This window comes from Bradysia coprophila, unplaced genomic scaffold, assembly GCF_014529535.1.
Source record: "Bradysia coprophila strain Holo2 unplaced genomic scaffold, BU_Bcop_v1 contig_235, whole genome shotgun sequence".
Lineage (NCBI taxonomy): Eukaryota > Metazoa > Arthropoda > Insecta > Diptera > Sciaridae > Bradysia > Bradysia coprophila.
This window is the reverse complement of record NW_023503496.1, coordinates 1,873,708-2,088,667: the sequence shown is the minus strand read 5'-3', so window position 1 is coordinate 2,088,667 and position 214,960 is coordinate 1,873,708. Positions and strand designations below refer to the sequence as shown.

At 37.2% G+C, this 214,960-nt stretch overlaps 7 protein-coding genes and 1 long non-coding RNA gene across 8 annotated transcripts; 3 read left to right on the top strand and 5 right to left on the bottom strand.

Annotated features, from left to right (window-relative positions):
- Positions 1-18,283: 18,283 nt before the first annotated feature.
- LOC119077365 lies at positions 18,284-141,242 on the bottom strand. Its single transcript, XM_037184550.1, has 17 exons — positions 141,114-141,242; positions 117,910-118,402; positions 93,320-93,530; positions 85,644-85,780; positions 70,899-71,024; positions 70,712-70,816; positions 70,558-70,643; positions 70,195-70,299; positions 68,723-68,854; positions 62,757-62,915; positions 47,467-47,645; positions 30,385-30,572; positions 24,007-24,684; positions 21,594-21,854; positions 20,719-21,398; positions 20,426-20,655; positions 18,284-19,599 (listed from the first exon to the last, which is right to left on the bottom strand). Exons 3-17 carry the CDS (start codon positions 93,528-93,530, stop codon positions 19,346-19,348), a joined length of 3,531 nt encoding a protein of 1,176 aa, XP_037040445.1. The 5' UTR covers positions 117,910-118,402; positions 141,114-141,242; the 3' UTR covers positions 18,284-19,345.
- LOC119077420 lies at positions 37,329-38,359 on the bottom strand. The gene is made up of 2 exons (XM_037184634.1): positions 38,284-38,359; positions 37,329-38,225 (listed from the first exon to the last, which is right to left on the bottom strand). Coding segments are annotated over exons 1-2 (795 nt in total). The 5' UTR covers positions 38,286-38,359; the 3' UTR covers positions 37,329-37,432.
- Positions 58,325-61,724, top strand: LOC119077383 (SET domain-containing protein SmydA-8-like). Its single transcript, XM_037184580.1, has 10 exons — positions 58,325-58,636; positions 58,695-58,768; positions 59,315-59,446; positions 59,501-59,606; positions 59,924-60,148; positions 60,272-60,481; positions 60,574-60,782; positions 60,918-61,077; positions 61,263-61,392; positions 61,464-61,724. The coding sequence occupies exons 1-10, from the start codon at positions 58,604-58,606 to the stop codon at positions 61,691-61,693; spliced, it is 1,509 nt and encodes a 502-aa protein (XP_037040475.1). The 5' UTR covers positions 58,325-58,603; the 3' UTR covers positions 61,694-61,724.
- An 11,601-nt stretch (positions 141,243-152,843) lies between the features above and the next one.
- LOC119077267 lies at positions 152,844-155,630 on the bottom strand. Its single transcript, XM_037184415.1, has 2 exons — positions 155,349-155,630; positions 152,844-154,878 (listed from the first exon to the last, which is right to left on the bottom strand). The coding sequence occupies exons 1-2, from the start codon at positions 155,462-155,464 to the stop codon at positions 152,844-152,846; spliced, it is 2,151 nt and encodes a 716-aa protein (XP_037040310.1). The 5' UTR covers positions 155,465-155,630.
- Positions 155,631-158,865: 3,235 nt separating this feature from the next.
- LOC119077378 (cationic amino acid transporter 3-like) lies at positions 158,866-164,205 on the top strand. Its single transcript, XM_037184572.1, has 3 exons — positions 158,866-159,136; positions 159,293-160,705; positions 164,090-164,205. The coding sequence occupies exons 1-3, from the start codon at positions 158,905-158,907 to the stop codon at positions 164,152-164,154; spliced, it is 1,710 nt and encodes a 569-aa protein (XP_037040467.1). The 5' UTR covers positions 158,866-158,904; the 3' UTR covers positions 164,155-164,205.
- On the bottom strand, positions 162,294-164,191 carry LOC119077457. The gene is made up of 3 exons (XR_005087802.1): positions 164,063-164,191; positions 163,738-163,744; positions 162,294-162,303 (listed from the first exon to the last, which is right to left on the bottom strand). It is a non-coding gene; the product is annotated as an uncharacterized LOC119077457 (long non-coding RNA).
- A 33,643-nt stretch (positions 164,206-197,848) lies between the features above and the next one.
- Positions 197,849-199,586, top strand: LOC119077395 (1,4-beta-mannosyl-N-acetylglucosamine phosphorylase-like). The gene is made up of 3 exons (XM_037184600.1): positions 197,849-197,971; positions 198,033-198,089; positions 198,208-199,586. The coding sequence occupies exons 1-3, from the start codon at positions 197,953-197,955 to the stop codon at positions 199,338-199,340; spliced, it is 1,209 nt and encodes a 402-aa protein (XP_037040495.1). The 5' UTR covers positions 197,849-197,952; the 3' UTR covers positions 199,341-199,586.
- A 157-nt stretch (positions 199,587-199,743) lies between these two features.
- LOC119077404 lies at positions 199,744-201,216 on the bottom strand. Its single transcript, XM_037184614.1, has 2 exons — positions 200,250-201,216; positions 199,744-199,980 (listed from the first exon to the last, which is right to left on the bottom strand). Exons 1-2 carry the CDS (start codon positions 201,100-201,102, stop codon positions 199,814-199,816), a joined length of 1,020 nt encoding a protein of 339 aa, XP_037040509.1. The 5' UTR covers positions 201,103-201,216; the 3' UTR covers positions 199,744-199,813.
- Between the last annotated feature and the right edge of the window lie 13,744 nt (positions 201,217-214,960).

The following is a 214,960-nucleotide window of genomic DNA, read 5'->3' as shown; positions in this document are numbered from 1 at the left end:
TTTAAGACCAATGCAGCCGTTGCAAATTTGTTGCCTACATTTAGGCGGACAAATATTCTATTTTTTGATGATTTCTTTGTACTAAAATCTTTTTTTAACAAGAAAAGCCAATGAAGCACACGAAAATGTGATTCTTTTAAAGGAAAAATTGGTTTGTGGGTGATAACTTATCCCACTTCTGCACAGGTTTCTCCAAGATATTTTTGCATATTTTTAGTCAGCTCGGAGCCCTGAACAAGGTTCCACAACATTTTTTGATTTTCATCTGTACCGTAGGTGACAGTGGTGCATAGCCCATCCTATCTACAGAGAGAGAGTGGTGGAAAGCTGGTTGTGGTTGCAATCGATAGTCCCTGAAATTCTAATAACAATTGTACAAAAATTCGAGACCGTAAGTGGAAGTGAAGCCTGCAGAGACACGATAAAGTTTAAAAAACGGGATTTTGAAACAGTCATAGAGGCGTGGATGCTTGAGGAATGAAGGTAGTAAATATTTCTAGCAGTAGAGCAGTAGAGTCCTCTACCAACGACCAAAAAATAATTTTTGGAGGCCGTCTACGTAAAGGCTGACAGTAGCTCAAAGTTTTACTGAGCTGTCAATCAACACCACATTTGCAGTGAATCATGTCAACAGTGAATAAGTGAAATGTGTCCTTCACATGTGTCGGTGAAATGAAATTCTCATAAATTTTTTCACGCGAACTAAAAGTTTTGACAGTTGACCCGTACATTTTGTGTCAAAATTTCATTTCACCGGCTGGCTGTAAACTTCAAGGCTGTATACTTTGGGGAGGTCACGCAGACCGCCATTTTATTAGATACGCGGGAACACACCACGTCTGATGATTTTACATGTAAAAAATTTCACCACATCATCAAGACGACGAGAATCATCAGAGTAGGTGAATTTTTGTATGAAATCGGCCATTTTATCATCAACTGTGTTTATGTGGTGTTTACTGTGGTGTGTAACCCGCGTATCTGTATCTGCGTGACCTCCCCAAAGTATACAGCCTTGGTAAACTTGACTTGACAGAGCAATTTAAAGAGAGGGAAGAATGTCAAAGGTTAGTTTGGAAGCTCATCGTCACTGTGCAGAAAATTTAAAATTTCAAAATATTTTCTGTGGAAAAGGCGTATCCAGTGTAAGACTGGTGACTTACGTATCTCGACAAAGTCAAACTTAGGCGGAAGTTTACTGATTCACACTGGTAGGCTCCGATACGATTCACTATTAACAATTATTGAGTTGACAACAAAAACTTATCAATTCTTTTCCTTCACGTGCACGCTTAAATTGTAACAATCGTTGCCATCCACCTCACCTCATCACTTCTCAGGCGGGAGATTTTCATTCCATAAAAAATCTCTTACGGATGCCGTTCGAATTCTTACGTTCGTTTTAAAACAACTCGGTCGGGAATACCGTCTTCTATCGAGCACCGATAATAGAATTCATTTTATCAGAATTAAAAATCAGTTCAGCCAGAAAATACGCTTCCCGGTCGCACACATGGACACGAACAGCACAAATAACTTCGGTTAAAAAAAGAACAACACAAAAATGAGCTCAACGTTGTACATTGCAAATCGATACTTACCATGCATGCAATATTCGTTTTTCGTATAATTGTTTATCAATTTTCGAATTGTAATATTAATGTGTTTTACAAGCAATTTCCAACCGAGTCAGCACATTTCACAGAAGTCAATGTAACTTTAATAAATTTAAACGACTTCTGGATTGTCGAACAACAATGCGGAAAATAGTTTCGAAGAATTGGGTGCCACTGTGCTATTTATTCCGAAAAACCGTTGCCGGTTTAACAGAGAAGAAGAAAATATTCAGACGAATATGTCGCAACTGTTTTGAAATACTTGTGAGATACTTTTGCTATAAGAGAAATGACAACAGATGGCGCTGTGAGAGCTGGACGGAATCAACGCCATCTGTTATCATATATCAGCTTTCTACAGATTTTCACAGGCGACGTTCTATTTCCTATATTTATTCACGCATAAATCAAAGAGGGACAAAGTTCAAAGCTCACGACACCATTGTTATTAACAATACAAAATTGAAAGCTCGGGAACAAATAGTGGAAAGGACGTCTTCTTAAGTACTTTTCGGTAGGAAATCTGACACTCTTCTGTACTGCTCCTGCTGGATTTTATTGCGGGAGTTTCATAGACTAACAAGTTTGAATTTGTAAAGTTAGAAGCACACTAGCAGACTGGTCATCCTTCCATTGTTTTGATAATAGGAAAGCAGTCGAGTAGAATTATTGCGGGACAAAACATTCCGTTGTAAAGCATAAATTTCACGAGCCAATGTTTTATGCTGACCAGACCCTACTCGCACAACGTATTTACGCTAAATTTACGTCTACAAATTTTACGTTTATTTTCAACATTTTTGTTTACTAATCAAATTTTGTATTTGTTTACCACTTTACGTGTATGCGAGGCGTAATAGGTGCTCGGTGGAAAATAGTATTTTCTGTAGCGAGGTGGAAAAACACCATTTCTAGCACCAGTCGCACCAGTGTGATGTTTATTACAAAGTTCCAAATAGCTAGACTGAGTTCAATGGCGATCAAAAATCAGTTCGATCTGAAAGTTCGGGTCTGAAAGTTCAGGAAAAAGAATCTCACCTGAACCTGGGTTTCACTCACAAAAATCTTTTATTGGACCTACCAGTTATTAGGTCTGACCAATGATTACTACATTCAACAAAAACTACTCAGTGTGAGATCCGTGAGAGAGCGAGCTGTCAAGTAAACAAAGGAAAAATTTTAAAAAGTCAATTTTGTCCATCACACAGAGTACTTTTTGATATGCCTTACGATTGAAAGTTTCGATAGAAGCAGCAGGTTGACACTTCACTGTATAAACTGGTCTAACAATTGGGTTTTGTCAGAAGGAACTTGAATATTCCTTCTACAAACTGACCTATCAATTGGGTGTTTCGACAATTATTGGGTGCTAATACAGTATTTTAGACTATTTGCACCCGGGTCGAATAGCATCTACGCGGAAAAAGTTAATCACATTCAAATGAAAACAGGTTTCGCTTTCGAAATACCTGACCCGTTTCGAAGATAGAGCATATATTTCCCACCTATCGTATTGCAGTTGTGCGTTGCATGGAAACATTTCACCAATTTTACTATCGCTTTGCTTTGTTTACTATAACTTTCATGACGATATCACTTCACGTGCAACAACGAAAAGCAAAACTTTTTCGAATTTAATTTCTACGGTACGCTAAAGTGCATTTATAATATGCGTCATCGTCAGCGGTATTGATGGTGATATACAGCGATAGTGATACGAAAAGATGCACCGGTATTTTGCATTATATTAGCTGAGCAGGGAAGAATTTTATGGTTTCGTTTACACACTTTTTTCTCCGTCATGAAATTAGATGATAGAGGACTGGGTGGAAGAAAAATTGCTCGTCACCGGTGCAGTGGGCGGGAAGTTATATTATCGCATTATGAAGTTGTAACTCTTTGTCTTTTCCGACTTTTAAATAGTTTAACTTTCACAATTTTCATTCTGATACTCACACTTCCAACACATTTACCAATTTACGTCGGATCTTTGAAGTCAAATTTACATTTTATATTGTGTGCAGACGAAGTGGTGAGATATCTGAATTCTGGTGCAGCTAAATGAATTCGAATACCCAGCTGTGTGATGAATTTACATTTTGACAGTTCGTGGTCTGGATAAGAATAAAAATTCTTCAAAGACGTGAATTGAGGACAACGAACATTAATTTGGAAGATAGTTAATTATGCTAAAGTTTTGGTTGCCAAGGAATCTTTTGGCTGAAAAAAATGTGATCTTTGTTACCTAACCGAAACCTGAATTGTCATAGCTAGATTGTCGTAGCCACCCCTTCGTGATGGTCATCTTATCGAACCATACGTAATCAACAAATAAAATTCTCGACAATGAGTCTATAATAGAATTGTACTCCTTGTCTGCACCATTCGACAATAATCACATCAACCCACTTTGCGTTGATTATATGTAAAACATTGTCAAAGGAAAATCGTTGTACTCATTTTTGTCATATCGTTCATTTAAATATTTACATTCGGCGCTGCCAACCTGTTGTACAAACCTATTGTTTAGTGTGTAAGTCCGCTGAAAAGTCAATATGTCAAAGTCAATCAGAACGCAGCGTCGTATATGTGTAATTCTCTCACCAGATAGAGAGCCAAGACAACAACCTTTTCTCTCACCTTTTCGTTCCAGTGACATGACTTTTCGTTCTCACTCAAGTCAGTTTTTGCGTATTGCTGAGGGTTTCATGCAATTGTTATGAATAAACATTATATTCACCAGCTGGGTCGAAAACAAACCTTTTTGATCCTAGTGATGAAACAAACTGTTTTTACCCAGGTTCACCACCTTGGGCGCATCCTTTCTGTTCATAGGACATAATAGAAAACTGTTTCATTTGCTCATCTAGTGGTTTACCCAAAATTCAAATTCCGAAGCGCATTTACGGCGTGAATTCAAACTTTGATTATATGATCTGGGAACCATGCAGAATTTGTTTATGCGACGTGATGAGTCGCAAGAGAGACAGTGGAGAAAATAAACGTTTCTGCAACGGCGCTGCGAAAAGTAGACTTTCACATGCTTCATTTGGGTGACGTGTGGAGGGTCTTTTTTCACTGGTTCACTGGAAAGTAACTACATTTCATCACTAGTGACGAAAAGTAACAACACGAAGATAGGCAGGCAAGTATCTAGGGATGATAACAATTTTTGTGGACACCGCTAGTCTCGATCCTTTATCCATCCTACACCCCTATTGTATCTGTGGTGGATGGTTGGCACTTCCGCTGCAACTCTCGTCCACCACAGATATGTAAATAACTATTTGTTGACACTTTGTCTGATGACAGTGCTAGGGAGAAAATATCTATTTTCCTCCCTCTTGTTTTGACAGTGGGTAAAATAGACGTTTCTGAACCCGAACTGCCACCTTTGTTTTTGTTTTGAAAATAAGTATTGAGCAGCACGTGAGGTCAGCGCAGATGATACTTTCTACATTGTTTGTACAGTTGAATTTTGGCAAACAATTCGGTAACTTCATCAAATTAAATATCTTCACAGAAAGCACTTCGTTTCGGTATGGTGATTTCGAAAAAGGAGGATTTCCTTTACACGAAAACAGCTGCATAAACAGTTGTTGCTATTTCTCCACAAGAAATTCATTTGCTGATTGCAATTGATCTTAGAACCGTCGAAAGTTGAGAATATTGTTTGCAGGTCCAATCTTATCTCGTGAAGGTAGGAAAACAAAACCAACCAAATTTCGTTTTTTTTTTTTGTCGTGTGTTTATGTTTATTTTCAATTTTCAATATTTTTTTTGTCTTGTTTTAATTACAATAAAATTTACGAACTTTTATAGAGAAAAAAAGGTTCGGAAAAACATGGTTGACCATAACAAATTTTGTAAAATAAATTGCTTTTCAGATTTTTTAAAAAAATTTATCGAACTTAATTGAACGATTTATCTTCGTTTTTTGCTAAATATATTTTAATTCTCATTTTCGTGTGGCAGTTTCTTTTTAGTTTTTCAATAAAAATTTTAAATGTACGGAAATTCATTCGCTCCCATCATTATACAAAATTCAAATTCAAATTCAATAACAAATTTTTATAATCTCAATACAAAACAACAATCTAATGATGAAAATATGACAGTTTTTTGTGTAGCACTTCAGACGACTCTGAGAGATTCTCTTGCTGTATCAACCAACAACAAGGTAGGACGTACGGAGTCCAACTTGTTACAGAACGGTGAGAACAATTGTGGCAACACTTTACAGTTGGAACCTCAGAGAATATTGACGCTTCAGGCGCATTGTAGAGGGCGTTATTTTACTATGAAAAAATATTCATGAGTGAGCAAAGATCACGAGTTGTTATTTCTCTCATTTTTCTAAATATTTTTGACGTATCGCGATCTTTGCTAAATAGTGTTGCCAGCTTGCATCTCAAGTGCCAATACCGTGATATCGTGATACGGGAATTTGCAAAAAGTTGTTCACTTTCGGATATCCCAGCGCTTCTTTCTCCAGACATCCATTTTTCAGAAGATTCACTCATTACTCACTCACTAACCTTAGTGTGTCACAGTGCGGTCAACAGTAAACTTAGCTTAATCGTAAAAGCAGCATAGTAAAAAGGCCTTCCACCAAAATGATCCGGGTTCGATTCCCGGTTCAGGCATGGAATTCTTATAGCGCATTCGTATCGTCCTAATATTGACGCAATTACGATGAGTTTGTGTACAATATGTCTAGCCTACATTGAGGCGAGATATCACCTGACGCCTCAGAAAGTATTTGCATACTTTGAGACGTGACTCAGCAGTCATGTTAAGCCGGTTCAGACCGTAAAATACTCGTAGTGTGGTCTCTAAGCAAATAGACAATGAAGTAAATACAAGGAGTTTTGGATAATGGTTGGAGTAAATTCGTTTCACATAAAGCTTGAGAGAGAGCAAAACTTGTTCGGGCATTTACAGTCTCTATAAGCATTAGTAGTGAATCCAACCGATAACGCAGTTTCTTAGTGTCAAAGTCTAGTCCAAAGCATGGATGTCCAGCTAAAATTATAGTCTACATTTGTGCGCTTCATATTTTATTGTCAATGACAACTTCTCACCAGGGATTACCGATCATTATCATCAGTGTATATTCCTGCAAAGTTAGAACCCAGGGGTTTATCAAGAAATGACGGAAAAAGCCCGGATGGGGTCACGCTGACCCCATGGTTGAAAGGAAAACCTCTCGTTTGGGATGCAACTTGTGTCGACACTTTCGCAGACTCATATTTAGCAAAAACATCTACAAAGGCTAGACAACTTGCAGATTATGCGGCATCTCAGAAGCACAAACATTATTCAGAACTTTTGTCATAATTAATAATATTTTATGAGCCTTCGCTGTTGAATGGGTCCATGGAGTGAAGAAGCATTAAATTTCGTACATAAAATCGGCCATAAATTACAAGACTTGACTGGAGACAAAAGATCAAAATTCTTTCTAATTCAGAGAATGTCGATGGAAATACAGAGACACAACGTCTCTTGTATCATGGGCACTATTTCCCCGAATAAACCATTGGAAGAAGTTTTCTACAGGCTTTAACATTTCAAATGTCTCACTGTCATTTTTTTCAAAGAATGTCATTGTGAATTTGCAATGACACAATATGAAATTCTCAGAAAAATTTGACAGTGAGACATTTGAAATGTCAAAGACTGTATTTATAAATCTGTATATTTTGTAAAAACAAAAACAAAATCAAATGACATAACAAATATAAAGTGTTGACTTCGGTTCCTTAGCTTTCAATAAAAAAAAAATTGCATGTAACAGTTTGACCAGCTCTGAGAAGAGTCAAAAGTTCAGCGAAACTTTCATAAACCGCTCAGTTTTCTCAGAACTGTCCAAACTGCCACAAACAAATCTATGTTTTATTGATAGCTAACACATTCGTGTTTGCTATTGCGGTCATACATTTTTCAAAATATGAATTATCGTGAAAAGTGTATGCTATTCAACAGGGCATCCATGCCTCTTAAAAGAATTTCCTCCATTTCGAATGTAATTTAAAATTGTAGTTTATACGTTGGTTGTGTTTTCAATGGAGTGGGTGCCCCAATAGCTTTTCTCCGAAAAACCGAACGATACATTTTTTTTGTGTTATCCCAGCCGATATTTCATTCTGTACAATGTACATCCCGATCAAAAAAAAAAAAACAACCCTCTCTATTCGAATAAATAAAAAATGGTTAAAACCGCACTGCAAACATGGTCACAATGTAACCACATCAAAATAATAAATTTTTGCCGGACAATGCTTTTCAATATTTTCAAATTTAATAACATACGCGAACCACACAAGACCGTACCAATTACCCGGAGTGGCTATGACCAAAAAAACCCGAAAAAAAAAATTAATACCTCAGGGGGTGCATGGATAATGTTATGTGTAGTAATGTCCCATCCATATGCATGTTGCAAAAAAATGTTGGGCTCATCAATTCGGTGTTTCGATAAAAAAATAAATAATTTAATTTGACTATTTTGCTGTTAAATACACAACATACCGACCGGTGCATACGACAATTGGAGGAACATTCGAACATGATTCCATCCCATACGCAATTGGAAATTTGGAATATTTGGACAATTAATTACAGAACTTGAATATTGATTGAATTCCAAATTTCAAATTAATTGACAATTTGCCATCCTATTAGTTTGGTGCATTTAATAAAATATTTATTTATGACGGAAATACGTTACAACAGAATACAACCACCACTTGCAGTGTATGCACTACTTGTAACGTGCAGATAGATATGAATGCTCTATCGATCACAATCGCTGCTGTTTACTCATAGAAATTCGAACGGCAATATAATTGTAAATTTGAAATTTATTGCGATAATTCAGTTTCGATAAGTAATTTAGTTGGTGCTGGCACTTGAATCGTGTCTTTGAGTGTGCCTGGCAGATATTTTCGTCTGTCTATTCAAAGAGGAAACTCCGTTTTACTGTCGATAATTGAATTCGAAGCGTTTTTTTTAGCTTTACCCTACCCGGTACTGCTTCTAGCATGAACATAGCAAATATTCGGAGGCTGACGATATCACAGAAGGCAAGGCATTTTCGTCGTATAAGTTAAAACAAATTTGACACTTGCCGATTCAGTGTTCGTGCTAGGAGCAGTCATGTCGTTCAATACATGATTGTAATTGCGTAAGTCTTGTGGGAAGTTAAGACGAATCAACTCAACACTAATTGTTGATTCGTCTTATCTTCAAGTCCTTCTACAAACCAGAAACGTATTAGGGGATTTCGGAGGTATGGGTATGGGTCAAGATGAGTAAAACAACTTTTTATCTTTGTCATCATCTAGTGGTCCAGACGAAGACCGTTTGATTCAAAAAATAAAGAATTGAGAACGTCAGTGAATTTCGGCCATGTCAAATCACGATGGAAAAAGTGATTTTTCGAGTTCTCTTTTTGTCTGGCGGCTCACAATTCAAAGTGAATTTTGTCTGAAGATAGTTTTTTTTTGTTCATTTAGCTCTGTGGGCATTGAATGACACTAATTGCATCATCGCGACAAAAATCTATGTTTAATTTTGTCTGGCGGCTCACATTTCTTATGGAATTTTGTCTGGCGGATCACAGTTCCCAGTGAATTTTGTCTGGCGGATCACAGTTCCCAGTGAACTTTGTCTGTTTTTTCTGTTCATTGGGGTTCGTGGGCATCGAGTGACACAATATAAGGTACTCAAAATACTGCAGGCCTCAGGTCTATTTAGATATGAATTTGCTTCAGCTGATCCACTCAAACAAAACTGCTCATAGCACATAGTTACATGCACACGAGAAAGAATACGAGACCGTTGGCAGTTTTGCTTGTATGTGTGTTTCAGCTAAAGAACAACTGAAGCAAATTCCTGTCTAAATTTCACCGACGTCTCCTGTAACTTCAAACTAAATCGAATTCCTCATTCAAGATCCGTTAGCTACTTAAGGCATCACTAATACAAACCAGAAAATGTTCCTTCATTCGCCCATGGAAACATTCACAGTCAGTCCCAATGTCTTTTTCTCAATCGACTGAATTGTTAAGACGCTTGGATAAATAACATCCAATCGAGATAAGACATAAGCGCCATTACATCACTATTCTATTGCACTATATTGTCTGCATATCCGATGACTATATAAGCCACTGAACAATCACATCGTAGCGATATAAGTCCATATGGTTTCACTTGAATTTTAAGTCAAATTTTCAATTGAAAATTCCACATGTTCTGTCTGCTTTGTGTCGCTCTATTTATATGTCGATATGATACAGTCCTCAACGTCCCATTCTCGTTTGTATGTATTATAGCACAACTTTATTTAAAGTTAACTTAAATGATGGGAGAAAAAGTTTTTCGGTGTTTTCTTTCGGTGGTACTTAAAACTTGTTCATAGCAGACTGGGAGAGAGAGAAGAAAAAAAAGAAAGAAAGAAATAAATTTGAAGAATGGGATGCGGTAAAGAAAACTTTTGCCATTTCTTTGACTTTATCCTCTTTCGCTACAGCTTTTTTTCTGTCTCTTGCGTGTACAAGAATAAATCTATTCGGCAAAAGAAACAACAGGAAAAATAAAACCGAAATCTTTTTTGTCATAATTCTGATTTCACAACATTTAAACTACTTTGAAATCAGCTGGAACATGCTTGAGACGAAAAGTATTTAAAAAATAATTTCGTTTTGGCATTTTTCTGCGAAGAGAACTTTTAAAGTTTCTGCAATGGGTGTCGTGCCCGCATAAGATTGTCAGGATATTGAGGGTAAATGGTGGTAGAAAGTTAATATTTTGTTATTGGGTTCAACGGACGGGATGGCATGCTAGCCTTCCACCAAAATGATTCGGGTTCGATTCGTGTGTCAGGTAATTCCACTTGGAATATGTCTGCCGATTGAATAGAATACGTCCTAAAGTTCACTCAAGCTTCACAATTTGGTTAGTTGCAGTGTGCTTGGTGGCTATAACGATGTTACAGACTGAATGACTCGACCCGAATACGATGAACTTGTGTGCATAATGTCCTAGCCTACATTTAGGCGAGACAGTAATTATGCGCCTAACTTTCTCTCACAGAGTATTTGCATACTTCGATGCGTGGTTCGGAAGTCATGTCCAGACACTTATTATTGGCTGTTAGTGAGGTCTCTAAACGAGCAAATCAAAATCAAATCCTTCCAAAGAAAATTCAGTTGGTCATCGCACGGAATAGCATTCCATTGACAACGAAAAAAAGGAAATCTGGCAAATTGTGGGAGTTTATCATTCGATCAACAGCTACCAATGCTTTGCATTTTCCTCTTGGAGTTTGGTCATACCTTTTTACATATGTGCACATTCAGCGAATCATAAACGAAATGAAAGAAATGTTTCATTACCGACAATAGATCATCTTGAAATGCCATCTACGTCAAGAAATGCGATCCACGTTAAAAAAAATCTCATAAAAATTAATGAATGAACGAAACATTTAACGAAACTTAAGTGAGGTTACGTCTGAAAGTACCGTATCTTGAAGATGATCTGTAATATCTAGAGAGACTGTGATGGGGTTTAAAATTTACTGATCCGCATCAGCATCGAAGCGTCTACTCTGCAAAGACACCAATTTAATAATTGTGATCCTTGTAGAAAATCCCTAAAGTTTCTTCTGTTACAGCCTGTTATTGCTACTGGGATTTAAATCGAACGTTTAAGATTTCAAAAAGTAAACGAAACGACGCGACGACGGTTTAATGTACAATTAAGTTGTCAATGTCGTTTGAGCTGTCAAATAAGTTGTCATTTTCACAAAGCTAACCTCAAATCGAACAAAAAAAGTATTGGATGGTGAGATGCCACACAAATTTTCATATATTTCAAGGGGCGGCTCTGTGAACGAAACATCTTTTGAGGTTAACTTTGTGAAATTGACAACTTATTTCACACTTTTTGAGATAAGAAACCGTTATTTAACACTGATCTATAATGACGGCACGAACATATCGCAAGACAATGACAATGGCTCAATTAAGGCTGTATACTTGGGGTCATCCCCAAATACACAGCCTTGGGTACAATGCACTGAATGTCTAAAATATACGTGTCAAGCAACCTCTGCATCTGTGTCGGGGAACTTTTTTTTCAAAAACTTGTCCAGGTTCAACATCAAAAATTGTCATATTCCCATCCGAAAAATAACTACAATAAATCGGTAACTTATGATAAAGTCAAATTGGTTTCGTTCGCGCATCCATGTACAACATTTAATTAAATACAATTTTATGCATCCGCTCACGAACGTTCTTAAAAATTTCTCCTTATTTGTTTTCTTTAATGTCAATTTGTGCCTGAAAAATCTGTGCAGTCTAGTGTATCATTTGAATACGTTTTTTTTTTTCTTAGTTTTAATGTTAATTTTATATAATTTCCTTTTGTTTGTTTTCTCTCTCTCTCTCTTTTCATTAATTCATATTTTACTTTCGTTTTCATTTTGTTTTGTCAATTTATCAATTCGAATTGATTTTTTTATTTTTTACGTAAAGTTCAACCTTCTCTTCTCCTTCTCGTTTCATTTAATTTTTTTATTTTTATTTGTTTTTCTGTTCTTTTATTATACTTTGTTAATAAAAATTAAATTTTACAAAAATATAGTTTATTCAACAGCTTTTGAGACATTACAATTTCATTTATTTATTTTATTTTATTTTCTACCTTTCTTTACCATTTTTTTTAAATAATTTTTTTTACAACTCTCAACAGTTTTGAAGAGCTCTTTCACAGATAACTAATTTAGTTAAAGAATTTCATTTAATAGTTTTTTTTTCGTCTTTAATTTACTTTTTATGCCTTTTAGTTCGGTATAAAGTGGTGAATGTTCACTGATGGGGCATTGCCTGTCTATTTTAGTTGTGTGTGGGTGTTGTGAGTATATAAAACTAAGAAACCTTCATAGAGACTGCAGGATTTGACGATAGCTCATCAGGGATTATTTTTGGGAACATGTTTTCCCATATTTCCGTCCAATTTTCTACATTTATTAGATTTCCACATATTTTCCTTAGTTTTCCAGAAAATGTTTTTGAGAAAATTCGGAAAAATTTAGGAAAATTTAGGAAAAAGTTTTTTTTTTCAAAAATAGTCCCTGGAACTTTCCATCGACAAGTTCAATGATTTTATTGGGTTTAACATAGGAGAAAGATTTAAATGTGTAAAGTATTCAAACTGGTATTTTATACTTAACACAGAAATGTTGCCAACACAAGATGAATAGTTAAATGCAGAAACGGGACACATTAGCGAATTCCAAGAAAAATGAAATTTTATTCAATTATTAGCTTCGTTCCGAATAGGCTTCTGTTTTGAAGTATCAAAAAACTTCTATTGACATCGTTAGCCTATTCAGAACGAAGCTACATCCAATTCGCTAATGTCTAATGTGACTTGCCCTGTTTTGACATTTAACTATATGCATGGAAAGCGCATGGGAAATGACAGCTGGTAGAGAATTTTTGTATGCAATTCTCTGACATAGAACTTAGTTGTAGCTTATCGTTTCCAGTAAAGCAGTTGTGGCGGCTCACACCAGAATTTCGTTTTAGTAGTATTGCCAGGATGACAGCATGACAGCATCTGACAGACCATAAAATTACTGATGAGGAAATTAATTTTTTGAATTTCTGGAAATTTTTCCATTAAAAATACGTTGCCGAAAAGCATAAGGTAAATCCTGACAATGGAGATATTCGCTCAGCTTATGATACTTTCATAAAAAAAAATACTTTCTGATGGAAGGGTGAACGCGGGAAGACATCATTGTATTTATGATCGTCAAATAAAATCACATAACCGGCAACAGCAGTCTCATTGTCTACAATTTTAGTTTGTATTTGAATTTAAATTAGAAAATGTTAGTGGTAAATATACGGATGGATGGTTATGATGGAATGATTAAGTGTTGATATAATCGAAGCTTATTTCGTCAAAATTGAAATTCTTAGAAATTCATAAGCAACAAAAATCCCTGAAATGTGGAGAAAAAAAATCTCATTTCTTCAAATCATATTGGAGAATTTAGGAAATTTCTACAAACAGAAAAAGGATACCAGATGAATACTCGCTCACCGAGCGGACGCAACGCCATCTGTTATCATTTCTCTACTAACAACCAGGTTCTGAAAGAACAGATTACAAAGAAAGTGACAGCCAGATCTCTTTGTGGTGCCAATTAGGTTCATGAAAGTTTCTTCGACATTTTCAACTAAAGAAAAAAAAATTCCAAGTTGATTTTTCACACAATCCTGACTAGAGCCTATTTTTGGGAAATTTACTAAGATTTTTCAAAATTTGCTAGGAAAAGATTAGGCAAATTTGAGCAAATTTTGGGAAATTTTAACAAATTTATTAAATCAACCTTTGAAAAATAGGCCCGCACCCGTCTTTGTGGTAGTTCTAATATGTTCTTCCATAACCTTGATCTAAAACGTTCAATTGAGACAAATAGCGCCCGATTGCAGAACGAATGGCGAATGGAAATGTTGCTCTAGTTTTACAAAACGATCGGATTTTCAATTTCAGTGCAAAAGTTATATTCTCTTTTCTCGTTATTAACATTGTTTACGTAAGTTCCAGAATTTTCTATTTTATTATCGAAAATAATCGCCTAGTCGACGACATGCATGCCATAGTTTCTGTAGTAGTTATTTTTCATAATAATATCCTAGACTAGAGGTTTCCGTCGATTTTCTTAGCTAGATAAATATTTTTCCTTTTTCATTATGTTTCTGCTTAAATTCATTTCAGATTAATTTTCTTATTACAATTTTATCGTTTGTTATGTACAATGCCCATATAATATGCTGCATCAGTAACGGAGACGATTAAAAAATTTTCCACTTTTTTTTTTGGTTTTAATATAGAAACTGGGGGTACAAATATTTACTTTTTTTGACTCTGACTCTTTCCGCAAAATTTATATTTTAATTTCCTCTCATTTTCTCCCTTTCCATTTTTACATTTTTTCTTATTTACACTCACATTTTCACAATTTACTATGTTACAAGGGGAGTATTATGTACTCACAGTAGTATATAAATACGTAATGGCAATATGTAATTAATTTACTCACTACAGATGGTATTCGTGCAAAGGTAATACTGACTTTTATTTATCATCATCATCACTATCATCATAACACTCACTTAAAAGATAAAACGAAAAGTAAAAGTAAAAGGAACATGGAAACAATCTCACAAACGACGATAGTCGATTTAGACTTTCACCATGGTCACCTCTTTTTATCGTCCACCCATTCCCGATACCGCTGATGCGAGAAAAAGCATTTTCTTTTTTGGAGTTCAGTTCACAGTTCGTTTTGCTTCCGTTTAGCTCTCCGTTTATGCATGACGTTTCTATTGTTTAGATGACATTTGCATTGTTTTAATTTCCACTGTCAAGTAAACGGCTGGAAAGCGGAAGCAAACCCAATACCCTCTCTAGCAACCAAACTACTTTTATTAAGGTGGTGAAAGAATCAAGTAGCCTTTGGAATTTACATGTAGATTACAGCGCAGTCAGTCAAATTGTAGAATACAAAGAAATAAGCTATGAATTTGACACAGAGAGCTGAGAGTTTGGTTGCTAGAGAGAGTATTGGCAAAACGGTTATACAAAGGACGACTGTAAATTCAACTTTAGTTTAGGTTTGTAACAGAGAACAAGCACCATAGACCTACACTCAAGAGGTGAAATGATGGCGCAGTTGTAAATTTAGTATCTTTCCATACGGCCAGTTCAATTGACAGGCAAAAATTTGTTGGAAAATAATCACAACTTTGGCATTGATTTTTAATGGAGATGCAATGGAGACTAAGTGATGGGATCACAAAGAGTGCGATGCGATATATAGTAAAAATGACAAGAAAATCGACAAGGTAATAACGACGCGTAGGTAAAAAAATATTGTCACTAATAGGGACGACCCTGAAAAGTGAAAACTGTAAAACCACCATCCTTGTTCTCATATACGGTTTTTTCGAGAAGTTTAATTCTGAAAACTACAACAGCGCTACCCTCAGCTAAAAAACGTTTGCTGACAAGTGGCGAAAACGTAAACAAGATCCATGCCCTTTTGGTATAAATCATGTCATCCGATGACCTTGAAAATCGCTAATGTTAAAACAAAGTGCAGCTTCACATTTCTCTGCTCTGAAATCAAAGAAAGATAACAGGTGGCTCTGCACATCATTATAAAATACATCATTTGACATTCTGGATGCTTGGTTCCTTAAATTCATTTGACATTCTACCTGTAAGTGGTCTGATTTTATGACTACCTTATTTTTCATCATTTTCCTGTCTGAACGTTGGAAGACTGGTAATTTACGAAGATCACTTTGGAAATAATCACACAAACGCCAGTGGATTCTTGAACATCAAAATTTCAGTTCAGTTAACATTTCGTACTGAAATGCAGTGAATTTTTGTGTTAAATATGGTGACCTGCGTCAAAGACTAATGTCGACTGTCCATAAAAATACTAAACGCAGGAATCATAATGCAAGAACTTAAGCACTGAAGACGTAACTTGATTATGTTACTGTCGACTTCGTTACTTTTCCCTTGACTTGTGGACATACTAGCTATTCTGCAAGACTCACAGAAAACCGCAACTCCAGTTCCAGATTGAATTACGTTCTAGATTCGATCTCGATTTGGAAGGAACAAATGAACGGGCAGACGATATTTTAATGATCTTTCTCTCTCTCTCTCTCTCACACACATTCACACATACACACACACACTCACATTAAGAACGACACACAAAAGTACGAAGTGTGATGAATTTTAGTAAAAATATTTTGATGATCTAACTTTAATTGGATTTCTATAAGAAATCTCACCATTTTTACGTTCAATTTTAATTAATTTAATTTATTTTCACTAGATATTCACTGTAATACCTTACGCGTTTTTATATTTGATTTTTTGATTGTTTTTTTTTTTACTTTTTTATTTTTAATTTCATTTTTAATCTTTGTTTTAATTTTTCAACCAAAACAACAGAAGTGAGCAAGTTTAAATGGAATTTTCCGGTAATTGAGCTAGTGGAGCATGCGAAGCAAGTCTTCAAAACTGGAATTCAATTAACCAATAATTTTTGGCGGAGGAAGTCATTTTATGCTGAAGACAGTTCGGGAAATTTTCTAATATTTTCCTAAAATTTCCCAATTTTTTTAAAAATAACTTTCCCAAAAATTATATTTTGGAGAAAGTTAAGGAAATTTGTTCACAAGAATGGTCGCCTTGAACTATGCAAATACTCTCCGAGGAAAGTCAGGCGCTTAATTCATCTCACCTAAATGTAGGCTAGACATATATGCACGCAAATTCATCGTAGCGTTCTTTAGAGATGCAGAGCTATCAGATACACTGCAACTACCCTAATTATGAAGCTTGAGTGAACTGTATAAAGCGATATAATTGCTAGAAAAATTCTATGCGAACGCGAACCCGAAACATTTTGGTGGAAGACTCGTGCACAAACAATGAGCCATCCTTTCAATTTAGCATGCAATTACGGCGGATGTTAGAAAACATTTAATCAAATTTCATATTCTAAGGACTTCATTGTTGAAATAGAATGATTGACCATTTTTATCGCGGTTTACCACGTTCAAGGAAATTACACCATACACGACCCTCCACCCAGAAGGGAACTAATATTATTTCTACCTTCGGCCTATGTCGAAAACATTCTGAACGTCCATATAAATGAGTATGAAGACTTGCTCCCATGACAATATTATTGTGGTGCGAAAAACAAAAAAAAAATTATTCGTACGATGATTGACTAAGCAAATATGGATTGGATTATAACAATTTCTCTCTCTTTCTTGTGTCTAAATATATTTTATTTTACTCTCAACGTTCTCTCTTTTGTTTTGTTTATTATTTTCTTAATAAGGAAAGGCGCTTTTAGTTTTCTCTCTTTTTTCGGCGATTAATTTGGGATAACTTATTTTTACAAAAATGTAAAATTCGGATAGTGTTGCCAGCAACGAAAGATTACAATTCACATCATAATGTGCGCCTTTAAATTCAAAATAGAACGTATGATAGGTCAGTTTATTCGGCAGCCTTAACAGTTGTTTAGTCTTGTAGCGGCATTGCCACTACAGGTCAAATTTAAGCTTGCCGACTTCTAACTGAACAATGGACTAAATAGATTATTTGTAGCACCGACATGTTCAACGGAAGCCCACTGACTATACAAATCATGCCAACTTTGGTCCATATTATCATAGCACTGCTACAAGCATTAACTCTGAATTCACAAACGTCAAATTTGAAGTCTTAGTGACACGAGCTTCCGCTCAGAATTTTTTATTTTATTTCATGTTTTAACTCAAGGAAATCATTTATATCTTTACAATAGAACATAATAGAATAATTCTGGCGACTGGGATGTTGCTTTGACGGATTGATGTAACATCTGAATAACAATTGCAATTGATAGGAGAGAACAATTGATATAGGTTTGGTTCAAATAACTGTAAACTCGAACTTAGTCAACACTAACGCCAATGATTTCATCCACAGAGATGATCATAATCAACAATTTTCGTCAACCTGAAAGTTGAGGTTAAGTTGCCTTCTGTGGATGAAATTTGACATTTAGAAATGACCTTGGAACAAACCTATCTAACTCACATAACCAAATTGTCATTCAGATATTATCTCTATCCGACGTCCCAGTCGCCATAATTATCATATCTCTACGAATAACACATAGAGCCTACCGTGATTCCATCAGTCTACTCAATATTGTCCATATATCAATGCTAGAAGTAACGCTATGATGCTACAAAGTCCTCTACAAGACAATTGGATTAAGTATGCATGGAGCTGAATATCTCAGCCTTGTGTATTTAAACACTCATTGAGCAAGTGGTGAGTCACGATGGCAGTAGAAACCAGAATTTGGTGCTTTAATGATTCTGCATCATGCGATGTTTACCAAAAATTTCTTCAGGCAAACTCTCACAGAACAAAAGACATAAAACGTCCATAATGCTCATTTTAGGTATTTTTCACATCGATTTGTGTGTCCACAACGCTAAAGAGACCTAATTAAAAGTTTTGTTATATTGTCAAGCTTGTCAGAAGAACAAAAATTTGAATTAGGTCTCCTTTGAGCCACTACAGAATCAATATCGAACAAACAAGCACTTTGCACATATGACTCATCAGTAGCATAACGACATGACGTTGCTTAGGCCCCATGAGGCGTGATTTGCAGTAGAAATTATTTGAATTTTTGGCGCAATTATAATGTGAATTTGAAAAAAATGAAAAACAATTTTAAAAATCATTTTCTCCGGTCAGCCTGATTAGTAATTCAGTGTGACTATTCTAATATACTCTACGGTTCATTTAATTAAATATTTTTTTTCTGTTCTTTTCTCTTCTCTATTACACATTTTCACTAAACACAAACGAATATAATTCTTGTCCGCTCTATTCATAATCATTTTATTTATCACCATTTTTGTATTTTCAAGTTTTCAAATGTAAAAAAATTCCTCGTAAAATATTCTCAATTTAAAAAAACAAGTCTTATCAAATCGAAGAGAACCGAAACAAAATCGAACACTTACCGCGAAATTCGATCACACCGTAGTCTCTCGGTCGACGTGAATGTACTCGACCGAGTGTAGTCCGTGTCAGGAGCCCGGATCGATGAATAGCGGATCCTTTTTGAGTGTACCATTGCACGAACCGTTGCCCAGCGCTTTCGATCCAATGGTTTTTCGCTTTTTTCTAACTAAACCGATTATGCAAAATATTAAACAGGCTGCCAGTGCTGCAGCTATACAGCCCATGGCGGCAAATAAACCGCCCGGCAATTCCAGCAGTTTTCTTGCTGTGCCACACTCTTCTTCGGATTCGTCGTAGCCGGATGGACAATTCGAACGCCCTAGCGGAAAAAAATTTGAATTTATTTCTGAGATGACACCAGGAGTATGGAATATGCTTTGGGACAGTGAATGGTCAGATTGACAAGACTTAATGATCTGTTCAAGGGAGTTTGTCCTGTACTATTTTTAAGACTTTTCGTATGCCCTTTGTTTGCTTCCGACCTATGAGAAATCTCTCTGCGATCTTGTAACTATTGGAGAGCTGTAACTAAGAGAAAGTTGGAATTTGTGGACTCTTGGAGAGTTGTAACTCTTGGAGTTTTATCTATTGGAAAGTTGTAACTAGTGTAGAGTTGTAACTCTTGTGTAGAGGTGTAGAGTTGTAACTCTTGTGTAGAGTTGTAACTAAGATAGTGTTGGAATTCGTGGAGAGTTGTAACTATTGTAGAGTTGTAACTATTGAAGAGTTGTAACTATTGGAGAGTTGTAACTATTGGAGAGTTGTAACTATTGGAGAGTTGTAACCATTGGGGAGTTTGTAGAGTTGTAACTAAGATAGAGTTGTAATACGTTCAGAGTTAGAATTCGTGGAGAGTTCTAGTTCGTGTAGAGTTGGAATTCGTGCAGGGTTAGAATTCGTGAAGAGTTGTAGCTCGTGGAAAGTTGTAACTATTGAAGAGTTGGAACTAGTAGAGAGCTGTAACTACTGGAGAGTTTGAATTCGTGTAGAGTTGTAACTATTGTGGAGAGTTGTAACTCTTGTGGAGAGTTGTAACTCTTGTGGAGAGTTGTAACTCTTGTGGAGACTTGTAATTCTTGTAAAATGTAAATGTCTACTCTGTTAAATCTAAGATCGAAAATTTATCAAAAACAAGATCGACTCACCATCACACCAAAGACTCGCCGATATACATGCATCTAGCTCAGGACACTTGTACTCGCACTCGGTGTCTCTGGGAATGAAACCAAATTCGCTCAATGTGTCGTTCGCCGAAAAATTGGTATGCATTTCCAGTTGCTGGATCTGTGACGCTCGTGTCCGTTGTATTTCCATCCATTGGAAGCCCATACTGCCAGGATCACGAAATATCGGCTCGATCACCAAATGAACGGGTCTGTCATTCACGAAAAAATCGTCAATTAAATCGGAAATCTTACGTAACTCGTCGCGCAGTTACCTTGGCGCAAATAATGTGTGCTGTTGATTAAGCCAGTCTTCCGAAAATATGTGCAACGCTGACTGTCTTGGCTCTGGTAGTCCCGGGCAAATTATTCTCACAATTTTCAATGGTTTTCCGGAATAGACCAGTAAACGATTCCTCGTTATGCATCTCAGTGAATCTTCAACGGTCGGTTCCATTGGAAGAAACGTTCCCCACGTCATGACGAATAAACTGCGGTCCTTCTCTTGCGCTTCAATGAACCACGGCAAACCTTCACAACTCGCGTCCTTGCTCCGTAACGGAAACGTTACATCCTCTTCACCGCCAGAACCACCAAGACGCATCCGTTTCGGACAATCGGGTACGCGTACGTATTCGTACGACGCATGGAAGTAGATATCCGCAAAATCTTCGGATATGTTCAGATTCGTGACGGTGAACATCAATTCCATGGTGCGAGAGTACGATTGAAAGCGCAGTGGTGTATTGTACAGACTGCTGGTGTTGTCACAGAAGCATCCCAGCGTAATTTTTACGTCACGATAGGGAACGTCTAGTATTTTCAATTCGCCCTGTCGAATATTATCCGTTTCGACATCGGATGGAGTGCATTTAGCTCGACCTGTGTGCAGATCGGTTTCAGTGTTGCATGTTGCTGCATCTCCAAACGATACATTGTGCACTACTAGGCGAACCTGCATTGAATGTAAAAGTTACGGTTGAAAATTGCAAATTTAAAATCTCAACCGCCGACGCACAGCTCAATGTATCGACAAGATAAAAATTGAAATTAACGTTCACACCCCACAATCAAATTACCGTCAGCATAATATCCCACACCACACCGTTAACATTAAAATAAATTGATGAAAATTGCACTTAAAACTCACCCGTTCGCCAATTTCCGCTTCAAATCGATAAAGACACGAAATATTCTTTGCACCACCCCGTCCATGTAGGAAGACATTTCTCGGCGATTGAAAATTGCCCTGACGCTTACGAAATATTCGCGAACACAATGCCGGCACCGGATCTTCACCCTGACGACCCAACCAATTTTCGCCACCCAAATCGGTGTCCACGAATTCATAGTTCAAACTGAATGACGCTGGATACAGTGCAGTGCCAGTGTGCGAGTGGAATTCGATTTTCTGTGGGGGGAAATTTAATAGGAAGAAAAAAAACGTTGGTTAGATATCAAAGTGGTGGTGGTGGTGATGGTGGTGTGTACAAACTTAAACGGAAAATTCAATTAAAGGCAAGTGACTGTTGTGTTTAAACAGAATTAAGATTCTCGACGAGTGAGATTTATTCCTAAATTATTTCGTAATGGGAAAGGGTGCAACTGCCAAAGGGATTGAAATGTCGTTCGAATAAGATAGCACGACACCCAACAACCATTAATTGAAAAATATTCAAATAATTAAAGATGGGTGGCTGTTTGCACCTGGGTGCCAATTGTACATTCTACTGAAGAGAAACGAAACATCGTGTGCCACAGTCGTCATATATTTCGAATGTCCATTGATTAGAATCATAGAATTCTGGGAACTAACCTGCAGAGCAGAGACCTCAAGCGTTCCTTAAGTCAAGAAAAAAGCTTACAAAAACTGAAACTGATGGAAGTACTGGTCATTCTAGAGTTCTAGCATTGGGAAGTAGATGGACCCTTCGGTGTGATGGAATTCTAGGAACTGATCTCCTCAGACTTCCCTCAAGTCCAGAAGAAAGGTCCAGAAAACCTATGGAAGTACTCACCATCATAAAGTTCTAACACTGGGAAGAAGGATGACCCTTCGGAGTGATGGAATTCTAAGAACTCACATCCAAACACATCTATCTTTACTTAAATCCAGAGGAGTCAACAAAAAAACTGCTGGAAATGCTAGTTTTCCTTGGGTTTTACTTTGAGAAGGAGATAGACCTTTCGCAGTGATAGAATTCTAGGAACTGACCTCCAGACATCTCAGACTTCCCTCAGGTCCAGGAGAAAGTTTCAAAAAACCCATGGAAGTACTCACCATCCTAGAGTTCTAGCACTGGGAAGAAGGATGACACTTCGCCAAAAAAAAACAACTGGAAATGCTTGTTTTCATTGAGTTCTAGCTTTGGGATACATTTGGAAAGACTCAGACTTAGTCATATAGTTGCATATCATTCAAAGGTATCACAGTCTTGTAATTTCTTGAGTGAATGTCGCTCAAATCGTTCGAAACGCGAATGAAACGCTCGAAACATGTGAGAAAAGTACTGGTGCTTCTTAGAGCTGTGGTGCCCGATTCTTTGATATGTCAGAGCTCGGCAAGCTATCGTTGGTAGGGTGAGCTTTCCAAAAAGCACCCAAACATCAAAATTGAATAAGAAATGACCAGGGAGTCTTAAAATTAGCGGTTTTTTTGGACCACTTTTCCGAGAATCCTCCATAGACCGGGCAGGTCTGGTCCCTCGAAAAAGAAGTTGTTCTATGAGTGTTAGGTATTGGATGAAAGTTTCTGAAACCGTTCAGACCATCAAAATATATTTCGATTTGACTGAGATATCCTAGTTTTAAGTTTTACAGTAAAACCGGTTATTACCGGTTGGTGAGGGCCAAGTAAAAAATTTAGTTCCGAAACTTTGAACCTTCAATCATATACTGCGGTCAAAATACTTTAACACTCGCCAGCGAGTGAGATGACATAGCATCCCGTACTTGTTCGTCGTTGCGACACAATATAATTCTGAAACGGTAAGGTTTCCATAATGAACAAAGAGTACTCAGTATATCGTGTACTACCATCCCATCTATCCTTTGTTGTCATCATTTTGCTACAATTTTAACATTCGGGTCACATATAGCATTACTGATGTGTCTCTTCGAAAATTATTGTTGCCAGCATAAAACGGCCTTCATAGAAAGGTTATCATTAGCATGGATCTATCACCTTACGTATTATGTACGTGATGTAAACCGGTTTGCAGTTTTAATTGAAAATACAGAGCAGGAAGCCAAATATTTCGCTTCGAGCGCAGTCACAATTTATGGTAATGCCACAACAGCCCTAAATAAACTTCCTTGCATGTCTTTGAATGTCTCATTCAATTCACAACATTCTCATTCCACAGACGCCAAGCTATACACTTGGCAGTTATGTATACCAAAATGAAGAGCATTTTGTCAAAGGAAAAGTTCGCGGTGTTTCGACATATTTGGTTACACCCAAGACTGCATAGTCAAGATATCGAACCTGAATTTCCAGCATAATTTTCGATTCGAAATTTTCTCACGACTTAAGAGCAATGAACAAAAATCAATGGACTTACCATGTCCTTCGATGAACTGACATAACTTTCTAATGGAGAGCACGGTCGCATACGATTTGCACTGTTCTCCATCAAATTGTGGTCACACAGTCGTGGTGTTTCGTTATCGTAATGTTCAGCAATTAATTTTCTGCTTGACAAATGCTTTGATGGCTTTGATGTACCTCGACTACCACCACCACCTCCACCATCAATACTGTTTGTGGTTGTAGACGTTGCCATTCCATCTCTGTAGCCACCATCCCTTCTGTTGCCCGTAGACGTCGTTTTCGCATCTTTCACATTATTCGTAACATAATTGTACGGATCTTTGACACCCTCGCCACCACCTCCAGAAATGCCATTACTGAATTTCTCGAATTTTTGCGATGCCATTGCACCACCACCGCCAAATTTATTATTCGGCTGGCTGAAAATGCTGTTCTGCGTTGGACCGTATATATAGCTATCCACCGGATTCCACACATTATCTACGTTCACTTTTATATTTTTGCCATAAATCGGATTTTGTGGACTGTAGTAGTAATTATTGCTGGCCGTTACGGTATTGTTCAGATTATTGATGTTACCATGTCGATTCGATGGTGTTGTCGTCGATATGGATGCAGTTGGTGTTTTGATTGATGAGCCAGTGCTGTCCCAAATACGCAATCGTGTTATCCAGGGTGGTAGGTCATTCTGTGGGGTATAATTTACTGAATGTGAATGAAGATAACAATAAAAAAATGCGAACAATAAACGCAAAATTGAAATGTTGCGTTCGATTGGATAAAGAGTGTTCGGCAATGATATTGGTGCATTGCATACACTAACACTTTTCTCACACATTTGACTTTGCAAACTAATTCCAACTAAGACCTAAGACACTTTCCTAATTTTCTGGTCTATACCTGTTCCAGCCGCGTGTGCAAATAACGTTTTCTTCGTTCCTCAAATCCGATTTCTCCCGTTTCTACTAAAATTCGACTTTTCAATCTTACTGAAGCAACACACCTCTTAAAGTCCTCTTAAAGGTTCCTGAACACATATGGCATCATTTCATTACAATTTTTGGATAATGCTGACAAACGCAATGCCTTTCCTTATATCATCAGAAAGCCGGGAATGAAGCTAAAACAATTTTGTGATTGGAATCCTTTTGGATGAACAAAAATGTACTTATTAAGAAAAATACAGCGAGCGGAGCGAGAGAAAGAAAAGTTGTTTAGTAAATGTTCCTTTGAAATGACGCGAGTACATAGGAAAAAGCCATTTGCATTACCTTCAGTGTTTATATACTTCGGGAAAAAGTACTTCAACATTTCCAAAATAAAGAAAATCAATTTTTTTAAACCTGAAATCACGAGCGAAGCGAGCGAAAATTTTGGTTTGATCACTGTCACAGTTCAATGCCAAGACCTTTCTTCTATTTTTGCCTCCCGCCTCTTATCGTCTTATCATTTTTGATTTGATTCGTACTTTTATAGTCCTCACTAACAGCCTTTTACAGCCAATAAGAAATCTGCTCAACGTGCCTTCCGAAGAGAGATTCTTCTGAAAAACAGAAGACCGAAATCGGACCCATTTTCTATTGGAATTTTTTATATGTGCCCAGTAAGGTATTCGACCCCAGAAGCCAAAACTACTTTCAAAAAAATTCTTCGAAGCCTGTGTGGCTAGTGTGAGGTGATCCAAAACCGAAATCATGCACTTTTCTTACAGCAATTTCTCTAGTTACGCGAGCCGTACAGAGTCGTGTGGAGTGTCATTGGAAAGGTAATCACGCGTACTATTGAGCCGAATAGAATCTTGTTAGGTTTAAAATTCATCCACATTGAGATATGTGCAGTTGAAGTTTGCAACCGAAAAAAGACTGACAACTTGCACTTTTCTTACAGAAATTTCTCGAGGTACACGAAAAGTACGTATTAGAGTGGGGTTTCATTAGAAAGGTAATTTTATGTTCTTTTAGGACAACTAGAGTGTTAAGGGGTTTGGAAACATTTACGACAAATTATGAGAAGTTGAAGTGATTAAACGCTCATATTTCATCATAGATGTTTCCAAACCCTTATATAACGCTATTTGCCCTGAAAGTATATGCAACTACCTTTCTAATGACACTCACACGACCCTGTATGGCTCGTACACCGCGAGAAATTTCTGTAAGAAAAGTGTAAGTTTTCAAGTTTTTTTTTCAGTTGAAAACTTCAACTGCACATATCTCAGTGTGGATGAATTTTAAACCCAATAAGTTCTATTTGCCCCGAAAGTACATGCAATTACCTTTCTAATGACACCTCACACGACCCTGCACGGCTCGTGTAACTGCAGAAATTTCTGTAAGAAAAGTGCATGTTTTCGGTTTTTGATCACCTCACAGTAGCCACACAAGCTTCGAAGAATTTATTTCCAATAGAAAGTGGGTAGGATTTCGGTCTTTTGTTTTTCAGAAGAATCCCTCGAACCACGCTTCAAAGTGTGCAAATACTCAGTGAGTAAAGTTAGCCGCTTAATTAATATCTCGCCTAAATGCAGGCCAGCCATATGCACACAAATTCATCGTATTTGGGCTGCGTCATACAAGTCATCCAGTGTATGCCTCGTTGTCGCCCACAAAACACACTGCAACTACCCAAATTATGAAGCTTGAGTGAACTTTAGGATGTTGCCAACGCGATAAAATCGGTACAAAATTTCCATGTGGAATTGTCTGACTTGGGATTCGAACCCGAATCATTTTGGTGGAATGCTAGTACGCAACCACTGAGCCATCCCATCCCTTTCCCACTCATTTCGCTATTTTTACAATTTTCTAGTTTTTCAATCAATTCTGGATCTATATTGTAAGGACAGATTTTCCGTTTTTCGGTTATTTCCCAATTTTTGGTTATTTTCCGATTTCTAGTAATTTCTGATTTCGCGATTTCTGGTCATTTTCCATCTTCTTTTCTCATTTTCATTATTTCTCCCCGATGGGCTGGGTAGTTTACCCGGTTTTTCGTGTCAAAAAGAATCCAAAATGTCCCTGGATACCGAGGATACACATTATTTGCACATGCGGTTCCGTCATAGAATTGTCAGCAAGAGCGGCATGACAGAGAGAAAATCCTGGTCAACCAATTTTATTGTCTCATCTCAATTTTCTTCTATTGAAACTAAAGGAAGGAGTTGTAAAATTGATGGCTGTGGATGGAAATGAAAAGACAATAGCGCACAAATGGACCAGTAGAAGTACTTTCGGAAGAATTCGAGCGCAGCGACATTTCCTTCAATTGTGTATTAGTGTACATTATGAGGAAACATTTGCATTACTCACAACACCCCACGGAAAGGATTTATTACTGGATGACACTTGAGGTAGTACAGAAATAAATCTGTAAAACCTATCTCCTGACCACCAAAAACAAAAATTAATTTCGATAATTTTTGGTTCATTCACTGACAAAAAAGTTTTCAGGTTTATTACCTGTGACAGATAATCTTTCCCCAGGTAATGTAATTTCTCATACAAAAACAGCATTACCTGTCACAGGTAATGTGATTTTTATATGAAAAATTACATTACCTAGAGGCAGAACTGTCAACGTTTTTCTCAGTGTTGAACGCTTTAGAAGCCTATTATAACCACATGCCGATTGATCCAAAAAAAAATATTTTTTCAAATTAGGACTCAAGATAGGTGTCATTTGAAAGCTAGTACATTAAGCTTTACGACCAAAATATTTTAAGGTCGATCAGTTGGGTGAATCGGGTCGATGAAAGCAGCTTCATAATAAAATGAAATTTTCGAACTTTTCTTTCTTCTTGAAAAAATGTTCGATTTCGAATTTGATTCGAAAATGTTTTTGTTTGTGGCTACCCTTATTGAGTAGTGGGACACCTATTGATGAACTTATGAATGAAAGAACAATATAGGTGCCCGACTACTCATACAAGTCCAGATATTGGAACACGGACACTATAATTGGAAATAGATATTAACGGGTCGCATACATCCCTTTTTCGATCATTTTCCCTAACGATTGACGAATGAATTGATGCGATTTGTTTCTTCGTTCGTTCGTTTCTTTTGTCTTCAGCTGACTTTCGTTCGTTTTTCCTTTTTTTTATTTTATTTTATAAATTGAAGGCAAAATAATCCGTCAACGGATCCATAGAACAATAGAGAGATATTATCACACCAATTTAGCCATTTAGAGTCACAGACGAGAGATGTATTACTTGGCAAACAATAAACAATACGTAATGGACGAAAATCAAAAAATAAATGGAGCCTAAACGAATGCCATTTAACAAACATTTCAGAAGGTATTTATGCGGAATATAAAAGAAATATAACGATGGAAGTAATAGACGTATAACAATATCTCGGTATGGGTGTGAGTGAGCGTTTTTTTTTTCTCTCATCGCCTTCTTCTTCTGCTGCCATTCGGTATGCGAACGGGGAGGGTACACGGGATTATAATGGGGGTGGATGGGCTTTGGAACGATTTAACAAGAGATTTTTCTTTTGGCATATTGAGTCGCATCAATCAATGTCACCGCGTATAGTGAAACGAAAAGAAAATGTTTACGCTGTGGAGTCTCGACGATACACGCTATAAAACTGAGGGTATCAAAATGACAACAGATTGTGCTTATTATCCACTTTGATAATATTGACGCATATAAAATGACGAAAAGAGAAAAAAACACAAAAATGTTTGATGTGAAACACCCCAAAATGACGATGCGACGGATGGTGCGTTTAATGGCAAGTTTGATGCTATGAAAGCAGGTAATAACTATGTTGAAACGAGATGTTAGGATAAATTGCAGACAACGGTTCATTTTAGTTGGAGCCATTCTGACAAGATGCCAAAATATAAAGCCGAAAATTTAATTCTATGCTCGATGGTGTAGGCGAACTCGTTAGCATTCCAGACACATATTTCGCAGTGATATTTAATTTTTGTAATTCGGTGGCGAAAAGTAAGCTTTTTGTATGACATTACAGTGTCGAAATAAGTGCGCTGTGATAATCAAATTACCAAACATTTTTGCATGCTTGCGGATCGAAAATCATTCTTTTCATCAAATTTCATGAACATTCGACAGTTTTAACATGACAAATTCGTAACAAAACTCGAGATGAAAGTTTAAAAATCACATTTCTGTGTGCTATTGACCTCGGCCGCGCCTCAGATCAACAAAATTCACACAACAACTGATGGACTTTTACATAACTAGGTATAAAACGAAACGAAAGATGAGTTTTAGTGTGAATTTTGTTGATCTGAGTCAGAAAGTACGGCTTTCGACACATGTAGTATGTAAATGACTATCGCCCAAAACCACTTACAGTGGAAGTGTCACGCAAGTGCTTTTATTCACTTACAAAAGAACTGATAAGGGTGTCGGTGACGCTTACAGATTCGACATGCAAAAATATATGCGTCTCAAATGGCAGCTGATGAGGTACGCGAAAGTTTTATCAACAACAATTTTACACGAAATTGAAAATTTGACGAAAATTGAAAATTTAACGAAAATTGAAAATTTAACGAAAATTGAAAATTTAACGAAAATTGAAAATTTAACGAAAATTGAAAATTTAACGAAAATTTGACGAAAATTGAAAATTTGACCAAAATTGAAAATTTGACGAAAATTAAAAATTTGACGAAATATGAAAATTTAACGAAAATTGAAAATTTGACGAAATTTGAAAATTTGACGAAAATTGAAAATTCGACGTAGTTTGGCTCGTCGCTTGTCTCAAATGTTATAACATGGACCATTTGCACGAGCATTTTTGCTTGTTTGGAGACCTCACTAACATTCCCGGCCTATAACAAGTTCAAACTGGAAACGTAACTTCCGAACGACGCGTCGAAGTATACAAAACCAATACTTTCTGATGAACGTTTGGTGCTTAAATGATAACCCGCCTAAATGTAGGCAAGATGTATTTGTGTTATATCATACTAGTTCATTCAGTGGGTGTATTGTTGCAGCCACTAGACATACTGCAACTACTCAAACTAAGAGAAGAATACCAATGCGATTCAATTAGAAAAATTCAAGTTCTGAACCGAGAATTATCTCTCAGTCCTGTCAATCCTGTTATCCGAATTTAAATTTTAACGTTACGGTTGAAATCCAGGTTCTGGTAAACTGAAACTAAAACAGATCCACCGTGACCTGTTTCGAAACATGAATGAATTTACCCTCTGAAAGACTGGAAACGTATGTAAATGGAAATTTTTTGTTCAACGCACTAGTAAATCCCGTTCGCCCGAATAAACAACAAATTACATTGCACACGCAACAATAAATAATGCTAAAGTTGACGTGTGTGTGTGTGGACGTAGAGCTCATGGTTAATTATTACAAGAAATCAATTGAAAAACTTACCCGTCCCAACGTATTATTATCCTGAATGGCATGTTGCAGTATTTGTAAATTGTAACTGGTGAACGATATCCAAATGAGATCGCCCGGCTGACCATGAAAGTAATAAGTGCATGTCGTGTTCGGTGGCAGTGTATGGCGCGGGCTCAATATTTTTCCCATTCTGCCACGTCGGGAAAATAGAACATCGTCTGCGAAAAAGAAGAAGAAAATTTTGTTTACATTAAATTCACTTTGTTCCATCGTCTCCGTTTCTCTATCTTTCTCCGTCTCTCTCGTTGCCAGTCAGTCATGCATATTCGTACACTTCAGAAATAATCTAATTTTCATTTGACAAAATAAATATGAAGATGACGAGGAAAATATTTTCTTAAGCGGATAGAGGTTTGATATAAACGTATAAACGCCTTATGCTCCTACACCCATCCAAACTGTACATTATATTCGAATGTCTAGATATAATACACGCAATGGAAAAGTGGAAAATCGGAAGAAAATTGATGGAAATCCTCTTTAACAAATTATTGCTAAATTTGAATATTTCACAGTTGATGGATTTTTGAATTGATTATAGGAATTTGATTTTCAATGAAATTGCGAAAATTAATAGATTGTGGCAGGATGTCTGCATTACGAAAATAAATTTTGAATCTTATTGGAACCATGAAATGATAATTTTTGGATGATAAGATAAAAGCAACGACAGATTGCCGAGAGTTCGGTGTACAAATCGCATAATACGAGACGAATGCTAACTTTGCGGAATTGGGAAATATTTGGATCGAAAATAGTTGTTGTTAGTTGGACAATAATTATAGAACTTAATGCATCAATCAGTTTCTTGGAGCTTTGTCAAGAGCTGCAAATGTCTTTCAAACTCAAATGCAATGCTTTATGAAGTTATTATTCAAATTGCAATTTCATTACACTGCATTCATAGCAAGGGGTTTGCACATACGTAATACGTATTACATAAATGTGGAGTGAATGGACATATGAAAGCCAAATCTTCATAAACCAAACATTCCCTTGAGCCTTGAGTTTTGATTGAAGTGCAATCTATCTGTATTTGCAACCAACAGATCTTGTGGTTAACTCGTATGCTAAGCATTCATCACATCAACAACGAATTCATCCCATTAGACAGACACCATGTCGATCGAACATAAGCTGAGATTTCATTTCAAATAAGATTCGCTAGACTTGCTCGTGGTATAGTTGGTATAGTGTTCTCAGAGTATTGTATATCAAGTCTCCATGGCCTGATAAGATTTTTGTACTGCATATTAATCAGGGCCTATTTTCAGTAAAGTAATTTTCCTAAATTTTCACATTTGTCTTAATTTTACCCAAAATTTTTGGGAAAATATTCGAAAATTTGTGAAAATTTACGAAAATATGGGAAAATGTCCCTGAGTTTTAATGCAAAACGTCAAAAGACTGACTTAAATTTCTCGCAGATGCTAATTTTGTATAAAAAAGGTGCATGCCGTTGCTTGGGAGCTGCTTTGCCTTGAAAAACCGAAAGTCATGATCGACGATAACAGAGACATTACGATTGGAGACACCGTCACTGAAAGGGTCTGCAATTACGTATACCTTGGTAACAAACTAAAATCGGATCTGGACAACCAAATTGCAGAAGTAAAACGTAGGAGTGGTCTTGGTTGGTTGGCATTCGGAAATCTGAGGTTAATTTTCATTAGTCCAATAAAACGGAAAGTAACTCCTTCCAGTGCTCACATACGGAGCTAAAACCCTACAGCATCTGAGAATAAATTAAGAGTTTCGGAAAGAGCCATGTAACGAACTATAATTGCACTTGCGCTCAGAGACAACATATCAAATCATTGGATTTGACAGCAAACTGAAGTCGTCGATGTCATGGAAATCATACATCCTTAAAATGGTATTGGGCAGGGCATATCGCAAGAATGACTGAGAAATGCTGGACCCAAACTATCATGAACTGAAGAGGGCCCACAACACGACCACCAGAGCGGTGGACACATAATATTAAGAGAATTGGAAACAAGTAACAATGTAAGGAGAAAGAAGAGGCCTACATCCAACAGTAATTAACCAATGGCTGTGGCAGAAGAAGAAGCTACTGTAACCACTCTCTTATTGCATAAAAAGTTGATGTTTTAAAAGGAGTTAGCGGTGTTTTGTGGACATATACTTCTACTACTGTAGCTAGAACTCCTCCAGAAGGAAATGTTGGAGTTTCACAGGAAGGAGCTTTAATTCCGAAATAGAGATATAAAGTGAAGATATATTTTGTCCTACAAATCTTACAAAGCGCAGCTGGAAGACGTTCTAAACTATCAAGCAGGAGCTACAACTTACCCAGAAGTAAGGTCAACTCCCCAAAAACAAAGTGTAGCTTCACTTCACAAGATGTTCTTGACAAGAACGACCGACAAGTGGAAGATGTGACTCTTCAACTCTACGAGGAGGAGTTGTAAACTCTCAAGCCTTGGTTATAACTCCTCAAGAAATAGTTCTCCATAAGACAGATCATACCTACGACTTTCAGGTTCTTCAGAGAGCAGATAATACTTCACAAAAGAGATATCCATTTCCTGTTTGAATGGTGGCGGGACATTTCGACACCGTCAATATCGTCAGGAACGATATTATCGTTTTTTTGGACGATACTATCATCTAAAAAACGATACTATCGTCTAAAAAACGATAATATCGTTTTTTGGAAGATAGTATCGTCTAAAAAACGATATTATCGTTTTTTAGACGATACTATCGTCCAAAAAAACGATATTATCGTCCAAAAAATTTTCATCCAGGACGATAATATCGTCTAAATTGGAAAATTCTAAAATATTGTCTGGACGATAGTATCGTTTTCTGGACGATATTATCGTTCAGAAAACGATACTATCGTTTTCTGGACGATATTACCGTTCTAGAAAATCTAATGGATATTTTCGTTTTATGTTTAAAAAAACGATAATATCGCCCAGGACGATATTATCGTTTAGTTTTGGGTGGTAATATTGTCCAGGACTTAATTTTACTCAGAGGTGCAGCAAGAACCGAATTCTCTTCCAAAATATCAAAAAACAATTGTCAGAGGAAATCACCTACACATCAGTGTTTAAAAAAGGCGCTTAGTTCGTCCCTAAATAATTCATCTTTTTACGAAATGAATACCAACTTAGATTGTACATAAAAAGCGTTTTAACACGCCGAGCGATCCGGCCCATTGCCCCGGAGCGAAGCGGAGGGCCGCAATGCGAGCCGGGCGCCGGAACGGTGTCGGAACTTAGGAGTTAATTTTTTTTTCTCGCATCGTCTCATAATTAGTCTGTGTAATTTTTCTATTATAAAATTTAAATTTACGGAACCAAATGAACCAATTTTTAATATATATTTGTCGTCTATAAAAAGGTGTTTATCTACAAGATTTTGTGTTTCGTCTTCAACAACCATCCAGAACGATAATATCGCCCAGGACGATATTATCGTCTAGAATTTTTATTTTAAATAAATTAAAAACGATATTATCGTCCTGGACGATATTATCGTCTCAAATTTAAAAAAATTAATAAATTAAAAACGATATTATCGTCCCAAAAATTATCGACCAGGACGATAATATCGTCCAAAATAACGATAAATTTGTTCAGAAAAAGAAAATAACGATAATATCGTCCAGCGGATATTTTCATCCAGGACGATATTATCGTTTTTTGAACGATAATATCGTTTTTTAGACGATAGTATCATTAAAAAAACGATAGTATCGTCCAAAAAAACGATAGTATCGTCCAAAAAAACGATATTATCGTTTAAAAACGATATTATCGTTTTTTTAAACGATAATATCGTCAAGAAAACGATAATATCGTCCTGAAAATATTTTAAAATTTATAATTTTAGACGATATTATCGTCCTGGATAAAATTTTTTTAGACGATGTTATCGTTTTTTAGACGATAGTATCGTCTAAAAAACGATAATATCGTTCCTGACGATATTGACCGTGTAGTTATGTCGCCTCACCTTATGAACCGTCAACACCCACACAGTTGAACAACTCCAACGTGAAATGAATTTACAGTTTCGCAAATAATCACAAAAGAGTCCCTGAATCATTAGATTAATAAACTTTTCCATTTCGTTCGTCTAATTTCGAATGCAAATGAAATTACTTCTAATTACTCTCTCTTGCTCGGTCTTGTTTTCAGCTGAAAACGCTCAGACACAAACAAATCGGCTTAATTAAGTGATCACATATTGACACGCTCATACAGATCGTAGGGCATATGCGATTTTAATATATTCACGCTGTTCCATTAAATGTTAGAAAATTTGTTGCCATATTTTCGAATGTGATGTCATTGCATGTTAAATTAAATTCCATTATTGATGAAGGGACTAATATTAGGCAGGCACACACAGCACGGATTGTTGGAAGCGAAAATTGCATCGGAACAATTTAAAATCTATATTTTAAAACTTAATAGCTGAGTGGCAGCTCTCTAATTATTGAGTTGTTAAATATTCCGCTGCCATACCATTTATGCTATATATCGGAGGTCTGCATTAAATTCGATTAAATTTCATAAAATTTATTTTTAACCGGAACGATGGCAATATTTTCGGAACAAAACAATTTGTTCGGTTAATTAATGGAAAACTAAAAATAAATGGCACAAATTCATGGAGTTACATGTAGCCTCGATACTAACAAGCATAAATGCCACAGACGATAGAGTTGAAAATTTAGCATGAATTTTCGACGTGGTTTCAGTGGATTTTGGTTTTATTAAATTGTGGCGTAAAGTTGTGGCCTTTTTTTTTTGTACAACGCATCCAGGACTCGTCCGGGGATTAGCAGCTATCTTTGTGAATTAGCTGTTTCAGATGGCAAATGTAACGGTTCTCGGCGCAGGAGGTGTGGATAAAACCAAAATGAGGTCAATAGCTTAGAGACATGTGTCATTACCATCATTATGGCTCTTTCTATAAGCAAAACAGCTACCTAAATGACGAATAGTCATTTTCTCCCCTCTGCTGAAACTTCGGAAACCTTTGCTGTGAAAACAACACCTTCAAAATTCAATTTCCGACTTTTCTTCCCCTCGTCGAACAAATACCTATTTCCGTTCCTTTTTTGGTATATTCCAGAAGTTCTACCCACAGTTACATAATGTTTCTGTGAAGTACTAGATTTTGAATTTCATTATAACAACGAGCACATTTCACATAAAATTTCTGGATCATGGGTCTGTTCCAAGGTCATTTCAACTGCCAGAACGTCATCTATTGACACAACAAAAAAAAAATTTGACGAAATGTTCACAAAAAGCGTTGGGACTATGAGGTATGAGTTAGTGGAGAGGTAACGTCATATATAATTGAATCAAATGTGCGGTGGCACGAAAGTTCGATTCAAACGCTATCGAGGGGTCATCCACTTCCAGAGATAATTTCCATTTGGGATTGTTTTGAAGTCGAACGCCATCTATACTGTCAATTAAAAGCAAAAACAAAATGGGCACAATAATTTGGAATACACAAAGTCAACATATTTGTGGGTTAAAATCTTTTGAAGTCAAGAAACTTTGTTTTAAAGTGAGCTTATGTTGACCTTAGGAGGTTGCATTAGGTTCTGAAAGGGCAGGTTGTGGCCAGTTGTCACATAAACTTGAACAGTTCTGTGGATGTTTGTCATATCATTTTTAGTACAAAGAAATTCTTTTGGAAGTTCGTGAAGGAGACATGTCTAGTGCACTAGCAAATTCGGGTATTGGTGCCTTCGTGATCAACTTAGATAATATAAGAAATGTCCGTCCTTGTGCATTACCTTAATATTTGCTAGTGGTGGTGTTCGCCTTAAAGTTTCATAAGATTTTCGAGATTTGTGAGACGCAAGGTTGTGTAAATCGTTACTCTCATAGTAAGGTCAAACACTTCATCCAATAGGTATGAAAATACGAAGGACTAACCTCTAAGAAACGGTAAATCATCTACCATTCCCTTGACTGAAAGTCAGACCTCACGTCAGAAAATACGTCTGGAAATATTCACGATCTCATTGTTTTTTGTACACAAAAAATGACGTCTGTACACAAATAATTAGTTTTGTACACAGAAATGTTTTTTTTTGTACACAAAAGTTTTGTACACCGAAAAATCATTTCTTTTTACATCCAAGATAACAATTTTCATGCGTGCGTTGTGTTATGCTTTATTTTGTCCCCTCCTGGTGAGAAAAGTGCGGCAGAGAGTGTAGAGAAAATAGAACTTTTCTCATACGAACTGTCAATTTGAATACATTTTCGAAATTGTATGGCCAACCGTTGTGTTCGTTAAGTGGAGAAAAACACGTACGTACGTAGAATGGCAGTCAGAAATTCAGTTTTCTCACAACGTCGTCCACTAAAATTTCTAACACTAAATGAAAACTGGGCTAGCTGGAGATCCTATTGAAGAACTGAAAAGTTGACAATAAAATTTACCATTCAACATTCATCGAGCAGGTACCATTGTCACACCGACGATAAAGTCGGTAAGTTGGCATCGTTTGTGCACCGCTGATATGCCACGATCCTTGGGATGGGAATGTTGGTGAAGACTCTTCACTGAAGAGTGAAATTAGAAAGTGGATTTGATTTTCTCATTTCTTGTTCTTCGCATGGTGCGAAAAAGTGTTTTTTCTATTTGTAACTGTCACTTCTTGAATGATGGATTTTCTCCCCTTGGTAAACAGATAACCTTTGATAGATTGAAGGCTGGGGAGCCAATGCTAGCTGCAATCTGTCTGACTGGATACCCGTTTTGTGTATTTTAATCAATCCACATAGCCCTGGACATAAGCTCAAATAAGTGGAGGAAATGTACAGAGAGCCGTGAGCCGGCGACTGTTTTAATTTGATTGTAAAGTGAAAGGCAAAAATCAAAATCTGTTGTTTTCGCATTTCAATTTTTATTACAAAAGCTTGTGGTGACGAATCAATTCAGTTCATCAGATTCAAAACATCTGAAAGCAGGCAAGTGTGAAATCGTCAGCTCATTCAGTCATTCAGTTTTCGGACGTATCGATTAAAAACTGATTGGAGTGCTCCGCCTCTGTTTTACTTCCGATAATACGTTCCAAATTCTCAATCCTCGCTAATAAATCTATCTGTTCATTCCGAAGCACTTGCACTTGACTGTCGACGCGTGTCAGTAAATTATGTCGATTTTCAAGCGACTCTTCTATCTGTGATATCGTCGGCGGACAATTGCGTAACAAATTCAATGTTAAGCTAGCAACTGCTGTCGGTGTGTAAGCGTATTGATCAATACAAGTATTTGCAGAGAACTCTACCTGACCATTGATCGGTAAATTTAAGTCGTGACCCACATGTCGAATGTTGTTGTTATTGAAAGAAATTAGTCTCATCGAGTTCATGCCGGAGAAGAGATTGCCGCTAATCGATGTAATTTTATTCATGTAAAGCTCCAGTAATTGTAAATATGGAAACGGAGCCAAATGTTCGTTGTTGACGGCGGGTATGCTGTTGTTATATAAAGAAATGGCAATCATATTTGGAAAAAAATATTCGATATTCGTCGGAAAAACTGATAAATTCTGGCTTTGCAGAATAATTCCGCCCACATCTTCATGTCCTTTTCCTGTTTGATGACTTCCAAATATTGCTGTTACTGCACCGTCAACGTTGTCGAACAGTAGTCGAGCTGTACACGTATAAACGCTACCAATAGAATACCACGAAATGGTTCCATACGAACAATCGAGAGCAATTCCGTCTACTGTTTTATAATTGGTAACCAGAAGAATTGCAATGATGAGAATGTTCGTACGCGAACTCCTGTTTGAAACACAGTGAATTTCTGCCAATTTTCACTTATATCACGATTTCTACTTACATGTTGCACACTGAACTGACTTTCAATTGTTCAAAAACAAAACAAATTTCTGTTAATTACACTCAAGTTGAGCTCAATACAATTCGTCAACATTTAATCTGAGATATTTTCCGATACAACGCCGTATTTATAGCAGCTTCACAATCTGCATTGTTTGTTATCGGTCTATTTCAATTGACGACGATCCAGCGCAACCTGATGTTCGAAAGCAGATAAAACAAGGCATCAGAACAGTCGGAGCGTTTGCTGCGACTTAGCCCCGTACAACCCGTAATCCTATTTCGTTCGCAACCATCATACGTCCGTAGCCCTAATAAGCCCGGAACCCTAATACGTCTACAACCCTCTAATGCGTCTGTTACCAAAATGCAAGTCAAGTTGGGCATTGTCAAATTTACTGAAACTGTTCATTTTTAAAATTGCGCATAGCGCAATTACGAAAGCCCGTACGAAGTACCTTTCAAATAAAACCAACAATTTACGACATTATTTTAGAAACCCAAAATTTTTTGCCAACTTTCCATTGGGTATTCAATTACCTCTCAAATGAAACAAAAACTAGCAAAATCGGATGAGATTTACTCGATTTATGTGCAAAAAACACTTAGGGCCGAGTAGCGGCCTTAGTGCAAGGGCCCAAATTTGAAACTTTTTTTGCCATCATTCTATTCGGCATTCAATTATCTCTCAAATGAAACAAAAACTAGCAAAATTGGATGAAATTTACTCGATTTATGTGCAAAAAACACTTAGGGCCGAGTAGCGGCCTTAGTGCAAGGGCCCAAATTTGAAACTTTTTTTGCCATCAATCTATTCGGCATTCAATTACCTCTCAAATGAAACAAAAACTAGCAAAATCGGATGAGATTTACTCGATTTATGTGCAAAAAACACTTAGGGCCGAGTAACAACCTTTGAGCCCTCCCAACAAGCCCACGTTGCATCTTACCCAAAAACAATGTTCAGCAACTTTGTTCTACTCGTCAATACCTTTCATTTGATATATCACAAGCAGCTATTGCGTGCGTATTTCGGTAGATATCGTCCAAAGACTGAAAAACACCTATAGGGCCCTAGCTCTGGAGGGGCCGACCCTACCATGCCCATTTTCGAACTTGACCTTACTTTTGTCGATACCAGTCGGGAAAAAAAAGAATTTTGAAAAAAGGTTGTGATTTACTCAAGCTAGAGGGGTCACGGACGGACGGACGGACGGACGGACGGACGGACATTTTTTTTATTGCTGATTCGTCATCTATGAACATAGCCAAATGCTTTGCCCTTACTGTCTGCTTCCAATTCGACGTGTTACAAACGGCATATTAATCTTATAAGCCCCCAGTACTTCGTACGGGGCTAAAAATTACGACGAATAGGGTGAATCGATTAACAATTCAATGTCGTAATGGTTAATCCGTTTGCTTTCCATTACTCGGTTGAGTTGCGAGTATGAGAGTTCGAATGTCAACAGCTGCAGAAAAACGACTGATTGCCAGCCGTGGAGTCAAGCCGCAACTAACTGGTTCAAAGTTCAATTAACACTTCGTACACAATTCACAATTGCTACGCTCACTTGCGACATCTATTTTTTTTTTTTTAATTGTTCGTTTAATCAAATCAAGTTTATACAGTTTGTTTACAAATAATTCTTGTTAAAAATAAATTTACAGTCTGCCAGACTTTTCCAAATTTATATCTATATCTATATCTATATTCAGATGGATCAATCATCAAACCTTTGTAAAGGCATCGAAAGCTTTAAGCTTCTTTTGGATTACGTTGGAAAAGTGGAACGGAGAAAAGCAGAAAGCTCTACAAAAGCAGAGACACATCTACAATTTTTAACGCAATTAATCATATAAATTTATACGTCAGAGAGAGCTTTTATCTACTTTGTTATGATCTGTCAGTTTTTTGATTTTGAGATTTAGTATGAAAATGAAAACTAAAATTGAGATATCTTTGCTGCATTAATGGGTTTTTCATATTTTTTTGGACCAAAATGTTTTAAAATGTCTTTGGAATTGATTGGCATTAATTGTGTGAAAATATTTTTCTATTCTATTATTTTGTTAATGCTATTTGTGGAATATAGATTGATGCGTATAATGTGGCGTAACTTCTGTATACGAAGGTCGTAACATCATTTTTCCATTCATTTGATTATGATAAGTCACAGTGACAGTCAACACCGAAAAAAATAATTTGGGTTAGCAAATTCAGCATTATTTTAGGACGATTAAATTATGTGGTAGTGTTTGAATGTGGGATCCGGGCGGGTCCTATTTTTGGAAAAGGTCCTATTTGCTGAAAGGTGCCAAATTTTGATTTTTTTTAAAGTGGGTCATGTACTCGGCGTTTCAAGCACAGACATTAGATCGTACACGTTGCGGTAATTGATTGAACCAGCAAGAGAACCAAAATGTATACACAGAAAATGAAGACATAAACGCCAGAGGGTCGTTGACGTGTTAAAAGATGGCGTTGATCGCAATGTCCCAGTCGCCATATTAATATCTCTGTGGTTGCCAGATGGTATTTTATTTGTTGATTGGGACTACGCAAACGAAATTGACGCATAGCTTACGAATGCTTTCAAAGGGAAAGGGATGAAACATATTGAAAATTCAATGGAAAAATATAAAATATTCCGACCAAATGCGGCCACAGTTTCCGTCCATATTTTCTCTGTTGCACCTTTTCAACAACCAACTCATATAATGTAACGTTCGCTAATTTTGCTTCGTGGAAATGCTCACCCTTATCCTAATGCGCTCGTATTTGAGTAATGTGGTTAAGTGCATCCGATTGATTTTGTTTATTATTGCAGAGGATATATCATTCTAATGGAAAATATTACTGGCATGCAAAGTGCACACGGAAATCTATAGATATTTGCTCTGTAAACCACTAAAAGCAACCGGCAGAGCTAAAATCTCAATTATAACGGAAGTTTATTTGTAAAATATTTAAAACACAAAGTTGAAAGTAAAGTATGGCACACAGGGAGGATAGTGCACAATGTGCACGAAAAGCAGTTTTCTACCTGCTTCCACACTACAATGTGGAAGCTGGGGTTTGTGTGCTAATGAATTAAGCCCCATGAAAACGATGCAAATTTAATGGAAATATTAATCGAGTTTGGTGATAGTATATGCAATGCATATTGGGTCGGTAGCGAAAACGCTTATTTTATTGTGTTTTTGGAGAGATTATCAGTGTTATCGTTTAGTGTATACCGAATGTATAATACGACGAGCGATACACTTATACTCGGAAATGCACTAACGCTAACTTCGTCGTATACATAAACAGTTTATTGCCGATGAAATCATCCCATTTAACAAGTAAATTGTTTGATTTAACCGGGAAAATTGAAGTTGGGAACAGGTGAAGCGAAACGAGAAATATTTTACGCTGCATATGCGGCATTAGAGTGTAGTGCATTTGCATATGAATAGGAGCCAGGGCCTATTTTAGGGGAACTAAATTCCCGAAAGTTCCCTAATTTTTCCGTTATGTTTTATCTGTTTCTCTATAATAACAATAGACCCGAAGTGCATCCATTGCTTTTATGGCCTTTTTAGTTGTTCTTTTTAAATGTTTTTTGAGCTCAATCGATTATATTCGGATATGTGCGCGATTAAGATATCAAGAACTGGTCAAGGCTGTAAACTTTGTCAAACAGTGAAGATAATGCAAACCTTCGCCGGATCACGAAAAATTCGGGACCCGACATTCAGGTCATGTTGCATCTGTGACGTTTGGTGTTGGAACCGCGTTGTTTCCCCTTATGAGCAAAAAGGGTGTCCGAGACTAGATGAAAAGCTTTTTGAGTTACCTAGAACATCATGTATGCGTTCGGTGCTTAACGTGTAGATTTGTCGACACTCGTTATACCATCAAAAGCCCTACAGACATTTTTCACACCTTGTAGCAGACATGCATCTATAAAAATTCTGGTTCCAAAGTTGTTTTAAATAAAGTACATACGTGCACCGCGTGAACCATATTTCTCCGATCATGGGAGGTGCGGGAAAACAGGAAAAGTAGGAGAACATGCAGTTTTGCTTGCGTTCACTTGCCAACAGTTACTGTTGGTGTTGCACCAACTGAATTTCATTAAAAACTAAAAATTCTAAAAAGACCCAACATACTGACTTTTACGTTGTTTACCTCTGTTTAGCGTGCCCACCTAACTTACTAGCGTAATCACGTTGCCGCGACTCAATGAGAAGTGCTTCAAAACAGCGAATGAAGCGCGACGAATCTGATTATATGATTTTTAGAAAAATCATTTCTGTCGATTAATAGTTAGAGGCGACGACAAGAAAACAAGTAAAACAGCGAGTTTTCCATGTTTGCCTGTTTTTCACCAGTTTTTCCAGCATCTCCTAGACGTTTTCGCTCGAAAATGATGTGCGATATGTCAAATGAAAGGTATTGTCGAGACGAAACAGAATTTTAAGTTTTTAATAAAATCTAGTTGGCGCGACAGTAACTATTGGCGAAAAAGCAAGCAAAACTGCATTTTCTCCTACTTTTCCTGTTTTCCTGCACCTCCCCTGGGTAATATAATAGTCGTGATGTCATAGCTTTGAGATTGATCGGGTTGTTGTTACCCATAAATTAAAATGAAAGTACCAAAGTCACGGCACACACAACGATTGACAACATTTACCGTTTCAGTCATCGTATGAAAAGTTTTCGAGTACGGTAAAATTTGCACGAAATTTTGGTGAATTCAGAAAATCGATTTACCAAAAGAAAAATATCCGTAAAATACAGCGCATTACAACCATAGAAATGATAAGCAGTGCCCAGTGTGTTAGCATTTCTCTAATTACTTTATACGTATAGATGGTGAACGTACGGCTATAAAAGATCTATTGAGGAAGGCATAAAAAGCCGAAACTTTATTTGCGGCAACTGTACCAAATTATTCGATTTATTTGCAGAGCGAAGAAGTTAAGATAATTTCCCCGACAATCCAGCTTTGATAAAATGTAATTATCTTACGTTATGCTTTTCTGCATTCCCATTCAAATTTTAAACAAATTAACCATCGCAATCTACCGTCGAACAATGATATATAGAACGTTCAATGATGGCAATATGTATAACACACGACTATGCGGGGAATTTTTTTTAATTGATTTCCTTTTCTCGTTTTCCCCAAAAACAAACAGGAAAAAAAAAACAGGAACACAACCAACTTGATTGGATTAATGGGTTTTACGTTTTTTGAGCTTAAATTGGAATAAAGTAAATCTCGTAGATTTTAGCGGGTAAGCGCTGGTGTTGTATGAGTTAATAAAATACAAATTAGCGTATCGGTTAGCCAAGAAAATACAATTTTGATTGGACGGGATGCAGATTAACAATGCGAATGCTGGGAATTCTATCACCCTCTCTTGATGACATTATTTATTTGGTCAAATTATTTTTTAATAATTTAATTAAAAGGTGCCGTTGAAATTGCATCTAGAACAAGGGCTTTCCACCAAGAGTACAAGTCCCGATGTGGATGAATTCTGTACAGCTTGATAAATAGGAAATTGAGGTAGTTATACCGTGACAAACTCAAACGCTGAGTGAAAACACAAAACAGTAAGAAGATATGATAAGAACAAGAACAGTCGTATTAAGGTAATGTGTTTTGACGTTTTAAACACCACAAGACGTCAAAATCAATGAAAATCCGACGATCGGTTTTAGAATGTTAGTCACTGTTTTTGATTGTAAAACTGTTACTTTGACAAGTGCGTCTTTGGCTAGGGCAGTAGTCCCACTCCTGAACACAGCAATGTACTATTTATTTACAAAGCTAGAGATAAAAAGTAAAAAAAAAGTCGAGTTGCCTTGGGAACTTTTTTGATCCGAGGCGAAGCCGAGGTCAATATTAACATGTAAACGTGACTCTACATTATTATCGATTTATATGTTACTAAACCATTTTTTGGTAAATTACAACCTTCTCTTGTACCCGCCTGAAGTAAATGAAGAAATAGTTTAAAAAACGGAGTCTGACAACACTGCAGTCAAGGCTAGGTTGTAGGCCAGATTTTTGCTAAAAGATGAAGAAGTGGTCAAAGTAACAATCTTTTTGCCACTGCTTCAGGACTTAGACTAAGAAGCTGAAGTAGTTAGTTGTAAAAATTAGTAGCAAAAAAAACGTATTTAGCTTACAATCTAGCCTTAACTGCAGTGTTGCCAGACTACATCTGTTTACAATTCCGTCAAAAGTGTCAACATCTTTGAAGTTGAGATTTCGAAGAATTGCACCCACAAATCGGAGATGGACGTAAGAATAACTCTCTCTCTCCCCTGGGAAAATGAAAAAAAAATCTCACATTTTTTTAAAGCGTGGAATTGGGTACGATCAGGATCTACATTCCCCGCTAAAACTTTCAAGGCCCGTCATTGGGAAATGACAGGACAGTTTCCCGAAAATGTATGGAAAATTTTATCACAAACATTCACCGAAAAGATTCAAAGAAACTCACCCATGATGCTTTCCGTTGTATTCGTGCACCGTCTCTTTATGTCCCCAAGGCATATTTGAACACTAAAACACTTTTTACTCGATGCAAAAACAAAATTTTGTTTTGTCGCGATAAAACACAGAAAATATTTCGACACAACTGTGACACTCCGCTATTATAAGGACTAGAATGAATGTTTGCTGTGTTCACTTCGGCGGTAAAATATTTTCATTCAAAAAAGTGCCCGACACTTCAACGATGGTAGACATTTATTAAAATTGTAACCTCTCCCACTTCTTTAGTAAGCTAACAAGATTTCGCTGAGTCTAATTATGTCACCTCTTCGAACAAAAATATCGGCTTAGGTCGAATAATTCTCCGCTGAGCTTTAACAAACCTCCGCTGAGCTCTAATAATTCTCCGCTGAGCTTTGACAAACCTCTAATGAGTTCTAATAATTCTCCGCTAGGCTTCAGTAAGAGTCCCTCAGACCTTAGCACGTTGTAGTAAGGCAATGAAGCTAAGCGAACACTCAATAAGCATCAGCGGATACCTAATAATTGTTGCTATGATTTAATAAGACTCCACTTAGCTTTGGCAGATCTCCGCTGAGTGTCCGATTCGTTCCATTAAGCCTTCCTACAACTTGCTTAGCCCTAACGGACACTTCTTGAAGCCTAGCGGAGAATTATTAGAGTTCGGCGGAGAATTATTAGAACTCAGCCGATATTTTTATTCAAAGAGGTGGCCTTATTAGACTTCGCGAAGTCTTCTTAGCTTACTAAAGAGGAACGAACATTTATTTACGCTCAGCGCAGTCTTACGAGAGGCTAAATTTTTAATAAATGCTCTCCCATCGTTGAGAGAATGTCCGCTGAGCTCACGTAAAGCTTTAAAAAATGGTCGATGAGCATTATTAACTGTATACGCTACCCTTTGTCAACCGTTTGATGATTGTTTTTAAATGTCCGACACTTTTTTGAATGAAAATATTTTACCGCCGAAGTGAACACAGCAAACATTGATTCTAGTACTTATAGTAGCGGAGTGTCACAGTTGTGTCGAAATATTTTCTGTGTTTTTGTCGCGACAAAACAAAAAAAAACTTTTTGTTTTTGCATCGAGTAAAAAGTGTTTTAGTGTTCAAATATGCCTTGGCGACCTAAAGAGACTATGCCTGAATACAATGGAAAGCATAAGAGGTGAGTTTCTTTGAATTTTTTCGGTGAATTTTTGTGATAAAATTTTACATACATTTTCGGGAAACTGTCCTGTCATTTCCCAATGACGGGCCTTTTAAAGTCAACTTTTACTCATTTTATTACTCACTACCCAGCCTACCCTAATAGTCGCTTCATTGCGACACGTCCTATCTGTTTAACCCGTAGGAGCTTTTTCCTACGGTTATCCTTTTATCGAATAAAAAGACTAAGATGTTTTATTTTAATTATAAACTTTACTTTATTAACTGATTCTTTCACAAGAACTCTCCTGTTTGACTACCGTTCAAACTCTCCTGTTTGAATACTTCTCAAACTCTTCTGTTTGAATACTTCTCAAACTCTCCTCAAACTCTGATCTTATCCATTGAATGGATACAGTATTTATACTAATTCTAAACAAAGAATTTATTGTTATAATTACAATCACTTATAATTATCGTGGGAAGTATTTTAACGCTTGATTCACATAGTAATAAAGCAATGCACCGGATGTGACGTTCATCCTTTTCCATAATTTGGTTAATACATTTATACCGAAAACTATCCGGAATAAATGTTTCCAAAAAAGACAATTAATTATAAACATTTCCAAGAAATGAATACCATAAATCATTTAACATCTTTTTACCACATATTTCGCTTAATGCATCTCATATTACACGTTAATGATTGCAATGTTTACATTCGCGCATATAATTGTTCATAATGTCGCGTATATGATTCAAGTATAACAATTCTATCGACTGAACTGTTAATGCATTGCGCATGCGCGAGCATGAAGATGCGCGCGCATATTGTAATTATTATATGTGATCCAATTGAATATAAATTTTACATAATTTTATATCATTATCATTGCAAGCATTAACACTATCGTTTCCATCCCATCGCTCATTCCACCATCCACTAATGTTCAATAAATTGTCCCATCGCAATGCATCGATAAATAATGTAAACACAGTGAACACGTTTTATTGCAACTTTAATTTGTCACAACTTAAATGTAATTTCGTTCCAGCACTCTTTTTTGTTGACTCCAATGAAACAACTTTTTGTTTCAATTAAAAGTTTCTTAAACGTTCAGTCGACGACGACGACGACGACAACAGTCGGTAGTATTTCATACGACATGCAATACAAAACGAGCAAAATTCTAATGGGAAATTATACGCTGTGTGATTGCAGTTAAAATTCTGTTTGGATCGTTAAGGCAATGCGGATAAATAGTGCTTGCCAAATAGTTTTACCATCCTCGCTCTATACAGTCTCCCTAACTTTATTTTCTTCTTTTTTTATTACTCCATTCTTTCCAGCTATCCCTACACACAGCCAGCAACGTAGAAAATTGTTACGCTTGACAAACATTTTTTTGTTGCTTCGATGCCATAAATATTGCCCGCGTACACAATGGCATGAACGGACAACGATTATTTGGTTGGAATTATATTCTCTTTTTTGCAATGCCATAAACTTACCAGTATTCGATGCGTTAATGTTGAATTCGCACACGCCTCTCGTTCCTTGGGCATAGTCATGTGAGTCCGAATCAACGAAGAACATGTCCACGTCCAATTCAAATCCTCGGTTCGGGATGTTCGATTGTAGCGGTGCTGAGAATGGTGACGAATGGAAGGCGACCAGCATTTCGGGGCCTCTGTAATGAGTGAACGGAACATATTAAAATTTATGTTGGAGCGTAACAGCAATTTATGACTATTATAGGCTTCGGCTCAATTAATGCTCTCAACAAATCAAGTTGGACGTGTTTAAGTTAAGATTTTCCCGAACCTCAATGTCACCTGAATTTTAGCAAGTGATTTAGTGAGTTTTACCTGACCTGATGTGATCTGAAACCTGACCTCAGTTAATCTGGTTCAGGATTACTGATGAAAAGAAATAGTCTGGTCAGGTCAGGCCAAACCTCTCAGCAATTTTTTAGAACCCAATTCCTTCAAATTCCCTTCGAATGAAAGGAATGGCTCTGTATCTGTACCAGCCTTTCCAAATTATCCGGGTTCGATTCCCGCTTCAAACATAGAGTTTTTCTCGCACTGATAACGTCGTAAAGTTCACTCAAAGCTTCATAATTTGGGTAGTTGTAGTTTGTTTGGTGGCTCTGCATCACTAAACAGCGCTACAATGAATTTGGGTGCATATCTAGCCTACATTTAGGCGAGATTATTTGCATACTTTGAGGCGCAGTCACGTCTAAACTGTGCGTGTTATTGGCCGTAAAGGCTGTTATGCGGACCTTAAAATAAATAAATCAATCAAACAAATTAGACCCTCCCTAAGCAAACGAATTTAGCCTAATGTGTGGCATTACAAACAAACATTTGTCTGAACTACTTAAAGTTTACGGAACTTCCGCAGGAAGTATTTACAAAAGTGTTGGAGAATCAAAGTAACACGATCAATTGTAGAACAACAAAGTAATCTGTGTTATACTTTTAACCAAAATTCTAAATTACTGTACACAAGTAAATCGTCCTTCGTCCAGACAACATCAAATTAGTTTCACACCTCCAACAGATTATGGGCCCAGGAACGTTTATTAAATTGTGTAGAAACGAATAATTACAACACGTAACTTTGCATAGCAGCATGGCAAGACATTGTGGCATAGCGGGGCATTGCAGCATAGCAAGACATAGCGGCATAGCGAGACATTGTGGCGAAGCAAGACATAACGGCAAAGCAGTGTAGTCAGGCATAGCAACGTAGTCCGGCATAGCGGCGTAGTTCGGCATAGCAGCGTAGCCAAGCATAGCAGCGTAGTCGGGCGTGGCAGCGTAGCAAAGTGTTGTGTGGAGAATTACAAGACGTTTGGAATTTGTTTGTTGATCATGGCGAATGACGAATGAGGAAATTCATGGTTATTAAGGAGGAGTACCAATCGTGAACGTTTTCAGGATTAGCATGATGATATTGATCGTGTACGTTTGAGGAGGAGTGTTGGAGAATCAAAGTAACACGATCAATTGTAGAACAACAAAGTAATCTGTGTTATACTTTTCACCAAAATTCTAAATTACTGTACACAAATAAGTCGTCCTTCGTCCAGACAACATCAAATTAGTTTCACACCTCCAACAAAAAGTTGAGCCTAATTCACGCCGTAAGTGCGGTCGAAATTCAAAATGGAAAGTGCGGAGGCTTTTTTTAAACGTAGCGCGTCATTTTCATACCGGGAAGCGTTGAAATGTATTTTTTGGTTCGTTTTTGCAGAGATCGACATTTGTGATGCGAATCGCAGTCTGCGATTGTTTAACATAACCTACAATAAGGATTGCAATGGTATTGCAATGGAAAACGCAATATAATTGTCGACGTGCCATAATCAACGCTGATGAACTGCACTTATCCAATTACTTCAAAAAGTGTGTCACCCTTCGAACCAACTGTTAAAATTAATCGGTTGTGCTTACTTTAACGGACTGTTACACAGCAGACAGAGCTTTAAAGACTAAACAATTTATTCGACTTCAAAACCTCTCCGAATTATTCTAAATCGAATGAAATCAGAGAAATTACAGAAAGGTATCCAGAAGCCCCTTCAATACCTCTATACCGTTTAAAAAAATAAAAACGAATAAAAAACTTCCCCGAGATGACAACATTCCGTAAAACGTCTCCGTTAACATTTCCATTCTTATTTTACCCAGTCAGTGGGTTGACATTTACATTCATCCGAAAATATCCCTCTTCTCGACTAATTTATCATCGTTATGCACATTCATCACCGAAATTACAGCATCCCCGGAAAAAGGTTTCCCTCTTTAAACGAATGTAACTTTTTAATCCGAACCGATGGATTTATTGTCCTATTTTCAAATAAACAAACTTTCCGGCACAAAAACACTTAATGAAATTGGTAAAATGTTTTGTTATCGATCAAATAATCAGGAGACAAGAGAGAATAAAACCGACGTTCCTATGACTAACGACAACCATATACGATCAGACAATCAACCCGTAATAACACCATTGGTATATATTACTACCCTGTGTAGTACACACTTAAACGTTAAATTCCTATCAAGATATTATCCGCGCCATCATTGCCATCAATTAGAATGTTTATGATTTTGTGAGTAATGAGATTAATCAAAATTAACGAAAAACCGGTTATAAATATTCAACAGTCAAAAGAGGGGAAGAAGTGCTTTGGAGTGGGTGGAATAACTGGATCTCGGTTCGGCGGTTTCTCAAAATCATTTACTCTCGTAGCCAATTTTTATCCGCTCTCGGTATTTAGTCTAATGTAATACAAGTCTATCTCATCTCCAACTTAATAAGTTGTATACCGCGAGAACACAAATCATCACGCAGCACAGTTTACCCTCTCATTTCATGTTAAACAAGCCGTTTTCCGAAACGATTTATTTTCGGGTTAAAGATATCGAACTGACTTGTTGGAACATTATTATATTTACACCACCGCCACCTCCATCACACCCTTCCACATATACAGTATCAGCGCGGTCTCAACCGATGTGTCCTTTCGGTTGTAACAACAATATTTCGATGTTTTATTGCGATGCGGGAACAAAAAGTGAAAGAAATCGTAGAAAACGTTCGCATGACTGTATGTACACAAAGGACCGAGGAAAACATAATAAATCATGTCTGGTACGCCCGGTGTAATGTATGTGCAGAGTGTAAGAAAAGAAAACTTTTTCTGTAGGCTTTGATAAGACGACTTTTTGTCGTTAATGGGTCATCATTAATGTTATTTGTGGTTGCCAAACAGTCGGTTTGAAGTTTTAAAAAATGATCTGACATTACGGTTCTATTTCGATCACGTGTGGAAGGGCAAATGTCTCCACCGTACCTCCACTCCGTTGAGAAATTTTATTGTATGTCACACGATAATCGTCTCAAATTTGAGCCAATCGCTAACGAGGTGCTGAACGAAATGGAAAATTTCAGTGCGCTTTATGCTTAACAAATGTGAATAAAGTTGAACGAGCTGTGCCTTGCATGTAAGAGGTTTTATTCAAAAAGTAAAAAAAAAATGAAATTTTGAACATTTTGAAGAACTAGATTTTGCCGAAATTCTTTCTACAGAGGGCAAGCAGGGCCGACCCTGCCAACTCTAAAATAATATTTTTTTCCATCAAAAAAATTTTCTTCTGGCGTTTTTTTCTTCTAGCGCCCCATCTGACTATGCAGTCTGACTTCAGGACTGTTTGCAAGTCTAATGAATAATTGCTTTTTTGTCGATGTCGAGGTGTGAATGTCATCTCCCTTTCGTATGTCACATTCCAGTGATAATTCACCTGTCGTGAATCGAAAATCTAGACTGTATTCAACAGTTGGGAGGTCACTGTTTAAATAAGGATTGACCTCCCGAGCATAGGTCACGTCCAATGCCATATTTAACACGAATATTAACCATTTCACACAGTAAATCTACCCCCACCCCATCTTTATCCTTTGTAAAATATTGAATGGAAATGATACAGAAGCTACTGCTACATCAATTACCTCAACGTTAGGTGTAAATTTGTACATTTATCAATGAAAATTGTTATTGTTACAGTCCTGATGATGTCTTTGAATTAATTATATTTGGCAAGAAATTGTCTTCATTCGGAGCTACTAATCCGACAACCTAATTATCAAAGAAATCAGCCAGCTCATTAACATCCAAAGATTTTGTGATTAAGTGATACGATCGATAAGCTGTGTGTTTGAGCAACCTTTGTTACAAGGGCAGCACCTTTTATTTGTTTAATAAATGTTTTCTTCTCCGTTTTATTGTGCAAATTATGGAAATAGAAGTCCATGGAGCTGCTGTTTCAGAATAATAATTCTCTCAGAAAATCTCCGCTTTGATTTGATGTTTTAAAGTTAATAAAGCGAAGTGGTCTATTGAATTACTGTGGGGTGTTTCGTGCAAATCTAGAATGTGTAGTGACACAGCTCCGTAAATCTCATCATGTTAATAAGAACTTCAGCGTTTCCGTTTACATTGAATCAAATATCTTTTATGTGATTCTCGTCGAGCGACAATTCTCCGTTTTATTCCGTGTGTCAGTTGTTGAATGGGTTGGGTGGTGCGGGTGGTGATGCGAGGTTACATTTATATTTATAATATCCACTAAAGCAGCTCGGTTATAATGGAAGCGTAAATTGAAATTTATCTTTAAAATGTGTAGTGAATGTAATTTAATAAATTAATTAAATATTTCAAAGTGTGTACGGCGGCGCGCTTTATCCGTTCACCAAAGGCAAAGCCGAAGCTAAAAGAAAAGTGCTGCGACTAAAAGTATAGTGTAGAGGACGGGGCGGTTTTATTTTCATTAAAAATGGAATGCTTCAATTTTCCCTTGGTCTGGAACGTCTTTCCCTCTCGGATTTTTTTCTTAAATTTTTATTATTTTGCTACAATAATAGTTTCTGACTCGACTTGATTTTATTAATCACATTTAATGTAAAATAAATTTAATTAAATTTCTAAATTGAACTTTTTGCCGGCATTCGGCTCGTTTAAGAAGCGAGGAAATTGGAGTTGTTTTTATCATCAAAATGCATTTTACATTTCATAAGCGCAAAGAATTACGGTGTGGGATGGATGTTATGATTTTCATTATACGCGGTTGGGTCAGATTCCTTACAAAAAAAAATATACTGAAGACAATGCAGCTTTTCGTGCTTAATTAAACACAAAAGGGAAAGAATATTTTTTTAGGAAATGCTTCAAGAACCAAGGCTTGCATATCTTAATGTTAACAAAATATTAATTTTAAGCGCCGTGGTCAGCACAACGTTTTTCTGGGTTTTCATGTACTGAAATCAATTTCTTATGCTTTGAAGTTTGAAGAGCGTTACAAAATCCGGGGATTCCACGGAGAATTTAAAGTGAAAAAGTCGAAAAGTGAGCATTAGTCACGAAAATAGTTGCTAGAAATAGTTGATTTTCTGATCTGAAAATAGGTAAAAAAGTGAGTTTTCGGGAAATTTTTACCCTGCTTTTACGCAAAGCCAGTTATTCCGCAAGTAAGTTTCTAAAAATTAAAATTCATCAAACTCAACTAGAACTTTGTTGCGTCACATCAGCACTTTTCGAATCATCATGAATTGCTTGTGAGAAAATGGTTGTAAATTCAGAAAGAATCCATGTTTCGGCATGTTGTCGTAAACTTAGATGTGGATGACATTAAGGACATTCGTTACCTCCATCTTACTTCTTACATTTCCTATGACTCAGTCAGGAAAGCTTGAGAAAAATTTGTAACGTTCAAGAGAAATCGGCAGATAAAATTGACTGAAAAGCAGAACCTCATTTTTTGTGCCGATTTCTGTTGACATTATGGACCCGATATGGAAATTGATAGAACAATTACGGCGCTACAGAACTTTAATGGAGGTTGCGTGTGAGACGCTTTGGTGTAATTTTTATGGTCAATCAAACAGACTTTCATCCTCTCTCATCAGGATTTCAATAAACTAACTATTTTCGAGCTCAACATTAAACTATTGTTCTTGTGTCTGCTGTTTTCATTTGACGTTTGTTTCATTGAGACTTAATCGATACCTGATCTGAAACCAGGAAAATTTGTATGAAAGTTGCAGGTTACCTGTAACTCACCTGACAGCTCTGAAGCTCTGATCAGATCCCTCCACCATAATAAGCGTGCGTTCTGTTTGAATGACTCAAGCAATGGCACACGCTCGTTGTGGAATCAAAAAGTAGACTGGAGTCGACGCAAAGTTTCTGCGTACACTAACTCCAGAGGTAACATTTCTAAATGATAATGTACAAGACTAGAAAAAAAGGAGAGTTTCGAGTGCCGCAGGCGAAATTTCACAAATCTAACATGGTTTCCAACCTGTTTTAAGTGGTTTTGAAAAAAGTGAGTGAACGGACTGAAAATAGTTGAAAAAAGTCTTTTTTTCGCTTTGAATAAATAAAAATTGATTAATTCGTTGAAAAAAGTGAGAAATCGAGCAAATAGTTGCTCACTTTTTCACATGTTGAAATTAGTTGTAAAAAGTGAGAAAAGTGAGTGCGTGGAATCCCTGAAAATCTGTATTTTTTGATTGAGAATCATTGACACTTGGACATTGAAATGATTGTCGAGTTAGAATGGAACCAAATAGCCAGATAGACAAAACATTAATTAACAGAAAATGTCACACATTGTGACGAAAACTTAAAGCAGGTTTTGGGTATCACCAAAAGATGGTCAAAAGTTAAGACAAGTCCAACGCACTGCAGTGCGTTAACAAGTCACTCCAAGTTTGGTAAATTTCTGGGTGGAGGCACCAGTTTCTGGACATGTACATATGGTTGGTTAGAGTTTTTATTCGTCTATCATTCCTACACCTATTTTTGTGGATTAATTAGACTCCTACATCTAAACAATCACATGCTAAACAATTCCATTCAGAGCACGCAGCCGTATTGACATGTCGATCCAAATGAACCTCGTCATGTCTAGCCGACTACTGAGACATACCCGGACATTGATGCCACAATCCTACAATAGATCAGTGTCAAATAGCGGTATCTTCTCTCAAAAAGTGTCAAATGAGTTGTCAATTTCACAAAGCTAACCTCGAAAGATGTTTCGTTCACAGAGCCGCCCCTTGGAATGTATGAAAATTTGTGTGGCGTCTCACCATCCAATACTTTTTTCGTTTGATTTGAGGTTAGCTTTGTGAAAATGACAACTTATTTGACAGCTCAAACGACATTGACAATGATCTATTAAAAATGCAAAATTCCTAAGTCAATTAACCGACTTACGTTATTCCAGTAATTGTACCGATCGTTCAGAACCTTTAAATGTCTCGCAACTATGGGTTCTCATGGACTACGTTACTGCTTGAGAGTTCACGTTTCAGATAATTCTCAACGAAATGATACGACGGAGTTGTGCATTTCGCCGGCAAATGTTGGTTTACACAGCAACGCGTCAGATATCCAACGCAAACCTTTTTTTGTCAAGGCACCAGGGACTATTTTTGGGAAAATATTTTCCACACATTTTACCAATTTTAAGAAAAGTCTGGGAAAATCTATGAAAATATTGGAAAATGTTTCCCAAAAACAGTCCCTGCATAGCACTGCTCCCAGCATTCTATTATATTTGTTGTATTAGTTAGAAGAGCATTCAATCAGCTCAATCGGTAGTGCGATGGACTCACACCCTATATGTCATGGGTTCGACTCCGGTGTCAGACAATAGGGTTTTTCTAATTATACATGATTGGTCTCTGATCTTAGTTAACTCTAGTCAGCTCTTCTAAGAAAAGCCAAGCTATTGAACACATTTCACATGCGTCACATTGCGAAAGCCACAATTGTAACTCTCACAATTGTAAAATGTCTTTAAAAATATGGGTATGTATTACAGGTTCGTTTGCAGCGTAGGTGCTTAAATGGCATCAGCCAGCTCTCATCACTAAAGTCTCCAAATTTTAACGCTTGCTAATTCATTGTTAATGCTGGGAGCAGTGCTATGCTTTTGCTCATTCGAATACTATTATGTCGCAACGTCGAAATATAGTTTCCGACATTGAATTTCTTTAATTTAATAAAACGTCGCGGTTCCGCGTACACCCCTTCAGTTATATGGATGAAAATTTATTGGATCCATTGCGTAATAGCCCGAAATTGTCACCATTATCACCATCGATGATTAATTGATTGACCGTCATTTTGTCGATTCCTTTTGTCCACAACGATTTCGCATTGTTCGTAATTCGACGATTCAACAAATTGCCTTTACGACCTCGCAATATGTCATTGTTTCCATCTCCCGGACCGTGGTAATATCGTAATGATGCAAAAAAAATAAAATTAAACGAAAACGATGTTAGAAAATCCGACTTAATGATAGTGGTTGCTGGCTGTGTATATCCATGCGACAATGTGTAATAAAATCCCAGCGAGAGCGTTTTATAGGAAAATTATTTTCTGTTTTAAAGTCTGCTTTTAATTATAATGTTTATTTATGCACAGTGCTGAATGAGAGCCTGCGAGGGTGTACTTATTATGGCTAACACATTTACTTAAAATATAAATTCTCCTGCTGAACACAATTGCAGACATAAAAGACGTTTTGTGATAAATCTCAATTTTTGTGAATTGAAGAGATATTTTGAAGTGCCGTTGATGAACCAACGATCAGGCAATATGATGAGAAAAGGGGAACTTGAAGTTAAAATAACGAAAACAATGAGAACGGAAGCACAGTAGCAATACATTACCAACAATATTGTCTGACAGTGCACTCCTAGCAAAAATTTATTCTCGACATATGTCAAAATCAACGTATCTAACCAGTGGTTGATATGATAGCTTGTCTACGTAAGGCGGAACGTATTTTGTTGGATTTCCAATTGAATGATCAAGAAAGCTTATGTTCTAGTATCGAAGAAAGTGTATCGAAGTCTTCACTACAATTATATTAGTCCAACTGTTCGCATGTCAATTAATAAATTCCTTCGTTTATTTGTAATCTTCGTGGTTTGTATCTCCTAGAAATCTGGAAAACCAACAGGTTATGGGCCCAGGGAACGCAGATAATACCAAAGACAAGTTTTTTTTTATATAAATTTATTTTGGTCGATTTGGTTGGCGCAGCATTCGAAAACCAACATATTTTAGCATTGAATCGCAGGAATATTTAAGTTTATAGAATAAGGGATGTGACACCCCTCTAACTAAAAGTGTTATCGTAAAACTCCTCAAAAGCGGATGCTTTCGCACTAATTTATTTCACCGGAAACGTACACACATTTAAACGAAAGCGTTTCCGCTAAAACGTAATTTTTAACACGTGGAAGATAATGCTCGAGCAGGCACTTTAGGCACACCGGAAAGTGCTAACGGAGTCGAGGAATACCTTCAAATAAATTTCTAAAAATCAAAAGTCAAGTTTTTGATTTTTATAAATTTATTTGGAGGTATTCCCCGACTAACTTAGCACTTTCCGGTGCGCCTAAAGTTGACAAGTCACAATAACCGGCAACGTGTTAAGATTACCGGCGACATTTTATTTCTATTGGGTCACCTCTTTTGGACCTCACAACGCTCACATCCCACCAAACGACAATATGGTTGTTTGTTTACATGATTGGCCATAATAAATTTCTCATCGGAAACACGAGAAGCACATTTTCGCACAAAATATGAATTAAATCACATCGAAATCACCGAAACTATTTCAATTTTCACAACCAACACTAAATTTTTGTGTTGGTGATTTGACGTTTCAAAAACAATACTCATGTTACGATTAACGACTTTGACGACGATTTTCTTCGTTAAACCATATTTGACTAAGTTCAGAGTGGATGTGATGTGGGTGTGAAATTGAGTGGGAAGTGCTATTTTCATAGATTTTCTTTTTGTAAAATCTTTTAAACGAAACGATATTTTGAGAATGCCCGATGTACGAGTTTCTTATTTTTCGTGTTTCTGCTAATATGTGACAAAAAATCACGAAAAAAATCGACCCGTCCCTCCCTTATTCACTCAACGCTAAAATACGTTCCGCCTACGGTGACAAGCTATCATCAACCACATTACATCTAATCTACTTTCACAATTCTTAGCCTAGGACAACGCACTGCTCCTAGTATGAACACAAGAAATATTTGGAGGCTGAAGTCACAGTAGGCACTGCGATTTTTTCGTAAAGATAGATGACTTGTTTTCGTTGTATGAGTTAAAACACACAATACAATCAATCTTAAACGGTAGCTCTCATCACAAAAGCCTCCAATAAATTGGACATTTGTCAAAGTAGTGTTCCTGCTAGGAGCAGTGCGTTGCCTAAGACGACCTTTTCAAAAATTAGTCAAAGAACTTTTCTTTAATCAGCCGAGTCCGAGAGATGAATCACCTTCGAAAATGACAACTTTTCTCATACAATAGCAACTCCATATTCAACGTCAATTTAGCTACTAGATTACCTCCCCCTCTTAAATCTTTATGTTCATTCCTATCAGCAAATTATCACCATTCAATCGTTGCAATGGAATCTGTCTTTGGGACAGGTCAAGAAACTTACTTCGGCAAATATCGATCCGATACGTCGGAGTTATTGATTCAATGAAAGAAAACCAAAAACTATCCAAATTTAAACGAGGGGGTTGGTCACGAAATAATCTAGAAATTTTTGTCATCCTTATCGATCAAAGGGCAACAAAGTCGATAACAGCCGAAAAAGTGGATGGTCAAATATTTCTCCCAGTCACATCTTCCAAGTCCACAAAATTGTAACAAGCGACTAGCCCCTCGAGAAAAACAAAAACAAAAGAGAAAATGAAAGAATTGCCGAATGTACACCGCTCGTAATCATTAACATCGTTAAAATAGACTGGTGTGTATGTTGACTTGGATGTTGGATTCTATTTTTGGACGCTTCAGACATGTCACACCGAAAACACAAGATTGAAACGGCGAATATAAAATTTATAGTTCAACCGAAGAGTAACACAGTTTCTTTGGACGGGTCTCTGTGTGTAAATCAATAACGTAAAGTTGTCCAATTTTCTGTTGATGTAATCCACAATTTAAATTAAAATATTTTTGAATCGATACGGTGTACATGCGGGTGACATTTTGCCGTCCAATCTCTTATCCGAGAAATGGGTCGCAAACGTTCAAAGGGAAAGGCAAAGGTAAACTGTTTGCTCAAACTGTTCGAGAAGAAGGAAATTTATCGATTTTCTTTTTTAGAATGACGTGGTGTTCAGTGACAACATTTTCGAAACTGATTTACTGGTGTGTGACCGTTCACCGGTTTATGGAAGGTGATTTAGTTTAATGCACTTGCATATTTTACAGCTGCAACAATCATTCTACGGATAAAATAAAATAAAATAAATTTTTCTGCACGGAAATCGACTGTCGATTATGTCGATTATCGATGTCAACCAATACATAATTACGCTCGACAAGACATCCCACTATCTCTCTCTCTCTCTATCTCCAAAGAATTGTAATAATCTTAGATAGAGAAGGCGCTATCGCTAGAAAGCATTTTTCAATATTTCGATAATAGTCATGCAGCCAGAGCTGAGCGATGTTTTTCATGGGATGTTGTGTTTTGCCGGTTTTTTTTACGAAACCATCATCGATTCGCCATACCATTTTCGAAAACATAAACAAAATGTCAAAATGACAGTTCGAATGATAAAAGTTCTATTTTATCCACACGGGAGAGAAAGTGCTGCACTTTTCTCACTAGAAATGTCAATCGCCCATTTGTCAAGAAAACTAAATTTTCTCATGGCCTTGAGAGTGGAGAAAATAAGGCAAAACACAAAGCGCGCATGAGAATTAATTTTGTTTTACAGATTTTTGAAAGCGAAATCCAACATTCAAAAGGGAACGATAATTTTAACTGAGAAAAGTCTCGTTGCCGGCCCGAAGATATTCGGTAAAATGGCTTCATGCATCGGATGCTGTTCTCACTTAAAATCCCTTGAGTATGTTCAACTAAGCAACGACTATCCAAACCTCACTAAATAAACTGATCGTAGGTTCGCTTGCAACACGTGTTCGTGGCCAATCTGCACAGAGAAGTGTCAGTACTCTGAAGGGCATTCCGGATTGGAGTGTAAATTTTTCGCGGAGAAAAATATCAAGGTACCAAGGGGGAGTTTGTAGGTGGTGCGACATACCTACACGGTAAATATCGTCAGGAACGATAATATCGTTTTCTAGACGATAATATCGTTTTGAATGATAATACCATCCTGGGCAATATTATCGTCCAACAAAACGATATTATCGTTCAAAAAACGACAATATCGTTTTGTTGGACGATAAAATCGTTTTGTTGGACGACAAAATCGTCTAGAAAAGTGATAATTTCGTCCGAAAAACGATCGTGATGATATTGACCGTGTAGAAATGTCGCCTCTCCCGAAGAAGATTCGAAAATTATTGTTTTTCTCTTACAGCCACCTGGGGTAATGAACAGCATGGACTATGGAGCTGTTACAGTTCTCCGGACTTTGCTGTTGAAAATCAACCAATCCGTAGATTGGGAAAAATTTCTGTCCCTCGAACATCACAACGAAGATCGTAAAACGTTACCGCATTGGAGTGACGATCTTTCAGTAGCAAAAATAATTCGTGAACAGTGGAATCTGGGCGAACTGTTTTCCGAAGAGGACATTCATATCGTTAGTTAACTCGGAGAACGAATCGGTTCTTGTACAGCTGAAGACAGACTCTGATTGTTATCTTGTCTGTTTCCAGCTTGAGAGCACTGATAGCACAGTCGCGCTTTTTTTTCACTCTTGCAGATATGCGGAATCTACGAGGTGAACGGATTCGAATTGGGAGTGTTCAATTCCATTGCAAGCATATTTCCAACCTGTTCCATGATCACCCACAACTGTGTACCCAATGCCGGTCATTTCGAAAATATGACCGATGGAACGTTGGAAGTGGTCAGCTTTGTTGATATTCCGAGAAATGCACCGGTTACAATGTGCTACGACTGGTGTTTAAAGGTTAGTGAGAGCGAGTTCACTTGGAAACATGACGAAAGATTCGTTGCTTTGCTTACTAAAACCTTCGTTCATTTTCACCATACTCGTCCTAGGGAACTGATGTACGAAGGAGACACCTCCTTAAATCTAAATATTTCTACTGCTCATGTGCACGATGCAATGATCCGTACGAATTCAACACCAACTTCAGCACAATTTTGTGCAGCAATACTGACTGCAGGAATGGGTCGGTTGTGTCCACAAAATGTGATGGTCTGACCAACATTGATGCGGATTGGAAGTGTAGAAAATGTTCAAAATTGTAAATCGAATTAACGGTGAAAAGGATTTGAATTTTGCGCAACGAGTGCTTGACTTTGTGTTGTTCAGGGTTGCACAAACGTACAAAATTCAAAGCTCTCCACTTCGCTGTTGTAATAAATTGCATTTCCGGCAGGTATAAAGCTGCTGATATTCGAGCTATTGTGGACAGATACGAAAATATTGCAGAAACTTTGGAAACTGTTAAAGACAAAGAGAAATTTTTGCTGGACTGCAGAACCGCCTTGCATCCGAATCATTTTATTCCGTTTTTGATTAAGTTCAGTTTGTGTATGGTAAGTCTGAAAGCTTCATGAAGAGCTGCGTAAAGTAATCCAGTCAATATAACAAGAATGCAATCCAACGAAGTAGTAGATTTATGTAAATTTGGATGTGCGCTACTCTACTACTTCATTGGAATGAATTCGGGATATTTTGGTATCCCAGCGCACCTGACAAATTTTAATGATAATTCGAACAGGCCTACGGACATGATCCCGGATACAATTTACATGAAATGTCACAATCGGACACCCATCGCAAATTGGAATTGTGCCAGGAAGTTTTAAAAATCTTGGACGTACTATCACCCGGTTATTCAACATCCCGTGGTAACGACATTCTTCTTTCGGATTTCAATATTCTCAAAGCTCAACAATTTCTTAAATTACCCAAATTTCAGGTAGCATTTTGTACGAAATTCAAGCGGCCGAAGTGCTTTTGTCTAGGAACATTCTCGAATCGGGAAAATGTTCGAAGACATTGATCCGGAAACGTTTGCAGAATTCGTTGGAAAAGCTGGACGAGTCAATTGCTATATTTGACTTGTCGTTCCCGATGAGAATGCTGGGAGAATCGGCAAAAACGTCTACCAGATTTGAGTTGATCAGTTTTATAAAAGCTTTGAAGTGATTAAAGTTATGAGAAAAAAGGGAAATTCGATTTGAATACACTGCAGTTGCACATAGTTCAGGGCACATTTTCGAATCTTCTTCACGAGAATTGACTAGAATTTCAGAATGTCGAGTTTTTCAAGAATTTAGTGAAAATCGAGACGTTCAAGAATCATTAAAATTCTTGAAATCTCGAGACTCTTAATTCTGACGAATTTCGAGAATTTTCAAGAATCAATGTCACTGAAATAATCCTTGACATAGTTTCGATAGAGGAGCGACCTCTTGAGAATCCCATGAACCGCTTGCGGAACTAATTTTATGCGGATGATTAGAGGTCATTGTGTCATATAGGTCGATATGAAGAGAAAATAAACATCGTTGCCCATAACCTGTTGCAAGAAAGAATAAATTTTAACTTACTGCCGTGAAGACGCGCTTTTCAACCACTCCTAGTGAATCAGTCGGTCACTATTGTATAAATCGGTCAATCGTTTGATCAATATATTTCGGGAAATTTTCCTCCCTGATAACATCCTTCAGTAACGCGCACTTCGCGATCTGTCAACTTCTGGGACACTTAGCATTTTTAAAAGAAAACTTTAACTTGAGAAAAACATATCATTTTCGTCAAGTTGGATTTTCTTGTGAATAAACCAAGTGTCCTAGAAGTTGACAGTTCTGCGAAGTGCTTATTAAGCACTGCTTAACCAACGCACTATAAACAGGCACCAGAATAGATTTGAAATAGGGTAGCTCCTCGACTCAGTAGTCTGAATTTTTCTTAGAAATATAGTTTTATATGTTGGTACCACTGCTGGCCCCTAAAGAAGAGGCTTTTTGACCGTTAAAAAGAATTTGTTATTCTGGTGCCTGTTGACATCTATCCTTGTGCCACTGGCATTTTAAACGCCAGGAACGCCAAAAAATGGAAAAATAAAAACTCCGAACGGTTCGGCTGGTTTTGGAATGTTCGAAACTGTATGCCACAGCAGTAGGCAAAGTTTGAGCATCGCATTAATTCGAGCCAAAATTCAATTACATCACCGCAAAAACTAAACCAACAAATTGAAGACACTTACCGCGAAACCACTTTCGGTAGCCAGTCACCACCGCAATATTTTGCCAGCACTGGATCATTTGTCGAACTGCCGTCATAAAATATCAGATGGTCTCTTTCGCCCGTACAATCTGACCAAGCTCTAATCGAACGGAACGTCTTGTTTAGACTGGCTATTGACCTGTAAACGAGAATTCAAATCAAAAATTCGCATCGCACGCAATAATTCTTTGTTCAAACACAAAAAATGCCTCAAAGAATACACATTCAATCGGGTCATAAACCTATCTGGTGCGTTCTCTCACTATGCTTGCTAACCGTTAATAGTAAACAGACCTCCTCCGCACTTAATCTACAATCTGCCGTATTTAACCTTATATCTCGGTCTCATTTGTGCTTTGTTTGCATGCATAAACCCGTAGCTAGACATACTGTCTAGCCGTTTCATCTCGAAAATTTTATTTATTTTCCTTTTGATCCTCGAATTTATTGTAACGAAGCTTCAAAATGCTTCAATGATTATATTCCAAGAAAATATTTCGTTTTACAATATTCCGCTGAGTCAGTCAGAGAATATCAATTTATAATTTCTTTATTCGTTGTAAGTATATATTCATTCCAATGTAACAAATTGAATAGAATGGAATATGTGTATAACACCGATACACCGAATGTGGGGGAAACAATTTTTCTTGGTTTTATATTTTCAGTGTCCCACTTTTCCATTGTTCCACTTCAAATTTTCCTTTTCTTTTTATATTTGTAAACCGTTGCAATAAGCTCAGTTTTGTGAAATAATTCGAAACTTTTTATCAACATGAAGGGAATCGTCCATCTGCCCATAACAGTCCCGGATGGAAAATATTGTTTAGGATGAATGGAAAGTGTATGGTGGGGTGGGGTTAATAATGTAATTGTTTTCAGTGGGAGACGTGACCTACTGAAGTGAAATTTTCCAATTGGGATCGTGTAACAACACTAATTCCTTTAAGAGACATGGATGCTTTGCTGTAATTGTAGCCTAATTTTGTGCGTTTCGTATTTTATTCCGATGATACTAACACGTTTGTGGTGGTTATTGTCGTCTTACATTTATCAAAAAAGATTCTGGTAATGGAATATCGTCGAAAATAAAATACGAAACTCACAAACGTAGGCTACAATTTCTGTTAAGCATCCATGTCTCTTAAGAGGAATCAACCCAACGCTAAATTATAGTCTAAATTTGTGCGAAGTAGTAGGTTACACCACCAAAAACACCTTTCATTGTTACTCAAAGCCAACACAAAACGGTGGTCCCACTTTATCCAGAAAGGACACGGATACAAATTTAGGCTACAATTTAGCGTTGTGTTGATTCGTCTTAAGCTTTGACGCAGTCATTGTCACCGTAATTTTCAAAGACAACCTAAATTTAGGCAATCAGTATTGCAGATATTGTCTGATGTTGTACAAATTAGAGAAGAGTAGGTCACCTCTGGTGACTTTTTTATACGATTGTCTCTAGACCAATGGTCGTGAGAGGATTTTTTTTAGTTGAATTTTTCAAATTGTCAGAATTAGTTGGTTGGTCTGCCTTATTTAGGCAGACTTAGAGGTGTGCGCCGATCTTAAAATAGTCGGCGGCGGTGCGCCGACTGGTAAGGGATCGGCGGCGGCGCGCCGGAAGAAATTTATAGTCGGCGGCGGTGCGCCGATCGGCGCGCCGATAAATTTACAAAAAATCTAAACTTTCGAAAATAATGCAAAAACATTTGAAAAAGCGTGCGCAATCATTTTTCCGAACACTGAAATCTTACTATCTTGCAATCTGAAGTATCAACCACTTATACAAGGGGAATCAACTGAGGCGTATCTCACCTTTTATATTGTGTACAATGTACAATCACCTATTATTTTGAAAACATCTAATTTAATGAATCCAAGAATGATTAATGAGTTTGCGTAAATGACATGTAAGCTATAAGTCAAATTATAATTTAGAAATTTTAAGTCACATCTTCATACCAGATGTTCTGCAGGCTTCTTATTTCCAACTTATAATTTATGTCATTTACGCAAACTCACTACTATTATCTTTCGATTTATGCAATAACCGTTCCCGTTGCCTTTAGTCCATCTTCGATGAAGGAGTGAGATCGTAGTAGAAGGTTTTCGCAAATAAGAGATTTAGATAAACTTAAATTTATAAGTAATAAGTGCATAGACTACGCCAAAATGATTTTTTCCCCAAATTTTTTAAATAAAGCAGCTAAAAATTGAAAATAAAGATACCCGTGTCTCGTCTTTTTGACGAAAAAACTTGAAACCGGAAAGATTTTCCACTTTATAAATTCCTAAAACACATGATTTGCGCCATTTTCCACCCAAATTCCACATAAGGTCTTAAGTTTGCCCCTTTACAATTACAGTAGTTTTGACTGATTCACTGAATTTTTTTCTCCTTCTTCTTCCTCTTATATGCACAGAAAATAGAGTAACGTACCCAAGAGTTCACGTTAAGTGAGGATACAGAAAAGACAAATGCTGTTTCGACCTCGGGTATCGATGGCGGTCTCGGGCCAGCGTGATCTGACCATCCTCAGTAGTATCCATCGATACCCTTCCCAAGACAGCAGCCAACTTTTTCTTTGGACTAGTATTTATATGGCGACCATATAAAAGACGAGCTATAGGTAGACCACCAGAGAGATGGACAAACGGAATTAAGAATATTGCAGGTACAAACTGGCAGCAAATGGCAATGGATCGTACGAAATGGAAAGAAGTTGGAGAGGCCTACATCCAGCAGTGGATAGAAACAGGCTGAAAAAGAAGAAGAAGTATTTAAAAATATGCATAAAACACTTGCCATCTACTGATGGAAATAGGATACGTTATAGAAAGCTACTTCGAAGATAACCCTATCGTAGCATCAGAAACAAAATCACCGTCGTACAGTGCAAGTAAGAAGAAAAACCCAAAGTTTCAACAAATTTTTTTAAACAAAAAACTCCTTTCTACCATAGCCTATTTTAGGAATTAAATTCCCGAAAATTCTTGAAATTCTCGAAAATTCTAGAAATTCCCGAAAATTCTCGAAATTCCCGAAAATTCTCTGAAATTCTCGAAAATTCTTGAAAATTCCCGAAATTCTTAAAAATTATTAAAACACTAGAAACTCGCTGCGTTTCGATTTTATTGTTCTTCAAAGTGTGGTAGTCGACCTCTATGGTGTGGCTTTACATATTTCAAGGGACAAAGAGCTATTTTTAAGATTTTTCGATTTTCCGATATTGGTGTCACCGCCTTCGTGATCAACTCAGAGGTGTCTTACCTGTTATTTCAGAACCTTAATAGAACTGACATGTATGAGGTAAAAGTAAAAATTTTAGTTCACAGTTCGTAGTTTTTACCAATGAATGTACATACTAGTTATGGCAGATTCTTCAAAATCTGTCGATTTATACTGAACGCACTCATTATTTTTGTCAAGATAAAAATAAGCGTTAAAATCCGTTTTGAAAATCGTTATTTCCTCCGAGGTGACATTAGACCGTACCTGGGTGATTTATCCTGCATTGGTTTTTACGCTAAGAGGGATTCTTTTGAAAAACAGCCTACCGAAATCGGACGCATTTTCCAGTCGACTTTTTTATATGTGCCTAGAAAGGTATTCGACCCTAGAAGCCAAAACCGTTTTCAAAGTCCACTGGAAAATGCGTCCGATTTCGGTAGGCTGTTTTTAAAAAGAATCCCTCTAATTCAATATTCGAGCTTTTTATTTTTCACTTCTTGCTGCGCTGTGGCATTATTTTCAAGTGATCAGCTTTCTTTTTCTACATGATTTACGTTATTGAAAGTAATAGGATAGCGCAAACAAATGAAGATCAGCTCAGCCCTCAAAGTAAGGTCTGTAGTTCTAAATGTTTCATTTTAGACTTCACCATTCATGTTTCCTATCAAAACAATTTCTTTGTGTAAATATTCGGTTTTAATACCCTGACGCGCGAATTGAAATTTTCCCTTTTAACTCATGGACTCTTGCACTCATCAAACTAAAAAATTTGGTACGTATTTTTTACGAGATTAGGCAATGTAAAGTTAATTCGCAAACTCTACATAGTTTTTATGATAGATTAAAATTTCTCTTCAGACAATAATTGTCCATTCAGTGACCGAGCTCAGCGCATATTTTTTCCAGCGCAATGGGCACGGTACCGAATTTCCCATAGGGTAATACGCCTCTGAGTGGTTTAAAGGTGTCTTCGAAGAAGCACCGGCAAAGAAAACTGTGAAACAAAGTCCGAAAATCAATTTTAATTTTTTTCACTTCCTAAAATTCCCGAAAATTCTCGAAATTCCCGAAAATTCTCGAAATTCTCTAAAATTCCCGAAAATTCTTTAAGAAATTACCTAAAATAGGCTATGCTTTCTACGCATATAGAAACATAGCAGCATATAGAAACCTGACTTATAAATTAAGAGCGATAAACATTTGCTAAAACCTTGTACATGTACTCAGGCACACACTTTTGTATAGATTTTTCAATTTAAGTTTATATTTATTGTCGCCCATTAAAATTTCTGAAAGCACTAAACGTATAAAATTTCGGCGCGACGAAAATACAATCGGCGGCGGCGGCGGCGTGAGCTATTATTTTTCGGCGGCGGCGCGCCGAAAATTTAGCAAAAAATCGGCGGCGCGCCGGCGTAAAATCGGCGGTGCACACCTCTAGGCAGACTCATTCAAACAGGGTGACGGTAGATTTCGTACGGATTTGTTCTTAGTATTTCAAGTAGATTGATTTCAAACCACTTTATGTAGTCAAACAGGGATCAAACGTCGGGAAATTCCATCTGTCAAAGTGACGTTTTAAACGTCAAACCATAATGGCTGTGCGAATTACTAACAAAATCGTTAGAATTGAAGAAGACTATCATCATAAAAATGATAAGTTAGTACGCCTGCGGCGAGATAGAAGGAATATGTTAATGACAGTTGGTTCCTATGGGAGATAATGGGATTCGCATGTTTATTTTTTTTTGACGTTTAAAACGTCACTTTGACAGATTGACTAAATTGACTGTTAAAATTTATTGCAAACCTTCAGGGAATCGGAATTATTACAGAACAGTTAGAAATGACGTTCTACAGAAATCGGAAGTGAAATGCTCATGAAAACATATGGAAGTTTGAGTTCGCTCAAAGAAAGGGTTCATTGTTTGCCGTCCTTTCTCTGTTTTGATCTTTTGTTCATTATTTTGATCGAAACAAACTCGGAAGTAAATCCCATCCAATTAAAAAGTCACGCCACGTTTTCCTTGTGGTATTTTTGATTAATCGATCCACACATTCCCAGTTACATTCTTGTCTTGACTTATTAGCCAGGGAGATAAGAATAAGAGACGAACATAAATTATCCTTACAGAAAACCCCGCGTGTCATTATCGAGCACAGCAGAGACACCAATTTTTTATGGAAATCCGCAGAGACAAAAGAAAAGTTTCCAAATTGGCAAAAATCTAATCCGAAAATCAAACCGAACTCAGACCATAAATCAAATCACGAACGACGAATGAGCGAAATGAACACACACAAAAAAAAACCGAACGAACGAAAATGACAAAAAGCAACCCCCAAAGATAACGGTGGTGGTGGTGGTGGAGAAAAAGTGTGTGTTCTGCAACCATTTTACATTGTACTTTTAATCAAAACATAAAATGAAATAAAAGAAACGACGGAACATTTCGATATGGCGTGCCAAGTTTCCATATCTTCATTGAAAAAATAAAACAAACGGAAAAAATCTCTCAATTTTACTGATAAAATCTTCCAATAAAATAAAACTTTTCCGATATTCTTCCGTGAATGTAACACACAATATCACACACAAGGAGGCAACAAAAAAAAATTATAGCAGAGCCACAACAACAACAACAAAATCACAGAAAAACGATAACTAATGAATTGTGCACGGGAAAAAAAAGCAGAATTTTTCTTTTTACCTTTTCACCAGCGCTTTATGTGCATTTTCTTGGCTCACAGAAACCATTGCATGTTTACAAGTTGGCACCGTTTTTTGTCTGATTGTCCAATAGCATGTCACATTTCGTGGATACATTCCCGGATAATTGGGGCTTTTGGAAAATAATTAGCTTTTATTAGTTAGAAATGACAACGACAGCATGAGATAGGATAATAAAATGATAAATCGGTCTTAGTAGAACCCTCCTTCAATGAACTGTGGATAAAAATGTCAGGAAAAATTGGTAATCAAGTACGACCGTTAAGGCGGATATAGTGTGGACTATATCTACCTAGGGAAAGAGAGCTCTAGATAGGCTTAATTCGAGATCCATACTAGCATGAGAGTCTTTCATCACATTTTAAAGAATATTCTTGACCTTTAGCTGAAATATGTTGGTATTTCGTTGTCGTCAACGCACTTCAAGCAAAAGTGCGTCGAGTGACAGCTGTCAAATGGAGCACCATTTTATATGAAAAATGTTTCCAGATTTTTTTACAGTGCCAAAAGTTGTTCGATACACTGCCCCGTTTCAGTACTCTATTTAGAGTACCACTCATGCTTGAAGTGCGTTGCTGTCGTGCATGAAACGTTTTACATTCCAGGCACAACAGACCTTTCAATACTTCATACTTCATATAAAGCCAGTATTTTGACGCCAATTTGGTTTCTCGGCGAAGTATGTTGAAGTAGTACCAAAAGAAACAAATGTGCCACGACCTAATGAAGAAGGCTTAAGAACGCATGGTCTATCTGCCCAGTTTCTCTAAGGGGTGATTCATAAATAATGTGACGCTTGTCATCGAAAAAAAAAACCTTAAATAACTGGAGAAATACACTCCCTGCCTACAGCGAGATGCTAATATGACGACTTGGTCGTTTCGACGGATAGAGGCAAATATGTCGAATGATTTTGAATTTCGTCGAGTGAAAATGTATTGAATTCTCTCCAAATGTCATTCGACATATTCCCTATATCCATCGAAACAACGTCACAGTCGTCATATTATCATCTCTCTGCCTACCTGACCCCTTCAAAATTTACAGTCTTGGATTACTATTGGCTCAATCGTTCAATTTTTTGAGCATTCGTTCAGAAGTTTGCTCTTTCTGACAGGCGGAAGCAACGCCATCTGTTATCATCTGTTATTTCACATAGATATTCCAGAGAAATGATAACATGTGGCGTTGTGAGGTAAGTGTAGCATTAGGACAGGCAACTTTCTTTTAAATAATTGATGTGATAGCTCACATCCCAACTTAATATATCCATGACATCTCGTGTTACCGTTGAATCATTTGGATAATGGGAAAATTTTGCAAAAACAAGATATAGTTCCTGTGGAACTCTAGCAGTAACCGTAAAAAATAGGACATTCACTAGGGCTCTTGTTTATCAAAAGTCGCCATCTCATCGGCTCCGTTAATACTTTCAAAAAGAACCCGACTTACCTTTGCAGTCTACACTTTTTGCGATAACATTCATCGAACTGTCTCGTGCAATATGTGCCGGGTGTGACTTTTCCCAGTTCCAACAGTTCGTTCGGTGCACCGTATCTGAACGTAACGAAGAAAGAAGAAAAAGGAAAAAGTTGGAAAAAGTAAATAACAAAATCTGCTGGTGAAAGATTCCGTTCGTTAATTAGTGTTGTTCGAGAAAACAATTTAGTTTTCTCCGATTGTCTTTACAAATGAATTTTGTGCAACCGACGCAACTTTTCTTGTGAAATTGATTGTCTGATTAAGCACTTGAGAGTGTAAAGGTAAATTTTTTTAAAAAACTTTTCGTGTTCAAACTACAAACAAACAACGTACCGAACAACCGCATCAGATTGGCTAATAAATTTGTAGCGGATTTTAAATTCGAAGGGTGTAGCTGCCTGCATAGGTGCATGGAATACCTGCGAATGAAAGCATAGTGTGTTCAAGTAATATTTTTTTGAATATTCGACGAACAAAACTTCCGTACTTTTACTGATGCGGTCACAGTTGATGTTTCGCTGTAATACAACTGTGGACCTGTGGCCGCTCCACACCAAGAACCTCCTGTGAACGGACGACCCAATTCACTTAACTGAAATAGAAATATTCGAAATGTCGTCACGCGATCAAAGTAGTGATTTAGTGGACCATTTTCTGTCTGCCACTGATCTCACCTGCATAAAACCTTCGGGACATCCAGGTAGATCTCCCAGCGAAGTGAGCGTAGTGTCACTTGAATCGGAATCGGCTTCAATTAAACCCTCGTCGAATCGGCCAACCGAAAAGGCATCGAAAATTATCTGAAATACGAGAGAGTGTTAACAGAGAGTTGATTGAACTGTGTGACCACAAATACAGTGTTAATGGAGATAGATTTCGGCTCAGTTAAACCCAACTCGCCTAAAGGGTAATGTCAAAATTACACAAGACACACGATTTTTGAACTAATGAGAGAAAAGGAAATATAATTTGGATAAGTTTTTGTGACTTGCCTTGAAGGCTATGTCAACACTGTTGACCCAACAGTTTCAAAATTTTCAATGACAAATATCCCAAGGCTAGTTAATATAACTGGTCCTCTGTATGCACGAACAGTCTGTTGCACTCGAGACTAGTTAAATATAATTGGTCTTCGCTTTTTGTTACAACTGTATAATGCAGAGAGAGTATTATGAGATAGAAGGAAATGTAATTCGGACCAGTCTTGAATAATACGTCAGAATTTATGCGAAAGTATTCAATGGAAAGTACATCAAGGCAAGCTTTAACTATCTGGTCTTCTGTACTGTTGCTATATAAAGTTGGTTCTGAGGTCAGTCGATGTGTCAAAAATCATCCAAAGAGACCATAACCTCGAAAACATTTCATTCATTACAGACACGCCGACTTTCCTTTTTGGTGTTGGGTGCAGGCATAAACAAAAAATAGGTCTCTGGTAAATGTTATAATATCCAGATTCTTGTTGCATCTTCTGACCAACTGACGATGAGCAAATTTCCAATATCATTACAATGATCCCGGTCTACTACAATTTCTAAAAATCAAACACTAATTGCATCAAGAGCACAACTATATCAGCAAAAGTATGTGCTTAAAGACTGTCTTTGTAATTAAATTAGAGGCGGGTTGTACAACGGTTTCGGAAGTGATCGGTCTCTTTTATTTTTTTATCGAACCTCTCCACCTCTAGAATTATCGAGCATGTTCAACTGATCATTTTATGGAACAAGTTTTTTTAATTATTAAGTTTTAAATAGTTATACACCAAATTTCAACTTTTTTAAGCGAGGGTGGAATTGGATACGAAAGTTACTAATCCCCTGAAACCTTTGAATCAGCAAAGATTTTTTTTACTTCTGAAAAATTTCGAATTTTTTGTAGTGGCTCCATATTTAGTGCTATTAGAATTGGAAGATACGACTTTTTGTAAGATTTATATTTTTAATAAAAACTCTATTCTACAATACATCAGAACACAAAAAACAAATATTGAAAAAAGCAAGACCTCTCATTTCGTAGTGGCTTCAAATCTGCCAACTTAAAAAAAAAAATCTAACGTAATCCAAACTTTTTCGGCAGAAAGCGGCTCTCAATTTTCTCTTGTGATAGTTTTTGAAAAAAAGAAGGATTTTACCTTTCAAATATGCTGAAATCAGGATATCTTACTTGACATTGAAAAAACAAATATGTTAAATACGCTGAATTATTAAGATTAGTTTACTAAAAATTAAAATTTAGTCATAAAAAGTAATTTTTTAGGAAAAATCATGAGTTTCATGCTTTCGAAAAAAAAATAATGTTTTCCCAACTATTAAAAATACAAGAATTTTGTATGTTTGAGGTCGTATTACGGTGGGTGATAACTCAAACAAAATCTTTAGTATTTTCAAAATCTTTTTTTTTCTAAAATCTCCATCACAATACCTTCAAAAAAAAGCTATCACAACAAAAAATTGAGACCCGCTTTGTATACCACAAATGTTTGTTTAAGCTAAAACAAAAAAGTTGGCGAAAGAAAGTCAACTTTGAAGCAACCACAAAATTAGTAGTCAAACTTTTTTCAATATTTCTTTTGTGTTTTCTGATGTATTGTAGGACAGGGGCTATTATGTAGAATTAATTAACAAGATTTGGAAGATTCACCCAGAGAATCTACATAGTAGGCCCTGTGTAGGAAGGAGTTTTTATTAAATATATAAATGCTGTAAAAAGTCTTAACTTTCAAGTCCTGTAGCACTAAATATGGCAAAACTATAAAAAACTCGTTCAGAAATAACATTCGCGCAAGCTTACATTTTGACTTTAAAAAAATCCTTTGCTGATTGAAAGGTTTCAAGGGATAAGTGAACTTTCGTATTCGGTTCCATCCTCGACTAAAAAAAGTTGAGATTTAATGTACCATATTATACTTTTTTGAATAGATTATGAAGTTTAGAAACTACATACTATTTTAAGCTCAGGTCAGACAATTGAGTCACTGCTTCAACTTAGTCTGAGTAACTACACAATGCTAAGTCCTCTATATGACAGTAACAAAGCACGAGACAACACTTTCGTGAAGGCACCGCTATTCGAATAAGGGTGTCTCGTCGCGTCTGTTTGAAATTGTTACGACAGGCATATTCTTCAAAAAGAGTAAATGTAATTGCTGAAGAATCAAAGCATTGGGTTCCGAGGAAATATTTTTATTTTTGGATGAACTGACATAATGCTAGATTTTTTTTTTCGAATTCTTATTTATCAAATAGAGCAATATTCTGTTGGGTGCTACGCTATTCTCTGTGGATGCCATCGGATATTTTCGGTATCAAAACAGTCTATTCCCAATTTTCACGATCAACAGCTGTCACTACTGTCACCACCGGTTTTGAGTAGTTTCAGATTTTTGTTGTTTGTGATTGTCAAATTCAAGATTTTTATAGGAAGGCTACGCAGATTGCTTGGTGAAAAAGGACTTCACCTTCACAAACAAACAAACAAATTTAAGACCTTGGACAGTATTTGACACCAACATAAAAAAACTAAATGTCAAAACTCCCCGAAATCCCGTGCTTCCACCTATGTAAAAAACACGAACTAGGTGAGCCAATCTTAATCTATTGAATCTATCTAATAGTTTCAAGGACACGTACATTCCCCTTGCACCTTGCAATTTTCTTTAATTTTTATTTGAGCTATTTAATCAAGTGATATTAGTAATCATCCCAGTCATCATGGTATCACCCCACGTTAATTCGATTTTATCTTTGCAATAAATTTCATTTTTTTATTTGACTTGGCATCATGTCGCATACTATTCATTGGGAGAAATTTTTTTACCCAAAGACGAAAGATGAATGCAAATTTCTCTCTCTTCCACAATAAAGTTGGAAATTTCGTATATTTACAGAAGCTTTGAGTTATGCAAGAAAAATGTGAAAGCTATTTTTGGTTCGATAAGTCTCTGAAAGTTTATTTACGGATTCGGTTCGTGAAAAAAGAAATTCGTTCACATTCGCATAAAAAATGTGGAAAACATGAGACGAAGAATGGCATGCAGATTGAAAATCAGGTCTCATTGATAGTCGGGAATTAGGATACACGTAATTCGACAGTAAAAGCTTTTCAGTTTTCAAATATATTTTTTTTCCATCGTATTATATTCCTCCATCTTCCTCCATCTGACGACACTGGGTGTACTTTCAAATTGGTAAGTCATTTCGGGTTTGCCTGTTATAGATGACATCTTAACGGAAATATATATCTCGTTTGGTGCACATTTATGACACACAACGTCAATGGCTGGAATTTGCATATAATGCTTTTGCGGCAAATATATGCCATATAATGACATGGTAATGCGGCTGAATGATTTCCATTGTGAACTTTGTGTTAGGAATGATGAAAGTTTCGGAAAGTTTTGAGTGGAAGTTTTGCATTTAAAGCTTAAATAAATGTTGAATGTGTGTATGGGATTCCGGTTGGGCGAATTCAACTCGTAAAACTGATTTGCTAACGTTGACGACAGAGACTATTTTCTACAGGGATGAGCCTTACCGATACAGATCCTCTCTGACCTGTCATGGCCTGGAAGGGCATCCGAAAAGCTTCTCAGTCGAACTCCCACAGACACAATTCTATTCATTCAATGTTCAGGAAAATTTCAAATTTTTCAAGTCTTTGTCTGCGGCTTTCTGATCTTCGTTGTGTCTCTCCCAATCAACATTACAGTGACTAACACTCTTAAAACCCAGCCAATCGAAGAAATTAAATTTTGACATTTCCCCAGTGTTTCAAACGTCAAACACATAGATTTCATTCGGCTGTCCTTTTGTCACTTGAGCTCGCGTTATGAGTCAGAAAACCATATACGAAACACTGACATTTGACATTTTAATCATGGTAATAAGGCAGTTGTAAGTTGATGCATATGGAAACACGGGTGGTGCCACCAGAGAAAAGAGACCAGTTATATATTGAATCGTAAATTCGGCTATGAAAATATGTAGATGTCGCCACTAGAGAAAAGGGGCAAAATGGCGTCACCGTCACGACATGCTTTATGTCAAAAAGATTCCATACGTGGGCTGGTTGTTTGTCACTGTAAAAGTTTTGCAAAAACACTGTTGGCATCGAATTATGAATCGCTGTGAATCTCTGAAGCTGCTAACAGAGCAAGAACATCCCTTTCATTAAAAGTCAAAGAAGAATTGAAGTTCATGTCAAGGTCAAGCTTGTACACATCTAGGCGCAGATGAGCAGGACACTCACTTTTCGCATAAACATGTATCTCTTCACAGTAATTATGAAGAGCGAATCGTCGAACGAAGCGAATTGATCTTTTTCACACAATGTATGGTAGAATGTCAAACTTTGTATGTAGCGGGGGACATAATTTGTATGAACAGATCATATCTGGTTTGTACTTTCATTGATCTTTTTGCGGTGGCAGCGTCTGTCAAACTGTTTGTACATTTCCTTCTGAATTGACACTGGTTCATCAGAAAGAGCTTTCGGTGAGTTGATTGAAAATTACTTTTGTGAAGATCTTTTCACTCAGCGACTCTAACTGCACGAAGACGGCTGGCATTGAAAGTGACGAATTTAGTGGATGTTTTCGATATAAAAATGTAGGACACAAAAAGCGCATCTAACCTTGTGTTCCACTGGTTACTTATGCTTATCTATGCATAGAATTGAGATGAGAAGATACCTCTGATCCCTACATGCTGTTCCGTACGTTATTTTTAGTATCGATCTTCGAAAAACCAAATCAAATTTATCGGAAAATATGCCCTGGTTTGATAGACTGAACGAAACAAACCCCCATTGAATGCAGAGATATTACTTCCGAAAGTGTTCTCGCACCCGAAGCTTATACAATTTATATTTTATGGCATATTACAACCAATAACACTATACGTTCCGCACAAGTAACCGTTAAATATAAAAGCCTCTCTAAACATCTTCCATAAAATTTCCAAAGAAAATGCCCATTTCAAATTCGTTTCCTCTCATAAAACTTCCAAAATTGTACACATCTCACATTGTAAAAACCTATTCATAGCCCACACTCACCTCCCCCCTCTTTTACACACACACACAACAAACACACCCACACATGCATACGCACACACTTTCGTGTCGAGCTATATAATTTATGTGTTGCCCTGACAGTTATTTCGCTTACAAGAATATTTGGGTTTTATATCAAGTGTGTTTGTTGGGAAGAGCTGGCTGAACGTGGAGCAATATTAAGTGATAAAATGAATAATAAACTAGACATTTCGACCGAACCTTTTGTTATTATTTTAACTTTTACGCATATACGCGACTTTCGAAGCATAAAATAAATTGAAATAAATTCGGTTAACATATTGGTTGTACATGGTGTGTGGAGCCGTTCATAAATATTGTATTATCATTTCTATGCAGCCCTTTCGATCCTATGCTAATAAATTCGAAGAGGTAAAGGTGTTGAGAACCGTATAATACGAATACATTGTAGCATTGAGAAGTTGCTTTGTTGAATTTTGATCGGATTCGAATGATGGTACTTGACGAGAACGGTCTCGCTGAGAGGTTACGCGCCTATACTAGCCTACCGTCGAAGTTACCAGGGAGTCCAGGTAACTGTTTGATTTTATTTTGTAATATTCAGAGTGAGAGCAGCACATTTCTGAATATACTAGACACGACCAATGCTCTCTCTGGGAGAACGTTGTCATATATGACTAAATCTGTTTCGATCAAACTTTTCTTTATTTCAGTTTCTGTTGGAACGTGAATCCAAGTTTGCCATTGTAAAACGAATGAATCGAGTTCTCCAAGAAAAATTGTAAGAGAAGAAACATTCATTCGACAATAAAATACGCAAGTTAAAGGGTGACAAGCCCGAATCAAAGAGTTTAATATCAATCGCCCCAAAGTCCACAAATCGAAAACTAGCTGGTAGCTAGTTAGTGTTGAAGATACAACATTTGGCGCCCCCGGGTGGACGATTTTTGGAGCGTTGGATAATAATGATACGTGGATGTTACAAAGTCGATCATCATGGAAAAGTTGAAGAAGGCACGCACTCCGATTCGTGGTCTAATTACCAAAACGATAAATGAAGTTACAGCGGAATTGGCCAAGGATGAAAAGGATGTCATAATGTTAAAAGCGAAATTCGAAAGATTGAACGACCTTCAAGCACGAATTCAGGAAGTCGATGCGTCAATTTTCAATGAGATGTTGAGCGATCCAGAGGTGGCTGAGGAAGACCTACTGAAGGAATCAATCACTTGTGAGGATATTTTGACCTCGATGGTAACGGCGAAATTGAAACTGGATTGTGCAATAATCAAGAGAGAGAGTGTGTCAAAGGACGTTAAGGAAGATGGATTATCATCAATTGCATCAACGTCGAATCGAAAGCGGCAATTTAAGTTGCCGAAGATTGAATTAAAGAAGTTCAGCGGAAAAATTGTGGATTGGTTAAGCTGGTGGGCACAGTTCAGTAAAATAGACGGAGATGAAGAGCTGCATGTCACCGATAAATTCCAGTATTTGATCCAATCGATGGAACCGAATTCAAAAGGAGCTGATATTGTTAACGGTTTCCCAGCAACGGAAGCCAACTATCCGAAAGTCATTCATGTACTACAAGAACGTTTCGGAAGGAAGAAGTTGCTAATACAAGTTTATATACGAGAACTGTTTAAAATGAGTTTGGAAAGCATGAACAGAAAAGCTAGCCTCGCTTCAATGTACGACAAATTAGTGTGTCATATCCGAGCGTTGGATTCATTGAAGGTCACTGTCGAACAAGCGTCGCTGTTTCTGTATCCAATGGTGGAGGCTAGTCTACCGGAAGATGTGTTGGTAGCGTGGCAGAGATCTGCAAAGTACGAAACGGATGGATCTACCGAGAATCCACCAAAAAGTGAGTTGGATTATTTGTTGGAGTTCTTACAACAAGAGGTGGAGAGAGAAGAACAACGAGCTATAGCAAGTTGTTATGCCAACAACGATAACGACAAAACACGGTTGAAGCAGTACGAATTGTCTATGCCAACGGCGGCAATTTTGCATGTTGGAGGAGCAAGATTCGAATGCATTTTCTGTGGGGAACAACATGCATCACAGGGTTGCGAGTCAGCAAAAGAATGGCCTTTAGAACGAAAGTGGAAGGCAGTCAATGACATGAAAGCTTGCTCCAAATGTCTTCAGCAAGGACATTATGGTAAAAATTGTAAAGCAGAAATAATATGTTCAAAGTGTTCAAGGCCACATTATCATACAATGTGTACAAAGCAATCATAGAAAGATGGTCGATGAATGGACAAATTATGTAGATGGTCGAAGTATGGACAATTTACGAAAGATGGTCGATGAATGGACAAATTATGAAGATGGTCGATGAATGGACAAATTATGGAGATGGTCGAAGTATGGACAATTTACGAAAGATGGTCGATGAATGGACAAGTTATGAAGACAGTCGATGTATGGATGAATTATGAAGATGGTCAATTTATGGACAATGATCGAAACGATGATTGAAAACGTGCAAACGGTGGGAGGAGAATTTAGGAATTATTTTGAGAAAATAAATGGTGGGAGGATGTTGGAACGTGAATCCAAGTTTGCCATTGTAAAACGAATGAATCGAGTTCTCCAAGAAAAATTGTAAGAGAAGAAACATTCATTCGACAATAAAATACGCAAGTTAAAGGGTGACAAGCCCGAATCAAAGAGTTTAATATCAATCGCCCCAAAGTCCACAAATCGAAAACTAGCTGGTAGCTAGTTAGTGTTGAAGATACAACAGTTTCGTTAAACTACTAAATTGACATTAAAGCAATTGAAATTTTGTTCGAAACCATCGATATAATATAGGGTATGTAGATAAGTAATGTCAAAGCAAAGATCACATGGATGTATGTGTAACGAAACTTACGTTTTGAGAAAGCGAGCGAAATAATGTCATACAATTATTTGAAAATAATTGAAACTCTGCATTTCTCAATTTCCTTTTTCTCTTCGTTTCGTGTTGTGATTCGTATTTTTTGCACTTGAATGTGTGCTATATTTCCGAAATTTCGTTGTTCGTGTTTCACCGATCAGTGGGGCCACTGAACTTTGCTGCAATTCACGCCGTAAGCGTGCCTAAAATTTGAATTTTAAGTGAACGATTCGATGAAAAACTGAACCGAAAAATACATTTCAACCCTTCATTGTATGAAAATGAGGCTACGTTAGAAAGACCTCCGCACTTTCCATTTTGAATTTCAACCGCACTTACGGCGTGAATTTTCATTCAAATTTAAGTTCAGTTGAAATTTCGTACTGAAATGCAGTATGAGTTAGCCGATAGCCGCAATGTTTTTTTCGCGATAGAACTGAGAGAAATAAAATGGCGATCGGCGTAACCTCCTTATAAACAACCTTAGACTTACTGCTGATTTAGATAGCTATGTAAAGGTAACGACAAACTTCTTTTGTTTTCAGCTCTTTTCGCATTGCGAAAAGACCGGGAAACAAAAGAAATTGTTCGTTAACTTTACATTGTTATGTAAATCAATCGATCTCATTCACTGGTGATTTTTTGATAGTTTTAGCAGGGATATTCATATTGGATAGAGAGAAAGTAGATAGTGAATTTTGACAGTTCAAACTTAACGAAACACAACTACGGTATGCGCCCCAAGAGTTATTTGTCGTCTACCAGGGCTGTAAACTTTGGGGAGGTCACGAAGATCGCCATTTTATTAGATACGCGGAACACACCTTTTCCATGCAACAAAATTCACCAAAATCAAATTTGTGTGCCATGGTGAATTATTAGCATGGAAAGTAATGTTTGTCACATGTGTCATAATCTGCCTGACTAATCCAAATCCACAACCTTGTCGCCAATCATAAGACGCTTTCTGCAATGAACGTCAACACAAGGTATGGTCGAATGTCAAACTTTGTATGTAGCGGAGGACATAGCGATTCGCTATGTCCTCCGGTTTGGCGTGGGGTAATTTGGCACACGGTGCTAGAACAACGCATTTTTCAACTACGTAAAAGGTGAACTCGCACACGATTTTTTCATACCAAAATTTTGTATTTTGTATTTTGTATTTGTCATTACATCAATTCCATGGCTAAAAAGCATTTGCAGCAATAAACTTGCGTGTGCGAGTTCACCTTTTACATAGTTTAAAAGTGAGTTCTTTTGGCACAGTGTGCCAGATTACCCGATACCTCCGGTTTGTATGAACCTGGTTTATCTTTTCATTGGTTTTCTGTATACAAAAGCAGATTAATCATCCTCTTAACAGACCAGTGAACCAGTTGAAAAGGTAGCAAAGAAATGAATGATTGAAGTGTTCACTTTTGCAAGTTTTTGTATAGCTTATGGGCAAAGACAAAAGATGGCATCCACAGGATCTTAACGCTTTAATGGACAATTCGTCTTCAAGCTCAAAAAACCTATATCAAGGTCACCATTTAATTTGAAACTCAATGTACTTTGACATAAGCCGACGACGTGCGTCGCGCAACGTACTAACAGCATGAATTGTCCATGTAATTTCATCATAAAAAATAGTTCTCAAAAGATGATGCAAATAATTTCAGTTGCTCTCGGGGCATAGTTTAGATTCACGCAGCAACAATCTTGTGTCAGTGTTCTAGTTTCCGAAACAAGTTTTCAATTCCAGTAAATCATAGCCACTCATAAACTTTGCTGTTTCCGAAATTTGTGTTTCTTTTAAAAGGAAAACTAAATAAACACAAAAAACAGACGTGAGGCATGGCGATGAAAATGTTCGAAACGTTTTTCAATTTTACTTTATTTTTACTTTTGAAAAGTTGTACGCTCTTCATCTGCGGGAAAAATATTTTCAGTTTTTCTGTGATGTTTTTCCCCACTAAATACAATTCCCTTTTAGAGAATCCCGGCAAGAAAAAAAGTTTTTCCATAAACTCATTGATCTCTCGACTATATACTATTGAAAGGTTGTTCTCCGGAGGTAGAAAAAGTACCCGAAAAAAATCTTTATTTCCTGAATCTGACATATGGCTCCAAGCAGCGAACTTAATCATAACATGTAGCTTTTCGGTTTACCATAAATATGTAAAAACGAAACTGTCTGGAAGGCAATGTTCAAAAGCAGGACCATCTTTTTCTCGTTCTTTCTCTCTCCCATTCTATTCATAGTCATCTACGAAGAGTGTGCAATATTCTCTAAAAATTTATTTATGATCCGATCCGTAACACACAAAAACATACGTATATCCATCGGATGAGTAGTAGTATAGTAGCGGCGTTCAACAACAATAACAAAGAAATATATTTATTCAGAAACATTATATTTAAAATGATAATTTTACGAGGCAATAAATATCATTGCTGTTCGCAACAGACATTTTTCAGGCGAAAAGGGTTTGCGAGCTGTTTTTTTTTGCCTTATCGTATTGACTTCTCCTTGTACGTACAGTATGGGAATATGAATCAATAATAAAATTGACTGAGTGACCCTTTTATTCATAAAATCCATAAAAAAGTTAAGGATTTGTATATTATTTGATAAATGGGCGGCTTACAATATATGCGGTACTCTCTGTTGAGAGATGTTCATTTATTGGCTTGATGGGAAAGAAAAAGGAATATTATTTATAGCCCCGAAGTCTTGCAGGGATTTTAAGCGGAAAAAATAAGCGATTTTCAATAAACAATTTTTCTTACTCTCTGTCGTTTTGGAATTGGTTCGGAGTTTTGCGTCGTTAAGCGAAATTTAATTCTCTTGATCTAGAACGCAAACATTGTCCGAATGATTTACGCATAATTGAGTATAAATGGAGGCAGTAAACTGTATTGAAAACAGTTTATGGGAGAATTCATTGAAGTATGAATAGGAAACGATGTTTGCACAGTAAGTGGAATGTCTGGCCATGAAAAACAACTTCCTTTTCCGGATGCGTAAAATAGACTCCAAAGAAATTTTGCATTTGGGCGTTATTGCTTGGAGATAGAGCGCTATGCTCCAACGGTACAAACTACCTTTGACAGGACAACGTCATGACGTCATACACAGAAACACACATAATTTAAATATAGCGTGACATTCATTGTCTTCGTTACTTCGTTATCAGCTTTCGTCAAGTTTTAAACTGAGGTTATGTTCGCCTAAAGTTCTAAAATAACCTTGACGAGAAAGTCTGTTTCATGGTACTATAAAGACTATTACTGAGAGGCAGAAAACAACCTTTACTCTTTTTTTGGCTATGTCGTCTGTGGAAGATGTTTTGCAAATAACCTTGAACTGGCAAAAAAGAGTTGAAAATCTTACCTGTTGCAGATAACTTTGGCTCCAGGTAACCTATCATAGCGGCCACAGCTGTAGCTCTCCATACGAAAAATACAGCTGTAGGAGATAACATAGATCACCTGGAGAAAAAGTTACCTGCAACAGGAAACAAAGTATCACAGAATCTGTGTTTCGTGATTGGGTTCACCAACAGGTAAGATTTTCAACTCTTTTTTGTCAGTAGACTCAGCGTTCACTGAGAGCGATTTCTGACCATTTAATTACCTCTTCATATACTACCTTGGACAGCAGTACTAAAAAGGTGGTGCTTTGTACTTAACGAAAGTACATTTTGTGTGTCGACTTGCAAGTTGCTTTTATTTCCGCTAGGCGTCGCCATCTTTCGTTTCAAATAGCTCTTGAGTTACTAATCCGAACGTAAGGGTCCTGATTTGTATTGGCTTTCATGAAATTTAAAAACGACGAATTTGAAGCCACCAATCCGTCTTTGTAGATACGCTATGGAGTTAAATGTGCGAAGTGTACGCAGCGTTAATAATAAATGGCGTTGTTCCCGCCCGCAACGCCATCTGTTATCAACTCTATGATAGTATGGTTTTCGAAAACTTCCCTTAGATGCGTTTTTTGTGAATAACACCTAAGTCTGAATTCACAGTCGTCAATTTTGTCTCTGTTTAGCTAGCCGTTTACGTGACGTTTCTATTGTTTAGATAACTTTTGCATAGTTCTAATTCCAACTGTAAAGTAAACGGCTGGAAAACGGACGAGTGTGACTGTGAGGCTACCTTAACTGTAGGTACACATATCGCAATTTGAAAGAGACCTAATTCTAACTTGACAGGACAGCAAAAGAAAAATTTGAATTAGGTCTGATTGGCCTTGGCCTTCTTATTCAATTCTTGGGTACACCTAACAGTGACTAATCGATAGTTCAAGTTTCCGATTTTTACTTGTAACTACAGAGCCGGACTGGCGAGAAAAAGTCATTCAGGAGTTGTTTGAAGAAAGTCTCTTCATTGCCCTTCATTCATACAAAAAACAAAATATTCTTCGGTCATCGTTCGAATGCCCATTGAACCAGTCCGGAACTGTAAAATTAACATATATGCTGAAGAAAACGTATTTTCCACAAATGTTGTCTCCATTCATTCGATGTGGCCTCTATGTTTGCATGCTCTCTAAATATCTTCTGGCATTCTGACTGTTTTGCTTTAAATATACGGAAAATAGGACACCTGTCTGCATCTAACAGAGATAATCAACAAACAGTTCAAATCTTTCCTTTTACTATTCAAAATCGTTCGCTTTGGCTTAATTCGATCCATGAATGAGGTCAGCTATGTTCGAAAATGTTAATTGGTACACCTTAAGGCAGTTGAAACGTTCCCTTTGAAAATCGTTCAATTGTTCAAAAATTCTAAAATTTGCGAAAATCATTGAACATTGATTGTGTACGGATGTGTATAACCACTACCAACCAACATCGTGTTTCATGACGTTCTCATGCATTTATTATACACATCCCACTTCAATCAACCGATGTAGGAGAGAAAAAAAATTACCCATCCGCTGTGCATACAGCACCCTTCCCAAATTTCCAGTCAAATAACTAAATGATCTGAAAAAAAAAATTAATTTGAAAAAAGCGATTCGAGCGGCTCTCAAACAATCGATAAACGATTTTACATTGAACGTACAAGCCACCCACATAATTGGATATTGAGTAAAGAGGGACAGAAAAAAAAGTGTTCATTTTAATGACAAAACATTAACAAACCCTTCCATCATGACTTCATAACACTTCGACTTTTCCAACAACCTGTCGTTCGACTATATGTCACACACAAACATTTTTTGTGCGTGTGTGTTACACATGGAATTGATGCCTTTCAGTTGCAGAGAGAAGTAAATAACCCAAGCCCAAATGACCTGAATTAGCTTTTTGCTTTAATTTACTGACCGTGTTAGCACTAATAGCTTCTAAACATAGCCCCTAAGTAAATAAAAAGTATTACCTTCCGTGATGATACGTATAATATGTGTGTGTATAGAGAGAGGAGTGAATGCTATGTGTATCCAAGTAAGTTTAATGTAACAATATGTGGGGATGGACGAACGAAGGTATACATATAATATGCCTCGATATGCACATCATATCTATAATATAAAGTTGAATGTTTGTTTGTCGGTTTGTTTGTTTGTCTCTCAGACGGAACGTCCTAGAGACTTAACACTTGGCATACCGACTAATGAGGACAAGTTAGGAAGAACGCGATTTGGCACTTTCATGCGTTACTTGACGCGCGATTTTTTTTGTCTCTTTACGTCGTGAATGCGTTTTATAAAAACGAAACCATTTCTGACGCTTGACACTTTTTGACGCGTGAAAATATCTTTGTGAAGTAGTAAAAAATGGCAGCACTGCAGTCAAGGCTAGATTGTAGGCTAAATGGCTACTTTTTCAACTACTTTGCTGAACACACATTGGACTCTCAGAATGCATGATAAGCGAGTTATCAATGGTTTAAATCTGCTATCAGCACTGAAAGAAGCAGACGTCATTTAAACATGCTCCCTAAATTATCTTTCATCAAAAGTAGTATCGAAAAGAGTTACAAAACTTTGAAACTGTTTTCGCAACTACTTCAGAGTGGGTTTGCCACTACTTCAGCTTTTTAGCAAAAATCCTGAAGTAGTTGTGAAATTAGTTGCATAAAGACGTGTCTAGCCTTGGATGCAGTGTTGTCAGACTCCGTTTTTTTACAGAACTACTTCAGGGGAGTTAAAAATACTTGAATGTTTGGTCATTAAAATAATCCCGAGCAAAGCCGGATACTATGCATATATATATATACAGTTACATGTCCTGTCCCTGTGCCTTTGTGCTAGAACATTTTCGAAAGAATTTTACTTTTATCCTTTAAACATTGTTTCTATTACGTGTGTCCAATGTCCGTCCCATGGAGATAGAGTTTACGGTGTGAATTGACAATATATCAGATCTGATGTGTCAAATTTATTATTATTTGCCAGAGGAGGTGACAAAGAATGGATGGATATCGTTTGTTTTTCGTGTCCATTTTTGTTGCTGTTTTCGTTTTGTTTGTTAACTGTTAATCATCATATACATACCTGTACAATGTCACCCTGCTCGTGACCGGATGCCGTAAATGTTATATGACATAAAAATGGTAATCGATTCCATTGTGGTGGCGGTACTCGCAGCGAATATGTTCTTCCAATATCACCATAATACGTTCGGTTACATACTGTGAAAGAAAATAAATTTCCATAAATAGAATTGCGAATGTTCTTCTTCTCTTTGTTGTTTGTTTTGTGTGTGAGCGTAATTTAAAACGTTAAATAATCGATTATTCGGAGCAGCATCAGCCCAGCTTCTGTATTATCGTAATTAAGGCGCTAAATTTTAAGTTAATTTCGAGCAAGTTACGATGTCGACTAAGACAACAAAATGATGACGCAAAACGGGAAAGTTTATTTGGAAAAGGTTTCGTTGGTTAACATAATCCGATTTCAACAGAAATTCTAGACTTTCCTTTCAAGTGTCCTTTTTTATGAGAAAATGAAATTTTAGAGGAAAAAAATATTTTGTGGATTGTTTGCCCGCCCGTTTGTCAAGGGACTTACGGTCATTTCGGCATCATTAGGTTTATGGAAATCTTAGCTTTTTACCACTTAAGGATTTTCTTGGATTTTCAATGTATTACAGTCAGGGGCAGTGAAATTTTAGCATGAGTTTGCTTCAGCTGTTTTTCCCATGCGTGTGCGTGTAGCACCTTAAACCGTATAAAAAGTATAAACAGTTTTATGAGTGGATCAGCTCAAAAACAGCTGAAGCAAATTCATGCTGAAATTTTACTGCCCCTGACTGTAGTTTTCTGAGGATTTTTTTTCCTTTTTGTAGATTTTATGAAGAGAGGCTTTTCTAAAGCTTCAACGGATTTTTCAAGGATTTTTTTTTCGATTTACAGAAAATTTTCCTTCGTTACTGGACTTTATAGTGCAACTTCCTTTAGTTGTTTAACTCGTTTTTTGCCGTGAAAAATTGGGGAACAAATTTTTCTCCCGGAAAATTGTTTTTCAGCCGGAAAAGCTATTTACTACTGCCATGGTAGAACTTTTTTTGTGTAGTCGGAATGGAGTCGGTATTAGGGTTCCTCCAAAAATTGTCGCCGAAAATGCACCAACTTTGAATCCATTTTCCTTGAGGAAAACTATATTCAAGGACTTCAGCTGACCGGTCATGATCCATGTTCAGGATCCTGACGTATGACCTGAAATCCCATAGATTATACGGATTTTTTCACTTTTTTCTAGATCATTGAAAGATAAGTAGTTATAACTTGGGATACTAGTTCCAGTGTTTCTTGAACATAAATTTCATCACTCACTACTTCCCCATTCCTTCATTTCAGTTCGAGGATTATGGAAAGTTCCATATTTGGGACGTTTTAGTGCCGATTTTCCCTATGAAAATTTCAATTTACTTTTACGAAAGCTTATTTGTGTGACATGGCGATTTTATTGGTGACTGTTTAAAGGGACTAGTCCTGAAGTTCCTACTTCTTTTTCTAGAAACTAGACATTCCTTACGTTTTTGACAAGTTGACAAGTTTAAGGTCATCAGTTTTCAGTTCCTTAAAAAAAGTGACTTCTTCATGGTCCACTGTCTTCCCCGTCCCCCTCCCACTATAGGGAATTCCGACGACTTTTATGATTTTCTCCTGTTTTTTTTTCTTCTTATGAACTGACCTTAATCGTCAACAATAGTAAAGTTAACATTAAATTACCTTTCAAATGATACCCCACACAACCATGTACGTTTTGTGTACCTCGAGAAATTTCAGTAAGAACAGTGTAGGTCTTCAGTTGAAAACTTAACCTGCACGTATTTCAGAGTGGATGATTTTTAAAACCACTAAGTCTCAATAGTACATGTGATTACCTTTCTAATGACACCCCACACGACCCAGTACGGCTCGTGTAACTGGAGAAATTTTTGTAAGAAAATTGCAATTTTTCGGTTTTTGCTCACCTTTCACCAGCCACACAAGCTTCGAAGAATTTTTTTGAAAGTGGTTTTGGCTTCTAGGGTCGAAGTCCTTTCTAGGTACATATAAAAAATCCAATAGAAAATGCGTTCGATTTCGGTAGGCTGTTTTTCAAAAGAATCCCTCCACACACAGTGCGCGCGACCACCGGCTCTCTGAATCGTTGCAGATTGGAATGAATGCAGGCCCTACATGATTATTTGAATTTCATTCAACATTACCATCATTTCTATGCATTTCCCGTTCACGTATTTTACGTACACGTAAACTATGCTCCTAAATGTATGCGAGCAACAACGTTGGATGTCTAATCGACCAGATTTCATTTGGAATTTCCAATTTAATTGCATTAAATTTTTACTTTGATATGAAAATTGCACAATATCCAAAATTAATGTAACCCAGTAATACCTGCCAGCCGTGCTCTAAATCCATACACCGGATCGCTATGTCGGTCCAACAATATATCAAAAGCGAAAAAACAATTTTACCAGAGCTCAACATATCTGCATTTACATAATCAACCATCAATAGTATTGTATCTATAGATAGCAGCTTTACACAACATAAAAAATGGACTGAAAGTTTTTAACCTATCCCGAATTAACCCGAATTGACCTACTTTATCGACAATATCTAATTTTAGCTGATAGTTTAATTGGACTACAGAAACAGCGAAACGGTTTTTTTTTCTGCTGTGGTGGTATGGATGAATTGGTTGGACGTTTTCTGTATTGTTTTTAAATAAAGTGCAGTTATGTTCGGTACATTGTTCATTGTATGGTCTGATAAGTCTGTCAGTAATGGATTTATAAAAAATCGAGAGATAATGATTCACATATACATCCATGCACGGGATTATGGCGAAATCTAACTGAAGAAGCAGCTATTTTACTTATGCATAAAATTTAAGGCCAGGTTATGCCCGCTTACATCTGTGCGATATAACCATAACCTGGCCTTAAGGAAAATGTCGCAAAAATGAAAGCAATAGTATATGAGATGACACACTGATTGGAAAAACGTTGATAATACAGTGTTAAAAGAGCGTAAAAACAGGGGAAAAACCAGTTAATTTAACTGAGCTTGATGTACGATGTAAATTTCGACTCTTTTTTAACACTGTACAGTGAACGACATCTCAAATGTCTCACGGAATTCGCAATGACACAATAAAATTCTCAGAAAAATTTGACAGTGAGACATTTGAGACGTCGTTCACTGTATATAGACTGCACAACAGAATTTTTTGTGAATCGAATGTTTTATCGATTATCGCTATGTATCGATTAATAATTCGATTATCAGTCAATATTTATCGATTATCGATAAAACTTTCGTTTGGATGACATTTTTCAGTGAGCATACCTAAACAAAGTGTCGTTTCGAATGTCTTAGTAGGGGTGAAATTCAGAAGTTAATATTCTTCAAGTGCAACAGGTTATTAGTCCTAGAAATGATAGATAGAACTTTCAACTCTGACATTTTGATATAAGCCCATCCAACCAAAGTTAATTGATAGAGATTAGAGATGAGCAGGGTCTAGGATTTTCCTACTGTATATGTGACATTTAGGATCAAAATTCGGTCTTTTCCACCTGTCAAAGTGACATTTTACATGTCAAACGAAACAAATGTCAGTAAAAATCACAGCGCCCTTGCATTTCCAATTTTTGTATGGTAGTTCTTACTTGGAAAACACTTGTACGATTTATGACCCATGAATTAGAACTGAGGAAAAATAAACGATTTTCTTACTACTTCGAATATTTGTTTTCGTTTGACATTTAAAACTTCACTTTGACAGATCGTAAAGATCAACTTTTGATCCTAAATGTCACATATGTATCGCATATGTAAGTAATTTTGTTGCCACGTTGGGGAAACCCGCTCATCTACCGCAGCAATGAAAAGTCAAACGCCTGGAAATGTATAGCGAAAATATCGACAATGACCTGATTCATCTAGATTCATGATCGCTTAATACAAAAATCCAAATTCAACAAGCTGAGCTCTAAACATAATGGGAACATAATATAGTTACGCAAATGTCGTATTTTATTGCGTGCTTCATGCGAGAGTTGACCATTAAATAACAGTTTTTTCCCTGCGAAAATGAATTATTATATTCGGTTCATTTTACGTGAATTCCATTGTGACACTCAACTTTCGCATATCGGACAGGTGATAAACTAGAATCATTTGATGCTGTGAAAGTAATTCATCAATTCGTAAATATTAGTCAATTCACTTGTGTGTTTTTGTAAGAAACTTGCTTCTGTAATAGATTTAGATTGGCTCGTTCAGTATGTGTTGTTTACGTAGATGGAAGCACGGTATTTTGGTGGGTTTTGAAATTAAATTTCTCTATGTTGCCCAAATTGCTATACCAAACAAGGTCTTTAATTTGTGCTAGGTGAAGTCCATTTTCACCAAGCGATCAGCGTAACCTCCCAATTAAAATATCTTGAAATTGTCATTAACATGTGGCAACATGCAAAAAAAAAAAAAAACAAAACAAGCCCCACCAGAATACGGTGGCGATCCACTTGTTAACGGACAATACGTAAACAAATGTCTTGATCTATTGTAATTCAAACACTGGCCTGGAACAGACATCGTTGTGAGGTTTGTGTGACCTTTAAGACCCATGTAGTAGATAGAAAGACTTTCATACCTTTACCTTACTAGGGAGGTAAAGTGGAGAATATACTGCACTCGGGAAATAATTTCATATCTCGTATAACGATGAGTAAAAGTACATCGGGCTGGAGCCCTCGGATGCTTTTACTCATCTGGATACGACATTTCAAATTACTTACCTCATATAATGTACTTTTATAAGGTTTTAAAGGCCTCTGAATGCAACAACACTTGTCAAAAGACAAGTACCGATGGAAGTTGCTCAAAAAACACATTTGTGGATGCGCTTTAATTTTGGGGGCTATTTTTTGGGAAAACATTTAGAAAATTTTCTCAAAAATGTTTTAAGGTATTTTTTTGAAAGTGGACCAGGCTCCGTCGGGTTTTTTTTAGCGACTCTTTGTCTACATGCCCAGATAGCCCTTGGCCTCAATAGTCTAAACCCGCAGTCTCGTTTGATTTTAATATTCTTTAATCGGCTTGTGAACTTCCACCAAAAGTCGAAAAAGGTTGTTTTTTGTCCGTGATTTACTGCCGCTACAGGCTATTGACACACATGTGTGGGGGTTTATTGGATAGGTATTGTCCAACCACAGCCACTAATCTAAAAATAAATATTCGCCAGGTGCGAGATATCCCCCTTTGAAGCTCACAAAAATTTCCGGCCTTTGACTGAAACATTATTTTTGTCATTTTCGAACAATGGTACAGAAAACATGTAAGATATCTGTGCTTGTCCCGTATCTACTGGTCAACACCTATCCAATGAACCCACACACATGTATGTCCATAGCCTGTAGCGGCAGTAAATCTCGGACAAAAAATATCTTTTTGCAATTTTTGTGGAACTTCACAAGCAGATAAAAGAATATCAAAATTAAACGACTGCGGTGTTAGACTATTTGGGACAAGGGCTATCTGGGCATTTAAGCAAAGAGTCGCTAAAAAATTACTCCGACGGAGCCTGGTCCACTTTCAAAAAAATCCCTCTTTAGTGAAAGTTAAGGGAAAAATGGGAAAGTCTAGGAAGATATGGGAAAATTGACGAAAATGTTCCACCAAAAATAGTCACCACAAAATTGTTGCCTCATGTAATGAATTACTTTTGCAGAACCCATTGAAATCTATTACTTCCCATTTTACGACTGACAGTTGTTTCAAGTGGCTAATGTATGAATTTTGTGAATTTTGGTTTGTGATTGTCAATGGATTTTCCCTATAATCACACAGTAATTCACAGATATAGCAGAGCGACAATTAAATTAGAAATTTTCTTAAAAATCAAAAATGTAATCAAGCAAAAGAATGGAATCAAATCCGAGATTCCATTTGTACAAGAAGCAACACCGCGATGAGTGTATGTATTATACCGATGTTATCCGGTGGAAATATAATCGCGTGTTCTCAAGAAAATCAATAGTTCAATTTATTAATGCTTATACCAGAAATCATTTGCTCTGACTTCAATCATCATATCCTTCGCGTTCCAAGAAATGTAAATAATTTCCATCGTTTTTAAAATAACATTGGAGACAATTTCATTAGAGTTCCTGTTTGATGGAAAAACAAACGAGGAGTGGAAACGAACGCAGAGCGACTTGTTTAAATCAATACAAAAATTAATATTTTCCTCGTTGCAAACCTTTTCATTTTTCCATTCCAAATATTGACTTCACTATAATTGATTTGCTCTGAAATTTAATCGAAGATGAAAAGACGGAAACGAGAACGAAAGAAAAGTTTTTTTTTCCTCCTGAGAAATATTTTTCTTTCAACTTAAAAACGGAATAAACTTTACGACTTCTCGTCTCAATTCTGGGATTCAGTCCGTGTACATAAATACACGATTATACACACACCCACCGTTGCGTTTCTCCTCTACAGCTCTCACTCGCAATGATGGATTTTCTTTTATAATTTTCCAGTTTGATCAAACATTTACTTATACTCCGACTCGTTTATACCATATTATACACAGCCATGCCCCGTATACCGTATCCAACGTACTTATATGATCCTCATCATCAATGGGAATCAATAGATGAAACTATGAAACAGAAAATTCAAAGCACTTTCTATATACTATTTGATCCAGCTAAATACTCGTAGAGCCCGACATTTCTGTGCCGAAAAATGTTCAAAATTAAATATTTAAACGAAAATTCACTGAAATATGCAAAGTCAAGTCGTTACACTGAATGAGTCAATGTTTGAAGATGAAAGAATAACAATTTTTTCTGGTGCTGCCTCCTCTATCCCCATCTCCCGGTGCTTTTCATACCAGCTCGGATACGTTTACTGTTTAAATGAAGACGAATTCATTCTTTGTGAGAGGCACGGTGTGTGTACGAAGGTGGAGGCATTTAAATTTTCACGGGAAATTCAAATGAACTCAAGGATTTATGAAGGCACTGTCTTGTTATCTTCTGTGTGTGATGGACCGTATTAAACGGGTTGTGGTGAAAGCATTTTTGTACTCGTTATCGGGACCTATATCACGCTGGCTATATTAATGTATCTCATACGAAGCTCAAGGGTTTTAAGATACGAACAGTTTTCCACCATTGTTAAAGAACCTTATGAGCGTAAGGGCATTAGTAGGCGTTTTAGGCACTTTGAATGTTGCAAAGAAATGTATCAGAGCAAACTGATTACGAATTTAACGAAGCAAAAAAGCAGAAAACATTTTTATTGATTACATTCGGTGCTATGAAAGTAATTCATTACATGAAGTAACAATTTTGTGATGCTCGCAAACTCACTCGTGTTTCCTTGCTCGCCTTCGACTCGGATATACAAACTCACTTATAGAAAAGACAGTTACCGAGCTTGTTGCTCAAAAAATACACGAGTGCGGTTGCGAGTGTCACAAAATTGTTTCCGAATCAGTTGACGCAGCAGCTTCCCATGTACTCTGACTTATCGCCTGCCTGCCCAATGCGAAAGTTGATTACAACGGAATCCACGTTAAATGAACCGAAAATATTCTTCACCTTAATGGATCATTTTCGCACTGGGCAAACTGCTACGTAATGATCAACTTTCGCATGGGGCAGGCAATAAAATGATCTTTCTATTAAATAGCCCACTTACCTGTACAGAATTTCGGTTCGTCACTGGAATCGCCGCAATCATCGCGACCATCGCAATATTTGTCCAATGGCAGACATGTTGAGCCGCCACGGCATGCAAATTCCGATATTTTGCAGGCGTCGATGCCAATGTGTATTGCCAATGCGAAGAATATTAATTTTAGGATTGCGGGTAGCTTAGTGTTGGCATGTTTGGATTTCATTTCTGGCATCTGAAATTGAAGAGAGGAAAGCGATGCAATTAACAGTGTTTCCGACTGACGAGACTTGCGGAAGATTTAACAAGAATTCGTAGATTGTGTCACAACAACGCATGTAAAATGTAATACAAAGCTCTGAATAACTCCAAATTAGGTGTTTTTGGCTTATAAAAGCGTAGTTGGAGTTATGGAACGGCTGCTAGGACTTTCGCGCCGCGTCATTCACAATAATTGACAAAATGACACATTTTGTATAAGAAAAATGTCACTTTGTGGATTATTGTGAATGACACGGAGCAAAATTCCTCAACACCTATGGAACCTCTGACACTCTCCCAAGAAATACCACCCTTGCTAGAATGCGTGAACAAAACTGGAAATTCTTGTTTTGAACAAATAATATGAGATTATCGATACATGAGACGGACAATCGAGGCTTGCCGAGATGACGTCTCATGTATCGATATACTATTTTATCATATGAGCGAAAACGAGACAACAATAATAACGAGTCAATAATTTCCATTTATCCATCTAGACGGCCGATTTATCCGTCTAGATAAATAACTGTTACGTCACAACATGGCGCGAGTATGATAAAAACAATAAAATGTCAAACCAACGAACTGCAAACCAAGCAAGCAACAGAGTAGAATATAAATAAGACGTTTGCTTTGCGTCGGTCAAACAGATAAACAGCTTTTCTCGTTTATTTGGCCCATTAAAAACTAAATGAAAATTCTGCGTCGAGTAGGCTAATTATGTATATCCTGTACTGGTGCTTGATTTGCAGTGCGTCGGTCAAACAGAGAAAGTTTCCCTGTAGCTTCCTTAAGACGAATCAACACAACGCTAACTTTTAGCCTAAATGTGAGCGCAAAATTAATATATTTTGGATGAAAACTTCGTATCCGCGTCCTTTTTAGAAAAAGTGCGACCATCGTTTTGTGTAATAATTTGTTGACTTTGAGTACAGGTAATAAATGTTTGTGGTTGTGTAACCTAAAGACTAAAATTTAGCGTTGTGTTGATTCGTCTTAAGGTTCGCTACCACCAGCAGCAACGCCACCTGTTATCATTTCTCTGTACCACAATGATAGTAATTGGTAGTGCGACATAATTTCAAAATATGGCACGTTTCGATTAACGAACTGGCACTGCCATTATTATGCAACTGTTATAAAACATTAAAATCCCAAGCCAACAAAAAGTCCAAACGCCGACACATTCCATTTCTCTTAACGCACAAAAACATGGTGTGCATTACACCCACACCGAGTGGGAGAGACGCTTTCTGGAGTATCATCATAAAATATAAGTAGGTGAACGAAATTGTCGTTAATGAAAAAAAAAGGAAGAAAAAGAAAACCTTCTTCGGTATGAAAATGATAATATTCCAAGCAGAGGAGCAAAATGCAGATCTGTTTCTGTTATACGGTCGTCGTTTTTTTCTTCACCCGTCTTCCTTACACTCGAATGCTTTTCAGGTCCTTTTGTGACATCAGGAATAAGAAAAATAATCATTACATTAGAGGCATGACATGACTAAAAAGTGTTACATTGCAAACGGGGAACGGTTGTAAAAACATCGTTTTGTTGGCACCGTTTCGAGTGGATTTATGGGTCGATGTTGTTAATGAAGGGCGAACGACGAAGAGGAAGTGTTCTGTTGTCATTATTTATGTGTGCTCAAGAGATATTACACGTTAAATCTGTTGGTGGAGTGTCGGAGATATAGTCTGCTGGATGGATTTTCTTTTTCTTGTGCATAGGGAAGAGGTGATTTAACGAAGATAATGATTAAGATTTCGCCGTATTTTGAATACAAATTGCGATTTCTTTTCACCTGAATTTATCAGTACACGACGACGTTACGTTTAATCGGCTTTTATAATCCGCTGGATTTGCCAATCAACCTTTCCGGAGAAAAACATTTGCATAAAAGTCGTACTCAGCACAGTCGATGCCAAGCCAGTTTTAGATCCATCAAAGCACATTAGCATAGAAAAGATTTGGAGGCTGGTACTTGTCATGACTTGTTTTAGTTGTACTGTAGAGACTCAACTTCAATCAGTTTCCATTGTCGATCTCAGCAACGCTAAATTGCTCGTGTGTTTCGGGTCTAAAGTGTTCTTATGCTGAAAACAGACGAAACAATTGAGATTTTGTTTCGATCACATTTTTCATTGTTCTAATGTCATATTTGACGCAATGCTTCCGTACAATTTGCTTGAGAAAGTAATACGAGAGTGCGACGTGGAAACCAGCGATAAAATCTTCAATAAAGTTGAGTCAGCTGTTAGGCTACGTTGAGAATCTATAAGGTATCGACATAATGTTGGTAGAATATGGACATAAAGAGAATCTCACGAACTTTGAAGAGGAGGGTACAGAAGGGCACTGAGAAGAAGACGACTTCATTGTCTGATGACAGACCAATGGGCCGATACGCTGGAGGTGAATGGAAAGCATCTCGAGACTATCGACAGGCTTATTTACCTTGGAATTCTTGTCAACAGTCATAATGTTGGAGGCAGTGAAATTTTAGCATGAATTTGCTTCAGCTGATCCATACAAACAATCAAAACTGTTAAATACGTCTTTACACAGTTTCACCACTACCACGCGTATGCGTGTAGCAGCTTCAACCGTATAAACAGTTGTACGTGTAGATCACCTGAAAAACAGCTGAAGCAAATTCATGCTGAAATTTCAGTGCCTATGACTGTAGAAATAGCATCGGTGAGAAATACGTTTGAAATGTGAACTGTACGTCGAGTTGTAGCAAATGGATCGAAAGTTTGGGACATGACAGAACGAGACAAAGAGACACTTTTGTAGAATTCTTCCGTTAATATTTTGAGGTAATTGACGAAAAAGACTCTCCAACGAGCTTGATTAACCAAATTCATCAAAATCAATCGACTGATGGGGGTTCTGCCTCGCACAAATATTGGATAAGGAAGATGTGTCCCTGAAGGTTCTAAATTGAAATTCCAATGAAGACCAGGACCAAGACCAAGAAGACCAAAAGCACTAAAAGTAAGCGAGGAATAGGTAAAAGTGGAGAACAATGCTGGAGGAGACCAAAACCAATAATATGTTGGGGTGCCCACCATCTAAGTGAGTAAGCTATGGAGCTCGTCGGCAAAGCGTGGATCCTTTGTCGACTGTAATGATCATTTCCTCTGTTTTCAATAGAAATGGAGAATGGAGACTAGTGTGCAGTGTATTTGAAAAGAGGCAAAGACAATTTTTCTATTTCACCTTCGTCTACCCACCCTACATCGCATTCTTCAATATAGTTTAACAAAATGTTAAAGCTTTTGCCTGTTACATAATCCATAAACATTTGGTAATTACACGAAATGAATCACAAAATGGAATCACCGACAAACAAAACATCCATTCAATGAATTTCCAATTACACAAACATAAAGAGACAAAAATTTGTGTCACTTTTGTCGTGTTAAATTAATTTTTCCCATTTGTATTTTGTCTGCGGCAAAACACAAAACAGACTCATCTGTCATATATACGTATGTTATGTCATGTGGGCATCAAACCAGAATTATTAATAATTTTTGGTGAGACAAAAATTGGAGGGAAGACAGGTGTGCCGGGGAGGCTAAGAAGTGACAGAGTTTAAGGAAGAACATCCAATGCTGGGTGATCGCATATATGAATGAGAGATATATACGACATGTAGAAGAAAAACATAGGCTAAAATTTTATGTGTTGGTAGTACCGAACTTGAGCTAGTTAGCTGTCAAAATATTATGAGATGATGGTGTAGCGATGCGCTGAAGCGCTGTAGGAGCTACAAAGTCTTATACATTTTGACAACTAACTAGCTCAAATTCTGTACTCTTTCATGTATGGTGATCGTGTAATCTTTGGCGCCATCTTTCAGGCTTAACTCTTTTTTGTGAATTTTTCTCTGCGTTAAGTATGGTTTTCACTCAACAAATAGTACTCAGTGAGATAGAGCCGTGAAAGAACGAGCTGTCAAGTAATGCTTGATTTACACTTACCAAAAAAGTACTCAATTTTTGCTTTGTTTATTTGACAGCTTGCTCTTACACGGCTAAGTACTTTTTGTTAAGTGAAAACCATACTTAAACAAAGCAAAAATTGAAAAAAAATAATCTTGTCTTTCACACGGTAAGTAGAAAGTATGTCGTAGACGACAAATTTCTACTACAAACCTTCAGCAGATCACAAAAAATGCCCAAGTTTCGAGTCATTTGTTTCGTTACATCCGTGACGTTTGGCGTGATAATGTTGCTGAAACTGCTTTGTTTTGATTTGCGTTTTCGCATGTGTTACAAAGCCAATTCCACATTAAGAAATCTATATTCACCTATAAGTAGGTTCCGTGTGTTTCTGCGGATTTGCTTTCAGTTGTTCATATATAGGAAACGATGAAGTTCTAGTTGAATAAAAACGCCAACCGATTCCATAAAATGAACAATTATTTATTTGATTCACAGTGATGTGAAATACAAGTGTTGTCCTTTCTACGTTTCGCCCACGACTAATTACATTTAACCTCGTTGTTTGAGAGAACGATGAGCATCATCGTTCGACATCTGATTGACATACTCGCCCTACCGATTATACGGTAACTCGTTCCCACACAACCCCCCTTAACAAAACATTTGCCCTCAAATGTTCAGATTTTCGGACTTTCGGCAATCCACTGCGCTTGATATACTGCCTCTCATGAACTCGGACCATCATTGATTCGCCCATCTTTGACTCGACCATCTTTGCCTCGACCATCTTTGACTCGACCATCTTTGACTCGACCATCTTTGACTCGACCATCGTTGATTCGACCATCATTGCTTCAACCATCATTGATTCGACCATCATTGATTCGACCATCATTGATTCGACCATCATTAATTCGACCATCATTGATTCGACCATCATTGATTCGACCATCATTGATTCGACCACTCTTGACTTCGATCCAAATTCGCTCGGTTTTATTTCAATTCGTAGCAGTTTAGCATTCCATTTCGCTGACACGCCTAATATTTGTCTAACAGTGCATGTACGTTCGATCCGTTTATTGCTCTTCTCACCCAATGTATGAAACACACTCGAACGATCGTCTGCTGTACTGATGTGTGTGCTGCGTCTATTGTCTCTGAACAAACCACGCGCTCGTAACAAAAGCCTTCTCGAAAGTTGTCCTTCGTATCTTTTTTCGTCTTTTCACTTTGCGTTGTATGAATTTTCAGGTACTATAACACTTTACTGTTCAATTCGTCCTTTTTATTTAGCATGGAGGCAACGTTTCCACCTAAATTCTTTACGTCTTTTGTTCAGCGTGAAAACACCGTTTCACCTGAACTCTTTGCACAAATTTTTGAGTCTGGCTTTACTTTCCGCAACGTAATTATGTTTTTCCGCTTTTCAACACTTATATTCCATACTGATCACTGGCCGGTTGAGCCCCCATATAGGAAACGATGAAGTTCTAGTTGAATAAAAACGCCAACCGATTCCATAAAATGAACAATTATTTATTTGATTCACAGTGATGTGAAATACAAGTGTTGTCCTTTCTACGTTTCGCCCACGACTAATTACATTTAACCTCGTTGTTTGAGAGAACGATGAGCATCATCGTTCGACATCTGATTGACATACTCGCCCTACCGATTATACGGTAACTCGTTCCCACACATATACTTTTGAACTCATTGACCACTTTACGTCGAGAACGCACGAGAAATTTTGCGTTGATTGACCATTATGCTGAGTTTTCCATCACAATAAATATTCACCATAGGCTAAACAATGGTAAACGCAGCATGATTTTGAACACAACAACGCGAAGTTGCTCGTGAATTTTCGACCTTATATTACGACGACGTGCAGTAAGTGTTCTAGCCAGTGCCGGACTGGTCCTATGGGCGTTCGGCCGATTCCCGAAGGGCCTTTTGATTTTTGTATGGATAAATGACCACGAAGGGCGTTTTGAAAAATTTCTCGATACAACGCCCGAAGGGCTTTTTTGAGCCAGTCCGGCACTGGTTCTAGCTCTTTATCAGTGCATTTCTTAGAACAGAAGAAAATTCATGCAATTTTGACGAATAAGTTCCAATCATCGAGACTCGAACCATATGAAGAAGAGATATATACGACTTGTAGAAGTAAAGATAAACATAGGCTAAAAGAACCTGTGTTGGTAGCACTGATTTTGAGCTAGTTGTATGTCAAAGTTTTATGAGACTATGTAGCACCCAAAGTATATAAACACTGAAGGTAATGCAGACCCTCATCGGATCAGAGAAATTACGGATCCAAACTTTCAGGTGAATTCATTTTCGTATGTTGTCTAACTTAGACTTGTGCAACATGACGGCCCTAAATACTTCCAATTCAGCACTAAATACAACTTGACGCAAACGAATTTTATGTGTGTGCAACATAACGCCGCTAAATCGTTCCAAACTCACCACTAGATGCAACTTGACGCAAACGAATTCAATACGTGTGTAACATGACGGAGCTAAAATTCACCTGAAAGTTTGGATCCTTGTGTAACTGCGGATTTGCATTACCTTCAGTGTTTATATACTTTGGTAGCACCTACAGCGCAACGCTATACCATCGTGAAATACAATTTTGACATGCAACTAGCTCAAAATCAGTGTTACCAACATAGGTTCTTTTGTCAAAAACAACAGAATATCGAATGCAAATGAGCGGAGGAAAATGTGCAGCGCACAAGTCTACTTTCTGCAGTCCAACCTATAAACACGAGTAGTTTTATGTTTATTTTCCTCACTTCATCTCAATCAACTTTTTCTGCCATAAAAGACTTTATTCAATCATTTTTCCCCTCGGTTTGTCGTATTTTATCTGTTACGGTTTTCCACCATTTATAGAACGAATGAAAGAAGAGAAAAATGTACAGCAGGAAACTGATGAAAGGAAAACGGCGCATAATAGCGAATATCTATGCCGTTCGTCGTCTTCCTTTATTTTTCCTTTGCTACCGCATCATCTACAATGCCAAATTCGACAAATTCTATACAAATAACACAATATTTTCATAGTTGGATAGAACATTCTATACAAGTCGATAAAAAGAAATGAAGAAAATGTTAAATTAACCGAAAAAATAATATAATAAATTGGGAAATGCCGTTCCAGTCGAGGCGGGGATGGAGTGGGGTGGAATGAGACCACGGAGACGAAGAAGTGGAAGAAGAAGAAGTAGAAGAAATTATTGAAAATGTTTCTCTGTTGGAGCGCACCAACTGAAAATGATTATGGAATTTCTGTCGTAATACTTTTATGTATCCTCTCTCTCCGAACAATTGAAATTATATTTTTCCGTTTTTGTTAAAAATGATAAAGAAAATGTGCGGTGAGGGGGGGAAGTGCATTGTTCTGAACAGAAGGAATTCCTGTGGTTGTGAGAACGTTGATTTGAAAATGTTTTCGATAATGTGGCCATCATTAAGCGAATTTTAACAGCGAGAACTTATGTACATTCGTCGGCTTTTGTGTGAAGAACTTGTAAATGGTTGGCAATAAAATTCCTCGGATAATTTTCGATTAAAAACTCTATCGATTGAACTGGGCTGCCATGCGAGGACAGTTCAACATAAAGGAATTAAGATATTAGCATGTAGGTAGAGAGTGGCATGTTCTGCTGTTTTACTCTGTGTGGTCGTTCAAATTTTCGTCTGAACTGAAAACTTTCTCCCATGATTGGTGTGGTCAGTAGCACTCATTCTATGGTTTTAACAGTTTTTGTTTTGCTATTTCCGGAAATAGACTAACGTTTATTATCACTCGACTGGAGAGTATATAAGCCGCTGGTAATACCAATCTTCAGCGCTTCATAAAAGGTACGGAGCCATGTTCTCCATGTTTGAGGCGAAATTTAGGTGCAGTTGATGTACTCAACAGATTACGTAAATGAGTATGCAAATCATTGAAACTCATAAAAATGTGCAAACCTAGCTAGGCATGATTTCCACTTCCAAAAAAACACTCTGCTCTGCCTCCATTAACCTAAAAGACACTTCTTTTCCATTGTTTGAAGTGTAAACGGAGAGAAAACGGAGTGCTTTTATCGTAAGTGGAAATCGAGACCTAGTCTGAATTCACAGTCATCCGTTATCATTCCGTCTTGCCTACGCGTACAATGTCCATGACAGTTGGCGTTTCAGACAATTGATCATATTGTTTGAAATGACAACTGTCACGTACAAGGAGGCAAAACGGAATGAGAACGGATGACTCTGAGGCCACCTTTATTCTTCAAAAACAACGGAGATATCAACGTTTGAATGTGAATTCCCATACAAAAATTTGAAATATCGGATTCGACCGCTTTTTTATGCAGCGCTACAAACCATACCACTAAACACGTGGATTGACGAAATGTGGTGAAACGTCTTTTAACGCTGCATAAGTGCTATTGAAATCGTAAAAGTGCTGCATCGAAAAAAATTGCGCTGAGCACGAATTTACCCGAAACTTGCGCTGTGTGCCTTTTAATGGTATTACTTTGCATTATACAACAGCATTATATAAACACTGAAAGGTACCGCAGATCCGCAAAAACGCAATGAACGTCAACACAAGGTATGATCGAATGTCAAACTTTGTATGGAGCGGAGGACACAGCGATTTCATATAAACAAACTCAACTCTCATGAGGTGAGTCTGTTTATATGAAATCGCAATGTCGTCCGGTGTGCATGAACAGACCATACCTGGTTTATAATTTCATTGCAAAAACGTGCGGATCCCTACTTTCAAGTGAATATAATTGTCATAACGTTGGACACAAGTAAAATTGAGTAAAACTCACTTTGTTAGGTTGTCAACCGTAGTAAAATTGACTGACCACATTCACTTTTGATTGTCATTGACATTCACGCCGTAAGTGTGGTCGAAATTCAAAATCTTTCTCACGCAAGTCTTTCCAACGCGGCGTCGTTTTCGTGCAAGGAAGCGTTGAAATGTATCTTTTGGTTCACTTTTTCATCGACTCGTTCACTTGAAATTCAAATTTTTAGCACACTTACGGCGTGAATTGCGGAGATGTTTTTGCGAAGATCACAAAAGTAGAATTTTGAAACAAAATGACAACATCGATTGCTTTGTACCGCGCCCGCCGTAACGCATCGCTTCTCAATGGGTTCGTACATATTTTTATCTTAACCATTACACGTTAAGACGGAATCGGTCTGAGCCGGTGCAAAAATGACTTGCGATTTACGTAATCACATATGATGTGATGAGATGAGATGGTTAATTGAAATGTATGTTTGTGTTAAATGAAATGATTACAAAACTCTGGTAAAATGAGTATATGAGCCCCTCATCCTCCTCCTCCTCCTATATATTAACATCTCACATGTTCTTTTTTGCATGTCAAGTTTTAATTACGAAACAAACTTGAAACAGATGTTGAATTAACATAAACATCGCATGTATATCTCCGTCGATCATAACTGCGTAGCAGGAACGAACATTTTGTCTCTAAAGATAAATAATCTCAAGCCGTTCAATTTGAATATAGCTGACAGAATTAACATCACTGTCACTTGAAGTTTTGCAATTAAACTTATCAACCATCACACCATCACCCGAAAATTGTTTTATGATTAAACCAAGCCCTCCCGACTATTAATTTCTCATATTTACACGTATTGTACGTTATACGTTTGGATATGTATAATGACAATGCTCGGTTATATAATACAGTCTCAACAACCGCGTACAGATACGGATATGTAGTATGCTCCTTCAATTCCACCTTTCAGCGCCGTTGCGTCATAATGATGCTATTAAATGGAATATTCTCAGTCTACGGAATATATATAAAATATGTGCGGCATCTCCTTCCACACATAAACCTATCCCGTTATTATAATGTCGTTCACTTTAAACAAAAATTTATTTAACTTTTTAACTGTACACAGGATAAAGCAGCAGGCGGGCGGGCGGGGTGGAAAGACAGGGACAGAATTAAGTTATGATATACGTGTAAGTACATTAATTGTCGTAAATTATATAATAAACGACATTGTGATGCCGTTATATATTGTTAATTAAGTAAGCACAGAAAATGAGCGCGCGGTCTTTTGTCTTTCAAAATATTAACTTTATTCGATCATCTGAAACACAGTGCCAGTGATTACGCAATGGATACGAATTAGATTTGTGTGGCTTTGCTTATCTGATGTATACATCTAAGGGTTCCTTTTTTTCCGTCTTCTCCTATACCTACCTCAGCCAGGCTACAACGAAATCATTAATCATAAAAATATGTTTCGTTTTTAATGAACGGAAATGTTCTTATTTTAACCGGGGAGAGAGAAAAGATGAAGAAAATGGCTTTGCAGAAAGGAAAGGAGGGAAAAACAACATAATGTGAAGAAAATTCAGAAACTGTTTTCATGTTATTATAACTCTCCTGGCTAATGGCAATAAAAGAAATGGTAAAAAAGGAAATAAAAACCGAATAAAGAGACGTTGTTAGCGGCATAGACACCACGTTTTCCCCGTACACTCAGATACGTATATGCCTATGCCTACTGTTATTATACGATATGCAAACGAACTCTTTCCAAGAAAACGTAAACGTGGAACTCGTAAAAAGCCTAAGGCTTTATTGCAACCGAAAGCTCATACAGAAGAAAATTTTATAAGAAATTTTGACAGTTCAATTAACGTGATTTTGACAATAGGTTTGTTCCAAGTAACTGTAAACACGAAATTTGACTGACCGAAAGAACACGATTTCGTCTACCGAGCTCGGGTTTCATACAAATATTGATGAGGTTATGTCTCTATGGATTAAATTTGACAATTCGTATGGCCTTGGAACATACATATAGGTTCCGTTTAAATTTGAATTGTACTGATCAGATTCGCAAAAATTCATATTTTTCTGTAGCTACAAATAGCGCGCGAAAGAGACCGAATAGTTTGAGTCCCGAATAAAAATAAAAGTCTCAAAGGCTCTTTTGAGACTTTTAATTTTACTCGGGGTTAGGTGTCCTAACAGGAAAACAAAAGAAAAATTTGAATTAGTAGTCTTCCGCGATGCTGTATAACTACAGAAGAGAAAAAAAAATCGTGTGTACGCAACTGGCCTTACACACAACGATACGAAAAACACCTAATTCGAAACTAAAGTTCAATTTCTCCTGTTCTCTGACGTTTCAACTAAAGAAATTTTAGATAAATTTCGAATTAGATAGTTTCTGCATCGTTGCGCAAAGCTACAGTCACTCTAGGTTCATACGCAAAGTAATTCGAAAGAGGCCTAATTCAATTTTTTTGTTCTCTTGTCAAGAACAGACTCTCCAAAAGATGTAAATGGCCAAAAACCAGACAAAATTTCAGAAAACTTCCCATTTTCGGCCCGGATGCATGAACAAGACCAATTTGAATTAGGTCTCCTTCGCCTCACTATTGCTAATCTAAGGTAAGTCTCAGGACAGGCCGACCACATCTGAACTGAATCAGAAAATGAACTGATTTCGATCATTAGGACAGATTAGGACCATGTAACCGGATTTAAGTATGGTCAATCTGATGCTATTCGGAGCCTCACAACTGCTCCGGAAAGTCATCAAACTCATGAAATATTTAGTAGTTACTGTGTCCGTACTTTTGTTGATACAGTCAAATAACCCTTAAAACGAACTCACTGAAACAGGAGACTGTCAAAGTCGGCATTCGATGCGACTTGCCAATCTTACCACCTTTACAGTCAATGTATCGAAACATAGCTTAGTGATGCGTAACAAAAGATTCTAGTAACATCGCCCAGTATGGTTCGTGGCCCTGTGTAGTCGTAACCTTATCCTTTCGGTTAGAGGGTAAGAAATGTTAGAATTTGGTCTCAAATTTGCTTACCTTTGGTCCGTATGTTTAAACATATGAAGGAAAGACATGAGACAAAGTTGAATATTCTTGGGACAAAGAACCTGTGTTGGTAACACTGATTTTGAGCTAGTTGCATGTCAAAATTGTGTTTCATGATGGTATAGCGTTGCGCTGTCTGTAGGTGCAACCAGAGTATGCAACAACGCGGATCCCTACTTTCGGGTGAATATAATTTTCATAACGTTGGACACAAGTAAAATTGAGAAAAATTCACTTTCTTAGGTTGCATATCACGCAGTTCAATACTCAACATAGAAAATTTTATACTGAGCAACGCAGTTCTGACAACATTATTACGCCAAACATCAGAGATGCAACATAACGAATCTTATATTCACCCGAAAGTCGGGATCCGTATTTCTTGCTAATCTTTGAGGGTCTGCGATACCTTCAGTGTTTATATACTTTGGGGGCAACATCCAAAGTATATAAACATACTGAAGGTAATGCAAATCCACAAAAACTCACGGAACCCTACTTTCGGGTGAATATAATTTTTACCATGTTGGCCACTAGTTAAATTCACTTTGTTAGGTTGCATCCTTATACTCAACACAAAAAATTGTATGCAGAACAACACATTTCTACCAACATTAAAACGCCAAACGTCAGGCAACCAACATAACAAGTCTTATATTCACCCGAAACTTGGGTTCCGTGAAATTTGTGATCCGCTGAGCATTTGCATTACCTTCAGTATGTTTATATACTTTGGCAACATCGTCTCATAAAATTTTGATATTCAACTAGCTCAAAATCAGTGTTACCAACACATGTTCTTTTAACCTACGGTCTTCTTCGACATGTTGTATATATCTTGACGTTGATACAAACGTAACACAGACCTATTAGCCCTTTGTGTTTTGTACGAGGCAAAAAAAACGTTTTTTTGTTATGAAACGAAACGAATAAAAAATAAAAATATTTTTGCAAGATTCTCGTGGTGTGCTTTTTTTTATCAAGCAAATTGCTAAAGACTAAACAAATTAAAGCCGGAAAAGGGGTAGACATTTTTTATGTCATAAAAATATAAAAGGCAAACGAAATGCGAGGTTTTTGCTTGTGTAAGAACGCGTCCAAAATTTACATTCCATTTTTTTTTTGCTTCGTTCTCTCTTCGCATTAATTTCCATGTTACACACACTTTATATCCGCGTACACATTTTCGGATTTGTACAGAATTTTGGTTACATCACCTCCACGGTTTAATTAGGCGTTCAATGAACCAGTTAGCTTTAAGTGAACAATTAGCTCGAAAGAAAAATTACATTTTCACGACTCCATCTGCCCACCCAGTAAAATTAGATTGTTAATTGGGTAATATAAAGGGTTGACGGTTCCCAGTTAGGATGGAATTTTTCTTAGCAGAATTAAGTTCCATTATTTTGCTGCCATTCGGTCAACTTTGGAAATTTCATTCTCATTTATTATTTGCTAGGACCGTTATGATAGCGGAACTGTTGAAACAATTCGATAGTTTTTCACACATTGTTTGTCATCAGTGGAAATACCAGTTCGCGTGTGCTAACACCATAACTTGTGAATATGGTAGTGATATAACTTCTATGCAGTGGTAAAGCACCAGTAAACTTTTTCATAATTTTCATGCCGTTGAGTTGCCGGTCATAACTATATAAAAACCGTGTTTAGTGTTGCACTACGTCCAGGGGTGTTGAACTAAATCAAAACTTTTACTGACGATTTTTACGGCATTTGTTCTACATTCGATGTGTGTGTACCTTTCTCAACCTTCAGGGATGCAAATGATGATGTTTGACATTTTGATGTTGCACTTGGAACATACCCATCGACATTAGAACAAAAGAATTCTGTCAATTTTGACACTATACGTCGCCCATACGTCCGCTCTCTAAATGGCCAGTTATCCCTACACCAAACTAAATGTAGCACTGCGCTGGAATTAACACGAAACCTGGGTTCGGTTTATGCCCTTTATGCGAAGATCATAAAAGTAAAATTTTGCAGTCTATCGACTGTCGTTTTGCGTTTTGTCGTATTTGAGCTGTCAAAGCGTCATCCATACAGTCATAACCAAAAAAATTGTTATTGACAAATTGTTCGCGAAAGCGTTGAGGTTATGGCTCTTTGATTGCTCTCGTTCGTTTTCGGCTTGCCAATAATCGTTTTTACTTTACTAGGGAAGTAATGTGGCCTTTCGTTCACTAGGAAAAACTCTTTACCTCGCTCGTGAAGTAAAATAGCACACTGCACACGGGAAATAATTTAATATCTCGTATCACGATGAGTAAAAGTACCTCGGGCTGAAGCCATCGGATCCTTTGGCCACGATATATCAAATTACTTCCCTGGTACAGTAATCTACTATTACCGTACAATGGAACAAACCTAGTCAAGAACGTCCTTCGACAACTTCGTTTAAATGAATCAGAAAGAGCAAATATTTTCCATCCGATTTTCCCTTACAAAGTCCGCACAGAGTCAACAAGGGTGGAATTAGAAGCGATGTTCATTAATATTTCCGACTACACTAAATCTCTAGCTAATCAATTTCGTTGTCGAGTAAGTTGGTTGATCATAGTTAAGCGTTTGTAAATAAATATTTGGTCAGAAAACAATACGAACTGAACGGCGTCTGTGGTTTTGGTACACAATATTTATACAACAGCACCGAAAGCTAAGCCGACAAAGGTTTATGTTTAACATGACCGACGTTCGTGCATCCTATGCAAATACGACAGTTTCGTAAGAATTAAGAGCTTATGGTTGCTGGTTATATTTGAACTAAACGTCGTCCTCATCAGTTTCTTGGCCGGGTTGTCATAAGATTATCATAGAAGCGTAAATGTTGTTCGGCTTCAGAAAGATCAATAGAAAAATTGGAGAAGAAAGTTTTAACGGAAAACGGATGGGATTTACGAAACACCCGAAAAAAGTTCTCTATGCAAATTAAGGACGAAATCTTTGTGTTTTTGTGTAATTCTCTTTAATTACGAGAAAAAGTTGTTCTCAACATTGCCATTGAGCAGTCTGAAATAAAACTTTTCCTTTTGGTCTAAAACATTCGTTAACGAATCTAAAAGAAGAAGAAAAACGAAAATTTGCATCTGGTCAAGGAAAATGTTTGGGAATGAGCTGTTGTTGCCAGCGAAATTTTATATTTTTTTTTATAAAACACAATTAACCTTTCAAAAACGGCAAGTCATCTGTTGTTCACAACAACGACATTAACGAGCTTTTTTTTTGAAAATAAGAAAACTCTCTGCATGAATAGTAGAACTTTGGGATAAACGCAAACTCACATGTGTGTTTTTGAGCAATCAACTTCAATAGCTGTCATTCCGATAAGTGAAAAATCCCTATTTTATACATCCGAGCCGTAGATGAGGTTCGAAAATAGACTTATCAAAAAAAAAAAAAAATAGCGAAGCAAGTGGCTGAAGAACACACGAGAAGGTTTGCCAGTATCACAAGGTTGTTTCCAATCGATGACTTCCAATATCTTCAATGCATTCTGGTTTATTCTGGTACACCCCTATATGTGAAAGTTTGTTATGACAAAGTAAAATAAACCGAACTACCGAAACCGAACATACTCTGGGTGTGATGGATACTTTTACACCCAAAAAAATGAGATTTCGGATGTACATTAAAATCGCCCAATTTTAACGAGTAACTCGTAGAAAGTACTGTTTAAATGTACAATTTACGGATGAGTAAACCATTGGTCTTATCATGTTTTTGGGAGTTTTATCCGTACATCGATGTACACTTGATCCGTACACTGCTGTACGATTAATCCGTACTTATCGGGTGACAGTTGTGATTTCTATATTTGACACGTGAGACGCCTACAGTGTATACAGTGTAATCGTCAAATAAGTTAATTTTGATGTGGTTAGCCAATGCTTAGATTTGTTAAGTAAAAACTATTTGCTGGCGGAAGACTGTCAAAAGGATTCATAGTGTCGTATCAGTTATCATTGTAAACGTTCTTTTTTATAGATTTGGCTGACATCGATCGGTAATTATATGTTTGATTAGTTGGGAAAAATTCAATTGCAGAATACAACTTTAATAAAATTTAAAAAAATCGACAAACATTTTGATAACAATTAGAAACTGAAACTTAAAAAACTCAACCGTGTTACTGGTTTAATCAGTGGTTCACTTTTCTTTTCAACCGTACATTATAGGCTGTTCGAAATTCCATTCACTCTTCTCAGCAGCCCGTTAGTTCAGCTAGTATGTCTGAGCCTGGCAAGAAGGAGGTGCCGGGTTCAAATCTAGTGCAATTTTTTTTTTACTTGTTTTCTCGTCAAAAACCATAAAAGCAGATGATGTGATATGATTGTATCATTACGAATCAGCAATTAAGTTGCATTTATTCTTAAATAAACATTTAAACGTCATTTCCTGTCTGACATTCGCTGTACGTTTTAAATGTACATAGTGTACGGATAAGTAAACCATTGGTCTTATCGTGTTTTTGGGCGATTGAAACGTAGTACATTTTTTTGGGTGTCGTAGGCAGTTGGTGGCAAACTGCTATGTAACGGCCAACTTTCAAATGGGACAGGCAATAAAATAATTTCAAAACCAATGAAATGTGAACATTTTGTTAATGAGTTAGTTATCAATTCAATATTGCACCTCGCATCTACAGAAGAATCACTTGCGTATATATGGCTGATGAGGGTTTGAGAAAACCTTCATAACTCCGTATACAAAGTTTTGTGGAAACTAGATATCTCAGCACAAGAACCGCTACAAGTCGGCAAGGTTAGGGTTAGGGTTGTAGTGAAATTTAATTTCAATTATGATTCGCTAGACTTATTTGTGTGCAACTTGGTCTAGTGTTCTCAGAGCGCTGGTATTTTTGAACTGCATATTAATACAAAACGTCGAAAGTCGAAAGACTTATTTCATTTTCTCTCAGATCGAACTTTGTTCAAATCACAATATTCCTCGACGCGCATATTTACGGCTATCGATGAGCGAAGGGTGCACCCATTTAAAATTTTAAAGTTCAAAATAATCTCAAATAATCCCAAATGATCCCAATAATCCCAAACGATCTTTGGAAGTCGGTGACCCCTCGTCGATGAGGGGTCACGTTCGTGAGAAATGTCTGAAAAATGATTTAAAAAAAAGCTCATGAAAAGTGTTTGCGGAATGTTGACAGAAAATGTATTAGCCAATCTCTCAAATATTTTTCATTCCTGATGTGAACCTGAATTACTTATCAGCCTCTGATGATACTGCCTTAGCTAGTGAAACCGGTCAGGACAAAATAAAAGTTTTTAGTGCAATTTAAAATAAAAAAAAAAGATTTTAATTGATTCAGCCCCTCGAACATTGATAGTATACCGCGAACCATCGCACAATATGCGTAAATGTGAAGAAGTGATGTAAACCATAATTTTTCTGCCATTTTCATTGCACGGTCATCCGAACTGTGTACTAGCCTTAGGCCTCAAAAATGATTGAAAAATTACTGAATAATAGCATATGGTCCAGTGCAGGCGTCCCACTTGTCCGAAATGTCCGAAATGTCCGAAATTTCACACATTTGTCCGAAATTGTCCGAAATGTCCGAAATGTCCGAAATTTTCTTTAAGATTTGATCAGAATTAAATATTGAAACTATAAAAGCCCCTAAATAAAAAAAATCGCCTGCGGCGCTCTTCATAGTACTTTTAATTGCAGTTTCATTCCATCAATACTTTGTCCCTAATTAAGTAGTTATTAAGCTTTTATCCGATCAAATATTTCAATAAGAAGCTTTAACTCCCCTGCATCACATATTGGCTGACTCCAATATCTTTTTAAAGCATTTATTCAGTATGGGCACAACTGAACAGTTTCAATTACATCAATAGATGCGAGTATGCTTTCGAATTTTTAATGCAAGAGTAGGAAAGTATGTATAAATTCCAGATAGATTTACTTCAAATCAATTACAAAGCCTCATCGGCGCATCGAACATCTGGAATCAAAATTTAAATGTTGGCGTAGAGAGCAGAAATTATAAGTAACATCTCCATACAAAGTATATGAAGGGTCAACTTATAATTTTAACTTGTAACGAAAAGTAAAAATCGCAATCTCCCTATTATTGCTTCCATGAAATACATGCGACTGATGTTTGAGAGGTCAGTGTGTCAAGTTTAATGTTCGTATAAAATTTGAGGAATGGAAACTCTACCTAACGGAACCAATGCGGTAAAAACTGTTTCGCCTGAAAGTATTAAGGAAGAAACCCATCCCGTTTTAAACCTGGTTAGATTTATTCGTAAATATTTCAGAATCTCTATTCAGGTTTCTGATCAGTACAGCTGCAGGTCAAATCAAAGTAAACTTCGAAAAAATTCTCTAGTTTAGAGAACTTCAACTTACGTATTTCCTGATCAACTCATATAAAACCTCAGGGGTTTTAGTGGGATGGACTTACAGACTTTTTCTTTTAAGATTTATTAAAAATTGGAAAAAAATTGTCCGAAATATTTGCAGGAAATGTCCGAAATTTTTATAAAATTGTCCGAAATGTCCGAATTTCGGACAAGGCAAAATTTAGTGGGACGCCTGGTCCAGTGGCCGAAAAATGCGTGGAATCCACGCGTTTAGTGGTATGGTTTGTAGCGCTGCATAAAAAAGCGGTCGAATCCGATATTTTGAATTTTTGTATGGGAATTCACATTCAACCGTAGATATCTCCGTTGTTTTGCTAGGTTTGCATCTTTTATGGAGTTTTATCGATTGGCATAATCATTTGTGTGAAATTGTGTGAAACAAATTTTTACTCAACATTTCACACAAATGAGTACACCAATCGATAAAACTCCATAAAAGATGCAAACCTAGCAAAATCTGGCTCTTATTCTTCAAAAGCAACGGAGATATCAACGTTTGAATGTCAATTTCCATACAAAAATTCAAAATATTGGATTGGCCGCTTTTTTATGCAGCGCTACAAACCATACAACTAAACGCGAGGATTGGCAATTATTTTTTACCAAAGTTACCAATGGCGCAGTATTCGTACAGCCAGTGGACCGAAAACTGTTTTTCAGTCATTTTTCTACCATTTTTCGTAAACTTGAATACTCGCCAAATGTGTGACATGTATGTCAAAGCCGAGTACACAGTTCGTGAAAATGGTTGAAAAATCACTGAAGAATACTGCGCCGTTGGTAACTTTGGTGAAATGTAACTATCAAAAGCGCAATATTTGTGTACCATTCAAATATGAGTTAGTAACTGTGGTCTGTAATTCTACACATTTTTCAGCCAGTGGACCGTGTGCTGTTTTTCAGTCATTTTTCAACCATTTTTCACGAACTGGATGTTTTAACAGCTGAAATAACCTTGGAGCAGACCTATACACATCTCCCAAGTTACCACTCACACCGATGTTATACCAGAAGTTTCCCGCAATTTCTTTTTTATTCCAATATATCACGTTGCACAAACGCTACAACTTTTGCCGTTTCAAATGTTTGAAACAGTTCTGGTTACTAAAACGCGCTCCAAGATCTGGGCGCCCGTTCCATTCCTCATATCCGACTAAGAAAAACCCCTTTCCCACCAAAATTCATTAATCACAACAACAATTTTATATCCTAAACACCTTTTATATGCCTCATCATCGTGATTCTTAATGTTTGTTTGCGCAAACATGGCAATAATTGTACGAAATTCACATGACTTCAAATTACTTTGTTCCACACCTGAGGTCTGCATAATGAAAATTCGTTTCCATCCGAAAACGTATTTAATGACAGCCAGAAAAGTTTTCTCGTCGATTTTAACGCTATCTAACGTATGATGTAACGTATAATATGCATGGTGTATGCCTTGTGTTACACGTACATAAAAGACACGGGATTGTTTCATTTTGCGCTATGCTATTTATGTTGCGACCTATACGTGGTGTTTAAGCACAACACGGTTTCGTTGATACACACACAATGCCATATTCACACATTGTCCTGAAATTTCGACGACATGAGTATCGGCGACTTCCTGAAGAAACGGCGAGTAGTCGCCGTTTCTTCAGGAAGTCGCTGTTTCTTCAGGAAGTCACCGTTTCTTCAGGAACTCGCCGTTTCTTCTCGTCGTTTCTTCAGAAAGTCACAGTTTCTTCAGGATGTCGCCGTTTTATGTAAAAAGCTGTGACTTTCTGTGAAAACGATGACTTCCTGAAGAAACAACGAGAAGAAACGGTGAATTCATAAGAAATAACAAGTTCCTGAAGAAACGGCGACGGAAGGTTCTAATCGTTTTTTCAGGAACTCACCATTTCTTCTCATCGTTTCTTCGGGAAGTCAACGTTTCTTCATAAGGCCAAAAACCAAATTCTATCGTCTCTATTCAGAAAGTCGATAATAAGCGATTTGGCGGTATCTTTTTGGCAGTAACTTTTTGGTTGTTGAATAGTCTTGCTGTAATAATCTTTCTGTATTGAATACCAACCATAAGGAAGTAATCCCTTTACGAATTTTCATTGTACATAACCAGCGTTTTAACACGCCGAGCGATCCGGCCCATTGCCCCGGAGCGAAGCGGAGGGCCGCAATGCGAGCCGGGCGCCGGAACGGTGTCAGTAACTTAGGAGTTAATTTTTTTTCTCTCGCATCGTGTCATAATTAGTCACATAAAAGTGTTTTAAGACGCCGAGCGATATGTTTCTGTGTTGTACTTGAGTTTTTTGATTTCTCCATATAAAAATGTATGTGAAATTCAGAAAAAGGCAGTAAAGCACAAAACAGAAAATGTGTCGGTTTTCAAAATTCAGAGCGTGTATATATAAAAAATGACACAGACTAATTATGACACGATGCGAGAGAAAAAAAATTAACTCCTAAGTTACCGACACCGTTCCGGCGCCCGGCTCGCATTGCGGCCCTCCGCTTCGCTCCGGGGCAATGGGCCGGATCGCTCGGCGTGTTAAAACGCTTTTTATGTGCAATGAATTACACAGACTAATTATGACACGATGCGAGAGAAAAAAAATTAACTCCTAAGTTACCGACACCGTTCCGGCGCCCGGCTCGCATTGCGGCCCTCCGCTTCGCTCCGGGGCAATGGGCCGGATCGCTCGGCGTGTTAAAACGCTTTTTATGTGCAATGAAAATTGGTTTTCATGTTGTAAAAAGATGAATTCTGTAGTGATGAACTAAACTCCTTTACGTTACTTTTCGTAAAAGGATTAATTCCATAGGAACCAACAAAACGCCTTTACGGCGAGACGAAAATTAGATTTGATTTGGGATCTCAATGTCAGCTGAATTAGTAATCTTGAGTTGAGATTGTCAACTGAAGAATTTCTTGAAATCGAAATTTCATCTCAAATCAAGAATAAGCCACTGTACGTAGATTTTATTCATTTAAAATAAAATACAAAGCTTTTTATTTTATTTGTTTTAGTTGCTTGCAATCAGAGATTGAACGGTGAGATGCGTTGCTTCTGAAAGTCGTTGTTTCTTCTCGTCGTTTCTTCAGGAAGTCGACGGTTTCGAAGAAACGGTGACTTTCTGAAAAAATGGTGACATGTAATGACGACTCTTCAGATTTTCTGATGAAACGGTGAGAAGAAACGGTGACTTCCTAAAGAAACGGTGACATCCTATAGAAATGGTGACTTCCTGAAGAAACGATAACTTCCTGAAGAAACGACGAGAAGAAACGGAGACTATAGTGGCCGGTTCTTCTCGTCGTTTCTTCAGGAAGTCACCATTTCTTCTCGTTGTTTTTTCAGTAAGTCACCGTTTCTTCAGGAAGTCACCGATACTCATGTCGTCGAAATTTCAGGACAATTATTCACACAGTGTAACAACATTAAGTAATGTCAGTTTTAAAAAGCTTTCGCTTTAAATTTGTTTGTGTAACAAATGGCTTTATGTCCCACGTAATTCTTGAAAATATATTTTCCTAGTTTTGTATCGCATAATAGCTCCCTGAAAAACTCTTGTGACATCACAGAGATTTTCTCTTCTTTTTTTGGTGCTAATATTATTCACCAGAGGCAAATTGGTTCAACTAACAAGTTTGTTGTGTAAACTTGTGCCCTATTACATGTACACATACACACAATCTACCTACATATGGATGCATGGATATAGAGGATATAGAGAGCCTACGTGTGTACAGATTGATGAAAGATAATGTTTGTTTTTTTTCGTTGTCAAAACTAAAGTTGCTTACTCAAGCTAAACCTATCGTTAACTCAGCTAGAAAGTACATATACTGCCAACACCTATACATTGTACTCTGACTTCATGATACCACCCAGCCTCTTGAATTATATTGTACAGATTTTCGGTGGCATTTTGTGTCTAACATTTCATAACAATTAGGAAGTATTATGTAACGTGCTAGTGAAACGACGTGGCGGTATTGTTGGAAAATCGTGGTTTTCGGATTTAATATTTTGAACGTTAAACAAGGCTTAAGCACTAGCTACAGCAGCACACATGTTCATTGCATAACTCCTCTACATCCGAATTTATTGAATTTGATTTGTGTCAACGGATGTATCGTCTCCGATAAATGCAGTGTTGAGGCGGAATCAGGGACTATTGCTGGGAAAGCATTTTCCTTAATTTTCACGAATTTTTCAATTTTTCCAAAAATTTTCAGAATTTTCTAAAAATATTTTTCAGGAAAATTCGGGAAAAATAAGGAAAATATTTTCCCAACAATAGTCACTGTATTAGCCTCAACTGACAGGGGTAAAACATTTTCCTAAATTTTCCCGAATTTTCGAACTATTTCCAAAATTTTCTTAAAAATATTTTTTTGTAATCCAGGAAAATCATTTTCCGAAAAATAGTCCCTGGGCTCATTGTAACATAGTCTAACTCATCTCCAAAGTTACATCGTCGTATAAGTGCAAGGTGAGTTTCAGTAGCGGGAGAGGATGGGAGGCGGCACTCCAATTAATTTTATGATTTAATAACGTCGTTAAGACAACGATTGAATTCGACAAAATATGCAAACAATTTGCATTTAGTCCAAAAGAATTGATGCAAAACATCGGGCGACATTACCGGTAATTTATAATTACAGAACTTTACTCGAAGTTCAATTGGAAACTTTGCAACTAACGGATAACATTGTGTCCAAGAACTTTCAAATTTGGTTGTGGGTGTGTTTGATAAAGGCGTAAACTGGTACATCTACGTCGGTTGTTTCAAAGATCCTTTTACACAGAATCGGTCGGTGCATCATTACTTCGAATTTTACCAATCCGGTTAGGATTAATATTGAAGAAAACAGACACTTATCTTCAGCCCACAGGCTGTAAACTATGTCAGTATGACACACGACACGCATTGAGTCCCAATATAATTATGGCTTAAAATATACAAAATTACACATGGAAAGTGGTCACAGAAACGAGTAGCGGAAACAATATCATTACACTAAAGCCTGGTTTATACATCGACCACTAGGGCCGTTATCGTAAAAATCGGCTGAACTTTGCTGTAATTTTCATACAAAATTGCAGCTCAGTTTCAGTTCAGTTGCGTAGTGAAATACAGTTGAGTTACCGATAGCCGCCATGCTTTTTTGTGAAACGCACTGAACTCAAATTTCGGGTGCATATAAACACACTCAAGCTAATAGAATGCAAATCTTAAGCGGATCACATAATTGACCCAAGTTTCAGGTGAGTTTGCGTTCAGCGTAGTATTTCGTCTGGTGTAGCGTGTTAACGATTTCACTAGATCTTATGGAAAGTGTGAAATGTGCAATGAACAATGAAGTGAACCTACGCTACACTTGAATCCACGCGTTTAGTGAGTAAAAGTTTTCTTCTCATTATTTTACACAATCGATAAAACTCCATAAAAGATGCAAACCTAGCATAATCTGGCTCTTATTCTTTAAAAACAACGGAGATCTCAATGTTTGAATGCGAATACAAAAATTCAAAATATCGGATCGGCCGCTTTTTTATGCAGCGCTACAAACCACTAAACGCGTGGATAGAATTTTTGCCGTGTATAGTGACGTAATGCTTGCACATTTCACACATTCCATAAATTCTATAGAAATCGTTACCACGCTACACCAGACGAAATATGACGCTGAACGCAAATTCACCTGAAACTTGGGTCAATTATGTGATCCGCTAAAGATTTGCATGCTATTACCTTGACTGTGTTTATATGCTCTAAATATATCAAGCTATATTTCTGTTCAACCCGAGAGTACTAACGGTGGAGCATTTCACCCGGCTTCCATTTAAACATGGGAAATGCGGCACAAAAGAAAAGAAAAGATGAACTTTTTTCATCGTTTGTTCAAATTGGTGAAAGTGTTAAATTGAAACTTACAGCTAAGAAAAGGTTAAAAAGGATAAGTTTCGTAGATAAAAGGGAGAGGGAAAAGAGGTGAATACACTTAAAGCTATTGTCGTTAATTACGCTTCTCTCCGAAAAATGATTGTCGAAACACATACCTTGAATGTTAAAATTGATTATTTTACACAAGCCACGTACTCCAATCCGGCAAATGTTTGTTGTTGTTGTTGCTGTTGCTAATGTTTATCCATAAAATTAGGTGTCGGCAGAAGATGTTTCGTCAATTTTCATAATTCGAATTATAAGATTTAAGAAATTCAACCGCGAAATTTCATTTTGTTAAACTCTGTTATACACTCACGTGCACTTTGTGTGCTTTTTGATTTTATATAATGATGGATCACAGGTTGTCAACTTTGCGAACGACGAAATTTATTTTGAATTTGAAATTTTTCACCGTTGTCGCTTTGATGCAAACTTTTCAGCACTTTCGTCAACTTTTATTTTTCGGTTTTTTAATCATTCAAACAAAAATATTCATCAGCGCCAGTGCTTTAATACACTTCCGTCATTATGTCACATTAAAATTTAGTCATATTTTTGTGTGCTATTTTTATTATGCCACTACACCACTGACTTTATTGCAATGTCCTGTGTGCGAGAGACAGAGAGAGAGATAAAATATATTTAAACAAAGAAACAAAGTTCATTATAATCTGTACATTATAAACCTTCATAAACCGTACATTGCAGACACTAAACAAATGAAAATCATTAATTCATAAACATCCATCGTTTGATAAACTAATGCAAAGAGAGTGCGAGTGTGTGGATTTATCGTATTTCATTATTATTCTTTTTTGTGTGGCTGGCTGGCGTGGGGTGGTGGTGTTATACATAGATTTTGTGATTGGTATTGTGAATGTGTGAACAATAAATGCTTTGTTCGAATTGAACAATATTTTTGGTTTTGTTTTCAATGCGACAACTGGAAAAATTTAAATTAAACTTTTTCGTAGTGAGATGGACGGTCGCATTAAATTGTTGTTTCATTATGCAGTAGCAATGAAAAATTATGTTGACGAGATAGAATAACCTGAAAGTGAACGAAGTGATCCTTTCTCCGTGTTATCAGCGTCTAGACACCGTATTTTGAACAAACGAAACCTTGAAACATAACAAGCAAAGGGTTAAGGGTCACTCGTCACAGTTAATGACAGTTAAGACAGTTAATGTAAAGTACATTACGAGAGAAACGCAAAGTCAAATACATCATGTTCATCAACTGTCAGACATGTCAAATCAATAGGTCTTGCAATACAAATTGTCAGATTTCATCCATAGCGACATAACCTCACCAATATTTTTATGAAAACCGATCTTTGTGGATGAAATCGTGCTCGTTTGGCCTGTCAAAGTTCGTGTTTACAGTTGCTTGGAACAAACCTATTGAACGAGCGATTTACCCGCAGTTAACGTCAATCGATTGAGGTTAAGGACAAAACTTCAGTGGGGTTACGTTGATGAGTACAGTATTATGAACGTGATGTATACAGTGTCCTATAGATCATCTTCAAGGCCGTTTGAAATGACATCAGCGGTAAAAAATTGTCATACAAATTAATGAATGAACGAAATATTTAACGAAACTTAAGTGAGGTTAAGTCTGAAAGTACCGTATCTTGAAGATGATATATAATAGTAAATCAGATCATCTTTCAGGACGTTAAGAAAATGCATAGAAATGAATGAATGAACGAAACGTTTAACGAAATTTAAGTGAGGTTATGTCTGAATGTACCGTTACTTGAAGATCTGTAAGACAAGTGCAGAGAGTCGTTGGCATACATCATTTTCATGACCTTGTAAACGTTAGACACGATCCCAGCCGTAAGACATGTCGTTTTTGAACGAACGATTGACATGTACTTAAGAGTGATATCGCCAAAACATCGAACAAAATCAGACATTTCGGGACAAGAGGTCACAGATATTATTATGACTTATAGCTCATTCGATTCGTTGAACTGTTGCGAGTAAAACAATTTTGGGACCATGTTGACCTGTTGGTGATATCAATCATTTTAGGTGAAAAAATAGGTGATTTTCCCAAGTCCCTAACCGGCTGCAGTGACATAAGTCCGAGACATGGTATGTATTGTGAGAGAGCCCAGCCTCTGTAGTACAATAATATGTAAAAACATCCTTGGATAAGTTTCTCTGCAAAGGGTTGGAACGACTTTAGCGGAAGTCCACCCCAAGTCGATGAAATTTTATCACTTTCTTTCGTTTGTTTTTCGCTTTTTTGAGGTTTTTTGTGCGGCTCTTCATTATTTATTGCTTATCATAAATGTGGGATATGAAGCATTTTTGGACTTTTTTGTGGCAATATTTATTTTCAGCTGCATGTTTTGAGCATTGAACCTTGCATTGAACAGACCATTGTCAAATAATGGTTTCTTCTCAAACTGTATCAAATTAGTTATCAGATTCATCCAGCTAACCTCAAATAATTAAAATTTCAAATAAATTTTGCAAACATTGACAGATCTATACAGCAACTAATCTCCTTACGGTGAAAATTCAAATTTCTTTATTAAAAATTTGCCAAATGTACTACAGGTCCTGTACATCAACAGCACCAATAGAACTTATTTTTGTACAACGTGAACTCATACAAAAAAACCTCTGCGCAACTTAACGAACTTTGTTTGGCCGTTTTGCTTCGAAGGCATGAATAGTCATCATTTGATGGTTTTGCCATAATGTCAAAAGAAAGACGACAAGAAAAAAGAAAATATTCGCCGGAACATCTATACTAATCACCTAATTAATACGAATTACACCTAACTCTCATTCATAACGAATTCACATAAATGTTTCGCATAAATCTTTTCTCCCCCCGAAATCCATCCATAATAACATCCTTTTAATTAAACTCCGATTCAACTAACGACGTTATATGGTTGGATCATTTATTCGAAGGCATAGAAAAACCACTAATCAAACGATCCAATTATCGATACCATATATGAATCGCCGGCGAACACATCCAACAAAACGAAAAATGGTAAGGAGAACAGACTAAGCACATACACGAAACAAAAAACAAAAAATTCCGACACAAATCGAAAGAATGACCCAACGAGATAAACTCATGTCAATAGCCAAATACAAATATCACCCCCACCCGACCAGTCGAGATAGAAAACTCCCCGAGTATAGCACAACATATAAATTCGGTATATTATCATCAGCCCAACTCGCACGAACAACCAATGTAAACAAAATGAAAAAATAATAGAAAATACGAAAAGAAAAAGAAAATCCTCCGGTCCAAGGAAAACTGAAACACATTCTATCGCCTGAAAAAAAAACCACCCCTCCCCCAATCGCTACACATTTGCTGTATACTAATGCACATAAAGGCACAACTAGTAAAACTGGCGACGAGGGTAATAAAAACACCGAAAAACTTCTTTATTACAGAAGTTCCAGTATCCACTGGATCCACTGCTGTATATATTCTCCCGTACACACACATATTATCCGATAGAACATTATCGAATATAATAGTACATTTTCTACCTTGGTGTATATTTCGAGAATAACTTCGTATGTACAATTGTATATAACGAGCGCCAGCGAGTGTATATACAATTGTACATAAGAAGTGATTCGAGAAATATACACCAAGGTAGAACAATGTTTTATCTCCTGCAAGCTGATATTTCATACATTAGCGAAATAACCACAAAAATTTGGATTTAAAATTAATTAATTAAACATGTTGTTTTAAAACGCATTCACAACAAAAAAAAACATCATACAGAGAATCCTTTATTTACTTACTCACACACATATACTATCCACCTCAACACTTCGTTCAAATCACATCATTCCGACTACTCTGATTATTTGATCGATGTAGAAGTGACTAACGAACCACTACCGACACCAATTGCATCTCGTTATGTGATTTGTTGGCGTAGTGGTCAGCATGTTTGGTTGATATGCTGCTGGTCCCGTGTTCGCTTCCGCTGTTCGGCGTTTTTTTTTTTTTCAAATATGTAGATGGAAAGTAAATTTACCCTAGGTGGGTTATGTGTGAATTATCTAATCGTATAGGCTGTGGTTATGTATGTGTTTGTGTTTATATGCAGAAACGCGTAATGTATGAAATATCAGCTTGCATGAGATAAAAATAATTCATGCTTTGCCTTTGGTTGCGGGTTTGTTTGATATAATCTGCTTGATGGTGTAGTAGGATATGGGGCAAGAAAAAGAAACTTCAATAATTGTCTGTTTCAAGGTGCGGATGGACGTTTGCTGAATGTTATTTAAGATGATTTTCGTGTGGGACTGCAATCAGTGGCAATGCTGACTAATCGAATACCCGCAAAATGTTTTCGTGTGTTGAATCTTGGAGGAAGGAATGTCCTTAAGTGACGAAATCTTTCCAGCTCGATTTCTTCACGATTTCATAACCTCACATTTCATCCTCTGATTTTTTAGCCTAAAAACTCAGTGTCCTAGAAACGCCAAAATTTTAACTCTTTTCTGAGCGTCATCCAAATAGATTTTGCGGTTAATTGAATGTGAGACGTATACACCCACGACTAGATGATTTTGAAACGTCACACGGACGATTGTACATAATTTCGACCAAAGTACTTCAAGCAAAAGATTGCCATTTTGTATAAAATGGGTTTTTACAGCGCTTTAAATGGTTTCACAGTTGTGTAACTTTCAGTACTCTATTTAGAGTGCCACCCATGCTTGAAGTGCGGTGCTCCAACGCAAACATCAACGGTGATTGACCATTGAACACTCACAAAAAACGTTACGGCCAATCACCATCGCAGAAAAACGTGACAGTGACAGCTGACAGTTTAATCCACATTTTCATCTAATAAAGTAAATGGATGTCGCCATTTGCGACACGAGAAGTAATGCCAGATGTAAGCAGATGTGAAAAATCATCTGGCTCGTGCGTGTATTTGGTGATTGGTTCGTTAAGTATGTGTCATCGTGTGTAATACTATACAGGTACGTAAAACAAAAATCAAACCCCCGCATCATTGGCACTTGTTACACCACCTGTAGTCAGGTCCTGTACGAGAACAAATTCTTTTATCAATTATTTATCAATTTTACAAAATGGAATGAAAATCGTACTCTGCCTGGACAACCCACTCATTATCGAAATATTTCACTGTGGTAAGCTGAGCTGCAAACCTAGCGCCATCTCTTATGTACTAGGAGCGAAACTAGTAGAAGTTGAATACCGATTCAATCGGCTTTCTTGAGTCATAGGACTTACTATAACAAAACATTCGAATTGGTAACGTATTGTTTTCACCGTCCCTAACATCGAACAAAAAATTGCCATTACAAACGGATGTACGAACTTTACAAGCTATTCGACCTCAGCGGGTGAACAGTTCACATTACATGGGATGTAAAAACACATTGATACGTCACCGCTGATAACTTAGGTGGATTCATACAACTCATGATGACCATTGGCTGTGGATATTTTGAGGATTACGTTGCAAAGCTTTATTGGTCTGTCGAAGAAGCAGCAAAGGCAAAAAAAAAAGGAAGAAGAAATGTGCGACCCTCTCTCCGTGTGACCATACACACATTTTATATCCGCTTTTGTGGGCAATGGAAAGTAAATGGAAATAAATAAAAGCGGAGACCGAGAAAGAGAGTCTCTTAATAAATGCGAAAACCTTTTTTTTATCTACCGCTGATCAGATTAGCTGATTGTATGTTTGGAACACACATTCTTTGCATGGCGGATTTTTACGGATGTGAAGGTGTTTGGGGAATGCGAAATACATTGAATCCAATGGGAGAGACGTGGTTTTCTGTGTGTGTATATAGGAACTATGAGATTGGAAAATAGCAAAATGGTTACATGGCATTATGCGGCTTATCTGTTTACTGGAAAAACACCAAATTGAATTTACTGAAATTACCATGGATTACGTTGCCGTTACAAAGTGAATTATTTTCAAAAACCAGAATATGTTTCATAAAATTTGCGCTCGAATTGGTTGAATGTGGTGAATAAAATTGAATCTTCAAAGAAAACTTTTTGGGGTAAATTTGTATACAACACGCACCAAGCACAGAGAGAGAGAGAGTTGAAGGGTTTTCTACCAGATAAGATAATTAAATTGCGAAAAGAACACACGGAAAACAATGCGTACAAGGAGAAATGGAAATTAAGAAATCCTCACACTCTCACGAGACGAGAATTAAATTTCAAGGAACGTGTCCCTTCATTTGGGTTACATTTGAACGGCTTAATGTTGTCCATTTTGTATTTGATTTAAAAAGGGGCCAAGCGATGGGTTTATTTAACCTTCTTAATTAAGCGATCCCATTATTCTGTGTGGCGAAAAGGTAGGTGTGACACGCCAGAATTTTGTGCCATTCAACTAATCGTACATGGAAAAATGTTACGAGAAAAATTGGGAAATCGGATTTGGATACCGGGAAGAAAACAATCGAAAATGACATTTGCACAAGTGATCCAGGACCTATTTAGGAATGAGATCATTCATAAATTACGTAGCGCTTTTTCAGTGCTGTCATCAAAATTAAATCCTAAATAAATCGGGAAATACTCGCTCTACCTTTACAACCCGCGTATGTGACGAATTATCTAGAATTTACTTTTGATGGCAGCACTGAAAAAGTGTTACGTAATTTAGGTATGATCGCAGAGTTACACTGCTCAGGCTAAATTGACCTATGAAATCTACATGATAAAGCAACGTCAACGTACACCAAACGTCAGTGCATCTATGCAAACAGAACGGTTCACATACGTCTTTATATAGTTTTTTCGCTACAGCACCTGTATATAGATGTCTAACACCTTTGGAACTCTTTCACGAACTACAAATTCGTTACCCAAAGTGAAGATTTTGACATGTTTTATAAGAAAGAAGTGTCAAAGTGAAACTTAACGAAGAGTTTCTGAACGAGATCATGAATGGACCAGTTAAAAAACAGCTGAAGCAAATTCATGTCTACATTTCACTGATGTCAACTGTACGTACACAATGAACATACATCATTTTCATGACCTTACGTAAACGTCAGACACGATCCCAGTTGTCAGACATGTCGAAAAATATCGAATGAATTGAACGACCGATTTTCATGTAAAACTAGTAAATTAAACGCCCTTAACGTCAATTAATTGAGGTTAAGGACTACTTGACGAAAAATTAAGTGGGCGCTATGTTGACGAGTACCGTATAGTTCAAATGATCTATTCGAACGAAAGAAAAAAATTTGTTCCAAATCATAAGCAGAAAGAAACATCTAGGTCTTTTTTTGTTAAGCACACTATCCTATCCACAAACAGCAACAATACTTAACGAAACATTAACTTGACTACTGGTTAATACTTCAAATCGTACGTATACCTATTGGCGCTGTAATTCATTTGTCACTGTACTTACCAGCATTACCATGGAAAATTGCATTGAACTGACAAATCTTCATCAATAAAATAGACCGCACAGTCACTAGACGAGGTGACAGAATTGAATTGTTAAAATTATTAACTTCAAAGGATTGTCAATAAATATTTTCGTTCAGATGCACGCATGCCATGCAAAACACTTCACATTCGTACAATAAACCGTATTTCTCCGAAAATGTTTTACTTTTGCATTTCCAATGCAACGAACTGAACTGGATCCATTATCCAACTAATAACATTCATCCGACAACGTTCCAAAACAGAATTTTCAATGAACAAAGTCCCCCCTTTAACGTTATAATAATTCCCATCAAAATAATATCGAAATGATCCCAAAATACGATACAGAGATAACGTGCACGGACATACCTCTCGATATACATCTAGATGTACAATGAAATAGTAACAGCCCGTAGTGTAGCTATGCAATCATCTCCAGCTATTCGAAAATGTCCATTCAATTTGTTCGAGTAAATTGACATTGGCAGAGAGGGAATTTGTAATTTCGTGCTATGATAGGAAAAATGATGCTCGGAGCACACGCCAAAGTAGTATTAAGCTATTGCACTGTGTTCCCTATTGTGTCAGGTTTAGTTTTACATTGGAAATATTTACCAAAGAATACTCGGCTGACTATCTGTCAAGTTACACACACACTTCATTTATTCATGACGATGAATCTTTTGTAGTTTGCAAGAGTTGCAATGGGTATTTGGGTATTGTAAATGTCAAAATTTATATTGAGTTAAAGAACGGAAATTATGGGAATTCGAAAGGTGACAAAAGAGGTGTCTGAATTTGTACAGTGTTGAGCATAAAAAGATGTAAACTGATAAAAATGTCAACAATTCGCTAATGAGTGTTGACGAATAATTGCTGTATGTGTTCTAGAGTACCTCAAAATCCATGACCTGAGAAGTCTGAGCAGCTTCACGATTGCAGTGATTTTGTCGAAGCAAAGACGGCGAAGAAATGCTAATATGACGACTGGGACGAGACGACCCAGTCGTTATATAAGCATCGCTCTGAAAGACAATGTTGCAATTCATACGAATGAATTAATGAACGAAACTAAAGGCGTAACCTGAAGATGATCTATATTATCTGACACAATAGCTGTTGGTGAATTATGAATGCCGCCGGAGATCTATTGGAATTGGAAATTCTATCAATTGATGTAACCAAAGTTCCCGTCTTCACATTCGTAAAGATTCGGAATTCCCAACCGATTCCATCCGAATTTCTCTTTAAAACTGATAGTGCTAAAAATAGTCCAACCTAATTTGCAGAGCCATACTTAACTTGCATAATATGCAACAGTTCGCATTGCAGTTTATTAGCCCTATTTCGCTCAAGCCCCTGAGGCCGTGAAGAAGTAGGTTAACATCGATGTAAAATTCATGTCGACATATCACATGAGCATTTCCACGTTGGCGGTGTATAAAGAGAGAGCATCTAAATCACCCAGATCATAATTCTATTGTGAACCCATGTTACAGACGCTACAATCGGTTCAGTTCGAATCACTTTATTTATTTTGAATTTTAATTTCGGCTGGACACCACCTATCGAAAAATTAATTGTTCATTTTTTAGATAATCTAAATTAATTTATTTTGCAGAAAAAATTAATTTAATTCAAGTTAAATTAAGAAAGCCTTATTGAAATTGCGAAGATTGGCGGAGTAAAACCATCTCATCGAGATGGTATGTTATGGTATGGTATGGTATAGCATAATTAATTTAATTTAAACGCTTTAAACGCTACACCATACGGTGCTGCTATGTAAAATCAACTTGATAAAAACAAAATTCTCTCAAAATGGTACATCGGTATACACCATTGCGATTTTAGAGAGGGTTGTTGCCGTTATCACGTTACATTTTGTCGATTGGTACATAGAATTCGCCACAAATGGAAAAAGTCTATCATTTTTAAACGAATTTCCCTGGCAACTCTGCCAATTTCTTTTGAAGTTTTCCCGTTGTTGTTGTTTTTCTTTCGTGCTCTCTCAGAAAAATGTTTTCGCTTTAATTCGATATGGAAAATGCGATGACGTGAATGCGATCCGTTTTCATTTCGAGCATTCCTTTCGTATGAAAATCAAATTCTGAAATTCCTTTAAAAAGTGGAAGTGCAGAGAAAAGTATCGCAACAAATTCCGTTTGTCAGTGATGTCAGTGATATCATTCCACCAGCGTTCATATTGTTTCTACATAAATGCGATCTCATTTTTCTAACATAATTTGGCTGAATAATGCAATGGAATAAGTGAAACTAAACTGGAATAAAGGATGGGATTTACTTGTTTCAGCTCATAGATCCATTACAGCACTTCATGTTATAATTCCATGTTTGTGTTTGCTTTTTTTCTCGCTCCCTCTGTGTGCCAACAGAATTGCCAGGAGTATCACATCAACTGAATTTTCCATGGAGCTTCATTCGCTTTTGAAGATTTTATTTAGAGAAAAAAAATAATTTTTGTTTCGTTCGTTCCTTTTATCATCTACAATGCTCTGGGATAGTAAGACACAATGGGAAACTCGACTATTTATGGAAAAGAACAACACACAGCACACAAAACATGTAAAATATTTGTGTCAGTCATGGGTTTTCTTTTCAATCTTTGTTTTGTTTCTTTTTTTTATTATTTTTACAAACAATACTTCTGATGTTATCAGAAGTTTTCATTAGAGAGCGACGTTTTTTTTAGCACTGTACGAAGCATCACCAGTGGCTTATGGGTTTAATGTGACGCTCAGAGTGCGTAGAATAATGTCCGGTAAATTATATGGGTAGAGCTGTCAAAATTTACTTAACGAAGAATTCGGTCAATTTTAGTAAATTCTTTTAACTTTAACGGCATTTAAATTGTGGGGTCAAATACTGCCATCAAACTTGACTACTGAGTTAAGGCCACCAAAGTGTTATGGAGATTGTTCGAGTCTGCATGCGATTATATCTAAAGGGCGTTGCCTTTATTGTCAAGTAAACGATGAAGAATTTGAACATGATTAACTTCTTTCTCCGTTTTCTTGAAATTTCTTTTGTTTTACTGTCAAGTTGCAGTTACTCCGTGTACAAAGTACAGTAATAATTTTTCGTCCAGTTAATCGTCTAGTGAGAGCTGTCAAATTTAACTTCGACTTAACGTTTCTATACATGTCAGCGATATGGGTAGAGTTGTAAGAACTGTCACTAAGTTTTAAATGTAAGAAAATTTGAGAACGAAAGTGAGTTTCTGAACGGTTTTATGACGATTCCCCAGTGAACCTTATCGTTATACACGGTGTACACGCTGTAGCACTCCGTTTGCGTGACAGCTGTCATATAGTAAACAAAGGGAAAATTGAACTTGATTCAATTCACGCCGTAAGTGCGGTCGAAATTCAAAATGAAAAGTGCGGAGGTCTTTCTACTGTAGCATCATTTTCACAGAAGGAAGCGTTGAAATGTATTTTTCGGTTGACTTTTTCCCCAACTCAAATTTTAGACACACTTGCGGCGTGAATTTTAACTGGCTACATTTGACAGTTCTCAACAATTTAATTTGGTGAACTATTTTTTCAAACGGAATAACTGCGATGCCAGCTTTCTGTATATTTTGAAGAAACCGAGAACGGAACCAATCATGTTCATTTTACGGTACTCATCAACATAACCTCACATAAGTTTTCGTTAAGTTCACCTTAACCTCAATCTATTAACGTTTAACTTCGAGGCAGAGCGCCTCGATAATTCAGTATCCATTCAATCTTCGAAAGTCTTCGAAATTTTTCGACAGATCTAACAGTTTGGATCGTAACTGACTTTTTAAAAAAAAGGAATGTCATGCCGAGCGAGATTTCTACACTAGGAATTTCGAGCCAAGACATTACCGTTCTGGTTTCGACCTAGAAAAACTAAGACTTGGAAGGGCCCCTCGATCCACTCCATAGTTTTCTTAAAGAAAGAACTTTCTCGGTAAACGCACTAACTCGAGTTCGGACTTATTTCGAAAATAACGAAGATTACAATAAAAACTGTATCGGCACGAGTCTCATCGATACCGAATCAACGCAGAGTGAGCTAGGGCTCCGTTAGTGAAGTGTTTCTTGCGTTCAATTGTTTCGTTTTGTAATACGTTGATATCGTGGGTTCGTACGGGGCTCAGCACAGCAATTTGCTATGACTTCAAATGTCTGATTTTTTTTTCTTCTCTTTATTCTATTCTTCCGCACTCTGTGTGCATTCTCGTTTTTGCGTTCTTTTATTGTATGAAATTTGTGTTGAGTGGGCGCCTGGGGATTATTATCATGTTGATATCAATTAGCTAGAAAATGGCTTGATTCTTGCGTTTTATACTCTCGTTTTTGATGAATGGAAAGTTGTACCAGATGTTGTATACAGAGGATATTTAATTGAACACAGCTGGGAATGGTTGCAATGATATTGGGACTATTCTTTGCATTTAATTCCTATAGAGCGCTAACCATTACTATCGTTTAAGAAAAATACTTGTGGGCCTGCATAAGGCTCGGAACGGGTCGGGTTCGGTCTGACCGGAACCCGAACCTGATTTTGACCCGAACCTGAATTATGATTTCAGGTTCGACCCGAATCTGACCTGATCCTGAAATTTCAATTTCGGGTTCGACCCGAACCTGACCTGAACCTGAATTGGTTCGACCTGAACTTGACCTGAACCTGATTTGTTATTTCGGGTTGGACCCGAACCTGACCTGTTTTGACCTGAACTGATTCCTAATTTTGTATTACGTTAATTTAAATACATTTTTTTAGAAGTGAACGTCGATTGAAACGAATGTCCATCAACATGTCTAAGATTAAATTATGGGACACTTAATTATGCGACAAATAAAAGTGTTTGAAACTGAAATGCTACATATTTTGCCATGATTTTTCGTTCGCTTTGCTCGTAAGGCCTGTCTTGGCACGAAAATACTATCATCTTATTGTTAATTGTTATATAAGTTACTCGTCTCAACTCAGTGACGAAAAGTTGAAATTTCGTTGCAACTCGGTGATAAAAGCTTTATAAGGCAATGAGATGTATGCCTGCGGCCTCGGGTGACAATCTAAACATCTCGTGCAGACAGTAAAAATAGCGTTGATAGAACCTTGTTTACACCCTTCCCTGTATACAACAGCTACAATCACAAATATTCACGCATATACTATGACAGAGTTAACGTCAAATTTAATTCCCTGAAAATATGCGTTAGAAAGAAAGTCTTGTATACAATTAGAAATAGTTATTTATACAACCGAGTGATAAATGCTTTTTTAGGCACTAGATGTGTAGATTGTCACTCGAGGGCGTAGGCGAGTGTGACAATACACATCGTGTTCCTAAAAAATCATTTATCACCGAGTTGTATACAACGTTTTTCTCAAAAAAGGCAACGAAAGTTTTACTTTTCGTCACTGAGTTGAGAAAAAGGATTTATCATCGAGTTTTATACAACGTTTTTCGCAATAAATGCAACGGAAAGTCCTGCTTTTCGTCACTTGTCGCGAAAAACTAGTTTTTACATCTCTGTGACGGAAATCAGCCATTATTTGCCTGATACAAGTGTCGTATAATGTCACTTTTTTCACAGCTAAAAGGAATGCAAGAAACGTTTTCTTGCACCGAAAAACAGTGCGACAAAATTTTTATAACATTTTAACATACAAACAATGAATTTGGTGTAAATGAAGTATATTTTGCTATTGAGTTTTTCATTGCGATTGTATGCCTTGCCTATGACATATTTGAATTGTGTATTTTGATTTAAATATGCATATCTTAATGGTTTGTATAGGAACGGTTGATTTCTGTTCAGAATTGCAAAAAACGTAATTTCTACCACGGTTCATACGGCCGTATTTTCGGTCAGATTCATTGAGTTGCTTTAAGTTCAGGTCAAAACAGGTTAGTTCGGGTTGACCTGAAATAAGAATTTCAGGTTCAGGTCAGGTTCGGGTCGAACCCGAAATGAGAAATTCAGGTTCAGGTCAGATTCAGGTCGAACCAATTCAGGTTCAGGTCAGGTTCGGGTAGAACCCGAAATGGTAATTTCATGTTCAGGTGAAGAGCAGGTTCAGGTCGAACCTGAACTTAAACAGGTCAACCCGAACCCGATCCGAGCCTTAGGCCTGCAGAAGGAAAGACTTTAGGTATTAAAAGAAAAATTCCTTTGAGGCAGTGAAATTTCAGCATGAATTTGCATCAGCTGTTCAACCGTATCAACAAATACAAGCAGTTTTGATTGCATGTGTGGATCAGGTGAAAAACAGCAGAAGCAAATTCACGCTGAAATTTCACTGTCTCTGACTGTAGTTCACTTCTTTAAACGAAACGTTTTGAAAAATCTTCTCACACTACATTACGGCTACGGCTCTGTGAAAGGTATTACTTTATGGAAATCCAATTTATCTGTCCGTGTGAACACCACACTGTGACGTGGCAACTGATTCTATCGATAATTTAAGCTTTGATTTCTTTCCGACTGTCAATTCCTGCACCGTCATCAACATGATTTAGCTGAAAAACCTATCACCTCCACGTAGCACCCAGTATAGCATCACATACGATACTGTTGTGTTCCTACGACTTTGGAATAAAAATCCAATGCAAAGAAAGCAACGACAGGGGAATGGGCGTTATAAATAAGAAAGCTAAACACATTGCCTGGCACTTCAGATGATTTTCCGTGTCTTCGCGTAAACGATCGCATCGCATCAGGTTAACAAAAAACGCTCGCTGTGATACATGTTTCGAGATAAGAAATTATGATCCATAGCTTTACCGCCCGTTGTTGGGTGGTGCATAAAATACACACTCACCGATAATGAACGGAACGGAAGGTGGAGAAAATGCGGGAGATTTTTCGTTGCTGATTACATCACGAACCGAACATTTTTGTGTTGGAAAATATGAAAATTGAATTTTCTTTATCAGCAAACCAAACGAAATTATATCGCCTCCTGTTTATAGTGATGGTAGATTGTTGGAAGAACAACAACAACGGCAGCAACAACGGGGAAAAAAATTCCCAACAATTTTTGCTTCACACATCACAAATAACGCCACATGAAAAACTCTTCCAGCTAATCTGGCGTTAAATCTACTTTTTCATCATGGGTGGTTGTGGATGGAATTCACGGGAATTTCATTTTTTTCTGTATTTTTATTTCATTCTTGCTGCATAACCCTTCTTGTATATATATTACGAACGGATGTGTGTATATATACAGTTGGGACATGTACACAATAAAGGCAGCAAAAAAAATGTGAAGACGAAGAAGTAGGGAACCTGTTTGAAGTTCTCTGTGCGAGAAAATTTATTCATAGCTGTGGCGAATCAACCACAAAAGCCATGAAGAAGGAATATTAAAAGGTGGTGTAATAATGACTTGTGCAAAATCGTTTCACATTATTATTACAGAGCCCACAAAATTTACACTTTACATTCACAAAGCCACACACCCACACAACAAACAGCCCACACATCGAGTATTGCGCTTATTTTGACAATAAAATTATTTCTTTTTGTTCTGCCATTTCCCCCACCTTTTTGCTGCAGCCGTCGGTTTTAGGTTTGTTCGAAAATTCATACATTTTGTTCGTAGAAATTCGCTACAGTTTTTTTGGGACTCCTCTGCAACAAGGGTCAGCGTTGAACAACACATAAGATGTTTGTTAACCCAGTAAGCGAACAAGTACAAGTGTTTTGTTGGAACAAATAAAATTACGTGACCTCGTTTTTGCTCATACAAGTAATATAAGTGTAAGGTGCTTGTGGTTCGGGAGCAGGAAACATTAAAATGTTTTATTCTTGTTACAAATTCGTATAAACGGCTCTTAGGATATGGTTGAACTTTACACCTTTAATTTACTTGAGAGCAGCGACTATTTTTGTTAACAAATTTTTACAACATTTTCTGAATTTTCCTTATTTTTCCAAAAAAACAAATTTTTTTGGGAAAAATTAGACATTATTGTTTTGATCTGAGACAAAATAGACTCAGTCTTTCGACGTTTTGCATCAATATGTTGTTCAAAAATACTATTTCTCATCAAGCAACGACAATGCTCTGAGAACACTATACCATATTACACACGAAAAAGTCTAGCGAATCATAATTGAAATGAAATTCGTCACTCGTGACCAGTGTGTGTGTGGTATGCCATCACTAACGTGGACAAATCAAGCATCGTTTTCCCAATAGCAATGCTTACGATGGAACGTAGAGACTGGGGACTATGGGTCGTTGGAGTACAGACTCAGAAAATGTCATCAATATCCACTAGGCTATTCCTAGAGGGTGTTTTAACGTTACACAATTTTGCAAAGAACCAAACCACCAATATATATATATACCACAGAACGTACAAGAAGTCTTCTACAAAATAAGAACGAAAAGGGAAGAGACTGAGAACCAATAATCATGTCTTGCGACGTCGCTTTGATGGAACGGATCAACGAAGATGAGAAACTGTTTCGACCTCCGAATATGGTGGTGGTCACAGGGCAGTATAGGACAACCCATCGTCAGTTGCTGCCACCATATTCGTTCACAAGACAGCGAATATTACCTCTTGAACGAAGTGATATGTAATATTCTGAAACAATTTGCTAGGTATCTAGCACGTAGGAATCAACGAAGGTGACACAGAGTCGAAAACAACGAGGGCAGAAACACAAGGAAAAAACTCTTCAACTTCATCTAAAGGACACTCACTTCTTGCAACAACTGATTTCGCACCGGGAGATGCGGGAAATCAGAAACAAAATTACATTTTTTATTTACATCTTTAAAAAAAAATTTCTATTTAAAATCGCTTGATAAGATTTTAGTGCAGACAATTGAGTCGTACAACTTTACTATTGCATAGAAAAATAGGTCAGCATCCTCTTAAATTTTTTGTGTAACAGTAACTTATTAACCGTACGAAGAAACACCTTTGGATTTTTGGCTAAAACATGAAGAATCGATTTTTTTAACTGTGAAAATTCTATGTCTCCAGTTTCGTGGCTGATCACAATGTGAATGTGAGATACTCTCAGAGTTCTACAACAACCAAATACAAAGTATACAGTAGAAGGTTCCAAAAATAACCAAATAAAATTGTACCAAGTCATACAAATCGAAACACTCCGATCCGAAACATGTTTCGAAGACTCTGCAGAATTCTGTGAATCTTGGAGACAGTGATACCGTACATCAAATGCAATGGAAGCGAAGGGAAAATGAATTTTGCCTGGTTTATGGTCCTCATAGACAGAGGACCTCGGCATTGCACGATATTTGTTTCTAAATTTGGTCACCCATGTCAAAAATGGTCTAAAATATCAGTCGATACTGTCCAGAATCTGGAAATAATCTGCAATTCTGGAAAAATTGGTCACTTACATCAAACGCAATGGAGGCGAAACGAAATTTAATTTTGTCTGGTTTATGGCATACATAGACAGAGGACCTGGGCATTGCACGATATTTATTCCAAAACAGGGTCACCCATATCAAAAATAGCGTGAAAAATGGGTAAATAAACCGTCGTTACCGTGCAATATTGCACGGTATCGACTGATTTCAAACTAATATTTCGACTTATTTTTGATATGGGTGACCCTGTTTTGGAATAAATATCGTGCAATGCCCAGGTCCTCTGTCTATGTATGCCATAAACCAGACAAAATTAAATTTCGTTTCGCCTCCATTGCGTTTGATGTAAGTGACCAATTTTTCCAGAATTGCAGATTATTTCCAGATTCTGGAAAGTATCGACTGATATTTTAGACCATTTTTGACATGGGTGACCAAATTTAGAAACAAATATCGTGCAATGCCGAGGTCCTCTGTCTATGAGGACCATAAACCAGGCAAAATTCATTTTCCCTTCGCTTCCATTGCATTTGATGTACGGTATCACTGTCTCCAAGATTCACAGAATTCTGCAGAGTCTTCGAAACATGTTTCGGATCGGAGTGTTTCGATTTGTATGACTTGGTACAATTTTATTTGGTTATTTTTGGAACCTTCTACTGTATACTTTGTATTTGGTTGTTGTAGAACTCTGAGAGTATCTCACATTCACATTGTGATCAGCCACGAAACTGGAGACATAGAATTTTCACAGTTAAAAAAATCGATTCTTCATGTTTTAGCCAAAAATCCAAAGGTGTTTCTTCGTACGGTTAATAAGTTACTGTTACACAAAAAATTTAAGAGGATGCTGACCTATTTTTCTATGCAACAGTAAAGTTGTACGACTCAATTGTCTGCACTAAAATCTTATCAAGCGATTTTAAATAGAAATTTTTTTTTAAAGATGTAAATAAAAAATGTAGTTTTGTTTCTGATTTCCCGCATCTCCCAGTCATCTGGACCATTCCAATTCATTTTTACCAATTTTCGTTTGAAAAACCGCACTCGGAAAATTGGTTTTCGGAGTTACAGGAATTAACTGGAGACAAGAAATCGAAATTTTATCTTACACATAGAATCTCTTCGGCTATTCATTCAACGCTTCAATGCTAGTTGTGTGATTCTACAACGGCGAAACCCTTACAGGACGGGATGACCACCTTTTCTTGGGATATATCAATTTCGTTAATAAACTTTATATAAAGTGGTGAGGGCTAGTCTGTGCCCCGATTGTCATTCCTTTCGTCTAAGCCTAGTGTGACATTAACATCCCAAATAAAAACATTGTTGGTCCGTATCAGTAACGAGTGATAGTCAAATAGTCAAGTGAAACCAACTCAAGAAATGATGTTAAGTCGAGTCTTTGGCCTCTACAGAAGGGAAAAAGGTCAAAATAAAGAGTGCTTCAACAGCAAGTCCCTAAAAATATTTTTATTGATCAATCGCACTGTCGCTTGCCGGCTGGAGTGAAAAGTTCATTAGTCAAATGATTGAATGTTTTATGTTGGCATATAGAGTGGTAGTGGATTATGTCCTTGTTTGGAACATTTAATTTGACTAAGAGTGAGTGTTGCGGCCGAGAGACATCAAAGGGCTGCGATCTCGTAAAGCAATCATATAAAGTTCCAAGCAAAGGCGTAAGTAATCGTATGTACATGGTATACGAGTTCGTAAATGCTTATCGCAGCAATTTGCTACTATCTCAACTGGCAAATTTAAAGCAGACAATTTCCCTCCTCTTTTTACCGAATGTAGAATAGTCGTACCAAGCAATAATCGAAAATATTTTTCATTTCGCTGTTCAATTTCAGAGAAGTTTGAGATGTTTTCGAATCTTCGTAAATACTTTTAAAGTTTCAAACTTTCGAGAAACTATTTTAAATGCTTCAGTAATCTCTGCACATCAGCTAATATTGCAGATTCAATTATATATTCCGTCACAGGATCTACTTCCACATTATTTGTGCATGCATTAAAGATGCATTTACGCGACGTCGACACACAATTTTTTATGTTAACATCCCTGATGCCTGCATGAAAGCAAAAAGGGACATCCTCATTACAATGGCCTTACAGAAAAAAGTTTTTTTTTATTTCGAATTTTCATTTTCATTCTTTCCTTTGTCTAACATTTAATCTTTGTTACTCATGCTTCAACCACTCCAGGCCAACAAAATATTCATAAATATTTAAGCGGCTTTGTTGGAAACGGAGACTCGTAGATTTGTACGTTTAAAACACTATGTTCACCTTCGACCGCAACCAGTTCGGAGAAAACCCTTTTATATACGCCGCTTCCATGTCGACAATCGTTGCTGTTGTATTTTTCTATCTTTTTGCAAAATGAGTTTATGCTGGGAGCAAAAGCCTAAATATCGATAGTAACTGTAGAGTGAGAGAGAAAATGATAAAAGTTTTTGAAAATGACTTGCTAGGAGATTCGTCACTATAGATCAGGACCAATTTTTTAAGAATTTAATTCTTTGAAATTCCAAAATCTCTTAATTTACAAATTAAGGAATTTTTAAAGATTTTTAAGGATTTTTTTAGACTTCAATTCCTAAAAATTCTTTTACAAAATTACAGAATTTTAAGAAATTTCCTAATGATTGACGGTCTATTTCCATCTTCTGCTTCCATCGAGAGGCTTTGCTGAAAAGCATACATTTGGGCGTTTTTTAAATACTGGATTTTAGTTTACTTTTGATGATTTCATCAGAATCCTTTTTCAAATATGGGACCGCAATAACGACCACAATGTGACCAGCTTTGAGAAAACTGAGCAGTTTAATAAAATTTCGTTAAACTGCTGTCTTTTCTCAAAGCTGGTCGAACGACTACAACCAAAACTAACTATTTAAAGCTAACGCATTCGTGGTCGTTATTGCGGTGAAAAAGATATCATCAAAAATGAAACAAGAAGCGCACAAATGTAGGCTACAATTTAAGCTAAACATCGATGCGTCTTAATTTAAAAATCAGAATTATTTTCCTTTTACTCTTTATGTACGGCGAGCTCTGAAGCAAGCATTGCCATCATGATTTACGCTAAAATGTACGCTACATACAGACAGTTTCTAACAGTTCCTTGTGAGAATTTATTTTGTTACAAACAGTAATCTTCTTCAGGGAACTTAATTTGTGATATGTTTAGAGACCTTACTAACAGCCTTTTTACGACTAACAACAAGTGCAGTCTTGACCACCGGCCCAATGTGACTTCCGAACCACTCCACGAAGTATGCACATACTTTCGGAGGAACGTCAGGCGCTTAATTGATATATCGCCTGAATGTAGACTAGTGCATATGCATACAAAGTCATCGTAATTTGGTTTCGTCATACTAATAATTCAGTGTGTACATTGTTGCAGACACCAAACACACATCGACTATCCAAATTATGACGCTTGAGTAAACTTTAGGACGTTATCAATGCGAAATAATCGCTCGAAAAATTCCATGTGAAATTGTCTGACACGGGAATCGAATTCGAGTCATTCTGGTGGAAGGCTAGTACGTAGTACGTAGCCGCTGAGCCATCCAGTCCGTAGAATTTTGCGATGAATTTCTTTTGTTCTTTTTCTAATTTAATCGACATCTAAACAAGTGTAAGTTTTAAATCCAAAAACCAAAAAACCAAAATGCATGGATTTGTTTTGCTGTTAGTCTCAGCTTTCCAACAACACCCCACTTGCTATATCTCTGGTCAACAGTGCCATTCTATTGAGTGCCTAAGTGAGGTAAGTCCATCTACGACGAAATTTTAAGCATGACTTCAGAAAACGGTGGGGATGATTTGTTTGATTGCGATTTATAAATAGAATTATTAAACTACATAAAAAAAGCAAAATATTACTGATATTTGGCCTCTATTACCGTTTTCTGAAGTCATGCTTAAAATTTCGTCGTAGATGGACTTACCTCACTTAGGCACTAAATAGAACGGCACTGTTGACCAGAGATATAGCAAGTGAAGTGTTGTTGGAAAGCTGAGACTAACAGCAAAACAAATCCATGCAGTTTGGTTGCGAAAAACTATCAAGAGTGTGACTGAGGTGTTGTTGAGTTTCACAAATATGGCCAAAAAAGAGAGAAAAATTTTGAACCACTATAAAGTTGCTACGTAGAAAATTTGGAAAAGTAATTTTTTAGATATTGGTAGAGCTAATATCTCTCAACTTGTACAACTAATTACCACCTCTGTGACTCAAGTATCCACGCCTGTAGAACCTTTCAAAGATCGTCATTTTTCAACTTCAATGAGTCGCCACCTGTCCACCTTGAATCCATGGGAATTTTTTTTTGTACTATGACTATTAAAATTCCATACCCTATCAATTGCAACCCCAATCAGTTCTATTGCACCCACAGAGCACTCTAGGGAGCCTTGGTACGGGTGCTCCGGACTGCACGGATGAAAATCAAAAATTTTTGTGGAACGTTGTTCAGGGTCACAAGCAGACTAAGAATATCCAAAAATATCAAATTTGCGACGACATGTTTAATTAAACTCCATTCAACCACACCGTGAAGTATCATGAAGTTGTATCTCTCGAATCAATACAATTACCATTTAACTTATGATTTAGAGTCAGGACCGAACAAGGTAGCTAGGAACGAATGAGTGCGAGAAAACATTTCTCACACGCTACCGAGCGTATCGAAGATATCAGTGAAAAAATCTTCAATCATATGGCGTCGAACACATGCATGTAATTATTAACCAGATTATGGCCCGCGATTGCAAAAATGGAAATTCTTTTGGAAATTTGTTGATAATACAAATCGTAATTTCCATAATTTCATATCATTCTGATGGTTTTTCCGGAAGACATTTCAGAAAACCTTTTCAAAACCCTTTCAAAACCTCAGTTCGCAAAATAGTTATTTATGCAACAAGTTGCAAAAAATTAGAGATTTAACAATTTCGTGTGACGGAAACATCTATAGTTTTCGCAACAGCATATTGATGTGCATTTTGTCACTAGTGGCAAACAGTTAAAATATTGAAATCCTTTTTGTCACTAGTGGTAAAAAGCGCATAAATTTACCATTGATGCATGAAAAAGTGAACATTTTGCGACAGAATTGAAATCTTTCGACGAAAAAACTGTGAAAACAACTGCATTCAGCTTATCCAACAAAAATTTGCACCTACACGTGCACAACGTATTTAGTAAGTTTAAAAATCTACTCCAGAAAGGTATCAATTTACATGTCAAATATACGAGAGTCGTTTAAGAAACAAATAGCTTAAAGGACGTCAGCTCAAATTTTTATTAAAATTATTTGAAATGAAGGGAATGTTTCATTAGAAACACTAGAACTTGAACAATCTTTCTTGGAAACGTGAGCTTTAGGAATTCTGATTCCAAATAAAAGTCATGCAGTGAAGTGAAACGATGTATATTGAGATAGTTTATCAGACAGTAACAATGAATTTAGAAATAATTATAGCAACAGAATCCCCCCTATTCTTCGATTGCTTATATTGCTTTCAAGAGCAAAACAACCGTCACTCTTCAATTACGATTACATAACCCATAATCCCATAAAATATTCCGCTCAATTCTTTTTTTCTCCCCCGAAAAGACGTTGGTGACCTTCAGCATATTTCATCGTTATATATCCACGCCACACACAATAGATATAGCACATCCAAAATAGACACACATTCCCTATTGATTTTCCAAGCGACGGAAAATGACGGGAGCAAGAAAAATAAAATCGAAATCTCGGTAAACTGTAATCCAATTCCACTCTCTAATACACACACTGTCCGTCCATGAATAATAGTTGTATTCTGTGTCAATCAAAAAATGCGACACTTATTACAATCACAAACAACAACAACACGACAATACACACCACCCCGTTCGAGAATCCGACACTACTACCGCTATTTGTTTGAGAAAGGGGGGAGAAGAAAAGCCAAATAAAAAACTGTCACAAACCGATGACCAATATGTCACACGAAACAAAAACACGAGGAGAAAATCAAATGTAGAAAAAAAATGAGCTTTAACGATTCCGTTATATGTATCCCGTTTATTTTTTGTGTGTTGTGGTGCTGCATACACCATGCTGATTCCGATGTTGTGTGTTGTTTAATATTGGCACATTTTTTTTCATTCCTTTATTAGATTTATCGTCCTTTTTTCATTCAAAAAAAAATTATTTTTTATTTATGTTGCTGTGAACGGCTCTACAGTCTCTGCACATTAAACAAATAAAAATAAAAAAAAATCGCAATAAATTCCCGAAATAACGTATAAACGAAAGACCACAACCGTTTCACATTCCCAACGGCTTCTGACGTCATCAGTTTCAATTCAGCTTATAGTAAAAAACCATTCGGAATGTAATAAGAATTGAAGAATGAACAGAACACTAAAAAAAACGCAAACAGAATAAACCTGGTCGAAACACACACATAATACGTCTCTGCACGCGACTATAGATTGACTATATGCCCTTCTTCTTCTTCTTCGTTTTTTCAACTGTTCAATTTTCAAAATTTCCACGTGAAATTTTACACCGTCTGATTTTGATGTGAAAACGTCGGCGGCCTTGTACACACTAAATAAGAGTCTGAGACCTGGGAAATATAGCTTTTGCAGAGGATAAAATCTTGGCCACTATATCGGTCGGGGGTATCTCTGCCATTGGTGTGAAGAGAGTTGGTACACTGTTGGTGTGACGGAGCACAAACCATTCCCGTCTCCGATTCGGTTTCCATTCGTTGCATTCGCATAAAAACAGCTGATTGTCCGTAGGAGAAACTCGTTTGGAGACTTTTTCGATGGATGAGGGAAAAGCGACAAAGCGCATGTGTTTTATTGCATAGATTGGCGGAAAAGGGGAATGTTTTGGTGGCACCCCAGGTAATAAATATATTATAGTAAGAGCATATTTGAGCATGCTGCTACGGAATGTATTACATAGACCATAATATAAACACACTCATCCTCTCCATTGATATTAAGATAATTTATGCATGTTCGGCTGTTGTTATATATGGGGGGGTGGATATTATTTATATGAGTTTTTCAGATTCATATCGTCGTGTAAAACATTCGTCGTAAAGATACAGTTTTAATGTCGCTGGTGTGTGTCTCAGAATTGATTACTTTTTGTGAGATAGACAATGTCGTTTCGGATTTTAATGAAAATTTGATACTTCAGAACACGTAGGGCACACGGCCGTCAGTGGCAGGAGTTGTGTTCTTAAATGATTTCTATGAAAATTTTGCAATTCTTGACCTATCCCTTAAATCCCAACAAAAATCTCTTCGAGAAAAGTGTGACGCAGTCTTTGAAGTACAATTTCTAAAATGAATGATATCGCTAGAGTTGACGCTTTCAGCTTCGTTATGCAAAAATTAAATTTTACACCCAATTTTAGTTCAAACAAGCTGGCTTAGTTTTTCTCATCATCTGCCAAATAATTTTTACCAAAAAAAATTTGACTGGAAACAACCAAAATTTTACCAAAAAAATCTGCGTCGCATGTGGCAGATACATTTTCTTGCTGGTCTGTTCCTGAACATTTGCCACTTTGCGACGCAGATTTTTTTGGTAAAATTTTGGTTGATTCCAGTCAAATTTTTTTTGGTAAAAATTATTTGGCAGATGATGAGAAAAACTAAGCCAGCTTGTTTGAACTAATTGGGTGTAAAATTTAATTTTTGCGTAACGAAGCTGAAAGCGTCAACTCTAGCGATATCATTCATTTTAGAAATTGTACTTCAAAGACTGCGTCACACTTTTCTCGAAGAGATTTTTGTTGGGATATCAGTCGTTTTAGAAGTTTTAGAACACTGCTTTTTATAACAGTTTATAACAGAAATTCGGAAAGGCGAAATTTGAAAATTTGACGAAAATCGAAAATTTGACGAAATTCGAAAATTTGATGAAAATCGAAAATTTGACGAAATTCGAAAATTTGACGAAAATCGAAAATTTGACGAAATTCGAAAATTTGACGAAATTCGAAAATTTGACGAAATTCGAAAATTTGACGAAAATCGAAAATTTTACGAAAATCGAAAATTTGACTAAATTCGAAAATTTGACGAAAATCGAAAATTTGACGAAGAAAGTAGTTCTCTATCTGCCACCATTCAAGAAATACCTATAAAAACATAATTGACCCACCCATTTCCAACTTTCGACATTTTTCACAAATGCCCTTCTTTTCTACTCGTAAAACTCTGAGACTTTGCCGAAGAAAGTAACTCTCTATCTCTCATAATCGCAAAAATATTAGTCCTTTCATCCTACGCTCGAGTAGCTCAAAATTTGGTCACTCTAATCACTCTAGCTCAAACGAATCTGCCCCGATTTTTAGCCCCGTACGAAGTACTGGGGGCTTATAAGATTAATATGCCGTTTGTAACATGTCGAATTGGAAGCAGCCAGTAAGGGCAAAGCATTTGGTTATGTTCATAGATGACAAATCCGCAATAAAAAAAATGTCCGTCCGTCCGTCCGTCCGTCCGTCCGTCCGTCCGTCCGTCCGTCCGTCCGTCCGTGACCCCTCTAGCTAGAGTAAATCACAACCTTTTTTTAAAATTCTTTTTTTCCCCGATTGGTATCGACAAAAGTAAGGTCAAGTTCGAAAATGGGCATGGTAGGGTCGGCCCTTCCAGAGCTAGGGCCCTATAGGTGTTTTTCAGTCTTTCGACGATATCTACCGAAATGCGCACGCAATAGCTGCTTGTGATATATCAAATGAACGGTATTGACGAGTAGAACAAAGTTGCTGAACATTGTTTTTGGGTAAGATGCAACGTGGGCTTGTTGGGAGGGCTCAAAGGTCGTTACTCGGCCCTAGGTGTTTTTTGCACATAAATCGAGTAAATCTCATCCGATTTTGCTAGTTTTAGTTTTTTATGGAAGGTAATTGAATACCGAAAAGAACGTGACGAAAAAAGTTTCAAATTAGGGCCCTTGGACTAAGGCCGCTACTCGGCCCTAAGTGTTTTTTGCACATAAATCGAGTAAATCTCATCCGATTTTGCTAGTTTTTGTTTCATTTGAGAGATAATTGAATGCCGAATAGAATGATGGCGAAAAAAGTTTCAAATTTGGGCCCTTGGCCTAAGGCCGCTACTCGGCCCTACGTGTTTTTTGCACATAACTCGAGTAAATCTCATCCGATTTTGCTAGATTTAGTTTTTTATGGTTTATTATTCTAATTGAATACCGAAAAGAACGTGGCAAAAAAAGTTTCAAATTTGGGCCCTTGGATAATTGGATAATTGGATAATTGAATGCCGAATAGAATGATGGCGAAAAAAGTTTCAAATTTGGGCCCTTGGACTAAGGCAGCTACTCGGCCCTACGTGTTTTTTGCACATAAATCGAGTAAATCTCATCCGATTTTGCTAGATTTAGTTTTTTATGGTTTATTATTCTAATTGAATACCGAAAAGAACGTGGCAAAAAAAGTTTCAAATTTGGGCCCTTGGACTAAGGCCGCTACTCAGCCCTAAGTGTTTTTTGCACAAAAATCGAGTAAATCTCATCCGATTTTGCTAGTTTTTGTTTCATTTGATAGATAATTGAATGACGAATAGAATGATGGCAAAAAAGTTTCAAATTTGGGCCCTTGCACTAAGGCCGCTACTCGGCCCTAAGTGCTTTTTGCACATAAATCGAGTAAATCTCAACCGATTTTGATAGTTTTTGTTTCATTTGAGAGGTAATTGAATACCCAATGGAAAGTTGGCAAAAAATTTTGGGTTTCTAAAATAATGTCGTAAATTGTTGGTTTTATTTGAAAGGTACTTCGTACGGGCTTTCGTAATTGCGCAATGCGCAATTTAAAAAATGAACAGTTTCAGTAAATTTGACAATGCGCAACTTGACTTGCATTTTGGTAACAGACGCATTAGAGGGTTGTAGACGTATTAGGGTTCCGGGCTTATTAGGGCTACGGACGTATAATGGTTGCGAACGAAATAGAATTACGGGTTGTACGGGGCTAAGTCGCAGCAAACGCTCCGACTGTTCTGATGCCTTGTTTTAATTATTTTTTGTTCGAATCGTGTTACGAATACCTTTCATTTGATGGGTCGCACGCCTCTGTAGGTTTCAATACAGCTAAGCTACAGCCGAAAACGCGTTCCCGGCCCTCGAAAACCACACTCAGTAACCACTTCGAGGCCAATAAAACAAAATTCTGGTTTTTCCTGGGGTAGAGGCGTATCACATTTTCATTTTTATGCCCACCCTGAGGTTCCTGCAAAATTTCATGGAGATTGGCTGACTAGTTTCCGAGATCGACCGTCGATAGATAGACAGATAGATAGAAACATACAGAGTAAGTTGAAAGATTTCGATTGTTTGGAAAACGTTAATTTGGTGCATTTTCTATCAAAATGACCAACTTCAAAACGATGTATCTCCGGCAATTTTAAAGTTACATAGTCGAGTGATAGCTCGTTTTGCTCGTATTTGAAGCGCGAATAAGATAGAATAGGATTTGTGGTGATACAGGCCAAAGGAAAGAAACTTAAATTCTCCCCTATATTTAGTTGCCGCGTCTCAAAAAATTTTCTTCGTTCTTTTTTTGGAAGTTAGACTGCGTCAAGTCCTCCGCTATCGCTCCGGACATGATACATTGTTTAGAAAATGTGTTGCCCATTCATCATCTGGCGCGGCGGTCCAGTAGGGAAAAAATCGGAAACTCAAAACAATTTGCAACCTCCGTTGTGCTCCAGCAGAGGCATTGCTGAATTTCTAGTGAAATGCCTTTGTTTTGGTGAATATCCATGAAATGTCACAGCAGTGAAGTTGGTTCACATAAAAGTGTAAAGCGCTTATATTAGTCACTTTATAACGAAGTGTACTAGAAATTCTGTCACTGTGCAGAAGAAGAATGATGTTTAGAAACTAAGAAGAAATGTAAAAGAGTTTTCCAATATTTTAGTACATTCTGTCATAAAATTACTGCTGTCACTGAGCTTATTTTCATGCGAACCAACTTCACATGGTGACATTTGTTCTGTAATGACAAATGTCAAGTTGGTTCACATGAAAAAAAGCCGCAGAGAATGAAGTACTATGAAAAAAAATGTGGCGACTCTATAGGCCAACGCACTTGACCTATGATTTTGTGTCTAGAAATGTTATGGAATTATCAGAGAGATGCTGATATGACGACAGGGACGTCGTTTCGACTGATAGATTGAATATGTCGTCGAACGACAGCTGGTTTTTTGATAGAGAATTCAATACATTTTCTCTTGACCAAGGCTGTAAAGGTTGGGAAGGTCAAACAAATACAGATATGCGGGCGACACAGTAACGATATGCGGCTTAAGAAGTGGTGTGTTCCCGCGAATCTAATAAAATGTCGATTTGCGTGCGATCCGCCATATTATCTTCAAATGTGACACACCACGTATCCGCGTGACGTTCCCAAGACTAAAAGCCTTAAAGTTTACAGCCTTGGGAGAGAGTTAAGTTATACTTCGTTGAACTCGTATAACAAAGTGAGAGTGTGTTGATTGGTGTAAAATAATGAATTCGTTCTGTAGGAGTTGGGTAGTTGCCTTATTTTGTCCCCTCAATAGGCCATGAGAAAAATGTGTTTTCTTGACGACTCATCGAATAACATTTCTAGTGCGGCACTTTCTCTACCGTGGGGAGAAAATCGATGTTTTCGTTTCATGAAGAAAAGCGGTTCTTCATACCATGTACACATGAAAAATGTTGTGTTCACTTCTGGGACAAATAGGAAATTCCAACAAGAACGATGTTCGCGGCCAGAGCGAAGCGAGGTAAACAAATAACTATTTTCACATATTACACCCAGTAAAACAGTACAATGATCGGGCAAAATATCGGAACGGAGTTGAGTAGAGCCGGAAGCGAGGTCAATAATCATGGCCGGAGCGATTGCGGAGGACTTAACGCAGTCTTTCTCCTCATAAAAAGAACAAAGAAAAGTTTTTGAGACGCGTCAGCTATGTCCAGTCGAACATTTCAGTTTCTACTCTTTGGTCTATATCACCTCGCTTTAAATACGAACAAAACGAGCTATAACTCGACTAAATTGGTATACAAAATTACCAGAGGTACATCGTTTTGAAATTGGTCACTTTTCAAACCAAATTGACTTACAATCGCTAAACCGAACTGGTGTGCATGCGTTATTTTGCACCAGCTGGTCCCATTTGGAATTGTATGTGACCAGCTGGTGCAAAATAACGTATGCACACCAGTTCGGTTTAGCGATTGTACTCCAAACAATCAAAAAAAATTCAACTTACAGTCACGGAATTATAAGAAGTTACATTTACAATCCAATCCTCCTTATTCAATCCACATGCATTTCCAACGTTACGACATTTACTTATGTATATGTATTATAACGTGTAAATCGCATGTGGAATGAATAACGTCGATTGGAATGTATCTTCATATAATTCTTCCACTGTACTATGTATGTTTCTATCTGCCTGGATATCTAGCTATCTATCGACGGTCGATCTCGGAAAAACCGCAGCCAATTTCCGTTAAACTTAACATGAACCTTAGTCAGGCCATTAGAACTTAAGTTTAATTCATCATTACCCCAGAAAAATCAGAATTTTGTTGAATTAATCAATTAATTTTCGGAACAATAGATTGAGGAAATTGTTGTCGTCACTACCGAAAAAATCGGCGATGACACTGCCTTCGAGTCGGTCTTTCGAGATACGGAATTTAAAAATCAAAATCATTTTTTAAGAAATTAAATTTTCGATCACATTGTGATATTGTTCGGTGAAGTGACAGAAGTGACCGACTTGCCGATAGCGTCAATCATGTCCGGAGCGATAGCGGAGGACTTGACGCAGTCTAACTTCCATAAAAAGAACGAAGAAATTTTTTTGAGACGCGGCAACTATATATAGGCGATCATGTCCGGAGCGATAGCGGAGGACTTGACGCAGTCTAACTTCCAAAAAAAGAACGAAGAAAATTTTTTGAGACGCGGCAACTATATATAGGCGAGAATTTAAGTTTCTTTCCTTTGGCCTGTATCACCACAAATCCCATTCTATCTTATTCGCGCTTCAAATACGAGCAAAACGAGCTATCACTCGACTATGTAACTTTAAAATTGCCGGAGATACATCGTTTTGAAGTTGGTCATTTTGATAGAAAATGCACCAAATTAACGTTTTCCAAACAATCAAAATCTTTCAACTTACTCTGTATGTTTCTATCTGTCTATCTATCGACGGTCGATCTCGGAAACTAGTCAGCCAATCTCCATGAAATTTTGCAGGAACCTCAGGGTGGGCATAAAAATGAAAATGTGATACGCCATTACCCCAGGAAAAACCAGAATTTTGTTTTATTGGCCTCGAAGTGGTTACTGAGTGTGGTTTTCGAGGGTCGGGAACGCGTTTTCGGCTGTAGCTTAGCTGTATTGAAACCTACAGAGGCGTGCGACCCATCAAATGAAAGGTATTCGTAACACGATTCGGAAAAAAAAGTTTAAAAAAATCGGGGCAGATTCGTTTGAGCTAGAGTGATTAGAGTGACCAAATTTTGAGCTACTCGAGCGTAGGATGAAAGGACTAATATTTTTTTGGGTTATGAGAGATAGAGAATTACTTTCTTCGGCAAAGTCTCAGAGTTTTACGAGTAGAACAGAGGGGCATATGTGAAAAATGTCGAAAGTTGGAAATGGGTGGGTCAATTGGGGTTTTGGAGATATTTTTTGAATGGTGGCAGATAGAGAATTACTTTCGTCAAATTTTCGATTTTCGTCAAATTTTCTGAATTTCGTCAGATTTTGGAATTTCGTCAAATTTTCGGTTTTCGTCAAATTTTCGAATTTCGTCAAATTTTCGAATTTCGTCAAATTTTGTCAAATTTTTTAATTTAGTCAAATTTTCGAATTTCGTCAAATTTTCGAATTTCGTAAAATTTTTGAATTAAAACTGCAAACTGTTATAAAAAGCAGTGTTGACTACACTTCTAAAACGACTGATATCCCAACAAAAATCTCTTCGAGAAAAGTGTTGGTTGTTTCCAGTCAAATTTTTTTTTTAATTATTTGGCAGATGATGAGAACAAGCTGGAAGCGTCAACTCTAGCGATATCATTCATTTTAAAAATTGTACTATAAAGACTGCGTCACACTTTTCTCGTAGAGATTTTTGTTGGGACCACACTAGTAGCCATTTACATTCCGTTTCCCGTTCAAATGTGAAATATTTTCCAAAAAAACGCGAAATTTTGATTTTATTTCCATCTTTTGCCCATATTAATCAACAAAATCCAGCGCTTTCCAAACAATGGATCGTATCTGACGTAGCTTATGTCGCATTTTTTCTAGTGGTCAACCTCCATGTAGATGCTCCATAGCTGAATGTAAGCGTCACCATAGAACTATGGGCAATGTATCCGCCCGCAACATCCGCCTGACGCTCTTATGTTCCTCATCATTTAATTACTTAAATAAGCCGGAAAATATTTTCCCACATTATGCATGCACAGGCAGTCAATTGAAAGGAAAAATGCCACTTTGAAATTCTCCTCGAAAATTATAAATGTACGTTGCATCCCGGCTCTGCATTCGTGCCCCATACACAACACAGTGCAAAGTACGACGACGAAAAAAGAAAAACGTTTAACTGAAAATCATCAGCATTTTTCCAACCCGCAGAAATTTGCGATAAAAATGTGAAAAATGTTCATCATTCTCACCAGTCTATCGCACCATGTTCACGCTTAATATGTTACTCTATTCCGTCGATATAATTCCGATTCCACACACAGACACATTCTTCATCAACTAAGAGGCTTCCACCCGAAAGTTTAATTAAAAATTTGTGCACTCGTTGAGCAGTTGGGCGAGTGGATGGGGTGCTGGTTTTTATTTTTTGCTCTTCTGTCATTTGCACTGGTAGTTGGTTTATCTTTCTTTGCCGCAGCATTTTATACTTTTCGAGATGGCGAGGGAAAAAAAAGTCGGAAACCTAATTGTTTACATTGGGTGTATCATTCTGGCTGATATGGAATGAAATGTAGCATTCTCTCATACACAGCATACGGTTACGTATATTACTACCACCTACACTTTCCGTATAGTTTTTCCCTTTTGTTGTTGTTTAATTTTCATCAAAGTTTCCACTAAAGTAGCATTAGACTAATTGAAAAAGTTTTTCGGTAAACAGCTTTGTCATAACAATTGATTTTTGTCGGGAGTTTTGCTTTTCCGAATTGTTGCAACACGAAATAAATGTGAATCGAGCGTGACATCTTTTACAGATTGTTGTTTGTTCGCGAAAGTAGCTAAAGTAGCTAATGAATTGGTGGAAAAACTTGATGAACTGCAACGAATGGCACGGTAGCACATTTTGCTTCAGTTACGAATTCTTTAATGGTTTTCGTTCATCGTAAACTTTGTAATTCTTCAATTTTACAGAAATCTATCTTGCTCTTTGTCGCAGAGAGCGAAATGATAAGCTTCCAGTAAAGGGGACGACGCGTAGCAAAAAAAAGGACTGCTCTCCTTGTCCACTTATTGAATTCTTTTTCCAACATATCTTTCCAGTAAATTTCCATTGTGGCCTTTTGCCACAACAAAATTCGATGAAAACATTACTATGTGCCTTACCACAACGACGTATGCGAGTTTTCCAAAGATGTATTGCGACGCGAAATTTGAAAATTTTGCATTCATACAACCTTGAATTCATCCTTGAGTTGAGTTCTAACGTTGGCAGTGCCGCACTGACCCTATGGGCGTTCGGGCGATTCCCGAAGGGCCTTTTGATTTTTGTATGGATAAATGGCAACGAAAGGCCTTTCGAAAAATTTCTTCGTTGCAAACGTTGGAAGCAAGATGGACACTGAGGAGTGATGAGATGTTAGGAACTTTCCATAAGTACAAAATATAATCGAAAAAAAAACTGATGGAAGCTCATGTCGATGTCATTCTTGAGTTTTAGCGTTAGGAGTACTTAGAGGACACTCATGAATAGTCATATAGTCATATTGTGGTGGATCATTCAAAGACAACTCGCCCTTGTAATTTATTCGGTTAAAATGATAAATAACATTCGAAAAGTTCAGGAATTTCTTCCTTTATTTTGGGAAAAAATATCTGTGGGAAGTAGGGGTGCTTTATAGCGATATATATCATGTTCCACTTATACACACAAGCTAGGGAAGTACTAGCCAGGTAAGTTGAGATAAAAGTTAGCGGTTTTTCCGGTACACTTTTCAGGGAACCTGAACTTCGGTATTGAGCCTACCTATACCAATCATATTCTGGTCTAACCATCAAAAAAAATTCAGTTTTGACGTAAATATGTCACTTGGAAGTACTAAAAGCGTTTTTTAACGGTATTTACTGGTTCAAAACATCCAAGAAAAAAATTTGGTTCGGAATCTTTCGAACCAATCATATCCCGTCTTGAAAACTCGAAAAAGTTCTAGATCGAGCAGAACCCGTTTCTTCGACATAACAAACCAGACTATACCACAATATTTACACTACATCGATAGAGTTTACATCAAATTCGTGTTGTGCTGCATTGCTGACGTACGCGAAAAAAATCGCCACAACAGCATCAAATGCACTTCTGTTATTTATAAAATCAGATGAATCAGCGTATCTTTCCAGTGACTTACAACTTACAACACAACAATTCAGCACATTATTTTCAAATTTCATGTCGCATACGTCGTTTTGTAAAAAGGCACAGTTACCGTCATAGTGAATCTGCGCTGCAACACAAAGTTTACACTACGTCGATAGTGTTTACGTCGAATTGTTGACGTGCTGAACTACAAGTTTGTTCCAAGGCCATATGAATTGTCAAGTTTCATCCACAGAACCATAACCTCAATAATACCTCTGTGTAAATCGCGTAGGCGACGTTGCTCGATTTGTATGAAATATCACGTAAACCAAAGTATATAAACACTGTAGGTAATGCAGACCCTCAGCGGATCAGAGAAATTACGGATCAAAACTTTCAGGTGAATTCATTTTCGTATGTTATCTAACTTAGACTTGTGCAACATTACGGCCCTAAATCCTTCCAATTCATCACTAAATACAACTTGACGCAAACGAATTTTATATGGGTGCAACATAACGCCGCTAAATCCAAGGTAAATATAGTGTAGCTCCTTAGAATTGTAACGCATACTGGAGCTACGCTGTGTGTTTAATGTTAGAAGTTTTTTCTTGGAAATAAATGAAATTGAAATTGAATTGAAATTGAGGAGGTAATGCCATTCAGACGCGCGGCCTAGCACTTAAGTTCGATGCCAATGACATATTTTTTTAAAATGATTGACTACGATTTACTTGTATTTCACAAAAATATTTTCGCTATTTCACAACAGATGGCCCGACTTTCTATTCCATTTTTTGCTTTCAACGAAGGGATGAGATGGCGTTTGTATCGAACTTTCGTGCCACAGCACATCTGATTCGGTTATATATGGCATTACCTCCTCACTATATTTACCTTGTCTAAATCGTTCCAAATTCACCGCTAGATGCAGTTTGACCAGTTTGACGCAACGAATTCAATACGTGTGCAACATGACGGAGCTAAAATTCACCTGAAAGTTTGGATCCTGTTGAACTATTGTGAATTAAAGTTAAAGTTAATGTTATCAACTTCATAACGTTCATTAATCCAGTCGTACCAATCCTTATATTCTTATATAGAGTCAATGATGAATGAATAAAATTTACTCTTTGTTACACATTGGAACAGTTCGTTTCTATTTCACTGTTGGTGTATAAGTTTGGATCCCAATATTACTACAGATCCGTGTGTAACTGTGGATTTGCATTACCTTCAGTGTTTATATACTTTGACGTAAACGACGTTGTTGTGGATGAAATTGACGTTGTTCGGGTTGTCAAAGTTCGAGTTTCAGTTACTGGAACAAACCTACTGTGTTAGAAATCAATTTTTTCGATGCAAAAGCGACAGGTTATCTGATTTTATGAATGAAACGAAGGGTTCCCATAACAGAAAAATTTGGCATTTGGTATTGTTGTGGCGAATAATTTCGCGTACGTCGTTGTAAGTAGGATCAGTAAGAAGTATACAAATTATAACATAGAAATTGCTGCGAAATATTTCAGATAATGACGATTTATTGGGGCAAAATCAGGCTTATGTCATTCGGTTCGACGTTGCAAAAGTTCATACACCGACAATGGATGATGATAGAAAGTCGATGTGGTTGTGTGCGTGTGAATGAATTGTTTTCTGCTACTGGAAAGATGAGTAAAGAAACCCTTGCGTAAATTTTGTTTTTCCACGAGGGAAGCTGGTTGTTTCCTATCACTAATGATCCATCCTGTGAAATGATTGAAGCAGTCTGGATGAGTTCTGAGTTTCAGCTCCCGATTTCCTATTTGCTTCAATATGTAGATTATGTTTGCTTCTACTGTAAACTGTGGTAATAGCGTTGGTGCGAATAAGGTTTTTCGTTTAACGAGAACTTCTTCATACAATTGCAGTGCTTCATCGTGTCGACCCAGTTCTTTTAGGGAAGTGGCTATTTTGCACATGGTTTCGAGCATGTCTGGATGATTTTCATCCAAAACAATTTTTTGCTTCTCAAGGAGTTCTTTGTACCAGTGCAGTGCATTTTCATCGTCTCCTAAGGCTTCATATGAATCGGCAACTTGGGACTGAGAATTTAGAGTGTTAATAGCCTCCGGACCAAAATGAATCTTTCTTTTGTTGAAAGTGTCTAAATTCATTTGCAGCGCTTGATCAAACATCAAACTCCCCAGATATACCCTAGCCATATAATGCTGAATTTCCAGTAGAAGTCCATCATTTGGTCCGAAAATATCAATCAATGGCCCAATAATTGTTTCTCCAAATTCTAACGCTTGATCGTACACGCTACAATTCACTAACAGATGTAACATGTCAAGAGCCAATGGCACGAACTCTTTCATCAAATCTGGCAATTTTATTGCCGACATGAATACGGAAATGGAATGCAACGGAATTACACGTTCCATTCCTTGATTTGCATTCGCTTCCACAATCCACTTTGATATCAATTTGAGAGCATCTCTTAGTGTTGGCTCTTCTTCGTGAGCAGCTTTTGACTTGAATTTTGTCACATCTTGAACTACCCGATGTATGCTGAATATTCTTTGCTTGTCGCGACTGTCGATCATACAATATTTTACTAAAAGATTCACCGCCGATTTTAAATCGACTTCGTAACCGGCTTGTTGGCTAACGTCGCCAACTTCAGTACGGTGAAAGAAATCTCGTTTAATATCATCGGCAGCGAAATATGCGATCATTTTGAAAATTTTAATGGCCAACTGTCCATGACGTTTGTCGGCCTTAATTGCTTCAATGGTAATGTCCCATGTCGTGTATGTAGTCTTTTGATAGGGATTGATGGAGCACTCTTCACAAATTTCTGAGGCAAGCATTTCACATGCGTTGTCATTGTACCTGTTAATGTACTCGGAAATCGGGAAATCATCTGTTTCTCGCTGTTGGTTGATAAAGGCTGTGGCTTGTCTCAGTGCCAACGGAAAATGTTGCAATATTTCTGCCAAAGCAATTTTATCTTCTTCGGAGTCCTTTTCAGAATCCTGACACATTTCGGAAATGAATTCAATTGATTCAGCCATTTTCCATACTTTCAGCTGAATGACTTTGATCCCGTCAGGCCATTTTTGCAGACGTGACGTAATTACAATATGTGGCTTTTCACCTGTCGGTGGAGCCACCCTCAGCACAAAGTTGATGCTTTTTGTCGATTCGACGTTATCGTAGACAAACAGAGTCTTTCGGTAGCACAGTTTCTGCAACACCTGCTCTATAATGGATTTAGCATCTTTTTCGTTTCCGTTTGCATTCTTCGTCCGTACGTCTAATATATCATCCAGCAATCGTTTGAACGAATCGATAATTGTTTCGTTGTTTTCCGAATCAATCCAAACAATATTTGCGTACTTCGATTGGTTTTCGTCGATAAATTTTCGTACGAATTGTGTTTTACCAATACCACCCATACCAGACACAACGGCGATTGACGGTGCTGTTGATGGAGGCGCAGCCGAGAAAAATTGCTTTAGATCATGCAAATCTGTTGTTCTTCCAGTAAAATTCATTTCTGGCCAATCAACTCGAAAACGTATGCCATTGCCACTCTGACCTGGTACCGGCACGCTGAAAATATTAAGTTTGCAGACTTTGAATGGTTGTAAAGTCAAAGCAAAATAAAATGATCGCGTCTGGTTTGTGACAATTAAAATTCAATTGTCAAAAACCAGATTTCATCATTTGAAAATTACATTTTTCAACATTTTTCAAATGGTCCTAAATTTGAACCAACAGCCATGCAACAGATTACCGTAACCGTACACTGTAAAAAATGAATGATTTCGTACAAACGAGACGAAAGCTACACCGTAAATGCAAATGCTTTTGGATGTTCATTTTTTATTAAATTAGTTACACATTTCCCATGGATGTCGTAGAACCATTTTGTATTCAGAATGGAATAATTTATCAGTTTGCCAAAAACCTTGCTAACCTAATACAGTGTCTCCACTGCATACGGGTCTTCCCTTAATGGAAGTGTTTTTTTTTATAAACACATTCAAACACATGTACTTGTTGGGACAGATTTTACTTACTTATAATTAATAATTCTGTAAGAACATTCATTGTTCACGTTTCCTATTGTGTTTGAAGAAGTATAAGGTCCCAAAATTCTATGGTGGTTTTGATTGGTGGTTGTGTTGTCATCCATGATTGTTCAAACCGATGAATAACTTCACTGTATCTCATACCACTCTTTACTGATTATAATTTTAATTTCGTGAGTTATATTCCCGAGAAATTGGTATGACGCCGACGAGTGTTAAAATGCGAATGATATCGGTCACTTCCATTCACCCATATCTTATCTTTTCTTAGTCTTTATTAAGCCGAAATGTATATACACCATAGCAACGAAAGTGGACGTGTGAACGAGAGATGTACATAAGAACGACTAAACTCAACTCAATTCAATTGAAGTTTTTACTTAGTTAGCATTCTACACTTTGAATTGTTCCACATCGTTCTACATATTGTCAACAAAAGAAGAGAGTGAAGAGAGTCGTACGTGTGGAATTGAATAAACGCTACTTCTATAAGGTGGAACACATGCGAAACAAATAAAACTAAAACAAACGAAACCCACAAATATTAAAAACTTATGATGAGGTCCGTTTAGGAGCTCGTTCAGAAACGAAAATACTTTCAATACAGTTGCTCAGGAGCATTGAACCCATTGCAAATTTATAGCCTACATTTGGGCGGAAAAATATTAGTTTTCTGATGATTTCTCTGAACCAAAATCTTTTTTTTTGAACTTTCTTTTGTTACTTTAAAGGAAAAATGTGAGTCATAACTTATCCCACTTGAAGAAACCTTTGCAGATTGTGTAAATTTGTGTAATCAGCACACATTTTTACTTTTTCCAAAAAAGATTATAGTTCAAAGAAATCATCAAAAAAAGATTATTTTTCCGCCTAAATGTAGGCTACAAATTCGCAAAGAGTTCATTGCTCTTAAATTAACTTTGTAGCGCTTTTATTCACGATGTTTTTTGGTTGTGAAAAAAACGACAGTACTGTCCATGAAACACATTCGCATATCTGTTCCAAGCGGCAAACGAGTATTTCGATTTGATGTTGCGGATACTTTTAGTGTTGAACAACAATTTTAAATAATTAGTGCTGAATAATTGAATTTCATTAGGTACAGACATCTTAGGTCAAGTATACAACCAATCGGTGAACTAAAATTCTCATACATTTTCCCACAGGAGCTGAAAATTTTGACTATATATACATTTTGTGTCGAAATTTCATTGCCTAACAAAATGAGCCGAACGCGGACGGATGGTAACGCGAAACCGCAAGAACACACGGACCCCTACTTTCGGTAAAATATAATTTTTATTATAATGTTGAACACAAGTGTAATTCACTTTGTTATGTTGTGTAGCACATGCAAAACCATGCAAAACTCAATATTAAACAACGCAGTTCCAACAACATTAGTATGTTAAACGTCACGGTTGCAACATAACAAATCTTATATTCACCCGAAACTGGGGGTCCGTATGCCTGAGGGTTTGCGTTACCTTTAGTATCCGTCAAAAACCTTTACAGGAATAGGTGACACAGTTCCGGAGGTGAACTTCCAAAACACTTGATATCGGTTCTGGTGACGCATTCTGCGGCTAAACGCAAGAACTTTCAAACAAAAAAGTTTACAAAGATAATTTTCCCTAAAAAAAAAATCTGCGGCATTAGGTGGCAGACGATTCGGCTTTCTTCTTTATGAATGTTGTTCTTGTAGGACTCGTTTATTTTCATATTTTCCTAAGAGTAATTTCCTCAACATCTGCCACCGTGCCGCAGATTTTTTTTTAGGGAAAATTATCTTTGTAAACTTTTTTGTTTGAAAGTTCTTGCGTTTAGCCGCAGAATGCGTCACCAAAACCGATATCAAGTGTTTTGGAAGTTCACCTCCGGAACTGTGTCACCTATTCCTGTAAAGGTTTTTGACGGATATGCAATTTTATTTCATTAAATTCTCATTTCGTGAAATTTAGACTGCATAGTGACTAACAAAAAAGGAAAGATTATGAACTAAGCTTTTTTTTGGTGTATCTATCATCATGACTGCGCACCTAATGCTCAAAACAAACGAGGCATTGAAAACGTGTTTTGGTCCTATTTTTCATGACGAAATTTTCGAAACTGTCAAATGAAGTTAGAACTTTTTCTATTCAAAATCGCGATTGCTGCATCTGTCAATGAAAACTAGGACCAAAACACGTTTTAAATGCCTCGTTTGTTTTGAGCATAAGAGTCGAGAACAGAAAAACCACATACGTTTACATACCGGCGTGAATAATTTTGATTAACTTTTGCATGGCCGAACCATCAACTTTCATACAAACTCGTGAAATTGAAATTGAGTTTTCTCCGGCTATTTAACTTCAAATGTAGCGTGTGATAGCTCGTTGAACTCGTATGGACGAGTAGATTTATATGTAAGTAATTGTGATTTGATTATGATCGAAATGGAAAATTTGAAAAGTTCGCCTATATATAGGTGACTAGTTCCTCCCGGATTTTGCTTTGGGGTCATTTTTTAGGGGAGGTTTATTGCGTCACGCCTCCGCTACCGCTCCGGCTGTGATGTTTATTTACCTTGCCGATGTTATATCCATAGAACCATAACCACAACTCATTTTTCTTTGTTATTGCATTGTAATAGTGTTGAAGTTATGGCTCTATGGATGACGGTCTGACATTTTATTTCATCAATAGACCCAAGGAGTATGGAAAATTGGATCGTCTGCTGAAAAAAGTCATTTACATAACTTGGGAGTAAAAGTGAACAGTCGATGTTGCGTGTGAATTTTTGTTAATCTGAGGCGAAGCCGAGGTCAACAATCACACGTAAACTTGACTTTTCATTTTACTCTAGAGTTATGTGCTTTTTAGATGCTCAGGCAAAGAATGAATGCTTTTCGACCCCCAAGCTATTATAAGCTATTCAGCTTCGGCGTCATAAGTTTATTTTTACCGAAAATTTTACAATTTCGTAACGGTCTTATTTGCTAATGTCTACAACAGTATCGTTATTGAATTAGGTACATATCCAATAAAAGTTAATTCAACAACTGAGCCGAGAGATAATCAATGTAGATTAACAAAAAGCAATTTGAGAATTGAGATAAGGAGAGTTTTATGCCTGTGTACAATGTGGCATTAAAATTTATCGTTTTAAACATAAAAATGGGACACCTATGAACGAACCAGTAACATCATGTACACCGAGTTGACTTCAGGCAATGAATGTAGCTATTGCAACTCCCGATCGTTGCTGAATGCTGAATACAAATCTTCAACTAGATGTAACTAGTAGCGCTAAGCCACGATACCCACTGTTTTCGTAGCAATCATACAAGTCACAATTTTCAGTCATATGAACTCAAGTCGTTCATCTAGTGCTACTATCGAACGGGTCGCTCAACGCGTCCCAGTACTATAACATTGCTTATTGTTTTACGTTGTAAGATTAACCAGCGTCTGATGAACGTGTGAACACATTTTAGTATCATGTTATCACACCGTAAAGAGATGGTCTATGACAATGTGACAGTCGGGTTTTATTTTTCCGAAAATGAACAGCTGCCCGTCCATTTGGACAGCGTTAACACGAAAAAAGCCCCTGAACACCAATGACGAAACAAAGCTTGCGCGAGTTTTGAACTTATTCGATTTGACGGCACTCGGCGTTGGCTCGACGTTAGGATTGGGAGTGTATGTACTCGCTGGTAGTGTTGCTAGAGAACAAGCTGGACCGGCTGTCGTCGTTTCATTTCTACTTGCCGCATTTGCATCTGCATTCGCCGGTTGACATTAGTCAAATGGTTCCATGTGCACTGAGAGAAAATACACAACTTGAAATGACTGCCGACTGTTCAATGAATGGTGGGCAATGATCAGGTTACCGTTTTTCTCTCAGTGTCCGAAGGAACCGCAAAATTAATTGAGAAAATTGTTTACAGGTCTTTGCTATGCTGAGTTCGCTGCCCGCGTTCCCAGAGCTGGATCAGCATACATTTACTCTTATGTGACTGTTGGTGAATTTGTTGCCTTCACCATCGGATGGAATTTAATTTTGGAATACGTAATCGGTGCTTCGTCGGTGGCACGTGGTCTGAGCGGCTATATTGACGCATTGACCGGTAACCAAATGGGAAACTATTGGCTCAGCGTGATGCCAATGAATGTGGATTTCCTGGCCGAATATCCAGACATTCTATCGTTTTCCATTGTGGCCATATTGACGATTATTCTGGCAGCGGGAGTTAAGGAGTCCAGTTACGTTCACAGTACGTTCACGGTAATTAACATGCTAACCATAGTCGTAGTGGTCGTCGCTGGCAGCATTAAGGCACAACCATCTAACTGGTCAATAGCCAAAGAAGACATCCCAAATGGCATCGAAGGTGGTGACGGTGGTTTCATGCCGTTTGGCATAGCCGGAGTTCTAGCTGGGGCTGCGAAATGTTTCTATGGGTTCGTGGGATTCGATTGCGTCGCAACAGCTGGGGAAGAGGCAAAAAATGCCAAGCGAAACATTCCGATGGCCATGATACTCACACTGCTCATCTGTGTCATCGTTTACATTGCAATTTCAACGATACTGACTATGCTGTGGCCGTACTACTTGCAGAACCCTGAAGCTCCGTTTCCGCACGTTTTCGACCAAATCGGTTGGATTGAAATCAAATGGACGGTTTCGATCGGAGCCGTGTTCGCCTTGTGCACAAGTCTGTTGGGTGCAATGTACTCTCTACCACGCATTCTGTACGCAATGTCATCGGATGGTGTCCTGTTTCGGATTATGAGTCGCGTTCATCGGAAGACTAAAACTCCCGTGATTGCGACATTGGTTTCAGGACTATTTTCGGCTATAATGGCGGCCGTTTTCAGTCTACATCAACTCGTGGACATGCTCAGCATCGGAACACTTTTGGCTTACACAATTGTTGCCATCTGTGTGCTGATCCTGCGCTACGAATACATAGAAACCACTGACGATACGGTTGGAGATTCACAGTTTGTGTGGAAAGACATATTCCGATTCCGTTCATCGTCACGGCCTACACGAACATCAGCCATTGTCACAAAATATTTGGTTGTCATATTCGCAATACTCTCTACGCTACTCGGCTGCCTCGTTTCATTTGTGCCGTTTACAACCGCCAACATTGTGGGCATTTCGATAGTCGGTGCGGCAATGGTTGCAATTGTCTTTTTGAATTTTGTTCAGCCAGTCGACAAGGATCTGACCATATCCTTCAAAGTTCCGTTCGTACCGTTTCTGCCGTGCTTCAGCATCTTTTGCAATATTTTCCTGATGCTGCAACTGGATGCGGCTACGTGGATTCGGTTCGGTGTGTGGTTGGTTGTAGGTGAGTACAGAAATAAATATTTCCGTCACTCCGTCGCTGTTGTAAAGTTTAAGTGTCCATTCCACTCAACAGAAAGTACTCCGTGAGAGGGCCGTGAGAGAGCGAGCTGTCAAATAAACAAAGGAAAAATTGAAAAAAATCAGTTTTGTCTCTCACACGGAGTACTTTTTTGGTAAGAGGAAACTAAAGCTGCCAGCGGACTTACGCCGTTTGGCTCTCTGTTCGCCGTAAGAGAGGAGCACCGTGAAGGATTTCTACTAGTTGCGATTCGTCTCTCTTGTTTTTTAACCAATAAAAATCCTTCACGAAGCTCCTTACGACGAAAATTTTGAAGTGAAAATAAAGCATAATGCATAATTTCCTCTTACTCCGTTTACGCTCCGTTTAGCTAAACCACGTCCCTTTTTTATTGTTTAAAATGTAAACGGAGTGCAAACAGAGCGTAAACGGCGTAAGAGGAAATCAAGCATTAACGTCTAGTTTCCTCTTACCAAAAAAGTACTCCGTGTGAGAGACAAAATCTAATTTTTAAAATTTTTCCTTTGTTTATTTGACAGCTTGCGCTCTCACGGCTCTCTCACGGAGTACTTTTTGTTGAGTGGAGTGGACACTTAAAGTATGGGTTCCACCCAGGGCCTATTTTTTAGAAACTTTCAAGAAACATTTAAGAAACTTTTGGAAACTTAAGAATCTTTTAGAAACTTGAGAAACATTTGGGAAACTTGAGAAACATTTGGGAAACTTCAGAAACATTTGAGAAATTTAGGAAACTTTTCATTTTAAATTAAAAATATCTAGTTAGGAGATCTCTTCCTAATTGTTTTTCGTGTAAGTAAGATTTAACTTTTGTGGACAATATCGAAAAACAACTTCGTATTCTTGAATCATTGCACTGGGGTGAACATAAATTACATTACATACACATTTTGTACATTTTCTGTTCACAGAATGTGTACAATATATCTCTACTAGGTAGAGTAGAGAATAGAAAAATGCAGCCGTAATTCCACCCCTGGAAATCTCAAAGAAATATTTTTTATTTACATAGAATTCTGTGATATTTAAGAAAAAAGTCGAGTGCACCACTAATCTAGGCATTGTTACTTTGGAAAGCACAAGTTCAATACAAATTCATTTTTTTCTTAAAATGTACATCTTAAATGCATATTGTTGTGGTGATTCCACGATGAACAAGCTGATAAATGATAAGCGATGTAGCTAAAATAAGTACTTGTCGTTTCGTGTGAAAGATTTGCAATGAATTAAAGATTGATACAATTTATTGTGTGTGAAATTAATATAATTTGAGATAATTGAGATTCACTGTATTCAATCCTGATACGCTACTCGCTACTCCTTCTGGGCAGGTTAGTCAAAATCGCGTCTCCCTAGAACACCTTTCTATTTAGCACGTCTTTGAAAACCTTCAACTTAATCACGAAGTCAGTGGCGCTTTCATCAATTTAGCACAGAATTGTTTGTGTATAAAATAAAATTTTTGAATGGAAAATGTCCACCGAGCTAGCAGAATTAAGTTTTTTCGATTTTTATTACATAATTTTTTGCGTAAAACATCAATCAAGGAACCAATTTCATTTCTGACTCGTTATCCAAGAACTGGATTTGTCACACTTCCCCACTATTTTTTAGCAAAGAAAAATTGAGTTTTTGGAAAGAAATAGTAAAGACCTAATTTCTTCACCATTTCAATAAATGGCGTTTGAAAATTCTTCTAAAGCCTAAAATTCGATAGTTCAAAATACTTTACATCTCACGGTTTTCGCGAAATCGCCTAAAATTAATAGTGTAAGACAAATACAATTCAATTCAATTCAATTTTATTCAGCAGGACAAAAAGGAAAAACCTTGTACAAATATCCTTTCGATTTAACAAACACTATTCAACTCTCTCTATCGATAATTAAACATAACAAAGATAAACATTGAGATATAAAAAATATAAATAAAAAAAATAGCAAGTGACGGCATTAAATGGGAAAATAAGATTTTTAGTTCAGAGTATAAATACGATCTAAAAAGTATAAGAAATCAAAAATAGTTCTATTTATAAAGACCAAAGCTAAGACAACTTACATACTGTTCCAAGTTCCATTCATCCGTGAAATGTGAGTTCCTAGTGCACAATTTTCTGTGTCGTTCAGACAATGTGTGAGCTAAGCCAGTATAAGACCATTGGCCAACTTATATATTGCACGAGTTACACGCAAAAATGTACTACTTGAACTTAGCTTTGACGAATGAGAAGCATAATGTAAGTTACAGTCGAAAACCATCGTAACACTTCTAGACGTACACTTCGACATTTTCAGTGAAAATTAAGCTGAATGAATGAATGAATTAAACTAAAGGTATATCTACAAAAGCCTGTGCATAAACGAAGAACAGTAGAAGCTAAAATTCGAAGCAGAATGAGTGGTATGATGCATTTTCGACAATATACTGAAATCATTCAACTATGATAAAGTCTGATGTTTATTTGGCTGAATTCTTCATAATAAACAATAATTGAAATTTCCTGATTCTCAAGTTTCTCAAGTTTCTAAAATTTGAGAAACTCAAGAAACTTTAGGAAACTTTAAGAAACTTTGAGAAACTCAAGAAACTTTAGAAACGATGTTTCTAAAAAATAGGCCCTGGTTCCACCCAACAAAAAGTACTACGTGATAGGGCAAACTGTGAAGCAAACAAAGCAAAAATTGAAAAAATTGAATTTTGTCTCTCACACTAAGTACTTATTTGGTAGGTGGAAATCAAGCGTAAGGAGCAATGGAAGTTGTAAGTGCAATACTGAAAGAAAGGCGGCGCTTCACTCAAGCTCTAGATCAAAAGTATAGCAACTCTGAGGTATTGCAAATTTGCAAGAACCAGCGAAATGATAGGTTGGTACGCCTGTGGCGAGATAGAATAAGGCAAATACAGAGATCCGTTGTCGTTGTATTTCCGTTGTTTCATCTGTAAGGCGAACCAACACTAGCATACAACTGTTGTGCTGGTTTCAGAGAGTTTATAACAGATGGCCTTTGCTCCGACGAAACCAGCGCCATCTGTTATCAACTCTCCTATCAAGCTGGTAAAATTTTGCCTAAGACATGAAAATTTTCTCTCGCAATGCACTCTCCCTACATGTGAATGTCAGCTGGAACCTAAAGGAGAGAATTGCATGAATTGATTCCATTCTCTCTCATATTTAGCAGCTGTCATTGCATGTTCATTCTATCTCGACATGGGCGTATCAACTTATCCAATCTCTGGGCAAAATGACCCGAAACTCAAACTCCATGTATATTATCATAAGCTGTCAGCAGATCACTCGATCATGGCTTCCAGCTAAAATACCAATAGATTTTCGTTTTTATGTTCCAGGTTATTTGATCTACTTCATTTATGGGATACGAACATCATCTGAGATTCGAAAACAGTCTAAGTAAATTTATGGCAAGATTTTTGAGCTTCAATAAAAACAAATCGAATTTTCAAAATCGGCGCATTATTCCGTAAAATGTTGAGTCTTTTCAGCAGAGAGAGCAGAGTCGCTTGAGATTCTAGTCAACCGAAGTAAACCCCTACTTTTAATGACCTTTTGGTCGATGATTATTCCATAAAACGTGAACTTTTGTCCGGAAAATCAGTTTTCAATTTTCAGGTTCCACACTCGGTTCCACAAAATGTTTCACTCAAAAACATAAGGAAATGCTGTTTGGAAACTAAGGCCCAAATGTAATAGATTTTCGTATTGCATTTCTAGTACATTTCGTCATAAAATTACTAATGTCAGCGCTCTATTTTTTTGTGAGCCAACTTCAAAGCTATGACATTTTTGAAAAATTGAGGCGCCTCTTTGGGCCAGCCGAGGTTTTCTATACCCAAACGAAAAACTAAATAACTCGAAGCATTAGTTGAAATGCAAAAAAATCGTCTTTCTGCGGAAATCATAATCATCCAGTAAAACACGTTCTACTACTGGTGCCATAAGAGCTTAATTCTGTAAATTTGACTGAAACAAAAGATATTCTTGAATCATCACTCATTCACTCAAAACCGGCCTATTGAACCAATCTTGAAGCAATCGGCTCGCATAATTCGAAAATGTAAACGAAATTTCAATGCACTTGAATCAATTGATTGTTAAATTTTGCCGATGTTCCCTTGGATGCTACTTAAAATAGTGGAATGGAAATTCATTGAAGTCAAAAGCAAATCTCACAAAATGGAACAAAATAATTTAATAACCGAAAGAGCTCAACTCTCACTCCTCTCCCTCTCAGATAAAGTTTTCACCTTATCTAAATTGAAAAGCTTTTGTTTTCGAGTTTTCGAAATGTGCGACACAACAAACAAAAAGAGAAAGCAGTTGTCAGGTATAATATTAAATGTGAAATGTGGGTGTAGTTAGGTGTGACTGGTAAAAGTGGGTACTTGAAGGTTGAACATGAAATCATATGAGTATGTAGTGACACATAACAACGTTGTATGTACATATGCTGAACAGAAATATACATTTGACATGAATGTGGGTTGACAGACGATATTACGTTCATGTTCCGAGATGTGTATACGATACGAGGTATCACCTCATACACGGAAAGAAAATTTACGTTTTTGTCACAATATCAAGAGTCTGACTGAAAGCGACTATACATCCACTCACGAGCTGTCAGCTTACTGGGCCCCTTGCTATTTTTATCAGAAAAATTAAACTTTCTCAGAAGTGTTCCCCAAAGTGCCATATATTGTTATGGCGTCCGAGCTTGGATTCAAGGGCATATTTGAGGAGTAGAACACACAATTGACTCACAAAAATGCATTTGCATCGAGTTGTTAATTTAAATCTGCTAGCGACACTGAGGAGACATAATTAAAGTTTTACTTTTGTTATATTCACGCTATAAGTGCGCCAAAAATTTAAATATTTTCAACTGACAGTTGTACAAAGTAACGCTGACGTCATATAATAAATGTGAAAAACAAAAGAACAAAACCAAAATTTGAATAAGGTCTTTTCGCGTGGTGGCTATGTGCAACAGTAACTTGCAGTAATGTGAAAAACGTTCTGACCCGGATCCTCTATAATAAAGGTAAAAAAACTAGGGAAACCTATTTCCGAAAATCTTACGTTAAATGCATGCGAGATTTGCATTCCTTTTTTTCTCAGTGTATACGCATCACCTACCTTGTCCTTTTATGTACGAAAACACGCTGTGAGGTTGTAGTTATACTTGCGAAAAAGATCACATAATTAACCGAATATAAATGTAAAACGGTCTGGGAAGAACTGTCCAGCATTTTTGTTTGTTTGTAGGATGAATGAACCCTATGTGATACGATATACTGTTTGAATCCAACGTTGGTTGTAGCCTGTCGGACGCAAACAGATTACACACAGGTATAAAGCAGATGAAAATCAATTCTTTTTACGATAGTATGGCCTTATCCAATGCCAGTCCAGTACACATCTTTTGTTCTTTTCGCAGATGGAATTATACTTTTCGAGAGGTATAAGTAGTTACTCCGACAGCAGCATAAAAAAGTTATTGAGAGGTTTCTGTGAAAAATGAATGCTAAAGATACACAGTTAGAAAAAAAGGTTGAAAAATGACTGAGAAATAGCTTACAGTCCACAGTTGCCAACTTATATTCCAATGGTGTACAAATACTGCGCTATTGGTGAAATATAATTACCAATAGCGCAGTATCATGCCGGAACATTAGTTAGCGAGTTAGCAAGTTCACTACCAAAAATGTTTTTTAAAAAAATTTTTGGGGACGGTGGAGCATATTTATAGGAACTTTTTGACTTCCCTACCTTAACTCTAACGACCCCCAAGCTATGATATTTGGAATCTAGGAATCCATACGAGTATAACGAGCTATCACATGTTACTGCAGCTACAAAATTGGCCGAGATATTGAACTTCGAAATATTGATGTTTGGATGAAAATAAGGCTCGCACTGCATAACTTCCATCGGATTTTTCGATGGATTTGGGTTATTTTCGATATAAGTGAGGTGTTCCAAGGTTGATTCCTAAATTACGGGATTCAGACTGATTTGTCTAAAAAAAATTAATTTCCATAAGGTTTTTTGATGTTGTCGAAATGACACATTTACAAAAGTGCATCACATCAACAGAGGGATTCTTTTGAATTTCGACTGACCAAAATTGACGCTATTTTTCCGGGACTTTTTTATATGTGTCTAGTTATGCCTTGGTGCCTAGCTCCCAAAACCAGTCTCAGGTACTTTTGATCTTAAATACCTGGCTGGTGGTAAGCGGCCAAAAGTCAAAAAATTCGTAGGAAAACTGAGGTCGAGTACCTCCGGGGCAAATATTAACTTCAAAAAATTTGATGATAAACGGCCGAACGGTTAAACGGTTAAATCTATGCATCTGACGAGTCAGACGTTAAGAAGGCATGGATTTATTCTTTCTGCCACCTGATCAGTTTCACTTTCGGCCGTTATTCATAGTTCTTGTCATACGTCTTCTTGACTGTACTTTCTAAGAATTGCTCTTTTCTTATTCCATATTGACTGCGTGGACCGATCACACGAATGGAGGATCATGCGAGTTGTTTACATGGACCGGTTACCCGATCATTCAGTGTATGGAACGTGGACTGTTGTGCGTTGCTGGACCGCGAATTTCCGAAATAGAACGCGATCGATCAGTTTCAATCAAGTGACGAAGCAAAAGGCGAAACGAGGCTCCGACGGGTCGACTGGGCCGAATTTCACCTCCGGTTTTGCTTAATGTATTTACCTTATTCTATTTGTAAATTCTTATGTTGTAAATTACAGCCAGTAGGTGTCAGCCGTTGGCTTAAATAAATAAATAAATATGAACTTTGGACGAGGGAGATGACCTCACTGATGCAATTATTTGGTGAGTTATGATATGAGTCGGTCGGTAGGGAAAGTAAACGGTCGAGAAGGAAAGTAACGGTTGGTAAGTAATGCACCAACACACTCTCACTATTACAGAAAAATATCTTTCGAAATACCCCAATACACACTCGATGTGTGTTTTCGCTTGGGCTTCGCCCGCGCGTGCACACACATCTAATGCGTATTGAGTATGTTGAACCTTTGTTGATAGAATTGAATCGATCCAGAAGAAGTTTCTGATGTTCGCACTTCGGCGAACGGCGCGACGAAAACCACAGACTTCCACCGTATATCGACAGGTGTGAATCGATCAATGTTGAACCGCTAGCTCGACGTAGAGTTAATGCGTGTGTTTTTTTCGCTTCTGATCTTCTAAACGGAAATCTTGACGCCCCTCAGTTAGCTAGGAAGATTGTTTTAAACCCTCACCCTACTCGTGCTGATGATTTTCTTGTTGTTGATGATCACAGGACAAAGTATGGATATCATGAACCGATAAATAACATGTGCAAAGAATTTAGCCGTTTCTCACAGCTTTGGTTCCAGGGCATGCCGCGTGAATCATTCAAAGCGACTGTAAAAATGTTGAAGATTCCAATCAAATTGAACGGTAAGACCAAGATGTCATGATTTACACTGATTTAATCTTGCAATTATGCAATTATGAACCAATGGTTCTCTCTCTAATCCGTATCGATTAGTCTAATCTGGTCTCACGACTTCTAAATATTAAACTCCAAGTCTCATCGACTTGTGCAAAACCGAGCCTATCTAGTCGATTGGCTCTCGCTAATCCGTTCTTTTCCAGGTGGCTCGTTGACGCAAAACGCATCTTCTTGGTCCTTATTCCTTGGTCACACAAATCAGATCTACCTGCTGCTTTTAAACGTCATGTTTTTTTGTGTTTTATAAATCTTGTCCTTTTTATATTGTAATGTAAACAATTGTAAATGTAAGTAGTCAGGGGGCATGTTGACATTGATGAAATGAATTAATAAAATAAAAATATTTCATATTCCAAGAAATATACTATATTATTATGCATGTGGAGGACTTCAGCTTTACAGCAATACCAATGTGTAGTAGTTTGGCACGTGACAACTTAACAGATAAAGACTGAGTGTTTGCTGAATTTCAGTTATTGGTACTTTTAACACAGACTGGCCACGAGGGAGTCAATTGAAATTGCATTTCCACTATGTTTCACTAGACTTTTTCATGTGTAAATTGATATACTGTTCGATAGTGCGATGTATCAAGTATGACTGTCGCTATGACCTGATGAAGAATTGTATTTTGGAATGCAAAACGTCGAAATGCGTATTTAATTCTCTCTCAGCTTGAAAGAGCGATCGAATGTCTTGTCCGTCGTCTTAACATTAAGATTGTCCTATCATTTCTATAGTGGCTTAGACTCCCATTAACTTCCCTCCTCGGCCCCGTTTGTGGCTAATTGCGATGATATGCATCTTTTCGTATTACAATCCTCCACGAACCATTCCGTTATCGCTAAAAAGAACCGCGTCCATTGATTTAAATATCTAGCCAATTATTTACAACGAGAACGAGAATGGGAAACATTAACCGAGAAAATGAAATTCAGAAACTGCAACCATAAATTCCTCCCACAAAAGATTATTAATGAGGTCACGGGAGGATATGACAAATGTATCTGACAAGATAGGATGCTACATCATCGTTTTGTTTTAAGACAAAAGGAACGAACGGAGAGCAAAATTTTTTGCTGTTTTCTTATTCGATTATTTTTTGTTGTTGTTCGAAAATTGAAAATGTTGTCACGTATCCTCCACTCCCCGTTTTCCAGCCATTTAGTTGGCTTTCTGACAAAAGATTGTTACATGTTGTAAGTAATTTTCATTCTCTGGTTGAATCCTTTCCAACATTTGTGTGCATCAACATTCTACTTTTTTTCTTCTCCGTCGTCGTTTCGTTTCTCGTTCAGCTCCGACTCGGTTTACTTACTTCAACATCATTATTTATCCCGTGAGAGGTTTGCGTATCACTTGAGATTGTTCCATAAAATAATGTGTGCACAAGGCAACAGAGTTGGTTCGACGAGTCTATAAATTCTCGCACACACAAAACATTAGCATACAAACCCAATTTAACAAATGACTGGAGCGACAATTTCGAAAACACAATAATAATAACCCAATAACAATATCCCAACCGCCACAAAATGTGTTACAACTCAAACTATTACACAAAATGTGCTGTGCGAATGTCTACATACTGTGTATACCCAAACCGAACCCACATATGATAAAACAATAAATTTTTATTTGGAAGACAATAATATGTAATTCAGATACTGGAGCTGAAATCGTTGGGGTAATCAAAAACATTGAAATAAACAAGTTACAAAACGAACATATTCGCTGCGTGTATATATAGCCCTCGTCGATAGTGCAGAAAGTAACACAATCATTTTGGAGAAATGGCAATTGTCTCCGACCATTTCTTGCAGACCCGCACAATATGTTAAGATATTTTGGCTAGACTAGGTAGGATGTTGCTTATACACATTATAATTCAAATTTTTCTTTTCTTCTTCTGTCAAGGTTGACAGTGTAACAAAAGAAAAATTTGAGTTAGGTCTCCTTCGCGTAGCTATGTGTAGCTAGAGGAGCTAGTCACTTTACCTATGTTTTGTTTAAGTTACTTTTACTAGTCGATGTTGCTTTCAGCCCAGATGGTCCAGACGTTGCTTTCAGTCCATAATATGGACATATTATGTTGCTTTCAGTCCATATGTTTTTTTCAGTCCATATGTTGCTTTCAGTTCATATGTTGCGTCCAGTCCATATGTTGCGTCCAGTACATATGTTGCGTCCAGTCCATATGTTGCGTCCAGTCCATATGTTGCGTCCAGTCCATATGGTGCTTAGAGTCCAGATGTTGCTTAGAGTCCAGATGTTGCTTAGAGTCCAGATGTTTCTTTCAGTTCTACTGTTTTCTAGTCGACTCGTTTACGTTATGTGAAATATTCATGCAACCGAGTGATCAATGGTTGTTAGGCAAAAGATTCTCTAGCTACAATTTGTATCATACAAATCATATACCAAGAACCCGCTTTTATCCTCAGTTTCATACAACGTTTTTTCTCAATGAAGGTAGCGAGTGAAGAAATCAAGCATTTTCATCCCTAGGGGAAAAAGAGCGATTTCTCACCCACTGACACAATGACTACTTTTCATGGCTTGGGCATAAGTTTCTTTGTTTTTCTCGTAATTTAAGCCCTCAGCATGAAAAGTTTAATACACGTCTGTTGTGGACGGTTCATTTTAGGCACATTCGCTTGTCACTCACACTTCGTTTGGAGCTACAACTCGTGAAATCTACCGTCCACCACTGATACGTAAATAACTATTTCCGATGAGAAGCACCCATTTTCTCGGTAGCACGAAAACGTTATGGTGACGTTATCCCATAAACAGACGTTATCCCTGACAGGTTTGAATGAAGTGTAAGTTTAGCAACACTGAAATGTATCGAAATCTTTAACAGGACCCATACAACGACATCTTTAAGTTCTGATGTGTTTGCAGTAGCTCCATCTTTCCATCGCTGTAGTAACGATGCTGAGGGAGAAAATTATAGATGGAACCACCGATTAGAGTCAATTATTGTATCCAAAAGGAAATGTTGACTTGAATAATTAACAGTGTTTTTCGTGCCTAAAAGTGATTGACACTTTGACGCGTACTATATCAACACTTTATTTTGACATAATGTCAAGTCGAGATTATGACTCGGAGTGCTTTGCGCAATCCAAGAAATTCTTTTGTTTACCAAGTGTACGATCGTCGGATATTTCTGTCGGAATATAAGCTAAAAGGGTTTATTCGAATCCCGAACTCCCGTGACTTTAAGTCACACTTAAATATGCATGAAACGTTGTATGAATCTAGTTGCAAAGTGCTGCATTTGGCTTGAGATGCGTAATGTCACACAAGGCCGTAGACCATACATCTAGTGCCTTTTACAATATTTTCCACTCGATGGCATAAATAACTATTTAACATGTGTTAGAAAACGTACTGTTAATGATCTTCTATTCATACTGAGCTGAGAAACCAACCAATCCAGCTAAGAAGCCAAACTAGCGGCTGCCATCAACAACAATTCTAAATGGAATGAAATGTGTTTGTGAATCGATTCGCAACTTTAAATATTAAAGCTCACAGAGACCAGACCAACCCGAAAAAGCGAAACGGATTACAAAAGGTGAACCGGAATTAACGGATGCCATCTCTGTCGTATCGATCGGACCCGGTTTAAATATGAATAAATTTTATTGCTTTTGGGGATATGGAAATTTCAATAGAAATGCTAAAGCCATACAGCAAAAATACATAAATTGTAAAAATAAAAATGTTTCGTTGAAACTGAGAGCTTACGTTCTTTGGGACCTATAACTTTGTTTTACGTTGAATCTAAAGTTCTGGCGCTCCTCGATGAAATATGAAGTGCTTGAGGAATATACATGCAAAATTCGTTATGTATGCACAGTCAAAGTTAGTGCTTTAGCGCTGGCAAATAAAACTGGGAATTCGGAATTTACCGTTTTTTCCGTTCTTTTTAATTGTTAGCAAACATCCGGGCTAAAATTATTTCCTTTTCAGTCTGCACACTGGTTGGGGTAGTGTTTAAGTGAAAAGTTGGTTGGTAAGACATCAGAGATTGGTTGGTTCGTTTATTTTGGTGGAGGTGTGGATATGGCAACGATTATTGGAACAAGGTAATATTAGCTTCGTATACCGGTTACGGCGAATATACTTACGGCGAAAGTTCATGGAATTTGTTTAAAAAAAAATATTTTCGACCCAGAAGCATGTGTCGAAATAGTTCTTTTGCTAACTAGTTAGTAAAAAGGGTCGTTTTGTGCACTAGATGTGAGATTACCGATACGAGCGTTGCGAGTTCTACAGCATCACCACAACTTAACACAATTTTAATCAAAAGTTTCATTATTTTCATGCAAAAATACATCGTCAGTCATATCGAGCACATTTGATTGCGCACAGACCTGTCAATTTACGCATTGGATATGCAAGGTTCTGAAAGAAGAGGTTTGAGGCACTCACGAAGTAGGGTGAAATCAAGTTTGGTAAACGTACTCATTACATATTGTGTGAAAAGTCAACTCAAACCTAGTTGGCGCCACAGGAAATTTTTGATTCGACAGCCTTCGTGATCAACTCGAAAGTGTCTTAACCTATTCTTTCAGTACCTTGCTGATATGTGTGGCATTCATTATCCACTACAATATGTAACATCTACTACAATTGATCTATCAGTGTGTAAATTCACTCCATCTAGATACTGAAACACTGGTACCAATTATGAATAAAATGACATTACAGTAGACAAATCATATTTTCCACTCGGCTTCGACTCGGATCAAGTAAATTCACTCGAAAGCTCGTCTTTTCATTCCTTGTTATGTAATAGTTACTTGTTTACCGAGTGGAGGAAATAGAAAAGTCCAACAACAGTCATGTTTACGGCCAAAGCGAAGCGATCGTTTTTTATGCGTGCATGCTATGCTGTGTTTCGCCGTTTTTCTCCACGAAACGAAAACATCGATCCGCCATACCATTTAGGAAAACAAAAACAAAGTGACAGTTCGACAGTGCACTTTTCTCACTAGAAATGTCATTCGACCAGTCGTCAAGAAAACAAAACGGGAGAAAAGAAGGCAAAACACAACGCGCGCATGAAAATGGCTATTACACAACTCGGAATAGGAATGTAAAGTTGGAAAGTTGAGTTTTCGAGGTCGATTATCAACGATCATTTGTGAAAACACGATATTTCCCGAAGGATACATTTAGCATTGGAAGGACTTGAATCTATGGCACCAATGGAGCCACTATGTTATGTATTGAAACTCCAACTTTACTGCTGTTTAATCATTAATATTCAGTATCAAGACTAAAATGCTGCACCACCAACACCATCTTTAAATAATGCAACCTTAGCCAAGACCCCGGCTGCCTGGAAATGCAGATCATCAATATATGCATTTTATTTATGGTCTCCGTCGTATACATCAATAACAGCACAATAGCTTGACTTGTCCGTGTTGAATGGGTTTTGCTATCATAGTCTTCACCATTGTTGTAAATCAAACAACCGCGGATGTGAAACTGTACACAGTATTCTACATCCTCAATCGCAACAATGAGAAATTATTGTGGCGGAAAGTGGTATTACGTGAGTGGCATGATTTTAGTTGATTTCTGTGCATAGCTCAGCATTAAGTTTCCCAATTTTCGTTTGAATATAGGAAACACATACCAGTATAGAGAGGGCACACTACATAAATATTGATTCAAATCGAAAATACATGACACGAAATTTAAGCGAATTAAAGTTCTGCTGCTGCAATTCTCAGAATTTTATTTAGTGTTAAAGTACGGAGCTGAAGACAGCACAATTTGGCTATAATTTACGTGTAATTTTTAAGGAAGCTGCTTACTCTGAGGTTTTCTTTCGCTAATGAGCAAAACATCGAAAATATGAAGAGGGTGGGACCGTGGTGGGAGGTGGTGGGATTGATAAATATTGGATGAGATTCACTTAAATTAGCTTAACGGATTACAAATCCTTTGTGGCATCCTGGGTTTTTTTTAGGACCAAACTGGCTACCCAAAAGCCCTTTGGAGCATTGAATAAAGAAAATTCGTTAATGTCTCATCATTCATAAAAAACATAAAAAAATCGCCCGAGCACATATGGCCAGTCCTGGACCTGGGTTTTTTTACTAACGTTACTAGCATTTGCCATACCTTACTTTACACCGGCAATGTAATAAGTCTCCATCACGCATTATCCATCACCCTTTGTGGAGAGCGTTGCATTAATAAATAAATGAACTCGCTATACTATAATGGCTGCTGCCACGAAGTTAACTACGGAACAACTGAAAACATTAATCAACAACTGGCACACACGACATAAATTTTCCGAAACGACGACAACAAACGTGGCAGATAAACCATATTTTCACCACAAAATACGAAAATATGTTGGCTAGACTGCAAACACATTATCATGGCCGAAAATCCCATTAAATATAAGAACTCTCAACCTGAACGGAGATATTATTATACCTTCAACGGGCGAAAAACGAAAAAAAAAGAAGATTGGAGATTTTATCGGAGATCCATTAATGTATTTTCTTCCGCTATTGATCCCAGTACCCATCCATTCGGCTATGTAAGACCTAAGAGTAGAAATGCAAGTGAAATTATGTGAATATCTCCGTTCGATTGGTATTAATTCTGGTAATAAAAAATTTAGACGGGAAAATATCTCGACATTATACGTTTACCGAAAAAAAATCATATTTCGGCATGGTTGCGATGGATATATAAAAAAGAAACCACCTCATCATCCACTCGGTTCGATAACATTACGAAATGATAATTTCAAATCGACGTCTACGGATGATTATGGAGGTGGGATACTTTAAGAATTTGGTGAAAGGGCCGGGTTCAATAGTCTGGTGACTGCAACAATCAATGATAGTCTGATTTAACAACTGCTCATGGTTGCACTCTTCGAGACCATTTTATTACCGAAATCTGTGGTAAGCTGAGTGACAGACCTAATGCCATCTATAATTGACTAGGACAGAAACTACTACGAGTAGAATATCAATGCCTTTGCCGGTAAGCCGTGCGAGAGCTCTACAATCAGCTTGACTTGAAATGAACCAATCAGATCGGTATTGTGATATATATCCCCCAAAAAACCCAGAAGGGTAAATGTGACGCAAGTCCTTTATCTTACTTACAAAATAACTGATATCGCTGAGGGTGACGCATTCTGCGCCTGTACGTAAACTTTTTATCAACCGAAAAGTGACCCAAAAAGTTTCAGAAAGAAAATTTGACAAAAAAAAAAATTGCGTCACAAAGTGGCAGATGATTCGGCCTTCTTCCGTTTAAATTCCATTATTTTACGACGGATTTTGTCCTATTTTCATAGCCATGGTTACCTCAACATCTGCCACTTTGTGACGCAATTTTTTTTTTTGTCAAATTTTCTTTCTGAAACTTTTTGGGTCACTTTTCGGTTGATAAAAAGTTTACGTACAGGCGCAGAATGCGTCACCTTCAGCGATATCAGTTATTTTGTAAGTAAGATAAAGGACTTGCGTCACATTTACCCTTCTGGGTTTTTTGGGGGATATCAGTTCTTTTGGAAGTTTAGGGGTAAGGGTCACTAGTTTTGTGAGCATCTCACGTCGACTGCAGCTCAAATCCATCGAAAATACGATGGAAGTTAGGAAGTGCCAGATGAATCATCTGTCATCCCAAAATATAGGAACCAACCTTGGAACACCTCACTTATGTCGAAAATAACCCGAATCCATCAAAAAATCCGAAGGAAGTTAGGAAGTGCTAGAGGAATCATCTGTCATCCCAAAATTTAGGAACCAACCTTGGAACACCTCACTTATGTCGAAAATAACCCGAATCCATCAAAAAATCAGATGGAAGTTAGGAAGTGCCAGAGGAATCATCTGTCATCCCAAAATTTAGGAACCAACCTTGGAACACCTCACTTATGTCGAAAATAACCCAAAACCATCAAAAAATCAGATGGAAGTTAGGAAGTGCTAGAGGAATCATCTGTCATCCCAAAATTTAGGAACCAACCTTGGAACACCTCACTTATGTCGAAAATAACCCAAAACCATCAAAAAATCCGATGGAAGTTAGGAAGTGCCAGAGGAATCATCTGTCATCCCAAAATTTAGGAACCAACCTTGGAACACCTCACTTATGTCGAAAATAACCCGAATCCATCAAAAAAACCGATGAAAGTTAGGAAGGGCCAGAGGAATCATCTGTCATCCCAAAATTTAGGAACCAACCTTGGAACGCCTCACTTATGTCGAAAATAACCCAAAACCATCAAAAAATCCGATGGAAGTTAGGAAGTGCCAGAGGAATCATCTGTCATCCCAAAATTTAGGAACCAACCTTGGAACGCCTCACTTATGTCGAAAATAACACAAAACCATCAAAAAATCCGATGGAAGTTAGGAAGTGCCAGAGGAATCATCTGTCATCCCAAAATTTAGGAACCAACCTTGGAACACCTCACTTATGTCGAAAATAACCCAAATCCATCAAAAAATCCGATGGAAGTTAGGAAGGGCCAGAGGAATCATCTGTCATCCCAAAATTTAAGAACCGACCTGGTGTAAGTTAATATTTAATAATTCACACAATTTCCAACAAGAAACACATCCAAAAACAACACACACCTTTCACCACATTACCATCCATAAATATCATGCACTAAATTATACAAAACACACACACACACATACACATTGGTTTTTATATGACATTTGTATATGGAGACTTTGAGGAGCTCCAGCTCCCAAGATATGAGCTTTTTCCAACTTTTGAAAATTCCATTGTTTTTTTTGGGCCATTATTAGCGTATAACCAAAATTTCAGGAAAATCTATAGAAACGTTTAGGAGTTCCTGGATCCTGGAATCCTGGAACTAAGTAACTAACTAAGTAACTAACTAACGTAGGCGATTTCAGTTATCTGAAAAAACGAAATTTTGCTTATTTCCATACAAACATCAATATTTCGAAGTTCAATATCTCAGCCAATTTTGAAGCTGCAGTAACGTGTGATAGCTCGTTGAACTCGTATGGATTCTTAGATTCCAGATATCCTAGTTTTGGGGTCGTTGGAGTTAAGGGGGAGAAGTCAAAAAGTTGCTGTAAATATGCTCCGCCGTCCCCAAAAATTTTTTTTGTAAAACATTTTTGGTAGTGGACTTGCGTCACGCCCGCTAACTAACGTGCGGGCATGATGAGCTAGTTGCATGTCAAAATCAAGTTAAAATCAAATTAAAATGAAAAATCATATATTTAAATGTGTGTGCAACAGCTTCGTGTACAGACAGTAAGAGGGACTCTTAATGTCAAAAGTAAAGGGACTCAAAATGTCAAAAGAATACTAAGGTTGCCGTTTTCGTTTTATTGGTGTGTGTGATATAATTTTTCATTGAATTTCGAGTCATAATTCATCTAGGTAGTCTACCTCTATGGTCAAAATAACGTCCGGTCTGCCTCAGAAAGATGCTAAGATCATCTTGGCATCTCACTGGTCTGAAACGGTGTGCTTATATAATTAAACGCACTCTGATATGAGAATATCGTGAAAAGAATGTTATGATCAATGAAAGTAAATAGATAGGTATGGCCAAACGTTCAAATTTGTTCTAGCCGGAGCACATACGGATTTGCATGGCGCCACCTCAAACGAACTCATTTCTAGTGGAAATTTGCACTAGAAATGAGCTCGTTTGAGGTGGCGCCATGCAAATCCGTATGTGCTCCGACTTGTATGGACTGGCCATACCTACTTATCTACTTATCTACGGAGCACATCTCGAGTGTAACTCTATGGAGAAAACCGAAGACCATTTAATTATAACTTGACTTGGGGTGACTTGTCAAAGTATTTGATTCTCTTTTATCGGGTTTGCCACTTTTAATTGAATTTTGAATTTTCAGTGGACTTACAGCGTGAATTGTATGAACTAACTAGCCAGACTCACTAACTGACAGAATTCTTTTGTTCTAATGTCAATTTTGACACTATAAGTCGCCCATCCGTCGTTCTCTAAATGGCCAGTAACAAACGATGTGATAGCTCCCAAGGTAAATATATAGTGGAGAGGTAATGCCATTCAAAACTTCTTTCAAAAAGGTGTGAATGGTCCACTTGTGTTTCCTATCTCAAAACCGATGGCCTGAGTTGCTTTACATGTTTTAAATAATAGTATCGAACTTTCGTGCCACCTGATTCAGTTGTTTACAAAATTACCTCTCCGCTTGGAAAATTACCTTGGAAAATCCTGAAAAAATTACTTAAATTTTAGGAAAATCCTTGAAAATCGAAATCGCGTGCAAATGCTTAAGAATCCTTTAAAATTGATATACTTTGAAATCAAAGAAATTCCCACTAGGATATGGCTTTAATGATGAAAATGCTTTCACTGCCACACATCGAAAGCAATGCTTAGCTGAAAAATGAAGATAAATTAATGGGTCGAGTCTATTCATTGCAACACTTTCTGGAAGAAGGAAAGTCATCCAATCTACCAAAACAAGAGGACGAGATTCCCGAAGGCAGATCAGCTGTTATCGTCGCTCAAAATTAATGAGAAATATCATACTGAGGGCGTCGTTCGAATGAATAAATGTTACAATTTTGTGTGAGGGATGGGCAACTTGGAAAACGGGTTGTCGAGAAATATCCTGAGCATTCCAATAATCCTATAATCGAGTAGTACTTTGCGATTGAAGTCAAATTCAAAGTGATCAAAAAGCATAGAAAAAAAGTGTAGAAATGAATTCGGTTTTGAACGAGAAGTTCAGGGAATTATGCAAAGAAGAGACATATCCATTAACATGTCGCATAAAATTCTATTCTTTGGGTTCTGAGGGTGTGAATCTGCTCATTTCTGTTATAGGCCTGGTAGACTTTCCTAATTTACGACAGTGACTTTACTTTGATTAAGTTTTCGAATATAAAAAGAAAAACTGGAGCTTCGTCTTCGTTGTTACGACAGCCACACACATAAGCTGGCATATATACGTGGAATACGTAAAATTTACGATTTCCCAAAAAATTCAATAAATTTACATTTCCTCATTCATTTATCACCTCACATAAAAATCTTTTACATTTTTTTCAATTTATATTTTTTCCCTGACTTTACTTCAACGGATTTTATAACCCGTCCTCATCAATTTTTCTACATATAAGTTCAGATGGCAGAAAGGTTGAAATACAAAACCATTCTCGTCTCCCACACTAAGACAGAATATAATATGTGTGTACCAGATATCAGAGGCATTCCGTAGCACAATGCAAAATGTGTTTGGTGTTCCTTTTTAAGCACACCAGAAATCCAGAAAAAGGAACAAGAGGAAATGACAACGACGAAAAACATATTCTTTTTGGATGCGACAGACGACCCGAACGCATCAAGAGTGTGTAACGAATGTTAGTCGGATTGTCATAGGCATTTTCTTGCAAGAGTCCGCACCGAACTGTCAAATGTGACAGGATTTGTAAGTCAACAAACATTTTCTGTAAGTCAGACAAATATGCAGCATAGTGCGGGATAGAACAGATGTAGGCGCAAATAAAGGACAGGCCTATGGGTGAGAATCATACCAATTATCTATGCAAATTTATCGAATGGCAAGCGCCTTCTTCAGTGCATTTCTCTAAACGTTAAACTGACTGAAGTACCTAACCTAAAAACCATTTCAATTTATTTAAAATTTGAGTTTGTGTACAATTGGTTTATTCGTTTAAGTATAATTTCCACTCAACAAGTAGTACTCTGTGAGAAAGCGAGCTGTCAAGTAAACAAAGCAAAAATTGAAGTAGGTGGAAATCAAGCCTTACGACAACAATATGTCGTTAAAAAACGTTGGAAGATTCAAAGTACACACGGATCCAAACTTTCAGGTGAATTTTACCTTCGTCATGTTGTACACGTATTGAATTCGTTTGCGTCAAGTTGCATCTAGTGGTGAATTTGGAACGATTTAGTGGCGTTATGTTGCACACATATAAAATTCCTTTGCGTCAAGTTGCATTAAGTGGTGAATTGGAACTTCCAATTTGGGAGGATTTAGCAAGGTAAATATACATACTGAAGGTAACGCAAATCCGCAAGACCACACGGATCCAAAGTTTAGGGTGAATATAATCTTTATAATGTTGGACACAAGTCAAATTCACTTTGTTAGGTTGCAACACATGCCAACACTCAATACTAAACAACGCAGTTCCAACAACATGATCATGCCAAATGTCACGGATGCAACATAACAAATCTTATATTCACCCGAAACTTTGGATCCGAATTTCTTGCTATTCCCTGAGGGTCTGCGTTACCTTCAGTATGTATAAGTATATTTACCTTGGATTTAAGGCCGTCATGTTGCACAAGTCTTAGACAATATATGAAAATGAATTCACCTGAAAGTTTGGATCCGTAATTTCTCTGATCCGCTGAGGGTCTGCATTACCTTCAGTGTTGATATACTTTGGAAAGATTAAGAGGCACCGGTACTTTGCCGAAAAGCATACATTAGGGCGATTTTTAAATACTGGATTTAAGTTTACTTTTGATGATATCTTTCCACTAGAATCCTTTTTCAAAAATGTACGACCGCAATTCCGACCACGAATGTGTTAGCTTTCAACAAAAAATAGATTTGGTTGCAGCAATTTGACCAGCTTTGAGAACAATGAGCAGTTTATGCAAATTTCGTTAAACTGCTCACTTTCCTCAGAGCTGATCAAACGGCTAGAACCAAAACTAATTTTTATTTAAAGCTAACAGATTCGTGGTCGGAATTGCGGTCGTGCAGTTTTCAAAAAGTATTCTGATGAAAAGATATTAACAAAAATGAAATACGAAACACGGAAATGTAGGCTACAATTTTAGCTAAGTGCCGGTGCCTCTTAAGTGATATAGCAGCAGCTCACACAAAAATATTGAGTTGCCGCAAAAGATCATATTTGTATCCAGAATCGATATCGTCGATATTGGCTAGACAGACAAACAAATCAAGTTCTCTGGGCATAATTGACGCCTTAATGCCCTTGCCACATCGTACACTCAGTATTTCATACATTTCAACGTTTGCAATATTTATTTGACAGTTTATCTGTCAAATCGTATGGCAATTTTAATATGGTGTATATGTGACTCATATTGTGTGCGAGGGGCATAGGTTTGTTCCAAGGCCATATGAATTGTCAAATTTCATCCATAGAACCATAACCTCAATAATATCTCTGTGTAAATCGCGTAGGCGACGTTGCTCGATTTGTATGAAATATCACGTAAGCGACGTTGCTGTGGATGAAATTGTCGTTGTTCGGGTTGTCAAAGTTCGTGTTTACAGTTACTTGGAACAAACCTATAAGTCCGCTAAAAGTGAAAAATGTCAACGCCAAAGCAAATGCAGCGTTGAGTATAGCTCATTCTTGATATTCATATCAGAGTGCGTTCAAGTTGATTTTTCAATAAATCGAGCTGTATCTTAGTCCGTATTCAGATTTGAAAGCAAGGGTGAAAAGTGAGGACTAGTCCTGTGTTGAACCGTATACCACTGGTTCACCTAACCTTCAAATTCTGAAGTGAAATTCTGGAGTTCGAATTCACAATGATGATGCAAACCTATAAGCCCCTACATCGGGTACGGGTCTAAGCAACAACAACTCACAAAATATTATCCCGTCAAACATTTATAACCATGTAGATGTGGTGGATACACACGGCCAACACATAAATTTGAGACAAGCCCATTAATTTTAAAATTTTAAAACCTTATTCACAATATTGCTTACACTATGCCACACATCGAGGCCAGAGTCGTCGGCTCTGTCGAGTCTATAATATAGTTGCACATCTTTTTGTTGCTGGTTTGGTTGGCTGGTTGGTTTACTTTTTTTTGATGCCGACCCAATGTCACACCCCAGAGAGAGACCATTACCATAAATTTTCCATACTGTAGTACACCGCTTTCGAATATTACATGCAGCCAAAAAAGCGCGATCGTAAAAGGACAACAAAAAATTTATCGTCGGGAGAGACTCCAACAATAGCGGGAAGGAGTTACGAAATTTTGTATTTTATGGCAAATGAACTGAAATTCTTTTCCTTTTTTTCGGAAATGTCCAAATTATTCATCACCGACACCATGTTTATGGGTGCACTCAAAGGTGTTTCATAATGGATTGATATGGTGATTTCATATAATGCACTCGCTTTTATGCACACACGGAAAATTATGGGAGTTGCTGTGGTAGCGATTTGCGATGCAAGTTAGTAATGAAATTGGCTCTATTTCACGACGAGCCGAAGACACGTGAAGACATTGAAAGTATATTAGGTAATACAAATGTACAGTTACGCATGGATACCCAAAGTATATATATACACCGCAGACCCTCAGGGAATAGCACGAAACACGGATCCCGACTTTCGGGTGAATATAAGTTTTGTAATGTTGCATCTGTGATGTTTGGCGAAATAATGTTGGCAGAACTGCGTTACTCAGTATAGAATTTTCCGTGTTGAGTATTGGGATGCAACCTAACAAAGTGAATTTTACTCGATTTTACTCCATTTCCTCGATTCCATACAGAGAAATGTTAAGTTGTTACACATGAGAATGACAGCTGGTACCTATGGAAGAGAGTTAGTATGAAATTCTCTCTTATTCTCTACCATAGGTACCAGCTGTCATTCACATGTTACTTCTATCTCGATGCATGTGTACGAACTTAACATTTCTCTGATTTCATACAATCTTAGCAGGTGTAACAACATTAGTTACGAGAAAATCAGAGAAATAATAACTTGGTATGCCTGTGGCGATATAGAAGGAATCTGACTGAGGAATCCACAGGCGTAACAATTTTTCATTTCTCTGGAGAAAATATGGTGATGCGAAAGAGACTCAAGCCAAATTTTTGTTTTGTTCTTCTGTCAGGTTTGACAGAATAAAAAAAGATAAATGTTTGGTAAGTCATGACAATCTTTCACGTACACTTTCAGCATTAACATAGGAGCTATTTAAAGGCTGATGGTGCTTTGACAGGCCTTGCATTTCCTTCGTTAAGACAGTAGTCATGTTCTCTTGGTGTGAGTTAAAACACATTACACATACAGTGTACACCCATGCATGTGTCAAAATTTGGAGGCTTTTTGACGTCTGACATACGAGTGTTAATGCTAGAAGCAGTGCTATGCTTAGGTCTTTTTAGCGTCGCTATGTGTAGCTAGAGTAAAAATCTTAAACCGATAGTAATTCTATCGTATAAAAACCACCAAATCCTAGCCACGACACGACAATGTTTTTTTTTATGGGTGAGCGTAATGTAAAAATGTAAAAATCTTATTTAATGGCACGATGTTTTACAATGCAACGCATTAACATAATGTCAGTTTCAAGTATGACTTTGTGCGCCTTATGTCTTATACAAAGAACGGAATATTTTGGATCATAAATAAAGATGAACCGTGAACGGATTAATACCAGCGGTGACATCATTTCATATTCGCTCCCATCAAGACGAAATTATTTTTTTAAGCAAATTATGATGAGAAAACGGTTTAGATGACTGGTGGGTAATGGATGTATCGTTATATTGGGCATTGAAGTCGTGGATAACTATAGGGTGAACGATAGTGAACGTATTCGGTAAGTATAGCTGCGCCGATAAAGTATTGATATCGATGCGAAGGCGAAAAAGCCGATGAGTCTAAACTACCAGGTCTAATGTCACTGCTGAGGATATAACGATTTTAAAAACGGATTCAAACGCACTCATTTTCATATGAATAAAGAATTCTGAAGAATCGGCCATACCTGGTATTTACATCCATTGGGTAAAATCTGAACTTCTTTTATGTTCAGTCCTAGACCACACCAGAGTAGAAGCAGTGAATTGAGGACTGCTCGCTTTTGGTCAAACAGTACTGATGACGGGATACACATAGACTTAAAGCTGAAACCATGACCTGTTTAGAATTTTTGGGAAGTGATAATATCAGTCTGTTATGCATTCAATTTAACCTTTGTTTACTTTGACAGCTGTCACCCAAACGGAAGCAAAAAGTATGTCTCCGTTTACGTGACTTTTGACTTTAGATGCCATGACTGTCAAGTGCTGGAGCGATCACCGGTCATTTTGGGCTGAATCGGCACATGAGGCCCTGAGACCCGTGCTGCCCTCACGATATCCACACTTTAATTGCGGCATCGGCGTATGTCCGAAAGCTTGACGCAAACTATCATTTCTCTGCGAAATTCACGTTCAAACAGTGATATCTCTGATGTTTTTGAAGAATAAGAACCAGATTTTGCTCTGTTTGAGTCTTTCATAGATTTGAAAATCAATCTTGTGAAATAATTAGTAAAATTTGTTCACATCTGACATCCTCCGACTTCATTGACTGAGCGTTAAAACTCATTTCCCAACTACGTTACACAGTAAAATGTAAATCGACGTAAATTTGTCTGTTTACTTAGTTCTTGGAATGTAAACCGAACTTCCTATATTTCTCGATGTAAACGGAGCTCAACTTCAAGCGATGTTGACTAATGGTGAATTACGTAATCGTTTAGAACTTTTTACTTTGCCTTGTGTGGTTACATCACTTTCCTTCAACTCGAGCTGCAAACAAGCACACTTCACACTTGGCAGAATAAAATGTTCCAAACAAAGAAGGACTTAATCTACTATTACTGCTGATACACATAGCATCGCGAGTTTGACATAGAAGTTCTTTGTTTCACACCTATGTCAAACTCGCGATGCTACGTGCACAGTTATACTCAACACGTTCTTTGAAGTTTAGTTCGGTTTACACTGAGAACAGACGAAAATTCAGTTTACATTGCAAAAACGTGTAAACAGACATATTTACATCGAAATAAAATTTACTGTGCAATGGGGCCGAGGCAGTGTAATGGTGGATATCCAAACAGCATCATAAAGTGATGCAACAAAAATCCTTTTTCAGTAAATACAATATGCAAACTCAATGTTTCCATAACAAACTTTGACTTTTTCACGTTTGGAATGTGTAAACCATTCATCATCCTAATAAAAACAGCCATTCCAACAAAGTTGGTGGATTCAGTTGGTGGATTCAAACATTTTGCTGTTCCATTCCTTTTTTTTTGAACATTTTCGTTTTGACTTCAATTCCTTCAATATTTTACGGTAAAAAAGTTTTTCCTCGCCATACACACCACACAGTCGGAGAGAAGGAAAAAAAACGTACACTTCAAATCGGATCATAATTTACACTTTTTCCCTGTTCTTTTTCTATGAATATTTCCATTTGTACGTTTTTCTCGTTTTCTTTGCAATTTCTCCATTTTTTTTGTGTTCAGGAAAATATTGTTTAGCATGCAAAAGCAATGTTTGTAAGGCTTGATTGATTATAAACATTGAAAAAGTGTTTGGTAATTCCATAAAGCCCTCTCTCTGTTTAGGTGTATATATACAGGGCAGGGGCAGGTATGTTTCGTTGTGTATGCCGATAGAATTGATTTAGTCAACATAAAGAAATCATTAACAAAGAAATGACTTGCATTTCAATCAAGTCTACGATTTGTGTACATATTTATTTAGTCAGCTGATTTTGTTTGCTGATGCACGCCCCCATAAAATGCTATTGTAGTTTCGATTTCATTATTGAAATTTTTGCATTATTTTTGGTTTTTTATACTTCATTGGAAATGGGATATGGTTTGTGAAGTGTGTATGCGGGGTGAGTGTAATTGAAACGGTTTTGTGGTGGAAAGGCAAGAATAAGTGCAAGATATCTCGAGCAGTGTTCAGCAGAATAGTTTCGGATGAAAATGTTGTGGGTAATAGGGGGGTTGCGTTTGTTGGTTCAATTCTCTTGGCGACGATACTCTGAGAGATAAAATTATCTGCCCTTTATGGTGTCAACGGAAAATAGCAATAAAATACAGTTTTTCGAACTAATCGCATTTTTGTCGACAAATTGTCGAGGGGAAAACTACGCGAGCAAATACTGGGACAGTTGCTATTTGCTATTGGCACCAATATATGTCAGTAGACACCAATGACGCCAATAGACAACAATGTCGCCAATAGATACCGACGACGCCAATGACTCCAATAGACTCCAATGACGCCAATATACACCAATTGGCGCAAATACTTACCAATAGAAGAAAATTGTGGGGCAAAACACGCTAGGAGTCGCCATGAATACAGGTTCATCGGCATGTATTGACGTACTTCCTTATATTGGTAACTATTGGTGTCTATTTGTGACTAATGTCTATTGGTTCAATCTATTGTTCCATGAAAGAACTACGCTGCGCTGCAAAACACTTACTATTGATCCAATAGCCGTCATCAATAGAAACCAATAGACGCCATTGACACCAATAGAAGCAGGTGGAACAAGATCTGCTCGCGTAGTTTCCCCTCGCAAATTGCATATTTACAGTAGGTATTACTTGTCTCGAAGCACCTGATTTTGGTGATTCTACTGCTTCAAAGGCTGAGAAACTGAAGAGAACCACATAAACTTCATAGTGTTTACATCAGAGAAATGATTACAGATGGAGTTCCTGCCAAATGACACCGGAATTAACGACCTCTTTATGTGTAAGTGTTAAATCTTCAGCTGATCTTCCAAAAGGAAATGTTGACCAAGCAGTCGCTAGTTGTTTTGCATTCTGTTTAATAGTGTAGTTTACTCGCTCCATCTCATTTGGACAGATCGCGTCGTGCATGCACTAAATTTTAACATCAACAATGCCTGGAAATAGCACTGGATCGACAGTCCAGTTTTAACGAACAAATCATTTATCGAAAATTCACATGACCAGAAAATCTCCAGAGCAGCTGTCGACAGCATCACCAATTATTCTAAGTGATCTTTTAATAAGAAAAGAATATTTCTAGGACTGGGTTAATGCTAACTGTTGTTAAACCGCAATAATGGGGCCCAATGACCTGAATTTCACAAAAAAATAAAATAAATTGAGAGTTTGCTGTTCTCATTGCATCGTACTTGTTCAAATACAGCAATGCAAACACCGAGCAATACCATCACAATGCAATGCAAACAATGTCAAACTGAAAACAGCTGTACAGTCAAAACCAGCCAAATGTTGTGCAAAGAAGTGCGAGTATAAATGTGGGATGCAATTGACCTGGTCGACATTAGTTTCATTGAAGATGTTCTCTAAAACGACGCTTAAAGTAGCCGTTGTGGCAGCTTGCTTAATTTCGTTGTGTGAATTAAAAGCGATGGAAGAAAATGATCCGTCTAATTCGCATCGTAGTAAACGGCAAACAGGAGCATTTCCTGGATTTGTAGGTGGATTTACCGGCCCAGCAGGAGGTTTTGCCGGCGTAGTGAAAATGATTGATGACGCTTCGAGTAGACCTGCACGTCCAGATTGTAAAGATTACGGTTGTAAATGTGGTGCGAAAGGCTGCTATTGCTGGGCATATTGTCATGGCTTCTTTCAAAAAATGGACCACACGGAGTGGTGCTATACTACTAAAGGGAGCAGCCAAGATTATAATTATGTTACCTGCAACACCAAAGAAGACTGCAACGGATGCTGGAGTTGTGCTGGACCATGCTCAGTTTGAAATTTTTGCTTCATAGTTCAGAAATGAAAATGGCAAAGCCATTGGTACGGCAACAGTTTTTGGCAATTTGGATTCTTGTTTTCCCTGCTTTCTTCTTGTAAAATTCTTGTAATGTTGTGATCATTGTCTAAACAACTTAATGCAGAAAGGGGACGTGTCCAATTAGCGATTCATAAGAAATATGAAATTTCATCTCGACTTGATTTCATTGCAAATAGTCTGACAATTTCAATCTAGAAGTATTACAGACCTTTTGAAACAAAATAACAACACAGTGAGCTAATGAAGCTAAATTAACGAAATTTCATTTTTATTATGATTCGCTAATTGGACACGTCCCCTTTCTGTATTTATTAATACATTTTCAAGTATAATAAAATACAATCTAATGGATTAAACTCGTATAATTGTGACAGCGAACTCAAACCTAAACGGTTTCATTCAAATTATATGTGCATGACTTTGGCCTCACAGTCATCCGTTTTGCCTCCGTCTACGTGACAGTTGGCATTTCATACAATAGAGCCAAAATAAAAATTTTAAAAAAATCACAAAAATTATTTGCGTTTTCAAAAATTTCGCGCACAATAAAAATCCATATCACCCTCATTCATTTGTTGTCATTGTATAAGCGGCGGATGTAAGGAACGAATCCGACGTTCAAAAATCGGTCAACTTTTGCCTGGTATAGAGCCTTTGATAGAGCACATTGTATGAAATGCCAACTGTCACGTAGACGGAGGCAGAATTCATTTTGATTCATCATGACAGTTAAACAAAAGCCGTTGAATCAGAATGAATTCTTGAGAGAGAACTGTCAAATAAATGGCGGTGGAACTGAATCGTTTTCAATTTTTCATTTTCGTTTGTTTTGACAGCTGTCATGCAAACGGGCATTTTTTAAAATCAAATATACAACCAGTCGGTCTAATTTTAAAATTATCGTATTGTCGTCACATCAGATAAATGATAAGCACGGCGCCTCACGACTGTGATAGAACACGCATGACGGCTTTTTTCTGAAAAATTTGAAGACGATGCGACCAGAACGTCAATCATATAGTCAAGCTATAAATTAATGTCGTTAATGAAAACGAGATATATCTCTGCCTCACATCCTCACGCTCTGAATGTGTGTATGTACCAAGGTACCACCGCTTTCCTAACTTAAAATACATTTACCGTTGAACTAACTCGCATGGTCTAACTTATTTGTAAGGAATTCACTCAGGAATGATTTAAGCACACTGAGGTAGTAGCGAAACGACAGAATCATCGTCAGCCATGGAGGTGGTCGTCAACTAAGTTTAATGTCGACTAACAGTGCGTTCTTATCCACACTTAGCACGCACACCTAAATTCAAAATTCGTTTTCCCTTTCTATTGAATAAATAACATTTTTACTGCAACCATTATCAATTTACCTTTCATTATATAATTCGCACTTGACCGCTTTAATTGACCATCACATAATTAAAATGCCGTAACACTATCAAATTACCGAATGACATGCAAACCGTAATTGTTATTAAAACAATTCCCAATCTCCACTACGATAAGTCATCATAATCGTATAAATGTATAGTATACTGGCACACTATCCGATAGCATAATTATTTTGTCTATAAAATGTCGGTAGTAAACGTAAGAAGAGCGACTTCGAGTGGCATAAGACACAGTATAAAGGTATACAGCACAATGCATTGCATTATTTATTAGAATAGATTTAAGATGCCATCCTCTGTGTATGCACACAGCACTACTACATCCATATACTACTAATTTACACACTCATACAACACCGTACTTCAGCCAGCTTCAAATCCAAATCCAAACATAGAATGCCTTATGAGAACGAGGATAACATATTATTGTGACCCAGAATTAGTTATGTGTTTAAGTGTTTTATATATAAAGGGCCATGTGCTCTCGTCATCGTTCCCCTTTCAACTCAACGTTCGCGGGATCGGATAAAAACAGCTGATTTGTGAGGGGACGAATTCGTTTACCATGCGGAGACATTTTTTTGGAGAGAAAATTTCAATGTTTTTTGTCTGCGCATGACCTTACTCCACACAAATTGCAGAGAAAACTTTGCGATGTTTTTTGCTGCTTGTTTGTACGCTGTGTTATATTTTTACTTGCTGTTTATGTGCCTTTCGAAAAGGAATTGAATAATTTATGGGTGGGCAAGTGCCTTGAATGGTCATAAATTAAGTTTGATTTGATATTTGATAGGGAAAATTCACTACAACTTCGGAATGGGGATGTTCGGAGGGATTTTTTTTGCCGTTTTTGGTTTACGACTTTGGTATGCGGCATCTAATTTCACAAATTACACATTGGAAAATGGTTTGTGTACTTTGCATAATCGTGCATCGAGAATTTCATTGAAATTATAATAGAGGGAGGCTTGCCTTGAATAGTTAATGCATTCCTATAAGCCTAGCCCAAGTGGTGCTGATATTCGTGTCAGTTTCGCAGGTATACTATTTTAGGGAGAAAAATTGTTTCATATTTTCTAGAATTTTCCAAGGTATTCCTACTAGAACTTCTCATATTTTCCTTTCGCAAAAACATCTAGGAAAATATAGGAAACTTTTTTCACTGCATTTTCCACAACAACAAAAAACTGGTGTTACCACTCATAAGGATTCCTCGCAATTCGGGGCTAATAAGCATTCACTACGACCGTAAAATTAACGCAGACAGTGTCATATCATCTGATCAGCGATCATAGCATTTTCCACGTTTGTTATGATTATGAGAAAACTTTGTGTTTAAGCCAAGAATACAAACAGCCGGTGAGAAGAAATTTTGACAGAAAATGTATAGGCCATCTGTCAAAATTTTCAAGTCGTGTGGAAAAATGAATTTCATTTCACCGACGGTTGTATACTTCAAGGTTTTGAAAGAGCAGGTTAATACAACTCTGAGTTGATCACAAAGGCAGTGACACACAAATTGCGTCAACGGCTGCGAAATTTATATGATAGATGCAACTTAACAAAAACAAAATTCTCAATTCTCCAAAAATATATTTTCTTCAAGTTGATTTCTCACACTATCTGTAGTGAGTGCGTTTATAAAATTTGGTGTCATCCGCCTCTGTGCTTGTGGTAATCTGTTCTTTCAGAACTTTGGTATACTTGACTAGTCACCTGACAAGGAATAAAATCTGTCATTATTTCACTGCCAGTGGATAAAGAGACAGAAAGTCAATACATTTTCAATTAAAATTTCATTTCGCGTCTGACTGCATACTCAAGCTTACACCACAAATTGCAGTGATGTCTTTATTGGTAAGTCGGTGTTTTGGGCGAGAAAATTTAAAATCTGTCTCAAAGAATTTGTCAGAAGATATTAAAGAGGAATTCTTTTGAAAAACATCCTACCTAAGACGGATGCATTTTCCAGTGGACTTTTTTATATGTACCTAGAAAGGTATTCGAGCCTGGAAACCAGAACCACTTTCAAAAAAAAAATTGAAGATTGTGGCTAGTGGGAAGTGATCAAAAACTGAAAACATGAGCTTTTCTTATGGAAATTTCTCCAGGTCCACGAATCATACAGGGTCGTGCAGTTGTCATTAGAAAGGTAATTTCATGTTCTTTCGGTGAAAATAGGGTCACATGGGGGTTCGAAGATTCGATCCTTCGAAGATTTTAAAGTGTTTTTGGCCTCCAGTGTCAAATACCTATCTAGGAACATAAAAACAAGTACACTAAAAAATGCATCTGATTTCGATAGACTGTTTTCCAAAGTAAACCCTCTAAGCACTTTTTCAGCATAAGGCGTAAATGCTCGGAGTGATGTCTTAAAGTTACAGTGAAATCCAAAGTCGACATGGCTGACACCTTTATATTTGTCTGTTGTCTACTGAAAGTATCTTCTTTCTTAAGGCTTCGCAATTTGTTCAATGCAATGTGAGTTGCGGGAAACGTAAATTTCACTTTGATCTTCTTTCGGGTTTCATTAGAAAAGTGTCATATCTCACTGGAATCCACTGAAAGCTCTCCAAAACTAAGACACAAAAGTGATACATTGTCTTGGCATAATATCGCAGGTTTTATTCTTTTCTTTTTTTACTTTATCATCATAATTACAGCAATAACAATTATCGTACACCTGATTGACTTCCTCAACAAAATTCTTTTTTGTTTCCTTCTTTTCGGGAGTTTCATGAAAATTTTATGCAAAAACGTTTAATACAAACCGGTTTCTTGATTAAAATCAGCCAACCCCTAACTGTAAAGTAAAATTACTTCGTCACAGTCGAAAGTCTGTTATGCATGGTAATGGGCATAAAGCATAAATTTATTATTATGTACATATATTAAGTAAATTTAATTTACATGCATACTCATCCATATTGTGTGTATATATGATGTGCTCTACAGTTATACACATAAGTATATAGATGTGTGCACAATATATCGTATACTCTTCATATGATAACTTATTTTATTTTTTGGCTGAAACAACTTCATTGTTACAGGGTGCGCATTCCGAATGATGACTCTTCGAATTTCCAACACTGACTGTCACAATGAATTTAGGTATTTTGTATCTAAAGATGAGTACACACAGCTCGTGAAAAATGTCTGAAAAATTGCTTGAAATACGAAGAGATTTTGACAGAAAATGTATGAGGCATCTGTCAAGTAGTTTTCATGCATGATGAAATTTTGCATGATTTCATGAACAGTGTACTAACTAGCATTCATACCTGATATTCATAATCATACAATAATATATGACAAGAAAACATGTGAAAAATGTTTATAAAAATCATAGTTTGTATGATGTCATGAACAATTTGACATCTGTCAACAATTTCGCATTGGCACTTCTTTTAATATTTAATACGCTTCCTTAAGTCTGGTTTCCACTTAAGGACATGTTTAAACGCCTGACATCGCATGTAAACATTGTAATAGTAAACCTGACCTTAAACATGTTCGCCGTAAGAGAGCAACGTGAAGGATTTCTATAGTGTTCCAGTTCGAATTTCGACGAGCTTTCAAAAATGGATGCCACCGGTACGCAGCTGTCTTTTACTACAAGATTAAATTTCGTTCTGTCTGTTGTAGCTTTTTTTGACAGCCGCGTACCTGCGGCATCCATTTTTGAAGGTCGTTCAAAATTCAAACTAGAACACTCTTTTGGTTGAGATTGGTCTATTTCGTTTTTTAACAAATAAAAATCCTTTACGAAAAAGGCCTGACATGGGAATGGGTCGATTTAACGCTGCATAAGGGACAGCACAAACGTAGCATTGAAAACGTGTTTCGGTCCTAGCTTTCATTGACAGATGCAGCAATCGCAATTTTCGATAGAGAAATTTCTAACTTTATTTGACAGTTTCGACAATTTCGTCATGAAAACAAGGACCAAAACACGTTTTCGATGCCTCGTTTGTTTTCAGCCTAAGATAGACCTTCGCACGTTCCATTTTGAATTTGTGGCGCACGTTCAAAAAGACGAAATCACTAGAAAATTTCCAAAATTCTATCATTTTAGGCCGCGAAGTATGAAAGATGTCTGAAAAATGATTGAGACTAGCACATAGCACACAGATCGTGAAAAATGCATGAAAAATGGACCCATGCAAAATGTAACATAAAATGTATGAGTTAACTGTCAAATATTTTGCAAGCTCTGTGTAAACCTGATGTTTACACTGTGCTTGCAAAATATTTGACATTTGGCTCATACATTTTCGTTCATATTTTGCAAGCATTTTTCAGCGGTCGATTTTGCATGCATTTTTCACGAACTGTGTACTCATCTTTAAAGAGTAGACGCATGCAAAATGAATGAAGAACGTTGACAGAAAATGTATTTGACCAGCTGTCAAATATTTTTCATGCTCAATGTAAACCTGTTCCATACGCTAATTTTTCAGATATTTTTTTGCAGCAAGGTCTCATGGCGTTGCCACATTCGTCTACACGATATTGCCCATATTTTGTACATTTTCACTTTTCGCAATATCAGCTTGACACGTGTCAAATGAAAATCTTTAGGCCGAAAACACACGAACCATTTAGCGTTGATGAGATCCGACAATTATGCTGCGTTTTCCATAGAAATCAGATATTTACCACAGGCGAAACAATGGAAAACGCAGCTTAATAGTCGATCTCATCAACGCTCGTGTGTTTTCGGTCTAAGCCGTTCAATATGTTCGAATATTTTTGTAGTTTCTTCGATATGACTTCAATGATATCATTTGCTCTTGTGAGAATTCTACTTTTTGGCCTCGTACACAGTTCATGAGCTTATGAAAAAAGCATGAAAATGAGAGTTTACAACCGGTTTACAACACTCTTGTAACATGTTTGACAGATTCAATTTTTGAATACAGAAACCTTTTCCGAACTCTGTACTGAAGTCACTTTCGTTACATTCCCGAAGTATATGTGTGAGTCAATCATGTTTTATTTGTGTTGTCAACTTGGGTAAACGATCAACTTTTCGGGCATTTGCTATGGTCTCATGAACTGTATACTAGACTTTAGCAATTCCATGTATGCGGAGTATACGATACCATAAGGCGAGTAAACACAGGTCGTGAAACAAGCTAGAAAATCAGAGTTTACATCAAATTTACATCATGCACGTAAAACACTTGACATTTGTCTCATGCATTATGTCAACATCTATACGACCTATGTACTCAACTATTTGGTAATGTTACGCTGACACTTCCAAGTGGTTCAGCAGCCCCATTTTTATTTACTTCGGTGCACCCATTGCGGATTGTATTAGAGATGAGCGGGCCGCCCGAAATACATCGGCCCGACCCGACCCGACCCGGCCCGATCGGGTTCGGGTCCGGGTTTTGAAAATTCATTCGGGCCGGGTCGGGTCGGGCTTTGAAAACAAAAATTCGGGCCGGCCCGACTTAGAAATACAAATTTAAAGTAAGCCAATAAAAGCCTATAAAGCATGAAACACTAACTTATTTTATTATTTTACTTCGCGTATAAGATTATTGCAAAGCTTTTATGCGTAGAAAATGATTTTTCATTAAATTTCTTATAGTAAAAAAAAGTCGGGTCACGTCGGACCGATGATTTTTTTCGGGTCGGGTTGGGTCGGGCCGCGAAGAGAAAAGTCTCGGGTCGGGTCAGGCTCGGGTTCAAAAAATTGGATCGGGCCGGGTCGGGTCGGGTATTGAAAAAACGTCGGCCCGCTCATCTCTAGATTGTATCGTAAATTGCCAGAATGAACGAATGTAAAAACATTTATTTTATTATTAGAACGACTTTACCATATCTTCCCGTGATGATGCATACTATACTTCATCGACTGAACGCTCTCTTCTCGTAATATTAGAATATTTATTCGTATGTTAAAGATATAAGAGATACTGTAGTCACAATATTCAGCACGATATAATACACAATCCACGGTTATATCTTCGGCAGAAAAGTGGGCTATATGTATACACACACACACACACACTGAGAAGATAAACAGACAACATTTTTCCGTTACAAAAGGGAGGAAACGAAAATTGCGGAATATTATAAATAAAATATTAAAATTTATTTATGAAAATTCGGTGAGCTTTTTACCGTCAATGTTGGGCTGTTAGATGATGTTGTATGGAATGCCAAGCGACGGTGGTAGTGGCAGCGGCAGCATATAATGCTAAGGATTCAATCTTTGAAAAACGAAACAAATATGAATTGCTGATGAAGGCAGAAAGGCGATATTAACAAACGAGAAACTTTTCCAACAATCACACTTATGCAAGTTAAAAGTAACTTTTAATGAGCCGTTCGTCGAGCGGCTGAATTATAAATTAGAAACACGTAATTTCGGCTAATTGTCTTTGACAAATAAATGGGACCAGTGCAAAATGGGGAAAAGTATTTTACACTTTGGTGTTACGGTTCCGGAGCTAATTGACATCATCGCGTTCAGTGTACATATTAAAAATTTGTTAAGTGTTGGTTGCAGAGGTTGGCATATATAAATCAGGTTTAACTTTAGAGATAATCATTCGGTGAAGATGTTCTGTTGTAACTTGTCCTTGTCATTTTCGGACTCCTTCTCCTTACTAAGTTACAAGCTACATGCGTCTAAAACAGTAAATCTGATAGAGTTACTTCATGTACTTCTTTCGACACACTTAACACATAATTTCAACATAGACCAATACACATAAGGTGTGTCCGTATACCGAGTGCGTAGCACGAGCAAAGTACACACCATGCGTGTATTGGTCTATTAACCTATTTTGAGATATATTTTACTGTAATAGGCTTGAATAAGTGTGTTGGTGCACATACAGTAGAAGTGACTTTTCCATCATAAGTAGAGATGAGCGGGCCGACGTTTTTTCAATACCCGACCCGACCCGGCCCGATCCAATTTTTTGAACCCGAGCCTGACCCGACCCGAGACTTTTCTCTTCGCGGCCCGACCCAACCCGACCCGAAAAAAATCATCGGTCCGACGTGACCCGACTTTTTTTTACTATAAGAAATTTAATGAAAAATCATTTTCTACGCATAAAAGCTTTGCAATAATCTTATACGCGAAGTAAAATAATAAAATAAGTTAGTGTTTCATGCTTTATAGGCTTTTATTGGCTTACTTTAAATTTGTATTTCTAAGTCGGGCCGGCCCGAATTTTTGTTTTCAAAGCCCGACCCGACCCGGCCCGAATGAATTTTCAAAACCCGGACCCGAACCCGATCGGGCCGGGTCGGGTCGGGTCGGGCCGATGTATTTCGGGCGGCCCGCTCATCTCTAATCATAAGTGATGGGAAAATATTTTCCCTCACACCAATCCACTCTTGCAGTATACTGAGTTACATAACAGTACCCGGGAAGTTATTCGATATTTCGTATCCAGATGAGAAACATTTTTCGAGTGCTTCAGCCCGAGGTATGTGCACTCATCGTGATACAAAATATAAAATTATTTCCCGAGTGTAGGATAACGTCTCACTTCACGAGCTATACAAACACTTTTACCTGTGGATGGAAAGACCACTTTACGTCCCCAGTTAAGTAAAATACAACTCGGAAAGAAATGTTGAAACGTTCAGTGTGATTTTTGACCTCGGTTACGCCACGAATCAACAAAATTCACACGAAAACTCGAATTTTCATCTTTTCATCTCTTTTGTTGTAATAATAAGGCGTAACCAGGGTCAATCAGAATACGAAAACGAGTTTCATTTTCGTCATGAGTTAAGTAATGGATTTTACATGATAGGATATCCAAAACCAATTCTCTCCCTAGTTATGTAATAAGCCACTTTCGGACTATAGGGGAAACATAAGCATGTAATGGTTATTTGTTCACCTCGGGGAGAAAATAATAGATTCCAACAAGAGCGAAAATTTGAGGCCAGAGCAAAGGGATGGCCACAATTCGCTCCTATTTTCTCCCCGAGGTGAACACATAATTTTTCCTCTTTGCGTGGCGGCAATAACCATTTTTATCCACGAAATAACACATCCCTTTGTTGCACATTTTTCAAGATCGGATCAAATTGTGAGAGTTACAAAGACAAGAAACCTTGTTCGCTTCATATAACATCAGTCGAGAAAATAAAAATCTTCTCACCTGAACTGTCATCAGAGAGAGAGCGGCAATAAAACGTCGTCTTCTTCTCCTTGCATTTGAGTGCAGAAAAAAAGGTTTTTTGCGCCACACGGATGAAAATGACTATTTCATTATTCCTAGACTTACCACATGCTTAAACAATGGAAAGCGCAGCATAATTGTCGATCCCAACAATTCAAAATTGCTCGTGTGTTTTCAGCCTAAAACATATTTGAGGTGCCCTGACGGACATTGTGTGAATCATGAGATTAATAACACAAAGCACTTGGCTGATAAGATTCGATTGTAAATCATTTTGCACATCGGACAACCTGTAGTAACATAACGTCCACAAATTATTATCAGTCCATTGATTGTCTTTCTTACATTCCCAATAGAATTGAGTGGCCCATATAATCTGAAGCTACAAGAGATATGATAATCGTCGTAACATCTTGAGAATGTTCGATTGACTACACGGAGTTTAGTCAGTTAAAGCAAAATGTTTCTCCGAGTAGCAGGTAAGAAGAGGCTGAATTTTGCGTAAGAATATTTTGTCAATTCGTTCGTGAAATGTTGCAGGTTTCAGCATTGTCTTATATTTTGCTGTGCTGACTTCATGCTATGCAGCAAGTTCAGGTACGTCTGCATCGATTGGACTCGTCACTTTTGCCGAGATTAGTTCGTAATCGTTGGACTTCCAGTCAGAAATCAAACCTAAAATGCCAATCGGCTGACTCATTCCAATTCTTTGCAGGCAGCCCAAAACAAGAAACCGACGAAAGTTGGCTGATGTCCCCATTCCAGAAACAAAACGAGGCCAACCCGATATTGGGACCAGTAGCAACAACCGAATTTCTGTGTCCCATTCAAGGTGGTACGGTTGCCTGGGAGGCAAAAGACATTTTCAATCCGACCGCTTTGGTGAAAGATGGAAAAATCCATTTGCTCTATCGTGCCGAGGATGTGGACGGTGAATACTTGGGAACGTCTCGGATCGGTCTAGCAACTAGTGACGATGGTGTCACGTTTGTGAGAGAAACGAAACCGATTTTTTATCCCGACAATGATTCCGTTAAGAATTACGAATGGGAAGGGGGTTGTGAAGATCCACGGATTGTCGAAAGTGAAAGTGGTGAATATGTCATGACGTACACTGGATACAATGGATCACTAGCTATACTCATGGTCGCGACGACAAAAGATTTACGAACATGGACGAAATACGGTCCAGTGTTTCGAAATACTCGAGATTTTGCAGAGCTCTGGTCCAAATCGGGATCCATTGTAACCGTTCAGAAAGACGGCAAATTTGTCGCCGAGAAAATAGACGACAAATATTGGATGTACTGGGGTGACACCGATCTATATTTGGCGACTTCAAACGATCTCGTCGATTGGACGCCAATAACGAATGCGGACGGTAATCTAACAAAAATTGTTGAGCCACGGGAAGGTTTATTCGACAGCGAACTGGTGGAACCCGGTCCACAAGCATTTATCCGCGACGATGGCATTTTACTCATCTACAACAGCAAAAACAAGAAAGGTGACGAAGGCGGCGATCCCACTTTACCGGAAGGGACATATGCGGCTGGTCAGCTACTGTTCGATAAAACCAATCCGCAAAAAGTCTTGAAACGTTCGGCCGGTTATTTCATGAAACCCGAGGAGGAATACGAAATTGTCGGACAGGTTGGAAATGTTGTTTTTCTGGAGGGTTTGGTGTGTTACAAGGGAACGTGGTTCATATATTACGGTACCGCCGATTCGAAAATTGCCGTTGCGACCAGGAAAGACGAATATTGTTCGGGTTCGATAATGGTGAGAGTTAGTGGAAGTGCCTTGATTTTGGCGGTGGCATTGTGGGTGAGTCGTCTGGTTTTATAGAGCGTTTAAGGAGAACGAAAACCAGTTAAATTTAACTGATCTCGAGGTCAGCTGTCAAATATTTTTGAACCAATAAATAACTGGTCAAAAATCGCTCTACATTACCACCAAGTACATGTGTTAACGGAGAGCGGAGATCAATTAAATTTAAGTGACATCGAGAGCAATGTCAATAATTTATGAATGAAAATAAATTGAAAGACCAGTTAGGTTTAACTGAGCCGAAATCTCTTTCCGTTAAAACCCTTAGATAATATGCCAATTTCTGTCTAAACAATTTTCAATGCACACCATAGACTTCCCCTTACCACAGAGACCGCTTTTTCACTGAATTTTGACACAAAATTTCAGCTGAAAGGTCTAGAAATATCAGCAAAACTTACCGACATTAAGTGAGGCGATCACAACTCCATCAGTGCAGAGTAAACACGAGTTTATTATAAAATTTGAAAACACAAGTCAAATGTGAACTTCTATTGCGGCTTGTTATAATGAGCCTTCAATGTGATACTTTGTTCGGCTTGTCTCACGCGAACTTTGTATTTATGCTCTTGGTCAACGATATCGCCACAGCTACGGAGCCTGTTAATGACCAATTTGGCGACATTGATTTTGGTAAGCATATTGTTCCGAGTTGTGTCTGAAAAACGAATGTTTGTTGGCTGAACTGAACTGGGCCACTGTTATGATGAGAGAGAGAGAGAAGCAAATATAATTCAATTACAAGTGTCGCAAGGCAAGTTATAATTAACTGGTCTTCGGTCTTCTCTCTAATCAGACTACGCAGTGAATTGACGGCAGCTCTCTTTTCTTATTTTTAGATGGATCCGCTCTACTGCTTTTGCTGAATCATTTGTTTCTAAAAAACGAACGCCCTTTTTGAACGTCGTCTAGCTGCTGACTACTTACTTGTTATCTTAAAAGATCTGGTAAATTGTTGACTGCTTTCCGTTTTCATGATTGTTTCAGGGATGATCTCAGAAATTTGGCAGCTGTCATCTGACGACATCTGAGACTCCTTTTTAACTGTATCCAGTTTGTCCGCTGTTTCGGCATCTGCGGCATCGGCGTACTTTAAATCTCCCAATTTTAGCAACAAATTCTGAATGTTTTCGTTAACATTTTGTAGCTCCTTGTTCTGCGTTTGAATTTCCTTCAATTTTTTTGTCAGTTTATCGATTTTGTCTTTGCTCAAAGGATTGGTTTCGTCTTGAAGAATTTCCAGTTCACGCTTTACTTGATGGGATGGGGTGGGTGAAGTGTCACTTTTCACTTCGATTGCAGTCGGTAGCGAATCCGGTGTAGTATGAGGCAATTGCTTTGAGAACAGAATATTCACTTTGTCGGTAGTTGAAGTGGAATCCAACGTGTCAACCGAAGAACTTATTTTTTCGTTGTTCTGAGAAACGTTGGAACCGTCGTGCACGCTTGAAACGTTCGCTGACAGATCTGTTCCCATCAAAGAATAGTTTTCCCATTTCGATAAAATTTCACTCATTTGCGTGTAATCTTCAGACTCATTGTAGTCTGAGCGTAACGTCGCATTCTCTTTTCGATCCGATTTTCTCTTTTCTTTTTGCTTACAGTTCCTACCGATTTGGTAAGTACTTTCAATTTGCGACATTTCGTTACAAATTCGGCTTCGAAAATCGGCCAAATGTTGCAACATTTTGTCGGCCCTTTTCTGGGACATTAATTTGATTGAATTGAGATCGGTTTTCATGTTCCGGATGGATTCGATTTTTTCTGCTATTTCGGTCATAATGGGGTTAGAAATGGAATTTGAAAACGTTCAACGATTTTTCTAAAAAGTTATTTTCTTTCGCTGATACAATTGACACTTTAAAAACGAATTTTCAAATGCCACGCCACGTAAGATTTAGTAGACTGTTATGATCAGAGCGAGAAAACCGAAGACTAGTTATTATAACTTGCATTGGGGTACTTGTCAAAGTATTTGCTTCTCTTTATAGATAGGTTTGTTCCATCGTAAGGATCGAAGTATATAAACACTAAAGGTAATGCAAACCCTCAGCGGATCAGAGAAATTTCGGATCCCGACTTTCAAGAAAACGCCTTACAATGTTCCCGTCATTACATTTTCTTGTGGCTCACGTTGTTGCACCTGCTAAGTTTGTATGATTCGAATTCTCTTCACCAGTTGCAACTTGTCGCAAACAAATTCAACATGTGTGTAGCAAAACTTCGAACATAACGACAGTAAATTCACCTGAAAGTGAAAGTAGGAATCTGTTCGTAACTGTGCATTTTCATTAGCTTTACCGTGGATTTACATAGCAACGTAAAAGTGACAGATGCAATGTTTTTTAAATACTGCAACCCGAAATTTCATTCATAAAATTAAAATTATGAATGAAATTTCGAGTTGCCGTATGAGAAAATTTTTGCATCTGTCACTTTTACGTTGCTATGTAAATCCACAGTTAGTGTTTATATGCTTTGCTAATGTATGACATGTATGGCAACACTAAATTGCGGACGTCCTTTATGGATGTCCCGTAAGGCTGTCTTACTTATTATGTACTAAAACTTGTGATTCCAACAAAAACTGCTTAACCAAGATGCCTTTCCTAAATTTTCGCCATAGGGATATAGTCCACAGAGCGTAAAGCCCCAACAGAAAATTTCACTGACCATTCACCAGTCGAATGAACGCTCTGGCGAACCCCTTTGATTTTTGTTGTAGAGTGGAAATGACCTCAAAAAAATTGTAACACGAACGGGAGAGAAAAACAGGAAAAACAGAAACTAAAGCCAGAACTGCTGAAAGGCAACATTTCTTTCCCGTTGTTTCGTTTTGCACATGGACGGGTTCAACGTTATTGACGGATGCATTGCGATAAATTTATTTCCCATTTCCGAGCACCCAAAGTACATTGAATTTTCATCGAATTTTCGCAAGAACGGTACGTACAGTACACACACACACAACACATGTGTATAAATACACATCGTGCTGCCTCTTGTGCTATAATGCAACATTGAACGGTTAGATTTGGGAGTGCTTTCGGTGTATTATAAAATGTTTAAAATGTACGCTGGCTGGTTATACAAAATTAATTACCCAACTGAGTCTCAACATATTTCGGGGGTTCAATTTTGAAGGATGATAAATTAATGTGATGTTAAGGGATTACGGCAAGGGACTTACTAATTTAACGAAATAAAATTTTGCAATGTTTGCGGTGCTATGTAATTTTCTAGTCAATATGTTACTTAATTATGCTCCAGCTGACATTTACCGAATGGTATTAAATATATTCGGGGAGGGGGTGTGGGCGGTGTGCACATAATCATCATCATCATCAGCAGAGCGACGAAAGTAGTAATATTAATGAACTGAAACAGAGTCAAAATGTAAAATGAAAATTAAATTCATCGAAATGATTAACTCTCGGAATGATTTTTATCCCCTCGTTAATCGAATGATGTTGGAACGTGTTGAAAGAAAGCGATGAAAAGTTTAGCAGATGTTGAAAGCCTATATTCTGACAAAATTTAAATTAATTTCGCCTCATTTTCGTGCTTTGTTAATCGTTCGGTTGTGGCAATGTAGTCTTGTCTGTCGGCAGTCTTAATTCAATTAGGCCGAAAACACACGAGCAATTTTGCGTTGATGGGATCAACAATTATGCTACGTTTTCCATTGTTTAGCCTGTGGTGAATATCGAATTACAATGGAAAGCGTAGCATAATTGTCGATCCCATCAACGGAAATTTTGGTCGTGTGCTCGTAGCTTCATAGCTGAAGGTATAGTGAAAATATTTGCATTACTGTCTCAAAGGAACATTTTTTATTGAGGCGAGTGAGAATTCATCCCACACTTCGCAAGAAAAAATTCCCAGCAATACACGGTAATTTGTTGTTTTTGGAACAGAAAATTCGAAAAACTGGTTTCGAGCAAGGACAATAATGAGGCCACAAAACAACAAAGAATGTGATGGCAATGTCAGGGGAGACAAAATTAATTTCATGTAAATGATGAGAGCAATAAGCTCTAATTGCTGGACAAGTTTTTTGTAGTTGAACTTGCTGGGCTTTAATTGTAAGTTTTGTGTGACAGGCAGGACCAACTAATTTTTTTACATTCCCTGGTCCCTGCAGTGAAACACCTAGTACTTAAAACCTTCATTCAAATTCACGTAAATGAATTGCCAAGCACGGTTTCACTAAGTTCTCAGGAGCTATATACAAAGATGTTTCTCTATGTATACTCGGCAAATTGCCGACGGCAATGGAGGTTCAATTGTTGTTGCTCCTCATACAAAAATGAAAAATTCTTCACGATCAAAATATATCGTGAAGAATCTAACTTCAAAGTTAGGGCTGTCAACGGTAGCTGAACGAAACTCAGTGATAAAGTTTTCGTTCGTGAACAAGTTTCAGAGTAACTGTTTCGCCTTCATTCAATGAGAGTTGTTGACGGATTGTTAAACAGAGATGCTAAATTTTAGTGCGCAGAGTCACTCAGTATTAACAAGACTATCAAATGTTCCAAGTCCTGATAGACAATTTGAAATCCGCAAAAAATGGTTTTCCCGTTTCCTTATAGAAAGATAGACAACTGTAGCTTCACAAATGCAACTTGAAGGAGACCTAATTAAAAATTTTCTTTTGTATTTACTTCAGCTCTGACAGAAGATCGAAAGAAAAATTTGATTTTTTTTTTTGAAATATTGTTTCACTGTTGCTAGTTGCTACACGTGGTTAAGAGCAAGTGGAAATAAGTCTATTGATTTTGAACGGAATTTTGAAAATCGACAAAGTTTCTGTTTTAAGGCCAACACACACTAGCATCTGTTGTCAGTTGGGAATAAGATATTTCTATTGTTAAAACCGGTTTAATCCATTTTAGCTGATTTAAACAATAGAAATATCGTATTCCCGATGACACTAAATGCTATTGTGTGTTGGCCTTAACTGACTTTTTGTGAATTTTGAAGTGTATGGAGAAATCAAAAACTCAAGTAAAGGAGTAAAGCACAGATATAGAAAATATGTGGGGTTTCAAAATTCTGTTCGTATAGAGCATTTAATGTTAAATTATCAAATTTCTTTACTCTGTTCTATCAGTACTCCTCTTTTGAAAAAAAAACAACTTTGATTACGTCACAGCTAGCTTCGGTACTCCAGAGAGCATTGATTGTATAGAGTATTATATGGAAATAGAAGGAATTGGGTGATCTGTCAAAATATTGCAATGACAAGTACTCCAAGGCAAATTATAATTAACTAGTCTTCGGATCTCTCGCTCTGGTCATAACAGTCTATACTTTTTATCGTCTCTATGGTCTCAACTAGTCCAAATGGTCGATATGTCGAAAAAAATGGCTCCGTGCGATTTACGTTATTAAGACATTTTCTTTGCCCCATCTTGTTTGCCACGAAAAATTGTGAAAAAGCATTTTTTCCGGAAAACGGAAAATCATTTTGTATATATATAGTTGGTATATATAGTCTTAACGGGAGTGTTGTATTAAGTGAAACGCACTGCTTGACGATATAATATGGAATGATTCTTTATTCACTTAAGTAACATATTCATGGTTCTTATACTAAAGAGAGAGAACTTACTTCTCTCTTACTTAATATAGTAAGGGGCACTACACCATCCCTCTTCGGCTAGATTGGTGTATGCCAATCGTATTATTATTTATTTCGTACATTATTTATTTCCTTTTGAAAGTTAAACTTTTCTTAGTCTTAAAACTAACCATTGCTTATAATTTATTAATTTTTGGGATTTGATTTCACTTTGTGAGATTGCGACTCTCACCGTCCCTTTTTTTTTTAAAGAAATTTATGATAACATAATTTCAAACTGAATTGCAGATTGAAATAAAAATTAAATTGTAAATTAACCCTTAATCTTTAACCTTAATTTAAAAATAAAACTTCACAATAATATCATAAAAATATTAAAATCATTCTTTTATTTTTGTGACGATTCATTCATATTTTCGGACTCTATCTTTATGCACAGTTTTCAAAAACTTGTCGCCATCTGTGATCGTAACATTTGATCCTTGGATATCCTTAACTATGAATGGACCGTCGTAGCGTTCCGAATGTTTATCATATGGCTCCTTAAACAACTTTACTTTATTATTTAACTCTAATTCTATCGGTTTGGCAGAACGGTCATAGTTCATTTTGTTCCTTAGTTTCATCTTGTCAATAAGATTTCTGGCGTCTACGTGTGCTCTTTGTAGTCTGCACTTCGCTTCCCTGCTAAAGTCATCGATATTATAGATTGGGTCAATTCGACCATCCATCCAATCGAATGGGAGCACTGGGCTCTTACAAAATATCAATTCATAGGGGGAGTATTTGAAATCATAAGACGCGTGATGGGAGATATTATAACAGAACGAGAAATATTTTGAATATTCTTCCCAGTTATCGAGCTGACCGGAAATGTAAGTTCTGACATACTCGTTAAACGTTCTGTGACTCCTCTCTGCTGTACCCACTGTCTGATGGTGATAAGCAGTGGATTTGCTGTGGGTCACATGGAAAAGGACCCATAGTCTTTCTAACACTGAATTCACATATTCCGTTCCCAGATCGGTGATGACCTGTTTCATCAGGCCGAAGATTAACACGAAATTATTGAAAATAGCTCTGGCTACCGTAAGAGCCTGTTTGTCCGGAATAGGAATGATTACCAAGTATTTGCTTAAATCGCAAATTAACGTAATCGCATAGCGATTTCCATTAAGGGAAGTAGGCAATGGGCCTATGGTATCTATCACTACTACATCAAAGGGGCCTGGGGAGTATTTGTTAATACGAGGGCTTCTTTGTTCTTCACACTGACTTTCGTTAGTTTGCACTTCGTACAACTTTTGACAAAAGAGGCAACATCTCGCCTCATGCCTTTCCAGGCATAATAACTCCTTAAGTTTGCGTAGAGTTTCTTGTGACCTACATGTCCTCCAAAAATCGGATTGTCATGAAAGTACATTAAGAGTTCATTTTGTTTTGTCTTATCATTGATCAAAATCGGGCTTTTAATTAACACTATTCGTAGTTTATTCAATTTATTTTTGCAAATTTCTTTAAAAACGTTAATTGATACAAATTTGAACATAATATCGTTTAGCGACCACTGAATTTCGTTAAAATTTTTCTTTATCGCAATTTCTTGTAAACTATTAATTACTTTCTCGAGAATTGATAAATCATTGCGTATTTCTACCGGAACTTTCATACTGATCAGTTTCTTATAATTTTCGTATATATTGAGCTCTATTACCTCGTCTTTACTTCCTTCTGTACGCGTACACATTATTCGAGGTATCTTTTTATTTATATGCGCATTTAATTGTTCAATTACCGGTACGTAACTTATTTCTTGTGTTTTATTTAAATTTTCATTGGTCGTCATTTCATTTTCCTTTTTCAAATTTCTTGTTTTGGATCTTGTCATAACATATACTGTCTTTGTTTTTCCATATAAATCTAGTAAATCTTTAATATTTAATCGCGATAGGGCGTCGGCCACTACATTCTTAGCTCCACTAATGTGTTCTATTGTGAAATCGTAGCCTTCGAGGTCCAGCCTAATACGAATAAGTTTAGGAGACAAAGTCCTGTGCGTAAATAGATAAATAAGTGATTTATGATCTGTACGGACTCGGAACGGTACTCCGTACACATAAGGTCTAAATTGGGTCAAGGCAAAGTGAATGGCCAAACATTCTTGAATTGGAGTCGACTTCACTGCGTCTGCTTTAGACCATGACTTTGATGCATAATAAATTGGTAGATCATTGTCGTCATGTAGCTGACTCAGTACAGCCCCACAACCTGTTATTGAGGCGTCGACTGTGACTATGAAAGTCTTAGAAAAGTCTGGGTAAGCTAAAACTGGTGGTTTTGTCAAAATTTCCTTTAATGTATCGAAACTTTCTTGGCATTGTTCAGTCCATTCAAAGGTCACGTCTTTTTTAGTCAAATTGTTCAATGGTTTTGCTATAGTCGCAAAATGTGGGATGAAACGTCGATAATAATTTGCGAATGATACAAATCTGTGTGCAGCGTTTTTGTCTGTGGGAACTGGATAATTTTTAACTTTCTCGTGTTTCCTAGGGTCTGGCAATATGCCATCAGGAGTACACAAATGTCCTAAAAAGGTTACTTCGGGCTCGAAAAACTTGCATTTATGAGGATGTATTTTCAAATTTCTGTCTCGCAACACTTGAAATACTGCTTTGAGATTTTGTAAATGATGCTTCTCGCTTTTCCCTATCACGACTACATCATCAATATAGAGAAATGCCTGTTCTGGGGGGATACCTGAAAAGGCAATTGTCATCATGCGAGTAAATGAATTCGGTGAAACGTTTAACCCGAAAGGCAAAACTTTCCATCTGTATGACCCAGTACTAGTACTAAAAGACGTTATGTCTCTGGAATTCTTTTCTAATGGCACCTGGTGGAATCCCTGGAACAAATCAATGACCGAAAAACATTTTGCGTTTCCCAAACTATCTAATATCTGATCCATTCTAGGCAGTGGAAACTTGTCTGCCACTAATTTTTTATTAACTTGGCGATAATCCAGACATAGTCTCCATCGTTCACGACCATTCAAAGGGGGTTTCGGGACTAAAATCAAAGGGCTATTATACTCGGATGCGCTTGGTTCTATTAAGTCATTTTTTAAAAATTCATTCACCTGAGCTTCTATTTCATTAATCTGGCTGTGCGGTGTACGGTAATTTTTTATATAAACCGGTGTGTCATCTTTTAACCTTAATTTTTGCTCATAAAAATTGTTTGTGGTCATCTTGTCAGTTTCTAATGCGAAAACGTCCGCATATTCTTCTATCAACGGGAAAAGCTGTTCTTTAGCGTAACTAGGAACTTTGTTTTCTAAAATTTTCAGTAAAGTTTCTGTCCTTTCTTTAGAAGAGATTTCCTTTTTCGTTGTGTAAACCTTATAATCTGACAACTTCTGAATTGGTAGACGGTCATTTTTCATTATTTGTACTTTATCCGTAGTATTGAGAATTCGGATCAACGGCTGAGCTGAGCTAATTATTGTGCGAGCTGTGAAGACTCCTGCACTAATTTCCCAAGAATCGACCCACTGGGGTTCTAACACTTCTTTTTTCAAATTGAATTGTCTAATTACCTCACTTCTCGCGGGTAAAACTATCGTATTTACTTCGGGACCTTCCCTTATTGGTACCGTAATCATTTGTTCGTTTAATGTAAATCTAAACGTCATATCTCCGTAATTTATATTGCATCTAAAATGTTTCATGAAGTCTTTACCTAGGATCCCATCTGACGGAATATTGAATTCATTTGGTACTACATGTACTGGAAAATTTACTCTAAAATCGTCATTACCCAACGTCGCATTCGTACAACCCAAAGTCGTTATGGGATCTTCCGTTATTCCTGTTATGTCAATCAAATTTTCTACATCTAATAGCGCTCTTGGGCGGACTGCGCAAATTTTTAAGAGAGTTATGTCCGCCTGCGTGTCAATTAGGAATGTGCATTGTTTATTTGAAATCGAACTACTCAAAACTATAAAATCTGAGTAGTTTGGGTTCATAGATAGAACCTTCCTTTGGACTATTGAGACTGATACGGCATCATTGCTGTTGTTTCCCCCAGCTGCTGGTATCGCTGAGGGGCTTCCTCGTTTCCCAAAGCCTCGACTATTCTAACTGAGTGATTCGGATAATTTTGATAATTCTGATAACTTCCGCGACCACGACCACGGCCACGATTCCAGGATCTTCCTCTACCATTATTACCTCGACCATTGCCGTTTTGATGGTAATTATTATTTCCACCATTCCATTTATTATAGTTTCCATAATTATTACCGTAATTGTAATTACCGTAACCACCACGGCCTCTACCTTTTCCCCGTTTACCTCTAAACTGTGCCTTGTATGCTAACACTTGCTTTTCCTGCTTTTCGGTAGACGATTCTAAAATCAGTTTAGCAACTACTTCATCAGGATCATTGTATTGAGACGCTGATAATACGGCTTTAATCAGATCACTTCGAGCATTCGCCCGACACATGTCAATAGTTTCATCTACACACATTTCTCGTGCTTTGACCTTACCAACACCTTCCAACACTAAAGCTCTTTGGAGTGCTTCACTCAATTTCGTCGCTTCAAGGGCAAAGTCTTGAACCTTGAATCTGTCAAACTTCAAAGCCTGTAACCTACTCTTTACTACTTTAGACGTCTCAGGTTTAATGCCTACTTTAAGTCCATCAATTATTTCTTGAATAGTTTGTGGATCTTCAGGGACTGATTCCATAGCCTTATCTTCCAATTTAGTCATTAAATATGTTATCAAAAGGGTAACGTGCGTCGTACCTGCCATCTTCTCGAGAAGTTTGATAGAGTTTATGAAAGCCGTAAGGGCTAATGGGTCACCTGCATAATTCCTAGAGATAGTTTTTCCTGCCAAGGCAAGAAACTCTTCAGCTGATTGTACCATTTCTGAATCTGAGTCTGAATCACCTTTATCAAGTACTTTTGGGTCAATTTCTTTTACTCCGGGGGGTACTACAATGTGTACTTTCAAAGTTCCAAACAATTTGAGAAGACGATCTCTAATTTTTGTGTGAAATTCCGTACAATAAGTCAAATGGTCTTCTTGCAGATCGTGCGTTCTTATCAACTTTGTCGCAGCGTTATATACTTCAATAATGTCTTGTAAATGTTTATCGAAAGTTTCACGTTGAATTTTCCTTTTAATTGAAACACTCAGGCATTTATAAATTCTTTCAAATTCTATTCTGTGTTCGTCTAATTTAGTACTTAATTGTGTCCATGTAGTCATACTTTGCCAAATAAAAAATACTTATTCGTATCAACTTCACCAGATTTCCAACAATATAAACACATCAAATGAATCTATTCGTTCGGGCTTGACAATAAAACCAAATTAAAACCAATGACAAGACCATCAAGAAAAATAAAATTGAAAAATAAACAATTAAAAATTCCGTTAAATCAAATAAAGGCTTTGATTCAAACGTTTCCATTTCGTACCATTAAATACGCTTTGTTTGCTTTATCAATCACAATGTTGCAATTATTTTCAAAATTTATACATCCTGTCCCAAACTTAGTATCGTATTTCTTTCATAAAATAATACCAAATACCGATTGTAAGCGAAAAAAAAATAATTCCAAAACTGCGCGTGTAAAGAATTTCAAAACTGCGCGTGTTAAATTCGCTGACATCAGAAAAAAATATTTTTTCTTTCTTTTTAATTAGAACAACTTTTCGTCGTATTTAATATTTCAACATCCTGTCGCAAAATAAACAATCGTTCTCATATAACATCGATTTTAAAACGTAAGCATAAAATATAATTTTCAATCGCGTGTCGTTACATATAAAAACTTCAAAATTTAAAACATTTTCTTATAAAAAAAAATCAAATTTTAATTTCCATAACTCATACCTGTTGCTATGTGTATCTGTTTACCCAGGGCCAAATTTTGTACGACCTTACGCGCCTGTGCGATCTATGATTTTCTGTGCCTTCGCTGTTGACTTAGCAATGTTCTCCTGTTTTCCACGGACCCCACGGACCAAATTTGTACGAATTTTCGTGCCTGTGCTCTTGGATGTCCATCAATTCCAGTAATGTTATTTGTTCATTTATTTTTCAAATCCCGTCAAATATTGTTCGTGGTTTATTTTTCTGTTTTTATATTCAATATTCAAATTTGGCGTACTTGTCTCTCACGCTTTACGATACACTTTTTATGTAACGTGTAAAATTTATAGATAAAGTGAATTGCCAATAGTACCACTATTATTAATAAACAAATGCCAGTGCTGGTTTTGTGTTCGGAAAATTCTTGAATTATATTGACACTATTAACATCAGTATTACTGTTAGTACCATCCGTTGTGGCGGTTTGCGGCTTTGAGTCAGATGTGCCCATAATTTATTCATTTAATGATTCACTTTATTAATAATTATTTACTTTGCAGTACAACGGTTTCACTAACCCGACCACTTATCGTTTTTTTTTTTTTTTTTTTATATCACTGTCACTGTCGCCATGTATATATATAGTTGGTATATATAGTCTTAACGGGAGTGTTGTATTAAGTGAAACGCACTGCTTGACGATATAATATGGAATGATTCTTTATTCACTTAAGTAACATATTCATGGTTCTTATACTAAAGAGAGAGAACTTACTTCTCTCTTACTTAATATAGTAAGGGGCACTACAATTTTTCCTGCCAGAAAAGCCATTCATATGAAAACCTTCAATGTCGAATATCTCTGAAAACACAATATTTTTATGAAAAATTTCTTCTGTTCTTGTAAGTATGGCTCATTACCGATATTTCATGGAAGAACTTTTTTTTGGAGGAGTCGGAATGCAGTCGGTATCAGGGTTCTCCCAAGAAGTGTCCCGGAAAATTCATCAACTTTGAGGCTATTTCCCTGGCCATTTCCAATTTATTTTTCATAAATTTGGTTTCATTCGAAAGCTACATTCAAGTACTTCTGATTTCAGCCGTCCGGCCATGATTCACGTTCAGGAGCCTGAGAGTCATGTGTGTCCTTTTAAGGATTTTCTAAGTTATTTCTAGATCAGCAAAAGACACATAGCTATAATTTGGGATACTAGTTCTAGTGTTTCTTGCACAGACTTTTCATTTCGGTTCAAGGATTATGGAAAGTTCCATATTTTGGATGTTATTGACGATTTTCCTAATGAAAATTTTAATTTACTTTTACGAAAGCTATTTCGGTGTTCTATTGGTCCCGTTGCTCAATGAAATAATTTTTGGGACTGTTTATGGAGTGACCCATCCAAAATAATGTCGAATCGTAACGTTTCTAGCTCTTCTTTGTTCTAGACATTTCTTACGTTTTTGGTCATTTTTTCGGCGAATATTTGGACTTTTAACATGTTTGAAGTCACCAGAGGTCAGTTCCTAAATATAAGTGACATACGTCTTCATGGTCCACTGAATCCTATCCTGAACCCTATCTGTCTAGAACTATAGAACTGCAGGGAATTCTGACGATTTTTCCCGTTCCCTCCTGGTTTTTTGTTTTTCTTATGAACTGGCCTACCGTTGCCTTAACCATCGACTAAATTCAGACAGTATCCAGGCAGAAAAATGAGTCTCAGCTGCTTCTTACTCAAATTGCTATTCGTACCAATTTCATAATGTGACATTTTTCTAACCTGCTACAGTTATTCGCATCACTCGTTCCTGTTTAACAGTAATACACAATTTAAATGCAAGTAAAACAGTTAAAAGAAACAAACAAACAAACCTCCTGTCTCCCCACGAGATATACCTACATTACAACGTTCTAATTTTCTGTTTTGATAAGATCTCTCTCATTTGCCTCGTCCCACCCATACACGCCAGCCTGACATTATACTTACCGTTAACCACATAGAAATTTATCAAACAACTTCGATCGAATATCCATTTCGAAAACAATAGAGCAAAATGTTCGCCCATTCCACAGCCTCCCTTCGTTTACGTTTCGGCTTTAAAAGAAAACTGCTCCAAAGAGACGTGGGCTCTCCATTACAATTCATTTTGTGTATGTGCCGTATACAGCACTCACAGCGCTATTTCGGTTTTTATTACGGTGAGGTGAGGTCGTTCATACCCGCAGTAGACTACCATAACACACACACTCCTATCATATCCTATGGATTTCAATTTAAAAATTACGTGATATTTTCGTGAAAAAAATCCAGCGACTCTTTGACACGTTTCGCACAGAAGGGAAAAAAACGAGATTTTCACTTCTTGTATGTCTCCCAGTCACTTAAAAAATTAAAAGGAAGACAAGAATGGAATGAAAAAAAAAATGAAATGAAGGAAACAGACACATACAAAATCGATGGGAACTTATGACGGGATTTTTGTATTTTATGATAGGGGTTTGGGGTGGGAGCATTACACAAATTTGTATTGTTAAAATGATACTCGAAGTGATTTCCATATACAAACTCGCTTTGTGGAAGGGAACTTGTGAAGTGAATTGATCGCATCTGAAAATTATATTTAGTCATTGACATGATGGGTACACATAGTTTTTAAGCCATTGTTAGCAACTATAATCTCTCATCCTCCCTCTCTTGCCTGTACGAATATTATACACTACCGACCAACACAATAATGTGACATTTGCACAATGGAACTAGGTAAATGACCCCTTATTGTGTACACAGAGCAACATATAATCCAAAATGAATTCCAGTCAACAGCAAACCCCAAAATTGTTCAAGTGATAGACAAATATTTACCGCAACATGTTCTTTATGACTTTAAACATAAGTTCAATTCAAATACAGAAATTAGAAGGATAATGTCCTGAGTATACATAAAGCGCTTCGAATAGAAACGTAAAACCACGACAAATTATGTGTAGTCAGGGGGCTGTGTGATGTTAAGATTGTTTCGATCTAGATAGATGATAATATGGCGACTGGGACGTTGCTTCGACAGAGAGATGAAAATATGACTACTGAGACGGCGCTTTGACAGAAAGATTGTAATATGGCAACTTGTCAACTGGGACGTAGATTAGACAGAGCAACTTCGACTGAGGCGTTGCTTCGACAGAAATTTTTGACATTTCATTCGTTCTAACAGAATGGGAAAGATGTTATCTCTATCTGTCGAAGCGACGTCCCAGTCGCCATATTATCGTCTATCTGGTACAGAAAAATGGTACAGCGAATTTCAGAACGCTGGGTTTTTTTGACGATTATAAATTTAGGACTAGTCGTCAAAGTACATAAAGCACTGAAGATAATGTAGATTCAATGGATTACAGAAAATCCGGATCCCAAGTTTCGCAGGTGAATTTACGTGCGCTACCGATCTCTATAAAGTTGATCGTGTCTTGGCACAGCTCTGCTCCTGGCATGAACATAACTAAAGACATTTGTAAAGACAAGAGTCATCATTTCTTGGTGTGAATAAGACCACACAACACATACATCGTACATGGTTGAAAATTTGGGAGCTTTTGGACGTTGCGTTGGAAAAATTAGCGTTCGTGCTAGGAACAGTGTTATGGTCTTGGTTAATTTTTTCATCGTATTTCAAGTGGTGACATCTCTTCATTTTCATAGCTAATTTGATGTTGAACGGCACATTTAGCCATCGATATAATATAGGGTAGATAAGTAATGTCAAAGCAACTTTATGCGGAAAGATCACATGAATGTATGTGTAACATAACTTACGTTTTAAGAAAGCGCGCGAAATAATGTCATACAAATATTTGAAAATAATTGAAACTTTCCATTTCTCAATTTCCTTTTTCTCTTCGTTTTCTGTTGTGATTCGTATTTTTTGCACTTGTATGTATGTGATGTATTTCCGAAATTTCATTATTCGTGTCTCATTATCAACAGTATATTATATCGATGCATTTAGCTATGAAAATGAAGAGATGTCGCCACTTGAAAAACGTTGAAAAAATTAACCAAGACTCGGTTAAATCGAAAGTGCTACAATGAAGTAAACTTGTGCTGCACTCGAATTCACCCGAAAATTCTGTGTGCTTTTGCAGAGTTGCGTTACCTTCAG

Excerpts from the sequence above, each read along its gene's own strand:
- LOC119077383 (XM_037184580.1), top strand. The coding sequence starts at position 58,604 with ATGGGTCGCAAACGTTCAAAGGGAAAGGCAAAG. Across the intron at positions 60,783-60,917 it reads TGTAGAAAATGTTCAAAATT|GTATAAAGCTGCTGATATTC; the intron begins GTAAATCGAATT and ends CATTTCCGGCAG. Across the intron at positions 61,078-61,262 it reads TTAAGTTCAGTTTGTGTATG|GCCTACGGACATGATCCCGG; the intron begins GTAAGTCTGAAA and ends TAATTCGAACAG.
- LOC119077365 (XM_037184550.1), bottom strand. The coding sequence starts at position 93,530 with ATGCCAGAAATGAAATCCAAACATGCCAACACTAAGCTACCCGCAATC. Across the intron at positions 70,300-70,557 it reads CAATCTGATGCGGTTGTTCG|ATACGGTGCACCGAACGAAC; the intron begins GTACGTTGTTTG and ends CGTTACGTTCAG. Across the intron at positions 47,646-62,756 it reads CTACCGAAAGTGGTTTCGCG|AGGCCCCGAAATGCTGGTCG; the intron begins GTAAGTGTCTTC and ends CACTCATTACAG.
- LOC119077267 (XM_037184415.1), bottom strand. The coding sequence starts at position 155,464 with ATGGATGACAACACAACCACCAATCAAAACCACCATAGAATTTTGGGA. Across the intron at positions 154,879-155,348 it reads TACAGAATTATTAATTATAA|CGTGCCGGTACCAGGTCAGA; the intron begins GTAAGTAAAATC and ends TAATATTTTCAG.
- LOC119077378 (XM_037184572.1), top strand. The coding sequence starts at position 158,905 with ATGAACAGCTGCCCGTCCATTTGGACAGCGTTAACACGAAAAAAGCCC. Across the intron at positions 159,137-159,292 it reads ATTTGCATCTGCATTCGCCG|GTCTTTGCTATGCTGAGTTC; the intron begins GTTGACATTAGT and ends AATTGTTTACAG. Across the intron at positions 160,706-164,089 it reads CGGTGTGTGGTTGGTTGTAG|GTTATTTGATCTACTTCATT; the intron begins GTGAGTACAGAA and ends TTTATGTTCCAG.
- LOC119077395 (XM_037184600.1), top strand. Across the intron at positions 198,090-198,207 it reads ATGCTATGCAGCAAGTTCAG|GCAGCCCAAAACAAGAAACC; the intron begins GTACGTCTGCAT and ends AATTCTTTGCAG.
- LOC119077404 (XM_037184614.1), bottom strand. The coding sequence starts at position 201,102 with ATGACCGAAATAGCAGAAAAAATCGAATCCATCCGGAACATGAAAACC. Across the intron at positions 199,981-200,249 it reads CAGATCTTTTAAGATAACAA|ACACAACTCGGAACAATATG; the intron begins GTAAGTAGTCAG and ends TTCGTTTTTCAG.